This window comes from Mixophyes fleayi, chromosome 3, assembly GCF_038048845.1.
Source record: "Mixophyes fleayi isolate aMixFle1 chromosome 3, aMixFle1.hap1, whole genome shotgun sequence".
NCBI classification, from domain to species: Eukaryota; Metazoa; Chordata; class Amphibia; order Anura; family Limnodynastidae; genus Mixophyes; species Mixophyes fleayi.
Genome location: NC_134404.1, coordinates 183,666,522 through 183,934,536, shown reverse-complemented (window position 1 = coordinate 183,934,536; position 268,015 = coordinate 183,666,522). Strand labels below are relative to the sequence as shown.

The window sequence follows — 268,015 nt, the reverse complement described above, 5'->3', positions numbered from 1 at the left end:
ATCGGTGCATGTGTGTCACTCACCGTACTGTGAGTGCCTCTTCCCGGACATTTAGGAACCGTGGCCGTCCTCCATCCTGAGGGTCTGCGCATGCGCAGCCCTTTCCTATACTTCAGTGTATGTCCCTTTAACTCAATTGGCAGATCAGGCAACACTCCCTATATTAAGCACCTGTGGTCAACACCACGTTGCCTGATCTTGGAGTCTCATTCCCTATGAGTCTCTGAAGGTGTTCCTGTATTCCTCGTGTTTTCAGCGCTGCTGATTCCTGTGGTTTCCAAACCACTTCTACCTCTGTGGTTTCCAAACCACTTCTACTACTGTGGTTCCCATACCACTTCTACCATCATCTGTATCATCGTGACTGTTTGCTGATTCCTATCCGCTGCCTCCGTGCACTACAGTCTTCCAAACCACTTCAACGCTATTACATATCATTGTGACTGTTTGCTGATTCCTATCCGCTGCCTCCGTGCACTACAGTCCTCTAATCCACATCACGCTATTATATTTCACTGTGACTGTTTGCTGGTTCCTACCCGCTGCCTCTGTGCACTCCAACCTTTACTTTACATCCACTCACCTGTTCCTCATCAAGTCCGTGAGCTGATTCCTATCCGCTGCCTCCGTGCACTACAGCCTCCAGCCTACAACTCGCCTGTGTTCATTATCGTGACTGTTAGCTGATGTCTATCCGCTGCTTCCGTGCACTACAGCCTCCAGCCTACAACTCGCCTGTGTTCATCATCGTGACTGTTAGCTGATGTCTATCCGCTGTTCCGTGCACTACAGCCTCCAGCCTACAACTCGCCTGTGTTCATCATCGTGACAAGTTAGCTGATTCCTATCCGCTGCCCTTGTGCACTGCAGTCTCTTCTCAGCTCTCCTGTGTTTCCTCGAGACTGCTGCTCTCTTTGCCATTCGCTACTCTCCGTGATCAACAGCTCCTGGTCTACTCTGCTCTCCCGTGTTCCATCGCTACTGACACCTATTGGTTGCTACTGGTTACCCCCGTGTACCGCAGAGTCCTGCTGCTGCTGACCGCGCTATCACCCATCTACCGCTGACCCGCTCTCCACGCCTTCACGAGTCCCGCTGCTCTACACTCCTGTCAGCATTGGATTTATATCTCATCAACTACTCCTCTGCTGGATCATCTTCACTCTCCTGGGTCCTCCTTGAGTCCAGTTCCACGTGTTACTGATTCCTGTGGATTCGTGTCCCTGTTGGTCTCTTATCTGTGCGCTGCACCTACTAGACCGCTGCCTCATCTATCCTGGGACTTTTCATCCAGCCGGCCTCCTGCCGCTCAGGTATCGCTGCACTCCTATCTGACTGCCTGCTTCTGAACCACGGTATGCATACTTCTCATTGACTGTGCTGGTGTATTGCATATCTTGCTGGACTGTGTTGGTTCTCCTCTGGAGTCTGCTATCCGCTGAGTCTATTGCCATCATTGACTGTGTTAACTTGTGCTGGACTACTTCAAGAGACTTTCTATATTTGCAGACCTGTTCAGTCATTTATATATATATTGTGCATGTTACTGTGGATCGTGTATAAGGTGCCTGTGTATATCCTGTGTTGCAGTTTCTCCCCGTGCACCTCCTCACATATATATTCAGTGGTACAACGTGCTAGTAGCAGACCACTGATCCCTGCTTCCAGTATCACCTGTTCCAGTATCCTCTCACATAGCAGTGGTACAACTTGCTATCGCAGACCACTGACTCTCCGGATACCTCCACTTGGATTCCATTCCTTCACTCAGACAGTGGTACCACTTGCTATCCGCAGACCGCTGACTCCCATCACCTCCTCGTTTCTGTTGGACATTCCTCCTCACTATAGCAGTGGTACAACTTGCTATCGCAGACCACTGACTACCCCCACGTGTCCTTGTCCTACAGTTCCTCGTGTACTATTACCTCCATATTACCAGTGCTGCTAGTCATAGACTCTCCTGAGCATCTCATCATCTGCTGTTTCCTGTTCCGTGATCACCCAGCTACCAGAGTACCCTATTACCATCTACATTGCTCTGGTAAGCCTACCACCTGGTGATCCCTGGGTAAAGACTCCTAGTGCCCGTGACAGTAAGATCAGGCCATGACAGACCCAGATACGGAACCTACAGCCAAAGAGATGCTGCAGCATCTGGTCAGCCGTGTGGAGCAACAGGATGCCCGCCAACAGCTGTTACTTCAGTGTTATCAATCGTTAACCTCCCAAGGAACATCTGGACAGACTGTGACAGCTACTACTGAGGCTCCTGTGCTTTCCTCCGTTTCCCCAGTGCCATCCCAGGTGTCTACTGCTTCTACGCTTCACCTGCCTACTCCGTCAAAGTACGATGGGGACCCCAAAACTTGTAGGGGTTTCCTTAACCAATGTTCAGTCCATTTTGAGCTCCAACCTCAAAATTTTTCTACCCATCGTTCCAGAGTGGCCTATCTTATCTCTTTGTTTTCTGGACAAGCCCTGGCTTGGGCCTCCCCTCTGTGGGAAAGAAACGACCCAATATTGCAAGATAGTGCCAAATTCATTTCTACATTCCGAAGTGTGTTCGATGAACCAGGTCGTGTGACCTCCGCTGCTTCCAGCATCCTCCGTCTGCGACAAGGATCTCATACAGTAGGACAGTACGTCATTCAATTTAGGATCTTAGCCTCTGAACTTCAGTGGAACACTGAAGCCCTAGTTGCCGCCTTCTGGCAGGGGCTCTCCGATAAAATTAAAGATGCACTGACTACCTAGGAGCTTCCTTCGTCACTTGAAGACCTGATCTCTCTTTGCCATCGTGTTGATATGAGATTTCGTGAAAGAGAGGCTGAGAAAACAACTTCTGCTAAAGCACCTCTTCGTTCTAACCCTCAATTTCGTCCAGTTTCACCCTCTGTGATTCCCATGGAGATAGGACGTTCCAAATTATCTTCAGAGGAGAGGAAACGAAGAGTAAAGAATAGACTCTGTATCTATTGTGCTGATTCTACTCATATGCTCAGCTCTTGCCCTAAGAGATCGGGAAATGCCAGGCCCTAACTAGTTCTGGAGAGGTGAAGTTAGGGTCCCTGGAGTCCTCTCCATCTTCCATGAAATCTAAAGTCTGCGCCTTTGATGTTACTATTTCCTGTGCTACCAAAACCTTTGAGTCACAGGCATTGATTGATTCCGGAGCAGCAGGAAATTTTATTTCCAAATCATTAGTAAATCAATGGTCCCTACCAGTGATTACCTTAAAAACACCCATTACTGTGACGGCTATAGATGGATCACGTCTCATCAACGGTCTCATCACTCAGAGTACGTCTCCAGTAACCCTTCTGATTGGTGCCCTGCATCATGAAGAAATATCGTTTTTAATCCTCCCTGTTACGACTAGTCCAATTGTCTTAGGCCTTCCATGGCTTCAGTGTCACTCTCCCCAGATTGACTGGCGCACCCCTCAAGTCACGTCTTGGGGGTCTGAATGTCACCATCGTTGCCTTTCCCAAGTCATTCCTCTCAAAGTACAGCAATCTTCCATCTCATCTACCTCACCGGGACTCCCTCCTCAATATGCTTCATTTACTGATGTTTTTGATAAAGCTCAGTCTGAACATCTTCCTCCTCATCGTTCTTGGGATTGTCCGATCGATCTTCTACCTGGCAAGACTCCCCCCAGGGGCCGGGTCTATCCACTCTCGTTACCTGAAACTCAAGCTACATCTGAGTATATACAGGAGAACCTCCAGCGTGGGTTTATTCGACCTTCCACCTCTCCCGCTGGAGCTGGGTTCTTCTTCGTTAAAAAGAAGGATGGATCTTTACGCCCTTGCATAGATTTTCGTGGACTCAATGCCATTACTATCAAGAATCGGTATCCCATTCCGCTGATCACTGAGCTATTCGATCGCATCAAGGGAGCCCGTATCTTTACTAAGTTGGATCTTCGTGGTGCCTACAATTTAATCAGAATCCGTTCCGGTGACGAATGGAAGACAGCGTTTAACACCAGAGATGGGCATTACGAATATCTGGTAATGCCTTTCGGGCTGTGTAATGCCCCCGCTGTTTTTCAAGGTTTCATCAATGAGATCTTCCGGGACTTATTATATGTATGTGTCGTCGTCTACCTGGACGACATATTGATCTTTTCACAGGACCTGCCTTCTCACCACCAACATGTGGCAGAAGTCCTTTCCAGGCTACGGAAAAATTCATTGTTTTGTAAATTAGAAAAATGTTCATTCGAATTACCCCAGATTCCATTCTTGGGGTATATAGTTTCCGGAGTTGGCCTGAAGATGGATCCAGACAAGGTGAATGCTGTACTACATTGGCCCCAGCCAACTACTCTTCGTGCTATCCAGCGTTTTTTAGGTTTTGCCAATTACTATAGACGCTTCATTCAAGACTTTTCTTCCATTGCATCTCCTATTGTGGCCCTGACTAGGAAGGGGGCTAATCCTAAGCAATGGTCACTTGAGGCTCTTCAAGCCTTTCAAACACTAAAAGAGTCCTTCTCTTCGGCTCCAATCCTTCGACAGCCTGATGTGACACTCCCCTTCTTCCTGGAAGTAGATGCCTCTAATGTGGGCTTAGGAGCTATTCTCTCTCAACGCTCGGAACAGCAAAAATTCCATCCTTGTGCCTTCTATTCTCGGGGCCTCCTGCCCGCAGAGAAGAATTATACTATCGGGGACAAGGAGTTACTAGCTATCAAAGCTGCATTAGAGGAATGGAGATACTTATTGGAGGGAGCTCGCCATCCGGTGACGATCTTCACGGATCATAAGAACTTGTCATATCTCCAGTCTGCCCAATGCTTGAACCCTCGTCAAGCAAGATGGTCTCTTTTCTTTTCCCGTTTTGAATTAATAATAACCTTCAAACCAGCTGCCAAGAACAAAAAAGCTGACGCTTTATCTAGAGCTTTTGTTACGTCCTCTGATATAGAAGAGGTTTCCAACCATACCATTCTAGACCCCAAATGTATCTCACTGGCTGCTTCATCCACCAAAACGCTACCATTTGGGAAGACCCTCGTGCCTTCTACTCTAAGGAGGAAAATCCTTTCGTGGTTCCATGCCTCTCGTTTTTCTGGACACGCCGGTGAACACAAGACCTTTGAGATCCTCTCTCGAAGTTACTGGTGGCCTTCAATGAGGAGAGACGTCAAAGAGTTCATTGCTTCCTGTGAGCTATGTTCCCAGTTCAAATCCTCCCGCAGAACTCCAGCAGGGTTGCTGCGACCACTACCCGTTCCGTCCAAACCGTGGACCCATATTAGTATGGATTTCGTTACTGACTTACCACCTAGTAAGAATCATAACACTATTTGGGTCGTGGTGGACAGATTTTCGAAGATGGCTCATTTCATTCCTCTATCTGGTTTGCCTTCCTCGTCTACTCTGGCTGAACATTTCATTAAAGAGATCTTCCGTATCCATGGATGTCCTTCTGAGATCGTGTCGGATAGAGGAGTACAATTCGTTTCCAGATTCTGGCGAGCCCTTTGTAAAACCTTGGGCATACGATTAGCACTCTCATCTTCTTACCATCCGCAATCTAACGGACAAACTGAACGTGTCAATCAAGATCTTGAGACTTTTATAAGGATGTTCTCTTCAGCCAATCAAGACAACTGGGTAGAGTTGCTTCCTTGGGCTGAATTCGCCCATAACAACATGTACCATGAGTCATCATCCAAAACTCCATTTTTTGTGGTCTACGGTCACCATCCGTCTTTTCCGGAATTTCCTGCCCTCCCGCCCACCCAAGTTCCTGCGGTGGAGACTGCTTGTCAGACCTTTAAAAATATCTGGTCTCAGGTCAAAACCTGTTTAAAGAAGACATCTATCAAATATAAATCTTTCGCAGATAAGAAGAGGCGGGCTATTCCACCACTAAAAATTGGAGATCGTGTCTGGTTATCTACTAAAAACATTCGTTTGAAGGTTCCATCTATGAAATTCGCCCCTCGTTTTATTGGTCCATATAGGATCATTCAAGTAATCAATCCAGTATGTGTGAAACTTCTTCTTCCTAAGAATCTTCGGATTTCTAATGCCTTCCATGTGTCCTTACTCAAACCTCTTATTATCAACCGTTTCTCAAATCCTCCCTCAGCTCCGCAGCCAGTTCAAGTTCATCAGGAGGAGGATTTTGAGATTACTGAGGTACTAGACGCAAAAATTTCGCGAGGAGTCCTCCGTTTCCTCGTTCATTGGAAGGGCTTTGGTCCTGAGGAGCGCTCTTGGATCAAAGCTGAAGATCTTAATGCTCCTGCTCTTTTGAAGAAGTTCTACTCCAAAAATCCGGACAAGCCCGGTTCCAGGCGTTCTGTGCCCACCTTTAAAAGGGGGGGTACTGTCACTCACCGTACTGTGAGTGCCTCTTCCCGGACATTTAGGAACCGTGGCCGTCCTCCATCCTGAGGGTCTGCGCATGCGCAGCCCTTTCCTATACTTCAGTGTATGTCCCTTTAACTCAATTGGCAGATCAGGCAACACTCCCTATATTAAGCACCTGTGGTCAACACCACGTTGCCTGATCTTGGAGTCTCATTCCCTATGAGTCTCTGAAGGTGTTCCTGTATTCCTCGTGTTTTCAGCGCTGCTGATTCCTGTGGTTTCCAAACCACTTCTACCTCTGTGGTTTCCAAACCACTTCTACTACTGTGGTTCCCATACCACTTCTACCATCATCTGTATCATCGTGACTGTTTGCTGATTCCTATCCGCTGCCTCCGTGCACTACAGTCTTCCAAACCACTTCAACGCTATTACATATCATTGTGACTGTTTGCTGATTCCTATCCGCTGCCTCCGTGCACTACAGTCCTCTAATCCACATCACGCTATTATATTTCACTGTGACTGTTTGCTGGTTCCTACCCGCTGCCTCTGTGCACTCCAACCTTTACTTTACATCCACTCACCTGTTCCTCATCAAGTCCGTGAGCTGATTCCTATCCGCTGCCTCCGTGCACTACAGCCTCCAGCCTACAACTCACCTGTGTTCATTATCGTGACTGTTAGCTGATGTCTATCCGCTGCTTCCGTGCACTACAGCCTCCAGCCTACAACTCGCCTGTGTTCATCATCGTGACTGTTAGCTGATGTCTATCCGCTGTTCCGTGCACTACAGCCTCCAGCCTACAACTCGCCTGTGTTCATCATCGTGACAAGTTAGCTGATTCCTATCCGCTGCCCTTGTGCACTGCAGTCTCTTCTCAGCTCTCCTGTGTTTCCTCGAGACTGCTGCTCTCTTTGCCATTCGCTACTCTCCGTGATCAACAGCTCCTGGTCTACTCTGCTCTCCCGTGTTCCATCGCTACTGACACCTATTGGTTGCTACTGGTTACCTCCGTGTACCGCAGAGTCCTGCTGCTGCTGACCGCGCTATCACCCATCTACCGCTGACCCGCTCTCCACGCCTTCACGAGTCCCGCTGCTCTACACTCCTGTCAGCATTGGATTTATATCTCATCAACTACTCCTCTGCTGGATCATCTTCACTCTCCTGGGTCCTCCTTGAGTCCAGTTCCACGTGTTACTGATTCCTGTGGATTCGTGTCCCTGTTGGTCTCTTATCTGTGCGCTGCACCTACTAGACCGCTGCCTCATCTATCCTGGGACTTTTCATCCAGCCGGCCTCCTGCCGCTCAGGTATCGCTGCACTCCTATCTGACTGCCTGCTTCTGAAGCACGGTATGCATACTTCTCATTGACTGTGCTGGTGTATTGCATATCTTGCTGGACTGTGTTGGTTCTCCTCTGGAGTCTGCTATCCGCTGAGTCTATTGCCATCATTGACTGTGTTAACTTGTGCTGGACTACTTCAAGAGACTTTCTATATTTGCAGACCTGTTCAGTCATTTATATATATATTGTGCATGTTACTGTGGATCGTGTATAAGGTGCCTGTGTATATCCTGTGTTGCAGTTTCTCCCCGTGCTCCTCCTCACATATATATTCAGTGGTACAACGTGCTAGTAGCAGACCACTGATCCCTGCTTCCAGTATCACCTGTTCCAGTATCCTCTCACATAGCAGTGGTACAACTTGCTATCGCAGACCACTGACTCTCCGGATACCTCCACTTGGATTCCATTCCTTCACTCAGACAGCGGTACCACTTGCTATCCGCAGACCGCTGACTCCCATCACCTCCTCGTTTCTGTTGGACATTCCTCCTCACTATAGCAGTGGTACAACTTGCTATCGCAGACCACTGACTACCCCCACGTGTCCTTGTCCTACAGTTCCTCGTGTACTATTACCTCCATATTACCAGTGCTGCTAGTCATAGACTCTCCTGAGCATCTCATCATCTGCTGTTTCCTGTTCCGTGATCACCCAGCTACCAGAGTACCCTATTACCATCTACATTGCTCTGGTAAGCCTACCACCTGGTGATCCCTGGGTAAAGACTCCTAGTGCCCGTGACAATGTGAACAGCACCCTTGCCAGCCTGTCAGGAGGAGGTAAGAGTTATTGTTTTTATTTTACAAATTTCAAGTGTGTGAAGGGCTAGGAAGTGAGAATTGGAGGAAGGAAGGATGATAAGCTTTGCCTAGGGCGAGCAACCTTGCACCAGCCTTGGATATCTATTAGTTATAGCATGCTTGTCAGGGATAAGCCCCTCTAGCTATTCCCTGATTTGTTATCTTATCATATATTCCAAGTCATACAATATATCACCTCTATTTTGTCAGGAAACCACTCCTGAACCCCTTTATCTGTCACAAACCGCCCTCTGCGCACTTGTGACTTGGAAGCTTACTGTAAGGGAACACACAGGATTCCAGCCTAAACCTCAAACTCACCTCTCTTTCAGACTACAGATTTTGCTGGTCCCTTCCCAACACAGATGTACGCTTCACACCTCTCAACAACTGCCACCAGCTACATATACGGTATTAAAGTAATTTTATCGTTTTCCAATAAGCATTGTCTAAGCAATTTCTTGTGTTTCCAAAGCACAAACAATTTATTTAGCAGAAGCAAAAGTTTTAGCAGTTCAATACATAATTATAATTCAGTACAGCCGATACCAAATACACACATACCGCCGCGCCCGCGGCGCTCCGCTGGTTCCAGCTACAGTACTTCAGTCCAGAAGACTGTGGTCAGAGATGACTGCAGCTGGTCCCAGCAAAGCTGTATATATACACTCAGTGTTACAAAGAAAACAATACAGATGATGTGGCTTGCTTCTATAGGTCCAGGCTTCAGGAGAGTCCAGTGTAATGCAGGTCATAGGCCAGTTCAAACAACCTTCTCCAAGGGTGGGGGTCAACATTCCAAGGGTGGGGGTCTGCACTCCAGATGATTACTCTAAATCTCCCGCACAGAAACCAGTTTTAACTAGTCTATTTACATAACACAGACAGTATCATTTTAAACATTTATTCCCTAACATCGCTAACTAGAGTGTGCAATGTGCGATCCTTTCGGCAAATGAACCGGACAACTGCGGATAAATAGGGGATTAAAATTATACTAAACATGACATATTTCCTTAATATATATATATAACTATAAACCGTATACCATCTGCTCATAAACGACTGTGGAATGGAACCATTCTGAGATATATAAATAAATGAATGTGAGAGTGAAAGTGTATGCGTGCGTATTTTATCGTGCGATCGCGCCATGCCACGTGTTACGTGGCGTATTGATCGCAATCGCACGGTAAAACAATATTAACAAATATACATTCGTTCATCCAAATATACGACTTCGACAAAGGCCCATAGCAAACCTATGACTTAATCACCCAATTGCGCACACTCTGTGCTCTGGTAGCTAAACAGTTAACCCTTCACACACTGGTTTCTAAAGAGTTAATCCAGACAAGCAATCTGTCTCTTCTAAACAGGCAATGAATTCATTTAGAGCAATAGGGAAAGAACTATTTATTTGTTAGATTTAATATACAAAAGGTACAATGTTTACAGATAGTAAAAAAAAACCATTAGATAAAGATTTGACATACAAATAAAAAATTGCAAACATTTATAAAAACAAATTGGATGAAAGAACAGAGCATCTCTTACGTATAATAATCTGTATGTCTGGGGTAAGCAGAAAAGATGGACAGTCCTTCAATTAGAATCATCCCCAATAAACTGACAATTTGCCCCTTCCCAACCCAGATTATTTAACCTAAATGAAATGGGATGGCTTTCACAAGGGCAGTGTCATGTGCAAGCTAATTTTTAGGCATAAATCTGCAAATATATGTTTGTGAATTAATTCCTAGAAATAGTGTGACATGGCTCTCTTAGAAGCTGTTAGATCAATGGGGTTGTTTATGTTAAACTACCCAGAGGTGGCTGGTAGATAAGGGTAGCACCTTGTACCATTTATGGCAGGACGCAAATGTGAAAGCCTTTGAGGATATCTCTTGCAAGCCAATGAAATCTAACACATGTTTGGGAGGCCCCAGACATGCCGACTGCAGAGACTGGGTTGTATGTTAATGACAGATTCAAGCTGAATAGGGTCACAGGAAAATATCATATAATTTTCTCCAATCTTATACTTACCAGAGGCATGTGTGGTATGGAGAGGAAGGAGAACTTATGACATGTTGTGTGGAGGTAAAATCATTCTGTGTTTTATCCTTTTTATTTTATGAGAAACAATTGCTTTATATTTGTATGACTTTTATTATCTGTTTATCGTAAAGCATTGTGGATGTATTTTCCATATTAAATTACCCCTAATAAAGTCAAGTCTCTGTGTTCTTACGAATTCACGCGACAGTTTGGTCCAGACGCTACATAATTGAAACAGGGCGAACATTGTGGTTTATGTTAACTCTGATTAAAGTAAATTGTGTTAGATTAATTGCTAGGAAGAACCGAAGGCTTCCTAAATAAGAGTGTCAGCTCTTGTCAGAAAAAAACCTTGGTGGTGGTACAATTAGTATCGCAAAGCTAGTGTGTGGCATAGATAGGGAAGGATTTAATCATTTTAGACAGACCAGGTGGTTGTTTTTTTGGTTACACATGCATCACGCAGACTCAGGTGAGTGCTGTTCGTGACAAATTGGTGGCAAGCTTGTGGGATATATTTTAAATTTTTTAAGAACGTAAGTGAATTAGGGGTGAGTGCTGTTCGTGACAGGCAGTGTTAATGCTAATGGAGGGGCAGTGATGTCTCCTGGGTGTCACTATAGTTTGCTCACAAATATTCCAAAAGTTTTGACCTTTGGTGATACCTCACAGATATATCCCAGACATAACTCCCCCTTCAATAAACCGGTCATAATCTCCTGCACATTTAAATACCAAACATGATGGAATTATTACAATGTGACAAACCTTTCCGACAGACATGTGATTATAGCTGTTCCCTGATACCGCTAGTATCTGTCATTCACAACCCTGGTGTGATTTCTGCTCCCCAGTATGGATTGCACACAGATTCCCCAAAATATGAACTATGAGAACATTTACTTGTGAAGTTCATATTTCTAAATATCTGTATGGACATTCTTCAAATGCTCTCATTGTCTACAAGGATCTCACCTAGGCATATGGCTCTCTAATTTAAACCTAGTGGTTCTTTTGTGTTTACAATACCTATTGAAAGGAAGTCAATTAGGAAGTGGAATACCTGATCAAAAACAATTGATGTCTAGGATCTGCATATCTTAAGATACTCTCCTCACAAAGGGTTTGCTCAACCTAATTACCTTCTACCGGGTTAATTGAACAAATGTTTTAAAAAGGAAACAAAAATTTAACTGAGAGGAAATCATGTTTAATTCTATGTATCAATGCAATATTTTATTTGGGCCCTGACATTTAATATTCTATTTCATCATATCTTATTTTATGCCCTCATCCTGACAATGCTAGCTAGAGATGGCAATTAAATTGTTAAAATCTGTTTATATGTTGTATCAGAATGTAGTGTTTGTCCAGTGAGTTCCAGAGGGTTAGATATCATCAACCTGGGTGTATGCAGGGTTGTCTTAAACTGGTGGAGTCAGTTTCTATGCTGCAAATAAGATAGTAATGAACTAACTCCATATGGTGACCACAGAATTTACAAGGCACCTGTCCCAGTGCACTTATGCATTGTCTGCAAGATTCACTTAGAAGCACAATTCCTTTCATTAAGTCTGATGTTCTGTGCATGGCTGTGAAATAAATTGTAACTTATCAGTCATCTCGCAATGGAAGTCATTCAGGTATTGCAGTAAACTTAGACAAGGCACAACGTTCAAATATGGGGACTATTTGCATTCTCAATCACTACATATTTTATGCATAAAATGTAACTGCAATATATTGCTGTGTCAAGAAAATGAAATACAGTTTAGCATATTTTAAAATGATTTATTTATATATAATTTATATATATATATATATATATATATATATATATATATATATATATATATATATTTATATATATATATATATATATATATATATATATATATATTTATATAGGCAGCTATACAATATTTATTAATATATTTCTAATATTTATTAATATATATGGGCAGCTATTTAATATTTAGCTCTCTATCTTTTCTGTGTAATAACTGTATTCCCTTTTCTCTCTGCCCAGTTACTTACCAATTGCTACATTCAAGGTCTAAGCTCTCTCAAGTACAATGAAATCATACTTCTATATATAAGTAATAAGTAATATCCAGAATTATTGAAACTCTCTCTGTGGTACATGTGAATATTGACTAAGCCTATTGGCTACTATTTGTGAGTTCTTTGATCTCTGTATCAGTGAACTGGGTAGGTGACCTATTCCGTTGTATGTGTTTCTGGTATTCTATTCCATTTATTAATTGAGAACATAATATTTCAAGCACCAAATGCAGCAACATTTAGGGATATCCCACATGCACAGAATCTATTTTTTCTTAAATTTTTTGGATCAGCGACAGCTAGCGAATCCAATGTACAACAGATGCTTATTATCAAAGATAATATGTAACAGTTCAAAAGTGTAATTGCAAATAAGGTTGGTGTGATTAAATTGTCAAGTGAAGAACATGTTTCAATCCTTTCTCTATTTAACACAATTAGATGTGTTATCAAATTTAAAAAATGGAAGGGTGCAGTTTCTGATATTTATGTTTGTTTACTATTACTTTGCCATTTAGGTCAACTGCTCTATTGTATTGTTATCCAGCTACTAGTGCATAAACCTCTCTTGACAGCAAAAGGTAGAATTTCCCAGAACCATACTTAATGAGTCAATAAACATTGTTCTCTTGTATATTAAAGTTCAGCTCTACAGTAGCAGGGAACACATAGCTTTTGTTCTCATGTATTTTGGAAAAAATCTTGCAGACACCATGCCCACGGGGTAAGCCAAGGGAACTTACTCAGGAAATGAGCAGCTTTTGCTGACCTAGATACCCACGTTCTGTTAGGAAAGAAGAGAAGAAGCCTGAGGGTGATTATATACCAACGTCTGACCGCTACTTCCCTGGTTACATTATCTCTTTGACTTTAACTCCTTTAAGTTACAATTCAGTTTCCTACAGGCTTTACACTTTGTGGACATTTTTATTAGACACTATTAACAAATACATATTTCTTAAATTAAAACTACACTACCGCCAGTAAAAAGAGGCAGTAAAGGCCCCAGGCCAGAGCCATGCAGTATTTTTTTCATGCAATCCCTGCTCACTTCTTATTTCAGAATCGTCCTGTTATCAACCATATTACCATGCTGTCACTCTATAAATCCACCAGTTGAGGTGGGTCTATGTCTGGAACGTCTCACATGTTCACAGGGAAGGGACCAAACTCTGCTCACCTAGTACCTCCCCCTTTCCTACATCAAACTAAATCCATGCACCAGTCATCAGTAAGCACTGTACTTCATAAGCCTGATTACTACTCTCCCGGAATGTCCGGGAGACACCCACATTTTTTGGACTCCCAGGAGAACCAGGCAACCTCACAGATCCTGCCCTCTTCGTTGGTCAAGTGGGGTAGGGGGGGCTAAATGCGTCATTCTGGCCCCGCCCTGTAGTGATAGGTTGATATTAGTAAAGTGTGACACCAGGATACAGCAGTCAACAATACCACCCCACTCATTTTGGATGGGTGTAGTATGTGTTAACGATGCTGTAAATACCGACAGTGTTTACAGCGACCTAAATAATCTGAATGTAAAGACAGCGACATGTTAAAAACACTGACTTAAGTTTACACAGACTCAGCCCAGTTCCGATGTGAGGAGACCCTGACAATTTAAAATGACGTTGCTTTGTACCGCAACTTCAATATTTAAAGTGGCAACGGACCAGGTGTACGATCATGTAATTTAAGTACCCTAACCCTTATCCTAACCCTAACCCTGGTAAAGTTCATACTTACATTCCATGATCATACGCCGGGTCCATTGCATTGCCGCTTTAAGTATTCACCGTTTTGGATAATACCAGAAAGAGATTACTGGTACCACTAATTGATCCAGTAATAAACATTCAAAACTTGTGATAAGGATATGTAAGTCCTGGAAAGATGAAATCCATAAAAATATTTTTATATATCTACAGACATTCAGACAAATGCTGACAGTGACAACTTAGGAATTACAAGTTGCAAATGCATTGAGGATCACTATCCATATGTTGCTTATATTGGAAACTGGATGTTTCCCTTTATTAGGGGCTACAGATTGTTAGGACTAAAACGAAACATTTAGGGCCTGGTTCATTAAGGAGCGTAAATCCTGCATGCCAGAACATGTGTTTACAATTAAGAGCAACTGTACAAATGCATATTAAGTACAGTAGACTTTAATAACATCCTGATATGTGTATTTCATGTAAAAAGAAAAAAATATATTTTTATTCATGATTATAGTATAAACATGTGTTAATGTGTTTAATTTTTTTATCTGTGCGTTCTGATGGTACTTTATACTGTATATACATTTGCATTGTGTGTATCCTGTAGTGTGTTGTGTCTGACTGCATATGGCAAGTGCCGTATAGTAAGTGTACTTAAACCCATATTAAACTGGAAAAGTTTCTTCAGTTTGTATTTGAATACGCAATTTAAAAAAAAAAAAAAAAAAAGAAAATTGTGTTCATTTTGCATTCCTTAATGTATCAGGCCTTTAATCGTCTTAGGATACATCATCAGTTCACACAAGGCTTTATTGCTTGTAATTGAAACTAGGTTTTAAATAATATATTACCCTATAGGACTACTTTTTGGAAATTTTAATTGCTACAATATGTACAGATATTAATTATTTCAGGGATTTACTAATCCTCAATTTCCAGAGAATAAGAATTGAATTAATATTTGTTCATATGTGCATAGTAGACAATCAAGCTAGGGAAATATATATTGCAGTGTCAAATTGTGAACTATATATTGTAAAACAAGCTTACCTGCTCCACGCTCCTGTTCCCGATCACAGCCGTCCGCTCTGTTTACATCCGGCAGACAGCACTGTGGGCGGGAGTTTTAGTCTCCTTTCCTATATAAGAAACGATCTGACATTTTGCCTGTGTCAGAGCAACACGTTACCTACCGCCAGAGGCGGGACTAGTGAGCTGTCGACCCGGTGCAGGGAAGCTGGGAGGAGGGAACCAAGGCCCACAGCTCGCTAGTTCCCTGTGTTATCTCCATGTGCCCTGGTGCACCGCACCTGCTGCACCAATGGTAGTTCTGCCACTGCCTACCCCTGCTTCTGGCTCCCCTAGTGCCTTGCTTCAGTGCTTTTACCTGGCTGCTGGTGTACTACTTCTGGCTTGCTTGACCCTGCTTCTGGACATTCCTGTGTACTGTGCATCTTTGTATACCTAACCCGGCTATTCTCTGACTATGACTTCTGGAAGTCCGTGTGTACCACGCTATCTTTTGTGTATAAGACATGGCTTTCAATACAGACTATGGCTATTGGATAACCCTGAGTACTGCGCTACTTCTGTGTATCAGATCCGGCTAACATGACCTGACAGACTGCGTTTTAAGTGCAAAGTACACCTAGTTGTCAGGTGCTCATACGTCCTTGCACAGCATCTTGGCTCATTGCCGTTGCCTTCCATCTGTTACCTAACACGTCAGCGGGCTAACTTAGGGGTCGAAACCTGCAGGCCCCTGACCCGCTTTACAGTGGTTCTTGGTAAAGACTGGGGGTCCGTTATACTCTGTGCCTTCGGAAGGCTAGCACCAACTCTGACTGATAGTAACCCTCTGTGACAGTAACATATATATTATTTATAATACATATTATCAGTGATTATCCTGGGTTTACCAGTGTTCACCCTTCCTGCATACCCTTCCTAATATGGCCCTAATAAACGCCATTCCTAAAAGTGTGTCTTGGTTCTAGAGCTTCTTTCCAATTGTCACCTCTAGCCCCATCATGAATTTCTAGGAAATGTATTAATATTCTGGTAAATGTAAACTACATATATATGTGTCAGGCAAAGACTTACTTATATACACACTTGGTTAGATTTTTAAAAGCTGTCTGGTGTAGAAATTGTAATAGAGACCTGTTTTTGCACTTAGCTGGAAATACTTTCAGACTTCACAAGTTACAAACCAAAAACAGTAAAAAAAAATAAAAATACTTCAAAGTAATTTGTTTCTAATAAGATACTTATCATTCAATAGAAAGGTTGCTTGATTAAATTATTAAGTTCACCAAACACTTAATTTGAGATATATTTGTGGAAGACTATCTACATGTTGTTGGTTCATTTCAATACAGTACATAATAAGAACAATTAACTAACGGGTAATGAATAGTTCACCTTTTTTTTATTACGGTCTACATAATTGCTGGCATTTTATTACTCATAAATATTTATGTTTCATTTATATGAATAAAACAGTGTAATTTGTCTTTCATTGTATAAAGTTAATGATAAGCAAATTAGAACACCGATGCACTTTGTGCTCACCATGTGTCAAGAAATGTTAGGAAGATTATGCAAAGGATTATGTCACATAAAAATTTGGCATAATTAATTAAAATGAAAATGCCATGTAATTTGTTATGTATAAAGTGAATTCCAATATGTGAAAGGAAAATATACTTTACTTATTTATCCTGTATTTTAAAATAAGATCAATGTTTGTATAAAACAATTCAATAGTGATATAAAACTAAAATTGAAGCAGATATTTAAAAAGAAATAAGGGCATATGTATCAACCTCAGAAATAATCAGCTTTTGACTTTGCCGTATCAAATACTTACCTGTTAATAGGTTATCTATAAAATCATAAAAAAACGATGTAATACAAATGACATCTTGTGAAAAAAAGTGGAAAAACAAGCAGTGTAACTGAACATTTCAGCATTAAGTCTAGCAAGATGAAGTACAAATTGAAACAAGAAACACTTCAAATTAAAGATTGCAAGATCAATTGAAAGAAATTATTTACACCTGGGGTTAAATGTATCAAGTTGTGATTTTGCATTTTCAGCAATTTTTAGGGTAACTATCAATGAAATTTGTAACTTTGCACTATTATCAATATTAATACAAAGAGTTTTGTAAGACTAAATATATAGTAAAAGAACACTTTGGGCCTGAGTCATTAAGGAGAGCAAAGCATAAAAAAGGAGTAACTTTGCACCTGGACAAAACCATGCTGCATTGAAGGGGAGGTAAATTTAAAATGTGATTGCAGATTTATTGTTGGGGTAGGACATCATGTCCTAGATTAACTTTAAATTTCAGTGAAAAAATAAAGCTATCAAGTATTTGTGTGCTACATGAAAAAACAGCCAGTATTCAACTTATGTGCAAAATAATAAACTAATTTGCACCCCTTGCATTGTAAAATGGTTTTTCCTGGAGAACAGTTACTCATTTTTTTGCCTTACTCTACTAAATGACTGAGGCCTGAAATGTCTTGATAAATATGCCCCTTAATTTCACTAATGGAAATTTTGTGTGAATGCAGTCATTGGCCCATATAACAAAAAAGTTACATCGGGTATTCATTTTAAAGATGTTAGTCCCCTTGAGTTAACCAATGTACTCTCTGCATTTTACTGATTTGTGTGTGTTGGGTTAGGGTGGGGCTTTTTGTGTCCCACTTTTGGTTTCTGTAATTTTGGGAGCTATGGCCAATGTGAAGGGACTATATAATGCCCTTTAAGAGATGAGGATTAGGGGATATAATCTATGTAGACCTGAGTGATGTGAATGTTCTGACGATTCCATATTGTTGAATGTCTTCTCGGTATCTATGGTGAGGGTGATGGGATTTTCCAATTGTTGCCTACATGAATGAGGTTTACTCTATTGTGAAATGTATATTATCTGCGGCCTGGAATAAAGCCAACCTGCTCTAGAGGGATTAGAAGCATAATGACTTGAACAAGTCTAGTTGCAAAGACCTTGGCAGAGATTTTCAGGTTACCATTTAGTATTGAAATCGTACAGTAGCTAGAGCATAAAGCTAGATTTTGCCTATCCAGTGACCAGGCATCGTCCATAAACAAGTTGAAAGTATTCTGAAAGTCCAAGGGTTAGTACATTAGAAAATATTTTATACTATTGAGCAGTAAAACCATACAGGTCCGATGCTGAAGAGGATTTCATGGCCATCATAGTGTGGGATATCTCTTCAGAGAAGATTTCAGAGTTCAAAATATCTATTTGTATGGGAGATAATTGATGAAGGTTGCAAGATTGTAAGTGTCCATTCTGACAGCATTTCAAGGATTGTTTTGTAAAGCAGAAAACGAAAAATCCCCAAACATTACTAAAGCCCAATATAATTATATATTTCAAACTAAGAACTCTAGAGAATTCAAGTTATAATAATATAAAAATATATTGAAGTGGAATCACATGGTGTGCACTAGAAATGTATAAAATAAAAAGCTAAATAAAATCCCACCAATAGCACAATTTCCAATTTAAAAAAAGTATTTGATCAGGCCACACATATCTATCTGGACAGTCACATAAAGGTAAACTGAATTTTAAATACTTAATACTTTCATTCTGTAACGGCCAAGCATTGACCCCTGTCCCTTGGTGGGGGAGGGACACACTGATCGGTCTCCTATACCTAGAGATTACCGCCCCAATGCTGAGTAGCATTGGGCCCCTTCTGATACCTCTGGCAATTAGGAACCAGGGCAATACTCACAAAATATAAAGCATGTACTGACAGCCCATGAGTTTTTAGAGATTGTATGCTGTTGCTTGTAGAACACACGTTGCATGCTTCCAAACTGCCGGATATTTAATATAGTGATTCAACTCTGAAACCCCAATGCGATGTGTGGCGACCAGCATACAAATCCACTGCTTAATTAATTTACTCTTCAAAATAAAATTAGTTGATATGTGCATGAGGTAATTTAGAGACGATCACTTGTGGTGTCAGTTGCAAATGGTAAGCTGTAATTAAGTGCTTGAGGAATCACAGGTAAGAAGAAAATATAGCTCTGAAATCAAGATAGTCAATAATTAATAACCACTGGAGTAATAATCAATAATAACCTGCCAGTCTCCTTCCCATGTTGTTACATAGAAAGAGAGGGAGATCCTATTGTAGTATTTATAATGAAATAGATTAACTTTTTAAACATATTATTTAGTGTACTCTCCTTCATATGAGAGTGGGTGCTTTGTCATACTGAGAAAAACAACTTTGATCAGCTGTCTCTGGGAATGGAGTAAACCCTATGCTTTCCCTAGTTTCCTTATACTTTCTAAAATGTCCTTGGGATTCATCTCCCTTTGCTGCAAGGGGCCATTTAAAGAGAGTGCTGAACTGCCCTGTCCGCATGCAATCTACTATGTGGAAATGTATCATCTTTAGTGCCTCCTGTGTGAGTGAATAGGGCAAATGTGTACTGCTCTGGAGTATCTACGTTAATCAAATAGTTAACCACTTGTTGTAATTATACTAAAAACAAACAAACATATAAAACCTAATTGACACTGGGAAAAACAGAAATACACTGAAACAGATTATATTACCAGGAATACACTGGAACAGATGATATTACCAGGCATACACTGGATCAGATGATATTACCAGGAATACATTGGAACGGAGGATATTACCAGGAATACACTGAAACAGATGATATTACCAGGAATACACTGAAACAGATGATATTACCAGGAATACACTGAAACAGATGATATTACCAGGAATACACTGGAACAGATGATATTACCAGGAGTACATTGAAACAGATGATATTACCAGGAATACACTGAAACAGAAGACATTACCGATAACACATTGGAAAAGGAGACAGTTTGAAATATAGCAAGGCAAGAGATTTGTTAATCTGACACCATATTGCAGACACAAGTTATGTTAATTAAGGGGCAGAGAGGCAGCCAATAGGAGAGGATGAAAGAGCTCCTAAAGAACTTACATACTTGTGCATGCCTGAAAAAAACATGATGGCGGCCACTATGACCAAGCTGTATCGCCGGAGGAGGGGAAGGAGCGACTCCATGGTACCACCTGGAAGGACGAGGGAAGTGCGTTGGACCTCAGTAAATACACTGGAAGGTCCGGTGCATGATAGTTAATGAGAGAGTATATTGGGCACATACTGTATATAAAACTCTGTTCTTATTTTGCAGTCATGAAGAAAGAATGATCTGCCATTCTGAACCGTTGGCTAAGTAACTGTTTGTGATTGTCATGATTTAAATTCAATATTTTATCAGCTTAAAGAACATAGAGCTGTTCATCCTTCATGTTTTTGTATTACACCACAAAAGACTTTTGATGTATTTATGTCTATCAGCAGTATTATATACTAAGGCAAGACTGAATAACAGGAAGAGTCTGTATACAGGAATAGTATACCCAGGTCACTCTGGTTGATGTCTTAGTTTATGTTATTTTGCACAAGCTATTTCTGTTACAAACTACTTTAAAAAAAGAATCATGTCACTCTTTATGGGGTAATAAATTCTAAATAAAATGGAAAAATTAGATATCAGTGTGAAATGACCACCACTGTACACAGCTTCTAAAACAAATATGTTGTTGTGGGGAGCAACACTGCAGTTAAAAGACTAGACTCTCTATTATCATCCGGAAACTGTTTCCCTATCATCATCACCATTTATTTATATAGCGCCACTGATTCTGCAGCGCTGTACAGAGAACTCATTCACATCAGTCCCTGCCCCATTGGAGCTTACAGTCTAAATTCCCTAACACACAAACAGACAAACAAAGAGAGAGAGAGAGACTAGGGTCAATTTTGACAGCAGCCAATTAACTTACTAGTATGTTTTTGGAGTGTGGGATGAAACCAGAGCACCTGGAGGAAACCCACGCAAACACAGGAAGAACATACAAACTCCACACAGGTAAGGCCATGGTCAGGAATTGAACTTATGACCCCAGTGCTGTGAGGCAGAAGTGCTAACCACTGAGCCACCGTGCTGCCCATAGCAGAACTTTCTAGATATGCTGTGCACTAAGAACGGACTGGGGCAGGGATGAGTTTGGATTCTCTGACTAGGTGCCATGTGATCGTTTTTTAGGAATTAGGTTTAGATTTCAATAAATTTCAAAGAGCTTTTCCTTTGCTCATAAAATAACTCCACTAACCTAATGACATTTCAAACCTCCCTTGACCACTCTTTTAATGTTTGCTGAAGTTCAGCCACTCATTTATGAGTTACACACTTTTCTGTAAAAACAGAGGGTTTGTACTGCTGTTGTTGTACTTTCATCACAGTGCATCTCTCTCTCTACTTTCCATCTATCCATCTCTCTCCCATCCATCTATCCATATCTATCTATCTATCTCTCTCCTATCCATCTCTCTCCTATCCATCTCTCTCCTATCCATCTCTCTCCTATCCATCTCTCTCCTATCCATCTATCCATCTCTCTCCTATCCATCTCTCTCCTATCCATCTATCCATCTCTCTCCTATCCATCTCTCTCCTATCCATCTATCCATCTCTCTCCTATCCATCTATCCATATCTCTACTATCTATCTATCTATCTATCTATCTATCTATCTATCTATCTATCTATCTCTCTCCTATCCATCTCTCTCCTATCCATCTCTCTCCTATCCATCTATCCATCTCTCTCCAATCCATCTCTCTCCTATCCTATTCTCTCCTATCCATCTATCAATCTCTCTCCTGTCCATCTATCCATCTCTCTCCCATCCATTTATACATCTCTCTTATCCATCTCTTTTCTATCCATCCATCCATCCCATATCTATCTAGATCAACAACTCTGACTGAAACAGATATGCAATATGACTGTATATTTGTAAACAACACAAGTCAGGTAAATGGAGGCCAATTTCAGAGGTCTTCAGAGAAGAGCAGCAGATAGACATACAAAAGTCAGGAGGGGCAGGAGACAAGCAGAATGGTTTAAAGCTGGCCAGATATCAGTATGGTAGTATACAACAAGGTCAGGAACAGTAGCCAGGGTCAGGGAGTAGAGAAAGCATCATAGTGTAATCTAAAACCATGGACAAAGCACAGGAACCAGGAATCAAGGCAGACTACTGAAGCTGGAACACAGATATAACTATTAATGACACGGAGCATCATTCTCAGGCACAGCTTAATATATATACCAGTGATTGTCATCAGGGCCGCTGAGAGGGAGGGGGGCGGGTACATTTTACCCGGGCTTGCCAGGGGGCCCGGGCCGGGCCCTCACGTGCTAATTTGTAATTTATTTATTTATTTTCTATTTGGTGATTATTATTTTTTTATTTATTTTTTCCCGCAAAGGGGGGGGGGATGGGGGAGCTGGAAAGAAAAAAAAAAAAAAAAGATTCATACTCACGTGATCGGCGCCGCGTCCCTCCTTCCTCTCTTCTCCATTCACACTGACTGCCAGGCGTGACGTCATCAAGTCACGCCCATCAGTCAGTGAGGAGCGCCAGACAAGACCAGAAGAAAGAAGAGAAGACAGAAGAGAAGAGAAGAAAAGAAAGAAGGTAAGTAAAGAAGCGGAGAGGCAAGGGGAGGGAAACAGAAAGGGACAGTGCTATAAAGAAGAGGGAGTAAAAAAAAACAGGGCAGAGATGTAGAGAGTAAAAAAAAAAGGGAGAGAAACACTAATTAAAAAAAAGGGGAGAGAAACACTAATTTAAAAAAAAGGGGGAGAGAAACACTTAAAAAAAAGGGAGAGAAACACTAACTAAAAAAAAAAGGGGAGAGAAACACTAATTAAAATAAAAAGGGGAGAGAAACACTAATTAAAAAAAAGGGGAGAGAAGCACTAATTAAAAAAAAGGGGAGAGAAGCACTAATTAAAAAAAAAGGGGAGAGAAGCACTAATTAAAAAAAAGGGGAGAGAAGCACTAATAAAAAAAGGGGAGAGAAGCACTAATTTTTTTAAAAAAGGGGAGAGAAGCACTAATTAATGGGCACTATTTTGTTTGTAGGGTGATGGTGGGGCAATTTAAAAAAAAAAAGGGGGAGAGAAACACTAAAAAAAAAGGGAGAGAAACACTAATTAAAAAAAAAGGGGAGAGAAACACTAATTAAAAAAAAAGGGGAGAGAAACATTAATTAAAAACAAAGGGGAGAGAAACACTAATTAAAAAAATAGGGGAGAGAAACACTAACTAAAAAAAAAGGGGAGAGAAACACTAATTAAAAAAAAAAGGGGAGAGAAACACTAATTAAAATAAAAAGGGGAGAGAAACACTAATTAAAAAAAAGGGGAGAGAAGCACTAATAAAAAAAGGGGAGAGAAGCACTAATTAATGGGCACTATTTTGTTTGTAGGGTGATGGTGGGGCAATGTAATAGTGGGGACTATTAATTTAAGATGGGGTGGTTTGGGGGCTATTAAATATGGGGGTGAGTTTAGGGAGAATGAGGTCTGTTTATTAAATGTGACTATGAGTTATTTAATGGCAGTAATAATGATTGTGGGAAATAGGTATTGCTGTTTGCAGGAAGGGAATAGGTTTATTTATTAAATGTGAATACTATTATTTTAATGTTGGGGCTGGAGGAAGGCTTAATTATTAATCGTGGGTGCTATTGGTTTAACGCCGGGGCTGGCTGTAATTTTCTAAATGTAGCCAATTTTTGTTTCCAAATAGGTCCTTCAACATTCCAGGATCCGGACAAGCCGCAACTAAAGAAAACAGCAGTCACAGGTGGTGAAAGTGAGAAGAACAGGTAGGAGAGAGCAGCTGAGTGTGTGAAATGTTGTGATTCTAGTAGGGACAATGGCAATTTTGGTGAGTGTTGTGCCCAATGTAAGGTGCAGGCAAAGACTGAACTCTTTGTGTACACACTGCATTCTTTGTATACTACACTGTGGTGATAGATGTCTTAAAAGTCAGGAGTGCTGGGACATATGTGACGCTCTAGTGAATTCAGGACTTAGTGATTTTGATGTGCTAGCCACGCCCCAACGGCGCATTGCCATGCCCCAAATGTATGACCAAAACCCCGAAAATTTTTGCACCGCCGTTAGGTTAGCCATGCCCCAACGGTGCATTGCCACGCCCCGGAATGTATGACCACAACCCCGATTTTTTTTTTGGGGCTTACTCGAATATGAGGGGGGGCCCCATGAATTTGTTGTACCCGGGCCCTGAATTCCTCTTGGCAGCCCTGATTGTCATGATCAGCAGCAAACATACATGGAGAGAAACATACAGCTGTAGTAAGCATACCCCAGGGGGATGCATACAGAGCAGGCCTATGTGTTAAAAATATCTCATATACAAAACACAACTGAGCATGTCCAGGGACTCTCAAAGATTTACTACACATTGATTATGTATCTATTTACCTATTTGTATTCACAGTTCAATATGTTATCTGTCATTAAATATTTATCTGCTTAAAACAATGTTCTCTTATCTTATATCCATTTATTATTATTATTATTTTTTTTTTATTGTTATTATTATTTTTATTATTATGTTATTGTTTACTTACATAGCCACATCATATTATACAACATTTTTAAGGAGGATATTCAATTACAACAGAGTCTGTGTCAGTAAAGCTTACAGTCTAAATTCTCTATCACACAAACACACACCCACACACAAGGGTCAATTGTGTCAGCATACGAGAAACCTAATGTTTTTGGAAACCGGAGTACCAAGAAGAAATCCATGCAAACAAAATGCCACACGATGCACTGGTCGGAAACCAACCCATGACTCCAGCGCTGTGAAGCAGCAATACTAACTACTGTGTCTCCCCATTTCTCACTTCTATTTAAGTAATCTATCTATAGGGGTGTCATGAACGCCCAGCCTCTCCCAGATTCAGCAATCTGAACAGGTGGCCGTGACTGGCGTCACCTTAGTCACTTAGCAATAATACACCTTTTCTGCCACCACAAAGGATTTATTATGGTGTCCTTACGTTCACCAAAACCACTTATTAATGTTTAACACTTAAATCACATACACATTTAGCATAAGCCTCCCTGGGCTTCGTAAATTCACAAAGAATCACAGAGAATATGCTAGGTAAAATTTATTTAATCCGAAAAAAGTTTCCAAGGCTTAATTACAAAAATTAATAATAAGACATACAATATATTGCACAAGTAAGTTTCATACCATAAAATAGGAAATAAAATCAGAATTACTACTACTTACTAGTTAAGACCTGGTGTGTGAGGGAACAAAACCGAGAAATATCACACATTTCAATCTTGATAGACTCCCTCATGAAAATGCACACATTATTGTCAGAATATTTTAAACCTTTTTGCCACATAGCTATCACCCCCCACCTTTGGAATTTAGCTGTCAATAAGGACAGACTCCCAAATGTCACAGGTCTTTTCAAAAGGAGCTAGGGGTGTCCTGAGATCGGAATGTTCACAGGATCTGATTTCCCACCTTTGCTCGTTCTGCTTGGCTAGATGGTTTACCACTCTGTGGCTTCAAACTCCTCCAAGATCCTATCTCTCCCTGGTCTGGCTATTTCAACAGATTAATTACACTTGCATAAGTTCAAACTCATGTCATCTAGCAAAGCACCCGTTGACATTACATTACAGGATTACATACAATATACATTGTCATACATGAATTCAACAGAAAATAACAATCGTTAGATATACTACATAATCATCACAAGGGGTGAATTAATTTTACAAATCTGAGTTTCAGACAAATATTCAGCAATACACCCTTGGCAAACTAATTTGTGAATCATTCATGACTCCCTTAAAACCAATTAAATAAATTGCACACACTTCAGTATCAAGACAATCACATTGTATGGAAGATACAGAAGACACAGAAGCCAATCAGCAAGTATCAACAAGACGTCACACAGCCTTATGAAAGTAGCTTACAGCCCTCAGAAATCATTCTGGACTGTATTTGTAGCCCAGACCATTGTACACTGTTGTGGGCACAGTACTTGTTACAGTAAACAGTACTGACAATTGAGGGCTCTGTTCACTGTCCTGCCTGCAGACAGCTTTGTCCTGTGGTGGGAAAGATGGAATATATGTCCCGTTCACTGCTGCTCTGTATAGTAACTCTGTTTTGAAACGGCTGAGGGTGGCCTGGCGCTAGAAAGTGCTAGGTATTCCCCTCATGCACAATGTCCCGATTACTCCAACTGCAAAAGTTGGGAGGTGGGCATTTTACATCCTCGAAAGAAAAACTGACCTCTGCAAAACACAATTATTTTCTGTAGATGTTACTTAGCTATATAGGTGTAGAAATACACAGATAATTCATTGTGATCTCAACCAGTGTATTTTTCCAAATACACTAACCGCTTCAAAACACAGTTGCTTTCTGAAGTCATTTTTCTCTCATGTAAACAACCTGTGCTACTTTTCTGAACTTCCACAGCTACAGTAACTGCAAAAACATAAATTTTCCTGTCAAGATATTGACTTCATAGTCATGGCTACAAATGAGTAATGAGAAAAACATAAGTGATTTATCAATTTCACATTAATCAAAATGAAAGAGAATTACTGCTCGTGCTACTGACAGAATAGGAGTGCATAGTAAAGTGAAAGAGTTCTGCTCAGTCAGTAAGTGAAGCAGTTCCAGTAACTGCACACGTTTTGTTTATACATGACATTATACTACGAAAAAGAGCAACATACAGCATTATGCAAATTTAAATTGTTGTTTAAGATGTGTGCATTGAGATTTCATTGATTTTCATAGTTTAGGTCACAGAAAGGTGCAGGCTGCTTTGTATATTGCTCTACATTAACAGAAAATAGTAGAGATGCTCAGGCTCGGTTCCTCGAAAACCGAACACACCCGAACTTAGGGGATCCGAGTACCAAGCTTTTTCGGACTCCAAAACGAGACAAAACGTCATTGTGATGTCGTCGGATCTTGGATCTCGCGAGTTTTGGAATCTATAAATACCGCCCTCCACGGCGATCTAGCACCATTTGAGAGAGGGATACAGAAGGGGTAGGATAGAATGTAGAGCAGTTGGGCAGGCAAACTTACAGAATTGAAAGAGGAGGGTGGTAGCAGTGTTAAAGAAAGCTCAATTGCTAATTGTTATTGCTGAAATACAAATATACAACTCCTTGCAGGCTTTTTTTCTGAATTTGCACCAAAAAGTGTAGGGTGTTATATACACCCAAAGACAAGAGCTCCATTGCTAGTTGTCAGTGCTGAAGTATAAATACTAGTCCTTGCTTGTTTTTCTTCTGAATTTGCACCAAAAAGTGTAGGGTGTTATACACCCAAAGACAAGAGCTGCGTTGCTCCATTGCTAATTGTCATTGCTGAAATACAAATACTAGTCCTTCAAGGCATTTCATCTGAATTTGCACCAAAAAGTGTACATGGTTATCAAAATGGATTCACAGCAGTACACAGAAGAGCAGGAGCACCAAGCAGCTGCTGCCACCAGTCATGATGATAATCCCTGTACGTCATCTGGTAAAGCCTATGTTAAAGTACATAGTGTTTTGTTTGGTTTACCAAAACCAAAACACGAAGCTAATTCAGATCCAAAATGAAAACACACGAGGGTGGTTTTGCCAAAACCAAAAGCAAAACACGAATGCAATGCATGTCGGGCAGGCGTGATGATGTCACGCCCAACATGCACTGCGAGCGCGACGGAGGAGGAGACCATGGAGGGAGCCGGATCGCCAGCTGACCGCAAGGTAAGTATTTTCTTCTTTTTTTTTGCTGCCTCCGACGGGCCTTCCTGGGCTGAAGGGCTCCCGGGCACCTGCCCATTGTGCCCAATGGGAAAAACGGCCCTGCTACTTGAGTCAAGTCTGCCGAATCCAGGCACCAAATTTGCAGGCAAATCTTAATTTGTCTCACTCAGTTTTAAAATGTAAATGCTTTGCAGGGTGTGCCCTTCCTCAAAACACAGAGCACCCATAAAATTGTGCAACCCCCAACCTTTCATCCCATTGGAATAATCTTACTCAACAAATTGCTTTTGCACCAATCAGCAAACCTTGCCTGAGCCTTCACAAATACCTCTTTAAGTGTTCAGATCATCAGATCTCAAAACATTTTTTGGAGGATAACAGCTTGCACTTTTCAATTACAATGCTAATGACAGCACCGAAAATACAATCAGACAACACATTTTGATAATTACGTATACTGTTGAAGCTTCTTCTGCTAACATCCCAGTGGATCATAATCAAGTCCATGTACTATAGGGTTATTCAGGTATATCTACACCAATGTCAGTCCATAACTTGTAAAATTGGGTGTCTTTTTATTAAATTTTTTATAAAAAATCAAAATTGTTTAATTTTCATTGCTAATTATTGTTATTTTTCTCTGGAATTATTGGTGACAATTTTCTTATTTTTTATTCTGTTTATTACCCCTGACATGCGGTTGTAGTGATCACACTTCACATTTATTCTCAAACCTATTTCCACTTCTTGTGGTATGAATGAATGTGTAAGCATTTTTTGGCAAAGTGTAGGCACTGACTCCTTCATATGCAGCAACAATATTTGAGCATTTTATGCTTTTGGCAAAAAGAGCATTGACATCACAATGAACTGCCTGTGTGTTTCTACACTTAGATAGGGAATGGTACTAATAACAAGTACAGAAAAAATTAGTATTTTTCAGTTGCCCATGTGTAATGAGGGTATAAAATGTGTAAGAAAAAAGTGAAAAGGTAAATCAGGCAGGCAATAGTGCAGTACTGTTTTCACAATTATGTAGCAAATGCAGTGTCCATGCAGACATCTGGGCTAATCCTAGTTACAGTCACAAAGAACATAAGCAGTCATTTTACCCTAGTACAATCCAGGAAAAATGAGTCTTCAAAAGATTCCATTTATAAGACTATGTATATGTGGCATTTGTTGCTGATGACTGGTCGGTCCCTTTAGTTTTCATGTACTGTGATTTGTACAATTCTCCAGTGAGTGTACTTAGTCCAAGGATTCTTGGCCAATAAGGGCCGAATCACAAATTAATACGCAGTGTATTTACTAAACTGCAGGTTGTAAAAGTAGCAACCAATGAGATTCTAAGTATCATTTATTTAGTACATTCTACAAAATGACAGCTAGAATCTGAGCAGTTGCTATAGGCAACATCTCAACTTTTCCAAACCCGCAATTTAGTAAATATACCCCTAAATCTCTGAAATACTATGCAATTTGCCCATCTCTAAACATTAACCATTATTACACAGACTCTTCCTGTGGCATTTGTTGTAACATTACATTATACAAAATAAAACAGAACCTGTATGTTTATGAAGTTTACAATGAGCAATGTTTCAACTTCTTTATTGCAAACATGACTCCTTACTGTATGCTCAATTAGCTATGGTTGACATTAAAAATTAGGCATTGTGTAACTAAGTGCCATCCAGGGGCGGGCTGGACCGGGGGGCAGGGGGGCTCAGTCTAGCGGCTGTTCGGGCCGGCAGCCTCCCCCCATCCCCACGCCGTGGATACAATTTTTTTTTTATATTACAGGCGGCCGCATCGCGTGTCATGTGATGCGGCCGCCTGTGCGCCCCCCGGGCTGATACCTCCCAGCCCGCGCCTGGTGCCATCCAGGTTTTTAATGCTGTGGGCAAAGATATTATACAAGCATGACACTTAGGCTTGATACTATTAAGTAATTGTATTATTTAATGGGAGCTGTTTCTCAAAACTAAGAACAATAGAAAAGTCTTTAAGGAGAGCCTTGATGGTTGAATTGTAGTGTATTGAAGGCAACCAAACACTAAAATCATGCAGGACATTTTTGAAAACAAGTGCAAAAGTGGTCCACGGCAGCCATTTTTCTTATACAGTTTATAAAATGTAAGCTGACATCTGTGTGGCTGCTATGTGCAACATTACATTTTCTCTTTGCAACAGTTTTAATAAATGCCCCCAAATGTATTATAGTTAATGGCAAATTAATAGTTCTGTTGTTTCTGGCCTGTATACATTTACAAACCAATATACAAACCAATAGCGGAACTAAAAGCACAATGTGCAGTGTTAAGTGCAGAGCAGGTGAAGAAACATGGACTATGCAAATGGAAGACGCTGCATTAATTGTGAATAAATCATACTCAGGCTCAGATTTAATTTAAAGATCCCCCCCCATCACTGCAGATCTACCTGGCCAATTACCTTAGCATCTCACCTATACTTTGTGACTACAAATGAGCACTGTACCAGTTGTTAAACATTGTATTATTTCTATTTCATTTATTTTTATTTTTCATTCTGCTGGCAGGAATACTACAGACACAAATGTGGTAAGATGATGAAACCAGCAGCAGCCGTCCACCCCTGATATTCTGCTCCTCTAGGCCCTTGCCTTTGCACGTATCTGGGCCCTAAGCTTATAGAAAGCAATATGCCACAGCTTGGCCTAAGGATAAGCGGGCTCGGATGTCTGGAATCCGAGCCCACCCGAACAGTGTAATTCCGAGTCAAATCCGAGCGATGTCCGGGTATTCCCGCCGATTCCGAAACTTAAAACGAGGCTCTGACTCATAATCCCGCTGTCGGATCTCGCGATACCCGGATCCTTTAAATTCCCCGCTTGCCGCCGCCATCTTCACTTGGGCATTGATCAGGGAAGAGGGAGGGTGTGTTAGGTGGTCCTCTGTCCTGTGATTTCTCGTGCTGTGCTGTGCTGTGCTGTTCTGTGTTCTGCTCAGTCCAGTCCAGTGGTGCTGTGTCCTGTGCTCTGTCCTGCTGAGTCCAGTGGTGCTGTGTCCTGTGCTCTGTCCTGCTGAGTCCAGTGGTGCTGTGTCCTGTGCTCTGTCCTGCTAAGTCCAGTGGTGCTTTTTGCAGTGCTGTGTCCTGCTGATTCCAGTGGTGCTGTGTCCTGTGCTCTGTTCTGCTAAGGGCATTGTTATTTCTAAATTATTCCAAAGTTATAAAAAATTTATTAAAAAGTTATAAAAAAATAAATGTAAAAAAAATAAAAAAATTATAAAAAAATTAGACGAAAAAAAAATATTTAGGTTGAAAAAAATAGGTAGTACTATTTAAATTCAAAGTCACACTACGTTCACTCTTACAGCTGTCACAAAAAATAGGTAGTACTATTTCAATTCAAAGTCACATTACGTTCACTCTTCCAGCTGTCACAAAAATTAGGTAGTACTATTTCAATTCAAATTCACACTACGTTCACTCTTGCAGCTGTCATTAACAATAGGTACTGCTGTATAACTACAGTCCAGTGGTACTCTCCTGTGCCGCAGATAATTTGTAAAGGCTTTGCCCAGTGTGTGTGGTTTAGGGGTACGCTCTCTTGTGCTGCATATAATGGAGTACCAAAATTTGGAGGATAAAGTAGGGAAAGATCAAGAACCACTTCCTCCTAATGCTGAAGCTGCTGCCACTAGTCATGACATAGACGATGAAATACCATCAACGTCGTCTGCCAAGGCCGATGTCCAATCTCCTAGTACAGGGCATGTAAAATCCAAAAACCCAAAGTTGACTAAAATTTCCAAAAAAAGAAAATTAAAAACATCTGAGGAGAAACGAAAACTTGCCAATATGCCATTTACGATACGGAGTGGCAAGGAACGGCTTAGGCCCTGGCCCGTGTTCAGGACTACTGGTTCAGCTTCACCCAAGGATCTAAGCCCTCCTCCTCCCCCCCTCTCAAAAAAATTGAAGAGAGTTATGCTGTCAGCAACAACAACAAAACAGCAAACAACTCTGTCTTCTAAACAGATGACATCACAAATCCCCAAGGCGAGTCCAAGGGTGTTGGTGGTTGATAAGCCTGACCTTCCCATCACTGTACGGGAAGAGGTGACTCCATCCACCATTTGCAGCACACCCTCTGCATATGCTGGAAGGATCACCCACAGTGTAGATCCAGATTTGGATAATCAAGGTGTCAATGTTGTACACCGGGAGGAGGCTATTGATGTAGCTGGCGCTGTGGAGGAACTTGATGATGAGGATGCTGATCTGGTTATTGTAAATGAGGCACCAGGGAGGGAAACAGCTGTTATCCATGGGATGAAAAAGCCCATCGTCATGCCTGGTCAGAAGACCAAAAAATGCACCTCTTCGGTCTGGAGTTATTTTTATCCAAATCCTGATAACAAATGTATGGCCATATGTAGCTTATGTAAAGCTCAAATAAGCAGGGGTAAGGATCTTGGCCACCTAGGGACATCCTCCCTTATACGTCACCTGAATAACCTTCATAGTTCAGTGGTTAGTTCAGGAACTGGGGCTAGGACCGTCATCAGTCCAGGGACACCTAAATCCTTTGGTCCTGTTGGATACACACCACCAACACCCTCCTCGTCAACTTCCTCCACGATCTCCATCAGATTTAGTCCTGCAGGCCATGTCACCAGCCAGACTGAGTCCTCTTCAATACGGGATTCATCCGAGGAATCCTTCAGCGGTACGCCTACTACTGCCACGGCTGCTGTTGCTGCTGGTAGTCGGTCATCTTCCCAGAGGGGAAGTCGTAAGACCGCTACGTCTTTCACCAAACAATTGACGGTCCAACACTCATTTGCCATGAGCACCAAGTACGACACTAGTCATCCTATGGCAAAGCGGATAACTGCATCAATAACAGCAATGTTGGTGTTAGATGTGCGTCCGGTGTCCGCCATCAGTGGAGTGGGTTTTAGACGGTTGATGGAGGTATTGTGTCCCCGGTACCAAATCCTGTCGAGATTCCACTTCACTAGACAGGCGATACCAAAGATGTACAGAGAAGTAAGAACAAGTGTCCTCAGTGCTCTGAAAAATGCGGTTGTACCCACTGTCCACTTAACCACGGACATGTGGACAAGTGGTTCAGGGCAAACTAAGGACTATATGACTGTGATAGCCCACTGGGTAGATGCATCGCCTTCCGCAGCAACAGCAGCAGCTGCATCAGTAGCAGCATCTCCACAACGGCTGCTCGTGCCAAGGCAGGCAACGTTGTGTATCACAGGTTTTAGTAAGAGGCAAAACGCTGACAACCTCTTAGAAAAACTGAGGGAAATTATCTCGGAGTGGCTTACCCCACTTAGACTCTCCAGGGGATTTGTGGTGTCAGACAACGCCAGTAACATTGTGCGGGCATTACATATGGGCAATTTCCAGCACTCCCCATGTTTTGCCCACACCGTTAATTTGGTGGTGCAGCATTACCTGAAGAGTGACAGGGGTGTGCAGGAGATGCTTGCGGTGGCCCGCAAAATTGCTGGACACTTTCGGCATTCTGCCAGTGCCTACCGCAGACTAGAGCAACATCAAAAAAGTCTGAACCTGCCCTGCCATCACCTCAAACAAGAGGTTGTGACGCGCTGGAACTCCACCCTCTATATGCTGCAGAGGATGGAGGAGCAACAAAAGGCCATTCAAGCCTATACAGCCACCTACGACATAGGAAAAGGAGTGGGGATGCGCCTGAATCAAGCGCATTGGAGACTGATTTCCGTGTTGTGCAAGGTTCTGCAGCTGTTTGAACTTGCCACACGAGAAGTCAGTTCCGACACTGCCAGCTTGAGTCAGGTGATTCCCCTGATCAGGCTGTTGCAGAAGCAGCTGGAGAAAGTGAGGGAGGAGCTGGTAAAGCATTGCAATTCCACCAAGCATGTAGCTCTTGTGGATGAAGCCCTTCGTACGCTTTGCCAGGATCCAAGGGTGGTCACTCTTGTAAAGTCAGAGGAATACATTCTGGCCACCGTGCTGGATCCTCGGTTTAAAGCGTATGTTGTGTCTCTGTTTCCGGCAGACACAAGTCTACAGAGGAGCAAAGACCTGCTGGTCAGGAAATTGTCCTCTGAAGAGGACCGTGACATGCCAACAGCATCACCTTCATATTCTTCCACACCTGTGGCTGCGAGGAAAAAACTCAGTTTTCCTAAAAGACCCGCTAGCGGGGATGCAGACAACATCTGGTCCGGACTGAAGGACCTGCCAACCATTGCAGACATGTCTAGTGTCGATGCATTGGATGCTGTCACAATAGAAAAAATGGTGGAGGATTATTTTTCTGACACCATCCAAATAGACATGTCAGACAGTCCATATTGTTACTGGCAGGAAAAAGAGGCAGTTTGGAAGCCCCTGTACAAACTGGCTCTATTTTACCTGAGTTGTCCCACCTCCAGTGTGTACTCAGAAAGAGTTTTTAGTGCAGCGGGGAACCTGGTCAGTGAGCGGCGAAGGAGGTTGCTTCCGCAGAACGTTGAAAAAATGATGTTCATTAAAATGAATTATCAATTCCTCAATCAAGTACAGCACTGCCCTCCAGATAGTACAGGGGGACCTGTGGTTGTGGAGTCCAGCGGGGACGAATTGATTATGTGTGAGGAGGAGGAAGTACACACTGAAGGGGGAGAGGAATCAGAGGATGAGGATGAGGACGACATCTTGCCTCAGTAGAGCCTGTTTAGTTTGTACAGGGAGAGATGAATAGCTTATTTGGTGTGGGGGTCCAAACAAACCAATCATTTCAGCCACAGTTGTTTGGTAGGCCCTGTCGCTGAAATGATTGGTTTGTTAAAGTGAGCATGTCCTATTTCAACAACATAAGGGTGGGTGGGAGGGCCCAAGTACAATTCCATCTTGCACCTTTTTTTTTTCTTTCCCAGCTCGTTTTGTGGGGGCCCAAACAAACCAATCATTTCAGACACAGTTTGGTAGGCCCTTTCGCTGAAATGATTGGTTTGTTAAAGTGCGCATGTCCTATTTCAACAACATCAGAGTGGGTGGGAGGGCCCAAGGACAATTCCATCTTGCAACTCTTTTTTTGGCATTATGTGACCGTTCAACAGTCGTTTGCCATGAGCACAAAGTAAAACAAAATTAAAACAAATTAAACAAATTAAACCAAAAGTATAATATAACCTATAAATACTACACTTGAAAGCTTGAGCCTTTAAATGAGAAAGTCACTCTTTATTGCACGAAGATTTGCAACAGGGACAGATTTTTTGTTTCCAAAGTCAACAAATAACACTTCAACCCTGTCTGTCTTTAACATTCTTGATGGGATGATGGGATCTCAATGATGAATGGTCTGTACCACGGTTGGAGGAGGTATTGTGGCCCCGGTACCAAATTGGGTACCGGGACCACTCCACTACGCAGTCCAGATAGAGGCGTATCAGATATTAAAAAACGTTGACTGTTGCTGCCAAATCCAAAATTAATCAAAATGACCTGTCATCGTCTAAAACAAGAGGTATTGACACGCTCGAACTACTCCCAGCTGTGCAGTGGAATTGAGACCATTTGAAGGCGGAGGTATTGTGGCCCCGGTACCAAATTGGGTACCGGGCCCACTCCAACATTTTGGACTAAAAACAATATTGTGAGGTGTGAGGTGTTCAGAATAGACTGGAAATTAGTGGAAATGATTGTTATTGAATGTTATTGAGGTTAATAATAGCGTAGGAGTGAAAAACAAACAAAAAAATAGATTTTAGCACTTTTTATGCTTTTTTAAAAATAAATCAGAACCCAAAACCCTAAATCAGAACCAAAAGCTTTCGTCAGGTGTTTTGGCAAAACAAATCAGAATCCAAAACCTCAAGCTAATCAGAACCCAAAACTAGGGATGTGCACCGGCCACTTTTGAGGTCTCGTGTTTTGTGTTTTGGATCTGGATTTTCATTATTTTTGGGGTTCGGATTTGTCTCGCAAAACACTTGACGAAAGGTCTCGGTTCGGATTTAAGGTTTTGGATTTGGATTTTTTTTGAAAAAAACATAAAAAGTTTAAAAATCAAGTTTTTGGGCTTATTTTCACTCCTACGCTATTATTAACCTCAATAACATTCAATAACAAGCATTTCCACTAATTTACAGTGTATTCTGAACACCTCAAAATATAGTTATTAGTCCAAAACGTTGCAACGAGGTATCTTTCTGGACTGCGTAGTGGAGTGGTCCCCACAATATAATAAGAAAACCATCAACTGGTATGAATCGCACTGAATAAAGTACCTGGACTGCGTAGAGGAGTGGTTCACCACAATATATATTAAAAACCCTGAACTTGTATGATTCGCACCAATAAATGTACCTGGACTGCGTAGAGGAGTGGGTCACCACAATAATATATATTAAAAACCCTGAACTTGTATGATTCGCAGCAATAAATGTATCTGGACTGCGTAGAGGAGTGGGTCACCACAATATATATAATAAGAAAACCATCAACTTGTATGATTCGCACCAATAAATGTATCTGGACTGCGTAGAGGAGTGGTTCACCACAATATATATTAAAAACCCTGAACTTGTATGATTCGCAGCAATAAATGTATCTGGACTGCGTAGAGGAGTGAGTCACCACAATAAATATAATAAGAAAACCATCAACTGGTATGATTTGCACCAATAAATGTACCTGGACTGCATAGAGGAGTGGGTCACCACAATATATATTAAAAACCCTGAACTTGTATGATTCGCAGCAATAAATGTATCTGGACTGCGTAGAGGAGTGGGTCACCACAATATATATAATAAGAAAACCATCAACTTGTATGATTCGCAGCAATAAATGTACCTGGACTGCGTAGAGGAGTGGGTCACCACAATAATATATATTAAAAACCCTGAACTTGTATGATTCGCAGCAATAAATGTATTTGGACTGCGTAGAGGAGTGGGTCACCACAATATATATAATAAGAAAACCATCAACTTGTATGATTCGCACCAATAAATGTACCTGGACTGCGTAGTGGAGTGGTCCCCACAATATAATTAAAAAAACCTTCAACTGGTCTCATTTCCACAAAACAGATGGCGGACACCGGATGGACTTCCAAAAAACCAACATACATGTTAACTGTTACGGTCTTCAACCACATTTGCACTCAGGGAACTTTGGCGTACTAATCTAAACATAGTTGGTCCCCACAATATAAAAAAAAAACAATTGATCTGAATTCCACCAAACAAGTATCTTGACTGCGTAGTGGAGTGGCCCTGGTACCCAATTTGATACCGGGGCCACAATATAATTTAAAAAAAATTCAACTGGGCTCAATTAAACAAAACAGATGGCGGACACCGGATGGACGTCTAAAACCAACATAGCTGTTAACTGTTAAGGGCGCACTTCCTCTTTTTTGTGACTGCACAAAGAATTAACCTAGTAATATAAATGGCAGTTATTTTTTTTTTTAATATAGAAAGAAAAAAGTTAGTAATAGAAATGGCAGTTCCTCTTTTTTGGTACTGCACAATTAGTGATTATTTGGATTTCTATAATTAGTAATAAACTATTATTACTAATAAATAATTAACAATGAATTGTCTGCATCAGATCCCCTCTCCACTAGGAGTAAAATAGAAAACTATTCAGCCATTATATACTCTAGAATATAAATAGAAATTGAGAAAGGCAATTTGGTATCTGTCTGCATCATAATCATCAACATCCTCCTCAGCGCCAGCTACATCAATATCCTCATCCCGGTGTACAACATTGACACCTTCATTAGCCAAATCTGTAATTGGACTGCGGGTGATCCTTCCAGCATATGCAGAGGGCGTGCTGCAAATGGTGGAAGGAGCCACCTCTTCCCATACAGTGATGGGAAGGTCAGGCTTCGCAACCACCAACACCCTTGGACTCGCCTTGAGGATTTGTGATAATTTCTCTTTAGAAGGCAGAGTTGTTTGCTGTTTTGTTGCTGACAGCATAACTCTCTTCAATTTTTTGGAGGGGGGGGGGGGAGGAGGAGGAGGGATAAGATCCGTGGGTGAAGCTGAACCACTAGTCATGAACACGGGCCAGGGCCTAAGCCGTTCCTTGCCACTCCGTGTCGTAAATGGCATATTGGCAACTTTACGTTTCTCCTCAGATGATTTTAAGTTTCTCTTTTTGCTACTTTTTCTTAACTTGGGCTTTTTGGATTTTACATGCCCGGTACTACGAGATTGGGCATCGGGCTTGGAAGACGACGTTGATGGCATTTCATCGTCTATGTCATGACTAGTGGCAGCAGCTTCAGCATTAGGAGGAAGTGGGTCTTGATCTTTCCCTACTTTATCCTCCAAATTTTTGGTCTCCATTATATGTACCACAAGATACTGCAGAATGTGTGTGAACTTGGTAATATTGCAGTACCAATGGACTTATACTGCTGGATTGGTTTTGCAAATTTGGTTATAATTACTTTTTTTTTAAAATTTTTATTTTAATATTTTTTATAACTTTTTTTTTATTTTTTAAAAACTTGGGAATAATGGGGAAATAACTATGCCCTTAGAAGCACAGAGCACAGGACACAGCACCACTGGACTGAACAGGACACAGCACAGGACCCAGCAGCACTACGGAACTCAGCAGGACAGAGCACAGGACACAGCACCACTGGACTGATAATGCAGAATGTGTGAACTTTGTAATATTGCAGTACCACTGGACTTTTACTGCTGAATGTGTGAACTTGGTAATATTGCAGTACCAATGGGCTTATACTGCAGGATTGGTTGTGCAAATTTTGTGGTAATTAAAAAAAAATTAAATTCGTTTTTGGTATTTTTTTAAATAACTTTTTTTTATTTTTTTAAACACAGGGGAATATTGGGGAAATAACTATGCCCTTAGAAGCACAGAGCACAGGACACAGCACCACTGGACTGAGCACAGCACAGCACAGCACAGCACTGAACTGAACAGCACGAGATATAGCAGGACAGAGGACCACCTAACACACCCTCCCTCTACCCTGATCAATGCCCGAGTGAAGATGGCGGCGACTAGCGGGGAATTTATAGGATCCGAGTATCGCGAGATCCGACAACGGGATTATGAGTCAGAGCCTCAGTTTCAGATTTGAATTTGGCGCCAATACCCGGATCTGTCTCGGATCCGACTCGGATCCGCAACGTTCGGGTGGGCTCGGATTTCATAAATCCGAGTGCGCTCATCTCTACCCAAAGCACAAAACACAAAACACTAAAAATGCCCGGTGCACACCGTTAGCTTGGCCCCATATGTATATTTAGAGGTACCAGCTGCATGACAATACAAATGCACTGGACGGACACAATTGTTGTCAGAGCTTATCCTTACCAATGTTAGTCTGTATATATCAAGCACAACAAAAATATCAGGTATTGGTTCACATTTTGATCAAAACATTTAAGCTTGCTAACCAACATCAAAGGATTTGATTTAAAACAATAATAAAAAATATATATTTCTGAATGTAAATTAAGACTACCTCTATATGGAACTACAGATAGGGTACTTGTTAGACCTTTCTACTAGTGGTCTGTAGACAAGATGGGAACTTGGATTTGATGGGAGCAGACACACATTTATTTAGTTACATTATCTAGTTCCATACACTTATAAGTAATGATTTTATGATGTATTTTTCATACTTTATTTGTTTCATATATATATTAATACTGTTTTTGTTTTTTTTATAATATTTAGCCAATGTTCTAAAGTACAACTGTTAGTATATTGTAAAAATGTATAATTTTAAAACAATTAACAGAAGAATATGCAGGATGTTACTTATTAAAGAAACACATTTTACCAGGCTTTATGAGGAAGTATATCCGGCATGCATCGGCTGCCATGGCAAATTACTTCAGCTGTCACTTTTATTACTTTTAATTAATCTTGAGTAAGGAAAAACATAATTTTAGCTTGTTCCACAATAAAACATCTGTGAACAGTTTCAATTTATAATATAGCATGCTAAAAGTGTAACAAATCATGCATGGAATTTGCATATTCTCATTAGCTGTACATATTTTCATGTATGATTGCACTAACTATTGTTCCAGCATAGATGTTTTAAGAAATTCATTTTTAATAAACAAGCTATGGTTGAGTATCATGACTAATGATTGGGAGTCTTTTAGTAATATATCAGGTATAGTAATTCAGCTGTAATAATATTTTCTTGACAATGCCTTTTATAGAAATGATTCTAGTACAGAAAAGTATATAGCAGTTGTAGGCATAACCCAGGGAGCCACATTACATTTCCATAGAAATGTTGCCTTATAAATACCACATTACACCTATACCCTTATGATTGGTTGCCTTGTCCCCACAATCTGAAATCACAAAACTCAATAAATTGGTATAGAATAAATACTAGACAATATCCCTCATAATTTAAATAGAACATTACAAGATGCCAACAAGGGGCCTGATTTTGAGTTAGGAGCAAATCAAAGAAAAGGAGCAAATTTGCACCATGGCAAAACCATGTTGCATTAGAGGGGGAGGTAAATTTAAAATGTAGAGACAGATTTATAGTTGAGATATGGCATTTCATAGATCAACTTTAATTCAGTGTAAATGCAAAGCTATCAAGTATTTGTGTGCTACATAAAAAAACAGCCAGTATTTTCCTTGCGTGCAAAAAAATAATCCAATTTTTAACCCTTGCATTGTGACATGGTTTATCCAGGTGCAAATTTTGCTCCTTTTCTTTGCTTTGTGTTAGGTCCGTCTGATCACGTGACCTGAGAGGCGGGGAATTCAAACTTCCCCACTATTTAGTCTTCACTCTGACACTCTCCTGTGTCAGAGCAACAAGTGTTATTAGTGTCTGGCTGCTCCTGATCCCTGTGCTTTCTCTGTGCACTTCTCCCTGTGAATACTGGCTGACTTGTCTATTTAACTCTGCATCTGCTGAATCCTTGGCAACACGCACTGGTTGACCTTCTGTGTACCGAACCGGCTACAGTTTCTGACTCCTCTCGTGTTTGTCTCCTTGTGCCTCTCTACTAGACAGCAAGGTACGTCTGGCTTCCTACTTCTTACAGTTAAGCTGTTTAATATCCAGCTAGACGAGGCCTTTAACTGTGTTCCCAGAACCGTTCACCCTACTACTATCTCTCTACCACGCCGGTGGGCTAACCTAGGGGCCGCGACCTGCGGGCCTCCAGCAGCTAAAACCATCCTGCCTTGCGGCGGTTCTTGGAGGAGACCGGGGGGTCCGTTAGACTCCGCGCCCTGGAAAGGCCAGTGCCAATACCAGTTATTAGTTGTCTCCAATGAGACGTAACACTTTGCTCCTAACTCAAAATAAATCCTAAGATCTGTAACCATGAACGGACATAGGTCTGGAAATTGTTTGCTTACATAACTTCCAAAACCCTATAGTTGTTTGTAAAATTGTACAATGATTTGAAAATTTATTTCTGATAAAATCCATTTTAATCGTAAAATAGCATTTAAACACCAACAAAATCTATGCACTCCCTTTCTGAAGTAAACATATACGATGAACAAGTATTATGATACAAATAACTCAAACCAAGTCATGATTCAAAAGATACAAAATTAAAAAACTGTCCTTAAGTTTAAAATTAATAGCTACAAATTACTATCTGGATTACTGATACAAAGGAACCTATTTATAAATGGAAGATAGCCCATTTTTCCAGCATAAAATCTATTAAGGGGTTACCACCAGAGAAGAGTGTACTCGGTGGTGAAATTAAGAATGATCACAGCGGTACATGAAAAATAAAACATTTTTTCAATACTGAATGCTAGTGTCATTATTATTCTGGTTGCGGCCATGTAGGACTGGTTTAGGATTGAGCTTGCAGTTCTGCTCATGGAAATCTCTGTGGGTTTGTAAGCTTAAAAAAGCAGGAAGACATTGGACTTGGATGTTGTCTGACTGGTAAAGAAGTGAACAAAGACAGTGCTCCACAGGAAATGTTGACTATAACCCCATTAGGGTAAAGTATATATGTATGTACTTTTTATATAAAATAAAGGTACATTTGTATCTTTCCAGTTGTTTTACTTATGTAACTAAGTGATTCCGAACACAAGAAGCTATCAGGTATTCAACTAGCAAACAAACTAGCACACAAAGCTGCCTCAGGCAGACCATGTAGGCTGTGTGGGCAAAACAGCTACACACAAGCCTGGTACCCTCACACTGGTGTCCAGTCTTTTTATCAGTGGTAACTGTGCATCATTTCACCTGCTGTTCTGCAGGACATTTCCTCTTCTGTACTCAAACCTGCATGGGCAGGGACACACATTTGCTCCACAGAGGTCTCTGAACTACAGCTGATTGGTGAGCCCTCCACCCCACCAGGCAAACAATGGTTAGAAAAATATCTTCCATGCCATCTAGTCGGCCAGGTACAGTCTTAATTACCATTCACTAAACCGGGTACTATCCACATTCATAGAGCCATCTGTAGAGCTAAATGACAAGTGCTATATTTTCAGTAGCAGTCCAGTGAGACAGCTTGCTTGGAGTATGATATCACATGATGTTTGCGGGGAAGACATCCCATAATGTTATTAAAGAGCAAGACCACTTCTTGTTTCTTGACCAGCACCAACAGTTATGCACTTACACAGCTGTGACAAGGAAATGTTAAGGTTCATGCACAAATTACACTCAGGGCAATAAGCCTGGCATGTAGGGACTGTGCCTGGTGATGTCTATGGATCTCAAGCTGATGAATGATTGATTTATCATCAAGGAACTAATAAGAATCCAGCAAAAAGATGGCATGGTCATAACAAGGTCATATATGATACCTAGGTCAATGCAGGCTACTGACATTTCATTAAAATAAAAGTCAACGTTGCTTATAGTGGCAACATTTTCCAAAGATGAAGGGTTTCCACTATATTGCAGCATACTGGTACTGCAACTTGGTGTGGAGGTCCCATAGACAGGAGAGGTACTGTAGCATCTATCCATGAATTCATGTTGCCTGTCGGGTGGTAGCGGCAAATGAGTGGATGGGGCAGGCCTATAGAACTCTTGGACATGGCTCGGGGGAAACTCTCCTAACCCTGTGTACTGGGTGAGATCCCCTCTGTTCCCTTCCTCCATAATGAAATGTTTGGCTTAGGCCCTGTTTTCTGCATCTAAGCTTTTCAATTTTTTGCTACAGCCTCAAAAATCAGGACACACTCATCATTGTCTTCTTCCATCAGTCTGTTGTATTCAGCATCAGACAAGTCATGACCTCTGTGTTGTCCGCCTCCTGTGGTTTTTTCTTTTCCATCTTGCCAGGTTGTTGACTGTTTTGATGAGTGGGTTGCTGGTTGGGTAACTGAGTCGGTTCTGTACTCAGCTGGTTAAGAGCAGGCGTCTCCAAGTATCTTCTACCACACCGGGAAAACCCCTCCTCAATGAGGGCAGAAGGCCGTGTAATAAAAAAAATAAAGTAAAATAGTTTATATGCTAATAATAGATGCAGGTATTCATTTTACATTAAAACAATCTTTTCATTTTAAGTTCCCATCAAAGGCTGAGGAATGGCAAGTAATCATAGAATAATTTGAAGAAATGTGGAATTTCTCAAACTGTGGTGGGGCCATAAATGGGAAACCAGATTATCACCAGCGGTATGTCACAAGATGGAAGGAATAAAAAATATTGATGGAGGAGTTGAAGGGGAAGTAGAACAAATTATGCCATTGGATGATAGGAAAAAGCAAAACCATTCAATCAGAGGCAGATGGAGATGAAGGGCAGAATTCTGGACCAACATGACTATGATTGGTTAAAGAAAGATTACAAAAAAATTAATTACAGAAAGGAAAAAAGATTGCAACAATTGATTAAAGTGTTAAGAGACAAACTCAGAAAAAGAAGAAACAAGCTCCAGATTTAGAAGCGATAGTCTGATCTTAAAAAGAAGGAGCAGGGGAAAACAAAGAAAATACGAACAAACATTAAAAAAGTGAGTATCCAAACTTGGAAAAACTTGTTAGCGATGTAATAAACAATACAAATAATGATTTTGTACTAAACAGTCTCATCTCTTTATAGAAAGAAGAATGTGTGATCAACTATCTACATCAACAGAGAAATAAAACAGTACAGAAGCCATAGCCAATGTGAAAATAAAAGAGGAAGTCAAATTAGGTAAATAACAATCATAAACAAGTAAAACCTTATGTTGTATACTATATGTGAATATATAACATCTATATTTCACTACAGTTGGTATGGACCATCACAACAGTATAACAGAACAAAATGAATAGGGACATCAGCACAAAGTGATTTCAAGCAGTGTCCAAGGTGAGCAAATGCTAGTAGTCCAATAAGTGCTAAAAATAAATGTTGCATCTAATCAATCATAATAATGTAACTATATTTTGGTTCTGTTCTACACATAGATATCAGTGACTGGTTGGGCAGGGTCACCTCAATTTTATTTCCTTTAAAATAGGCTGCTGAGGCGAGTCTGGCCCGCTGGGCTAAAATTTGCCGGCCCTCCCCTGCATATCATCTGAATTTCAGAGAAGGACTAGAAGGAGAAAAGAAGGGGTCAGACATTGAAAGTGCACAGGCTTCCAGTGATAGAACCAGTGTAGCTGAAAAGATGACAAAGCTGCAAGATTATCTCAATGCATTGAGGAGAAACATTAATGATGTGAAAAAAAATTGTTCAACTAGAAAAAAATATTTTGATTTATATCACTTGTTTTAGCAAATACTGTTGGAAGGTTCTAACCAGCTCAAATGTTAAAGTGTCAATATAGTTAAATCAATCTTATTTTAGTTGTGTAGATTTATAGACTCTTCTCTGTTTGAAGAGTGTAATTGTTAAGCACATCACAATATCAATCATGGCTATTAAACATACATTTATGGTTATATGTATATATAATGTGTATATATAATGTAAAAGTACTTTCCATGCAGCAGCCAAGTAATAGCACACCAGTCCAGTACCTCGGTACAAGTAGCCATAGCTATTTTTATTTAGCTGTGTAAAATAAACAAAACATAACATAAATCTTACCCTGTCCAGCTCTAACTAATACAATATATATATATATATATATATATATATATATATATATATATATATATATATATATATTGTGGCAAGAGCCCGCTACTGCAGAAGCACACGCGAACAACTTCTTCCTTTTTATGGTGCTTTATTGTCAGGATGGTAAATGTTTTGACACCGTATACTTGCACAGCAATCATGGAGATCCTAAACGCTAGCTATATATAGACCAGCTCTCCCTCAGAACCAGCCAGCTATCCCAGCGTTGGTCTTCCTGAACAAATGAAACAAACAAGCTTTTATACATGATGCTCCTCCCCCAGCCTTAGCTTGATGGACAGGTGACCCACCCACCTTCTCTTTATAAGAAAACACCCATCACTGGCTCTGTTTGAACAACCAGACACGCCCTGTCTGTTTGCTGAGAGGAAGGATTTCAGATCATGTAAGTTTAACCAAATTTAAGCTATTTGTCACTCACCGGACCGTGAGTGCCTCTTCTCCTGTTATTAGGAACCGTGGCCGTCCGCCATCCTGATGGTCTGCGCATGCGCAGCCTCTATGAACCCTTCAGACCTGTTGCTTTCAGTTAATTGGCTGATCAGGCAACACTCCCTATTTAAAGCACCTGTGGTCATTACCTCGTTGCCTGATCTTGGAGTCTCATTCCCTGTGAGTCTCTGAAGGTGTTTCTGTGTTTCTCCTCGTGTCTTCAGTTCCAGCTGATTCCTCTCTATTGCATTGCCGGTTTCCAGACCGCTTCAACTTGCCGGTTTCCAGACCGCTTCAACTCTCCTGTGTTTCATCGTGTCTTCAGTCCCAGCTGATTCCTGACTATTGCATTGCCGGTTTCCAGACCGCTTCAACTCTCCTGTGTTTCATCGTGTCTTCAGTTCCAGCTGATTCCTGACTATTACATTGCCGGTTTCCAGACTGCTTCAACTCTCCTGTGTTTCATCGTGTCTTCAGTCCCAGCTGATTCCTGACTATTGCATTGCCGGTTTCCAGACCGCTTCAACTCTCCTGTGTTTCATCGTGTCTTCAGTTCCTGCTGATTTCTGCATGAATCATCATTGCTCCACTCGTGTCAAGTTCTCTGCCTGTGTGCTACACAGACACGGATTACCGCTACCACTCTCCTGTGGCCTCTACTCGTGTTGGCGTTCAGCCGCTCAGCTATCCCTGTGTTTCTCTCGTGACAGCCTGCTCAACTGAATCGCGGTATGCTTACCTTCTATTGACTTTACTAGTTTATTGCATATCCACTTGGACTGTGTCCTGCTCATCTACGGAGTCCTCTATCTTAAGAAGATATAAATGCTATTGACTTTGTCTCATTTGACCTGGATCTCAGTAGTGACTTTGTATCTCTCAAGCAGCGCTTGTCATTTGCTATTGTATTGTATATACCATTTGGGATCAAGTTCCTTGTGCTCTCCGTGTTACCTTCTATGTTCCACTCATCTACACTAGTGCCTATCCTCACCTATAGCAGTGGTACAACTTGCTGAACGCAGACCACTGACTCCCAGTTTCCTATTGGCACCAGTTCCAAGTTTCCTCTCTATAAGCAGTGGTACAACTTGCTGTACGCAGACCACTGACTTCCCCGTTACCTACTTGCACCTGTAACCAGTCCCATCACTACAAGCAGTGGTACAACTTGCTGTACGCAGACCACTGACTTCACTACCTCCTATCTACTCCTGGACAACTCCTCTCACTATAGCAGTGGTACAACTTGCTGTACGCAGACCACTGACTTTCCTCACGTCTTCACGTCCATCAAGATCCTCGTGTTCATATTGTCTAATCCATAACCAGTTGCTGCTAGTCATAGACTTTCCTTTAGCATCCTCTCACCATCTGCTGATTCTCCTGTTCCGCTAGTCACCCTGCTATCAGAGGACCGCAGTGTGTATACACTACTCTGGTAAGACTACATCTGGTGATATCCTGGGCAAAGACTTCTAGTGCCTGTGACAGTAAGATCAGGCCATGATAGACCCAGGATCGGAACCATCAGCTAAAGAGATGCTGCAATATCTGGTTACCCGAATTGAACAACAGGATGTTTGCCAACAACAGTTGCTGCAATGTTATCAGACTTTAGCCTCCCAAGGAACTTCTGTGCAAAATACCGCAGCCACTGTTAATATTCCAGTGGCATCACCTGTTTCCCCAGTGCCATCCCAGGTGTCTACTACTTCCACGCTACACCTGCCTACTCCTTCAAAATATGATGGAGACCCCAAAACATGTAGGGATTTTCTGAATCAATGCTCTGTCCATTTTGAGCTTCAACCTCACAATTTCTCTACTCATCGTTCCAGAGTGGCCTCTCATCTCCTTGTTTTCCGGACAGGCTCTTGCATGGGCTTCCCCTCTGTGGGAAAGAAATGATCCATTGTTACAAGATAGTGCCAAGTTTATTTCCACGTTTCGAAGTGTATTTGATGAACCTGGCCGAGTTATCTCTGCCGCTTCCAGCATCCTCCGTCTACGCCAAGGATCTCGCACTGTAGCTCAGTACGTCATTCAATTTCGGATACTAGCCTCTGAACTTCAGTGGAACACTGAAGCCTTGATTGCCGCCTTCTGGCAGGGGCTTTCTGATAAAATTAAAGATGCACTGACTACTCAAGAATTACCTACTTCTCTAGAAGATTTGATTTCTCTTTGCCACCGTGTAGACATGAGATTTCGTGAAAGAGAGTCTGAAAAAAAAATTTCATTTAAAGCACCTCTTCGCTCAAGTTCTCAAGTTCGCCCAGATTCATCTCCGGTGATACCCATGGAGATAGGTCGCTCCAAATTAACTTCAGAGGAGAGGGACCGAAGAGTAAAAAATAGACTTTGTATCTATTGTGCTGATTCTACTCATATGCTCAATTCATGCCCTAAAAAAATCGGGAAATGCCAGGCCCTAACCAGTATGCTTCTTTTGCCGATGTACTTGATAAAAGTCAGTCTGAACGTCTTCCTCCTCATCGTTCGTGGGACTGTCCGATTGATCTTCAACCTGGCAAGACTCCTCCCAGGGGTCGTGTGTATCCACTTTCATTACCTGAAACTCAAGCTACATCTGAGTACATCAAAGAGAATCTCCAGTGAGGATTTATTCGACCTTCTACCTCTCCCGCTGGAGCAGGGTTTTTCTTCGTAAAAAAGAAGGATGGGTCATTACGTCCTTGCATATATTTCCGTGGACTTAACGCCATAACTATCAAAAATCGGTATCCCATTCCATTAATTACTGAGTTATTTGATCGTATCAAGGGAGCCCGGATCTTTACCAAGTTGGATCTTCGTGGTGCCTACAATTTAATTCGCATCAGGTCCGGTGACGAATGGAAGACAGCTTTCAACACCAGAGACGGGCATTATGAATATTTAGTAATGCCCTTTGGGTTATGTAACGCCCCCGCTGTTTTCCAGGGTTTCATTAATGAGATCTTCCGGGACTTGTTATATGTTTGTGTCGTCGTCTATCTGGACGACACATTGATCTTTTCGCAGGACCTGCCTTCTCATCATCAACATGTGGCAGAGGTCCTTTCCAGACTCCGGAAAAATTCATTATTCTGCAAGTTAGAAAAATGTTCATTCGAGTTGCCCCAGATTCCATTTCTGGGATATATTGTCTACGGAGTTGGTCTTCAGATGGATCCAGAAAAGGTAAATGCTGTATTACATTGGCCTCAGCCAACTACTCTTCGTGCAATTCAGCGTTTTTTAGGTTTTGCCAATTACTATAGACGCTTCATTCAAGATTTTTCCTCGATTGCATCTCCTATTGTGGCCCTAACTCGTAAAGGGGCCAATACTAAACAATGGTCATCTGAGGCCCTTCAAGCCTTCCAGTTTCTCAAAGAGTCCTTCTCCTCCGCTCCTGTTCTTCGACAGCCTGATGTGACGCTTCCCTTCTTCCTAGAGGTAGATGCCTCTAATGTTGGTTTAGGAGCCATTCTCTCCCAAAGATCGGAGCAACAAAAATTCCATCCTTGTGCCTTTTACTCTCGGGGTCTTCTGCCTGCGGAGAAGAATTATACCATCGGGGACAAGGAGTTGCTGACTATAAAAGTAGCATTAGAGGAATGGAGATATTTGTTGGAAGGAGCTCGTCATCCTGTGTCAATTTTTACTGATCATAAAAATTTGTCATATTTACAGTCTGCTCAATGTTTGAATCCTCGTCAAGCAAGATGGTCTCTTTTCTTTTCTCGTTTTGAACTAATCATAACCTTCAAACCAGCTGCGAAAAATAAAAAAGCAGACGCCCTATCTCGAGCTTTTGTGACGTCCTCAGACGTTGAAGATGGTCCCAACCACTCTATATTAGACCCCAAATGTGTTTCTCTGGCTGCTTCTTCCACTAAGGTGCTACCATTTGGGAGAACCCTCGTGCCTCCTGCTCTTAGGAAAAAAATCCTTTCGTGGTTTCACTCTTCTCGTTTTTCTGGACATTCTGGTGAACGCAAGACTTTTGAAATTCTTTCTCGAAGTTACTGGTGGCCTTCTATGAGGAGAGATGTCAAAGATTTTGTGGCTGCTTGTGAATTGTGTTCTCAGTTTAAGACCCCCCGCAGAACTCCAGCGGGTTTGCTTCAACCACTACCCATTCCTTCCAAGCCGTGGACCCATATAAGTATGGACTTTGTTACTGATATTCCTCCTAGTAAAAAGTACAATACTATTTGGGTAGTGGTGGACAGATTTTCGAAGATGGCACATTTCGTTCCTTTGACCTTTTTACCTTCTTCATCTACTCTGGCTGATTATTTCATCAAAGAAATCTTCCGTATTCATGGATGTCCTTCCGAGATTGTTTCAGATAGAGGAGTACAATTCGTTTCCAGATTCTGGCGGGCCCTCTGTAAGACCTTGGGTATCCGATTATCACTCTCATCCTCCTACCATCCTCAATCAAACGGAAAAACCGAAAGGGTCAATCAAGATCTTGAGACTTTTATAAGGGTGTTCTCTTCAGCCAACCAGGACAACTGGGTAGATTTGCTTCCATGGGCTGAATTCGCTCATAACAACATATATCATGAATCATCTTCTAAAACTCCATTCTTTGTGGTTTACGGTCACCATCCGTCTTTTCCGGAATTTCCTGCCCTCCCTCCCACCCAAGTTCCTGCTGTAGAGACTGTTTGTCAGACCTTCAAAAATATTTGGTCTCAGGTCAGAACCTGTTTAAAGAAGACATCTGCCAGATATAAGTCTTTTGCAGATAAAAAGAGACGGGCTATTCCACCACTTAAAATCGGAGACCGTGTATGATTATCAACCAAAAATATTCGTTTGAAGGTCCCATCTATGAAGTTCGCTCCTCGTTTTATTGGTCCATATAGGATCATTCAAGTGATAAATCCAGTTTGTTTCAAACTTCTACTACCTAAGAACCTTCGTATTTCCAATGCCTTCCATGTGTCTTTGCTCAAACCTCTTATCATCAACCGTTTCTCAGTCCCTCCTTCAGCACCTCGGCCAGTTCAAGTTCATCAAGAGGAGGACTTTGAGATTACTCACATATTGGATGCAAAAATTTCGTGACGAGTTCTTCGTTTCCTCGTTCATTGGAAGGGCTTTGGTCCTGAAGAGCGGTCATGGATTAAAGCAGAAGATCTCAACGCTCCAGCTCTTCTTAAGAAGTTTTATTCCAAGTTTCCGGACAAACCTGGTTCCAGGTGTTTTGTGCCCACCTTTAAAAGGGGGGGTACTGTCACTCACCGGACTGTGAGTGCCATTTCTCCTGTGTTCAGGAACCGTGGCCGCCCGCCATCCTGAAGGTCTGCGCATGTGCAGCCCTTATTAAACCTTCAGTACCTGTTGCTTTTAATTGATTGGATGATCAGGCAACCCTCCCTATTTAAACCACCTGTGATCATTACCTAGTTGCCTGATCTTGGAGTCTCATTCCCCATGAGACTCTGAAGGTGTTCCTGTGTTTCCTCGTGTATTCAGCTCCAGCTGATTCCTATTTACTTCTATTGTGGTTTCCAGACCACTTCAACTCTCCTGTGTTCATCGTGCCTGCACTCAGCTGATTCCTATCTGCTTCTGCTGCCGGACTCCAGTCCGCCTCAACTCTCCTGTGTTCAGCGTGTCTGCTCTCCGCTGCCTCCGTTACTACTGCAGGGTTCCAGACCGTCTCAACTCTCCTGTGTTCATCGTGTCAGCTCTCCACTGATTCCTATCTGCTACTGCTGCCGGATTCCAGACCGTCTCTACTCTCCTGTGTTCAGCGTGTCTCCCCTCCGTTGCCTCCGCTACTACTACCGGATACCAGACCGCCTCTACTCTCCCGTGTTCAGCGTGTCTTCCCTCCGTTGCCTCCGCTACTACTGCCGGATACCAGACAGCCTCAACTCTCCCGTGTTCATCATGTTTCCAGTTTTACTTACTACTGCTTCCTGAGTATTGCTCCATTGATACTGGTTACCTGCCGTGCGCTGCACCAACCTGATTACCGCTTCCATCCTCCAGTGGTCTCTCCTCCTGCCGGCGTTCAGCCATTCAGGTATCCCTGCACGTCTCACTGACAGCCTGCTCTCCTGAACCGCGGTATGCATACTTTCCATTGACTTTGCTTTTGTATTGCATATCCGTCTGGACTGTGTTGTGTTCATCTCCGGAGTCTACTATCCACTGAAGCTATTATTACTATTGACTTTGTTTCCTATTACCTGGATCGCTATAGTGACTTTGTATTCTTCAAGCAGCGCTTGTCAGTTATTATTGTATTGTGGATATCATCGTGGGATCAAGTTCTGTGTGCCCCGTGTATCCTCTGCAGTACATTCATCTCCTCGTGCCCCTCCTCACATATATATAGCAGTGGTACAACTTGCTGACGCAGACAACTGACTCCTGTTTCCCTGTGACACCAGTTTCAAGTATCCTCTCACATAAGCAGTGGTACAACTTGCTATACGCAGACCACTGTCTTCCCCGTTACCTACTTGCACCTGGAATACATTCCTTCACTATAGACAGTGGTACAACTTGCTATACGCAGACCACTGACTCTCACTACCTCCTCGCTACTCCTGGACATTCCTCCTCACTATAGCAGTGGTACAACTTGCTGTGCGCAGACCACTGACTCTCCTCACGTTTACTTGTCCATCTGGTTTCTCGTGTACATACATCTACTCATTACCAGTTGCTGCTAGTCATAGACTTTCCTTGAGCATTCTCTCACCATCTGCTGATTCTCCTGTTCCGTTGTCACCCTGCTACCAGAGAACCATAGTACCAGCTATATTACTCTGGTAAGAACATCATCTGGTGATATCCTGGGCAAAGACTCCTAGTGCCCGTGACACTCTGAAGGTGTTCCTGTGTTTCTCCTCGTGTCTTCAGTTCCAGCTGATTCCTCTCTATTGCATTGCCGGTTTCCAGACCGCTTCAACTTGCCGGTTTCCAGACCACTTCAACTCTCCTGTGTTTCATCGTGCCTTCAGTCACAGCTGATTCCTGACTATTGCATTGCCGGTTTCCAGACTGCTTCAACTCTCCTGTGTTTGATTGTGTCTTCAGTTCCAGCTGATTCCTGACTATTGCATTGCCGGTTTCCAGACCGCTTCAGCTCTCCTGTGTTTCCTCGTGTCTTCAGTTCCTGCTGATTTCTGCATGAATCATCATTGCTCCACTCGTGTCAAGTTCTCTGCCTGTGTGCTACACAGACACGGATTACCGCTACCACTCTCCTGTGGCCTCTACTCGTGTCGGCGTTCAACCGCTCAGCTATCCCTGTGTTTCTCTCGTGACATCCTGCTCAACTGAATCGCGGTATGCTTACCTTCTATTGACTTTACTAGTTTATTGCATATCCGCTTAGACTGTGTCCTGCTCATCTACGGAGTCCTCTATCTTAAGAAGATATAAATGCTATTGACTTTGTCTCATTTGACCTGGATCTCAGTAGTGACTTTGTATCTCTCAAGCAGCGCTTGTCATTTGCTATTGTATTGTATATACCATTTGGGATCAAGTTCCTTGTGCTCTCCGTGTTACCTTCTATGTTCCACTCATCTACACTTGTGCCTATCCTCACCTATAGCAGTGGTACAACTTGCTGAACGCAGACCACTGACTCACAGTTTCCTATTGGCACCAGTTCCAAGTTTCCTCTCTATAAGCAGTGGTACAACTTGCTGTATGCAGACCACTGACTTCCCTGTTACCTACTTGCACCTGTAACCAGTCCCATCACTACAAGCAGTGGTACAACTTTCTGTACGCAGACCACTGACTTCACTACCTCCTATCTACTCCTGGACAACTCCTCTCACTATAGCAGTGGTACAACTTGCTGTACGCAGACCACTGACTTTCCTCACGTCTTCACGTCCATCAAGATCCTCGTGTTCATATTGTCTAATCCATAACCAGTTGCTGCTAGTCATAGACTTTCCTTTAGCATCCTCTCAACATCCAGCAAGTGCCAGGACCGTCTCCTAAAGTTGATTCAGCAGTGGGATCTTGCTCAGGAATGGACGCAGGCAGTTGTGAGTACATCTGCACGCACAGTGTGGCAAAGACTGAAGAAGGGCAGCAAAGAAGCCACTTCTCTCCAGGAAAAACATGAGAGACAGACTGATATTCTGCAAAAGGTACAGGCACTGGACTGTTAAGGTCTGGGGTAAAGTCATTTTCTCTGATGAATCCTCTTTCAGATTGGGTTATCTGGAAAAATGATTATCCGGAGAAGGAAAGGTGAGCGCTACCATCAGTCCTGTCTCATGCCAACAGTAAAGCATCCTGAGACCATTCATGTGTGAGGTTGCTTCTCAGCCAAAGAAGTGGACTCACTCACAATTTTTCCTGAGAATACAGCCATGAATAAAGAATGCTACCAAAACATCCTCCAAGAGCAACTTCTTCCAACCATCCAAGAACAGTTTGGTGATGAACATGGCCATGAAACTCCCCAGACCTTAATCCCATTGAGAACTTGTAGTCAATCCTCAAGAGGCGGGTGGACAAACAAAAACTCACAAATTCTGACAAACTCCAAGCATTGATTAGGCAAGAATGGGCATCCATCAGTCAATATGTGGGACAGAAGTTGATTGACAGCATGCCAGGGCGAATTGCAGAGGTTTGGAAAAAGAAGGGTCAACTCTGCAAATATTGACTCTTTGCATAAACTAAATGTAATTATCAATAAAAGCCTTTGACACTTATGAAATGCTTGTAATTTTCCTTCAGTATAACATAGCAACATCTGACAAAAAGGTCTAAAACACTTGTAACACCCCCTTTCCTAGGATTGAGACCTGTATGGGTATGGGTGTGTGTGTGTGGGTGTGTTTCGGTTCCTGGTTCACTAGTTTATCTTTATTCTCGGTGCGCAGTGCCTCCACCTTGGTCTTCAGACAGTAAGCTCTTTGCGAGGTAATGCGCTTGTTCAGTGACACCAGAGGGAGACCAAGGAACCCTCTGCCCCCTTACTCTCTAGCCCAGGCTTGAATACAGAAAACACACACCACTATGTAGCTAGCTTTAGAAACCACTGGCACGTTTATTCTTAGGGTGTTTCTTTTTTAGTTTGCCTAACAAATGCACATTTAAAACAGTATAAAGGCTCACAGGTAAACTAAACAACAGATTAACCTTTAGCTTTATACAAACAGTTATATAATAACAAACAGTTCTTAATATCCTAAAGACTAACTTCAGAGGTACCTCTGCATCTTAACATTATTCTAGCGAACAGTTCACACTAAACAGGGATATGTAAAAACACAGCAGTTGAAACCAATATAGCTTTCACATATAAATATGACTGTCCAATATATAAAAATATGCAACACACATGATAAAGTGCATTTGGTATCTATATTTACAGGCTCAGTTTGTTACTTTTCAGTAATACAATATGAGGTCTCAGTAGAAATAAAATGGTAACTGCAGTACTCCTATGGTAGAGATCCCTACAGCATGCAATAATAAAATAGTAATAAACATAGATTTCTCTGATGCTTGTCACATGTAGCCGAACTCCAGCCTCCCTTGAGTGGTTTTCATAACAATACCGATCTCTTATAACTAATTTTCTGTATGACTCAGTCCATAAGCTTGGATAACTATCCTAAGCTTACCCTTTAAAATGGTACTCAGACCCGGAACAATGGTATATATTATTAATTTTCGGGACATCCCAACTGGTCCCTGACTAACTAAACTAATATGTACATTTTGCTCAGTCTTTCTAATAAAACAGGAAGTATAATAAAACTAAAGGGTACTTATCAATATATTGCTTTAGGTCCAGTTTCAGGCAATCTCTTTAGGATCAGGATACAGGTATTTAAAGTGGTGTGAAAGATGTCTTAGCTCTTGCTTGTCAGCTTTAATAACATAGTTTGTCTTGCTTCTGGCAATCTGATTTCTTTTTCCCTCTCTGTTGGTTAAATTTCAGCTTGCTGCTGTATATGTCACTCTGTTCAGTCTCCTCTTGTCTCTCTCTCCTCTGTTCCAACTTCTCACTTCTGCCAGCTGTCCATTCTATTGCTTGTCACTTTATTCCTCTTCTTTTCACTTCCAGCCTCCTTTTTCTCTGGCCCCCTTTTTCCAGGCCAACCTCTACACTTCAACTGCCAGTTTAAAGTCATTCCTCTCACCTGTCACTTTTTCCTCGCTCCCTTGGTCATTGTGTCAGAGCTTGACATTAGTGCACATGTGCGGTGCATCATGTCTGCCGGCACCAGACACTGAAGCAGCAAACTTTGTGAAAACCAATACTCAGGGGCGTACCCAGGGGGAGTTTCCTAGTCCCCAGAAACCCCTGTCCTACCTGGGGTGTTGTATGCTTACAGTGGCTGGCCCATCTCCCGGGACCAGCCACTACTGCTTGCAGCTTGGGATCGTCTCCTAGTCAGTCTGCTGTGTGAGCACAGCTCTCTGCCGGCAGTTTGGCCCCGCCCCTTCCTCCCACACGGCCAGCATGGGTGTTATGCAGGAGGAAGCAGCAGAAGAAGTAGGTAAGAATGTGTGTGAGTCTGTGTTTGTCAGTGTATATGTCAGCTTACATGTCTGTGTGTTTGATCCTGTGTGTTTGTGTGTGTCTGTGCTTATCTGTGTATATGACAGTGTACATGTCTGTGTTTGATCCTGTGTGTTTATGTATGTATGTGACAGCTTACATATCTGTGTGTTTATGTATGTGTGTGTTTATGTATTTGTGTGTGTATGTGACAGCTTACATATCTGTGTGTTTATGTATGTGTGTTTATGTATGTTTGTGTATGTGACAGCTTACATATCTGTGTGTTTGATCCTGTGTGTTTATGTATGTGTGTGTTTATGTATGTATGTATGTATGTATGTATGTATGTATGTGTGTGTATGTGACAGCTTACATGTTTGTGTGTTTGATCCTGTGTGTTTGTGTGTGTCTGTGCTTATCTGTGTATGGGACAGTTTACATGTCTGTGTTTGATCCTGTGTGTTTATGTATGTGTGTGTGTGTATGTATGTGACAGCTTACATATCTGTGTGTTTGATCCTGTGTGTTTATGTATGTGTGTGTTTATGTATTTGTGTGTGTATGTGACAGCTTACATATCTGTGTGTTTATGTATGTGTGTTTATGTATGTTTGTGTATGTGACAGCTTACATATCTGTGTGTTTGATCCTGTGTGTTTATGTATGTGTGTGTTTATGTATGTATGTATGTATGTATGTATGTGTGTGTATGTGACAGCTTACATGTTTGTGTGTTTGATCCTGTGTGTTTGTGTGTGTCTGTGCTTATCTGTGTATGGGACAGTTTACATGTCTGTGTTTGATCTAGGGATGTGCACCGGCGACTTTTGAGGTCTCGTGTTTTGTGTTTTGGATCCGGATTTTCGTTATTTTTGAGGTTCGGATTTGTCTCGCAAAACACTTGACGAAAGGTCTCGGTTCGGATTTAAGGTATTGGATTCGGATTTTTTTTGAAAAAAACATAAAAAGTTTAAAAATCAAGTTTTTGGGCTTATTTTCACTCCTAGGCTATTATTAACCTCAATAACATTCAATAACAAGCATTTCCACTAATTTACAGTGTATTCTGAACACCTCACAATATAGTTATTAGTCCAAAACGTTGCAAAAAGGTATCTTTCTGGACTGCGTAGAGGAGTGGGTCACCACAATATCTTAAAAACCCTGAACTTTTATGATTCGCACCAATAATTGTACCTGGACTGCGTAGAGGAGTGGGTCACCACAATATATTAAAAACCCTGAACTTTTATGAATCGCACCAATAAATGTACCTGGACTGCGTAGAGGAGTGGGTCACCACAATATATTAAAAACCCTGAACTTTTATGAATCGCACCAATAAATGTACCTGGACTGCGTAGAGGAGTGGGTCACCACAATATATATAATAAGAAAACCATCAACTTGTTTGATTCGCACCAATAAATGTACCTGGACTGCGTAGAGGAGTGGGTCACCACAATATATTAAAAACCCTGAACTTTTATGAATCGCACCAATAATTGTACCTGGACTGCGTAGAGGAGTGGGTCACCACAATATCTTAAAAACCCTGAACTTTTATGAATCGCACCAATAAATGTACCTGGACTGCGTAGAGGAGTGGGTCACCACAATATATATAATAAGAAAACCATCAACTTGTTTGATTCGCACCAATAAATGTACCTGGACTGCGTAGAGGAGTGGGTCACCACAATATATTAAAAACCCTGAACTTTTATGAATCGCACCAATAAATGTACCTGGACTGCGTAGAGGAGTGGGTCACCACAATATATTAAAAACCCTGAACTTTTATGAATCGCACCAATAAATGTACCTGGACTGCGTAGAGGAGTGGGTCACCACAATATCTTAAAAACCCTGAACTTTTATGAATCGCACCAATAAATGTACCTGGACTGCGTAGAGGAGTGGGCACTGGGCACCACAATAAAATATATAAAAAACCTTCAACAGGTCTGCATTACACTACACATACGGCTGCTCCTCCATCCTCTCCATCATATACATGTTGGAGTTTTAGCGTGTGACAACCTCTTGTTTTTGATAATGTCAGTGCATTTTGAATATTTTTCAATTTGCCCCACACCACTGAATGTACTTTATCTATGATACGCATCTATCTATCTTGACTGCGTAGTGTGGTGGCCCTGGTACACAATTTGGTACCGAGGCCACAATATAATTAAAAAACCCTCCACGTGTCAGAATTCCACCAAACAAGTATCTGGACTGCGTAGTGGGGTGGCCCCGGTACCCAACTTGATACCGGGGCCACAATAAAATAAATACACCCTCCACGTGTCAGAATTCCACCAAACAAGTATCTGGACTGCGTAGTGGGGTGGCCCCGGTACCCAACTTGATACCGGGGCCACAATACCTCCTCCAAACATGCTACAGACAATTCGTCATTGAGATCCCATTAAGTATGTTAAAGACAGACAGGGTCCAAGTGTTATTAGTTGACTTTGTAAAGAAAAAAACTGTCCCTGTTGCACATAGTCGTGCAATGAAGACTTACTTTTTCATTTAAAGGCACGATCTTTCAAGTGTAGTGTTTGTAAGTCTAAGTCATATTATACTTTTGGTAAAATTGGTTTTTTTTGTTCCTCTTTATGTTAATTAATTAGTAATAGAATTAAAGTAGGAAATAGAATTAAATAGAATTAAAGTAGGAAATAGAGTGGTATAGAGTTGTAGTGTGGTATAGATAGAGTGGTCCACACAATATAATAATAAAACCCTCAACTGGTCTGAATTCCACCAAACAAGTATCTTGACTGCGTAGTGTGGTGGCCCCGGTACACAATTTGGTACCGAGGCCACAATATAATTTAAAAACCCTCCACGTGTCGGAATTCCACCAAACAAGTATCTGGACTGCATAGTGGGGTGGCCCCGGTACCCAATTTGATACCGGGGCCACAATACCTCCTCAAAACATGCTACAGACAATTCGTCATTGACAGACCCCAGACAGACAGGGTCGTAGTGTTATTGTTTGACTTTGTAAACCCAAAAAAATGTCCCTGTTGCACTTGCACATAGTCGTGCAATGAAGACTGACTTTTTCATTTAATGGCACGATCTTTCAAGTGTAGTGTTTGTAAGTCTAAGTCATATTATACTTTTGGTAAAATTGGTTTTTTTTGTTCCTCTTTATGGTAATTAATTAGTAATAGAATTAAAGTAGGAAATAGAATTAAATAGAATTAAAGTAGGAAATAGAGTGGTATAGAGTTGTAGTGTGGTATAGATAGAGTGGTCCACACAATATAATAATAAAACCCTCAACTGGTCTGAATTCCACCAAACAAGTATCTTGACTGCGTAGTGTGGTGGCCCCGGTACACAATTTGGTACCGAGGCCACAATATAATTTAAAAACCCTCCACGTGTCGGAATTCCACCAAACAAGTATCTGGACTGCTTAGTGGGGTGGCCCCGGTACCCAATTTGATACCGGGGCCACATTACCTCCTCCAATTTCCAAGTGTAGTGTTTATAACATCTTAACACTACACTAATTCTAGCACGTCAAAACCTCTTGTTTTAAATAATGACAGGGCATTTAACTTTTGATTTAATTTATTGAATTTGTTGGCATTTTCTTTTACTTTTTGAACATGGCAAACGACTGTTGAATGGTCACATAATGCCAAAAAAAAAGTTGCAAGATGGAATTGTCCTTGGGCCCTCCCACCCACCCTTATGTTGTTGAAATAGGACATGCACACTTTAACAAACCAATCATTTCAGCGACAGGGCCTACCAAACAACTGTGGCTGAAATGATTGGTTTGTTTGGGCCCCCACACCAATAAAACAATTCATCTCTCCCTGTACAAACTAAACAGGCTCTACTGAGGAAAGATGTCGTCCTTATCCTCAACCTCTGATTCCTCTCCCCCTACAGTGTGTACTTCCTCCTCCTCACACATTATCAATTCGTCCCCGCTGGACTCCACAACCACAGTCCCTCTGTACTGTCTGGAGGGCAGTGCTGTACTTCATTGAGGAATTGATTATTCATTTTTATAAACATCATTTTTTCAACGTTGTGAGGAAGCAACCTCCTTCGCCGCTCACTGACCAGGTTCCCCGCTGCACTAAAAACTCTTTCCGAGTACACACTGGAGGGGGGACAACTCAGTTAAAAAATAGAGCCAGTTTGTACAGGGGCTTCCAAACTGCCTTTTGGAGTTCTACCACGTCACTACCTCTAGTTAATTTAGATTGCAAGGCTTGTAAATATAAATACTTTGAAGATAAAAAAAAGCAGGCTGCACAGACTGTGGAGCTAGAAAGTGAAATTAAATGGACCACGTTACTTTGGTGGCTATCTATGCCCCCCCCCCCGCCCTACACTTGTAGTTGAATATAAATAAAGCAGCCTGCATAGACTGTAGAACTAGCAATTCAAATATACAAAGAAATGGACAAAGGCAGTTTGGTATCTGTCTGCATCAGATCCCCTCTCCACTAGGAGTAAAACAGAAAACTTTTCAGCCGTTATATAATCTAGAATATAAATAGAAATTGAGAAATGCAATTTGGTATCTGTCTGCATCATAATCATCAACATCCTCCTCAGCGCCAGCTACATCAATATCCTCCTCCCAGTGCACAACATTCACACCTTCATTAGCCAAATCTGTAACTGGACATATGCAGAGGGCGTGCTGCAAATGCTGGATGGAGTCACCTCTTCCCGTACAGTGATGGGAAGGTCAGGGTTCACAACCAACAACACCCTTGGACTCGCCTTGGGGATTTGTGATGTCATCTGTTTAGAAGGCAGAGTTCTTTGCTGTTTTGTTGTTGTTGCTGACAGCATAACTCTCTTAAATTTTTTGTAGGGGGGGGGAGGAGGGCTTTGATCCTTGGGTGAAGTTGGACCACTAGTCATGAACACGGGACAGGGCCTAAGCCGTTCCTTGCCACTACTTGTCGTAATTGGCATATTGCCAACTTTACGTTTCTCCTCAGATGATTTTAAGTTTCTTTTTTTGCTGTTTTTTGAGAACTTGGGCTTTTTGGATTTTACATGCCCTGTACTAGGAGATTGGGCATCGTGCTTGCCAGACGACGTTGATGGCATTTCATCGTCTATGTCATGACTAGTGGCAGCAGCTTCAGCATTAGGAGGAAGTGGGTCTTGATCTTTCCCTACTTTATCCTCCAAATTTTTGCTCTCCATTATATGTAGCACAAGATACTGCAGAATGTGTGAACTTGGTAATATTGCAGTACCAATGGACTTATAATGCTGGATTGGTTTTGCAAATTTGGTTATAATTATTATATATATTTTTTTTTTTAATTTTTTATTATTTTTTACTTTTTTTTTATTTTTTAAAAACTTGGGAATAATGGGGAAATAACTATGCCCTTAGAAGCACAGAGCACAGGACACAGCACCACTGGACTGAACAGGACACGGCACAGGACCCAGCAGCACTACGGAACTCAGCAGGACAGAGCACAGGACACAGCACCACTGGACTGATACTGCAGAATGTGTAAACTTTGTAATATTGCAGTACCACTGGACTTTTACTGCTGAATGTGTGAACTTGGTAATATTGCAGTACCAATGGGCTTATACTGCAGGATTGGTTGTGAAAATTTTGTGGTAATTAAAAAATATTAAAGTAGTTTTTGGTATTTTTTAAAAAAACTTTTTTTTATTTTTTTAAACACAGGGGAATATTGGGGAAATAACTATGCCCTTAGAAGCACAGAGCACAGGACACAGCACCACTGGACTGAACAGGACACAGCACAGGACCCAGCAGCACCACTGACCTCAGAAGGACAGAGCACAGCACACAGCACCACTGGACTGATACTGCAGAACACAGCACAGCACAGCACAGCACAGCACAGCACAGCACTAAACAGCACAGCACAGCACAGCACAGCACAGCACAGAACTAAACAGCACAGAGGACCACCTAACACACCCTCCCTCTACCCTGATCAATGCCCGAGTGAAGATGGCGGCGACTAGCGGGGAATTTATAGGATCCGAGTATCGCGAGATCCGACAACGGGATTATGAGTCAGAGCCTCAGTTTCACTTTTGAATTTGGCGCCAATACCCGGATCTGTCTCGGATCCGACTCGGATCCGCAACGTTCGGGTGGGCTCGGATTTCAGAAATCCGAGCGCGCTCATCCCTAGTTTGATCCTGTGTGTTTATGTATGTGTGTGTATGTATGTGACAGCTTACATATCTGTGTGTTTGATCCTGTGTGTTTATGTATGTGTGTGTTTCTGTATGTGTGTGTGTATGTGACAGCTTACATATCTGTGTGTTTATGTACGTGTGTTTATGTATGTGTGTGTATGTGACAGCTTACATATCTGTGTGTTTGACACAGTGTGTGTTTGTAGCCACGCCCCTACACATACTGGACACACCCACTTGTATAGTGGCGTGGAAACCCTCCTGCTCAAATCCTGCTTTTGCCCCTGATACTTGTGTCATTCAAAAAACTTTTGGCCATGACTGTAGTTTGAGTCTAAAAACCCAAAACGCTTTCACCAGTGACCCCCACAGGGGTATATGCAGGGCCGTCTTTTCCAGGGCCATCTTTTCCAGGGGCCCCACGGGTAAGGGGGCCCCATAGGCAGGGCTCTTTCTTATTTAGAATAAATAATACTGCAAAAAACTTACCTTTTGTGGTCACGTGGTTAGGTCAGGTGGCGATCCGGCTCCTTCCCTGTTCCCCTGCTCAATGCTGCGCTTGCACTGAATGTCGGGCGTGATGGAGCACAGCACGGAGGAGCCACGACGTGAAAAGCAACGGAGAAGCAAGCGAAATTCAAAGGAGCAGAAAATAAGAAAAAAGAAGAGAAGAAGGGAGTGCAATCGGAGAACAAGGCGATTGAAAAGTAAGTGAAGGGGGGATTTGATTTTTTTAGTTGCTGTACTTCAAGGGTCGCAGAGCAAGTGCATTTAAAAAAAGTAATTATATACATATATACTTCTCAGCTCAGCCGTACCCAACTTTAAACTAAATACAACCAAGAAAGAAATACTAGACTTCCCCCCTCTCCAAAAAACAACAACTACTAGAGCTTAACTTTCCATTCAATTGGTATGCCAAGCAAATTAAGTATCTCAGCATCAGGCTCACCTAAAAAAGTTCAAAATCTCTTACAAGCCAAATATCCCCTATGCCTCAATTGCATCAAAAATGTCCTTGACTCAGGGACTGGCTTCATTATTTCCTGGACCAGGCGTATCACCTCGGTAAAGATGAACCTTCTTCCGAGATTATTATACCTTTGCCATACCTTACCCGTTAGAGTTTCCCCTCCTTTCTCTCCGCTCTACATAAGCTAGTGATATAAATCATTTGGTTTGGTGAAGAGGAAGAGGCACAGGAAGCGAGTCGCGGTGGCTGTGTGGACCGCCGCGGCTCGTAAAACCTCATCCCGCTGCCAACATCTCGGACTGCAAGCTTTTGTGCTTGCACTTATCAAAATGAACATATATAGATTGTAAGCTTGCGAGCAGGACCTTCTCAGCTCTTTGTCTGTTTTACCCAGTACTGTTTATTACTGTGTTTTTTCCCAATTATAAAGCACTCCAGAAATTGCTGGCACTATAGAAATAAATGTTGATGATGATGATGATATCAAGTATTCTTAGAAGTTCCTGTGCATCTTTCCACAAAGTTTGGGCCTCTTAGATCTCCATTCATAGTCAGCCTCTTCTCAACCTCTAATCAATTGTCCTTTGTCTTGTTGAGATCCTGACCAACATCTCTACAACCTAGTGATTCTCCTTTTAGCATTCACCAGGATAATACCAACCATCCCTCCACCCTGACCCCAAGCCTACCCTTGTCCCATCTCCAGTGGGTTTTTTTTGGTTACCAACTGAATTGATTGTTGATTTATGACTTGCTATTTTTATCATGTCACTGTGGTGTTTATTTTTATTGCTTATGATGCATTCAGTAAATAGTATATTAAAAAACATAGAAAAATGCAGAGACATAGCATAATGCCATTCCTTTTTCCTGCACTTCTTTCTGGATAGATTTGCTTGTTTAGTTTTGTGTCTGCACAGCCTTTTTTAACTCAAAATTTTATTGAACAATCATGGGTGACAAACAGCATTGAAGAAATAACAGGAAAAGAGAATCCAATCATTGTCACAATACGAAAAAATAAGCTCTATGTAATCCAACATGGAAACAGGAATACAAACTGAACAAGTCAAATACAATATATTAAGAAGTCAAAGGGTGGATGGGGAAATGGGGATGGATGTTTGACTATCAGCTGTAGAAAGCAGTGGGAAAATAAGCCTCAGAGGTGAGAGAGGAGAAGGAAGCTATCACGCTCCAGACCCACCAGCAGATTCCAGTAAACTTACCTGCCCCACACAGGTAATCCCCTCGGCGGGTGACGCTGCGTCCTCCAGATGGCGGGCGCCATCTTGTCTTCTGGTCTGCGCATGCGCAGATCCATTCCTCTATTTAACACTTCTCTGGTCTCTTCCCATTGGTTCCTCACAATTACTTGGGCATTTAAGGCACCGGACATGGCAGTCACGTGCCTGTTCTTTGTGCTCACTTCTGTGTAGAGTTTGGACTTGGCTCCCTGTGCTCCAGCTACCTTTCTGCTACTATATTGTAGTGGACTCCACACTGTTCCAGTGACTCTACTATCAGCTGTTAGAGTCACCTCCTCATTTACAGCCCACAGTTCAGTGCTACCTTTCTGCTACTATATTGTATTGGACTCCACGCTGTTTCAGTGACTCTACAAATCAGCTGTTAGTGTCATCTCCTTGTGCACAGGCCACAGTTCCTTGTTACCATTAGTAACCAGTTATCTGTTCTCAACTCTACTAGTGCTAACCCAGAGGGCCGTGACCTGCTGGGCAGGGGCTGCAAGGTCCATGCCTCCTAGCAGGGGTTTCTGGTGAAGACAACCTGTCCTGTTAGACTCTGCACATTTGGGTAGAGTAGTGCAAAACTACTCAGATCCAGGGGATTCAAAGTTCGCCCCTGTACTCCGTGACAGTAGCATAGCTCAGTGACTAGGAGAGTAGTAAGTAGGGTGGCAGTATAAGGAGTAGTTGGTCTGGGGTGGGGATTACATAGACCTTATGGACAAAAGTATTTAGCCACACCTATTAATTATTGAATTGAGGTGTTTAAATCAGACCCGTGTCCAGATGTGTATAAAATCACCCAGCCATGCAGTCTCCATTTCCAAACATTTGTGATACAAAATGGATCATTCTGATGAGCTCAGTGACTTCAAGCATGATACTGTGATAGGATGACACTTTTGCATTAAGATGGTTCGTGACATTTCATCCCTGCTGGATATTCCACGGTCAACTGTAACTGATATTATTAGAAAGTGGAAGCGTTTAGGAACAACAGCAACTCAGCCATGAAGCGGAAGACCAGGTAAAATCACAGAGCGGGGTCAACGACTGCTAATATGCATGGTGCTTAAATTTGGCAACGCTCTGTTAATTCCATAGCTGAAGTTTTCCGATCTTCCTCTGGCATTAATGTAAGCACAAAAACTGTGCGGCAAGAGCTAAATTGAATGGGTTTCCATGGCCGAGAAGCTGCATGCAAGCCTCACATCACCAAGACCAATGCCAAGCGTCAGATGGTGTGGTGTAAAGCACACTGACACTGGTGTGTGGAGCAGTGGTAACGTGTTCTGTGGAGTGATGAATCACACTTCTCTGTTTGGCAGATTAAATTTGACATTCAATCAAGTTGCATACAAAATTTCCAAACAGGATTGTATCAGAAATTTGGTATGGTTCTAGAGACTTGTGAATGTAATTATTGACATCAGATCCATTTTCCTATTATTGATGCATACATTGCATATAGTTTTTTTAGTTATTATTGATTTACAAGCTGTGATTTCAATAAGATAGTTTTTTTTACCTATGTTTTTATTAATGTTCTAATGAATTGTGTTGTTATTATTAGTGGTTGCTCACTGTGTCAATATTTATTATTATTATTATTATTATATTGAGCCATTTTCATAGCTGGATTTTTCTGTTTTTGAAACCACATTGTGGTTAGTTGAACTGAGTTATACTCTGTCCTGCTGACTAAGCATGACTTTAACCTTCTCCTAATTGTCAACAATTGGAGGGTCACCATTGGAGCCCTGAGATCTCCTCTGCCAGTACTTAGCATATGTGAACCAGGAAGATCAGCAAGATTGGATGCAAAAAGGTAATTGCTCTTTGGCTGCAATGGCAAATGTGAAATTTAATGTGGGGAAAGGGAATTGTATTGGTCAATGTACATTTCAGAGGCTTTATATGATGTTAGTCAACTATAACTGGGTAATTTTTTAAAGATTTAGCATAAATGGTGCCAAATGAGAAACTGCATAGAGAAAAACACAAGGAACATATATTGGCTAATGGGAAGCTCAGATGACCTGTTTAATTACAGTCAGCCGTAATTGGTAACTTGAGAAGAATGGATATGGGCGAAAAAGCTGGATCTGTTAGCTGGCAGAAACAGGAAATTAAAATAATTCTATAAAATTATTTTTGGATGTGACAGAGGAGAGAAAGTAGGATGTTATTCCAGACAGTGCAGCAGTGAAAGCCAAACTACATCCCTTTTGAGATAGAATTTGCACTCCCAAACAACCACCAATTTAACCAGAAAGTTTTTTTTCACTATTTGAAAAAAATACAATAATTTAATTACTTCTTTTACGTTTAACAAATTGTAAGGTGCTTGGTGGGCACAGCAATTTTATTCCCAAGCAACCTCCAACTAAACAGTACATTAAGAGTCCTTTATGGAAGGCAAACCTGGGCCCACAGTGCAAAAATTTTACTTGTCTTTAATAATTTTGTGTGAAATGTTTTGAATCGACGCATGAAAATGGCAGTGTCTGTAGTACACCAACATTTTGCACCTTCTGATGACAGGAGATGGGGGGACTTGAGGGCATTTCAACCTATTTGAAAGCCAGGGGGCAATTGTGCACCACATGCCAAAACGAGATTTAATTTACATTTACATTTTGCCCTGCCCCTAATCGGAGTGCTGGGGCTCATGTACCTTAGTATGTACAGCCCAGTATTTCTGTCCTAAGTAGTGGTATTAGTGTTTCTAATATCTGTAATACCTACTGAGATTCCCTATAATAAAATAACAGCAACCTTAACATTCACTTCTTTAATAAAATAATGTAACATTATTACATGAATGGGTAATCAAGCCCATGGCTCCCACTGCACAGACCTCAGTTTTGCCATATTATTGTATGATTCCTGAATCGCTGCAGCCTGTTTACACTCAATGCGTCAGAGTCAACGATGAGTTGCAACTCTCAATTCTGCACGATATGTTTTTTGTTCAACCTAAATGTCCATAACATGATTGACTTCTCAATATAGTTTGCTGAACATTTCAGCAAGACAAAAAACTTTGGCTGGGCAGACTGAATAATTTTGCAAACTGAACTGTTGGAGATTTATTCATCTCTTACTCTATGCTTTATAAAAGTATTCACATGCAAGCACAAGAACAAATTCTGCCTTCAGAGTTTTAGAGTAGTGGTCATAGGAACAGCCCCATGTGACACCAGAGAAATAACTCTATCAGAGATGTCCATGTGCTATATGGTCACAGTGCATTAAACGGAACATATCCATCCAAAACAAGATTTACATGTACTTTGCTCTACATATTTCTTCCTCGTCTCAAAAAGATTAGGCATCCCTATTGATGGGGAAAAGGGCCTATAAAATAATGCTGTCACTTCAATAATTCACAGCTGTCTGACTTGGTGATGCGCTGTGCTGAGTATGCACTAGACAAAGTGCTGTACATTTAGACCAACGATTTCCAACTATATCTGACCACAAAATCTTTTGCTACGGGTTTGCAATATCACTTTACATTTCCCATGAGCATTGATTATCTTATCATGTGAATCTCTCATTAGAAATACACTGTGCAGCTATATTACAAGCAGTGAAAGACTTTTTTAGATAGTAGCAGCTCATCTCTGAAAGGATCATTGTTTATTTGTGTTGGCTTTGAAAAGCAGTCTTTATTGAAAGATGATTTTTCATGTTCTTTCACTGTTGGCCTTAAGCATAGTTACACATACATTTGTTTATTTTATTACTCAGGGTAGCTGGGACAGATATTTTTCCATTCCTTTCATTTGTAACAGCAGAAATATAATAGAGGTTGAAGATAACATTGAAGGTCGATACATCAAAATTCTATACACTATATAATACGTGCATATAGAAAGGATCCCTGAAGCCAGCCAGCAGGGACTGAGAAAGTAGTAGCTGGAGGCAAATCTAGTGGAGAAGATGGTCTATTGTGAGAGAATAGGTAAGGCACTGGTAAGGCATCTGAAGGAACTGATTTGTGCATTTAATTCTGCACTTCAAAAGCTATGAGGTCCCTAGGATTTAACTCTGTCGTGTTGCAGATATGACAAACCAGCTTATCAGATGATTTATCTAGTGATCTAACTGGTTGACAATAATTGTTTTAATCTGTGTTCAAGAAAGTAAATGTGAAAATACCCCCAGTTTTTAATTTTGTTAAATTCATCTCTTGAAATGTGGGCTCATGTAGAATTGGACATATGTTCAACTGCAAAATTCCATGTGGAATGTGGTTTCCCATAAGTTGCAGAAATCTGTGGGGATGATGATCATTATTGCGGATCTTTGCATCTGTAAACAAAAATAAAAATAAATAAAAAAACAGCATGGCCCAACAAAAGTGAACCGAACATAGTCTGTGCTAGTTATAACTAATGTAGGGGGAAAAACAGGCTGCCACACTCAGCACCAGGCAATGCCAAGCTGGGCTGGGCTTGACTTACTATAACGAAAAAAACCCGACCCCTCCCACCCCCCCTCCAACCCCTGTAAAAAAAAGTCTAAATTTTTATTTTTGATAGATAGAAAATCACCCATTGCCGTGATCTCCCATTAAAGTATCGTCACGCCAGCTGAGCGATACTCAGCTGGCTCTGCCATACTGTCTTAGAGCGTTAAGGGTTAACTTACCACGTAGCTGGGCCAATGTCAGGGAATCTGTGTGGGAGTGACCTGGCTAGCCGGGTCACACATAAGCAGTGGAAATGAAAGTCCAGAAGTGACTCTTTAATGCAGCCCTATCACTGCCAAAAACACCACTTTTGGGGGCTGCTTTATTTATTTTCTAATTTTTTTTATATACATTCAAAACCACAGTCATCATCATCAGCTGGCGTATGGATGCGGCAGTGCTCAGCTGCCCTGATGACATTTTTTGGGGTAAATTGTGACGATTTGCTATTGCTAAGATAAGCAGGGATAGAAAATCTTCATTAAAGTGGGGTCTTGATAAACAGACCTTATAATATTAATATCTAAAAGTAAGCGTAATTGGCGTTGTACATCCCACATTCTTTATTCAGATGTCAGCCGACTGTAATTCTGTATGGTAAATTATAAAGTGTCTGTACCAATGATTCTATATATATATATATATATATATATATATATATATATATATATATATATCTCTAATATATAAATGCTTAGTGGCGTCTGTCTGTGTGTGTGTGGAAAAAAAAACCAAGTTGCAGCGCCACCTGCTGGGCGGAGTTATATACTGACCTACTAAATTCTTAGTGTGTGTGGGAAAAAAATTCAAAAAGGGCTGAAATTTGGTAGGGCTCAAACTCATTTTTGTGAGGTAATTTTACCTCATGAACACACATGTGTAGAGGCGTGCGTTAGTGTGTGTGTGTGTGTGTGTGTGTGGAAAAAAATATTTTCTCAGAAAGGGCTCATCCAATTGACCTGAAATTTGGTATACTGACATTATTTGACAAAAAAATTAGAATAGTCAAGTCAGTTAACTTCCATCATCCCCCCTTCCCCCCGTGGGAGGGGTAGTAAAGGCTAAATTTACGAGTTGAGGGGTCAAACTCATTTTCGTGAGGTAATTTTACCTCATGAACACACATTAAAAAGGGCGCTTGCGTTGGGAAGTAACGCTATTCCCCTGAGGAGGCCTGGGCTAGGCCCAAATGCATGACAAGAACCTTTTTAAGACCTGAAGTAGCTTGATTTGACTAGAATGCATGAGTATCATGCACGGGTTAACTTGTATATATATATATATATATATATATATATATATATATATATATATATATATATATATATATCTAATATATAAATGCTTAGTGGCGTCTGTCTGTCTGTGTGTGAAAAAAAAACCCAAGTTGCAGCGCCACCTGCTGGGCGGAGTTATACACTGACCTACTAAATTCTTAGTGTGTGTGGGGAAAAAAATTCAAAAAGGGCTGAAATTTGGTAGGGCTCAAACTTATTTTCGTGAGGTAATTTTACCTCATGAACACACATGTGTAGAGGCGTGCGTTAGTGTGTGTGTGTGTGTGTGTGTGTGTGGAAAAAACTATTTTCTCAGAAAGGGCTCATCCAATTGACCTGAAATTTGGTATACTGACATTATTTGACAAAAAAATTAGAATAGTCAAGTCAGTTAACTTCCATCATCCCCCCTTCCCCCCGTAGGAGGGGTGGTAAAGGCTAAATTTACGAGTTGAGGGGTCAAACTCATTTTCGTGAGGTAATTTTACCTCATGAACACACATTAAAAAGGCCGCTTGCGTCGGGAAGTAACGCTCTTCCCCTGGGGAGGCCTGGGCTAGGCCCAAATGCATCACAAGAACCTTTTTAAGACCAGAAGTAGCTTGATTTGACTAGAATGCATGAGTATCATGCACGGGTTAACTTGTGTATATATATATATATATATATATATATATATATAGGCAAGGGTTAATGTGGAGTAGTCTGGCACTTGTCTGATCAAGTGAACAGCACACGGTAGCAGGTATGAACAACCAGACTGTAAATAGCAGAACTGTGAACCAGACTGACAAAGGGTTAATGCAGAGTATTCTGGAACATGTCTCATGGACTGGACAGCTCAGGGTAACAGGTAGTGAGCAATCAGAATGTATTCCCCAATTAAAATAAAAAATAGGCATCTAAACACTTTTGCTTTTCATATATTTTGAATGCACCTTTGTAATAATTTGTACATGTTGTGTTGTAACACATTGCACTCTATTAAATTTATCCTCTGTGCAGTTTTCATGTCTGTTTTCACTTTACTTGTATTTATTGTCACTAATAAGTGGTTTACAAAAAATTTCAATTGAAATACCTTTTATGCAGGCATCTGTCATTTTTCTTAGATACCCTCCTACAAGTCATTATCTCCATATCAAAATATCTCTGTTTGGCAAACAAAATTGGCTACCAAACACAGAAATACTGAGACACAGGCTCACAGACTCTTGTTATGTCATGTGATTGCAGAGAGGGATGAAGGAGTATGTTACAGTGGAAATAGAGCTCAAAGGGACGTTCCAAAGCCTCTCATGTGCCCAGTGTCGGACTGGGGCATGAAGGGCCCACCAGGAGACTGCAATGCTAGGGGCCCACCAGAGGGGGTGTGGCCTGCCATCATAGAGGCGAGACCAGACACTAGAGGGGGAGTGGCCAGCCCTCAAAGGACAGCTGGCACCATAGTGTAGTATATAATGAATGCATTGTGTATATAAAGAGTACACAGTCTTGACCTGCCCTTTAGATTGGGCAGAACAGTCACCAAAAATCGGGATTGTCCCACTAGAATCAGAACATTTGACAGACTGTCCTACCTGTTCTTGTCACCACCTGTGGCTGCTGGTTTCTTTAGTTGCGGCTTGTCTGGATCCTGGAATGTTGGGGCCCTATTTGGAAAAAAAATGGGTACATTTAGAAAATTCCAACCATCCCCGGCATTAAATCAATAGGACCCACGATTAATACTTAGGCCTTCCTCCAGCCCAAACATTAAAATAATAGTATTCACATTTAATAAATAAACCTATCTCCCTCCTCCAAACAAGCCCAGCAATAAATTAATAGCATTTACCTATAATAAATATACCTATTTCCCGCAACCGTCACTGCCATTAAATAATTTATATTCACATTTAATAAATACACCTCATGCTCCTCAAACTCAGCCCCACATTCAATTAATAGTCCCCAAACCACCCCATCTAAAATGAATAGTCCCCACTACAAAATTAAATGGCCCCAATATCATCCCACAAACAAATAACCCATTAGTTAGCCACCACCCACCTCACATACATTACATTGCCACAAGTCCGCTGTGCCATCACACACACATTACTGTGCCCCTTCATCACCATGCTGTGCCTCCTTATGATCACACTGTGCCTCCTTATGAACAGACTGTGCCCTCCATGCTGGTTTTGCTCCCCCCTTCTCCTGGCCCCCCTTTATCACACTCTGCCATGCTGCTTTGGCCCCCTTCACCCTCTGCCATGCTGCTTTGGCCCCCCATCTCCCTCTTTCATGCCATGCTGCCTTGGCCCCCTTCTGCCTCTGTCATGTCTCCTGCCTTGGCCCCCCTTCTCCCTGTCATGTCTGCTGCCTTGGCCCCCCTTCTCCCTGTCATGTCTGCTGCCTTGGCCCCCCTTCTCCCTGTCATGTCTGCTGCCTTGGCCCCCCTTCTCCCTCCTACATGCCTGCTGCCTTGGGCGTGCACTTACCTATGCAAAGCTCTGGCGTGCTTCATTCTTGGTCCTCTGGGCGGCTGTATAACAGGACCTCCTCAGCGCTGTCTCTTCATTCCCCTGCTGAAACTAATAAACACACTACCGCGCGGTAGTGTGTTTAACACAAGTGTCGCCGTCGGAAGTCAGCCGCATGGAAGCTCCGCCCTAACAACGGAGGGGGCGGAGCAATATGCGGCAGGGCCTACTGGTGGTTAGTCCGGCTCACCGACAGGCCAGTCCAAGGCTGCATGTGCCAAGTGACTGTGGTTGTTATGGTAGTTCAGAATCACAAATCATTAATAGCAACCTGAAGAAACAAATCAAGGGGAATGGTAAATACCAATATTCACCTTATAGTCTGCCACAGGGATTTATGTATAAAAAAACTGATCTGGTATTGCTGCTTTAATGACCAATCTAACAATGGCCAATCACCTCTTGTTGGAGATGTTGAGAAATGCTTCTCTAGCATATGTAAACATAATATTAATAATAATAATTATGGTGTACTTAGCCTGCATCTGAGCAGGGCCAGCATGTAAGCCCGGTAAGCACAGCAAGTGTGGCAGGAGGCACTTTACGGGCAGTGGGGATTGGAATAGACACACAGAGGGACCTCGCTGTGGGCGAATTGCACATGTCCAGTGAAGCCCCATAGGCTGTCACTGCCGAGGTTGGCTGTGACGAACTGCGCCATTCTTTCATCGGGCACGAGCTGGGATTGTGCTGTGCCCACTATATGCTTGGGCTCATCCAGCCCCTGGAATTCAGCCCTGGCCACCTCTCTCTGTTCTGGCCTGCTCCTCATTTATTAGCCAATCAGATCATCAGAATTGTCACATCAGCAGGAGATAAATGTATTGCTGGTTTTCTGGAAGACAGTCACCTGTAATTGTGTGAGTGGACAGGACTGCATGTGACAGAGTTTTATTTAGATATTAAGTATGCTCAGTGAAGTACATTGGTTATGTATATACAGTCATGGCCAACAGTTTTGAGAATGACACAAATATTGGTTTGCTGCTTCAGTGTTTTTAGACCTTTTTGTCAGATGTTGCTATGGTTATACTATAGTAAAATTACAAGCATTTCATAAGTGTCAAAGGCTTTTATTGACAATTACATTAAGTTCATGCAAATAATCAATATTTGCAGTGTTGACCCTTCTTTTAGAAGACCTCTGCAATTCGCCCTCGCATGCTGTCAATCAACTTCTGGGCCACATACTGACTGATGGCCGCCCATTCTTGCCTAATCAATGCTTGGAGTTTGTCAGAATTTGTGGTTTTTTTTGTTTGTCCACCCGCCTCTTGAGGATTGACCACAAGTTCTTAATGGAATGAAGATATTGGCAGTTTCCTAGCCATAGACACAAAATGTCGATGTTTTGATCCCCGTGCCACTTAGTTATCACTTGTGCCTTGTGGAAAGGTGCTCCATTATGCTGGAAAAGTCATTGTTCATCACCAAAATGTTCTTGGATGGTTGGGAAAAGTTGCCCTTGGAGGATGTTTTGGTACCATTCTTTATTCATGGCTGTGATCTTAGGCAAAATTGTGAGTCAGCCCACTCCCTTGGCTGAGAAGCAACCCCACACATGAATGGTTTCAGGATGCTTTACTGTTGGCATGACACAGGACTGATGGTAGCGCTCACCTTCCCTTCTCCGCACAAGCTTTTTTCCAGATGCCCCAAACAATCTGAAAGGGGATTCATTAGAGAAAATTACTTTACCCCAGTCATCAGCAGTCCAATCCTTGTACCTTTTGCAGAATATCAGTCTGTCCCTCGTGTTTTTCCTGGAGAGAAGTGGCTTCTTTGCTGGCCTTCTTGACATCCGGCCATCCTCCAAAAGTCTTTGCCTCACTGTGCGTGCAGATGCACTCACACCTGCCTGCTGCCATTCCTGAGCAAGCTCTGCACTGGTGTTGCGCCGATCCCACAGCTGAATCAACTTTAGGAGACGGCCCTGGTGCTTGCTGGACTTTCTTGGGCGCCCTGAAGCCTTCTTCACAACTATAACATAACCAACAAGGAAGAGCGCAAAGCATCAAGCTTATTAAAATTACAATTTATTAACAAGTATAAATCAGATAAGACATATAACCATATCTAATTCAATATTGCTAATAGTAAGCAAGTCAACCATCAATCAATAAAAATGGCCAGAAAAAATTAATATGGTACCATATATAGACAAAATTGCTGTTATCATTGTCCGTTCCTAAACAGGAGGAATTAGATATAAATGGAAGTGTTATAATCCTCTTAGGCCAATGTAATGGTGGATAATGAAAGAACCTGTATCAGTGTCCCAATATTGGATGCACTTAACAGTGCGATCAGCACTTATAGATATTATCAGGTACTTAGCTTGTCTTCATATATCCATGGATTCCAAACTGCCACAGTCTCCAGTTGGATTTGGAGTGACAGCTTAAAGTGCGCTGTTTAACGGCAATCAGTCCAAATGAACCCCGGGGTTAAAAACTGGCCAACAGGTGGTTAGACTCTGTGAGTCTCAATCCTAACGCGTTTCTCGGCGTGCCGCCGCTTCATCAGAGGTAGATATAATAAGAAAGACCAGCGGCACTGGTTTAAATATACCAAACTGGTCACATGGGGCTGGTCACGTGATCATCAGCTGACCATCCGAAGTTACCCGGCAATTTGACATTCATCACGGAAGTATCCGATTTCCTATGTTCTCAAATACATGGTCACATGATCGTCAGCTGGCCATCCAGGACTGTCCAATAGTGTAACATTTATAGCGGAGATATCCTGCAGTATAACACTCAATTGGGAAGCATTACATCACTTGTAATCACTTGTAAGCACACAATCATCAGATAACTGACCCGGACTTGTCCAATAATTAGATCTTCGGTAAAGGGATATCTAGCATTATATCCCTCGCTTGAGAGATATTAATTCTCTCGTAATCCAGATCCCCTGACCAAAAAAAAACAATAAAATAAATTAAAATAAAATAAAAATAATGCGCTTATCCACACAAATCAAACCATGGAATAAAAGATCTTCTTATAAATCGCAACATGTAACTACAAATTATTACATTTTATTAAGTAATGCATATAACCAATGCATATATATAACCTAACATGATCCACAGAACCAATTACAGTACATAAGCAAAGCCTATATAGATCCATATCCAATATCTAATCATATACAATATTGAAAATACATAGGAACAAAAAGATCAATAATCTAAATTGTAAACCATAAACAGCCTATAGGGACTCAGAGATCGTTTATGATTAATATTAATAACCATTACAGTATAAAAATTAAAATTAAAAATTAAAAATTAAAAATTAAAGACCAAACATGAGTTTCAAAAATTCGCTTGGAACTTTATATGTTATTGAGTTCGATACTATCGTTGAGACCGAACGGTAACAAAGTTTTTAATCTAAAAATCCAAAAAGCCTCACGTTTACATAAAATATTGAAACGATCTCCCCCCCTCAGAGTTGGATTAATCTGTTCTATTGCTCGAACCTTTAGGCCCTCTAATTTCCCTTTTTGACATACATTAATGTGAGAGGATAGGCTATGTGACTTAATGCCTTTCAGAATGTTGCGGCGATGTTCTAAAAACCGCACACTGAGTGTACGAATCGTACGACCCACATACTGCATCCCACACTTGCAGTTAATGAGGTATACCACATAAGAAGAACAGCAGTTCATGGTTTTCTCAATCTCAAAGCTTAATCCTGTTGAATAAGAGATAAAATCTGTACATTTATGATCAACAAATAAACACGTGATACATCTGCTTTTGCCGCATTTATAGAAACCAGTGGGTTTAGTTGTTAACCAACAACCTGTTAGAGGATTCATTGAAGTGGATTTAACACCCGAATTATTCCTGAAGAAACTTGGTGATAATTTATTTTTAAGATTCTTCGATTTCCTGAAAATTGTATTATTACCCTTATTAACGTATTGACCTATACAGTCATCCAATTCTAATAAAACAGAATTTTTGGTAATAATGCGTCTAATTTCATTCGCATGACTATTATACTGAGTGATAAATTCCACTGATTTATCAGAGTCAATCTTTTTATGTCGTGTATTTAGAAGACAATCCCTATCTGTACCTAAAGCTTCAATATAGGCTTTTTGTACAAGCTCTTCAGGATAATCCTGTTCTATAAATGCTTCACGCAATTTATCAGAATGCTTATTGAAATCTTTTAAATCTGAACAATTTCTTCGCATGCGGAAGAACTGACTTTTGGGTATGCTATTTTTCCAAGAACTCAAATGACTACTTTTGTAGTGCACATATCTATGTGAATCAACTTGTTTTGAAAAACTTTCCGTGACAATAGAGGATTCTTCTATACGTAAAGTGACATCCAGATAATTAATTTCTGCTGGATGAAACTTAAACCAAAATCATTAGTGTTGAGATGTGATAAAAATGCAGAAATAGATTGGGAGTCCACATCCCAAATAAAAAAGCCTTCTTCACAACTATTGAACCTCTCTCCTTGAAGTTCTTGATGATCCGATAAATGGTTGATTTAGGTGCAATCTTACTAGCAGCAATATCCTTGACTGTGAAGCCCTTTTTGTGCAAAGCAATGATGAGTGCACGTGTTTCCTTGCAGATAACCATGGTTAGCAGAGGATAAACAATGATTTCAAACACCACTCTCCTTTTAAAGCTTCCAGTATGTTATTCTAACTCAATCAGCATGACAGAGTGATCTCCAGTCTTGTCCTTGCCAATAATCTTACCTGTGTTAACGAGAGAATCACTGACCTGATGTCAGCTGGTCCTTTTGTGGCAGGGCTGAAATGCAGTGGAAATTTTGTTTATTGTCATGGCAAAGAGGGACTTTGAAATTAATTGCAATTCATCTGATCACTCTTCATGACATTCTGGAGTATATGCAAATTGCCATCATACAAACTGAGGCAGCAGACTTTGTGAAAAATAATATTTGTGTCATTCTCAAAACTTTTGGCCATGACTGTACATTTTCAAAATCCTATTGAGACAGTCGCAGAGCTCCTTTTTCATTTCCTATAATAAGGCAACCTGAGGTAGCTGTTTCAAGCAGCACATTTTGGGAAGCAAGGCAATGAGGTTTATTCAGTGATTCTAAACTTATTTTGGTATATCTAAAAATGCTCCAAAAGGACAATATTTTTTCTTTTAAACAGAACTATGCACAATTTATATACCAATGCTTATGGTAGTTTCTATGGGGCATAATTTAACAAGCACAGCAGAAAATGAAAAATAGTTTTCAATCCTTATCGCATTGATAAGGATTGAACTATTTCTCATATTTATTAAAAAAATCTCCACAGGAGCAGCCGTTTTGAAAGTGTAACACTTACCTTTACATTGGCTCTTCACTTGGGATCTTGATTGCCATCTGGCTTCCTGCTTTGAACCCTGTGTGCATGCACCAATCCAAAAATTGGGCATGTGCACAGAAAACCCTACTGTGCAGTGTGAAGAGTGAACAGTTGACATGTGACAGGGAGCAATCACATGATCCCTCCGCACATGCGCTGTCCAGCTCTGCTCTTCGGAGCAAAGCTGGACAGAAATGAAAATTGAAGAGAAGACCATTAACGAAGATGTGCGCCAGCTTCAGCTGTCGTATATTAACATAACAAGTTTCCGAAAATTAATAATTTTCGGAACTTGTTAGATTGCGTTAGGGAGCAGTCCCCATACTATTTTATGGGCACTGCTCAAAAAACGATATAGAATACAAAGCAGCAGATATCCATGACATCATAAATTTGAAGAATCCTTAAAATTGTGGCTGAATCACGGTAAGTGTCCTTTGGGGAGATTACACCACTTGATAAATAAGCCCCTATAAGAATTAAAAAGGGTGCCCTTTCACTTACTACCTCATGCAACTGAATGGCTGGACATACCCATACTAAGCTCTGACAACTAATTATATTTACCAAATTAGCAAATAAAATATATTAAATAAGCTGCACTCACATTACTTGTAAATATACTTTTATGATTTTTAAGGAAAGCACATGCTATAAATCATTAATAATAATAATAATAATAATAATAATAATATTTTATGTTACTAATACTTTATTTTAATTTTATCTATATTTCATTTATATGAATAATAAGTTACTAAAATTAATACCTTTACTTTTTATGACCAATATTTTCATTCACTTTTTATCTAGCTAATTGATTATCTAAATTTGCCTTTCTTTGTTAGAATCTGGTAATTCTTGTTTGTATCCCATGTTCTACTTTTAAATACTCCCCTCCTCCGTCCCCTCCCTCCCGCTGTCCCTGTCTGTCTCTCCTCCTCCCCCAGTAGTCAGAGAGCTGCAGGCGCTGCTGGGAAGGGGAGTGTGCGCGGCTCAGGGCTGCAGCTTCCCCTCTTTATGCCTATTTTAGTAACATCTCCCCGGCCGTTCAGCAGCTCCTCACTGACAAACTTTTCCTAGACGGCCGCTCTGCAAAACCAGGTAAGAGGACAGGAGAGGGGGACAGCGGGGTCTGATCGCTGCTCTTACGTGACACCTCACACTAAACTTCCCATCAAAGTGACCCCCGCAGGTGTCACATAACAGTCACGCTGCTGCCAGATATCACACTGCCCAGCGCTGCTGATAACCGGAGCACAGTTACTCACTATGATCCTGACTAGAGATAAAGACATCTTGGCAGGGAACAAATAAGATGCGCTTGTGATTCTAAAAGCGGGGGAGCAATAGTGAAGATTAGATCTTTGTTGTGTATAGGGAGTGACAGGTATATCTTCCAGGGATCCCTAGGGTATATTCTAGGATTGCTACTTCAGGTAATCCCCTAGTCCCAGGTGACAGATGTCATAAGAGCAGCACGCACTGATATGAGTCTCTACAGCAGTGACTGTCTATAATTAATGCCGGTATTGTATATCATGGAGTTACAATATGTTGGGGTTCCTGCCTATATATCTCAGGCACATATTCAGTTTATAGTACTGTACTGTACATTTTTCAAGCTTATCGTACGGAGTGTGATATGTTATAGCACTCAAGTCATACTGCTTTTAGGAAGAGAAATAACTGCTTTTCTGTGTCTTGTAGTACACTCGTGGTTGTAATTGATCACAGTTTAAAAGAGAGCTGATTGTGATGTATTGCAGTTGTGCTCATGTATAGATGATTGGATTTCATACTGGTGATGTTATGTAAATTATCATAAGCCATGCCTAGTATCCTTGCCCTTTAATCCGTACCCTGTGAACAAAATACCACATTAGGTTGTGTTATAATATTATTATTATTATTATTATTATTATTATTATTATTATTATTATTATTATTTGTAAGTACTTTTTCACAAAATATGATATGCTGTATGAATGCTGTTTCTGCATATAAAATATTATGTGATACAGTATCTTTTCATCAAACTAGTTACTACTTTGTCTGTGCCTTGTAAATTGATATACTATGTGCAAAAATCGCAGTATACAGTAGTTGCTCATTCATTTGCAAGCCGGAATCACACATTAACACCTTACATGGCTGGATCATGGTAGGAAATCTTTTAGAAGAAAGAAAGTGAAATGATTAATTCACATAACACCTTCTGATTCAATCCAGCTGCACATGCAGCAGGAAACCACAACATTTTCGGACTTGTCCACTACCTTAGGAATTTACTGTTCCTAAGAAGCCCAGTGTGTAATGTCACAAAGAAATATAATATATAATACAATTACTCTATTAATGTCTATATATTTTTAATCACCATGTAAAGCGAATAGAAGCTGTTATTGTATTTTCTACAGATGTTTGATGAAACTTTTTATACATTGCACACACACATGAGCTGTACTGCATTTACTTTTCCTTTAGTGTAATAACAGCTCTTTTTACTCAGATAATTTCTAAAGGCTAAATACACTTTAGAGCAGTGATGGGCAATAAGCGGACATAAAGGGGCAGATTCAATTCCCTAGAACAACGCGGGGCGCACAGTATTACAGTTAGTATGGTAATTTCAACGCAGATTTTTGCTTGCGGCTCACAGAGCTGTGAGCAAAAATCAGTATTGAAATTGTCGTTCTAATGATAATAATGCGCTTCTATTAGAGTAGTAATGGTAATAGTGCGCGGCCCATAGTGTTCTCAAGAACAACGTGGGGAATTGAATCTGCCCTATAAATACAATTCTATGTATTTTAAAAAGCTTTGACAGCTTATACTCACTATTAAAGTATATTTAAATACTCCTCTCTGTGCTGTTTACAATGGTTTCTATAGAATATTATATGAACTTTAGAGAAAGGGTCCCTCCACCTGCCATGTAATTTTCAAACATGGTTTCGGTTAGAAATACCCAGTACAGAAAGCTGTTAGTGCTGCGTGTTTGAACCCCAATTGATGTCAGAAATGATGCTGTAGTTTGAATGATTTTCAAGAGAAACCACAGTAAATAAAGAGAAGATGTGAGCTGTACACTCTATAGATGGGTAGGATGATTCTAACCAATGACCTGTGCCAGGTAGGTCATGCTTATATATAATTGGCCATTGGGATGGATATATATTTCCACCTTCTTAGTAGCAATGGTTGCAACAGCAGAGACAGGCTTTTCCTGCATCATGGGATTTTGTCTGCTCTCGGCATATACAGCACAGAAATACCCACATTTACTCATACACACATTCTTCAAAATAATTATCAAGTTAGCAAAGACTGTGATTGTAGCTGTAAGTCCTTTTGTGTTTTCAATTTTCTTATGGAAAAATATATATTTTATTTTCAGAAAGAATACAGGTGACATGACTTTCCAGTGTTCAGTACTGCACACCTGGAACCATGCATCGTAAATTGGGCATACATTATAGAGCAATACATGACATACAATATAGGACCCTACACTATATGCACTATTCAGTTCTTGCTAAGCATAACAACATTCTACCTTTTCCTCAGCACAGTCTAGGATGGGGTAGTTTTTAAGCAAGAAGAACAAGAGCACTGATACTATGTATTCCCCATTTATCACTATCACATATATGAATAGATTACTCCTTACAGTATTTTTTTAATTAGTATTTTTATGTTGAGTTACACTTCAGCTCTTTAATTTCATTTTAAGTCAAAAAGTTATCTATGAAACAATAACCTTTAAGTTTTTACAGTTTCCCACAGTACTATACAGGCAAAAGATAAATCACTTGTGCATGATTAAAGAAATACCGAAAGCCTGTTGAGTTGAGAAACCCAACTAAATTAGTCCAAAGTAGTACGTGGCCAAATTCATGTTGGTTTATTGTGACGTACCTCTCCTTTTTCTATTTTTCTTTATATATATATATATATATATATATATATATATATATATATATATATATATAACTGGATGTCTTATTACTATGATCCCATACTTGTGTGCATAAATGTAAGCATGTAAAGTTAACTGGACAGTGTTGCGATTTCCAGATGAGTCCGCTCACATGCTCCCAGCAATGGGATGGACTGGACTGGACCCACCTTGGAGGAACATGGAAAGGGGCACCTACCATTAAGAGAGAGGAGAGGAGGGTTTGGAGGGGTGCTTTGGGCTCCAGGCAGAGATCAGTGTTATGTATAGCTGCCAAATGATAAAGTTCATAGCATAATGCACATGCACCATACAGGCAGGGGGCAGTACAGGCACGGATACCTGCATGTAATACCTCTGTATACACCTGCCGAGTCCAAACTGTCCCCTACTAGCCATCTCTAGACAAGACTGCAGCTACTCCATCAGCCACATACACTCCAAAACAGCTCTCCCACCATGGCTGCCCCATGCCCTCCAACTTTACCACAAGGTTAGCAGCTGGTATGTCTAGTATAATATTGGTGGTACTTTTTTCCTCAGCCAACAGCATCATAGTGACTGACGCTGTCAGTGAGTGAATATGGTTTTGTTTTTTGCTTATGGCTGCAGAAATGTGCTAACTGCTGAGCTTCATAACATTGCTAGTGAGGTCAGGAATATTTGCAGCCTGCAGAGCCATTATTTAACATTAGTCTGCAGGACTCAACCCGGTTGCCATAAAAAGAAAAGTAGGTCGATGTCCACAAATAGACATGTCCTCTGTAAATACTGCTCTGTCAGAAAAACACTGGACACTCAGAATATGGCGGAATAACATAGTGCCAATGTCAGCCAGCAGTAAAAAAAAAAACTTTGATTGCCCTGGCCAATCATCATATTGCGAAAGAAGTGCTGTCATAGCCAATCACAGTGAAAGATGGACTAGATGAAACCAAAAGGCTGAGTGTCAATTCCCTGGCTCAGGGTCGCATGGCATGGTGAGACAGGAGTGGGGCCCACCAGGGATTTCCTTGGTACCCCTGTGGGCCAGTCCGACCCTATGCATGTATAAGGGTATCTTCCCTGTATTGGGGGTGGTTGCAATGCCTTTGGTTTCTATACATTTTCCATGGTGGTGGATAAGAGCATTGGCTAATACTGCTACTTGTGTGGCCCTGGAGATATAGACATTTTCTCTTATTCATATGAAATTCACTGTAATTTTCAAAGGCATGGAAAAACTTTCCAGTGCAGTCTTGGTGGTAAGTATCAATAATTTAATGCCCACATTACTATCTTATAAAATATGGTGCCACTCTTAAGGGGATACATGCTAACACATAATTACAAATTATATGTTAATATGATTCATAACTTCATCTTATAAGTAAGGTGAAAGGGCAGCTTTAAATATCGCTTACTAGATTTTGAGTAATTTCTGAGTAACAAATTCATCATTGGGTAAAGAAAATACAATAAACATTTATTTTGCAGTAGCTTATTCTGGGGAAAAAGGCGTTCTAAAGGATTTGTTTACCAGTGTGATGTTGACAATGGGTTTTGGAAGACATTACTGTATGCCTGTGCCCTCTGTTTGGACTTGGTACAGTAAATACGGCAGAGAGCTGAATGAGTCATTATGATGTCTCAAATCATTGTACTGTTCACTTTCAATCCTCTTTCATTTACTACAAACTCGCAAGTTTGCCAAAATATTCTCATGAAACTTAAACATTAATATTAAAAAACAAATTTGTAATTTTAAGACTTTATATTTTGCTAAATTTCATAACCATTACTATTTGAAATAAGTCCTGATTGCTGGCATTCGTGTAAAAGTAGCATGTTAATTGTGAAATTTGTATTCTATAATTGTGATGGGCAGCCTTACATACTTCAAAGGCCGCATGTACTGCCCTCAAAATTTGAAAAGGGCCACACATTACCCTTAATTAAAAAAATGAAAAAACAGCCCGAAAAACAACCAGTGCGCTTCCATCACTCACCCCAAAATATGCTCCAAATACCACTCGGACCTCCCACTTGATCCAAAACAGCCCCACTTGCACATCATGCATACCAACATGCTCCTCAGACCTCCCCCAATTTTACTTGCTGGAACCCACAGAGGAAGAAGGAAGAACACACTGCACTCCCTCCTCCTCTTCCTCTGGTATGCTGTGTGATCTCCCTGCACTGTGTAGGGATGTCACGCATTTATCAGGCTCCTAATTTCGGAGCTTGATAATTAGGGCAAAATCACAGCCCCCATAGACCCTAGACTGGATTTGTGATGGAAGAGGCTGGGAACGCAGCAGATATCAGAGATATTTGCTGCGGTCCTCTATTAATAAATAGCCTCGTTACTATTTCTATGTTTTAACTCCATGATAAACTGCAATGTTGAAGGGATTATAGGTTGATAAATAGGCCCCTAAGTCAGATGAGAACAGGCAGCTGAGGCCTGCACAGAGCCGGATTTAGACCTCATAGGGCCCTAGGCAGGATACTGTTTTTGGGCCCCCTCCCTGAAACAATCCAACAATCCATAGCACTATATTTTTGCAGCCTACCATATACCGCTATAGTTACGTAGAAGTGAAAGCATGTGCCGCCGCGTGCCTACCATATACCCCTATAGTTAAGTAGATATGAAAGCATGTGCCGCCAAAGGAGGTGAGGGCGTGGCTTGCATCTTTGGGGGCGTACCTAACATGTGAAAAGAGCAAGGCCACCCTGCTGCAGAAAAAGGCACCCCTAAATAATTACCAAGCAGTCCCGTTTTTTTAAGTAGTTGGGTCAAAACAACTTAATAAATATTGAAGTCAGGGCAGAAATACTTACTTAAGTTGTTTGCAAAAATAATACGCATAAATCCAAGTATGTGCTCTTGTCACTTTTGTCCCTCTATCATCACACTGTGCCCCTTCATTGTCACTTTTGCCCCTTCACAATATCACATGTGCCCTTTCACCATCATCACCTCTGTGCCCTTTCACCATCATCACCTCTGTGCACATCACCACCATCACCTCTGTGCCCATCACCACCTCTGTGCCAATCACCATCACCACTTCTGTGCCAATCACCATCTCTGTGCCCTTCACCATCACCATCTCTGTGCCCCTTCACCATCACCACCTCTGTCCCTCCGTTGTTTTACTTACCTTTCTATTGCCTTTCTTCTCCGCGAGTCACGCGCGGCACCCGACCCCCCCCTCCCCCAACTCGCGGCACCCCCCCCCCCCGCACGAGTCACGCGCGGGGGGGGGGTGCCGCGAATCGGGGGAGGGGCCAATTTTTTTATTTTTTTTAAAATTGCTCCTGTCCCCCCGAGAGCCGCTAGGCCCTAGGCAGGTGCCTGGGTTGCTTAGGGGGGGGGGTGCCGCGAGTCGGGGGAGGGGCCAATTTTTTTATTTTTTTTTAAATTGCTCCTGTCCCCCCGAGAGCCGCTAGGCCCTAGGCAGGTGCCTAGGTTGCTTAGCGGTAAATCCGGCCCTGGGCCTGCATGTGAAATCTTGGTGGCTTCTGGCGCCTGGTGGGGCCGCCTGTTGTCCACCACTAATATAATTGTTATTTAATATAGCTAACTAAGCCATACATTTATATTCTTGGGCTAAGAAAAGGAAGATTTATTATTTTAATAATATGAGCATAGGACATCTCCCACATGTCAGTTGTATACTACATGGAGAGAACCAATATTGGCAGATGTATATTGCGCAGACACGCAATGCATGCCGTTGGCAGTTACAACAGTAACTTTCTTGATGGCATGGTCTGACATCCTGCTGGCACCTATCAGCTGTCTTTAGTTTCCATAGCCATTCGGGCCCATGAGTGCAAAGTTCCATATTTCGGGGAATGTCAGACAAATTGATAATAAAATAATAAAATGTTAACACAATGAACTTTTCTTTAATACATACTTGAAATACTTTGGATTCCATAATCATTACAATAACATTTTTGACAGGAATATGTTTTATTAATTTTATTGTATAGTATGGAAAGCCATAACTAACAACATAACCTTATAGAAAATGAATAGTGTATACAAGTGTAATTTTCTTCATATTATGCAAGAATACAACAAATGTAATTAAAATATATATATATATTGGGACAAAAGTTAAATATTAACACTTTCATAGTATGGCTCTGTGTTACTACTTGCAGACTCCATGGTACAAATAATTTAGGTGTCTATTAAAGTAATTCTATAGTTTTCAAATAAGCATTGCATAGGCGATTGTATTGTGTTTCTAACGCACAAAGTGATTTATTTTAGCAGATGCAAAGTTTAACAGTTCAATACATGATTATATTATGATACAGTACAGTATAGCCAATACCAAAAGATAAATACATACCGCTGCTATCGCTGCACTACCACGGGCCCCAGTGAACAGTATATCTGTTTAGAATAATGTGGTCAGAGTAGACTGAAAACTGGGGGAGCAGCTATAATCATATATACATTCAGTGTTACAGAGAACAATAGAAAACATGTGGCTTGCTTCTATAGGTTCAGACTTCGGGTGGGTCCAGGGTAAACAGGTCATAGGCTAGTTCAGACTAAGGAATCCAAAGGTGGGGGTCATCTCTCCAGGGGATGTACTCCAGTTACAATTAGTCCATTAGCATTTTACCATCTGATATCAATCTGGCTATTTATTCCCTAACATCAATAACTAGAGTATGCAATATGCGATCTCTTCAGCGATGGAACCGGACAGCTGCTGATGAATAGGGGATTAGTATGATATCAGACATGACACATTTCCTATAACCTGAACCTTAAATAACACTAAAGTGTACATATACTCATAATATATAAACTAATAATAAACCAAATACTATCTGCTCATAAATCACTTTGGAATGGAATCTATAAATATATATGTGAAACTAAATGTTATAGTGCGTGTGCGTGCGTGCGCATTTAACCGTGCGATCGCACCATGCCACACGTTACGTGACGTACGGATCTGTGTTACGTGGCGTACGGATCGCAATCGCACGGCAAAACAATATTAACCAATATACTTTCGTTCATACAATTATACGACTTCGACATGTCCATTAGAGAGAAACCGTAATGGTTACTATTGCTGCTTTCTGCTGAGCACTGGGATACTTTAAAATGTAGTGGCATGTAAGCATTCAGCAGCGGCAAGCTGAGCATTTAACATTGATAGTGTTCAGAAATGAGCAGCAGCATTCTGTAGTAAGTGGTGGGGTTAAGAAATATGTGGCAGTTGCTAATAGTGGCTACAAGCTGTGATATCACCCGTGACATTGGGCAGTTGGCCCATTCATGATGCTCAATAATTACCTAATCCTCATTTAAACAGTTATTGGGAATACTAGTAGATAGCCGTAAGACGACTGCTATCTGCCCTTGTGTGTGATCATCTTCCAAACCAGCTTACATGCCCCCAGTCACTTGATCTGAATGCTGCATGGCTTGATCTCATACAATTGGCCACCAATGTCTGTGGCCATATCGAACAGTGATTGTGATGCTCTGTTCTCGACCCTGTCATAATCCTCTCACTACTATGAGGTATGAAGCTGCTGAAGCTGGACAGCATGGTTAAAAAATAGAATGAAGATTTTAAATAACTCCCAGTGCTGGAACTTATATATGCATTTAACAGAACCAGCACTGTACTCGCCATATGGTGGGGATTTTTATTATACCAGATAAAATCAACAATGTGGGTTCCTCATGCTTTTATAATAATCTGTTCCTTTAGTAAAGGGGAAATTGGCAGATGTGTTTGTAAATGCACACGTTCCCCTGCTAATCGTTCAAAAATTGGTTATTGGAAAAAATATATATAGAATTGTGTGATCTTTTGGCTGTTGTATGACTTCCAGCATCAGCTGTGCTAATTCCACTAGTTACCTCAATGATACCACCAGTGTTGTTCATTTAACATCAAACAACACAGTTTTGTTTTTTTCAATTTTCATTTGGAGGGAATGCTGGACTATTTTACATCAAGAAAGAGGCATATTTTTTATTTTTAAAACAATACTGTGTTGTATTTGTATTGTGTGTTTTGTTCAAGATTTACTTGATGCAATTTATTCTTTAATTTTTTTGGGCATAATGGTTCATTATACATATACCTTGGCAGTGGCTAGTTCTGCCTCTGACCATAGGGATCACTCTCTGTGATAATAAAACAAAAAATATAGCAACTTTCTCATTTTTAAAATAGCCATCACCATAAGTCAATGCAGTGGTGTAACCGCAGTGTAATTGCTAAGTGATACAACAAAATACTGGCTCTTTTTAGGCTGATACCGCATTTTGGTAACGGGGAAAATCTTTTTGATCTGCGATACAGTAGAGATTTATTTTATTACAACTTGGCAAGAGGACTACTTAGTCGATACATTTATAGACCGGTAATAGATATTACCCAGTACTACACTTATACAATTATCTGAATCATAACTTTATCATTTGCGGCTTGTGACACGTGTACTCGCTGATTATAAATAAGGTTAATCTCCCTATAAACCCAATCCTGGCTGCTGAGATACTTTCATATCTAGGTGTATTTTGCTTTCATAAGTTCCATTATTTTCTACTGCACCTCTTCAGAAATGGGGAGCCAGCAATATAAAAACTTTGCAAAGAAAAACATCAAGAACTATTAATATTAGCCATACCTTTTATTATTTTCACCGTTCGTCCCCCCCACACTGCACCCTGTGCCTGTAACAGTCTCTACTACAACTTAACACTGCAAATACAAAAAAGAACAATAAATACGTCAAAATATACCTAAAACAGGCATTATCTTAAATAAACTAACTACACTTGATCGTATCACTTGATCTGAAGAAGATGGCTGTAATAAATTTGTTTGAAGCATACAATCTATAACTAAATTATACATACATTATTTCAGAAATTGAATATTTCCGGTTTGTCAATCCTTTGGTTCGGGTTCCAGATTGAAGCAGCATATGTTCAACTTTGCGGACATCCCTTTTTCTCTCAGTGTTTACATATAAGATCTGATAAAAATATTTATTAGATTGTGTCTAATGAATGTGAAACGGTTGTATGGGGGCTTGGGGGCAGATTTAGTTCCCCGCGTTGTGCTTTGGAACAACGCAGCCAGCGCACTATTACTATTACTACGATAATTTCTCCGCTGTTATTTGCTCGCAGCTCCCTGAGCCGCAGGCCGTGTTGTTCTATAGAATTGAATCTGCCCCTACGTGTGTAGAGAATCTTAGATTAATAGACTGCATGATCATCTATTTACACAAGAATACACTTCTGTAGTCTAAAATGCAGAACAAGAGACATTGTATAAAGTAAATGAAAGTAGGTATCCCCTCTTCTTCAAGTCAACTTTTTTTTTTTTTCGTTTTGCACAAGCAAAGAAAACCAATAAAGTAAAAAAAACTTAAGGGGGGGGGCAGAAATAAGAGAAAAAAAGGGGGGACGGGCTGTTGGGATGTAATACAATGCAAAGAAAAACAAGAAATATCACACCAGCAGATAAAAGATGAAAGATAAAAAGAAAAAAAATTTAAAGAAACCATATTGATCCACAAACAATGGGAGAGGAGAGGACAGCGCAAAGACAGAGAGAGGGAAAGAGGAAAGGGTGAGAAGTCCCAACTTGGCAGACAAGACATAGGGGATCAGAGAGTAAAAGAGGAGCTGCAGATCTGCTAAGGGGGGTGGGACCCTGTAGTACTTAGTCCAGGAACTCCAGACACAGGCAACTTTATTAGGAGTGCGATGAAGGATGCTCAAAATAAATGGTTTGATTAAAAAAGTATCTTTATTTTGTATAAAGGTACAAAAAACATACAATACATACAAGATCTAAGATACAAGACGTCTTACTTTATGCATCAAGTACTGCACTAAATATGCATCACTTAAACGACATGACCGTTTCAAACAAGCTGTGGTTGTGAGGGGGTAGGGAGGGGATCACAGGCCACATCTTTATTGAAGGACAGACATATATATGGGGAGGGTGAATAAATTAAGGCATGACATTTCAACAAAACGTCAAACCGTGCTAGAGGAATGGGTTGGAGGGGGTAAGGGTGGGGGAGTCACAGGCCCAAAGCATTTTTGAAAACAGACAAATAGGGGACAAGGAGAAGAGAGACAAAATCAATCTTCCTCCTTCTCAGGACTGTCAATGATGTTTTAGTCTCTTAACAGACTGTGGATCAGCATGAGTCAGTCCTGGATGGTCATCTTCTCCCTTTTCAAAATGAGGCAATTCCTGGCAGGCCTTATAGCGTCCTAACAGTTCATAAAGCACCAGGCACCTGGATTGCCCCAAGAGTGTGGGTCCCAGAGAATAATTGATAAAATACTGGATGGTATGAAAGGCAAGTCCTGGGCACACTGTTCTTAAGTTCATGTTCCATGGCATCCAACAGTGCCTGTGCAGTGGGGGAGTCGCAAAAAATATGTTGAGATGTTTCCCTTCTGGTTATGCAGAAGGGGCAGTGAGCATATCTGTACAGGTTCCGGGAGTGTATGAATCTCCTGAGAGGCAAACCTCCCTGACTAGCATCCATGCAATGTCTTTTATATCTATTGGTCAGCCTCTTAGAGGCCACATTCTCCCACCCACATTTAGCAGTTGCTGCAGGGAGCCCTGGAACAGAATCTATAAAGTTTTTGCTCGGATGACCTTGTGGACAGTTTTTGGCTTCCACAAGTTTGTTTTAAGTCCCTCCAGATGGTACTACCTCACAATTTATCCAACATTCAGTTAAAACCAAGGTATAGTCCAGTTGTAAGGAAAGGAGCTGTCCCACTTGTCCCAGCCAAGGACCCTCCAAAGAGGCAGCAGGAAAAAGCGGGACATGTACTTTCCAGCAGAGCAAGTGTTCATTTCAATAAGAGTCCTACGGATACATTTACACACAAAGAAGACTTGCAGCATGATGGAGATATCTGGTGTTCCTTTCCTGCCTTTGCGGGAACCTTGTACATAACCGCCCGCTTCACTCTGCCCATTTTAGAGCCCCAAATGAAGGGGAAGACTGTCCTCGTGATGGTCTTGTAGAATACAGCAAAAGGGGGCCAAGCTTGGGCTGTGTATTGCAGAACTGGAAGAATCTCGTTGCACAGTACCAGTGCTTTCCTCTTTGATGGTGAGGTCTCTGAAGCTCAACAAACAAATCTTTTGTCTCAGTCACAAGCCTTTCTTGCCAGCACTCCAGAGCCGCCTCCTCTTCACCAAACCAAACTCGTAGAATCTTGATAAATTCTGACTTGATTGTGAAGGGGAATGCAATGGGAGTGACAGATGCCACTGCCTGAAGAGCATCGCCTCTGACTTCCCACAGCTGACCATTGACCCTGAAGCTTGGACGAATTTCTTGCAGGTCTGGATGAGTGCTGTCACCGAATGCTGGTCAGCGCAGAAGACAATGATGTCATCCATGTAGAGCGATCACTTGGCCTCTAGTTGGTCTGGACCTGATGCCTTTTATTTCTAGATTCTGTCTGATGTACATCGTGAAGAGCTCTGTACAACAAACAAAAAGGAAAGGTGAAAGAGGGCAGCCTGGCCTGACCCCAGACATCATAGAAAAAGGTCTTCCAGCCCTTCACCAACACTGAGCTGTAAATGTCAAGGTACATCCGGTATGAACAAAACATTTCTCCCAAACCAAATCCATGCAAAGCCCTACGCATAAACTCATGAGACACGATCAAAGGCCTTCTCTTGATCTAGACTGGCCACATGAGCATGGCGATCTTTGATGTAATGGACCATGTCCCTTAGCAGGCTGTTTGCAATCCTGCGACCAGGAATTCCACAAGTCTGATCTAGATGAACTATCTGCCCTATGACACCCTTTAGCCTTTAGCCTACAGGATTGTAATCATTCCCTCCCTCACAGTAGGAGGCATTGTGCCCTCCACCACCATCTCCTTGTACAGCTCTAGCAGGTCCGGGCCAATGAGGTCCCACAGCGCTACATAGAACTCTGCTGGGAGACCATTACTGCCTGGGGTCCTACCCGGCGTAAAAGATCTAGTGGCAGGGAGCAGTTTCTCCAGCGCTAAAAGGGCGTCCATGGCTTTTTTACCTGCAGTTTCGCTAGTCTTGATACCTGACATTAATGAATCAGCCGCTTCAATGTCACGGTAGGCTTAGGGGAGTAGAGGTTGCTGTAGTAGGTCTGTGATGACTCCCTCTTTTCCCTTTCTGGGAATGCCAGTTTTTCTTGCAGTTCACTGAGGGGCGTGTGGCCAGTGTGAAGTGTTCTGATATTATAGTTTAAATTAAGTATGTTTACTGCTTGGTCTCTTTTGGTTCATAATTTCAGACTGTAGGCACAATGTGTTTTTCTACAAGTTTAGGAGTGTGTGTTTTAATATTTATTTATTTTATCTCCAGTGGAATGGTGGGATTGAGTCCTGTAATGGGAAGCAAACAGTTACGAGGAGGGTTGAACTTTGTTTTATGTTTAATGTTACTATATTACATTTTTCATAAATGTGCAGCAAAAATAGAATACACACACAATTGTACAAAAAAAGCACAATGTATCTGGAACTGTGAATGTCCCACTGGTGGCCTGGTTTAAGAACTTATACAGTTCTTCCTGCCCTAGCAACTGGTGGGTACGAGCAAATGAGACCATATCTCCCCTCCCTCTGAATACACAGGTGTCTAAGACTGTTCAGAACATGGATTTGGATGTTCGTGTAGTGCATGGTGCAGTGCAAATAAGGCTTGAGTGCAAGGCCATCTCCGTTCCAGTGCAAACAAAATCAACTTTATTACAACTCTTCTTCATCCAACATAATAATCATAAGGGCTGCAATGATATGTAAGTTCCCAAATACCAAACTCCTCCTGCACAGTGCTTAGAAGTTATCAAAAGATTTTGAATTCCAGTAAGTTACATACCCGCAGCTGCTGCTACTGTTTGGAGCATTAGTTCCACAGACACACAGGTTTATAACACAGGTTTCTGAGCTTTGCTCAGCTCTCCCAATTTGCAAGTATGCAGGCAATCACCTCACAGTTCCTCCAAGACCTTCATCCCAATATCCAGGGACTCCATTTGTGAGCTGAAACCATCCCCTCATCCAGGTATTCCTATGTCTCTGTCTCCAGTATGGGGTCACTGCCCAAGGGGGCTACTTCATGGGAGTACATGCTAGAATGGGCTCTCCATCCTTTCTCACTGCCTTTCCCCCTGTAGTCCCATTAGTTGTCTGCTGTGGTAGATGTTACTTTTGGGATAACCCTGAAGATGGGAATCCTCCTTGCTGGTTTCACACTGTGGGCCTTTAGCTGTTGGGGCTGCCCCCCCCCCTCAAGCCACTGGCCCTCATGGCATCCACCATGCACCCGCTCCCAATCATTCTGGGGAGTAACCCTCTGGTTTTGGATGACCCTTGAAGGTCTAAATACCCCATAATGTGGTCAAACATGTGACCCTGTGGTATCCACCACGCACCCCCCCTTACTACCCTCTTACCTTCCGGGTCCCAGCTTCCATAATGGCTCCTCCACTCCCTTTCACGGGTAACCAGAGTCTTTAAAGACTTTGTTTCCTCATGTGAGCTAGCCATGACCCCAACAATAATGCGGCTCTCCATGTAATCGCATGGGACTGCCTCTCCGGTAACTTGACTGCGTGTGTCACAGATACCCTCCTCCAGATATGAGCCACTCGGCTGTCTACGCTAAGACATCCTCTGGTGACCTTATCTGGTTTCCCCGGGGGAGGGGGGGCACTAAATGCTACAGGCGTTACAGAACAGCACAATCAAGTGCCAATCCCATAGTGCAGTGTTTCTTAACTCCATTCCTCACGCACCTTCCAACAGCTCATGTTTTAAGGATTTCTGCTTGTGGGATTATTGACCCAGCCAAATAGATTAACTGACCTGTGCATAATTAAAGATATTCTGAAAACATTAGCTGTTGGGGAGGTGTGAGCACTGGCGTTAAGAAACACTGCCATAGTGCATCAGTTTCACATCTTTATTGTTGTGTCTTACAGTATGCCTACTGCTCTTCGGGGGTTGCCGGATTGTACCATTAGTCAAGCCAAATCATAATCAATCTGTATGTAAATGTTAAATAGACACACTTGCTGTGCATTATATAATCCTTCTCTAGAATTGTCCACAATAAATATACATAGGTGTAATGGCCATAAGTGATGTTGCAGCAACTTTTCTCTCTGTTGGTTTCCCAGCATCTTTCATATTTTTTCATAGTTTAGGGGGTGGTGAGGTTTACATAGGATTGCAGTGTTGCAGACACACAGTGTAACCCTGTGTGTGCATGAAAATGTTTAGTCATTGAGGTTGGGGCCTGAAATGTTTTTAACAGTTGTCATTAAACCATGATATCTCTTTCCTTTGTAACCCATAGAGTGGGCTGCTTATTGATTAGCTCTGCCCCTATTTGACAGTGCTGCCTGTCTCTAATTTGCATACATAAATATCAGTGACAGGTGTATTAATTGAGAATCAATCATGCAATCCAAGTAAAGTGTCATATATTTATTTTCATGTATTCCTATATATTACTATACCTAGTAATTCTACTTTCTGAGTCACGTTACTGAAGAAAAGTGAGGTTGAACTATAGAAAGGTTGAATTATCCTTCATTACTGTTGCTTGTAGAAAGTGCTACAATTTTATACACAGCCTTGTGCTGTAGTTTTACTTTTTATCGCACTGCTGGATGGAATCAAACCCTATCAGAGAAAAAGCCTGTCAGGAGGAACAATGTATTTTAAAACCGAGGCACATCATCTGTGACTGCAAATTCCAGCACACCTTCATGTGTATATTGAAGTGATTGTCTGGTGGGGGTGATGCAGTATTATTTGTAAGCCAGTTCTGTCTATGCAGCTATCTCTGTTCTCACTGTCAGAGGGCAATAGCATACAACAACAAAAGAGCACAGTGCAATGGATACCCATTACCCCTGGCCTGGAGATCATTACTTATTAATACTACTTTTCTGATCTCAAAATAGACTTCATTCCCAAGTATATGACAGTCTATCTCCAGCTTGAACTTTCTTGAATACTCTATGGGATGTGAATTCACAGCATATTTTACATAAAGAAGCCAGCCAGTGCTAATAGAGGTTGGAAGAAAGTATTTATCAGCTGAATATGTGGTAGAAATCTTTTAAAAATAAACCTATTGGGCCTGAGTCATTAAGGAAAGTAAGGCAAGAAAAAGGAGTAAATGTTCTCCAGGACAAACCATGTTACAATGGAAGGGGTGCAAATTAATTTATTATTTTGCACATAAGATAAATACTGGCTGTTTTTTCATCTAGCACACAAATACTTGATAGCTTTATTTTTACACTGAAAATTAAAGTTGAACTAGGACATGCCCTACCCCAACTATAAATATGTGCATACATTTTAAATTTACCTCCCCCTCCAATGCAACATGGTTTTGCCCAGATTCAAAGTTACTCCTTTTTTATGCTTTGCTCTCCTTAATGACTCAGGCCCATAGTGTTTTGTTGGTGGGTTTTTTTGTTTGTTTTTTTTTATTTATTTTTTTTTTACTTTTTTTTTACTTTTTTTTTTATGGAGAACATAAGCACTATGCTAATTTAAAGTAGGGATGTGCACCGGCGACTTTTGAGGTCTCGTGTTTTGGATCCGGATTTTCTCAATGTTTTGGGTTCGGATTTGTTTCGCAAAACTCCTGCCGAAAGGTTTTGGTTCGGATTTGAGGTTTTAGATTCGTTTTTTTTTTAAAAAAGCATAAAAAGTTAAAAAAAAAAACAATTTTTTGGGCTTATTTTCACTCCTACGCTATTATTGACCTCAATAACATTCAATAACAAGCATTTCCACTAATTTACCGTGTATTCTGAACACCTCACAATATAGTTATTAGTCCAAAACGTTGCAACGAGGTATCTTTCTGGACTGCGTAGTGGAGTGGTCCCCACAATATAATAAGAAAACCATCAACTGGTCTTAATCACACCAAAACATGTACCTGGACTGCGTAGAGGAGTGGGTCACCACAATATATATAATAAGAGAACCATCAACTAATATGAATCGCACCGAATAATGTACCTGGACTGCGTAGAGGAGTGGGTCACCACAATATAAATTAAAAACCCTGAACTTGTATGATTCGCACCAATAATGTACCTGGACTGCGTAGAGGAGTGGGTCACCACAATATATATAATAAGAAAACCATCAACTGGTATGAATCGCACCGAATAATGTACCTGGACTGCGTAGAGGAGTGGGTCACCACAATATAAATTAAAAACCCTGAACTTGTATGATTCACACCAATAATGTACCTGGACTGCGTAGAGGAGTGGGTCACCACAATATAAATTAAAAACCCTGAACTTGTATGATTCGCACCAATAATGTACCTGGACTGCGTAGTGTAGTGTTCCCCACAATATTATTTAAAAATTTTGCAGCAACAGTCAACGTGTTTAATATCTGATACACCTCTATCTGGACTGCATAGTGGAGTGGCCCCGGTACCTAATTTGGTACCGGGGCCACAATACCTCCTCCAACCATGGTACAGACCATTCGTCATTGAGGTCCCATCAAGTATGTTAAAGACAGACAGGGTCGAAGTGTTATTGGTTGACTTTGTAAACCAAAAAACTGTCCCTGTTGCACATAGTCGTGCAATGAAGACTGACTTTTTCATTTAAAGGCACCATCTTTCAAGTGTAGTGTTTGTAAGTCATATTATACTTTTGGTAAAATTTGTTTATTTTGTTCCTCTTTATGGTAACTACTAATAGAATTAAAGTATTAAATAGAAGCGGCAGTTCCTCTTTATGGCATTTAGTAATAGAATTAAAGTATTAAATAGAGTGGTATAGAGTGGTAGTGTGGTATAGAGTGGTCCCCACAATATAATAATAAAACCCTCAACTGGTCTGAATTCCACCAAACAAGTATCTGGACTGCGTAGTGGGGTGGCCCCGGTACCCAATTTGATACCGGGGCCACAATAAAATAAATACACCCTCAACTGGTCTGAATTCCACAAAACAAGTATCGGGACTGCGTAGTGGGGTGGCCCCGGTACCCAATTTGATACCGGGGCCACAATACCTCCTCCAAGTTCCAAGTGTAGTGTTTATATTATAACATCTTAACACTACACTAATTCTAGCACGTCAAAACCTCTTGTTTTAAATAATGACAGGGCATTTAACTTTTGATTTAATTTATTGAATTTGTAGGCATTTTCTTTTACTTTTTGAACATGGCAAATGACTGTTGAATGGTCACATAATGCCAAAAAAAAAGTTGCAAGATGGAATTGTCCTTGGGCCCTCCCACCCACCCTTATGTTGTTGAAATAGGACATGCACACTTTAACAAACCAATCATTTCAGCGACAGGGCCTACCAAACAACTGTGGCTGAAATGATTGGTTTGTTTGGGCCCCCACACCAATAAAACAATTCATCTCTCCCTGTACAAACTAAACAGGCTCTACTGAGGCAAGATGTCGTCCTCATCCTCAACCTCTGATTCCTCCCCCCTACAGTGTGTACTTCCTCCTCCTCACACATTATCAATTCGTCCCCACTGGACTCCACAACCACAGGTCCCTCTGTACTGTCTGGAGGGCAGTGCTGTACTTCATTGAGGAATTGATTATTCATTTTTATAAACATCATTTTTTTAATGTTGTGAGGAAGCAACCTCCTTCGCCGCTCACTGACCAGGTTCCCCGCTGCACTAAAAACTCTTTCCGAGTACACACTGGAGGGGGGACAACTCAGTTAAAACATAGAGCCAGTTTGTACAGGGGCTTCCAAACTGCCTTTTGGAGTTCTACCACGTCACTACCTCTAGTTAATTTAGATTGCAAGGCTTGTAAACATAAATACTTTGAAGATAAAAAAAGCAGGCTGCACAGACTGTGGAGCTAGAAAGTTAAATTAAATGGACCACCTTACTTTGGTGGCTATCTATTCCCCCCCCCCCCCCCCCGCCCTACACTTGTAGTTGAATATAAATAAAGCAGCCTGCATAGACTGTAGAACTAGAAATTTAAATATACAAAGAAATGGACAAAGGCAGTTTGGTATCTGTCTGCATCAGATACCCTCTCCACTAGGAGTAAAACAGTAACTTTTTAGCCGTTATATAATCTAGAATATAAATAGAAATTGAGAAAGGCAATTTGGTATCTGTCTGCATCATAATCATCAACATCCTCCTCAGCGCCAGCTACATCAATATCCTCCTCCCGGTGTACAACATTCACACCTTCATTAGCCAAATCTGTAACTGGACTGTGGGTGATCCTTCCAGCATATGCAGAGGGCGTGCTGCAAATGCTGGATGGAGTCACCTCTTCCCGTACAGTGATGGGAAGGTCAGGGTTCACAACCAACACCACCCTTGGACTCGCCTTGGGGATTTGTGATGTCATCTGTTTAGAAGGCAGAGTTCTTTGCTGTTTTGTTGTTGTTGCTGACAGCATAACTCTCTTAAATTTTTTGTAGGGGGGGAGGAGGAGGGCTTAGATCCTTGGGTGAAGCTGGACCACTAGTCATGAACACGGGCCAGGGCCTAAGCCGTTCCTTGCCACTACGTGTCGTAAATGGCATATTGCCAACTTTACGTTTCTCCTCAGATGATTTTAAGTTTCTCTTTTTGCTATTTTTTGAGAACTTGGGCTTTTTGGATTTTACATGCCCTGTACTAGGAGATTGGGCATCAGGCTTGCCAGACGACATTGATGGCATTTCATCGTCTATGTCATGACTAGTGGCAGCAGCTTCAGCATTAGGAGGAAGTGGGTCTTGATCTTTCCCTACTTTATCCTCCAAATTTTGGTTTTCCATTATATGTAGCACAAGAGAGCGTACCCCTAAGCCACACACACTCGGCAAAGCCTTTAAAAATTATATGCGGCACAGGAGAGTAGCACTGGACTTATACTGCTGAATCAGTGAACTTTGTAATAGCAGTACCACTGGACTTATACACTGCTGAATCAGTGAACTTTGTAATAGCAGTACCACTGGACTTATACACTGCTGAATCAGTGAACTTTGTAATCGCAGTACCACTGGACTTTTACTGCTGAATGTGTGAACTTGGTAATATTGCAGTACCAATGGGCTTATATACTGCTGGATTGGTTTTGCAAATTTGGTTATAATTATTATTTTTTTTAATTTAAATTTTTTTTATAACTTTTTTTTGATTGTTTAAAAAATTGGGAATATTGGGAAAATAACTATGCCCTTAGAAGCACAGAGCACAGGACACAGCACCACTGGACTGAGCACAGCACAGCACAGAACTTAACTGAACAGCACAGAACTTAACTGAACAGCACGAGATATAGAAGGACAGAGGACCACCTAACACACCCTCCCTCTACCCTGATCAATGCTCGAGTGAAGATGGCGGCGACTAGCGGGGAATTTATAGGATCCGAGTATCGCGAGATCTGACAACGGGATTATGAGTCAGAGCCTCAGTTTCAGATTTGAATTTGGCGCCAATACCCGGATCTGTCTCGGATCCGACTCGGATCGGCAACGTTCGGGTGGGCTCGGATTTCATAAATCCGAGTGCGCTCATCTCTAATTTAAAGTGCCTAAAAACAAGGTACTAATTTAAATAAATACAGCAGAGTTGGGCTGGCTACACATTACCGAAAATTTCTCGTGATTTGATATCGTTAATGATTTTTCCAGCTACTAAAAGTCCCGATCAGCATGCCCATTCATGTGTACGCACTATACACGTTTTACAAGATTGCTCTTCATCTGTCATAACCATCAGATGAAAAGATTGTCACTCTGTAAACTCTATGGAGATCTGTCTACACTGCTGGTCGTGAGCACACACACTGCAGAATTTGCCCGACATCGTTTATAGAGATTTTTAGTCCGTTTTATAAATTCAAATCAAACGTTAAGATGTGCTTTGGTAAGCTAAAACATGATCGTTGGAGTGTACACCCTAATGCGATATTGGACCCAACAGTCGTTTATTGTGAGGAAAAACCTGTAGTTTGTACCCAGCCTTTAAACTAAACTGTATTTACATAAACTAAGAAAATAAGTAAATCGTGTCCATGTTGTAAACAGTGTTGAATTTAAGTGGGTTCCCAGAATTTAATGGGTTCTGGAACCGGAGAATCAAAATACTGAGTCCCTTCTTCTTGACTTAGAATATTATAATACACCTCAGTATCCAAAAGGAGACATGTTTGTAAATTGATAGAAATATTTCCTAAACAACAAACTTCTATCATCGAATAAAAAAGGTGTCATTTACAAAAGATAGTAAACCGAGGTTTTAGATCCAAAGTTCTCCAGTTTAGTCCTTTTATGGATGAAGTTTGGTCCTTGACTGCGCACGGAACATTTACAAATAAGCTCATGAAGGTTATTGCTAGATCAGTCCACACAGACAGAAATAAATATGGCACAGTTAGAAATTTAATAAAAAGATGCAAACGTAATTTCCTTACATTCACCTCATGTCGTGTGTTTCATTACTGTCATTTCTAACCGTGCAATCTTCAAAACGACTTGATAATAAAAAAGAGGGGAGGATTAAAAATAAAACTGCAATGTAGAAAACCCCTTCACTGCAAGGTGCCCGTGCCAAAGTCAGTAGGCCCTACCATTTGTAAACTGTTGCATTACATCCATTTCCAGGGAGTAACTTTTTTTTTTTCTCTCAATATTTTACTCACCCAAGCAAATTTTTTGTGACAGGCAGGACTTTCTTTTGAAATGATAGTTGTATAAATATCTTTCATACATAAGATGGGGAAGCATTTGATAAAATGCAGTTTAGCTTTCCTTAGCTACTGCCACAATATTAATTCAACCCATGATATAGATCCTTTTTGCTCTGCAATTTTTGTACATCTTTACGCATGCATACTTTGTTTGGATATTATGGGCTTTATTATGATATATATAATTGTTTGTGTGCTGTTACACTAGAGGATCTCTGCTAGACCCAGATCATCTTGTGCAAGAAGCACATCACTGGTGCTTCCTGCATATAACCGGGGTGCCTTTGTGACACATGGAAGTATCTGTACAAGAATGCTTTCCCCATGTGTCCTGGTAGAGATTGTGGCTTGATTCATGTTAGGACGCCCGTTCGTTTCCGTAGCATATCTTGTGTGGCTCCGCACGGTGAATGTCCAGGAAAGCACATTATGTCAATGAGATCATTCATAACTGCACGCAAGTGGCATGACTCCCTGGGTCTTGAGAAGTGGAATGGGGGAGGGGAGAGACGGACGAAGAAGAAAATTTGTTTCATTGCAGATGCGGCCACTTTAAGTCCTGTGTTTGTTGTAAGTATGCTTGTTTTCAGCCGTATCTTATATACCTCCAGTGATTGTAGGAATGACTGACATGGCATAGTCTTTGAATGAAAAATGACATGTATATGTGTCAGTAGCTATCACAGAACAACTGTTTGCAACTAAGTCCCCCGTCTTGCTTACCCATGACACCCTGTCAGATCACCTCAGCACCCCAGGGAACCACTGGTTTAGAAAGAGCATATTTCCACCCATTCAAATAGTAACCTACCTGGAGGTATGCTTAGATTTAAATACGGGTGGAACTACGCACAAATTGCATACTCTTTTTAAATGCGTAACTTACATTCAAGTTATGCTCGGACATGACTCGGGGCCTGAGTGTCACTTGATAACGTTTTACATGTGAGCCTAGCGTGCCAGCTGATGTAGAATTTACTGCAGTGGATCTCCTAAGTGCAGGATAATCCTATGGTGATGTCACTGTATTGATCAGTCGGTGTATTTAGTATATAGAGGACGCTGCTTTTCTCCAAAGATGTTCATGTTGCATGCACTTGGCTGAATACCATTTTATATCCCTAAATAAGATATTATATGCTTACTAAGTGTCACAAGGCTCCTGGTGTTATTATTTGTAAATCCTCCATATTGCATCAGGCAGTTTAAGCATCCAGCAGAAAATTAACTGCCAGAAGCAACCCGACATATAAACACAAAAAAGTCAAGTGACATCCTCAGACCTTCAGCTAAGACATGCTCGGAGCTCACAAGCAAATATACCGAGGAACACTGCAAGTCTGCGTTATTTTATATAGTATGTCTAAATGTCCTTATTTTTCAGTATTAACCAATTGCACAATAAGATTACATATTTTCATCTTACTATCTCTTCTTGAGTTAATATGATTTATTGAAGATTAGTATTTAAAATCTAAAGAGTATGTTATCAAATTGAGTAAAGATGACCTGATGGACATTGTAGTGCCACAAGGGCCATGCAATATTTCTTGTGCAGCAGCAATGTGTTCCTGGAATTTACTCAAAAATGTCAACAGCTATGTATTAAGCTAGCGTTGTTATTATCATTTATTATAGATTTGTAAGGCCTACAATGCTTCACAGAACCATTCTGTAGGGAAAACAAAACAGGACATACGTAAAACATGGATCTGCAAGATAGACAAAAAAAATGCAGAATGAAAACAAATGGTAGGGAGGGCCCTGCTCATAAGAGCTTACATTCTAACTGGAAGAGAGCACAGCTGAAACAAGATCAGTGAAGTGTGGGACAGTCATTCCAATGGTGAGGGTGCATTAGTATGAGTAGTATAAGTGGGAGTAGGTTAAGCTTCAGTAAAGTGATAGGTATTCAAAGCGTGTCAAAAGATTTGAAGGTTGATAGGAAATGTCATGGGTAGCAGCACCGGAGAAGTCTTGTAGGTGAGAGTGAGAGGTCCCCTGGCTTACCGTCCTAGGACAGAACTACACTTAATTTTAGCCAAAAGGGCGAGAAGAAATGCAGAAGATTTAGCTCAGATTTCTTTATATGGGCAGTATGATTTGTATACATTACCAGAGTCTGTTGCTTGTTATCTATAGTGCGGGGCTGCTTTATCAAAGGACAAAAAGTTGTACTGCTGATGAAAATGGGTGATGGGTTTTTCTGGTCTTTTTTTTTCTCTCCCTATATATGAAGAGGGTTATTGCCAATGATGCTTTTGTATGTGGGAGCCAATTTATCAAGTATCACATTTATATTTTGTTATAGCAGTGGAAATGGAAACTCAAATCTGTTCAGGACTCGCACAATTGTGAAAATTAATGAAAAAATATCATATTGTGAGATCAAAGAACAGGAGCAGCGTGCATTTTATTGTAGCATGCAAATATTCAGACTTTTTGTTCCAGTGCAAATCCTGGTGGCCAAGTTAGCAGAACACTAATTGGCAGCGCTGTACATTTTTAGATTCTGGTGCCCACCAGATCATCATCATCACCATTTATTTTTATAGCGCCACTAATTCCGCAGCGCTGTACAGAGAACTCACTCACATCAGTCCCTGCCCCATTGGAGCTTACAGTCTAAATTTATTAACACACACACAGACAGTGTCAATTTGATAGCAGCCAATTAACCTACTAGTATGTTTTTGGAGTGTGGGGGGAAACCAGAGCACCCAGAAGAAAACCATCCAAACACGGGGAGAACATACAAACTCCACACAGATAAGGCCATGGTCTGTAATCGAACTCATGACCCCAGTGCTGTGAGGCGGAAGTGCTAACCATTTAGCCACCGTGTTGCCCACCAGATTTTTGATCCGGTTACTGGAAAATGTTCCTTGAGAATCATTGTCCTAAACCACATTTTTTATTATTACAGTTGTGATTTGGCTAGAATTGCTGTAAGCCTATTCATGTCTTGTGGTTGATGTTACACAACTTTTCTTTTCTTAACGATCTCAGTTTGACTTTAATCATCCTCATCATTGTTTATTTGTAAGGCGCCACAAAACTCAACCGCACAGGACAGTCAGAGTTACAAATTATACAAAATAGAAATTGCAGACGTGAGACACAGCATAGAGATGGACCCTGCTTGTGAGAGCGTACAGTCTGGAGGGAGAGGGCAATGATGAGAAAATAGGAACTAGTGGGATTCAGAGTGGACATGGGACTGAAGCCGGCAGAACATGCAGAGGGAGTAATATCAGGTAGGGGTAGGATAGGTTATAGTGAATGTTTGTTTTTTGTTTTTTTGTTTTTTTTAGAAAGCACATGAAGTCTTGGAATCAGGAGTAAGGTTACCAGAGAGGAGGAGAGGTGTAGGCCAGAGGCAGATCAAAGTGGGTGAGAGGTCGTGTATCTTGTGAGGAGGTAAAAGATATAGGAAGAGGAGGTTTTGGTGAGGGTTTTGAAAGTGAGAATGAGAAGCTTGAATTAAATTCTGGAGTTAATGCGGAAGCAGTATAGGGATTTGCAGAGCGGTGCAGCTGATGTGGAGCATCGAGAGAGGAAGACCAGTCTCTTCGTGGTGTTAGGACAGATTGTAGAGGGGAAAGCCAGTAGGAGGTTCAAGTAGTCAAGGCGGGAGATAATGAGAGAAGTGTTTTGGTAATGTGCTGAGTGAAAAAACTTCGTATTCTGGCAGTGTTTTGAAGGAAGATGATTTACTCTGTTTTGGACATTGGAACATCCAGGTGGAGATAGCAGAGTGGCAGGTGGAGACACATAACAGAAGGAAAGAAGTTGGGGGAAGAGTGGGAGATTTGTGTGTTGTCTGCAGATGTGGGTGTGAATGCCAAAGGAGAGTATTACGTCACTGAGAGAAGAGGTATAAAGAGGGAAAAGCTGTGGATCAAGAACAGAACTTTAAGGAACCCCAGCAGATAAAGGGACAAGAGGGGTGGATGTATCAGAAGTGGTGATGCTGAATGAGTTTTAGAAAAGTAGTATATTGAAAGTGGTAGAGGTGTCAAGGAGGATGAGTTTGAAGAAGTGACCTTTTTAATTATCTGTAAGTTGATAATTGGTCACTGTAGTAAAGACCGTCTCAGTGGAGTGATGTAAGGTTGAGAAGAGGGTGAGCGAAGAGAAAGTTGGTCAGGCGGATGTAGTTTGGAAGCAAATGGGAGGAGAGAAATGGGACAGTAGCTGGACAGAGACGTAGTGTCAAGGGATAATTTCTTGAGGGTAGGAGAACATGTTTGAAGATGAAAGGAAAAGTGCCAGTGGAGAGGAACCAGTTAAAGAGGTGAGCAAGGTACAGGAAAGTAATGGGTGGGGAGTGTGTGAAGAAGTTGGGAGGGAACAGGATCACGGTAACATGTTGAAGAGGAAAAGTGTGAAGGGTAATAGATTTGGTAAGAGGCGGTTTTTAATGATGATTCAAAGGCAGAATCATTCGATTTTGCCTTGGAAGTAAGTCATGGGCAGTGAGGAAAGAAGGGGAGAATGGTGGGGGTGGTCAGAGAAGCGAGTTGACAGTGGCAAAGAAGCAACAAAGGTTTGTTGACTGGGGGGATATTATGGATGTTTGATTGTCGAGAGAAGCCAGTATAATAATAAAACAGAATACATTTGTAATGGACGCATTGAAGCTAGATTTTTGCCATTGTCACTCGGATGTACAGGAGCACTTTTGCAGGTAGAACATCTGTTTTGAATGCCAGGGTTTGGCTCATCAGTAACTATATGTGGAAACTGGTGCAACGTTGTGTAGGGTTGCATTGAGTGTAGTCTTGTAGAATGAGACTACAGCAGTGTCGGACTGGGGCATGAAGGGCCCACCGGGGAATGCCAGTCTAGGGGCCACCAAAGGGGGTGTGGTCAGCCATCATAGAGGCGGGACCAGACACTAGAGGGGGAGTGGTCAGTCCACGAAGGACAGATAGCACCTTAGTGCAGTATAAAAACAAAAGACTCCTTGTGATTTCAGAGTAACCAGTCACCACGACAGAAACGCTCATCCTCGCAGAATCACAGTTAGATTTGCCCGTATGTTTTAGAACACCTACACAGGGACATTTCACACTCAATCACGGACTTTCAGTAACATCCATGTAGTATAATTACCTATATTGAAACATGGGTGAAGCAGACGTTTATAGGTAGCAGTATTATGATTTTGCCACAACAATGTCACAGTTTATTTCTTGCATTTCATTAGTTATGCCACCCCTATAAAAGTCACATAGCTAGTTTGAGACAATTGGTGTATAACAATCTACTCTGCAATGAAAATCAAAGACACCTCAAGTTCTATTAGCAAAAAATGACATACCCATTCAACATCCACTACGGATCCTGCCAATAACGGTGTAATAACTGAATTCCAGGCATTTCTGAACACCAATGTTTAAAACTCTTAACAGGACAGAAACTATATTAACAATCGGGATGCTACAGGGTGAACAGACTTCTCTCATATAATCCAAGTACAGACAATATGATTCTGGGGCTCCCATAATGCATTCAGCCAAGTGATCTGGCGATGTAAACATCTAACACAACGTAGAATGAATCAACTCTCTTCTAAATATTCTTCAAACACAACTCCTACAGGCAATATATTATCATTTTTCACATTACTTCTAAGGATCGTAAGTTAGCCCTAGGCTGTAAGAGAAGCCCTTCCTGGAAACACACACACACACACACACACACACACACACACACACACACCGAGGACCTTTTCAACTAGCGAAGCTAATGTTATACTATACTTCTATCTTAGTCAAGATGTTTGGAAAGTTCAGCCTGCCAACAAATATGCAACAATATAAACAACTGGTTAAAATATACTTACCCAAAAGTTGATTGCTGCAGCCTCTCTGCTCTTCTCCCTTCAGCGGCGGCAGGAACATCAACTGACAGGGTGAGGGGGCGGGTCACATGATCGCAGCTGCGATCGCAATTGAGCAGCGGGGACAACGTGAGGGGCCTCCAGGTAAGCTCCGCCCACTGGTGAAAGGGGGTGTGGCCATACGGTAGCCGGGCCTACCGATGGTTTAACCGGTAGCCCGCTGGGCCAGTCGGAGGCTGGACTACAGTATTAGGGCAGGATAGATTAGAAATAGGCTGAGTGCTTTAAATGAAGCTGAGAAGAGGATTGGGGCAAGACCATTTAGGATCACTGTGTGCACACAGATTTGGGTGCAGAAGGTAAGGTAGAAGAAAAGGCGGTTTTGGTCAGAGAGTGGGAAGTCAGAGTTTGAGAAGCTGGAGATGTCACATGGAGAACATGAGGTCTAGAAAGTGTTCATCGCAGTGGATGGGACATTATGTGCACGTGGAGAGACCACAGGAGTAGGTAAGCATGAGGAGTTTACAGTTGGTGCTAGTAGGGTTGTCAATAGGGATGTTGAAATCCCCTGGAATAAGCTTGGGTTGGTCAGTGGAAAGGAAGTAAGAAAGCCAGGTGGCGAAATTGTCAAGGAATATAGAAACTGGGCCTGGGGGTGATAGATGAAAACAATGCGTAATAAGCTGTTCTGGAATTCAGCAAAGAAATTTACATATCCCAGTGGTTACATTTAACAAATAGTAGATGTGCAGAGTTTATAGAAAAAAGAGGTTTATATAGTACCTTTGGACCTTTTCAGTATGAAAATGTATTATACAGTTAATTAGAATATCTTTTATTCATGCTAGTAGTTTCTTCTGTAACTGGCAGACAGTCATTTCTCTTTCTACTGCAATTTTCTTTTTAACATCATTTGGGAAATTGTCATATAGCTAAGGTAAATTAACTTATGTAAGAGTTCAGAAGAATAACATATTTTTAGATCCTTCTGTTGAATATACTACTACTACTACTTGTTCACAGTGCAACATTAAAGAGAACTTCACTGAAGTTGATTATCCTAATAAAAAGCTGTACCCCTACTTTTAATTGGTAAGTTTTTTTGTTTTGTTTTGTGTTTTTGTTTTTTTTGTTTTAATTTGCCCTTTTTAAATAACTGTTTCAGGAGCCTGATGTATGGCAAAGTTTTCAGCTGTTTTATTTTTCAATGGTGATGCATGGAGACCTGTATTTGTAACGGTTTGTGTCACAGGGCTCTCTAGTCCGTGCCCTGGGAAACAAACTCATGTCCACTGATGTGGTAGCTTTTTACAGGTATGAGTAGTGAATACAAGGACAAGTGAGTCGACTCAAAGTGCATGATGTCCTATATGTAGACAGCTTCGACCAACAGATAGGTGGAAGTCTCAAACGTCATTGCATTACTCAACTGCGACAGAAGCACTGGTGCGGTCAGACATCTGCTGTTCTCTATCTATAGGCAGTGAGTAATAAAAATCAATTACCAAGGACTATTGAATATCAGGAGCTGGGAAAATGGCTAAGACCATGGCTGGGTTTTTATAATTGGAGCCAGTAGACACATCTTATAGTGACCTAAGGAGGAGGGAGAGGGCGATTCTCAGGTCTCCAGCTCTTAGTGGCTTTTAACTTGGTTTACAGGCTTTACTCACCTAAAAAGGAAAAAATATAGTGCATACATACAAAGAGAGTGCAACAATATTACTGGCAGAACAGCTCAGCAGAATTATGAATTAATGCATATGCATGAATTGATGATTTTCAGAATGTTTAACATACAATTTGTTGGATAACCAGCATGGTACCCTTCCTGCTCATAGTGCATTAGAGCAAACATACATTGTAAAAATGGGAATGTTTGTTTTTATACTTTAAGCCAAGTTGTAAATACACACAAAATAACTGGTTCTTTTCTTTTTAGCCAATAATAGCTTTCCACACTGGGATATCATGGATCTTTACCAATATTATCACCACTGAGGATGAGGATGCTACAAAGGACTGCTTTATGGCCGAGCTCATTCCATTCCTAATGACAAGAGTTTCATTGTGTAATAAGGATGAACGCAAACCCCATGCTGAGCCATCATGACCACCTGGATTTTGTTGGAGTGGATGTGAAATCGGAATATACCCATAAACTAAAGAAGATATGGGATAACTGCATAAGTGGTTGATATGATTAAGGAACACTGCAGTACTCACGTGGAAGTCACCTCGAGGACTGTAGTTATGGGCGATAATGTGAGTTTTTGGGAGAGCCTTGTGACAGGACATCCTGTGTGCATTAACTGGAAGCAAGAAGCCGAGGGATCCATTTACCACCTGGCCAGTGTTCTGTTTGTATTGGGCTGTATGGGAGGAAGTGGGTATTTTGGGCTTCTCTATGTATACATTTTCTTTGCTTTGAGTTTCCTCTGTACTTGTATATGGGCCTGGCTGGATGTCTGTGCTGCTGATGTATTCTCCTGGAACTTCATCCTTCTTGTGATATGTATTGTGCAGATCATCCACCTTGCCTATCAGCTAAGGAGTGTCACCTTTGACAAAGAATTCCAAGAGGTGTACAATGCAGTCTTTCAACCACTGGGGATCTCACTAACTGTGTTTCGAAAGATCATTTCACACAGTAATGCAGAGGTGGTCACATTGGAAAGGGAGCATTGTTATGCAATTCAAGGGAAAACACCCATTGATAAACTTTCTTTACTTGTATCTGGAAGGTTGGTATTGTTTATATAATATTACATATATTATGTGTATATAAATAGCGACAAGCACTCCACAAGTAGATAGTGATGAATTAGTGGTCCAATGTATATCTATTATATGTACAGTACTGCAGAATCTCTGGTGCCTTAGAAATAAAATAAAAGGCAATAGTATAACGAAAAGACAGGTGTTGTCGGTGCTTGTCCTTACTACTGCAAATCTGTGTGTATCTAGCAAAATGGAAGCATGAGGTATTCGCTCATATTTTGATCAAAACATTTAAGCCTGCATCCCAGCGTCAAGGGTTCCATAGTTGGCCGGCTTGATTAGCCAAATGCAGGCTCATTTATTCTGTTTTTGTTTCACAATACTGCCTATTGTCTTGGCTGGTGTGGTTTACAAGACCTTGCTAGATTTAAGCCTCTATAAATAGGAGTTCAGTACATTTGATTTTAACTGCATTTTAATGGTGTTTGAAGCATATATGTCAGTATAGATTAGGCACTGCATACACTTGACCCTGGATACAGGCTTATATTTTTTGATCAAAATATGAATGAATGCTTAATGCTTTCATTTTGCTAGATACACACAGATATGTGGTAAAGACAAGTGCTGACAACAACTGTCTTCTGGTTTTGTATACATATAGGGCATTTATATTGCCATGCAGTTGGTACCATGTACAATATCTGATTTGCAGACTACAGGCTTATTTCTTCTCTGAAATAAATCATATATATATAGTCATAATTATTTTTTTAATCCGTACTGTTTAACAAAACATTCACCATATCTAGGCACAGTTACTTATTTGTATTACCGTTGAATACAACAAAATACTGTTCTTTGGATGAATATGTAGGTAAGCTCTATCGTCTAATAATAACAATGGCTATTTACATTGCTCAAATGTGCAAATCTGTACTACAATCACAGCAACCAACCAGTAAACGACTTTAATATGTCTACTGCAATTTAATATAAATAATACTGATTTCTATTTATAAGTGATATTTGTAAATAATCCTCATTGGTCTCGGTGAAAGCACAGGGAAGCCAGAAAGGGAGCATGTATAAGACAATAAATTAAATATGGTTGAAATAAGGTTATTCTAACACCACAAACATACCAATATTATACCTGTACACTGAAACACACAGTTATACCTGTATATCACATTAGCCATTTCCACTCCATAAAAAGGCATGAACGTTGCATCTGGAGAATTGGGAAGAATGTAAATGACATCCAGACCACTACAAATCTGTGCATTAAGGGAATTGAGGGCAGCGTTAGCAGGACAGCCCAGTTTTTGCGTGGTTCAAGCTGAGGCCAAGGGTGCTAAAGCCCCAGACTGAGATAGAGAATGTACTCTGTATGAGAAGGTGTTTTATCTAATAAGGGCACAAGGAAATGTGTAACAGTGCTTGGTATTTCAAAACCTGCTATAATTTATGGGCAATCCCCTACAGCACCAACAATTCATAAAAACAGTAAAATAGCTCAGAACACAATAAAAATACAGTTCTACTATCAAACAATATATATACAGTATATATATATATATATTATATATATATATACACACACATTATATACATATATATATATATATATATATATATATATATAATGTGTGTGTATGTATAAAAATTATATTATGCATACATACACCGAGAGAAAGACAGGTGGCCTATGTCTTAATTAATTAAGAACATATACATTTTAAATGCTAGTTTAAAGAACAAGAAATACTGGGGCAGCAGTTAGTCAGTAAATAGAATGTTCTAATAACATATGGTGTAATATGATTGCATTTACATTCTTTTTAGTCAGACCTAGTGATGTGGGAACCGTAGGTGACTGCTATAATATAAGAGATAAAGAGGGTGGCAGCAGTACACACTTGTCAAAAATCTGATGGAGGAGCAGTTGGAAAACAGCTATCACATCAAATGTTTTATGTACTCTCAAAATATAAACTCTACAAATGCTTCACTTGCTTTAAAAGACAAATAAATTTCACAAATGGAACTTTTATATATGATTCATAAAAGTAAATTGCTATGTTCGGTGTACCCTGACTTTCCACTAAAGCTCTGTTTAAAAATTGTGGGATTGAACAATTCCTTCCCATTTCATTTGATGCAGCCCCGTTTACATCCTTCATATTTAGGCATTGTTCAGAGAAAATCTGATAGACACAAACAGGTAAATAAGCTTGTTAAGGCCCCATGTATAAATCCACCAACAAGCAGCCTGTACATAGCATTTCAGCCATTCACATAAGATCTGGCTGTGCACTGTCATCAAAATGGAAAATTAGAAGTGACGCTATGGAAAATGTAAGTGAATGGAATTTAATAGTATAACAATGAAGGCAGTAGAAGAAGTAGCAGTATAGCACACCACCATATACCAACCCACTTTGACCACTGTGTGTACTTATGTAAGGTAGAGAAGCACGGTCATCCTTAGCAATGCCTATTTTCTCTAAAGCAGTGGTTCCAAAAATGTCTGTGTGCGATACACTTATCACACAATTATTTTTGTGACATGCACATTTGGAAATACTGCAAAAACTGTTTATACAAACATGAATAAATGTAAAACTCAGGAAGTAAATATTCCCAATTACAGTGTGGTTCACATATCATTCCATATCAATGTCTTCATCTTCTTTTTAACTTCTTTCCATTTTCACACCCTACATTTATTTTGATTAGGGATGTGCATCGGCGACTTTTGAGGTCTCGTGTTTTGTGTTTTGGATCCAGATTTTCTCGATGTTTTGGGTTCGGATTTGTTTCGCAAAACACTTGCCGAAAGGTTTTAGTTCGGATTTAAGGTTTTGGATTCGGATTTTTTTTGGAAAAAAAACTAAAAAGTGTAAAAATCAAGTTTTTGGGCTTATTTTCACTCCTAAGCTATTATTAACCTCAATAACATTCAATAACAATCATTTCCACTAATTTAAAGGCTATTCTGAACACCTAACACCTCACAATAATTATTTTTTTTAGTACAAAACGTTGCAACGAGGTATCTTTCTGGACTGCGTAGAGGAGTGTTCCCCACAATATAATTAAAAACCCATCAACTGGTCTGAATTACACCCAAAAATAGTATCTGGACTGCGTAGAGGACTGGCCACTGGCCACCACAATATAATATATAGAAAACCTTCAACAGGTCTGACTTACACCCAAAAATAGTATCTGGACTGCGTAGAGTAGTGGGCACTGGGCACCACAATAAAAAAATATATAGAAAACCTTCAACAGGTCTGAATTACACCCAAAAATAGTATCTGGACTGCGTAGAGTAGTGGGCACTGGGCACCACAATAAAAAATATATAGAAAACCTTCAACAGGTCTGAATTACACCCAAAAATAGTATCTGGACTGCGTAGAGGACTGGCCACTGGCCACCACAATATAATATATAGAAAACCTTCAACAGGTCTGCATTACACCCAAAAATAGTATCTGGACTGCGTAGAGGACTGGCCACTGGCCACCACAATATAATATATAGAAAACCTTCAACAGGTCTGCATTACACCCAAAAATAGTATCTGGACTGCGTAGAGGACTGGCCACTGGCCACCACAATATAATATATAGAAAACCTTCAACAGGTCTGAATTACACCCAAAAATAGTATCTGGACTGCGTAGAGGACTGGCCACTGGCCACTGGCCACCACTATATAATATATAGAAAACCTTCAACAGGTCTGAATTACACCCAAAAATAGTATCTGGACTGCGTAGAGTAGTGGGCACTGGGCACCACAATAAAATATATAGAAAACCTTCAACAGGTCTGAATTACACCCAAAAATAGTATCTGGACTGCGTAGAGTAGTGGGCACTGGGCACCACAATAAAATATATAGAAAACCTTCAACAGGTCTGCATTACTCAAAAAAATAGTATCTGGACTGCGTAGAGTAGTGGGCACTGGGCACCACAATAAAATATATAGAAAACCTTCAACAGGTCTGAATTTCACCCAAAAGTAGTATCTGGACTGCGTAGAGTAGTGGGCACTGGGCACCACAATAAAATATATAGAAAACCTTCAACAGGTCTGCATTACACCAAAAAATAGTATCTGGACTGCGTAGAGTAGTGGGCACCACAATAAAATATATAGAAAACCTTCAACAGGTCTGCATTACACCCAAAAATAGTATCTGGACTGCGTAGAGTAGTGGGCACTGGGCACCACAATAAAAAATATATAGAAAACCTTCAACAGGTCTGCATTATACCCAAAAATAGTATCTGGACTGCGTAGAGGACTGGCCACTGGCCACCACAATATAATATATAGAAAACCTTCAACAGGTCTGAATTACACCCAAAAATAGTATCTGGACTGCGTAGAGTAGTGGGCACTGGGCACCACAATAAAATATATAGAAAACCTTCAACAGGTCTGAATTACACCCGAAAGTAGTATCTGGACTGCGTAGAGTAGTGGGCACTGGGCACCACAATAAAATATATAGAAAACCTTCAACAGGTCTGCATTACACCAAAAAATAGTATCTGGACTGCGTAGAGTAGTGGGCACTGGGCACCACAATAAAATATATAGAAAACCTTCAACAGGTCTGAATTACACCCAAAAGTAGTATCTGGACTGCATAGAGTAGTGGGCACTGGGCACCACAATAAAATATATAGAAAACCTTCAACAGGTCTGCATTACACCCAAAAATAGTATCTGGACTGCGTAGAGGACTGGCCACTGGCCACCACAATATAATATATAGAAAACCTTCAACAGGTCTGAATTACACCCAAAAATAGTATCTGGACTGCGTAGAGGACTGGCCACTGGCCACCACTATATAATATATAGAAAACCTTCAACAGGTCTGAATTACACCCAAAAATAGTATCTGGACTGCGTAGAGTAGTGGGCACTGGGCACCACAATAAAATATATAGAAAACCTTCAACAGGTCTGAATTACACCCAAAAGTAGTATCTGGACTGCGTAGAGTAGTGGGCACTGGGCACCACAATAAAATATATAGAAAACCTTCAACAGGTCTGAATTTCACCCAAAAGTAGTATCTGGACTGCGTAGAGTAGTGGGCACTGGGCACCACAATAAAATATATAGAAAACCTTCAACAGGTCTGCATTACACCAAAAAATAGTATCTGGACTGCGTAGAGTAGTGGGCACCACAATAAAATATATAGAAAACCTTCAACAGGTCTGCATTACACCCAAAAATAGTATCTGGACTGCGTAGAGTAGTGGGCACCACAATAAAATATATAGAAAACCTTCAACAGGTCTGAATTACACCCAAAAATAGTATCTGGACTGCGTAGAGTAGTGGGCACCACAATAAAATATATAGAAAACCTTCAACAGGTCTGAATTACACCCAAAAATAGTATCTGGACTGCGTAGAGTAGTGGGCACTGGGCACCACAATAAAATATATAGAAAACCTTCAACAGGTCTGAATTACACCCGAAAGTAGTATCTGGACTGCGTAGAGTAGTGGGCACTGGGCACCACAATAAAATATATAGAAAACCTTCAACAGGTCTGCATTACACCAAAAAATAGTATCTGGACTGCGTAGAGTAGTGGGCACTGGGCACCACAATAAAATATATAGAAAACCTTCAACAGGTCTGAATTACACCCAAAAGTAGTATCTGGACTGCATAGAGTAGTGGGCACTGGGCACCACAATAAAATATATAGAAAACCTTCAACAGGTCTGCATTACACCCAAAAATAGTATCTCGACTGCGTAGAGTAGTGGGCACTGGGCACCACAATAAAAAATATATAGAAAACCTTCAACAGGTCTGAATTACACCCAAAAATAGTATCTGGACTGCGTAGAGTACTGGCCACTGGCCACCACAATAAAATATATAAAAAAACCTTCAACAGGTCTACATTACACTGCACATACGGCTGCTCCTCCATACTCTCAATCATATACATGTTGGAGTTTCAGCGTGTGAAAACCTCTTGTTTTTGATAATGTCAGTGCATTTTGAATATTTTTCAATTTGCCCCACAACACTGAATGTACTTTATCTATGATACGCATCTATCTTTCTTGACTGCTTAGTGTGGTGGCCCCGATACACAATTTGGTACCGAGGCCACAATATAATTAAAAAACCCTCCACGGGTCAGAATTCTACCAAAAAAGGGTATGGACTGCGTAGTGTGGTGTGGCCGGAACACAATTTTTTACAGCGCCAACAATATAATTAAAAACTTGGGCATCAACTGTCACCGTTGTTTAATATCTGATACACCTAAATATGGACTGCACAGTGGAATGGCCCCGGTAGTAAATTTGGTGCCGGGGCCACAATACCTCCTCCAACTTCCAAGTGTAGTGTTTATAAAGACAGACAGCGTCTAAGTGTTATTAGTTGACTTTCTTAACCCTAAAATTGTCCCTGTTGCAAATATTCGTGCAATGGAGAGTTACTTTTTCATTGAAAGACTCAAGCTTTCAAGTGTAGTGTTTATAAAATATAAACAACAATACAGTAGTTTTAGAGCACGTCAATACCTCTTGTTTTAAATTATGACAGGGCATTTTACTTTAGGTTTAATTTCTTGAATTTGTTTAAATTTGGTTTTACTTTTTGAACATGGCAAACGACTGTTGATTGGTCATATAATGCAAAAAAAAAAAGTTCCAAGATGGAATTGTCCTTGGGCCCTCACACCCACCCTTATGTTGTTGAAATAGGACATGCACACTTTAACAAACCAATCATTTCAGCGACAGGGCCTACCAAACAACTTTGGCTGAAATGATTGGTTTGTTTGGGCCCCCACACCAAAAAAGCTATTCATCTCTCTCTGTACAGACTAAACAGGCTCTACTGAGGCAAGATGTCGTCCTCATCCTCAACCTCTGATTCCTCTCCCCCTACAGTGTGTACTTCCTCCTCATCACACATTATCAATTCGTCCCCGCTGGACTCCACAACCACAGGTCCCTCTGTACTATCTGGAGGGCAGTGCTGTACTTCATTGAGGAATTGATTATTCATTTTTATAAACATCATTTTTTCAACGTTATGAGGAAGCAACCTCCTTCGCCGCTCACTGACCAGGTTCCCCGCTGCACTAAAAACTCTTTCCGAGTGCACACTGAAGGGGGGACAACTCAGGTAAAATAGAGCCAGTTTGTACAGGGGCTTCCAAACTGCCTTTTTTTCCTGCCAGTAACAATATGGACTGTCTGACATGTCTACTTGGATGGTGTCAGCAAAGTAATCATCCACAATTTTTTCTATTGTGACAGCATCCAATGCAGCGAGAGTACACATGTCTGCAATGGTTGGTAGGTCCTTCAGTCCGGACCAGATGTTATCAGCATCCCCGCCAGCGCCTCTTTTAGGAAAACTGAGCTTTTTCCTCGCAGCCATAGATGTGGAAGAAAATGAGGGTGGAGCTGTTGGCATGTCACGGTCCTCTTCAGAGGACAATCTCCTGACCAGCAGGTCTTTGCACCGCTGTAGACTTGTGTCCGCCGGAAACAGAGACACAACATACGCTTTAAACCGAGGATCGAGCACGGTGGCCAGAATGTATTCCTCTGACTTTAAAAGAGTGACCACCCTTGGATCCTGGCAAAGCGTATGAAGGGCTACATCCACAATAGCTACATGCTTGGTGTAATCGCAATGGCTTAGCAGCTCCTCCCTCACTTTCTCCAGCTGCTTCTGCAACAGCCTGATCAGGGGAATGACCTGACTCAAGCTGGCAGTGTCGGAACTGACTTCTCGTGTGGCAAGTTCAAATGGCTGCAGAACCTTGCACAACACGGAAATCAGTCTCCACTGCGCTTGACTGAGGCGCATCCCCACTCCTTTGCCTATGTTGTAGGTCTGAATGGCCTTTTGCTGCTCCTCCATCCTCTGCAGCATATAGAGGGTGGAGTTCCAGAGCATCACAACCTCTTGTTTGAGGTGATGGCAGGGCAGGTTCATGCTTTTTTGATGTGCCTCTAGTCTGCGGTAGGCACTGGCTGAATGCCGAAAGTGTCCAGCAATTTTGCGCGCCACCGCAAGCATCTCCTGCACACCCCTGTCACTCTTGAGGTAATGCTGCACCACCAAATTATGGTGTGGGCAAAACATGGGACGTACTGGAAATTGCCCATATTTAATGCCTGCACAATGTTACTGGCATTGTCTGACACCACAAATCCCCATGAGAGTCTAAGTGGGGTAAGCCACTGGGAGATAATTTCCCTCAGTTTCTCTAATATGTTGTCAGCGTTGTGCCTCTTATTAAAGCCTGTAATACACAATGTTGCCTGCCTTTGCACGAGCAGCCATTTTGTAGATGCTGCTACTGATGCAGCTGTTGCTGTTGCTGCGGAAGGGGATGCATCTACCCAGTGGGCTGTCACAGTCATATAGTCCTTCGTTTGCCCAGAACCACTTGTCCACATGTCCGTGGTTAAGTGGACAGTGGGTACAACCGCATTTTTTAGAGCACTGAGGACACTTGATCGTACTTCTCTGTACATTTTTGGTATCGCCTGCCTAGTGAAGTGGAATCTCGATGGGATTTGGTACCGGGGACACAATACCTCCATCAACCCTCTAAATCCCACTCCACTGATGGCGGACACCGGGCGCACGTCTAACATCAACATTGCAGTTACAGCCGCAGTTATACGCTTTGTAATAGGGTGACTACTATCGTATTTTGTGGTCATGGCAAACGACTGTTGGACATTCAATTGTTTTGTGAAAGACTTAGCGGTCTTACGACTTCCCCTCTGGGAAGATGACCAACTAACAGCAGCAACAGCAGCAGTGGCAGTAGTAGGCGTACCGCTGCAGGATTCCTCGGATGAATCCCGTATTGAGGAGGACTCAGTCTGGCTGCTGACTTGGGCTGCAGGACTGAATCTGATGGAGATTGTGGAGGAAGTTGACGAGGAGGGTGTTGCTGGTGTGTATCCAACGGGACCACGGGATTTAGGTGTCCCTGTACCGATGAGGGTCCTAGCCCCAGTTCCTGAACTAACCACTGAACTATGAAGGTTATTCAGGTGACGTATAAGGGAGGATGTTCCTAGGTGGGCAAGACCCTTACCCCTGCTTATTTGAGCTTTACATAAGCTACATATGGCCATACATTGGTTGTCTGGATTTGGATAAAAATAACTCCAGACCGAATAGGTGCATTTTTTGGTCTTCTGACCAGGCATGACGATGGGCTTTTTCATCCCATGGACATCAGCTGTTTCCCCCCCTGGTGCCTCATTTACAATAACCACATCACCATCCTCATCATCAAGTTCCTCCACAGCGCCAGCTACATCATCAATAGGCTCCTCCCAAGCCACCTCTTCCCGTACAGTGATGGGAAGGTAAGGCTTGACAACCACCAACACCCTTGGACTCGCCTTGGGGATTTGTGATAATTTCTCTTTAGAAGGCAGAGTTGTTTGCTGTTTTGTTGCTGACAGCATAACTCTCTTCAATTTTTTGTAGGGGGGGGAGGAGGAGGAGGGCTAAGATCCGTGGGTGAAGCTGAACCACTAGTCATGAACACGGGCCAGGGCCTAAGCCGTTCCTTGCCACTCCGTGTCGTAAATGGCATATTGGCAACTTTACGTTTCTCCTCAGATGATTTTAAGTTTCTCTTTTTGCTACTTTTTCTTAACTTGGGCTTTTTGGATTTTACATGCCCGGTACTACGAGATTGGGCATCGGGCTTGGAAGACGACGTTGATGGCATTTCATCGTCTATGTCATGACTAGTGGCAGCAGCTTCAGCATTAGGAGGAAGTGGGTCTTGATCTTTCCCTACTTTATCCTCCAAATTTTTGGTCTCCATTATATGTAGCACAAGATACTGCAGAATGTGTGAACTTGGTAATATTGCAGTACCACTGGACTTTTACTGCTGAATGTGTGAACTTGGTAATATTGCAGTACCAATGGGCTTATACTGCTGGATTGGTTTTGCAAATTTGGTTATAATTATTTTTTTTTTTACTTTTTTATTTTGATTTTTTTTATAACTTTTTTTTTATTTTTTAAAAACTTGGGAATAATGGGAAAATAACTATGCCCTTAGAAGCACAGAGCACAGGACACAGCACCACTGGACTGAACAGGACACAGCACAGGACCCAGCAGCACTACTGAACTCAGCAGGACAGAGCACAGGACACAGCACCACTGGACTGATACTGCAGAATGTGTGAACTTTGTAATATTGCAGAACCACTGAACTTTTACTGCTGAATGTGTGAACTTGGTAATATTGCAGTACCAATGGGCTTATACTGCAGGATTGGTTGTGCAAATTTTGTTGTAATTAAAAAAAAATTAAATTTGTTTTTTGTATTTTTTTAAACACTTGGGAATATTGGGGAAATAACTATGCCCTTAGAAGCACAGAGCACAGGACACAGCACCACTGGACTGAACAGGACACAGCACAGGACCCAGCAGCACCACTGACCTCAGAAGGACAGAGCACAGGACACAGCACCACTGGACTGAGCACAGCACAGCACAGCACAGAACTAAACAGCACGAGAAATAGCAGGACAGAGGACCACTTAACACACCCTCCCTCTACCCTGATCAATGCCCGAGTGAAGATGGCGGTGACTAGCGGGGAATTTATAGGATCCGAGTATCGCGAGATCCGACAACGGGATTATGAGTCAGAGCCTCAGTTTCAGATTTGAATTTGGCGCCAATAACCGGATCTGTCTCGGATCCGACTCGGATCGGCAACGTTCGGGTGGGCTCGGATTTCATAAATCCGAGTGCGCTCATCTCTAATTTTGATACACAAACTGCTTGGTGATCAGTGTTTGTTTCGCCTTTTAAAATAAACCATGATGGTCAAAGAACAGACAGTGTCCTGGGGGTAAATCATAGTCATAGTCTCAGGAGTAAATCATAGTCTCAGGAGTAAATTTATCAAGCTGCGGATTTGAAAAAGTGAAGTTGTTGCCTATAGCAACCAATCAGATTCTTGCTGTCATTTTGTAGAATGTACTAAATAAATGGTAGCTAGAATCTGGTTGCTATAGGCAACATCTCCACTTTTACAAATCCGCAGCTTGATAAATTTACCCCTTGAACTGATTTATTAGGGCATGGACACCTCATGTATACTCTTCACCTCAATAATGCACAGACATTACTGACTTGATGGAACTTTCAAAGATGTACTATGTAAATAATTTACATAGTAAATATAATTTACATAATAACTGTGCTGCTAAATTTTGTGGTGCCATGTACTGTAAGCAAATGCCAATAATGTAATCAAGTAACATTTTGGTGATTTCCTTTGTCAGGCGCTTTAGCGTTGGTACCATTTATATTTCACCGTACGATAGTGTTAGCTTTAATTGGCTTGGCATATGTTATACTAATCAAATCTTATGTCTGATTGTTTTCTATTGTTGAAAGCACATTTGTCGTAGTTGCACAATGTTACAGATACAATATGATTCTTGACAGACAGTTGACTAGATTTAGGATCTAAAGCTTGTAACCCTTAGTCACGGCATCAGAAAGTTTTTAGAAACATAGATTGAGACAGAAAATAGACTGGGACGCCACCATTCAGCATGTTTATAATAAATAAAACTGAAGTCTTGGCATTCACATCTTAATTATATAGTTTGTACCGTAATGATCTGACTTTTGTTTTGCATCAGGTTCATGTATGTCCCTACTGTACACAATTAATACCCCATTCATACTGCACCAAAAACCCGGGTTTTTGCAGAGGCACGCTGAAAAACCCGGGTCTTGGTGCAGTATGAATAGTCCAACCACAAAATCCCGGGTCTAAAATCCCGGGACTTAGACCCGGGATTTTGCGAGGGGTAATTCCCGTGTTGGACCCCGCTCGCCTGCAGTATGAATGGTGCAACCCGTGTAATTCCCGGGTCTCACCATTCATACTGTAAAAAAAAAATTTGGTAAGTAAAAAAAAAAGATTTTAATTACTAAAAAATACAAAACAAATGTTTACTTAACTTATTTTCAGCCAGCGGTGTCTCCGGTGCGTTTTCCCGGCTGTCAGGGGGACCTCTGGGTACTAAAATGACGTCATTTCTAATGGACTAGAAATTACGTCATTTAGTACCCAGAGGTCCCCCTGACAGCCGGCAACGCACCGGAGACACCGCTGGCTGAAAAAAAGTTACAAAACAAATGTTTACTTATTTTTTAGTAATTAAAAATTTTTTTTTTCACCTTTTTTTTTTCTAAAACCCGGGTCGGGCAGGTGCAGTATGAACCCGCCCGACCCGTGAATTTTGTTATCTATACTGCCCTGTGCCCCGGCAATATCCCGGGTTAACAACCCGGGATATTGCCGGGGCGGCAGTATGAAAGTGGTATAATTGTATAGTGTTTTTTTGGCAGGAGATATAGAGGGTTCTTTTTTGCTAGCATATTGGAATTAATATTTTATTCTCTGTACAATGTACATGTAATACCTGTTTGTATGGGTGTGTTATGGTAGCGTGCCCTTCATAACTTCTACCTGGTAGTACCCTTGAGTCAATCACTTGTCCATAGCTCAGTCTCTCCCACACCAGAATGCTGTGTGTTTACAGTAAGCAAACAAAGGTCCTCGCACATGTAGGTTTGATAACGCGTGAACAGATGTAATGCAGATGCAGCAGGTGATGTCGTACACAGACACTATTGATGAAGACACCAGATCATCATCTTTGAATAAATAAACAATATAGGATTTAGTTTATTCCATTCTCTCCAGTACAGTCTATTTGCATCACAGAATACATTGCAGCATTAATCACTTGATCACAACATTCATTTTGCAGAATAATCAACATCTGACATCCCACACACTTTCAAGTTTATCAGAGATAAGTTCACATGGCCCAAGAGCTAACACTCACTTGTGGTGGGATTGTCACGCTCCACTTAGGATTGCTCCTGCTGCACTGCAGCATTTAGGTAACAGATTATTGTTTTCCTTAAACATCACTTGTAGAGCTATACCTGATTGATCCTGCTGAATAAGGCAGCTTGGATTACTTGCTAGCCAACGCATAATCCCCTCAAAAGCGTGCTCCCATCATGTGACTCTGACAAATGTCACTTACTGTACTGCGTTACCCAGACTATCAGGCTACTCGGGTTCAGCACTGTAAATCTAACAGGTTCACAATAGTGCGTACTTACGCTCCCTGGTCCAAAGCGTGTATGTAGCTTTTTAAAAAGAATTGCGGAACTTGAACATAGTTCCAACTGTATTGAAATCAAAGTTTATCTATCAAGATACGTTTCAATTTGAATCTGTGTGTATGTACACTCTGTCTATGTATGGCAAGTACTACTTAACCAAACACCACACACAGCAGTATACGCACATGCATATGTACAATAAGTCACATCATTTACATTTGCCTACGCTATATATATATATATATATATATATATATATATATATATATATATTTAAAATTTATTTATTTTTTACATTTTGCTTTGTTTTTGTAGCAAGGCAAGACTTTGAAGAGTTACAAAGATTTGTCATAGGTCTCCACTACTGCCAGCACTTAGAATATCCAGTTTACATTGGGATCATAACTGTTAAGCCATCTCCAATTAGATGTAGGGTGAATTGATCTATTAATGTGTTAGTAAATTCCGCATTCCCCTTTTCCTTAGCCTATTTATCACTAAGAGGTTGTTGTAGTGATTTCACAGTGTGGTGTCAGATGATTTTCCTTTCAATCCTTTAAGTGCCATAGACGTAAAAATTTGCTTCTACACTTTAACCCCTCCAGCTCTTATTATGCTGATAATAACTAGCAGTATTAGCTAGTCAGGAGTAACCTGGCTCACATACGGAAAGCAGTCAGGTTTTCCTCTAGAAATCCAATGCCTTCCTGAGCACAAACACAGCTTGAGCTCTAAGAGATGTCCTGTGCTGAGGAGGCCATGAAGGGCTGACTAAAATACTAGTGATGGTGGTGGTGTAATCACCAGTGTTTCCTGTCAGGAAGGAGATTCCTATAGGACCCAGAGAAGCTCTTCCACTGCCCCCTTGTATTAGGCCCTTGTATTAGGGCACATGTTAACTCGAATGTAGAGTTTAGGTGTCCATGACATCCAATGATATTAAATAAATAAAACGATTTCCCTTTTTGTGGATAAAAAACAAACAAAAAAACACCACAGAAAAAGTATATACTTCCTTGTTATGACCCACACATGTAGATCTAATAAATATCTATATTCTGTCTTCTTACAGGTTGCAGAATTAAATTTGGGATATTGAGTGAAAGTTGCTAATGATGCAGTCATGGAAAAGTCTATATATATTCTGTTGTCTAGGTTTCTCTATATAATGCCTATAACCGAAAAATATATTTACTCAACTATGAGTAAATTTACTCAAAATAAAGTCATATCTGTTCTGATGAAACAATATAAGATTAAAATGGGTGGAGGAAAAAAAAGGTTATTCCTGGTGAAACCAATGCAGAGCTAAAGAATAAAAATCTAGAGCAGTGGCAACGTTCTTGGCGCTCACACTGTTCTGTGCTGACACACTGAAGTCAATAGGGAATGCTCGTCCCTGTCACAGGAGGGACTATGCTTGCAGTGTCTTTAGAGCTTACTCACGCACATATGACTGGAGACATTTTCCATTCACTTCAGTGTGTCAGCACAGAGTGATGCGAGACATTTCTAGCTGGAAAAGCCTTCAGCACATCTGCTGGAGATCACCCTTAGTGCTGCAGGGAATCTGATGTGCTTATATTATATTATATTTTTCTTTTTTTTTAACATTATTAATTTTTATTAAAGGTTTTGAGGTATGGAGAGAGAGGGTACAGAATAAAGAGAAGGAAGTGGAGTGGTGGTACAAAGTGGGGAACAGTCAAAACAATGAAAACAAAGCATTTTGTTAAATATAGAGCCATTTGATTATATAAGAGGACCCAGGGTTAACATGGTTATAGGGACCTCAATTAGGTGATACAAGTAGGGCAGCTGGGTCAGGTGTAGAGGAATCTGTTGCCACTGGGGGGCGTAAGAGTCTAGACACTTCTCCATCAGTAGTGAACTTGTGCCAAGGCATCCATTTAATGATAGTGGATGATATGGCCATAGAATATGGGTCATCTTGTGTTTCCATGCTAAAACTAAAATTAATTTTTGCGACAATTTTGGGGATGGTAGGGGAGGATGGATGTTTCCAAAGTTGTGCTATTGCCACTCTAGCCCCTACTAGACTATGGCCCCAGACATATTGATAGTGGTTGGACAGTTGGTCTGGGTACAGGTGGAAAAGAGCAACAAGCGGGGGTGGAGTTAGGTTAAATTATATTTTTCAACCATAATGGAGTAGAAAAATGAATATAAATGTAAGGATATAATCTAATGATCAGTTGAGGAATATATTATTACAAAAAAAACTTGAGCAGATAATTTTTTCTGAGATTTTATTTTTTAAGATCTCCATTATCATTAAAAGGTATGCCTGGAGAAAGCCCAAATCCCTGTTTACATGTAATCTCATAACACCCTTATGAATTTAATAAATAAATAATGCGGAAGTTACTGCTAAGCTGGAATTGTGCTTTCCATAATTGGGTAAATTGTTTACCCTTTTGAGAACTGGATGTATTATTATTATTTTATGATCAATTATTATTTTACTGGCCTCAAGATCGGCTGGCCGTTGTTTTGTTTTTTTCATATTTACCAAGCCAGATATAAAAACTTATAGGTCATTAAGGAGAGCAAAGCAAAGCAAAAAAAAGGAGTAGGTTTTCTCCTGGACAAAACATGTTACAATACAAGGGGTGCAAATTAGTTTATTATTTTGCACATAGGGAAAATACTGGCTGTTTTGTCATGTAGCACACAAATACTTGATAGCTTTATTTTTACACTGAAATGTAAATCTAGGTCATGTCTGACCCCAACTATAAATCTGCCATAACATTTTAAATTTACTTCCCCCTCTAATGCAACATGGTTTTGCCCAGGTGCAAAGTTACTCCTTTTTTATGCTTTGCTCTCTTTAATGACTCAGGCCCATAGATTGTAGAATATCTTATGTTTAAAACCAAAGTAGCTCCAAAATGTAATTTTTTTTAGGATTACGTAATATATGGACATTTGCATTTCTTTAAGGAACTTTTGTCAATATTGTCCTAGGGCAGTGTTTCCCAACCCAGTCCTCATGGACCTCTAACAGTGCGTGTTTTCCATATCTCTTTGCTGGAGCACAGGTGTATTCATTACTGACGGACACATTTTGAAAGATCCACAGGTTGTACTAACTATATCACTTGTGACCTGGAAAACCTGCACTGTTAGGGGTCCTGAGGACTGTGTTTGGGAAACGCTGTCTTAGGGCTTTTATTTACTTGTCCCAGTAAACATGAATAAATTCCACATTTGTTATAGACAGCGAGACTTTATTGGCGGCTGGTTGGTGAGTGTCAGAAAAATATGGAAACACAAGGCCGTTGGAGGGTTTAAGTGACTAGTGAATGGTTATAGTGACCTTATTTGGTAACTGTAATGTACCACAGAGTTCTGTGACATTTACAAGTCATTCATTCATATCTCGTGTGCAGCTCCATATTCCACCATACCTTAGATATGAAGCTAAACATATAGAAATTATTTGACAGCTGAGATAGATTTGCCACCAAACCTTCAAACCTTATCACTCTTCACACACTTGTTCCCTGTCACAACAAGAGCTTGTTCTGCTTTGTGTTTTTTTTTTTTCTTTTTACAGAGGGCATGGTTTAGAATGGGATAAGAAAGAGAATCTCCTGCAAACATTTAATGTACGCTAGAAATAGAAAACTAATCTGCAGATACAGAGGCCACAGATATGAAAGAAACTACATTAATTTAAGACCTTAATAGAAAAAGACTAGGACTTATGTATTTTCTTTACTAAATGTGTACATTTTCTTTTACAATGCAATTCATATATTTGATATAGATGTAATGTTATAAATATTTTATAGATTAAAAAAAACTGCAAGGCAAAAGTGGTCACTTGCAGCACACTGAAAAAATGTAAACTATCTTTTTTTCTAAAATAAAAAAAAAAACACCCGCAAAGGCCAATATTGGCCATCTTCCAACTGCATTTAGGGGCAAGTGCCGTAACAATCCAAACAATTGTGATGTGATCATTATCAGACATAGGGTTAAATGTATCAAGCTGAGAGTTTTCCGGCGGGTTTGAAAAACCAGTTGGGTTCCAGCTATCATTTATTTAGTACATTCTACAAAATGACAGCTAGAATCTGATTGGTTGCTATAGGCAACATCTCCACTTTTCAAACCCGCCGGCAGACTCTCAGCTTGATACATTTACCCCATAGTGTCCATTTTGGGAGCCATTATGGGCCACTAATATTTGTGTGTGGTCACATTTTAGTTTTCAGAGCCCCAACATGTACACTTTGGGCTTCAAGTCCCTAATAGAACTACATATTATGAGAGCATCAGGCTGTAGTGTTCTCAGAGTCAAAACAGTAGATTAGTTCATCACGGTCACTGTGCTGTTACAAGAACTAAAAGATATACATCATTTCCCTACAGAAAGATTTAGCATGGCAACTAAAATATATTGTTTAGTTTGATTATTTTATAAGCTACAATTTAGCAGGTAAAATTCTAGCCTCGCTATAACGTCTGAAGAAGAGATACTAAATGTATTTTGGGATATAAAACATGGCGTTCAATAAACTTGTGTCACTTTTTTCATTTGGAAATTGTATTGCTGAAAGTTTTTATAGTCAACAGACCATGTATAAAACAGATAGATGTACAAGGAACAGGAATGGAAGAATACCAGAAACAATAGAACTTGTACTATAAAACAGTCACTTTTTTACGCTAGAGTAAATTATAAGCAGAAGTGCCCAATTTACAGATATTTGTCCATACGCTGCGAAGGTTGATATATAGTTTGTTATATATTTTTGTTATAGGTGAACTGATGTTATCTGAAGTGTGAACAAAAATGTCTGCGCTTTCTCAATGGCATATACAAAAAAGTTTAATAATTTGTCTCAAATGTGTTGGAGTTTAAGGGGTATATTTACTAGACTGCGGGTTTGAAAAAGTGGAGATTTTGCCTATAGCAACCAATCAGATTCTAGCTGTCATTTTGTAGAATGTATTAAATAAATACCTAGAATCTGATTGGCTGCTATTGGCAACATCACTTTTTTGAATCCGTTGTTTAGTAAATATACTCCTAGAATTTAAATTCATGTGTTATTCAGTAACAGGTGGAATTGTATACCATTAACTGACAATATGTTGCACAAACCTAAGATCCAAAAGCAAAGTGTATATTTAATCTTAGCTTTTAGGTAATGGGAGAAGGGGACTGGTCAAAGTGGTTGTCTAAAAATGAAGAACCTCTTACGACTGAAATAGGAAGTTGTACCAAAATGAAATTAAAGCCTGTGACCTTTTCAGTGTCAATGTGCATGTGTTATGTGGCATATCTGCGTGATAATGATGTATATCTTATATGGCAGGATACGTGTGACTGTGGATGGAGAGTTTCTTCATTACATTTTTCCACTTCAGTTTTTGGATTCACCGGAGTGGGACTCACTTCGGCCCTCCGAAGAGGGTATTTTTCAGGTAATAAGCATATACATTTTTTCACAGCATGACTGACTTAAGCTGTTTTTTCCAATTTATTTTATTATAGTAGAGACGACCTAGAATTTACAGGTGAGGAATATTGGATTCACTTGCATAAACAAACTGGAGATGGAAATAACATTCACTTTAATTCATCAAAGTTCTCCACAGTTATGAGGCTAAACAGGAATGATTTTCTTAATCGGCCAACAAAACATGGACAGTCAGCAAATGTGAAGATAACTCATTTAACAACTGCTTGCAGCTAGAATATGGGATGATAAATCTGAAACATTATGGTAGTAGAGAGCCTCTAGTGCTAAATTAAGGCAGAAGCAGGACCTAAAATATAACTAGAAAAACAAAACATAGGTATAGTTATATAGTAGTCATATCACTTCTTCAACAGTTAGTAATATTGTGAGTTAAGCTTAAAAAAATGCATTGTCTTCTATTATTTAAGTATAATTTTAAGTTTAAAATTACAATTTGGTGATCAAAAGACAACCTTCCGCTAGGAACCAGGGGTATATATACTAAACTGTGGGTTTGACAAAGTGGAGATGTTGCTTATAGCAACCAATCAGATTCTAGTTATCATTTATTAAGTACACTCTACAAAATGACAGCTAGAATCTGATTGGTTGTTATAGGCAACATCTCCACTTTTTCAAACCTGCAGTTTAGTAAATATACCCCCAGGTCTCTATTTGTTGCATTGATTATATTTTCTTGACCAGATATCCTTTATACATGTGTTTGGTAACCAACAATATTAAGCTGCAGAACAGTAGGCATATATTTTTTACAGTGTATAAGAAGAAACAAATCTTGCATAAAAAACAAACTGTCCATATCTATATTTCAAATGATTGTTCTGTTTTGTAATGTTGCTTATGATGCTGTTTTACAGGTAACACTTACTGCAGAAACAAAGTGCCGATACATTACTTGGAGGAGGAAAAAACTGTATTTATTATTTGCCAAGCACCGCTTCATCTCAAGACTCTTTTCAGTGTTGATCAGGGGAGACATTGCAGATAAACTCTATGCATTAAATGAAAAGGTGTTTGTGGACAGTGGGTTTCGATTTGACATTAGGCTTCCCAACTATTATCACATGGCCTTACCAGAGCAATCACATTTGACTGCACCCTCCATTTGTGTTCAGGACTTCTCTATGAGGAGAAAAGCAGCCAAACGACATTAACTAACTTTTCTCCAATCTTCTTCTTGTCTTCCCAGAGAGCCCTGGGAATAATAGCTTGATAACAATCAAGACTCATCAGCCATGCAATGCAAAGTGCCACTAGCTGCATTAATAGCAGGCAGTACTCATTCGTATTCACTGTTTTATAAGTCTCGCTGTCTACTGATTTCCTTACAATTCATTATAATGGTTACTGTTTTTAATAAAGAAAAAGATGTAGACAATGCAAAAACCACTGGTGTTAAACTGAAGCTAGAGGTAAAACAGGCATTTCATAAGATAACCCACATTTAACCCACATGTTCAGTGTAAATATGTAGCACTTTTCCTAGGTAAAGGGATGTGATGCATCTTTGTGGTTTGAAATAGCCTAGATTAAAGTATCCTCGGCTGCGTCAACTGCGGCCAATTAAAGTTAATTCCTATAACAATATTGATGTTCCATTCATGCATCCTAAAACAGTGGTTCACTACTTTGGAACCTTTGAACTTTCATTTCTGAACTTATGATCTATAGTAGTGGCAGTCCACAATTAATGCAAAATATTCCCAACATCCACAATAAATGTATTGGGGGGATGGAAGACAAGATGTGTTCTCCTGGATATTTATGATGAATTTCATAGAACTTTCAATCCATATAAATATGTATTAATAGTAAACATTGTTTTCTCATTCATTCGTAATGTCATGTTTCTATGGTTCAGTCCCTCAGAATTGCATATATTGTAGATACAAAGAATAACTGCATTGCCTTTGTTTTTCTATTTTGAGATCATATAGAGTTTCAAATTGCATATATATTTTTTTTAATAAAGTAAAGGATAAAAATTAAACAGCACTTTATCACTTATGCACAGTGAAGGTAGCTATTTTGTTGGTTGAAGCAGTGCTCATGAGAATGCTGCCAATCAATTATCACGTTATATCATTGTGGCACTTGATGAATATTCATGAGGTAGGACAACCTAGTGTATTAATAGGTTTAATTTTTTTGAATATTGATTCAGCTAGTGAAATGGCTATTTCCACTGTGCGTAGATGTAGGGTGTTGTTACAATCATAGATGCAGTGTTTAACTGCAGCAAGGATAAACACCTTGAGGCTAGCACAACAGTGCGCTTGAACTTTGTACCACTATGTAGAGTGCTTTCATAAATGTAGCTAGTAAAATAATTAACGATTATATTAATTGTTACCAGGTAAGCCAAAAAGACTGCTCTACTAAGGCATGCTTGAAAAGATTCTAGTAATAGGACTTGCGTGAAAGCTAATCAGTTTGCAGAGCTCACCATTCTGTACAGTTACCATAAATTGTCTTCTCTTACCCATATCCCTTCCCAGAACTATTCTGCTAGTTTTATTGACATATGATAACCCTCTCACAGTACAATAACTGAGGCCTGGACTAGCAGCAAGGGATATGTGTGACTACATTGGGGACACAACCCTAAGTTTTCTTTTAGCCTGCACTGAGGTATTACATAAAACCGTCTAGCATATACTTCCCCGTGCTTGGTACAGTTATGCACAAAAAAAAATGATCATGATGTTATGGTACTTTTGAATATGAGATTTTCATGTTGCTTTGACAGGTAATCTGTCAGGTACTATGTTGGTGCAGTTTCTGACCTGTGCTAGTTTCATATGTCCTAAAGGCCTCTGGGTTAGCATGCAGGGGTCACCAGGCCAGTCTATTTAGCCTTGTCTCTGTGAATCTGCATTCTGAATCCTGTACCTTCCTGGCTGCTTTCCTGTGCTTTGACCAGTGGCTCTCGGATGACTACCCTCTGACTCCTGACCTCTAGCTCTCGGACATCCCCCTCTCTGGCTCCTGACCCCTCGCTATTTCTAGCCTTTGCTATTCTTGAGTCCCCAGGCTCCTAATCTGTACTTAAAAGCACAGTACACAATTGTCCCTATAAACTGTTCCTGCCATTGGAATCCACCAAACTAGTAACCACTATACAAACATCATAAACCATGACATCTTTAAGGAAACAGGGACATGGAAAAAACATTAAAAGTTGCTAAAAAAAAATAATTCTCATGGGCTGGAAGACCGGTTACAGAGCTAAATTTCCTCACTTTATTTATTTCACAGCAGGGAATATCTGAAGATGTGTGGCTCATCAGCGTAATACAAATATAATCAGTGATAAGAATGTGTGGTTTCTAAACATTATTAATTATTAATACTCAATTCCTGAGAATGCCGAGTGCTTGGACTATGAAATGATGCTGGAATTTGCTAGGAGCACTGCAACACAGTGCAAGTCTCTCTCTTTCTTTTTAAGCAAGTCATTTTGGCGACATTTAGTTACATAATTTAAGGCAGTTGTAGAAATAATGAATACTTTTAGGTAAAACTTATTTGTGGTGGTGTGAAAAGGGGGTGGAGCTTATCCGAGTGATCACAGCATACACTGTAAGTATCACTTACAGCTGCTTACAATATGTGGTGTTGTTTGGGGAAGAGTTTTAAAAATGGTCAGCAGAGTTTTTATAAATGTTGGTCGTGTTTGTCCATTGCTGTTCAGCATCTCTTATTTTTCTCAGTTTTTCTATATGCACACTTTTATAAATGTGCTTCTTTGTCTTACCTATTTGAGTACTTCCAGAAGAATGTTCTTTTGGAGCACTTTCACACTTCAGATACGCTCCATTAACTTTATTGTAGCTCTAAAATAAAAATCATCATCTTGCACGCTCCAGGTTGCAACATGAAGAGAAAAACATTTATAGGGGAGATTTCAATTCCCCCCCCCAAATTTTCACGGCGTTAAAACTATTACCGTTATTACGGTAGTTTTAACCCGGCTTTCTGCTTGCAGCTCAGGGAGCTGCAAACAAAAAACCAGTGTTGAAGCTACCGTAATAATGGTAATAAAGCGCATTATTACCGTAATGGTAATAAAGCTCATTATTACCGTAATCGTAATAATGCGCAGGCCGCATTACTTTTACCCGTAAAGCGGGCAATTGAATTCCCCCCCATAGAGTTTTTAATAAGAGAAAAAAAACACATCTGTCTGTAGAAGGGTAGTCTTGTGGCTGCTGTGACAGTAGTAATATAGCATAAGGCAGGAATGCTCAAACTTGGTCATCAAGAGCTACCAACAGTTCATGTTTTCAGGATTTCTTTAATCATGCACTGGTGGGTTAATCTACTCTTCAGTAATTATCCCACCTGTTTCTACAGACAGAAATCCTGAAAAGCATCACTTGTTGGTAGCTCTTGAGCTTAAGCCTTCAGGCTCCTTCCTGGTGTAGTGGCAAAGATGATGAGAGTAGGGAGACTGCATGACCAATGTAACCAGTGAAGCACTTGGGGCTAGATTTACTAAACTGCGGGTTTGAAAAAGTGGAGATGTTGCCTATAGCAACCAATCAGATTCTAGCTGCATTCTACAGCTAGAATCTAATTGGTTGCTATAGGCAACATCTCCACTTTTTCAAACCCGCAGTTTAGTAAATATACCCCTTGGAGTGTTAAATTAAGGTAAAGGCAAGAAGAGCACAGTGGAGGGAGGGTGAGTTTGAGCTGCAGTGGAAAAGGTAGTTGACAGTGGAGGAGCATATCAAAGGAATACTGGTGAGAATAGGAGCCAACTTTTTATTGATTGGGTTTGGGTTTGGGTTTGCCCTCCCCACCCCCTCCTCTCCATATGACTGAAAAATGGCATGTATACACATGGGTAGTGCCACAGAGCTGACTCCTATACTGGTAAGTGACTGGGTAATGTGAGTATCTATTTTGTTTGCTGCTGCATATTTGTAAGGTTTCTTCTGAATGATCTGGTTTATTCCAAAAGCCCAAAAAACTTACTGATAGGTTAATTGGCTTCTAATAAAAATGGACTCTGTGTGAATCATCATCATCACCATTAATGTGTGTGTTGTAGGAAATTTAGATTGTCAGCTCAGTTGACTGATGTGAAGGATTACATATTCTCTGTACAGTGTTGCACAATATGATTGGGGATATATAAATAATAAAATAACAATAATAAAATATAGAATTATTGGTGTGTGCAGACGAGGTGAGTGTTGTGATTCATGTAAGCGTGTTAGAAGGTATAGTCCAGTGGTGGGCAAACGCAGTCCTCAAGGGCTACCAACAGTTCATGTTTTTAGGATTTCTGCCTGTAGAAACAGCTGAGATAATTACTCACCCAGCCAAATAGATTAACTCAGCTGTGCATGATTAAAGAAATCCTAAAAACATGAACTGGTGGTAGCCCTTGAGGACTGAGATTGCCCACCACTGGTATAGTCTGTGTGTACAGAAATGGTCCATTCCTAGACTTGCAATGGTTGTTTTAGCATTATCATATGACATTGGCAGTTGGTTCATTATTATTCCTTAATCATCTAGTAAATCAGACCCTGAAGCAAACTTAGTACTGCTGCCTTACAGCCTTGGGGCTATGGGTTAGATAGATTCTGACCAGGGCATATCTATTTAGAGTTTAAATGTTCCCCCAGCATTTGCATGTGTTTTCTCCTACAGCCAAAAAACATCCTAGTAGATTAACTAGCACAAGTGTATGTGAAGTAGGAAAATTAGACTGTAAGTTCCAATTTGGCAGGGACAGAAGGAAATTATTCAATATTTTTCGGGCAGCGCTGTGTATTATGTAAATAATAATGAATAAAACAAGTAGTAAAATGACCAAGGAATCAGAATGTTTTATATGTTAACATGTACAGTCAGTATATTGAAGGCGGCGTCCAAATATAACCTATATAACCACACTACCTGCCAGTGTTGAGTGCCTGTACTGCCTAATTTATAAGAGTCTAGTGCTGACTTCGCCCTCTTAGTATTTTTCTGGAAAAAACTTGCACTTTGCAAATATTCTACAAAGTGGTCACTAAGTTGCAATGTGCTGGTGAAATAGGAAGGGCTTTCTTTTGGCAGCGTTTATAAATAAAGCATAAATTTAGGGACCTAATAACTAAATTAGATGAAAATAATAATAAAAACAAAAAAACAAATTATTTTACCCCTACAAATATTCTATATGGACAAAAGTATTTATACGCTTGACCATTACACCAACATGGAGTGTAATGACATTGTATTCAAATACATATACTTTAATATGGAGTTGGTCCCCCTTTTGCAGCGATAACAGCTTCCACTCTTCTTGGAAGGCTTTCCACAAGATGTTGGAGTGTTTATGTGGGAATTTGTGCTTATTCATTCTATAGATCATTTATGAGGTCAGGCACTTGCTCGCAATCTCCTTTCCAGTTCATCCCAAAGGTGTTTGATGGGGTTGAGGTCAGGGCTCTGTGGAGCCAGTTGAGTTCCTGCACACCAAACTCATCAAACCATGTCTTTGTAGTCCTTGCTTTGTACACTGGGGCACAGTCATGTTGGAATAGAAAAGGACCATCCCCAAACTGTTGCCACAAAGTTGAAAGCGTAGCATTGTCCAAAATGACTTCATATGCTGAAGCATTAAGATTGCCCTTCACTGGAGATAAGGGGCCTAGCCCAAACCCTGAAAAACAGCCCCATAACATTATCCCTCCTCCACTAAACGTCATAGATGGCATAATACAGACAGGCAGGTAACGTTCTCCCGGCATCCGCCAAACCCAGACCCATCTGACTGCCAAACAGAGAGGCATGATTCCACTGCTCCACAGTCCAGTGTTTGTGTGCTTTACACCACTCCATCCAATGCTTGGCATTGGTCTTGGTGATGTGAGGCTTGCATGCAACAGCTCGGCCATGGAGTCCATTCCATTAAGGTCCCGCCGTGCAGTTTTTGTGCTTACATTAATGCGGAAGTCCGGAACTCTTCAGCTATGGAATCAGCAGAGCGTTGGTAACTTTTATGCACCATAGCAGTCGTTGATCCTGCTCTGATTTTACCTGGTCTTCTGCTTCATGGCTGAGTTACTGCTGTTCCTAAATGCTTCCACTTTCTAATAATATCACTTACAGTTGACCGTGAAATATCCAGCAGGGATGAATTTTCATGAACCGTCTTATTGCAAAGGGGGCATCCTATCACAGTACCACACTTGAAGTCACTGAGCTCTTCAGAATGACCCATTTAGTATCACAAATGTTTGCAAATGGAGACTCCATGGCTAGGTGATTTTATACACCTCTTGCAACGGGTCTTATTGAGACACCCCAATTCAATAATTAACAGGTGTGGTCAAATATTTTTGTCCATATAGTGTATGTTCTTATCTGTTCCACTACTTTCTGTATTTTGATACCTAATATGTGTATTTTACTGTGGCAAAGTTAATTTAAATGTGTCCCACAGTACGTCCCAATATAACTAGTTGGACAGTAGATACTTATTTTCATTTTTCTATCAACATACTAGTTTCAATTACAGCTAAAACAAACAAGATAAATTGTTTCTATTTCTTTTACACTGGGAGATATTCTCCTTAGACCCAATGCGTCTCTTGTTTGCAGATATAACTACTGTGCAGTGCAGAAACTATTGCCGTGTCACAAATTGCTCGGCTACAGGTGAGCGGCTGCTGTTTCTATGCAAATAGGGTTAAGGGGTGCATGCTGTAAAATAGATGCGAGCGTCCATTAACGGGTAGCAGCTACCATCCGAGTGGCATAAATCCAGCGATTATCTATTGTAAATGTAACTCAAATCCATTTTTTCATGTTTTACCATTAATACCACTTTCATACTGCCGCCCCTGCAATATCCCGGCTTTTTGAAGCCGGGTTTTTGCAGGGTCTCTGAGCGTCCCAGCTCAGAAACACCATTCATACTGCACCTCGGACCCGGGAATTTCCCGGGTTGACCCCATTCATACTCCACAAGTCTGTGCCCTGACAATTTGTGGGAGTCATCACCAGAGCAGTTTTCATTGGCTGAAAAAAGGTGATGTCATTGAAAGGTGACTGGTTTGTTGACGCATAAAGATGATGCAAAAGTGGGTGGTGATTGTTTACCACATTACTTTTCATCATGGCCGACGACTCACTTTTGTGTTGCCCAGAGTTCATGTTTACTAGTGTGTTTTTGCTGTTTTATGCAGCAAATGAGAGTTTGCTGCAGCTGCTGACACTGTGCACTCTTGCACAGTCCCAGTTCAGGAGGAGGAAGGCGAAGTTTATGGCACAACAGAAGAAAACTCGGTGTCTGTATATGCGCAGGAGGAGAGCGTTTCTCAGGGCCAGCATTGCCTCAGTTTTGAGATTCAGTGCGGCCAGTAACCGAACCATGCGTGCCCGAGAGCGTATCCACGGAGAATCTTTCTGGTCTACTGTGGAAGCGTTTGAGGAACAGCAGTGGATGCAACACTTCAGAATGTCATGTGGGACATTTAACTATGATCTGGACCTTATTACCCCAGCACTTTCCAGGAAGGCCACTAACTTTGGGAAACCTATTCCACCATGTAGGCGCCTTTCTATTGTGTTGTGGTGGTATGCTACCCCTGGAGAATACCGGACAATCTCCTGCTTGTTTGGAGTGGGGATATCCATGGTGTGCACTCTAGTGCATGAAGTCACCACGGCATTGCTGGAAGCCCTGTATCATCGCTTCATCTCTTTACCGCAAGGTCAGCGCCTGGATGATACAATTGCAGGATTCTTGAAGCGTGGGTTTCCACAGTGTGCTGGAGCCATAGACGGGACACACATCCCCATCATTGCCCCCACAGACAACCATGCGGATTACTACAACCGCAAAGGCTGGCATTCCATCATTCTGCAGGCTGTGGTTGACCACAACTATTGGTAAGCATTTTTTATGGGCTTTTTTATGTGACTGTGCCATGTGTAATGCGTATTGTAAAACATTGCTATATGTATTTTTTTATGTCAGTTTCACAGATGTTTTCATCGGGTGGCCTGGACATTCCCATGATGCCAAAGTTCTAGCAAATTCAGACCTTTACCAAATTGCTGAGGAAAGACAAGATGGCTGGCTGTTCCCTAGAGAGGTAAATATAAGTGAAATGTTGTATGATGTTTTTGTAATTGAAGCTTATATACTATTGTTTGCTATCAATATTGTATGTATTTACTGCCCCTTTTTATATATGGATGTAACACTTGCAAAATGCATTTTCACCATATAGTACCAAGTGTACTGCGTTATGTGACCAATATTTTTAACATGGTGACGTGAAACTGCATGTTTTTATTTACAGAAATCTACGTTTGTTGATGGTGTGGAGATACCGGTACACATCATTGGGGATGCTGCTTACCCTTTGAGGCGCTGGCTGATGAAGGGGTTCACTCAGCAACATCACCTGTCTCAGGAACAGATCCGGTTTACACATACCCTCAGCTCGGCTCGGATGGTGGTGGAAAATGCTTTTGGGCGCTTGAAAGGACGTTGGCGCTATCTATTGAAGCGCATTGACATTGACACCAAGCTTGTGCCCCACGTGGTTGCTGCTTGCTGTATTTTACATAACATTTGCGAAATACAAAAAGATCAATTTCTACCTGAGTGGAATGTGCAGGAATCTGAAATGCCAGTGCTGTCAGTGGACTCCAGTACTTTTGAAGGAGAGCGCACTAATACCTCTGCTGAACTTATTAGGACCACCCTCACTGCCAATTTGACCTCACTTGTTTGAATGTACCACACAAATGTAAAATTAAAAAAAACATGTTTATTTCACATATTGTATTTTCTTTTGTACATATTTCCTCATATGTCTCTTCACAAAAAAATATAAAATGACACAATATAAAAGTGCTTACTTGCATGTAGAAAAAAAATAAATATATATACATAAGTAGTAAACAGAAGACACAAATGTGCCCAAACAGTAAGTGCAAATTTGCTTTTCAGTTATATGTGAAGCTAACGGTGTGATTCCAGATCACACGTAACATACATGATAACAATTAACTGTGAAACATTTGACCATAAAACATGATTATTACAATTGCCTATATTGTGGCATTTCTGGTTGTGGAGTGGTTTGGTTACCCGGTGGGTATTCTATGTTGGGGTTACCCATAGGTTGAGCATGTTGTGTATTCTGTACCGGGTTTGGAGGGTTATTGTTGCCTAACATGGGTTGCCCCCGCTGGTACATAGGATAATGTCCGTCATAATAATAAGGACTTGAAGGAGGTGCCTGCACCTGTGAGAGGAGTCTGTCCATGAATCCCATAATACACTCACGATTTTCGCGTAACACGCGTTCCTGCATGTTCATGATTTGCATGAGGAAAGAGTCCTGCAGTTCCCGCTCATTGTCCATGAAACGCTGCAGTTGTGTATTCTCGTGTTCCCTCATGGTGCTGTCCATCTCCCGCAGTTGATCCATCATGACAGTTGTCATTGTTTTAGTTGCTTGCTCCATTTTGTTGGGCCTTTTGTGTTTTTTAGGAACGTTGTAAACTGTACGTAGAAAAAAACACAGTAAAACATACATTAAAATATATAATGTGGCAGAACAAAAAAGCAGTGTTGTAAGCTGATATGTGCTTGAGGCCTCCTCCCTCTTGCCCAGTAGTTTTGCACTGCAACATATGCGTGTTAATGTTTTAATACTTTGGAGTGTATTATATTTGTCTTTTGGGCTTTTTGTTGATATAGTTCTCTTTTTTAAGTTATGTAGATATATTGGTATTTGGTTTGCATTTATGTTGATATACTTCTCTTTTTTTGGCAGTTATGTTCGAACATTTTTTTTTTTTTTTAAAGTTATGTAGATATATTTATTGGTATTTGGCTTGCATTTCGGTTGATATAGTTCTCTGTTTTTGGCACTTTTGTTTATACAGTTCATTTTTTTTTTCCAATTATGTAGATATATATGTATGTATATATAGTTGGTTATTATGTGAGATTATTAAAGATACTTACTGTTGGAGCGTAAACTGGGACCTGGCGTAGACTTTGACACCGGCACTGGTTCTGGCTGCGTTTCTTGCGAAGTATCTGTAACGACTTGCGCAGCAGGGAATGGCTGTGAATCGTTAACGTCCTCCCAAGAAATGTTGGTGTCATCTGTTGTGACAGAGCACTCCAGTTCTGGGGTGTCTTCAATAGAATCTTCTATTATTATCGTTGCGGTCTCGCTTGTCTGTGTGCTCTCTGGTGGTGTTGGTATGGCCGCATCCACATTGCTAGAAGATGACAGTGCAATTGGATTTGTCAGAGGAGAATGTCCAAAGACCATATTGCACTAGTCATAAAAGGGCCAGTCCATTCTTTCAGCGCCACTTTTGCGCCTGTTGTGGTCATGGACTTTAGTGTACTGCTTCTTCAGGGACTTCAATTTGTTCAGGACTTGTTGCTGTGTCCTCTTTATGCCACGTTGTGTGAGTATTTTGGACGATGTTGTAGTACACTGTGGCATCCTTCACAGTCCCAGTCACTTGCCTTCTAATTTCTTCCTCCCCTCTGACATTCAGCAGCTCACGCACCTCTTCCTCCATCCAGTGTGTCATAATTGCTGTAAATAAACACTGTTTTTGTAAACTAATAAAAGCAATTTTCTCCCTAAAAAAACGTTTCTGCTTCAGCTTGATGTTGAGTACACCATCTCTCCTAAAAAGCTTCTACAATGTTCCACTGGCTTCCAACAATGACATCATCCTCCAGAGACAGGCAGACAGCCAATCAGCATGTTTTCTGTGCAACCCGGGTTAAAAAACCCGGGTTGCACCATTCATAGTGCAGGCGACCCGGGTCCGACTCGGGAATTACCCCTCGATAAATCCTGGGTTGAAGACCCGGGTTTTTAGACCCGGGATTTTGGACTTGTACCATTCATACTGCACCAAGACCCGGGTAGTTTGAGCTCGCCCCGGCAAAAAACCCGGGATTTTGGTGCAGTATGAATGGGGTATAAATCACCATCTTTCCCTGCTGAAATAATACTCATATGTCAAGCCCAGTGATAACTAAATAATTTATTTACTAAAAAAAAGTTATTATATATTTCCTCCCAGATGTGTTCATAGAATTTAAGTAAATGAGTAAAAAGGATTAACATATTGAATTATTTTTTGTAATCATTTTTTTTTTTTAATTTCCTTAGGGACTTTGCTTCCTCACAAAAACAGTATCGCCAAGACAGAAAAGATTCTGTGAGGCATCTGACATCAGCATCTGCTTCAGTAATTGCTGACATAATGTTATAAATGGCAGGTGCACCAATGCTCTGCTAGAAATAGTGACATTTACCTGACAATAATAAAAACATACATTTTATTCAATATAGCTGCAAGGCAGACATTAATTGTATTTCTGTTCAACAATGGTATTATATAATTACATAAAACCAAACCAAGCTAGCTGAGAAAAACAAAATGTTTGTATACTAGCACACACATTTTGTTTTTGGTCTGCTTATTTATTGTTGGCTTTCAAAGACAGATTTTTAAAGACATATTATACTTAAATATTGCTTATGCTAAAAAGTGTGTGTTTATTTTAGAGTGCTGCTTGCTGGATAAAAAAAAGGGTCTCTCATGCAAGTTATTTACTACTGTATGTTCCATGATAATTTTGTCTCAAGGGGCGTTTTTTTGTGGGCTGAGCCAACTGTTAAGAGATTGCAGCCAGCAATTGACTAGTTATCATTGAGACTACGGAGGCCACTTCAGGTCACATAGTCATAAGACATGATTTATAGTGAATGGCTGCATACTCATATTGGTCATAAATTATGAATATTGGTCATGGCGTGCATCAATCATTATCACTGGTTCTTGAGTGAATTGAAAGATTGCATTCTCATGAATATTATTTTAGTGTTAGGCTGCTGGTCTGATCACCAACCCACAGAACTAGATGGCGGAGGTCTTCACCTATAGCAACCGCTTTTCCCTTAGAGCTTAATGTGCTCACCGGTATTTGGATGCCCCCAGGACTTAACTCCAGGTGTAGTGTGGGTTGGTAATGCAGGTCCACAGCGGCAGGCCAGAAAGCTGAATAGAAGGCAGCGGATAGTCAGACGGTAGCCGAGGTCAAGGATCAAAGGCAAGCAGAGTGGTCAGTAAACACGCCATGGGTCAGGTCACAGGCAAGGTAGCAGAGTCCAAGGTACAGTCCAAAGGGTCAGGGTCACGAGCAAACAGGCAGAGTCCAAAGTCCAGGCAGGGGGTCATACACAGAAAATCCAACAGAGTATCCACAGGGCAGGGTACAATAAACAGGAGCAGGTCAGCAAGACTGGGTCAGAAGCGCTATAACCGTCAGGGAGGCAAAGCCCTCCCTGCCTTAAATACACAGGCCAACCAATCAGGGCTAAGCCCTGTAACTATACACATGCCAGGACTAATTAAATACAGGGCACATTAAACAGCCTACAGGCTGAGGAGAATTCAGCGCCTGCGCCCGGCTGTCCTATTTGCCAGGGCGCGCTGTGCAGGGAATTGGCGTCCGGCCGTTGCCTTGGCAATGGTCGGACCAACTGGCGGAAGTGAAGTCCCGGTCGTCAAGGAGACGGCCAGGACGCCCAGCGGGGTAAGAGACGAGTCGCGGCTTCTAACATTTAGTTCACAAAATGGTTTCCTCCATTGTCTGTAGATAACAATATTACTTTTCTTTTACCATACTTCCTAACCTAACCAATTTAGATGGTAATGAGATTGTCATTCAGGGCTTTTGCAGAAATTTTGTGAGGCAAGTCTCGCTCACTGCACAGCAATATAGGGTGGTGGTGACGGGTTTGGAGACAGCATAGTCAGAAGCAATAGTCACACTCCCACTGGACATGGCACACCTACAACATGATACAACCACACTCCCAACATAACATCAAGCCTCCATTTTAGGAGGGCTCGTAGCTCTGTCCCCATTACCCAATATTGGATGTTGGGAGGCATGTATGTACTGTCATTAAGGTCTAGCAGAAAAGCACCTGCAGCAAAACCATTAACATCCATATCGGTCATCACAATTTGTTCGTTTGAAATCTGAGGGGTAAATTTATCAAGCTGCGGGTTTGAAAATGTGGAGATGTAGCAACCAATCAGATTCTAGCTGTCATTTATTTAGTGCATTCTACAAAATGACAGCTAGAATCTGATTGGTTGCTATAGGCAACATCTCCACTTTTTCAAACCCGCAGCTTGATAAATTTACTCCTGAGACTGATTCACTATGAAAATAAATGGGGGATGATTTTTTATTTAGGTTAGAGGACAATTGCCTTTACTGGGCCCTTCCTTCATAAAATATGCTCCCTATGTATAGGAAATAGGGGACTCACCCCCAATTATCAGAAGCTGAGAGTCAGATTGCACTGAATAGAGCTCATTTGAAGCACTATAGATGGACTAGCGGCAAGAGCTTGGGGCTACCCTTTATTTGCTCTATGTGGGGGCATATTAGATTAAGCTGGGGATCCACTAAATATGAAGTTATCCTTTAACTTACACAAGTTAATGAAACTTGAAGAGGAATTTGATATTATAATCAAATTTATATATGAAAGTTCCTATACGTGACTGAAATTAAATTGCTTACTTTTGAATGTAACCTTGTTAACATTTTATCTTAAGCTATGCAACTAGCCATATTAGGCTTTTAGGTTTTCTCAATTGAATCTTTCTCATGTCCTAGAAAATAGTCCTCAGCTCTTGATCAAAGTTATCTCAGATTTCTATTTATTACTTTGTGTCTGTAATTATACCAGCAGGTTTTTTTTAGCTATATTAGTATTTGAGGTTTTGAAATAATGTTTGATTCCGAATGTCTGCAATGACCAAGACTTAAGCATGGAATGACTAGTGCTTTCACTATCTAAGTAACATAACACTTGCTCTACAATGACAAGGCTGGAGAGTGCAGCTGACATTTTCCATGCACAGGAAACCTTTTCCATCCAGTAAGAAGATGGAAAAGATCTACTGACAATAAAGGTTGATAAATCTGTACTTTATCTACAGCTCGCTTATTTATTTCATTTGGTGACCTCTGATGAAGAAGGTCGCCCACCAAGCATTCATCATCATCTCATGATCTATTTATATAGCGCAACCAATTCCGCAGCGATGTACAGAGAACTTACTTACATCAGTCCTGTTGGAGCTTACAGTCTAAATTTACACACACACACACACACACACACACCTACCAGTATGTTTTTGGAGTGTAGTAGGAAACCGGATTACATACAAACTCCACACAGATCAGGTCATGGTCGGGTATCGAACTCATGACCCCAGCGTCGTGAGGCAGAAGTGCTAACCACTAAGCCACATATGCAAAAGGGTGTTAATGAAACCTATCTCCCATCCATTTTGACAGCTGCACGGGGGTAAGCTGCAAGCTCTAATGAAGTGTACATTTTACACTTTATGAAGCCAAAGATGAAGCCGGGGATGGGATAAGTAGAACATGCTCTACTTTCTCCTGCCTGTTCCTTCATCCTATTTACATATAAAATTTAAACCTGTGTGCACAGGCCTTTACATATGCAAAATCTCAATAAGGAACAATATTAAGAATTGCATCAGAGAAGTAGGAGACAAACATTTCCTAGGAAAAATCTTTAAAGGTACTTTCCACTTTAAATATGAATTTTAGTAAATCTCCTTTTCTAATAGTAGTGCTTTGGTGGCAGTTGTTTCCTAATATTCTAACCATTGGCCATATTAAGCAGGACACATGCATATTGCTGGGACCTCTGTTGATCACCTTTGGCATTTACTTGAAAGTCTTGGATCTTCCTGCTACAGAAGAGGACAAGCAGGGTCGACAGTGAGCGACAGAGATCCTGGGTGAACGCAAGTGCTGGGACCCTGCTAAATACAGCAAATGGCTCTGTCCAATTGTCCTGATTTGGACAGCTTTGTCCCACTTGTGCAAGAATATTGGGAGGTTAATCCATTCACCTGCCACAGGTGTGCATGGCAATGACAGGGTATTTTGTAGACAGGGGAGGAGGTTAAGGGGCGGTCTAGCGCTATCAGAGTGCTGAGCACCCTTTGGGGTATGGCCACACCCCACTGTAATCCAGACACATCCCCATAATGATGCAGACAAGTCCCCTTTTGTCGACTGTCCCGCTTTAATGTCCTCCGGTATTGGGAGGTATGCAATAATGATTCGAACCATATAATACACTGCCATCATATACAGCTGCCATATATTGCAAGTTATGTCCCCCCTTTAGTAAGCATTAATAAATGCTTACACATGTATAAGAATGACTTACTTGCCATCAATTGTTGCTTACATTAAGCTTCAGTGTATACAATGGCTTTTTATCCCTCGTGGTTTACGAATAATTTCTGGACCCATTTAAACTGCAGGATATAGAGTACGGGTGGCGATATGACCCAGTTGTGTCATTCTCTCAGCAACGTCAGGAAGCTAAACACCCAGCACAAAAAAAAACATTTTTCCTGGGCATTTGAAACTCCCTCTGACATCATGAAAATTACACAGACAGGGGTGGTTAACTTATATGTTCAATTGTTTTTCCTATAAAAAAAACATTTTTAAACAATGAGGGATGAGAAGCCCTTGCATTCTACTAAAGAGTGTATTTGACCAATGAGAAAGAAGTTATTCTTTGGTTAAACTTTTTTTTTCTTTTTTCAAACAATAAAAGAGAATAAAACTATTCTCAGATAGGAAACAATAGAACACAGGGTATAAAATATACACAATACTTCAAACATAGGGACATAATATGCAATAAAGAGACAGTGTTTATCCGGTAGCTACAAAATATTCTATGTCCTGAAAATATTTCAAACGTTAAACAAAAATCAAAGTAAAATAAACAGACAAAAAAGTAAACAAGTAAAACAAAACAATACAGAATTAAGTCCGAAATACATAAGATGTTAGTTAATTTGGGTAAGATGCATTAAGGTACAAAAAAATGAACATTCATGCACCCTTTATCATTGGTGGAAGTCGAGGTTAGGGGATTAAAGCGGTACATATGAACATGTAGGGCCAACTAGACATGGCAAGAGAAGAGCATAGAGAACTACAAAGTAATGCAGAACCAGACACTTACTCAACTGTTTCATGCAATATATGTTGGAAATGAGAATCAATAAATGTACTTTGTAAATAAATAGAAGTGCATAGTAATGAGAATTAAGAAATTAGCTGTCTGTACAAAGGTGTTGATTCAAACACCTGTAGAATACTATTCTGCTTGTCATTGGTCAACGTTTCTATATATGGTCCCCACTTGGAATAGAATTTAAGGACTCCTTTTTCGATATTTGGAAACACTGCCTTTCTATCAAACAAAAGGATTTCTAACAATTATGGTTTTACATAATTTAGAAAAGGAGGAGAGGAAAATGTCCTTTTCCACAGAATTGCTTTTTTAGCAGCCATTAATATAACTCAAGTCATTCTTTTATATGAACCTTTTGAAAAATATATACTCTCTGAAAGCCTTGGGCATACATCAACTGGGTTTTACATTTTGAGCTATGTTTTTTTTATTATATCTGAAAGTTAAAATATTGTAGTTCCTTTTGTTACAGTGCACCTCTTAGGGGTCTATGTATTAACATTATGCGGTGCCAGTAAATATGCGTCGCTCAAATCGCAGCGATGCATATTTAAGCACCACTGAAATGCACAATGTCAGGGCTACTCTGGGAGCCCCGGCAAAGTGACTCATTTGGTGCGAACTGTTATTCCTATTTAGCCTAGCGCTTCCGGTGAAAAGAGAAAGTGCTATGTGAACAGCACTTCCACAGTGAGGGATCTAGTGTAACCTTCAGCTGGATCCCATAGAAAATGACAGCTAATGCCATCCTGGGATGGAGTTACCTTTCTGCGAAACACAAATCTTTTCTAAGCTTTATCTATTGCAGAACTTCACAGTCCCCATATTATTATATGGGGACTGTGTTACGAAACGTTAAGTGGGTTATAAATAAATATATTTACTGCACCAGTATGGATTATTCATCCGAAGATTTCTCAGATCACTTCTCAAGTTCTAATTCTCTATATTTACTTGTTCAGGGTGTCTACTCTGCTTAAGTACTTAGAGCCCATGTCATTAAGGAGAGCAAAGCAAAAAAAGGAGTAAGTTTGAAACTGGACAAACCAAGGCGCCTATTTATGTACACCGCATTTTATGACAGATACTTTCAATCCTCATCGCATAGTTGAGGATTGAAAAGTATCCCATATTTATTACAAAATCACAGGAACAGCCGTTCTGAAAAATGGCTGCTCCTGTGAAGTCTTACACTTACCTTTCACGGGTTCTTCATTTGAACTGGACAGACCTGTGTTCAGTATGAACACGGCCTACCCTGAAATTTTCCGGGGTGTCCTGCACTGTCACCCGGCAATGTGGTATTAGTGTTTCCATTACAAAGATTTTGAGAAGTTGGGAACAATGGATTTCCACAGCTGCACACCCATAGGCAACAAAGCCTAGGAGGATCTATAAGGGTCAGCTACATCAGGGCTTCGTGATGGTAAGGGGCTTTGCACAATGCTCATGATGCGTAGCCCAACACACCCGATTCTTTGCTATGGGTCATAGCATCTTTGCTCTGTGAAGCAGTTTTCATAATTGTCCCCTTTTTTCAGGTGTATGTTACAAAAGGAATAAGAACCTGTTTTGCTGTTTTAATATCTATCTGCATATTTGTACTTAACAGAAAGGCCATGTGGATTCTATAGCTGAATGTGTTCTCCAGTATTTGAAGGTCACCTCAGCTGTAAATGTAATAGGCTCTGTAGTAATTTACAAATATTATACAATTTGCAGCATCAGTATAAAATGTGTGCCACTGACTGGTCTTGAATGATGGCATTTAGTAGGTCAAACAGGAAAAAGAAAAAAAATAGCAAAAAGCTATTCCTGCTAATGTAAGTGTACTGGATCTAAGAAGATTCTATATATAAAACAGGGAATACTTGACGTGTTATTATCAAGGGATGTGTTACTGTTAATGTCACAGGCTTGCCTGTACTGCTAATTATTTTGATAACATATAAACACACTTGTTCGTATTTTTCTAAGGAGAAGGCACATATTTTAGTTTAATTGGGAGTAATTGTTATAAAAATATTAACTATTTAACACCATTAGAAGAATTATCAGCAGCATGGAAACAAGGTGAAATAAAGAAGTCACTAGAGGAATCTCTAAAAGACATGAATTCTCCAGTTCCTTGGAGATCATTCCTTGCACCTATACTTATAATGGGACAAATTCTAGTGAAACTTTTACAGGAAAATAAATTTCTGGGCACACACAACCAATGTAATAAAAAAAAGTCAAACACACACACAAGTTACTCTTGCAAAAAAACTTGTCCCCTCACTTTCCTGATCAATGTAAATGAGACAACTGAGAGGTACTTTACAAGAGAAATTTAAATTAATAAAGGGGGTGTTAGGCCACTGTTGTCACGTTTATACTGTTTGCACCAACACCAAGCGCATCTTCCAACGTATCCACCAGTAAAACTAGGTGCCAATTCATTTTACATGGAGTTTCCAAAGCCCAGCAAGTTGGTGTGCAACTTGAAATCTGCTAGGTGGACAAGTAGGCGTACTTGCACAAATAAAAATTAATGTACTGGCCTGAATTTTTGGGTTTGTGAATGAGCCTTTAGAGCATATAGTGCAATTATACATGCTCATAGTGCAACAAAAAGTCATGCAAATTATGTACTCAAATGTTATAACTATCAAAACAGATAAAAAGAATAAAACAAAAAGTAACCGGTAAGGAGACAAATGTGCTTATATTAGCATCCAATAACTGATACCCAATATGAATCTCATTATAGAAAACGATGTTCTGTGAAAACTTGTAATAAACGGTGATTGTTATTTCCAGTTCACTCATCTGGTGTTATCCCAGCACTATAATGTGTTTACTAGATCCCCTCCCTCCCGCTGTCCCTGTCTGTCTCTCCTCCTCCCCCAGTAGTCAGAGAGCTGCAGGCGCTGCTGGGAAGGGGAGTGTGCGCGGCTCAGGGCTGCAGCTTCCCCTCTTTATGCCTATTTTAGTAACATCTCCCCGGCCGCTCAGCAGCTCCTCACTGACAAACTTTTCCTAGACGGCCGCTCTGCAAAACCAGGTAAGAGGACAGGAGAGGGGGACAGCGGGGTCTGATCGCTGCTCTTACGTGACACCTCACACTAAACTTCCCATCAAAGTGACCCCCGCAGGTGTCACATAACAGTCACGCTGCTGCCAGATATCACACTGCCCAGCGCTGCGGGGGAGCTTTGTACCATTTCTAGTTGACTTCATTCGATCGCCGTGTAAATCTCATGAGGGTTCCTTTTCATTGTTTATCACAGCAGGTGTTCGCTGAAGGGATTGTCTCCTGTATATAATGACAACACTACATCTACCTATTATAGCCGCTCAGTTTCTGTTTTGCAGCTGTCCAGCTCCTACAAACTGATGAGCTCCACTTGTAGGTCACACTAACAAGTGCACGAGTGGGAGGGTATAAGACAGATCCCACTCCTGAGACTGTCAGTAACAGGAGAGGATGTTGGGTTTGCTGAATATTTAAAGAGATCTGTTAAAGGTTCTGTAAACTTTCCTTTTACTACCTGAGCTAAAGTGATACATAGATATGGAGAAACCTTTAACCTCTATATCATCTTCAATTAGTACCTGTATACTCTCCTTAATTCATGCCCATTGAAAAAAATACAGCTGATAAATAACCAAATACTATAGCAGTGTTTTTCGCTGGTGGCAGCATAAAGGCCATATTTAAAATCGATCAATGCTTCAACCCAGTTGGCTTAAACTACCGAACTAGTGATTAAAGAATTGTAACTTGAGAAAAGAATAATTTAAATGTCCCGTTTGCTGACAATAGTCTCTAGCCTTTAGAACCTGCGCTCTATAGATTCTCATATTCTCCCTCTCTCTCATCACTAAATGAAACAATTAAACTAGGGTATATACATAATACATTGGCAGTGACATATAGTAACATTGAAATGTATATACATACGTATATACATTGGCAGTGAAATATAGTAACATTGAAATGTATATACATTGGCAGTGAAATATAGTAACATTGAAATGTTACTATATTTCACTGCTAATGTATATACCCTAGTCCTAGATATCCTTGTCTCTGTACAATTACTGTAATACTTTCATGTGTGAAAAGATGTGTCCCACTATTTTGGTGTGCCTTAAAACGGTGTTACAAAAGTGTTTATACTTTGTAATCCTTTTTTTAATATATAAGAAAGCCTTTCTAATAGAAAGTCAATGTATGTTCTGTAGGGTGTCTTGACTGCATGTGGTAGTGTTTAAGTTATTTACATAATGTATTTGTTTTTCTGTGTGTTATGATGCAGGTATAGATTTTTTTGTGCAATCAAATTTTATTTAAGAAGGAACTATCAGTTTTTACAGAAAATTATTAGTAACAAAAAAGCTGCAGCAGATGATAGTTGTCAGACAACAGCACAATATGATAGACTCACATCGTGATTTCAAACAACCTTACAGACATAGCTAGCCTAAGTCTTTAAAATCAGATATCTTAGTACATCCTGTAAGGTGAAAGCGAACAAATAAAATCAGGAAAACCTAACAATTAAGGGGTAGGGATACATTCAGGGGGACAAGATGGGGAGAGAGAGAGAGGAGATACAGTTGAGGGCCAGAAATATTTAAGATGTTTTTTTGGTCTGCCAAGTTGTGGACAAGGATCTTTGGAAGGGTTGTGTATCACTATAATCCTGCCCGATTGTGTTTTGTATGTGATTTATAGCAGTGAGGGTATAGATATAGATTTATAATGAATAGTATCTTTTTAATGTTAATGCTCATCTGTAAATTGTGCTTAAATTTTGTAATATTGGTTATGGGCTTAGTAAATATGTTTTATTTATTGGTTAATTTAACTGAGTAGGTAGAGGCTCTTCTATAGTATGTCTATTTATAATTCACAACCCTGCTCCTGCTTTTTATTGGTATGACTTGCCAAAGTGATACAGAGAAAAGATGGTCTTTATATTTACTTTTGTTATGAAACTTTTCCTGAAGACATTCTCAGTGCTGGCAGCAAACATTGCTTTGGTACAAAGAACAACATGTATGCAAAGGAAAAGCAAAAGCCTTTACTAAAATATAAATTGCTGCTAGTTACGTTTTTTATTTATGTATTGTTTCATATCATCAATGTTAACGTATATTTCAAATGATCAGGTTACTTTGTATTAGACTTGCTGAGCCAGTTCTTCAATTGACTTTTACAGAACAGCTTTTACACTTTATTAACCGTTTACATATAGAGTGTCCTCTTCCTGATCTAGAATTCACAGTACAAAGTAATAGTGGATTTATAAATATGCTTAAGTCATTCTTATTCATATTGTTCTTATAGCTTGATTTAAAGTGTATACAAAATGGCCGGCCAGTGTGTGCAAATAATGGGTCATTGTGGAAACTCTGATATTCATTTGTTTCATTTAGAATATTTTTTGTTTTTTTGTGGAATTACTCCATAAGGAATTATGGAAAGTGGAGTATACTGCTACTAGTATTTGTGCTCTTCAGTAAGGTTGGGTGCACACTATAGACATTTTCTCCTGATGTATTACCTATAACAATTTTAGCAACGACTGATAAACAAAAGTCCCGATCAGAATGCCGATTCATGTGCACACACTATGCATGGTTTACAAGAATTACCCTCTGATCTGTACTCTTCATCTGTCAAAACCATCTGCTGAAAAGATCATGACTCTGAAAACTCTCTGGAGATCCTGATGGTGAGTACATACATACTGCAGAATTGGAACAACATCGTTCCTGCGATGAACAAGATTTTTATTTCGGTTTAAAAATCTTATTCAATGAGGCGATAGGCTTAGGAAGGATAATCATTCATCGTTGCAAGTACACACTAATGTGATATCCGGCCAACCGATCGTTTATCGTCTGATTGACCTGCTATTCTGCTGAAAACACTGTAGTGTGTACCCACCCAGCCTTTGTCTTAATAAGAGACATCATATAACGTCCCCTGGGCAATGTAACATCTTACAGGAAGTCTTCCCACCATTTTGTAAGTTCCTTAGGGCTTAAATATTGGGTAACAAAAGTTTCAATGTCCATGATAATTGCAGATGACATCTTCTATACTTTAACAGTATTTATTTTGAAATCAATATTAACTTTTGCATGCAGAAATTGTGATGTATTCACCATCCATTCTTACTATGAAAATGATGTATAGGTGTTTTATACTGAATTAAATCCATTTTGCAATCTTGTCCTTACCTGACTGTAAAAATGAAGCTGAAGTTTAAAACATACTTACCCACTTTTGAAGGCAGCTGTCCGGGAGGGGGTCCGTCGACCCGTGGTGCACCGATAGGCTCCGCCCCTGTCAATCTTATATAATTTCAGCCAATCACAGCAGGGGATGGGGTAACGATGCTGCATTTAGCCCCCACCATCTTTAACAACGGAGACAGCTGAATCCGAGATTTTTGCCTGCTCTCTCGGGAGTCCGGGAGAACTCACAAAAATTCGGGAGTCTCCTGGACATTCCAGGAGAGTAGGCAACTATGGTTTAAAGTAGAGATGGGCGGGTCCGGTTCTCCGAGAACCGAACCCACCCGAACTTTGGGTATCCGAGTACCGAGCTGAGCAGCTCGGTACTCTCCCGCCCATTCCGAATCCAAATCGAGGCCGAACGTCATTGTGACGTCGTCGGGGCTCGGTTCTCGCGATACTTCAACTTTATAAATACACGCCTCCACAGCAATCCATCGCCATTTGACAGAGGGAGAGAGCAGGGTGTAGTCATAGGCTAATTAGAGCAGGGACAGAGAATACAATATTGTTCTTGCAATTGCTCTAACCAAAATCGCTAGTGCAGAGAGGAGGATAGAGGTTTATTATTTTTTCTTCATATTTGGCACTCCCCAGCGCTTTTGGGGTGTCCCCCATAATTGTGCATAAATATTTCTGGCTGTCAAAAGTCATATCTGTCAGCAGTATCTACTAAATAATTTTTAGCACTCCTTAGTGCTTTTGGGGTGTCCTCCCTAATTGTGCATTAATATTTCTGGCTGTCAAAAGTCATATCTGTCAGCTGTATCTACTAAATAATTTTTAGCACTCCTCAGTGCTTTTGGGGTGTCCTCCCTAATTCTGCATTAATATTTCTGGCTGTCAAAAGTCATATCTGTCAGCAGTATCTACCAAATAATTTTTAGCACTCCTCAGTGCTTTTGGGGTGTCCTCCCTAATTGTGCATTAATATTTCTGGCTGTCAAAAGTCATATCTGTCAGCAGTATCTACTAAATAATTTTTAGCACTCCTCAGTGCTTTTGGTGTGTCCTCCCTAATTGTGCATTAATATTTCTGGCTGTCAAAAGTCATATCTGTCAGCAGTATCTACTAAATAATTTTTAGCACTCCTCAGTGCTTTTGGGGTGTCCTCCCTAATTGTGCATTAATATTTCTGGCTGTCAAAAGTCATATCTGTCAGCAGTATCTACTAAATAATTTTTAGCACTCCTCAGTGCTTTTGGGGTGTCCTCCCTAATTGTGCATTAATATTTCTGGCTGTCAAAAGTCATAACTGTCAGCAGTATCTACTAAATAATTTTTAGCACTCCCCAATGGTTTGCGCTCAGAATGGATTCAAAGCAGTCCACATATGATCTGAATGAGCAACCAGGTTCTGTCACCAGTCCTGATGTTAGTGTTCCCAGTACGTCATCTGGCCAAGGCAATGTCAAACAACAGAGTGTTTTCAAATTAGTGCAAAAAACAAAAACCAAAAAAAAAATTTACTGTATTGAAGCGAAAAAGAAGTGTAACTGAGCAAAAGTTAGGTAACGATAAAAAAAAAATTGCAAGCATGCCATTCTACACACGCAGTGGCAAAGAGAGAATGAGGCCTTCACCTTTGGCTATTAGTGGCAGATCCCAAAAAGTTACCCAGCCTACAATTGGTGCACAACTACTGTTACGCGTCAAAGCCGAGCTGCAAGATAACAGTGAGGCATTACAGGAGAATATTTGCTCTGATTCACAAATGACAACAATCCCTGTGGAGAGTCCATCCAACAGTGGGATGTCTAATCGTGAGCATTCTGATGTGTGCCTTAATAGCCCGAGTGTAGCCGGTGATACCCAAATTGAGGATGCCACTTTGGAATTAGAAGAGGATGAGGGGGAGATTTGTGTAGGCGACGAGGGCGCTAATGAGGATGTGGATGAGGTTGTTTGTGTCAGTCCTGCACCAGTGGCAGCAGTTCTGGCACGTGACAAGAAAAAGGCCATTGTCATGCCTGGGCATAAAACAAAAAAATCCACCTCTTAAGTGTGGAATTATTTCTACCCAAATCCAGACAACAATTGTATAGCCATTTGTAGTGTATGTCAAGCCACAGTCAGTCGAGGGAGGGACCTTAACCATCTTGGAACCTTGTCTATGTTACGCCATTTAACGAGAGTTCATGGCAAAGTGTTGGGAAAAGCTGAAAGTTCTTCCCAAAAGAATACAAGCACTCCCTCATCAGCTAAGACCCTCCGCTCACCGACATACCGACGGCTACAAAATACACCCACCACACCATCCTCATCAATATCCTCAGTAGCGCTCGGAGTTAGCCCGGCATCCCACTTAAGGCTGGATGACTCCGGCACTATTATTGATTCCTCTGAAGAAAGCGTTAGTCCTGCTGCTGCTGTTGCTGCTGCTGGGGGTGAATCGTCATCCCAGAGGCAGGTTAATAAAATGAGCAGTCCTACATTTCAGCAATTAACTGTGAAACAATCATTTACGAGGGGAAGCAAATATGACAGCAGTCACCCAGTCGCCAAGCGAATCACAGACGCCATGCCTGCAATGTTAGTGTTAGATCTGCGTCCAATCTCCACAATAAACGCAGCTGGTTTTTCACAGTTAATTGAGGTTTTGTGTCCGCGTTACAGAATTCCATCGCGACACCATTTCTCCAGTAAAGCTATTCCACAACTATACCAAAAAGTGTGTAAAAATGTAGAGATTGCGCTGAAAAATGCCATTCTGCCCACTGTTCACTTAACCACAGATATGTGGACAAGTGGAAGTGGCCAAACCAAAGACTATATGACTGTGACAGCCCACTGGGTTGGTCATTCACCTTCACCAGCAGGAACAGCAGCAGCATGTACACCACTACGTAACATTTGTCACAGGCAGGCCACTCTTTGTATCACCGGCTTCACTAACAGGCATACGGCTGACAATTTGTTACGCAAACTGAGAGATGTGATTGATGCATGGCTTATACCACTCGGACTCTCCCCAGGGTATGTCATTTCAGATAACGCCAACAATATAGTGCGAGCATTACAGCTGGGTGATTTCCAACATATTCCCTGTTTTGCTCACACCATCAACTTGGTGGTGCAGAGCTTCCTACGAAATAACCGTGAGGTGCAGGAGATGCTTTCGGTGGCCCGTAAAATTTCAGGCCATTTCAGGCATTCAGCCACAGCATGTAGGAGATTACAGCAGCTCCAAGAGCAGTTTAACTTGCCCTGCCACCAACTTAAGCAAGAGGTGGTAACTCGGTGGAATTCCACCCTGTACATGCTTCAGAGGATGGAGGAACAGCGCAAAGCCATCCAAGCATATTGCACAAGTCATGACATTGGGAAAGGAGGGGGGATGTATTTCACTCTTGCACAGTGGGGAATCCTTTCAGTGCTGTGCAAGGTGCTAAAACCATTTGAAGTTGTGACATGTGAGGTCAGTGCAGACTCTGCTAGTTTGAGCCAAGTCATTCCTTTAATTAGACTATTGGAAAAGCAGCTTGAGAAAATGAAGGAGGAGCTGAAAGCAAGCAATTCAGCAAAGTATGTTGGCCTTGTCGATCAAGTACTTAATTCGCTTCACAATGATCCTCGAGTTATTAAGATCTTGAACTCGGATCAGTACGTTTTGGCCACTGTGCTTGATCCAAGGTTTAAAACCTACATTGAGTCTTTACTTGTAAATGAGCGAGATGTGAACTTTTGCAAGGAGCTATTGCTCAGCAAGTTGGCCGCTGAACTGGGCCTCGGCTTGACGACGTGTCCTCCTTCACTTTCTCAAGCTGTTGCTCGTAAAAAAATTAAATTTTCAAAAAAGAAGCAGGGAAGACACAGGGGGCAGACCAGAACAATTTAACATCTGGGCTGGTTTGAAGGATTTTTCAAAAAAATGTGTCACTTTGCCCATAACTCCATCCAATATGAGTATAAACATGCAAAGGATGGTGAAGGATTACTTTCAAGAGGTAGTTGATATGGAAATGTCAGACAGTCCCTTTCCTTACTGGGAAGAAAAGCAGGCCATTTGGAAACCCATGTACAAACTTGCTTTGCAATACCTAAGCTGCCCACCCTCCAGTGTGTACTCTGAACGAGTGTTCAGCACAGCAGGGAACTTAGTCAGTGATCGCCGTAGAAGGTTACTTCCCAAAAATGTGGAGAAAATGATGTTTATAAAAATGAACTACATCTTCCACGAGGAAGGCCTTCACCATCCAAGACATCCAAGCACTGACTGTTCTCTAATGGCGGATTCAAGCGGCGATGAATTGATAGTCTGTGATGATGACGTACACACTGATGAGGGTGAGGATTAAGCTGAAGATGATGCTGATAACATCTTTTTAAAACTTTCTATGTAAGTGTAGGGTGCAATCTACCCCCAAAGAGGAAAGGGACTTGTGGCATTTCCATATCACATACCATCTTGAAAGGCTGCTGTTAGGGCAATTTATCCTTAAGGGTAGGGTGTCATAGACAGAGTGACCCTAAACTGGCTTTGTCCATTTTTCATAATATTGTACAGTCTATAATGGCTGAATTTTTGGGTATTTTATACAAGTGGAGGGGGGCCTAGAGAGACAGAAACCAAACTGGCTTTCTCCATGTCAATTAATATTGTACAATCTATAATGGCTGAATTTTTTGGTATTTTATACAAGTGGAGGGGGGCCTTGAGAGACAGAAACCAAACTGGCTTTTTCCATTTCTTTACATATTTAACTATAAGTGTAGGGTGTAATATACATTCAAAGACGATGGCTGCATTGCCAATATGCATAGATGGAGAGGAAGACAATCTGTTTTGTGTGTAGAATAGGCCTACCAACGAAGAATTAAACTGTTTTTTGGATGATTTATTACCTCAACAATTAGATTACTTGTCTATAAAACAGTTGGAGCACTAAATTTGGGTTAATTTAGGCCCAAAAGCATGGATTTTCCAAAAAAATAGCAAAACAAAACCAAACAAAACCAAAACCAAAACACGCAATGGCGGTTTTGCAAAACCAAAACCAAAACCAAAACACGACGGTAATCCAGATCCAAAACCGAATCCAAAACCAAAACACGGGGGTCAGTGACCATCTCTAGTTTAAAGTGACAAGTTATCAATGTTGTTATCAGCGCTGTCTGTTCATTAATTAAAGTCCTCGACTAAAGATGATGGACAGATTTTCACAGAAATGATAGGACAACTTCTGATTCATATTCTGATAAGCAGAACTGTTCTGACATATAAGGAAAGACCTTAACTGCAGCGTATCATATGATTATTTCCAGGTTTAGTTCCTTTTAAAGAAAGACCTCTCCTAGGGTATGGTATAAGCTGTAGTTGAGAAACTGTGTTGACAGCTTCTGGATGCAGACCAGAGGCACATTTCTATACATCATTGTATTACATGGAAAGGTATGCAACACATAACTGCTTGGACATATTTCATAGCCGGCCAAGTGAGCATTGTGTGAATGTGAGTGCATTCATTTTGGCAGGTTGTAATGCATTAATGTGCTTTACAGCAGGGGAAATATTTATCTAATTCATGCTCGCAGAAAACATTGGCAGGTTTCAATTTAATGAACAATATAATCATTACTAGTCTTTTTTTTTTTTTTTTTTTTTAAACTTTTTTTCTTCACATCGGAGGTATTTTTTAGTTGAAAGTTGCTGACGTCATCCTGACACATATGAATGTCTGTCCATCAGCTATGTATACATAATTTATAATGGTGAAATGACTTAATGGGCATGTGGTTTCACGTCAACTGCGGGTGAAATACATTTACACGTAGTCTCCAAGGGTACAATGATTTGTGTCTATGGTGACCTTGAACTCTGTAAGCTTCCAGGGTTAAAGCTGTCAATTCAATTCCAAGTTCCTATAAGAGGTACTCAAGGGATAGCTGGGATTATTTGAAATAATAGCACTAGTTTATTGTATAAAGTGATAATTCAATGATTTCTGCTATTATTTAGATTATTTTTTAAAAATGTTTTCCTCCGTTGAAATGCATGAGTCCTTAATGGATCTGTGAAGTTGACGTAATGGTCCCCCTTACACCCAGATCACTACACGCATAGTTTGGTCAGCAGATTATATATTTAGAAGTAGAGTAATATTTATGTACAATATTTCCTTGCTCTCACTTGACAATAGTCAACAACTGGTAATGTAACTTCTGGTATGCAACAGCAGTGACATGGTTGATGTATGTTTCCTAGCCTGTGCATGTTTTCATACTTCTTTGGGGTATCTTAATTTCAGAGGTTCCTGTGCTAAGTAATTCTCTGAGATCTCCCAGTGCTAGTGGTATCATCAGTATGTGCTTACTGTCAATTATTTATTTGTATTACCTTGCACGTGTGAAGCCACCCGTCATTTAAAGCCCCACCTATTTTATTTATTTAATTGAGTGGGCCCATAAATTGAGAGGCACCATGAAGATTTGGAACAGGTAAAGTTCTACAGCTACTGGTTACTCATGGCTTTTCCGTAAAAATATGATTAGTCCTATATCGATAAGTAACATAAGAGCGGCCATATTAAATTGGACATAATACGTTTCTTTTCTTATGCCATATGACTGCCATGTGTATATATACACTGATCAGAAACAACATTAAAACCACTGACAAGTTAAGTGAATAACATTGATTATCTTGTTACAATGGCATCTGTGAAGTTGTGGGATATATTAGGCAGTAAGTGATCAGTCAGTGCTTGAAGTTGATATGTTGGAAGCGGGAAAAATGGGTAAGCATAGGGACTTGAGAGACATTGACAAGGGCCAAATTGTGAAGGCTAAATGACTGGGTCAGAGCATCTCCAAAACAGCAGGTCTTGTGGGGTGTTCATGGTATACAGTGGTTAGTACCTACCAAAAGTGGTCCAAGGAAGGACAACTGATGAACCAGTGATGGGGCCATGGGCGTGCAAGGCTTATTGATGCACGTGGGAAGCGAAGACTAGCCTGTCTAGTTCAATCCCACCGAAGAGCTACTGTAGCACAAATTGCTGGAAAAGGTAATGCTGGCTATGATAGAAAAGTGTCAGGACACACAGTGATGGAAAAAGTTGGCCTGGTCTGATGAATTTTTTTTTTCTTTTACACCATATGGACAGTCGGGTGAGTGTGTGTGTGTGTGTAAAATATATATATGCATGTATGTGTGTGTGTGTGTGTGTATATATATATCCATATCCATATCCATACACACATCCACAGATCGGCCACAACATTAAAACCACCTTCCTAATATTGTGTAGGTCCCCCACATGGTGGCAAAATGGCTGGCCTGTGTGCTTGTGCATCGTGTACCTGGGGAAGAGTGTACAATGGGTACATGAGTGTTAGAAGTAGATCTTGGACAATGGAAAAGGGCTTGGTCTGATGAATTATATTTTCTTTTACATCATGTGGATGGCCGTGTGTGTGTGCATCGTTTACGTGGGGAAGAGATTGCACCAGGATGCGCTATGGGAAGAAGGCAAGCAGGCGGAAGCAGTGTGATGCTCTGAGCAGTGTTCTGCTGGGAGACCTTGGGTCCTGGCATTCATATGGATGTTACTTTGCACAAACCACCTACCTAAACATTGTTGTAGACCAAGTACACGCCTTCATGGCAATGTAATTCCCTGAAGGCAGTTGCCTCTTTCAGCAGGATAATGCTCCCTGCCACACTGCAAAAATTGTTCAGGAATGGTTTGAGGAACATGATAAAGAGTTCAAGATGTTGACTTGGCCTCCAAATTCACCACATCGCAATCTGATTGAGCATCTGTGGGATTAGCTGTAAAAACAAGTCTGTGTGATGGAGGTTGCACTAAGTAACTTACAGGACTTAAAAGATCTGCTGCTAATGTCATGGTGGCAGATACCACAGGACACCTTCAGAGGTCTTGTGGAGTCCTCAAATGTCTCGATGAGTCAGAGCTGTTCAGGCAGCACGGGAGGGACATACAAAATATTAGGCAGGTGTTTTTTGTTTTTGTTTTTAACTTGATTTTTTTTTTTATTGTGTTTTATAAAGATGACAAAGACAAGCATAGTAATGAATACTGGATACAGTCTGTGATGTAAACACTGTGCACTTAACATTGCCTATATATAACAAAAACAATATACAAAGACATAATATGAATACTGAAGTTAAATAACGGGGGTAAAAAGGGTAAGGGGATATCCAGAGGCAGATAGTATATAAAGTGGGTACATTTAGGTCCAACAAAGCTGAAAAGTTCAAACAATCGGGGCTAGTGATTAAGGTGTCTGTAGAGGACAATGTTCAGTATAATCACACCACGGGAACTACTTGATCAGAGGGAAGGATACAGCTGTTGAATATTTAATGTTGGTGGTTTCCATCGCGTAACTATGTTGGGATAAATTTAGAGAGAGATGGGGGTATTAAGGCTTTCTAGTTTTGGGCTATTGCCGCCCTAGTGACGATGAGTATATGTCCAGTGACCTATTGGTTATGTCTTTGGAGATGAGTAGGCTATAGCTGTAGAAGCACCACAGTAGGGGACAGAAAATAATGGATTAGGTGACCCGTGACATTCAGTGGAAGACTAGGCAGGTGGTTTTAATGTTGTGGCTGATCGTGTATGTTCTAAGCTATGTTACCTGTATAGGAATTTGTAAATAAACATAACAGGCTCCTATGTTACCACTGCAATCTCTTTTCAACAATAAAATCAAATCAGAAAGCATCCACTGTTGAATTGTGTAATTTTGTATGAATAGATTTATTTTTTACTACGATTAACTAACTACTAATTATTTATTAGCAGACTGTAGATATAATTTTATTTCAACTTTATAATAAATATTTAGGACAAGGATCACAAAAGAACAGGTTTAAAATTAATGTAATTGTACACAGTAAATGATTTATTTACCTTTTTTTAAAAAATGATTGTCGTACAATATTGAGGGCACTATTTATGAAAGGGTGAAACCAGGAGTATTCATCAATGATAGGGATCTTTATTCTCTACACCTTCTACATTTAAGGGGATTACCACTTACAATAACCCGCTGTAAAGTTTGAATCCTACTGTTCTGATAATGAAGTTGACACACTTTTTTTTTGGTCTTTGTTAGGATGTACATTAAGCTACAGAGCAGGCACAATGCACTTAAATGCAAACTAAATGTCTCTGAGCAAATGTACTATAAGGCTTGGCCACCAGTTAGACTTTCTGCCACAAACATTTCAAATAGATGTAGAGATTTGGAATTTTTTAAAACCGTAAATATACATAGGTTTGTGTCTGGGGGCGAAACTAGCAAGCTGTGAGCGGAGGGAACCGGGGGCCCCTGACCTTCTACATCTGCCATGCAGTGGGCCCCGTTATCTCCATGCCCTGCACCTGCCGCACCAGTGGTAGTTCTGCCACTGGTTTGTGTCACGCAGCCACTTTATAACACTCTGATCTTCTGACCAGGAAGTCATAGCTTTCTAAAGAGAGTGGTACCATTACTCAGAGTAAATTAGAAGTAATTGGTGGATGCTACTCTGTCATAGTGCATCCATTGTAAAACACTGAGTCACTGTGGGCTGACAGGGAAAAATCACTTCCATGTACCCTTCAGTGAACAGATCCTCTCGCTAGATTGCAGCTGTTTCCTGATCTGAAAAACTTGGCATTCTAAAGTGTGACCTGACCCTTTGAAATGAAGAACTGTTGGCATCTATGGCAACTGGTGATTTTGTGCACCTAGGAACTCTTATCCAATGTTTTACGAGAGTCACTAACACATGAAATACTAGTTTATGTTCGGCAACCTTCAAAAAATACTTTTTGTATTCGTATCAATTTTTATTTTTATAGACCTCCAATATTGTGTTTTAGATTTATTGTTTTATTACTTAGAGAGCACAAGGTATGCTGTGGAAACAGTTGCTAGTATTGCAGAATGAAAGCAGACTGTTATAATAGATAGAAGCTTGTTTTTCTGTGCAAGCTTTGGGCATTCCAAATACAACAGAATACAATATCTCAGAGAAAAACGGAGTTTCATGACTTACATTTTCTACAACAATAAGAAAAAAGTTTTTCTGTGTGTGTATGTGTATGTATATGTGTATCTATAATATAAAAGCCTAGCGGCGTGTGTTAGTCTGTGTGTGAAAAAAACAAAAACAAGCTGCAGTGCCACCTGCTGGGCGGAGTTATACACTGACCTACTAAATTCTTAGCATTATCTAATATATAAAAGTAAAAGCCTAGCGGCGTGTGTTAGTGTGTGTGTGGAAAAAACTATTTTCTCAGAAAGGGCTTATCCAATTGACCTGAAATTTGGTATACTGACATTATTTGACCAAAAAATTAGAATGGTGAAGTCAGTTAACTTCCATCATCCCCCCTTCCCCCTGTTGGAGGGGTAGTCAAGGCTAAATTTATGAGTTGAGGGGTCAAACTCATTTTCGTTAGGTAATTTTACCTCATGAACACACATTAAAAAGGGCGCTTGTGTCGGGAAGTAACGCTCTTCCCCTGAGAAGGCCTGGGCTAGGCCCAAATGCATCACAAGAACCTTTTTAAGACCTTAAGTAGCTTGATTTGACTAGAATGCATGAGTATCATGCACGGGTTAACTTGTATATGTATGTATATATATATATATATATATATATATATATATATATATATATATATATATATATATATTTATGTGTGTGTGTGTGTGTATATATATGTGTGTGTGTATATATATATATATATATATATATATATATATATATATATATATATATATATATATTGTAACAAAGGGAGGCATTTATCTGACAAGATGCAGAAAAAGCATACAAGCAGAATAAAACATTGGCGCAGTTATGCACTTAGATTGAGATTAGACCAGGTAAATACTTATGTGTAGTTTAAAGTTTGGTTAACTTACATGATTTGAAGGCTCCTTCCTCTCAGCCGGCAGACAGGGTATGTCTGTTAGTGCAAACAGAGCCAGTGATGGGAGTGTCTTTTTAAAGAGAAGGTGGGTGTGTCACCTGCCCATCAAGCTAAGGCTGGGGGAGGAGTATCATGCATAAAAGCTTGTTTGTGTCATTTGTGCATGGAGACCAATGCTGGGGAAGCTGGCTGGTCTTGAGAGAGATTGTCTATGTCTAGCTAGCATTTAGGGTCTCCACATCACATATATATATACTGTGCAAAAGTTTTAGGCAGGTGAAGAAAAATGCTGTAAAGTGAGAATGCTTTCAATAATAGAAGTGTGTACTATCATCATCATTTATTTATATGTAGCGCCAACATATTCCGTAGCGCTTTACAATTGGGGACAAACACAGTAAACTAATAAACAAACTGGGTAAAACAGAGAGGTGAGAGAGGCCCTGCTCGCAAGCTTACAATCTATGGGTTTATTTTTTAGCAATTAACAGAAAGCAAAGTAAATGAACAGAAAATAAATCTAAATCAAATCAGTATTTGGTGTGACCTCCCTTTGCCTTCAAAACAACATCAATGCATCAATTCTCCTAGGTACACTTGCACACAGTTTTTGAAGGAACTCTGCAGGGAGTTTGTTCCAAACATCTTGGAGAACTAACCCACGGATCTTCTGTGGATGTAGGCCTGCTCAAATCCTTCTGTCTTTGTGTAATCCCAGACATACTCGATGTTGAGACCAGGGCTCTGTGGGGATCATATCATCACTTCCAGGACTCCTTGTTCTTCTTTATGATGTAGATAGTTCTTAATGACATTGGCTGCATGTTTGGGGTCGTTGTCCTGCTGAAGAATAAATTTGGAGCCATTGAGATGCCTCCCTGATGGTATTGCATGATGGATAAATACCTGCCTGTATTTCTTTGCCTTGAGGACACAATTAATCCTGGCAAAATTCCCATCTCCATTTGCTGATATGCAACCCCAAACTTGCAAGGAACCTGCACCATACTTAACTGTTGCCTGCAGACACTCATTTTTGTACTGCTCAACAGCTCTTCGGTGTACAAACTGTCTTCAGTTACAGCCAAACATTACACACACTTTCCTATACAGTGATCAAAATGGGCTGGTATACGTTGGTTGCCATACCACCACTTCTCCTTTTGTCTTCATTGTAAAATTATCAACTTCCATTCAATAACCTTTTCCATACCACCACTTCCAAATTTTCATTTCGACCACTGAGGGAGACACAGATATATATTTTTTACAGTTTTTCATTTAAATGTGCCCCATCTTCATAAATAATTATTGGACCCATTAGCAATAAAATATTACTGCCCTCTTAATATAATTGTATTTTCATGTTGCCCCTATATATATAATACAATAATATTGCCCTTGATGAAAAATAAAATGTACTCATAAAAAATGTTGCTTTTGCTGTTTGTGATAGGGGTTATGTTTTAGCAAAGTTGCAGTGAGAAAGTAGGGATAATATTAATCTGTGCGTTTTACTCTTCATTAAAGTATGTAGCTAAATAGAATATTCAGGCATGCTAACAAAGAATATGATCATATACATACACAGTGTCGGACTGGGGCATGAAGGGCCCACCGGGGAGCTGCAACACTAGGGGCCCACCAGAGGGGGTGTGGTTAGCCATCATATAGGCGGGACCTGACACTAGAGGGGGAGTGGTCAGTCCACGAAGGACAGCTAGCACCTTAGTGTAGTATATAAAGCATACAGTGTGTGTATAAAGAATACACAGTCTTGACCTGCCCCTTAGATTGGGCAGAACAGTCACCAAAAATCAGGATTGTCCCACTAGAACAGGCTTGACTAACCTGTGGTACTCCAGGTGTTGTGAAACTACAAGCCCCAACATGCTTTGCCAATATATAGCAGCTTATTGCTGTAAGGGTATGCTGGGACTTGTAGTTTCACAACACCTGGAGTACCACAGGTTAGCCAAGCCTGCACTAGACTCAGAACATTTGACAGACTGTCCTACCTGTTGTTGTCACTTTTACCACCTGTGGCTGCTGGTTTCTTTAGTTGTGGCTTGTCTGGATCCTGGAATGTTGAGGGCCCTATTTGGAAAAAATAATGGGTACATTTAGAAACGCCAACCATCCCTGCCATTAAATCGACAGCACCCACATTTAATAATTAGGCCTCTCTCCAGCCTCAACATTAAAGTAATAGTGCTCACATTTGATAAATAGATCTATTTCCCTCCAACCAACCCCAACATTAAATTAATAGTATTCCCATTTAATAAATAAACCCATTACCCTCCCTCTAAACAGCCCCAGCAATAAATTAATAGCATTTACGTTTAATACATCCATTTCCCACGACCATTCCTAGCATTAAATAATTAATATTCACATTTAATAGATAACTCTCCTCCCCACACTCAGCCTCACATTAAATTATAGACCCAAACCACCTCAGCATTAAAGGTCCCATCACCCCCTCCCTATAGTGTTCTCTGTGAAGCCCCCCTCACTATAGTTTAGTATAGTCAGCCCTCCTATGGTTTAGTATAGATAGGCAGCCCCCCTATGTCACATAGTAGTGCCCCCAAAACAATGTTATGCCACACAGTAGTGCCCCAAAGTTATGCCACATAGTGCCCCCAATGTTATGCGACCCAGTAGTGCCCCAAATAATATGCCATGCAAGTGACCACACACACATATATATCTATAATATAAATGTCTAGTGGCGTGTGTTAGTCTGTCTGTGTGTGTGTGTGTGTGTGGAAAAAATAAAACCAAGCTCCAGCGCCACCTGCTGGGCGGAGTTATACACTGACCTACTACTTTTTAACACCTTAAGTAGCGTGATTTGACTAGAATGCATGAGTATCATGCACGGGTTAACTTGTATGTATGTATGTATTTATACATATATATATATATATATATATATATATATATATATATATATATATATATATATATATATATATATATATATAGTACAAACAAATGGTTAAAGAATATACTTACCGATATGTTGATTGCTGCAGGACAGGCTCTCACTGTCTTCTGGTAATCAAGATGGCAGGAACTGAACCATTCATAGCACTATTACTGGATCTCTAGATTGTTAGTGGTACGGGAAATACAGTGTCAGGGATAGTAAGGAACCTACAAATATGATATCTATAATGGCTTAACATGCTGGAAGTCCGGCCAAGCCTTTATAACCCCTGTCACCTGAAATAAAGGTCCAAAATGTTTCACTTACTATACTGTATACAAGTATAACTATGATCAATATTTTACTAAACTTCCAATTGAAATATCAGGCACGGCTATGTAGATTAATCAGGCATTCCTTGCAACGTTTCAGATGAGGACTGTATTTTTATTGTATCCTTGTCACACACCCTCTTTAAACAAAACGCTATTTTTATGTCAGTAACAAGACAAATTGACTTAATAACTGTTATCCAGCACTTCTCATAGGCCCTGGCTGTAATCAGTCATACTTACCCTCCAGTATGTTATTCACGTTACTTGTTTTATACCTTCCTATTACGAGTTATACATGATATTATGCTTCTGGCATGTCCAGTAATTTGCCAGTTACTCCTCTACTTCCCCACTATACAGTGCTGCAGATTTTGTAGCACCTTATAAAAAACAGTAATCGTGCTTACACCGTTTGATGAGGTTCCTGGTTTCTGGCTTCACTGAGAACTCAGAACACAGATCAGCTGACAGGGGGAGGGGGCGGGTCACATGATCGCAGCTGCGATCGCAATTGAGCAGCGGGGACGTCGGGGCCTCCAGGAAAGCTCCGCCCATGGGTAAAAGGGGGTGTGGCCGTACGGTAGCCGGGCCTACCGGTGGTTTAACCGGTAGCCCGCTGGGCCAGTCCGACCCTGTACATACACAATGATAAGACTCTGCCTATATCTTGTATGTGGCTGCAGTACCTCAATACCACCAGAGGTGCTGCTGTTTTGCCCTTGAACATTCCACTTTGCCTGCAAGAGTTAATCTTCTTACCTGATTAGTGCTTGCGGCTGTTCCACTGCTTTGTATACCTGCCTCAGTCAGTGGTCTGTGCAGTTCGTTTGTTCCTGACTGCTGCTGTTTGCATCTTATCCTTGTGAATAACCTGTGCCAGTTTGCTACTTCGGTTCGACTTTTGCCTGTGATCTGACCATCCTGGATTGAACCTTTTCCTGTGACCCCCGACGCATATTGCTGTCTGGTATTGGACTCTGTCTTCTGTCTTCTCCATTGGACTTGCCTGTGCTCACTGTGTTCCACCATGCTGATTTGCTGCTTGATCTGGCCACTGCTTGTTCTGTGTTGCTATAGACTGTACCACTAATCTCTCCCTGCATCCGTGGCTCAAACCTGATTGACCCGCTACTTTGTACAGTGGTTAACCCTTCATATCCTGGAACTGTTGTTGCTATGAACTAACTTGGCTTTCTTGTATATTTTCATTAATAAACATACTTTGTTTTATTTAAACACTTCTGTATTCTCTGGAGTTCATACTAGGAATGTTAACAGATAAGAAATAATGAAGGATATTAAACATTCCCAATGTGTTGTAGATCCCACTGGATTTTCCCAGTTTTGAAATTCAAATAAAATGGCAATTGCATATGAACCAGTGCTTGAAGTGGGGCGGCTTCTTCCCCCCCCCACTTTCTTACAGACAGCCAGAACGTTGGGTAAGTAAAGCGGTGGGGGACCAGGACTCCACACTTGTCTACTGGCCTGTAAATACTGACTTGGTGCCGACGGCGGTGCTCTCCTCCCTGCTCCCTAATCACTGATTGTCGGGAGTGACATCATCACGTTCTGATATTGTCAGTGCTGTGCGTCGCAGAGAGGAGCATGAAGACTGAAGAAAGGAAAGGAAGAGAAGAAAACACAAGAAAGCCAGGTCATAGAAAGGTAATTTAAAGAATGGAGGGGGCACCAGAGTGATGAATGGGGCAAACACGTGAGTTCACTAGTAAGCGGAAATAATAGCTGGAACAGAGATAGATAGATAGAAAAGATCAAGGAGTAAGGGAGGTGCAAGAGAAGCAGGATCTGAGGTACAGAGTAGGGCGGGAGATTGAGGGATATCTGCAATGAAGAAGGGGCACATAGGAACAGAGAAAGGAAACTGATAACATGGAAGATATAAGGGGGACATTTTTGAAAAGTTTATTAGAATATTATGGAGATATGAGGGAAAATGTAAGTACACAAAGGAGACATAAGGGAGAAGCAGAGACACAGAGGAAAGGTAACTGGACACAGGAGAGGCGAGGGACACAGGGCTTTGCATCTTTTAATACGTTTTAAATTCTACTATATAGGGTTAAAATGCATCTAAATTTAATTTCACTCTATAAAAACCGCTAAACCTTTCGAGGGGCTAGATGGTCCTCCCCTGGCAGTTCATTTCAGTTCCATACCAGCTATTCTAAATTTCCACTTCGAACCACTGATATGAACAACACTTGATGCAATGAATTGCTTTCCATACAGATGTCTCTTAGGAATGGCATCTGTTCCATGTACAGAAATCTCCAACTCTGCAAGTTGATGAAAGCATGGTTTCCTCCATATTCAAAATACTTGAATTTTGTAAACCACTTTCACAGGGTTGTAGGAGAAGAGGATGTACCGTGGGAGTATATTGTACCATTTATTTTTTTATAGATGTTTCTAGTCAAGTTTAGAAGCCAGATTTGTCAGAAGCTCCCCTTACAAGGAAAACACTCTTCCAAAGGCAGTGTAGCCTCTTCCATGGCAAGGACAACGTAAATGCAGTAAGGGGGTTGCCAGGTGTAGGTGACAATGATGACCTTTAAAAGTAAAGATTCGTAATCTTAAGAACTGTAGGTATTACTTTTAACTAATAAACTTAATAAGGGAGAGTGGTTAGTCCCAAAGTCTCGTGTTCTGCTGTAAAATCTCTTAACCTAACTAAAGTAAGCACCTAATAAAGACAAATCCTTTAAATGGCCTTTTCACAACTTCAGCTTTTTGCTAATTGACCACAAAGCTAAGTGTATAGGCCTTTATAAGTTATAAGATGTGGCTTATTAGAATTAAATAAGTGCCAAAACCACATAAATTGTCACCAAAAGTCTAGAGTCTCGTTGTCAAATTTGACATGAATCTTTGAGCCCAGAATAAAGTTGTACTTCTAAAGGAAACAGAGCAGAAGAAAACAAACAAACACCCCCAAAAATCAGTTCAATATTAATAGCGAAAGAATATTCAACTGGACTGTTTAGACTTCTGTTGCCCACTTATGGCCCACAGGGACGTCAGGCGAGTCGACTTGTAGGTTGGCTACCTCCTGTCAAAACGTCTTGTAATTTCTACTATCCTACTTGGTTATGGTATTGAAGTGTTGCAGAATATCACTAATATTTTTATATAGAGTAATGGCACCTGACTCCAACATCATTTGAGAATGCTATTCCGAGGAGTCCAAATGCGTTGGAGAGGTCTGTGTTGCTGGGTCACTTGATATCTTTAGAAACTGCCTTGGATCTGTGTGCGGGAACTAAACTAGTCCCTTGTCTTTAACAAGTCCTTTTTTTGAGTTCCTTTTCTAGACTATGCCATCAAACAAGGACTGATTGTCTGTCTGTTAAAGAAGCTGAAATTGGCTCACTCTGAGACGCTGCTAGAAAGCCTAAGGGGCTATCATTGGCCTCATCCCCCCATGAGTAGCCTATGTGGCTGTTTCTAGGTATAGAGGGCATTTTTCTTTTGGCTATATGTGTGTCATTTGTCTGATTTCCAGTGTGTATTTTAAAGAGCTACACTATCAGATTCTGACCCTGTGTTGTCTGATCATAATACTGCATTGCAGTATACTCTTACTCTGGAGAACACACTAAACTGCTTACCTTGGTTCTCCAGAAGCTATAGACCAGCCTATGTGTACTATTCCCTCCAAACAATTTATACTTGACCTGTTGAAATGGTGTTGGGGATTGTCAGTTCAGCTAAACGGACTAATACTAAACCCTACGAGTCAATGGCCAAATGGCCCGGAATCCACTAAACCAAGATATTATCCTTTACTGAATGGCTGGTGCTTAATCTGGCGTCAGATATACTACTACACCCTTTCTAGACTCACAATTATGTGTTCACACAAAACAGTTCAAGGGGTCCCCCACACAAAGGACCAAGGGACACATTTACTTCAAAGGGGGCAGTGACCAGCGACCAACCAATGAAAGTTCCTTGTATTAGCCGCTAACAGTCAACCTTGTCTGGACTGTAAAGAGGAGAGAAAAATATTAGTAACAAGCATAAAAAGATCATCACATCACATCACATTGCAGAGAGAGGGATATTGTGCAGCAAAGGAAGCAGGATAACCAAGTGAGAAAACTTAGAGACTCCAAGGGCCTCCCCTTCGGATTATATTGACTGATGCCAGGAAGCTTACTAAAATGTTAACCCTTAGTAGATAAGTGAATTGTAGACACACACAAACATATTGGGCCTGATTTATTAAAAAAAGTAATGCAAAAAATGAGTGTGTTTTCTCTTGGACAAAACCGTGTTACAATAAAAGGGGTGCAAATTAGTTTATTATTTTGCACATAAGTTAAATACTGGATGTTTTTTCATGTAGCACACAAATATTTGATAGCTTTATTTTTACACTGAAATGTAAAGTTTTCTAGGACATGTCCCCTACCCCAACTATAAGTCTGGCTCTACATTTTAAATTTACTTCCCCTTCCAATGCAACATGGTTTTGCCAAGGTGCAAAATTAGTGAATCAGGCCCATTGTATTTAAGTGTGTTCTGCTTTAGGGCCTCTCGTCAGTTGTTGTGTAACCAAGAGCTGTGTTTTAATAGATATATCTGACGACTTCAATGTGTGAATTCAGTTGCTGTCAAAAAATCCACAATACATCCCCTTAAGCATTTCTCTGCCTTGTCAGTCAGCGGTTTCCTAAGAGGAGTTTTAGGACTTACACACCAACCAAAAAGAACAATAGTTCTTTAATCAATAAAAAGAAACTTGGCTCCACCTAATAGTTTTTAACAGCTGATAGGAAATCAGATCCCCTCAACTTAAGCTGGGTACACACTACAGAAATTTTGACCAACTTTTTATGCCGAGCGATTTTACATGCGATCGATGTTCCGATCGCTCGTCCATGGACTGCATACACACTAGCCTTGTTTAGGACGATAAAGGGAAGAGCGGACGTCCCTTTAGCGACTTTTTACAGCCATGTTGTCGTGAGCAATGACTGTAATTTCATACTCACTGTTGTGGATCGGTCCGAAGTTTATACACACTACACAACGGAAATGAGATTGGAATGATTAAACGGTACGACCAACCAAATGAGGCGACAATCGTCCATTTGGGCAGACTTTCGACCATCGTGTCACTGCACACACTGACCCGACTTTTGAACGAGAGGTCGTATGTCGGCTGATTTAGCCGATTATTGGATGAAAACTGTGTAGTGTGTACCCAGCTTAACTATTATAAGTATTAAACTGGAACAGATTTTTACCACTACTACACACTTCCTTATTACCTGTTTAGTATACTTGTTGGGTAAAGTTATTCTTATATTTAATCTGGTATTTCTCTATACACTTTACATTCTTACATATATGAATCTCCCCATCACAGTAGAATCAATATTTATAATTGACAGATTTTCTCACAATGTATTCAGTAATATACCCTAGGAGTAATAAGTATTCAAGTCTCCTCTCAAACCATTAGGTAGATCAATGTCCATCAAATGATAATCTATAATGTGCTGGAAAATAATAATCATTCTATTAAAAACATAACACTTAAATATATTTGTATCCTCATGGAATCCAAACTCACTTTACCGGACATTCTACGTCCATGTACCTACTCGTCTATATATATATATATATATATATATATATATATATATATATATATATATATATATATATATATATTTGTGTGTATGTATGTCTATGGCAGAGGTCGGCAGACAGGGACAGCTCGGGTACAGTCTGACTGGTGGTCAGATAGTGCCTCTCTCCCCGTACTATATCTGCAGATCCTGTGCGCTCTGGGGCTCTGGTGTCTCCTCATTGACTGTCGGGCGTGATGTCATCATCACTTCCCCACACTGTCAGTCAGGAGCCGTGCAGAGAGGAGCCACTGCCAGAAGAGAAGACAGAAGAAAAGAAGGTAATTGGAAGGTAGGAAAAGAATGGAGAGCAGTGTGATGAAGGAGGGGAGAAATGTCATAGATAGATAGATAGATATTTTATAATTACATTATATTATTTTTGGTATTTTTTTTTTTTTTAGTTAATAATAAAAGTATCATATCTAAACTTAGTTGGGGGGCGGGCACACCAAGAATTTTCACACAGGGTGTTGCTAGTCCCGGGGCTGGCCCTAGTGCTATATGAAGTGAAATACTGCTTTAATTTATGTTTGAACATTCCTTCTGTGTTCTAAAAATCTCATATTAATCGTTTTTGTGCTCCTACTCACATATTGGATACCACAAACATATTATATTGAGTAAGTTGACTGGCAATTTATAAAGCTTTTGAGTGAATATTTATGTTTTTTGTTGTTTCTTCAAAATCCATGCTTACTAGAAATCTTGTATGATATATATAGATTTTTTTTTTAATATATATATATAATTTATTTATTTTTCAGTTAGATTGCTTTGTTGGTGATTTTTGCATCAGAAGCTGTCCTATGTTGATTGTGGCGATATAATTTCCAAACCATTAACTAATTACAAACATTTCTCGTGTTACAGCTAAATAGTAGCTTTGCTATCTTGTGCCATCAAGGATTTTACATAAGAATTCTTATGAGGTCTGAAGTGTTGCTAAGAATAGATTCTGAAGGGGTGCCATATTCTCACATTATGTGAAGAAAAGAGCCCTTATCTGTGCTCTTTTTATCTCATTGGCAGCAAGAAAAAATCCTGGGAGAGTGTCCAGGACATGCACTTATCAATCAATACTTACAGGAAGGTCTCCTCTAGCAGGGTGTCAAGTTTAAAAATAACATTACAATGCAAATCGCAGCCAAAAGCTAGAGATGACAACATATATTTTTTCTTTCTACATAGTTACACCCTTTCTAATAGTCAAGCCTGGTGCAGACAGTAAATAATTATTAGTATATATCAAATTCAAACAGTTTAATGAAAGCATGGGAAGGAAGTGTAGGCTTTGCGTGAAAAAGAAAAATGTGTAAATACTTAATGTCTCTCACTATGCAGTGAATATATATGATGATCATACGAGTGGGGTAGGTTTTTCTGCTTGTGGTAATACAGACATTGACTATAGGACATAAATTTCCGAAGAATATCATGCCGCTGTGACAGTAATATAGACTTGCCATCAAACACACAGATAACATTTCCGACACTTCACTTCTAAATTGCCACCACAGAAAATGCCGACAGACGGAATTGACGTCACTTAAAATGGCCACACTGAGATTTATGGTTTCAAAAATTCAATGACAGTACTTGTCAACTTGTGCGAGTTGTAGTATATTGGATAATGCTTATCAGTACTGTTAAATCTAAGCATACTGAAACCAACAGGGGAGATCCATGACCATATCAAACCACAAGGCTGCAGATCGAGTGCTTTTATACAGGTCATGGAACTCCAAAATGCCTTCTATTATCCAATAAAATGGCGTATAATTTCTTTATAATATGTTGGATGTTTTAAAATAGCAAGGTAAGTACCGTTTTAAGCATGTACCTTAGCTGTTCTTTTACAAATTATTATTTCCTTTTGAAAATCTCTCTGGAGGTTGCAAAGAAAATGTAGCTATTACATGCTTACACAGCTCTCTGCATGTCATGTGAAGGCAGAGAGAGCAGAAGGAAGAGGATCTTGCATAACACAGAGAATATAGAGATCAGAGGGGTGTTCCAAAGCATCTCTGTTCACTGCATCATATACCATGTGACTGTGGCTGCCATGGTAGTCTATGGCACTGAGCAGAAATATAAATCATTCATAGCAGGCTGAAGAAACAAGTTAAGGGAATTGGTAAATAACATTCTTCTTGTAGTCTGTCACAGTGATTTATGTTAAACATAGCTAATTTTTTGATGGCATTGTTTTAATTTCCATAGAATTAAAATATATTTTGAGAAACATTTTATATAAAAAATAAATAAACAAAAAAAGACATAAATTAGAGGGAAGAAAACAGCCTGTCATACAGCCGTGTCTTTCCTCCTGTAAAGCGTGTTCATGGGGGGTGGGACCAGGTTCAGGAACTGAAGCAGAGAAAGTAAGTATACAGGAAAATATAGTTATGTCACTCTCTGGTATAGTTTGAAATGCTCACCATAGTGAAAGATATTACTTTTGACCAGTGATGTGACAGAATAGCAAAGATAAGTCGACAACTCAGAGCTTTTTATACAAGAACTACCAGCACCAGTATTATATATCAAAGTACATAGTGTAAATCTCGTGTGTGTGTGTATATATGTATGTGTATATATTTATATTATATTCATTCAACATTTCATACTGTATCTTAAAATATATTTCTAGCCAAACAAAACTTAAAAATAAAAAATAGTATTAGATGGAGTTTCCACACTCTGATCTGATGGGTTTACCAGGCTCATATTGCACTCCATTTGGACTGCTTTAAACAAGGCAATAGGATGTCCCTTTTCTGTGGACTTCCAGCTAACAGAGTATATCAGGGGGTAAATGTGTCAAGCTGAAAGTTTTCCGGCGGGTTTGAAAAGTGGAGATGTTGCCTTTAGCAACCAATCGGATTCTAGCTATCATTTTGTAGGATGTACTAAATAAATGATAGAATCAGATTGGATTTTCAAACTCGCCGGAAAACTCTCAGCTTGATACATTTACCCCCAGGTATCTAAAAGTTTGGGTTTGAGTCAGTAAACAATGACACAAATACTTTGGCAATTCTTATAGCAAGAAAAGGAAATATGTTAGAGAAAAAATGTATCTGTGTTCGCAACTACAGTATATCAGTACAGTACAGTACTCTTCAGTCTGGCTTTCATTCTCAACACTCCACAGAGACTGCGTTGACCAAGGTTGTCAATGATCTAATCACTGCTAAAACTAAACGCCATTACTCTCTCCTAATTCTCCTGGATCTCTCGGCTGCATTTGACACCGTTGACCACTCTCCTCATACAAACGCTGCAATCCCTAGGGCTTCAAGACACTGTTCTATCCTGGTTCTCATCCTACCTTTCTAATCGCTCTTTCACTGTTAATTTCTCTGGGGCCACCTCTGCTCCACTTCCTTTATCAGCTGGAGTACCGCAAGGCTCAGTGCTAGGTTCTTTGCTGTTCTCTATCTAAACCGCTTCTCTTGGAAATCTAATAAATTCCTTTGGATTTCAGTATTCTCTCTATGCGGATGATGCCCAAATTTATCTATCCTCTCCCGATCTCTCGACATCTGTGTTGTCCCGTTTAACTGACTGTCTTTCTGCCATTTCACCTTGGATGTCCTCTCACCATCTCAAACTTAATCTTTCTAAAGAGTTAATAATATTTCCACCCACCAACAAGAGCATACCTGACATTTCTATATCTGTTGATAACATGACCATAAATCCCACCCCACAAGCTCGCTGCCTAGGTGTTATCCTTGACTCACACCTATCCTTTGTTCCCCACATTGACTCTATATCTAAATCATGTTACATACATCTAAAAAACATTTCCAGAATTCGCACATATCTCACACAAGACACTGCAAAAACCTTAAGTCATGCACTTATCATCTCCAGCATTGACTAGTGCAATTCCCTCCTTACTGGCCTTCCCAAAAACAGACTCAAACCCAGTGCCGTAACTAGCCATTTTAGTGTCCTGGGTGAGACAGGGAACCGGCGCCCCCATCTAAGTGGGAGTGTCAATCATTGAGTGGGCGTGGTCAACCTACTGTGGGGGCGTGGCTAGTGCTTTACAAGTTCTAGACCACACTGAAACCCCCTCCCTCCCCATTCTTCACTGTCTGGCTTTATAAGGACCTTTATGTAATAAGCCTCCATAGAATCAAAGTACTTTAAATGCAGCTATCACATGCTAGCCAGGGCCATCTTTTCCATTGGGCACGATGGGCAGGTGCCCGGGGGCCCCACGGGCAAGGGGGCCCCATAGGCAGGGCTCTTAATTAGAATAAATAATCCTGCAAAAAAAAACTCTGCATAAAAAACCTTCAAGGGACACTGAGCAAGTACATCTATCTATCTATCTATCTATCTATCTATCTATCTATCTATCTCTATATATCTGTATCTCTATACTTATATATAATGAAGGGGCCCCGGTGCACTGCTCTGCCCGGTCCATAATGTTGTTAAGATGGCCCTGATGCTAGCTGTATAAAAAATTAATTGGTTATTGAAATAAAACTCACTGAAACAAATTAAAACATAAATGTAACGGTACCATCTGTATCACACTGCCCCCTCATCCCACTGTGCCCTCCATCACAGTTTCTCCTTTATCACATCGTGCCATGGAGCCGTCTTTATCACATTGTGCCCCCTTATCACCACCACACGAAATGAATTATATATATATATATATATATATATATATATATATATATATATATATATATATATATATATATATATGTATATACACACACACACTATAAAGAGACTCCTAGTGTCCGCCATACTTTATAGAGAGCATGCCTGTGACCTCCATACAGTACAGAGAGCATGCCTGTGACTGCAATACAGATAAATACCTCACCTGAAATTAATAGACCCCACCATTAAATAAAAAAGCCCCATCAATAAATTAAATTGACCCACCAGCACCCCACAAATAAAATAGTACCCATTAAATAATTAGCCCCCACCTAAACGTCACCATTAAATTAATAGCCTACCTCCCACCCATGTACTAAGACACCCAACCTCTCTACCCTCATATCACACATTATATTAATACATCCCCCCTTCCCTCACACATTATGGCAGCATACCCCCCCTTCCCTCATAAAGCATAGCAGCATGCAGCACACATCCCCCCTCCATAATAGCAAGATGCAGCACACATCCCCCCTCCATAATAGGAGCACACCCCCCCACTTCCATAATAGCAGCATACATCCCCCCTCCATAATAGCAGCATACATCCCCTCCCCTCCCTCCATAATAGCAGCTTACATCCACCCTCCCTCCCTCCATAATAGCAACACACATCCCCCTTCCCCTACTTTGAAGTTTACTTTTTTTGTCTTTATTCCTGACCAGCCGTCGCTGCCTGGCTCCTCTCTGCTGCTCTGCTCCTCTGCTGCCAAGCAACGTCATGACATCAGACGCTGAAGCAGAGGGCAGAGTTCAGAAGGGGGTGGAGCCGGCACTTTGTATGCGCCGGGCGGCCGGCAGTCTGTTTCTGAGGTCTGTTATTTTTTTTTTTTTTTTTTTTTCAGTCACCTTTTAGAAGCAGGTGCGGGCGGCCACTGCGCCCCCTTGGGACTGCTCCCTGGACGGCGGCACCGGCCTAGTTACGGCTCTGCTCAAACCCTTACAATCTATTTTATCATGCTGCGGCAAGATTGATTTTCCTTGCACATCGTTATTCCTCTGTTGAATCACTCTACACTGGTTGCCTGTTTTCTACTGAATCCAATATAAAATACTCTTACTAACCTACAAGTCCATCAACGAAGCTGCACCAACATACATCTCCTCTCTTGTCACAAAATATCTCCCAACTCGGCAACTCCTTTCTGCACAAGACCTGCGTCTCTCATCCACACTCATTACATCCTCCTATTCCCGATTACAGGACTTTTTCCGGGCTGCACCCACTCTATGGAATTCTCTCCCTCGCACAATAAGACTCTCCTCTAGTCTACAAGCTTTCAAGCGTTCTCTGAAAACCCACCTCTTCAGACAAGCTTATAATATTCCTCAACCACCCTCTTAACCTCACTACATTACCCTATTACCACCTGTTATACAACTACCCCTTGACCAACATTGTTGTGTTACAGGATAATTTAGGTTATGAGTCACTTTTACCTTTGCAGTCTGGCTGGGCCGACTGCAAATGTAGATTTAACCTCATGTGTCAAACTCCCATTGTCCAATAGATTGTAAGTTTGCGAGCAGGGCCTTCTCACCTCTTTGTCTGTTTTACCCAGTTTGTTTATTAGTTTACTATGTTTGTTCCCAATTGTAAAGCGCTACAGAATATGTTGGCGCTATATAAATAAATGATGATGATGATCAGGTCAATGGATGTGAACATAACAAAATTTGGGAAACTGTCACCAAACTCTCTCCCAGAAAAAAATAAGATCTATTAACAATCCATTCAAATATGTTTTAATGGGAAAGATGCAAAAGTTTTCTTTTAGGAGGTGTAAGACAAATATTAAACATATATAGGGACTGAGTCATTAAGGAGAGCAAAGCAAAAAAAAAAAAGAAGGAGTAAGTTAGTTTGTTCCTGGACAAACCATGTTACAATGCAAGGGATGCAAAACAGTTTATTATTTTGCACATAAGCAAAATACTGATTGTTTTTTCATGTAGCACACAAATGCTTGATAGCTTTATTATTACACTGAAATTTAACGTTGATCTAGTACATGCTCTGCCCTAATTATAAATCTGTCCCCACATTTTAAAATTACCTCCCGCTCCAATGATACATGGTTTTGCCTAGATGCAAAATTAATTCTTTCTTTTTCCTTTTTTGCTTTGTTCTCCTTCATGACTTGGGCCCGTATAATAGCTAGCAAATAGTAAAAGATTATCAGATTTGCCCGACAGTAGTTTCACCTGATTATAATTCAAAGAAGAAACTTGAGGCATATTCCACAACTAAAAACTAGGTTTCATAAGATATTCAACTGCAGTTAGAACTTTGTTGTAATTTATTCACCAGAACCCTCTTGATGTGTTGACTTGAACACTTAGGTAATGTACAATGAGCAAAACCGCAGAGGCGCAGTACAGAATTCTCATGTCCCCAACATTCTAAGTCCTCAGTTTGCACTGATGCACCTAATTTTCCACTGAGTTGATATTTTTTTGAGTGCACTTTTCATGAGTTTAATAACTTGTACGCAGCACAAACAAAAACATAGGTGTGAACAAGCTCTAAATGAAATCCTGAAATTCCTTGCTGTAAGTGAATCCTCTCCGATGCACTTCTTTTCGTGTATAATGCTATAAAATGTGAAGTCCTTTTTATGAATAAAAGCTGTGCTGAGTTATTTCTGTACTTGGTATTTAATATACAGTCATTTGAATTTGCTTTTATTCACTATACTTTATTGGTTTATGCTCTATTTGTTTGGTTGCTCTGATGATGTTATCCTGTTTGTTTTTTGATTGGTATATGCAGCCTCCAGCTAAAATGCTTCAGCTGTCACAAGTACCACTTAACTTTGGTGGGCCTGTTTTCACAGGAAAATTATCTATAGCTGCTTATTAATAAATTAAATTGAAGGAAATCCTATCACCTAGACATGTTTATCTGTTTTATTGCATGCACAGCTGTGAAAAAAAATATTTTATTTTCAGTTCCCTTTCTAGCTAGTTATTTATTACCTGCCACTTTCTCTAGCAGTGCAGAAGTCCCTTCAAATGGCTCTCACCCAAGTACTATGTCTGTATACTGGTGGTTAATTGGATTCTCACAAAATTAACCTTATAGCGATAGTGCGGCAGAGAATTTAGCCCCTCTGGGGTTAAGAACTGATGTGAATTATTGAACATCCTCTGGAAAGCACTATGCAATATGTTTGTGCTATATAAATAAAGGTCAATGATGATGATCTTTATTTTCTAAAACAGAGAAATATACAGTGCTTCTACCATCATGCGTATTTACTATAGTCGTGAAGACATGGACAAAACATTTAATGTTTGCTTTCCTTTGTTTCACTATTGAGTGTATTGAAAATGTACTCTGTCTATTGAGTTTGAAACCTATACAGGTTTGCATATTGAATGTATAAAAAAAATACTGGTGCCAAGGGTGTGGTAGAATTTTGCAAAGGTGGTAATGCTGAATGCAGTTACAGAGGCTGTAATTCCAAGAAGCTGTCAATTCTGACTGCATGAAAACAGACCTGGCGGATATGTAATGTATTTTAGGAAGGCCTCGACTGCAGACATCCGCCAGGTCTTGATATTGCCCCCTTAGTAGCATAAATGTAAGAGTCGCGATTTATCTTATTATTGCTATTTTATGGGATTTTGTGTGACATTATTTTCAATATTCTATGTGGTTGGGAATGTGTTGGTTCCAGCTCCCTCGTATCAACTTGGGCTTGCTCCTGCGATCAGTAGTGTTTGCTTTCTGCGTATTTTGGATTCTGGATTTGTTTAACAAGGCTCCATGGTGCCCCTCCATTACCAGAGTTTGTTGTTGGAGGAGGAGTGGCCAGAGTGCAGAAGAGGTGCAGGCAGCGTGTGAATTTAACTGGAGGGACTTTGGAAAAGAGGCCACAGTTTTGTGCTGAGGTGATCTGGGATCCTGTCTCCCCCCCTCATCACACATGAGTCTCAAATACATGTCAAACATACACTATTCAGAACACCACACACATGGCAGGTGTGTGGCACATTCAATAATGGACATTTGACATGTAGATGATACTCATTTAGTCCTCCCATGCACATCCTTGGTCACATAATGTGCCCCACCGCCTCTTGACTAACATTATGTCCCCAGCTCTCCCTTCAACCTACCATCACCTGCTTACACATGCGCTGACCCCCATGCTCCCTGTGAAGATACTGCTTTTTCTGGCCCAATTCTACCCACTTCACTCTGGCTGGCCACCCACGGGTACCTTTCTAGGCCAGGAAAGTCTACCCAGTACCTTCTAAGGTTCTTATTAGTCACTCGGGCAAATGCAGTTAGAAAGTAAAGCAATACATTTATTGTAATAAAAAACAATCACTAGATTATTATGTACACACAGTAAATAAATACCAGGCAGGTTTACCACATCTGTCCCTTACCACACTAGCTTAAGAAGCTACAGTCACCTGAATGTCCTGACTTAAAGACCCATGGAGTTCTTCTCTAAGCTGAAGCTGTAGTCCAGTGGTAGAGAATGAAAACTCAAAACCAGCTACACTGCACCTTCCTTGAATCAAATCTCAGAATGAATTTCACCCCCCCTTCCTGGAGTGGCCCCTTATATCTAGGGTCAAATTTCCACAGTCTTTTCCCCTCCCTGGGCAAATCCCTGGGTCTCTCCTTCTTAACAATTGGTGAGTGCTGAACTAAGGGGGTTGGAAAGGGGAGTGGAGATGACCTGTGTTATGCTTACACAGAAAATCCCCTGCCAGATTCTGAACCAAATGTCTGGAGTAGTCTTGTAAAAACCATGGATACTAATTAGCCTTCCCCCTCACTAGTATCTTGCAACCTGATCTCTACCCATAACCCCCCTGAATTTACTTTAAGGACAATGAATAACACCGTCACTGTTACATCAACAATATACAATGAACAATATACATATTTACAATGAGCTACAATGTCTCCTTATCCACATGTAATTAGACACTGCAGTTGTACTCTGTTGAGCTGGGGTATAAAAGCAAGGGCTATAAAAAGTACATGCTATAATCCACATTTTGTGAGAAACGAGGGACAGGTTGGTTCAGGTGATATTAATTAGCTGCTTGGCTGGAGACTGGATTGTAGGGGAACTGTTTGGAAAAGGTCCGGCTAGAAATCCTGCCACAGGCTGACCAAATGAGAGCTGAGCCAGTCAGGGCAGGGGACTGCTCCCCAGCCATCCTGGGACCCAAGCCACTGCTCCCCCATGCCAGTCATAAATGGAGGGGGGAAAAACAAAAGTAACAAAGAAACCTGTGTGAGTGACTGTCTAGGGTGCCTCGCACCACATCAAGCACCCAGAACACTTACTCTAGCTTTTCCGCCCCCATTAAGCCTCTGACTGCATGGTCCCGTATCTGAAGAACATCATTGTAAAAATGAAATTGAGGGGGGTGGGGGGTAAAGCTAGAGTTTATTTACACTTTAATAAAGCTAAAAAACAAGTGCTGGTGATGATTGATCAGTTAGTTTGAAATTTTCTTTACAGTTGTTCTTCCCAAGGGTAACATCATTTTGCATTTCCAAAGCATACTGTCTTTTGCACCCCTAACCTAACACAGTTCTGCTTGGTGAGATTATGTTGATGCTTGTTGTTATTACTGCTGTTTCATAGCCTGCCAGTGTCACTAGTGAGGATGCCGATGAATCAGCTAACTTCAACATTGTCGGACTTAGTTGAGCAATGTAATTGTGATGATAGTTGATAACATCTTGATTGATAGGGATAAGGAGGATGGAATGATATATGCAGAGAAAATGTTCTGTGGTAACTTGTGCAAGATATGTTCTCGAAACAAGAACTTATTTATGCAGTGTTCGGAAAGAAAGCAAAATAAAGATTGTTTCACAAAGTAAGGCACATACTTCTAGATACGTTAAACAGCAGAGAGTAACATATAAGCCACATGCCATGGGTGCCATGGACAGACTGGCTTTAGAAGCATTCAAGTTGCCTGGCTTAGTTTTTCGCCAGAGTAATTGATAGATATATTATACCTTGTTTGATGATATATAATTATAGTTTATGTTTTGTACATTTATCAGTAGAGCTGTCTCCACCTAGAAGTAAGTAGAGAGATGCTAGGCATTTGTTTTCGGAATGCTTACTATTATTTATTTTATATCATTTAATTAATTTATTATTGTTTTTAATCTTCCTTATGGGAGATGTGATATTCAAATGAGAGGAAGGTGTCTGAATCGGAACCCAGGTATAGTACTGTTTGATAGTACTGTATTTTGTTACCTTATTTATAATGTATTTGCATTTACACGGCAACAAAAGTCTACAGAAATCTGAACAGGAAGACAAATACAATTCAGATTGTAGGTATACCTTTTAAAGGAGACCTTCATAATTAAGAATTCAGAAAAAATAAAAATGTTCTTGCTATGGGGAGTCTAAAATCTAAGAGGGATCACTTTATACAATTCAGACTTCAATATTTATAAATGGATGGACTTATCTGACTTCTGTATATTGTTAGTAGCTAAATATGCACTTACATTTCTGTCAATATGCGCAGGATTTGCAAAGATGCCTACTGAAAGTATAATCACCATCATGCTTCCAATGAATTCTACAAACATTATGGGGAACATTACACAGGAGGAGGATGTGTGTGAAAACTGGAGAGAAATTCACCACTTGGTGTTCCATATGGCAAATGCATGCTTTGCATTAGGACTGGTTATTCCAACTACTCTAAGCCTTCATATGATTTTCCTTCGTGGTATGCTATGTCTAGGTAAGTCCTATAGTCATATATGTTTGTGTATCTTTATTTTTCTTCTGTGTTATATTTTAAATGTGTTTTAATTGTAGATTTCTTTTTTTAAAATATTTATATTTTTCACAGGATATTTATTGCAATTGTAAGTTATAAAAAAACACAATACAATTGTAAACCTTTTTACAACATTCACTTTATGAAACCCCCAAAAGACAGTACACACACCCCACATAATCAATCTTTTAAACCACAGTACTCACTCCCCTCACATCAACAAATCTCCAAACCACAGTACACACTCCCCCCCCCCACATCAACAAATCTGCAAAACACAGTACTTACTCCCCCCCCACATCAACAAATCTGCCAAACACAGTATGTACTCTTCTAACATTATCAAATCTACAAATTACGGTACACTCTTCCTACCCCAACATCATCAAATCCCTAAAACGTAGTATACTCTTCCTACCCCCATCACATCAAATCCCTAAACCACAGTACCATCATTGTTTGCCCAATTATAATAATTAGATCCCTATAACAAAGTACATCCTTCATCCCCACACATCATCGGATTCCTAAATCAAAGTACACACTCTTCCCCCAACATCAAACCTCCAAAACACAGTACACATTTACTCTCTCCACATCCTTAAATCCACAGTACACACTTTCTCCCCAGACATGACCAAATCCTCAAAACAAAGAAAGTACACTTGTCTCCTATGTTGCCTACCAAATCCCTCAGGGACTTGAACCTCCCCCCCACCCCCCCAAACAATTCCACAGTTTGTTACAGCTTTAAGTGAGAGACTGACTGCCAGATACGCTCTCCTACCATTTCCACGCAGAGGCTGGAGACCACTGTTTGTGCATCTGTATAGTCTGAGGGCCGAGTATTTGTTTGTTTTGATAGTGCCAATTGGGCAGCATGGTGGCTTAGTGGTTAGCACTTCTGCCTCACAGCGCTGGGGTCATGAGTTCAATTCCCGGTCCATGCCTTATCTGTGTGAAGTTTGTAGGTTTTCCCCGTGTCTCCATGGGTTTCCTCCGGGTGCTCTGGTTTCCTCCCACACTCCAAAAACATACTGGTAGGTTAATTGGCTGCAACACGAATTTGACCCTAGTGTATGTGTGTGTGTGTGTATTAGGGAATTTAGACTGTAAGCTCCAATGGGGCAGGGACTGATGTGAATGAGTTCTCTGTACAGCGCTGCGGAATCAGTGGCGCTATATAAATAAATGGTGATGATGAATGAATCATTAAGCTTGTCTGAATTTTATATACATCTGTTAACTATAGAGAAGGATGAGCCACGCAACTGAATTGTAGTCATATAAAGCACAATTGGGTTCCTTAATATGCACACACCTCAGGCCCTAACAGAGCTGATTGCAATTTCCTTAAAGCAACACACAGTGGAACTGCTATTGTTTTCTTTGTCATAAAGCTATTTTTGACATCCAAATATTGTAACCAGTGCTTTACAATATATATGCAACATTGACCTATTTCATGGGATAGATATGGGGTGACCGTGTGACAATCAGAAGGGGTTTAAGATAGGGATGTGCACCGGCGACTCGTGTTTTGTGTTTTGGGTTCGGATTTGTGTCGCAAAACACCTGCCGAAAGGTTTTGGTTCGGATGTAAGGTTTTGGCTTCTAATTTTTTTTGAAAAAAGCATAAAAAGTTCAAAAATCAAGTTTTTGGGCTTATTTTCACTCCTACGCTATTATTAACCTCAATAACATTCAATAACAATCATTTCCACTAATTTACAGTGTATTCTGAACACCTCACAATATTGTTATTAGTCCAAAACGTTGCAACGAGGTATCTTTCTGGACTGCGTCGTGGAGTGGTCCCCACAATATAATAAGAAAACCATCAACTGGTATGAATCGCACCAAAAAATGTACCTGGACTGCGTAGAGGAGTGGTCACCACAATATAATAAGAAAACCATCAACTGGTCTGAATCGCACCAAAAATTGTACCTGGACTGCGTAGAGGAGTGGTCACCACAATATGATTTAAAAACCCTGAACTGGTCTGAATCGCACCAAAAAATGTACCTGGACTGCGTAGAGGAGTGGTCACCACAATATAATTTAAAAACCCTCCACGGGTCTGAATTCCAAAAAAAAAGTTTCTTGACTGCGTAGTGGGGTGGCCCCGGTACTAAATTTGGTACCGGGGCCACAATACCTCCTCCAACTTCCAAGTGTAGTGTTTATAACATATAAACACTACAGTAATTCTAGCACGTCAATACCTCTTGTTTTAAATAATGACAGGGCATTTTACTTTTGGTTTAATTTTTTGAATTTGTTGACATTTTGTTTTACTTTTTGATACATGGCAAACGACTGTTGAATGGTTACATAATGCCAAAAAAAGAGTTGCAAGATGGAATTGTCCTTGGGCCCTCCCACCCACCCTTATGTTGTTGAAATAGGACATGCACACTATAACAAACCAATCATTTCAGCGACAGGGCCTACCAAACAACTGTGGCTGAAATGATTGCTTTGTTTGGGCCCCCACACCAAAAAAAGCTATTCATCTCTCCCTGTACAAAATAAACAGGCTCTACTGAGGCAAGATGTCGTCCTCATCCTCAACCTCTGATTCCTCTCCCCCTACAGTGTGTACTTCCTCCTCCTCACACATTATCAATTCGTCCCCGCTGGACTCCACAACCACAGGTCCCTCTGTACTATCTGGAGGGCAGTGCTATACTTCATTGAAGAATTGATTATTCATTTTTATAAACATCATTTTTTCAACGTTGTGAGGAAGCAACCTCCTTCGCCGCTCACTGACCAGGTTCCCCGCTGCACTAAAAACTCTTTCCGAGTACACACTGGAGGGGGGACAACTCAGGTAAAACAGAGCCAGTTTGTACAGGGGATTCCAAACTGTCTTTTTTTTCCTGCCAGTAACAATATGGACTGTCTGACATGTCTATTTGGATGGTGTCAGCAAAATAATCCTCCACCATTTTTTCAATTGTGACAGCATCCAATGCAGCGACAGTAGACATGTCTGCAATGGTTGGCAGGTCCTTCAGTCCGGACCAGATGTTATCAGCATCCCCGCCAGTGCCTCTTTTGGGAAAACTGAGCTTTTTCCTCGCAGCCATAGATGTGGAAGAAAATGAGGGTGGAGCTGTTGGCATGTCACGGTCCTCTTCAGAGGACAATCTCCTGACCAGCAGGTCTTTGCACCGCTGTAGACTTGTGTCCGCCGGTAACAGAGACACAACATACGCTTTAAACCGAGGATCGAGCACGGGGGCCAGAATGTATTCCTCTGACTTTAAAAGAGTGACCACCCTCGGATCCTGGCAAAGCGTACAAAGGGCTACATCCACAAGAGCTACATGCTTGGTGTATTCGCAATGGTTTACCAGCTCCTCCCTCACTTTCTCCAGCTGCTTCTGCAACAGCCTGATCAGGGGTATGACCTGACTCAAGCTGGCAGTGTCAGAACTGACTTCTCGTGTGGCAAGTTCAAACGGCTGGAGAACCTTGCACAACACGGAAATCAGTCTCCACTGCGCTTGACTCAGGCGCATCCCCACTCCTTTGCCTATGTCGTAGGTGGCTGTGTAGGCCTGAATGGCCTTTTGCTGCTCCTCCATCCTCTGCAGCATATAGAGGGTGGCGTTCCAGCGCGTCACAACCTCTTGTTTGAGGTGATGGCAGGGCAGGTTCATGCTTTTTTGATGTGCCTCTAGTCTGCGGTAGGCACTGGCTGAATGCCGAAAGTGTCTGGCAATTTTGCGCGCCACCGCAAGCATCTCCTGCACACCCCTGTCACTCTTGAGGTAATGCTGCACCACCAAATTAATGGTGTGGGCAAAACATGGGACGTGCTGGAAATTGCCCATATTTAATGCCCGCACAATGTTACTGGCATTGTCTGACACCACAAATCCCCATGAGAGTCTAAGTGGGGTAAGCCACTGGGAGATAATTTCCCTCAGTTTCTCTAATATGTTGTCAGCGTTGTGCCTCTTATTAAAGCCTGTACTACACAACATTGCCTGCCTTTGCACGAGCAGCCATTTTGTAGATGCTGCTACTGATGCAGCTGTGGCTGTTCCTGCGGAAGGGGATGCATCTACCCAGTGGGCTGTCAGTCATATAGTCCTTCGTTTGCCCAGAACCACTTGTCCACATGTCCGTGGTTAAGTGGACAGTGGGTACAACCGCATTTTTTAGAGCACTGAGGACACTTGATCGTACTTCTCTGTACATTTTTGGTATCGCCTGCCTAGTTAAGTGGAATCTCGACGGGATTTGGTACCGGGGACACAATACCTCCATCAACCCTCTAAGTCCACTGATGGCGGACACCGGGCGCACGTGTAACACCAACATTGCAGTTACAGCCGCAGTTATACGCTTTGCAATAGGGTGACTACTATCGTATTTTGTGGTCATGGCAAACGACTGTTGGACGGTCAATTGTTTTGTGAAAGACTTAGCGGTCTTACGACTTCCCCTCTGGGAAGATGACCGACTAACAGCAGCAGCATTGGCAGTAGTAGGCGTACCGCTGCAGGATTCCTCGGATGAATCCCGCATTGAAGAGGACTCCGTCTGGCTGCTGACTTGGGCTGCAGGACTGAATCTGATGGAGATCGTGGAGGAAGTTGACGAGGAGGGTGTTGCTGGTGTGTATCCAACTGGACCACGGGATTTAGGTGTCCCTGTACAGATGACGGTCCTAGCCCCAGTTCCTGAACTAACCACTGAACTATGAAGGTTATTCAGGTGACGTATAAGGGAGGATGTCCCTAGGTGGGCAAGATCGTTACCCCTGCTTATTTGAGCTTTACATAAGCTACATATGGCCATACATTGGTTGTCAGGCTTTGGATAAAAATAACTCCAGACCGAAGAGGTGCATTTTTTGGTCTTCTGAGCAGGCATGACGATGGGCTTTTTCATCCCATGGACATCAGCTGTTTCCCCCCCTGGTGCCTCATTTTCAATAACCACATCACCATCCTCATCATCAAGTTCCTCCACAGTGCCAGCTACATGATCAATAGCCTCCTCCCGAGCCACCTCTTCCAGTACAGTGATGGGAAGGTCAGGCTTGACAACCACCAACACCCTTGGACTCGCCTTGGGGATTTGTGATAATTTCTCTTTAGAAGGCATAGTTGTTTGCTGTTTTGTTGCTGACAGCATAACTCTCTTCAATTTTTTGTAGGGGGGGGAGGAGGAGGAGGGCTAAGATCCTTGGGTGAAGCTGGACCACTAGTCATGAACACGGGCCAGGGCCTAAGCCGTTCCTTGCCACTACGTGGCATATTGCCAACTTTACGTTTCTCCTCAGATGATTTTAAGTTTCTCTTTTTGCTATTTTTTGAGAACTTGGGCTTTTTGGATTTTACATGCCCTGTACTAGGAGATTGGGCATCGGGCTTGGAAGACGACGTTGATGGCATTTCATCGTCTATGTCATGACTAGTGGCAGCAGCTTCAGCATTAGGAGGAAGTGGGTCTTGATCTTTCCCTGCTTTATCCTCCAAATTTTTGGTCTCCATTATATGTAGCACAAGATACTCCAGAATGTGTGAACTTGGCAATATTGCAGTACCAATGGACTTATACTGCTGGATTGGTTTTGCAAATTTTGTTCTAATTATTTATTTTTTTTTTATTATTTTTTTGTATTTTTTTTTATAACTTTTTTTTAATTTTTTAAACACTTTGGAATAATGGGGAAATAACTATGCCCTTAGAAGCACAGAGCACAGGACACAGCACCACTGGACTGATACTGCAGAACAGAACACAGCACAGCACAGCACAGAACTAAACCGCATAGCACGAGATCTACCAGGACAGAGGACCACCTAACACACCCTCCCTTTACCCTGATCAATGCCCGAGTGAAGATGGTGGCGACTAGCGGGGAATTTATATGATCCAAGTATCGCGAGATCCGACAGCGGGATTATGACTCCGAGCCTCGGTTTCAGGTTTTCATATGGCGCCAATACCCGGATCTGTCTCGGATCCGACTCGGATCGGCAACGTTCGGGTGGGCTCGGATTCACGAAATCCGAGTGCGCTCATCTCTAGTTTAAGACAGGAGTGTTGTATTATACACTACAGTATGCGTTTAATGCATGGTGCTTTATCATCCACAATGTGATTATGTCTCTGACATGCATAGTTATAGTTGGGAGCTGAATGCAACATACATCCCCCTCCCAACACCACCACACTGTCATCCCACATCTTTATTGTGGTTGATGGGGCAGAACATTATTGCATAGCTTGGCATGATGGTTTGCAATGGTAAAAAGTGGCTACTATGAAACATTTTACTTTGTCATGAAATAGTTGTCGATAAAATGTATTAAAGTGTAGCAGAAAGTAAGTTACAATAATTAAACAAATCTATATTTCTGTAGACTGAAATGCATCACTGAGTAACTTGGGTATATCTCTTTTACATATTTGTGAATACTGAACATATACTTTACTCATAGAGAAGCAGCACAACAATATGCCCCTATGAGGCTTTTGTATGGGAAGATATGATTAAGTATCTCCTAGGCCTGGGGAAGTTACAAAGGAAACTTCCGTAATGGTTGACACTAACACTGATTTGCTCACTGGCTCAGAAGAATGTTGAAGCATTAGCTGATGACCTCTCTAAAGGCAGTGTTGACCTCTGACACAACAGAAAGAGGAACCTGCTGGTCACAATGGTAACATATTTCACCGGGGAGAGCAGAAACATCATCCTCTGGTAAATAGTAAGTGGTGGATGATATGTCAGGAGTCTAAGTATACTACCTTGACTAATGGAACACACAACCGAAGGCAGACATTTGATAGAAGTGCTGGTGTACATAGATGATATAATTGAGAACCATGGAAGAACATCAGCAGATATTGTTGAAAGTCCTGGATTTGCTTCAGAACAAAGATCTGAAGATATTGTTAGATAATGAAGAATTATTTTGGTGCCAGGGACAATATATATAATAATGGGCTTAAGAGCAGAATGTGCACTAATCATACACCTATTTCATTGTCTACCTGGCACTACATTAGATAAAAGCTGATTTGCTTTATCTGGCAAGATCATTTTATATGATAACTCTGCTTACTATTCACTTATCAAAAAAGAGATTTTAAACATCAGACACTTTAAATAAACACTTTTGACAAAGTATACAAAGCAGTAACATGGTGCAAATTAATGTTTTTAAATGCAGATTTTTTTTTTCTTTTAATTAAATAGATCAGTCACATTGATGTCTGTTCAGTGACTTTGCATTCCCAACTTTATGATTGTGGGAAGAAAATATAAATAGGTCAGGGAATTATATTGGCTGGATTAAATGTCATGGCTTGACATACGATTTGTGGCTTGGGTAAGCATCTTGAAAAATATAAGCCATAGATCAGACAGTCTTTAGAAGTGACATGTTTCTTTGTTGATATTTAGGAAATGTGTCGGTTTTGAGTGATCGGCAAAGCTGCTTATTTAAATTAAAGATGTTTAGTGATTGTGGCTGTGTATTTTCGATGTCTAGTATCATTCTATGTTTATCAAACAGAATTTATATCAAGTGAGTCAGAGAAGTTTGCAATTGAACTCTTCAATAAGTGATATAATATTTTAGCCCAAGGTGCCTTCAAGAGTCAACTGCTCCAATTTCCCACTATATGTTGCTTTTTATGGCACAGACAGGGCTTTGGTTGGTGGCTTGTCAAATGATTGCTATATAACTCTTCCATAACTTATATGTATTAAATTGACAACATCATCACACAAAAGTGGTTGGTGGCAATCAAAGCAAAATAGACCTAAAACTAAGGATTGGTTCTTTCACAAAACTTGTAACGGTCGTTTTCTGGAGCAAAGGAGAAATATTGGACATAGTGATTCTGCTGCCTCAGACCCAAAGGGGAATGGTGCCCACCTCATCACTTATACAATCTGAAATAAACCTTTATTTTATGGTGTGCTATAAATGCAAACATCACTTGGATTATCATTAGACCTACAGTACAACCCGGAAAATATATAATTTCAGTACCGCTGTCAAACCCTTTCTAGCCTTTGCATTATTCCCCACTGATTGATACACTACATGGTCACATAGTGGGGCACCAACCCACTGGAATTGAGAAGACCTATAGAGTAATAAGTAAGCCGTTTTAAGGCAAATAGGAAGAAATGGAGTTTAGACCTCCTACCCAAAATGATTGAGTTTTGTTTTGTTTTTGCAGGTGGCAATATACATCCGCCCATGGCTTGATTGGGACCGTAGTCCACACTGGTGTTCCTATGGCCTGTACAACTGGTCTCCCATGATATACCAGTATAATAGCAACATTAAGATTTAAGTTTTCTACAAATTCCCATTACATTTTGCTGCACTCAGCTGCCTCATTGGGTCTCATCTAAAATACATTGATATTCAAATTTTCTATATGTAAAATGCCAAAGAGGAAGCATGTGCCTAATGTATTGGCTTATTGTTGAGAACTGCGTGTATACTTTTTAACATATCCAAGTCTAATCTAGTTATAAAATGACTGCTGAAGGAGCCAGAGACTTAAGGGCCTAATCCTGTTCAAATTCTATACAAAAAATAAGTTGTATATTAAATTTTAGTGGATTCACTTTTAATTTTAATTTTGGAGATTCATATGGTCTTTCTGCCTCTTATAGGATGTGCTTTTTTCATCATTTGGGCAACTCTTTTCCGATGTGGTTTGGACATAATGATATGGAATACAACCTTTCTGGTTCTCAATTTCATGCATTTTATATACCTGGTATACAAGAAAAGACCTGTAAGTACTACCTATGAAAATATTTATATTTGTTATATTTATAATGTCAATGGTTTTTAAATGAACAAATAGTACATTATCTTAAGGGGGCAGAGACAGCTATATATGTCTGTATATCGGTGTACAGAGAGTTATAAAAACCAGCTGGTAAGCAAGAGTCTCTCTGTTTTTAAACACTGCCAAACAACATAGAAGCCATATTTGTAAGGAAATTAAGATAATATTTTGTTTGTAATTGAACTGCTGAACCATTATAAAAAATAAAAAATAAAGCAAACCATTCAACATAAAATCTTGGTTTAAGAAATAACAAATGTTTCTGCCACATTTGGGGGACGTTCTTAATTGCAGAGCCATAGCTAGACCATTTTAGTGCCCTGGATGAAAGAGAACGCTGGCATACTCACCCCATCCCCCCTCCCACCCCCTACCCTCTATTTTGGTGGGAGTATTTTCTGCCTCCCTGAGATGGTGCATAACTGGAGGAGGTGTAGCAATCCTACTGTGGTAGTGTGCCTAGTCAAAGGCTTAGACCAGTCTTCTACCTGCTGTTGTAGCTTTCACTACCTAGTACTGCTGCAGGTATCTTGAGCTCAGTTGCTGCTTGGCCAGGTCCTGGAATGTTGGGGCTTTGTTTGGAAAATATATAGTTGCTATTCACCTCCTGGAAATAATGAGTAAACTCTCAAGGCGATCTTATCCCCAGCTAGCCCAACATTAAAATAATTAGTGTTAAATTAATTAAACTAGTGTGTTTTTGGTTAAAAAATATGCTGCCTTCTCCTAACCAGCCCCCCAAATTTAATGAATAGCAATTACAATTAATAATTTGCCTATTTCCCCCAACCAGCACAGACTTTAAATGAATAGCACCAATATTTATGATTAGGCCACCTCCCCATCAACCGGCCGAACATTAAATTATCAGCGAGTGTTTTTATTTTTATTTTTTTCCCCGCAGCATTTAAAAAATAAAACAATCTCCTGCTGGTTTTTGACGGCAATAGGGACCGTTTTGAGTTAGCGCAGCGGGAAAACTCGTGCAATTCAATTGAAAAGGAGGGAACACTGCCCCCTCGCATTAATCATTGTGTTTGTGAGTTTTTAGGGGAGTGAATGGGAGTTTTAATGCGGTCATGTATAACACAAAGAAAAGGTTTTGCATACATTTCCCTACATTAGATTGCATTACACATTGATAATACCTACATTACATTACTTTATTTAGCATATTTTTTAATTAAACTATTTTTTTTACCATAGAATCATCTATACCATGTCAAAACACATTGCTATATTCATATTTGTACCAAAAACACACATAAATATAATTAGTTATTTTTTTTAATGTTTATTTTATTTCATTATTTTTTCACAAGAAAATCAACTTACACAAGTTAGGCATTAGTGATAAACATAAGTTTTAACTTTTTTTTCCACATTATTACATGATTTGAAATACTTTTCAGAGGTTTTTTTATTTTTAACACACCCCAAAGAGGTGCAAGATAAAACAGCATATAATGTATATAGTATAGTGCCACAACTGACGGCGCCTAATATCGTAACACACAAAATGTTCACGGTTACAACAGATAGATATAATAGTCTATAATAGTCTTAAATAGTGACAGCTCTTGAAAGCCGTTTATTCCAAAATATATAACTCTTTTTTATGATAATACATTCCATCCGGATCCACACGAAAAAAGACCCCCCTTAGGGAGATGTACTCACCAGAAATAGGTAGTACATCAGCGTGTATAACTCTCCTACGGTCACTCCGTTTGTGCCGTGAACTCCTCCACGAGCTGTGATTAGGATGTCGTCCTCTATTGTGAATCCAATCGTCGGACAAGGACAGAAGATAGGGGGAGTGGTCACATCTTCCGTTCTTTCGCCGATCAACGATCCTCTGTATTTGAACCACTGTTTTCCTTAAATAACCTCAGCAGATGGAATCCATGTATTTCTCCCGCAATCACTTGCCTCAACTCTGGTACACCGAGTCTTCCACAATACAGATCCACCGACTATGATGTAAAACGGGGGATACAAGGAAATGCTAATAGTGCATTATCTCTTACATAAAACGGTTTATTCAATAAAAAATGGACATACATAAAATGTGTGATACAATAAACACTCCTCTCATCCGATGTACCCTTACCAGCATAAGATGGTATATATGCAATATCTATATATCCTCAGAATCGCCTGCAACTCACGGGAATAGCTATATAGGGTAAGGGACATGCACAGTGAACCTCCAGCCAACGCGTTTCGATTCGGTCTGAATCTTTCTCAAGGCTTGACAATTGAATACCCCCCCTATATGAGATAGATAGATAGATAGAGATATATATATAGATAGATAGATAGATAGAGATATATATATATATATATATATATATATATATATATATAGATATCTATCTATCTATCTATCTATCTATCTATCTATCTATATAGATATATATACTTTGCACATGGCCCAATTTAGACGGAAAAGTAGAGCTGCCAGCATCTTAACAGTAGTGCATGCAGCTTGCCCTTAATGAGCAGTACAGTGTGAAGTGGGACATACCCTCAGCTATCCTTGCAGGCAGGTCAGTCACACAAAAGTGGGACTACCCCACCAGAATCGGAACATTTTTCCACTACCTATAGTTACCCATGTCTTGAGCTCTGTTGCTGCTTGTCTTGATCCTGAAACTGCCCCCCCCTCCAAATATACGCCTGGTAATGTATAGTATGTACCTAAGCAATATATGACAAGGGTGGGCTACCATAATAAACCGTTAAAGAGCCGGCCAGCAAAAAAAAATTTTGGGGAAGCCTGCATAATGAACTCCTCGATCCATCTTGCAAGAGTATGTTTAGATGGAACATCTGTCCTGTAGGCAGAACATAAAGTTGTAGTGTATAAACTGGCTTCTCCCCTTCCTCCATTTTTCTTTCTGTGTCTAGCTAGACAGGTCAGCTAGGGAGAAGTTTGTTGTATTCTGAAGTTCGGGACTTACCTGGTTTTCTTCCAGCAATGAACCACTTTTGGGGTAAGCTGAAGGTAGGTTGGTGACCTGGGAACTGCTGCAGTGCTACCTCTGGGAGCAGTGTTGGTAGGTAATGTGGATTCTGAAAAAGCACACCCAAGCTTGTTGGGAAGTGGTGTTTGCACATGCACACACACCGCGTAAATTGCAGAGCACCAGGAAGCGGCAGCATGAATTCAGACTTTTCTCTTTAGTGCCGTGATCATTTCAAGGAGTACAGCAGCCTCATGTCAGTCAGCAAGGTGGAGTTATAATTTTGCCTAAGAACACAGCCATGAATAAAGAAGGGTACCAAAACATCCTTCAAGAGCAACTTCTCCCAATCATTCAAGAACAGCTTGGTGACAAACAGTGTATTTTCCAGCATGATGGAGCACCTTGCCATAAGGCAAAAATGATAGCTAAGTGGCTTGGGTATCAAAAAATCAAAATTTTGGGTCCACGGCCAGGAAACGCCCCAGACCTTAATCCCATTGAGAACGTGTGGTCAATCCTCAAGAGGTGGGTGGACAAACAAAAACAAATTCTGACAAACTCCAAGCATTGATTAAACAAGAATGGGCGGCCATCAGTCAGTATGTGGCCCAGAAGTTGATTGACAGCATGCCAGGGCGAATTGCAGAGGTCTTCTAAAAGAAGGGTCAACAGTGCAAATACTGACTCTGCATGAACTTAATGTAATTGTCAATAAAAGCCTTTGACACCTATGAAATGCTTGTAATTTTACTTCAGTATACCATAGCAACATCTGACAAAAAGGTCTAAAACACTGAAGCAGCAAACTTTGTGAAAAACCAATACTTGTGTCATTCTCAAAACATTTTACCATGACTGTACATGCAGCCAAATATACAACCCTCCTTTGCAGTGGGCTCTGAATATCGGTAATATCTTGGACTGCACCACTGCCCTCTGGTTGTGTCAATTTTAGTGTCCACACCCCCGGTCCTGATATTATGATGGACTTGACATTGCTCCAAGGGGATATTAATGTTTTTTTTAAATCATCTTATGAGACTCTAACTGCACAAGCCAACTATGTGACCTCTCACAGACAGATGTATTATTTTGTAATCAATTTAAATATTTTAATTGTACTCAGATTGACTTCTGAAGACAACTGATTGCAACAGGATTTATCGAGATATATCTGAACCAAAGGCATGCATATTTATGTAATCAGTTATGGTCTCTTTTTTTATTTCTAATTAATTAAGAAAAAGTTTTAGGTTGTTATGTTCTTTAATTTGACATTATAATAATTGAATAAACCCATTTTTATGATGTAAGAAAGCTAAATCTTAAAAATGCCAAAGGGTGATTATTTATTTTATAGTTACTGATTTGTACCCACACTTTTATTTTAAAAAATTTATGATCCTCCCTAAAAACCTGCTCCAGCTTATGCAGCTTTTTATATGTCCGGAATTGTACTGCATAAAACAATACATACTGGCAAAATTATTCAATGTATATTGCCAAAGTCACAGATGACATTTTGTGGGATGTGATTACCTACCGCTCATGTATGAGTCTACATGTATATTTTAACTTTGTAGGAGTCCTCTGCCTCAAATTTGCAGCCCAAAGAAAATAGAAATCAATAACCAAAATATTATGCCACTTAAATTTTAGTTGCCAAATTAACTAAAGCACTGACATAGTTAAGGATGTCAGGACACCTTTATTCGTCAAGTGATAAGGCTGTGTCTGTCACAGAAGCCTACAGGTAACTTGATGATATGATGCATAGTAAGTACAGTGGATATAAAAAGTAGGTGGGTACGATTTGCTAACAATGAACATGTCAACAATCAGACTGTCAACATGTTCATTATGTCAATATGGTTCAAATGTTGACATTGAGAATGTCAACAAGTTGTACTGTTGACAGTCGCACTGTCGGCATTCAAAGGGCAATGCTGGCAGACCCAACGGCAATATAGTTGTCTGACCCGCCGGCACAAAACAGTAAATAAAGAAGCAACAAAAACAAAGGGTAATTCACCCCCCCCCCCCCCCCCCAGCCTCCCTCAATCTAGCATCTGGAACCTAAAAAAAACCCTGTGTCCATAAAATGATATCACTCGATCTAGCAGCTTGCACCTTTTTTATTTTATTTTTTTTGGAATGGACATGGCTTTTAATTCCAAAAAGATAAAATAATAAAAAAACACCTTAATAAAAAGGACCTTAAATTAAACCCATAGATTGAGGTAGAACGTATATGGACATGAATTTTTTTAGGTTCAAGATGCTAGATCTAGATCGCTGGACATAGTATTATGGACATGGAGAATCCTGGATTACAGATGAAGATTGGTTAGTATACAGAGAAGAGCCTGCTGGGGTCTAATACCACTGATGAGAGTAAGGCAGGAGGCTGGTGGCTCGATGGCTGCAGAATCAAGAGGGAGGAAAGGATTCTTGGGCGCTGAAGGGAAAGTGCCAATTGAGAGGGAGATCATTGAGTATGTTAGACTGTGGGAGGCCTCAAGGGCAAGTCTGAATATGGTGAGGACCTCCTGGGTCTCCCATTTGTAATCAGTATATTATATAAAATCATTTTAAAATGAGGTGTGGGTTATTTTAATTTTATCTTGGTGTACTACAGGTCCCAGTGGGCCCTGGGTGCCAATAAACATTTGACACCTACTTTTTTCTAAAAGTAAAATTACTAATTAATCTCTGATCAATTGGAAAATAATTATTTGTAGCTTTGTTAACTGCAATTCGAGCGACGTAATTTATATATTGAATGCAATTGTCAGTTGAGCTATATTGGGTGGTCCACCAGAGCATTGGAAGTGTGGTTTACAGAACATAGATGCAACATTCTGAAGAAACTAATGACACACAGTGTCCCTAGACATCTTGAGTTGATGGTGACCCAAGCTGTTTGCAAGTAACTGGGTTAGAACACATTAAAATTACTGCTAGAGGGGGAAATAGATTTACACGCTTGTGTAGATAGGAACTTTAGTGGATACATCAATTTAATTCATTATACCCAGATGGTTTAAATGAGGCTCTTGAGATAAATGATATAATTTAGGTTTGTGTTCACTTCAATGACAGTTTAAATATACAATTTATAAAATGCAGAAAACAGAAATAGACATTAGTATTGTGGTAATTTGAATTGGAAATTTTTGATGTAATTAATGGTATTAAAGATATTCATGTTTTTAGTAATAAGGTATCTTATGCTGTAATTTTTTGCTATATACATGTGATTAAACTTTTACCTTGGTGCTGCAGTGATCTCAGTGTAGGCACTGCATTAGATGTGATTTGTAATGTTCCCACTTTGTAGTGTTATATGACTTAGGACTAAGACAAACATACTTTCCTTGTGGCTTTTGGTTTGTTTTGATACCATAGTAACGCCTGTTTAAGCAATTTTAGGTATGTGTGCCCCTTATCAGCAATATAATATCCTTATATTAGCAATTTTATCACTTTAGAGATGTAAGTGCCTATTAATTAACTTCCACTCTATAGTAATTCCAATTGAAATAATTTTCGATCACGTTAATTCTCGAGTGATGCTTTTTTTTCACAAGCAACCAGTTATCTCTGCATAATGACTGATGTGAATAATAAAATGTATAAAGCTTAGAAAAGGAAGTTTATAAAACTGATTATTTGGTTACTTTCTCTTTACTCTCAAGAATATGAGATCCATCATTTGACTCTGGTAACAAAATGCATAAGGGCTAAATCCAGATCGGACTATGTGCACCACCTAACATAATTCCTACAAAGACACCTATTTTCCATAAAATAGTGATCCCAAAAGACACCTGGGAATTTGTTAAAGACGAAACATTGGACCAAATATGGTCCAGCCCTTTGGCTCAGAACTGGAAAAACCAAGTGGGGCCCCAGGTACACCCATCTACTGTTCGGAGAAGTATGGCCAGAAGTGGTCTTCATGGAAGAATGGCTGGGGTGCATAAAAATGTCAGCAGGTGCTCTGGACTGATAAGTCAAAATTCTAAATATTTGGCTGGAACAGAAGGCCGTTTGTTCGCCGAAGGGCTTGAGAGCGGTACAATAATGACTGTCTGCAAGCAACAGTGAAGCATGGTGGAGGTTCCTTGCAAATTTGGGGCTGCATTTCAACAACTGGAGTTGGGGATTTGGTCAGGATCAATGGTGTCATCAGTGCTAAGAAATACAGGCAGGTACTTATTCATCATGCAATACCATAATGGAGGCATCTGCTTGGCTCCAACTTTATTCTGCAGCAGGACAACAAACCCAAACATACAGATAATGTCATTAAGAACTATCCTCATCATAAAGAAGAACAAGGAGTCCTGGAAGTGATGATATGGCTCCCACAGAGCCCTGGTCTCAACATCATTGAGTCTGTCTGGGATTACATGAAGAGACAGAAGGATTTGAGCAAGCCTACATCCACAGAAGATCTGTGGTTAGATCTCCAAGATGTTTGCAGCAACCTCCTTGCCGAGTTCCTTCAAAATCTGTGTGCAAGTGTATCTAGAAGAATTAATGCATTGATGCTGTGTGCGAAGGCAAGGATTTAGATTTCTCTTCTGTTCATTCACTTTGCATTTTGCCTTATCAGACTGTTCAATTTTAATAAATTGTCACAATATGTAAAAGTATAGAGACTATTGCAATGTATTAGCATTTGGGGAAGAAGGAAGACAGGCATTTCCGCTTGGAACGGGAACAATGCGCTGAAGTGCAAAAGTCAAGGGTCCAATATTTTTTATAGCTAGGTGGAATGCTCCTTATAGTTTCCATAGTATGTGTGCCATATCCTGGTATAGAACGGACTCAAGCACAGGAGGATCAAAACTCTGCCAGGTGGCAGCTGGCAGTTTGCGGCATTTCATATATCCTTGAACATTCTTCATTTAATATAAGCTTGTTTTAAATATATGTGGCATTGGTGTCATGTGCCACAGCTGTCAAATTGTATCTCAAGTCTTCTACCAATTAATTAAAAGTACAATATTTTGAATAAAACTCTTCAAATGCATAAATTGGTAAATGCATAAATTGGTAAATGCATAAGCAGCGCTGTTTCCAACTGCTATGGTCACTGGTCAATAACCAATGCTCCAGATCCCCTTCCAGAAGTCTAGTATTTTATGGATTTGGTAAACGAAGCATGAGGACACGGGAAGATGTTGTCTTATTCTGTTTGTACTATATGGATTTTTTCTCTTTCTATTACAGATAAAAGTAGATAAGGAACTGAAAGGTATCTACCACAAAATGTTTGAACCACTACATGTGCCTCCAGAATTATTTAACAGACTCACCGGCCAGTTTTGTAATATCCAGACTTTACAAAAGGGCCTGACATATGCTGTTGAAGACAAGACATCTGTTGATGATCGCTTAAGTATACTGCTCAAAGGAAAGTAAGTGGTTTATGCAAATCATGTATATTCTATAGTGTATAGATGTGTACAATTGATATTCTAGTACTGATTATCCCAGTGTAATAATACTACGCCTATGAATTACTATTTCTATGAGATAAACTAATTCTTGGTATGAATACGGAAATCTTGTAAGAAATGACTGCTTTTAGTACATGAAGACTGGTATTGGGAAACCCTACTCTAGTTCTCTTAACTTGTTAGCAGGACATTGTGTTTAACAAAAGTGGACAAACATGTATATTATACACAGTGTCATTATGCTATGGGAACATTTACATTAGTCATTTTAAAATGTTTTGCTTATTTTATCTAAATCTTCTTTTGAAACTTGTTCTTTTGCCACTGAAAATGTGTCAGTGATTATTGTAATAAATTTAAATCGGCTTTACGGAGATGCTTTTTCAACAGCCAATATAAATAACCACCTGCAAACATTGTATTTTTACTACTTCGAGTTAATTAATACACAAGAAATGGAAACTTCAGACACTGCAGTAAATTATGTTATCTTGTTCTTACAAACTCTCAGGATGAAGGTTTCCTATAGAGGTCATTTTCTTCATAACATTTATCCCAATGCTTATATTGATTCTCCTGAATTCAGATCAACTGAGATGGCCAGAGGTGAAACATTTCAGGTAAATTTCTACATCAAATGTGTTATGATGTCTTTAAACCATTAGACAGTGAGATTCATAGCTGCTTGTTATCTATTTTAATATAATTCTGTAAAATGGGAAAATCACTTTATAGTCTTCTCCATAGGTCATATAGACTACCCAGTAAATGTGGGGTATCTAGTGGCTTAATAATATGCACCTCAGGCACCCAAATATCATCTTTTCTGAGGTATAGAAATGACCTTGTCTGGAGCTTTTAACCACTTAAGGTTTTATTACATGCATAAAGTAAAAAGAGCATTTTCCTTGCTTGTTTTTTCTTTTGTTAGGTTACAATCACAGCAGATGACAACTGTGTGTTTCTCTGCTGGTCTCGAGAAAGGCTAACCTATTTTCTGGAGTCTCAACCATTCCTATATGAAATATTTAAATATTTGATTGGCAAAGACATTACAAATAAGTTGTACTCACTGAATGACCCTACATTAAGTGACAAGGTAAGAACTTAGTGGTTTTGCACATCTCTACTAGTACCATCATTCTCTTCAGTACAATCTGAGACATTTTAAGCAAATCTCATTTAGCAGCAGAACAGACCACTTCACAGAGGCTGGCAAAGTATGCCTGGACTTTTATATAAAACACTGGTGAAGCAACAGGTTAAATGCCCCTTATAAAGCTGAGTTGATCCATAATATTCCAGAACAGATACTTTTTTTTTTTTTTAACAATCAAAAAGTGTCACATGGTTTTCTTCATTTACTAATGTACTATAAAATGTTGTATAAAACATGTTGACCGTAAACTGTCAGAATTCTGTTCCATCCTCTCCCTATCATTGTTTTATATAAAATGCTGAGTTTTCATTCAATAAACTCATACATGCCAACTTTTTAAATCCTGTACTCCGGAAGATCGGAGTACAGATCATGTGACAGAGAGTAGGAGGGGCGTGATTACGTCATTGCGTTACTATAGCCCCGCCCCTACCATAAAATCTAAAAATTCACGGTATTGAATAGCGGGGGGTAGGGCTTAAAGCCCCGCTCCCGCTATTCAATGCCGTGCATTTCGGCATTTTACAGAGTCCGGGAGGTTTGCCTACTCTTCCGGGAGTCCGGACTCCCCAAAATTTGGGAGACTTCCGGAAATTCCGGGAGAGTAGGCAAGTATGAATAAACTAGAAACCCCATACAGCTTATTTACTGTGAGCAATACAGCTGGATCCTACTTATCATTATCTATAATCTGTAGTCCAATATAATATTGAAACATAGTAAAATACCCTGTTATAATAATATATAATGTTATAGAAATTAATTGCTAGTGTAGGTACCCATGTGAGTGAGGTCCCCTTGTTGCGGTAAATGGGCATTCACAAGTTGATCAAAATGTGCATTAAGAACCTTATGCTTATATCAGAATTTATATAATATTATTGCAGAGTCTACCACGAATATGTCTTCTTGTGATTAGTATATCTTTAGTGTCTAATGTGCTCCTGCACACTTTAATCTTGCATTATATAAAGTTAGACACAGTAAAAAGACATCTTTTCCTACATTTGAAAGATGTGTGCGCGTGGGGACTAGGTGATTTAATAATGTCATTCAGTCATCAAGTGTGCTATAGTAATACTTATGATGACATTAATGGAGTCAGCATGTCCCTTAATCACTCAAAATGCATCATCATGACAGGCCAGTGAGCTTAGTCTGCTCTCCCATAATCTGGGAGTCTCCTGGACATTCCAAGAGAGTAGGCAAATATGAATTAATGGTATTGAAAGCAAGTTCATTTTTATATTAACTAGAGATGCTCACTGACCCCCGTGTTTTGGTTTTGGATCTGGATTACCTTCATGTTTTGGTTTTGCCAAAACCGCCCTTGCGTGTTTTGGTTTTGGTTTTGTTTGGTTTTGTTTTGCTATTTTTTACAAAATTACATTTTTTTTCGGCTAAAATCACATAATTTAGGCATTATTTTGTACCTACATTATTATTATTATTATTATTATTATTATTATTATTATTATTACCCTCACTAACACGAATTTACAGTCATTTCCATTCAATTTTGACCATCTCACAGGTCAATATGCTTTTCATACACTTTCAGCCAAATAGTGCAGCGATCTGTCTGTATGGTAAGCGACAGAGCAATGACTCAAACACACGGCAGTTCCTACCACATCTAGGAAACATTGCAACGGGTGCTTCACGTGTTTCTTGGATAAGTGCGGTAATTCTAGAGCAACGATCGATCTCTCCACCTGTTTTTTGGATAAGTGAGGTAATTCTACAGCTAATATATGGCAACAAATTCTGACCACCCCCCGGGATGTGTGCTTTTATCAGACACACACCAATCCAGGGTGCCGGACAACGCACTAAAAAGAGCTATTGAAATCCATAGCAAAAAGGCAGTTTGGTGCCTAACTGTATATTACACCCTACACTTATAGTGAAATAGAAAAAAAAGCAGCCTGCAAAGACTGTATGATAAATAGAAATGCCCCAAGCCCCTTTTCTCTTTGGGGGTAGATTACACCCTACACTTATAGTGAAAGTTTCAAAAAGATGTTGTCATCATCATCTTCAGCATTATCCTCACCCTTATCAGTGTGTACATCATCATCACAGACTATTAATTCATCTCTGCTTGAATCCGCCATTAGAGAAGTTTCAGTACTTGGATATATTTGCCGGTAAAGGCCTTCCTCGTGGAAGATTTTTTAGGAAGTAACCTCCTACGTCGTTCATTGACCAGGTTCCCGGCTGTGCTGAATACTTGTTTTGAGTACACACTGGAGGGTGGGCAGCTTAGGTATTGCAAAGCAAGTTTGTACATGGGTTTCCAAATGGATTGTTTTTCCTCCCAGTATGGAAAGGGACTGTCTGACATTTCCATATCAATTAACTCTTGAAAATAATCCTCCACCATCCTTTGCATGTTAATAATAGGATTGGATGGAGTTATGGCCGAGGTCACACTTTTTTTGGTAAAATCATTCAAACTAGCCCAGATGTCAAACTGTTGTTGTCTGCCACCTGCGTCATCCCTGCTAGTCTTTGGAAAGTGCAATTTTTTCCGAGCAGCAGCTGCCTGAGAAACTGAAGGAAGAGACGTCGTCAAGCCAAGGTCCAGTTCAGCGGACAACTTGCTGACCAATAGCTCCTTGCAGCTGTTTTGATTTTGGTCCTTTGGAAGCATAGAATCAAAGTAGGTCTTAAACCTTGGATCAAGCACAGTTGCCAAAGCATAGTGGTCCGACTTCAAGATTTTAATAACTCTTGGATCATTGCGAAGCAAATTAAGTACTTCATCTACAAGGCCAACATACTTTGCTGAATTGCTTTCTTTCATCTCCTCCTTCAGTTTGTCAAGCTGCTTTTCCAAAAGACGAATTAAGGGAATGACTTGGCTTAAGCACGCAGAGTCTGAACTCACTTCACATGTCAACTTGAAATGGTTTCAGCACCTTGCACAGAACAGAAAGGATTCTCCACTGTGCAAGACTGAAATACATTCCCCCTCCTTTCCCCATGCCATGGCTTGTGCAATATACTTGTATGGCTTCGCGCTGTTCCTCCATCCTCTGAACATGTAAAGGGTGGAATTCCACCTTGTTAACACCTCTTGCTTAAGTTTATGGCAGGGCAAATTAAATTGTTCTTGGAGCTGCTGCAATCTCCTACATGCTGTGGCAGAATGCCAGAAATGTCCCAAAATTTTACAGACAACCGAGAGCATCGACTGCACCTCACGGTTATTTTTCAAGAAGCTCTGCACCACCAAGTTTATTGTGTGAGCATAACAGGGAATGTGATGGAATTCGCCCAGTTGTAATGCTCGCACAATATTGTTGGCGTTATCAGAAATAACATATCCTGCGGAGAGTCCAAGTGGTATAAGCCATGCATCAATGACATCCCTTAGTTTTCGTAACAAATTATCAGCTGTATGCCTGTTAGTGAAGCCGGTGATACAAAGAGTTGCCTGCCTGTGAGAAATATTACGTAGTGGTGTACATGCTGCTGCTTTTCCTGCTTGTGAAGACGAATGACCAACTGAGTGGGCTGTCACAGTCATATGATCTCTGGTTTTGCCACTTACACTTTTCCACATATCTGTGATTGAGTGTACAGTTGTTAGAATGGCATTTTTGAGCCCAATTAGTACATTTCCTCCTTCCGCGACGCGCTGTAAGCTCATTACAGAGGAGATCTCGTGACACTCGCGGTAAGGAGAAGTAACTTCTAGGAGTTTCTGTTTCTGTGTTTCTGCTCTCTTGTCATCAGATCTAATGCTGACCACACACAGTGATCCTGCGTCTTGGCTGAGTGTTAAAGGATAGGGTATTTTTGAGAAGTAAGCTACCCATAGGGGTTCAGCAGTGATTCTCTAAACTACAGCACTCTGAGCCAGTAGAGGATGCTGACATACAAGCCTGATACTCAGCTGCCAATGACAAACACCCCTTAATTGATCTATGCAGACACAGGTCAGAGCCAGTGATGTTACAACAGCTCAACTTACTGAAATGTACGTTTCTAACTTGTATCAGAGACCTTTATGACGCTGTATCTTCAGCTAATTGGAATGGAGTGGGAGAAGGAGGACTGCAGTGACAGAGCTCAGCATTGATTGGGCCGGGGGCGCCCCCGCCCCCGTCCTGATCAGTACCTCTGCTGAGCTCTGTCAAGAGCCCCCTGGATGCCCGAGGACCCTGGGCTGTAGCCCAGTTAGACCTCGGGTTAATCCGGCCCTGGTCGCAATGGAATTTTGTAACAGGGACACAAAACATCAATTAGCTGTGAAAAACCAGCTGTGTTTATAGTGGATATTGGATGCAGATCTAACACTAGCATAGCCGCCATGGCGTCTGTGATCCGCTTTGCAACTGGGTGACTGCTGTCATATTTGCTTCCTCTAGCAAAAGATTGTTTCACAGTTAATTGTTGTAAAGTAGTAGTGCTCTTCCTCTTGGCTTTCATATGGGAGGAAGATTCACCCCCAGCAGCAGCAGCAGTGGGATTAATGCTCAAACATTCTTCAGAGGAATCAATTATAGTGCAGGAGTCATCGAGCCTTACCAAGTGGGATGCAGGGCTAACTCTGATCGATACTGAGGATATTGATGAGGACGGTGTTGTGGGTGTAGATTGCAGCCGTCGGGATGTAGGTGAGAGAAAGGCTGATGATGGAGTGCTTGTTATTTTTTTGCCATAACTTTAAGCTTTTCCCAGCACCTTGCCATTAACTCTCGTCAAATGGCGTAACATGGATGAGGTTCCAAGATGGTTAAGGTCCCTCCCTCGGCTGACTGTTGCTTTACATACACTACAAATGGCTATACAACTGTTGTCAGGATATGGGTAGAAATAATTCCACACAAAAGAAGTGTCTTTTTTGGTCTTATGCCCAGGCATGACAATGGTCTCCTTCTTGTCATGTGCCAGAACTGCTGTCACTGGTGGAGGACTTACACAAACAACCTCATCCTCATCAACATCCTCATTAGCACCCTCATCGGCTACACAAATATCCCCCTCATGCTCCTCCAATTCCAAAGTGGCATCCTCAATTGGTGTATCACCGGCTACACTCGGGCTGTTCAGGCACACATCAGCAGAAATCCTAAAAGGGCCCTTCTTTATGGGTACACTATTTGAATGGTCACGATTACACATACCACTCGTGGATGGACTCTCCTCAGGGATTGGTGTCATTTCTAATTCTGAGCATACATTTTCCTCTAATGTCTTACTGTTTTCTTGCAGCTCGGCTTTCACACGTAACAGTTGTTGTGCACCACTTTTGGACTCCAAATTACTTGGTTTTGTTTGGTCACGAGTGACCTTACAAGAAGAAGACTCAGTAACAATTTTAGATCTCGCACTAATAGAGAAAGGCGAAGGCCTCATTCTTTCTTTGCCACTGCATGTGTAGAATGGCATGTTGGCTTTTTTTTTTTTTACAGGCAGTTAACTTTTCCTCTATTACATCTTTTTCTCTTCACGGTAAAAGGTGTTTTTTTTTGTGGTTTTTTTTTTCCCCTGACTTCAAAAGACTATGTACTTTTACATAGGCTTTACCAGATGACACGTAGGGAAGACTACCATCAGGACTGGTTGCAGCAGCTGCTTGCTGCTCCTGCTCATATGTGGACTGCTGTGAATCCATTTTAATGAGACCCTAAACACTTGTAGTCAAATTCAGATAGATTTAGTAATGGTATATTACAATTTCAGCACCAGAAAATAGCTTTTTTAGAAGAGGGGAATATGTGACACCCCAAACACTTGTAGTGTAAATTAGGAAAAATGCCTCCTCTATACTCCTCTCTTCCTGCTCTATTCCTGCAACCTAACCCTTCTCTCTCCCTCTCTCAAATGGCGCTGGATCGCTGTGGAGGCGGCTATTTATTCATTTTAAAAATCATGAGATCCAAGATCCGACGACGTCAAGATGATGTTTTGCCTCATTTTGAAACCCGAATAGGCGGGAGAGTACCGAGCCGATTTCGGAAGTTTGGGCAGGTTCGGTTTTGAGGAAACCAAGCCCGCCCATCTCTAATATTAACTGAATTGTATAAATTTAATTCCACTACTTGTATTGACATTTCTAATGCTGTGAAGTCGGAATGCAATATTTACTGCTGGGATCATTAAACACTTGGTTTAAAACAAAAGTAGTGTTAAAAACAATGAGAATGATGTAGCCTAAAACACTGCTGTAAGTGCAAATGCACACAATTATTCTAATGCAAATGTGGTATTTGCTGCCAGAATCCGTTACTTTACATATCCAAATAAATTACCTTTGCAAATGGCTTCCTTTGCTGTAATATTGCATATATATTTTCTAAGCACTATTCCCTGGCTGCATATATACTCCACAAATTGATATATTTGCTATTCTGCAAGCAGCTAGTTGTGGTCGCTTCATACAAAGTTCCTATTGGCTGGTAAATATGACATTGATGCCCCCTAGTGGCGGTTGAGCCAGCTGTTTCACTCTCCACATAGAAACCCTAGCTTGGTAAAACTGTTCAAGGTTAGGATTACACACAATAGTATAGCACCATAATGCTTTTCATTTGTAGGTTGCATTGTGCTTTATTTTGAATTCTATTTTGTTTCTTCTGATTTTAATTCTATAATCAAAAGCACTATGCAGCAGAATGTTTCTATCCATAATACGAGTTGACAGATCTAGATTTCCCGAGGTGCCTAAAAAGTTATGTGAAACAGAACATTTTCAAAATAACAAGAGATTAGAGGAAAGACAGAAGCATAAACTTTTATGAACATATCAGTTTGGGTTTCTGAAATATTTAAACCGGAGAACGTTGTAACAATAAGCTGTTATCTTTCTTGATCCGTTGCAGACTCTAATGTGGCATTGGCCACGTTATCAGGTAGAATAGCACTGTTAATTTTTTTTAATTTTCTTTTTTAACATCAATAAATTTTATTAAAGATTTTAAAGTAAAGCGTAGAAGGGTACAGAAAAAAAAGGGTGGGGAAGGGAGGGGATACATATTGGGAGGCAGACATAACATTGTATATCAAACCATGCGACATATGTAAAAAGACATATCGACAATATCTCAACAAGGTGAGAAAATAAACACTCTATTGAGGTTTAGCTTGGGATTGGGAGTAGATCTAGCAGGGCCGGAGATAGAAAGTTATGACTTTTTAGTGGGTGGATTATTCTGGAACCTTCGCCATCAGTTGTAAATTCGTGGCAAGACATCCACTTAACAATTGGGGAGGATGGTGACATAGAGTAAGGAGCATCTAATGTCTCCATTTGAAAACTAAAATGTATCTTCATAATGACTTTGTGAAGGGTAGGGGGAAATGGCTGTTTCCAAAGTTGCGCAATTGCCACTCTAGTGGCTACTAAGATATGACCCCAAATATATCTGTAATGTTTGGGTAATTGAGGGCAGCTAGTAGTGTCAGAGTTAAGGATATAGGGCCTGATTCATTAAGGAAAGTTAATTTAAAAAATAAGTAAGTAGTCTCCTGGACAAAACCATGTTGTAATGTAAGGGATGCAAATTAGTTTTCTATTTTGCACATAAGTTAAATACTGCCTGGAATAGTTACAATCCGAGCCTCCAACAACTCCTCAGTAAACCCATCACAGCCCGTGCCCTCATTGAATAAAGTGACTAATGTGGGAACAAGATCTTTCTGAAAATTGATGTAAAAGTCGGTAATATACCCATCTGGGCCAGGGGCTTTTCCTTTCGGAAGGTTTTTAATGACATCACTCACCTCTCTAGAGATCCATGGGCTGTTTAAAGTCTGGAGTGTGTCTGTATCCAAGGAGGGGATGTGTATATGTTGGAGGAAGTCATGAATGTCAGTCGGGGAGGGTTGCAGGATACTAGGATTGTCTTAAAGGCCAGCATAATTTTTTTGCAAACAATTTAGCAATATCGCGAATATTTTAATCCACCGGGGCCAGAGAGATGTCTGGTGCGGTTTCTAGCCTGTTGTCCTATGAGTTACCGCACCAACATACGCCCTGCTTTATTCCCCGTTGTATAAAACTTATGGCGGAGACGTGAGAGAGCCGCCTGGGTACAGGACATGAGGAGCTGCTGAAGTTGGTGTCTAAGCTGGATCAGTTCACTTTTTACGTGTAGTAGAGGGTTTGGCTTTGTTGCTGTTTTCTAAAGCCACAATTTTAGACTCTTAAGTCCCTCTGCATGGAGGCATTGGCTCTTTTGAGTCTAGCACCTGTTTGGATCACAGCACCTCTAAGGACAGCTTTTAGAGCACACCAGTGTGTGAGAACTGATGTATCCGCTATAGAGTTAGTGGCCAGGTAATTATCTAGTGATTCCTGGATGGCAGATTTGCCTTCACTGGAAGTGAGGAGATAGGACGGCAATCTCCAGGGTCTGGGGGGTCAAGACTGGGCAGAGGGGAGCCAAGACCATAGGAGTGGAGCATGGTCAGACCAAGTAATTGGAAGTATCAAAGTGGTTTTAGAGTGTTGGAGGGCCCATTTGTCAGTGAGTATGAGATCAAATCTAGAATAGGTATTCTGTACATGTGAGTGGTAAGTAAAGTCTTTCTCAACAGGGGTCAGTGCATGCCATGCGTCATACTCTGCCAACAGCTTACGGAATGAGAGGGAGGGACCACCAGAGTCTGAGGGTATAGTGGTGCCAGGAGGGCATGTCTTATCTAGTCTGTGATCTATGACTAAATTAAAGTCTTCTAGTAATATCAGACTGCCAAGCCAAATTTTCTGTATCTCTTTAAACAGAGCTTTCTAAAAGGGTATTTGCCTAGAATTAGGATGAATTAAGATGACTGGCTTGTTTTCCAAATGACCAGTTAAGATCAAATATTTTCCCTGTTTATCCTCCAGTTTCTGGTGCAACATGAATGTGACCTTGGGGCTGAATAAAATGGCAACACCATTACGTTTGGGCCGTTAGCTGAGTAACAAATAGGGTAATGTTGATCTTTATGGATAGGGGGAGCTCTTAAACAAAAATGAGTTTCATGCAAAGCTACTACATCGCCTCTATATTTACGAAATGCACTGAGCACCTTTTATTTGGGCAATTGAGACCCCTTACATTAGAGAAAGGAGTTTAATCATAAAGAACCGGGTCCATACATATGAGAAACCTCAAAAAAAAATTTGATAGATATTGTTGTGAGATTAAGAAATAGACAGGTGCATGGTGTCTTATCTGAACATAATGGCTGCTATTGGAATGGGAGGGGGAAAAGACAAAGAGCAAGAGATAACAAAAAGGTAAAAAAAGGGAAACAAAACTACTGAAATAACCCAGAAATCGGGTTAGCGCATTTGCCGCATTGGGAGGAGGGTGGCAAAATGAGTAGCATGTGGGGGCGTGGAGCCTATATTAAAGGCAACCCCCACCCATGTGTAAAAGGGAGATAGAACTCTAAGGGCAACCTAGACACAGAGATACAAGGAGGGGATAGCCTAATATTCGTATCTATGGTGGCTGCACATTGAAGGAGACCCTAAGTACAGAAGGAAAAGTGCTAGCACCTGTGGGGTATAGAGGGCGCACAAAGGGCAAGTAAATGCAGTGATGCGTAGCAACATGGTAAATATATGAAAATTAGAAATCAATACAGAACAACGGAGAACACTAATACAGTGCTATTTAGCACTGTTCTTTTAAAGCACCATCAAGCAATAGAGTTTTGTTTTGTTTTTTTAAATGTACACAACTACCCTTGTTTCATTCAATAAACATATATTGATTTTCAAAATAAGTTATATTTTAGTCCAATCTTTTTTTTTTGTTTAACAAAGGGACTTTATACTGAAAAGCAAGATATACTTTGATATTATTCATTGAATTATATCCTCTGAATAATTTTAGAGAATAATTCAATTAGTCATTTTTCATGTGTCTGAAAAATGCCTTATTGAATTATTATTGTATAGTACTGTGGTACAGCAAGTGTTCCTCCATTTGTAATGACAGATAACACAGGTCTGCCCCCCAAAAAATTTTGGACAGCTGTTTTGGTTTAGTTGACTGATTTTTACGTTTTTTGGTGCGCTGAATCTAAAAATGACAGACGTTTTGTCCTGGGACGTCAGGTTTTCAAACAAACGGGTGGTCATCGTTTAACAAAATCTCTTAACGCAAATATTTTATTTACATGAAAAATATTAACTCATTTGCACCGGTGACGACAAAATTAACACCACACTCAAGTAGATTGCTTGTAAAATTGTCTCCTTCAAGTACACCGAATGAGCAACAGGTATGGACGCATAACGGCCACCATTGTGAGGTAAAACTGCTTCTAAGCTTCTTTTGAAAGAGTCAATGAAAAGCCTCAGAAGAATTATACTAAATGTGGAACTGAGCCATCAACCCCTCTAAATCAGAGCAAAACACCAAATTGCCCTCATGAAAAAGTAAGACAGAAAGTCTTTTTCCCGATGTCTGTACCATGCAAAACCTTACCCTCCATCAACAAATTTTTGCTTTTAAGTCTAGAACCAAGTAATTCAGCAGATTGCTTAGGTAGATCTAGGTCTCTCACCAAATCATTGAGTTCCTCTTGCGAGAAAAGTTTTGGTTTGTCAACTTCAACATCTGAAGAACTTGATCCATCTTCAGGCTGAAATACAGTTCCATTCTCGTCAGGCCAATTGACTTCATCCAGGTTTGTGGGAGGGTCGGGCACAGGGACGTCTGGACCATGGGGAATGGGACGAATAGCAGAAGGAAGATTGGGATACGTGATGGTGCACTTCCACTTTGAATTGTACCCCTTCACATCACAGGAACAGAAATAACAATCATCACTATGATTCTTTTGCTCGCGCCACATCATAGGAATTCCAAATCGAAAAGCTTTTATCTTGCCTTTTGACCAATTACGAAGATCTTCGACGCACCGCTTACATACTTTATGAGGAGCCCGAACTTTATCTTAGTCACCAAGTTTTAATTTAAAATAAACTAAATAAACTTTATTAACAAAATCCGTAATATTCAACTGCTGCTTTTTCACCATTAACTCTCCACATATGAAACAGAAACTGTCAGTTGAATTTACACACTTTCTTGGAGGCATTGCACTAATTTTGAACCACACAGACAATAGCAGGATGACGACTGAAATTAAATACAAGATTGTGGAGGAATCAGAGAACAAGTTAATGCATGAAAGAACATGTCCGGGCAGGCCCTAGCAAGCACACTCAACAATGCAGAGATCACCATCAGGACCAATAAACATGTATTTTCATGTTTTTGGGAGCACTGGCAGTGAAAATAAATTTGTTTTTCCATGTTCAGTTTTTTTTACCCAAGTATGATGAATTTGAAATTTAGCGATTTCCAGCTACCTGTTTGACCAAGGCACATTTCGATTGTGAAAAAACCTGACGTCCCAGGGAAAAACGATGGTAATTTTCGAATTCAGTGCACCAAAAAACATAAGAATCAGATAACATTATGAAAACAGCTTTTTGGTTGCAGACCTGTGTAATTGGTAATTCCTACATGAAAATAGATAATATAGCTCTAGTATGAGCAAGATCATCCCTGCCTCAGTGCCCCAGTGATAGAGCATGTTTACATAATACAGATATTATTTATAGGAGTTTATACACATAGTTACATTCCTTGTGTATTCTAGATAAAAACTAATGAACCAATTGGTAATTGTAATGTACATTTGTGGATGTAGCGATGACAGGTTGTGGACAAAATAATGGGGGGATTCATGGTACTTAATTGTTTCTTATTTGAGACATTAAAATAACCTGTTTCATTGTTTTTGTATGTTTTGTTTATAGCTTATATAAATATTATGTAAAGGAAACTGCACAATCCACATAATACATACTAATTGGTAGGACCATAACTAGGGCTGTGTGAGAGGGGCAATTGCCCAGGATGCAGAGCTGAAGAGGGATGTAGGGACATGAATATTTTAGGCTAATTGGGCTACAGTTGGCATCAATTTTCCTTCTTTCTCCAGGTGCTAAAATTTCTATTTACGGTTCTGCTGCTTGGAAATTCTTAGGGGCATATTCAATTGACGGTGCGATCGCCGAAAATCCCGCGCTGGAAAAATATTACCGTTAATACGGTAATATCTTGCTGTATTTCAGCTCGCAGCTCCCTAAAATCCAGCGAGTAAATTACCGTATTAACGGTTTTCCCGTGCAGATTACCGTAATAACGGTAATATTTTTCGAGCGCGGGATTTTCGGCGATCCCGCCGTCAATTGAATACCCCCCTTAGTTTGATATGACTGGGTCTGCTATAAAAGGACACTGGAATTTGAGTGTTGGGTGCAGGTCACTATACATCTGAGGAGCTACTTACTGGTGTCTTACACAATTCTATACTGCTGGACAATGCATGAGCTTTTACTCAGAGCCTGGTCAGACCCTTTTTATTGTCCAGTCTGATTTAGGACACTGCTTAACTGATGTCAAATATTTTCTGTGTCCTTTTAGATAGCAAAGAAGATGGACCGGCAGCCTAGTCTTTGCTCACAGCTGTCTGTTATGCAGATGAGAAACAGTATGGCCAGCACAAGTGACAGCGAGGATGGTTTGCATAGCTTTCTACGAGGAACGTCAACTGCCTCTTCTCTGCGTAAGTTCCACAGCAATGTCATCCAGGAATCTACAAGTCAGCATTTACCTTATTCAGTGTAGGGAACATATGGTTATTGATGAAGATATTCTATTTCATAATATATTATATTCACTTCCAGCAATGCTTTTGCCTTGTTGTTAGTGAACAAATGTAGGTTCCCCCCCCACTTCATGAGGTTGTGTGTTAACCTGGGAAGCAACTCTGTTTGCATATCAAATGCTGTGAGCAACTTCCGGTGGAAGGTTGAATCCACCCCAAAGAAAGGTTTGATATCATGTTACAAGAAGCAAGGAAGGTCCCTATTGCTGCCTGCTATCAGCCTGGTAAGGCAAAGCTCATTGCTGATGGAAACTGTAAGTTGAATGCAATGGAGGTCTGTGCGTGTGAGGAGGCCTGGTAGGCTAGTATGAAAATGGATTATAGTGTATTTTGAATAGAAGGTGAATAAAAAATGTGTAAATGCAAGGCTTGTGTAGACTTATAAAAGTTAGATTGAGATTTGGTCAGTATATGTGGAGTTAAAATTGTAGCATTTATCTTTGGTTTGCAGATGTTAGAATATGCCTGAGATTAGAGTCTTTAATACAGTATTAATACAGTAGTACATTTGAATGGAAGACAGTTATAACATGTAACTGCTTGATTGGTAGGTTTTGTAAGACAATGTGATGTTGTAGTTTTGACAGAGGTTGAAGATTAATATGTGACTATGTGGATTGAGGTTTCATGGATAGGAATTGTATACATTTGAGTTGGCACTGTGGTTGAGCAGTGTGGCTGAAGTAGTGGTAAGATGGCTGACAATGTGTTCGTTCCTGCAGTGCTGTGCAGTTGTGGGACTGTGCTGTACATTTGATTTGTGAGACACAGTGAAAAAGAATTGTGGTGTTTTTAGTGAAATACATAGTTTGTATCCTTTGTCTTTGGTTTGAACTGTGAGTCCTGGAGTTCCTGTGATGTATGGAATGGATTGTGGAATGACTGAAAGTAGTTTGTAATGTGAATTTTGAAATAATGTGGTTTATTGCTGGAGAAATTGAGTTAGTTAATATAACAGCAATGTAATGTTTGCAAGATGACTGCCATTGTAAGTTAATGTGATCATGATGATTAGACAAAATGGCTCCTGTGTAAATAATATATTTGCTATGATGCTATAAGTTTCCATGTGAGATAAATGGAGTTTATAGTGTGAGATGTTGTGAAATGGATGGAGGAGTGAAATGTGTTTCAAATGCCTAAAGTGGAGTCTAACCTGAGGGTCTATCTCTCTCTCTTTTCCCCCACAGACCCCCCCCCCACACACACACACAGAATACAGAGCACATCACACTCTTCACAATAGGACCAGATTTATGCTACGCCCCCCCACCATACAGTCACAATCCTTTAACAATAGGTGAAACTGATATATAGACACACCTTTACACTACACAATAGCTGAGAAACACACACAATGACTTGTATATTTATAAAACAGGCAATAAATATAATGTATTGTATGAACATCTATGCTGTACCACCCATGTAATAGAGCAAACAAAACCTGGTGAAATCATATAAATATACTCTGTTATACTGTTTTGTAATATATATGAGTTTTACAATTATAATAATTAAGAATACAAAACATTGTAAATGAAGCTACATCTTGTGTGCAGTTTTTCTTGAAGATATAAGCATAAATTTATTATATATAAATTGGTCCTGTGGATTTAGGAAGAATAAGAATTATATTTCTTAGGTTAAATCAGAACTATCTTTGCGAGGAGCTGGTTGACTGTAATAAATCATAAATAATGTTAATAAATGGCCATCAACTCATTTGACCATTCCAGACTATTAGAACCCATTTACAACCAAAATAGATACCCTTTTACAGTTCTGTATCAAATAACATCACATTTTCAAGGCTTATAATGTAGATTGATAGACATTATTAAGTTATGCTTTGATAGAGAATGGATAAGAAAATGAAGGCTGCTTTATGAACCAGGATTTATACACCCTCAATGTAATTTACTAACTGCAGAACATGCAGGTTCACAATACATTTCTTTGTTTTAGCAATTGTGCTTAATTATCCACCTCAAACATAACTGAGAGCAGGTCCACAGCACACTCTCATTTAAGGATTCTAAAACTTTCCCAAAATAATACGCTGTGCCATCTTTTGCAGGTTTGTAATAGAATAAGAACATAATTTTAAAGCCCTTCCTCATACAATTTTAGGACCACTCTTTGTTCATTTTAACTTTTCCATTTCTCTAGTAAAATACTACTTCAATTTGTCTTGATGTTCTAAATTAACAATTTCACTTCCATTGACATAGAATCTACATCATGAAATGTCCCACACTTAAGTGGTCAATGATGTAGATATTGAGTGTTATCTTCCTAGAGCTCTTATTTGATGAATCATCCTCACATGTTCATCATCATCATCATCATTTCGACAAATACACTTGTGACACAAACCTAAAGCATTCTACAGGCCTGAGTGCTTGTTTTCCACCAGTGAGGGGATATGATGGTTCTGTAATGTTGTAGCATGGTTTTCTTAGCAGTCATTCCCTACAAAGGACAGTGCTAATCGCTACTTGGTAGTACTGAGTGATCGTCAGCCCATGTTGCAGCATTTGTTTCCTTCCTTGAGAGGTGTCTTCCAGAAAAGCAATGCCCCTATCCAAAGCGCACACGTGGTCACCCATTGTTCTGAGTATGACATTGATTTTATCTATATGTCATTGCCTTCTCAGTCATCACTAAATCTGAGCTCAATTGAGCAATTATGGGATATTCTGTAAAAATAAAATACATTTAAAATTTGCTTGGGTCGAGTGAGAAATAACAGTAATATTGGTTATTTCTGTAAAGGCTGCGCTGTGTAAAATCGGTTTGGGCTCCCGAGTTGCAAACTCGCCATGGCAGCGAAAGGGACATCAGATCGATTTTGTTTTTCATGCACCCCTTTTGTGTGTTTAAATGTTTTTATTGCATCAGTCGAAGAGGACCTAGAAATGCTCTTTTCTGTATACATTGCATGTGGAAGGTCATGTTACGTATAAAATGACCATTGAATTACTTGGTTTTGCTAGTGTTTTTAATGCTAGTAAAAGCACATAAACTATTTTGGAAGTGAAACCTATTTGTTCCAATTACCCCATGCCCCATACCACGATCAGTTGCACTTCTGGAAAGAGGGGAACCTTTGGCAGCAGCTTCAGTGGCCGAGATAACTTAACTTGCTAATGTGTTATGACATTTTTAAGAAATGCTCATAAATAAAACACATAAGTCTTTAAAATTACTATGAACTTCGTTTCTGGCAAAATTGTACACCAATTTATAAAGAGCAGAATCTGTACAAAGGCTCAAAGTTAGAGGCAGAAAACTTTGTTTTGTGAAATACTTAAATGTTGCACATTATCTGGTTCGGTGGTTCACGATTACCACCATTCCGACAGCGAGGAATCCTACACTTAAACTCTGAAGCTCTAAAAAAAATGATTGAAATATAATCGGACTTTCCTCCATACTGACGGTGTAGATATCTGATTGCAGCAGGATGCTGACCGCAAGTGATTCCGACTACTGAGGTGTCCGTCACTAGACTTTGACGTCATTGCGAGCTCTATCACTTTTAATTTAAAGCAGCAATGTCGGGTTAAGCGTTTGAACACTTAACAGCCTGGATTACATTATACATGCTGTGGGTCCAGCCATTGCCACTTTAAAACTGCAGTTTGAATTAAATCCATTAGAAATTACGTCATTTTTTACCGTCCATGTTTTGCAAGGTCGTTTTTTACACTGGTAGGGATTTGAAGGTGCCGCAAATACCACTTGTCACTAACGTGGTAAGTCGCAATTTTTACATTACCGGTGTTGTACTCATCGCTATTTTTTCGTCAGTGTCTACTGTGTCGGGGTTATTAGAGCCGGAAAAATGACTACCACCAGGAAAATGAGGGTTACGTATGACGATCAGACGCAGTGTAAAAATTAGCATTTCCTTTCACCCACAGTTTTGTCTCCTTTTGCACCCAGAGAACAAGTGCAGTGCATGTTTTTATGTGCAAAAAAAATAAAAATCTATCAAAATGTAGGCTTTAGATGTAATCCACTGTCATAGAACTAATGCTATTATTTTTTTTATTTTTAATTCATTCAGTGTGGAGGTTATGGCAGATTGACAGAATATGGTTGCACTGATAATGAATTTAGCTATAAAGCATTTAAGATGCAAATTTAAAGACAAATCGTGTGCAATTGTTGTGAATTTGGCCAATTATTTATATAACACCGAAATTGCTTGATTTCAGTAGATAATTGATCTGATTACATTTGTAATTCTGCTTCTTTAAATCCAGAGATGACTGACAAATTATCTGTACACCTAAAGGTACAAGCATTGAGCCCCTTTTAAGTGCTCTATACCCCCCTCAACTGTCCCTGCCTTCAGCTACTTTACCGATCAGGGTTACAAATTACTTGTATCAGGGTTGTGGTTTTATACTGTGCCAGGTTCACCGCATTCACGTATGAAGTTTTGTGTCTGTCCATTGTAAATGGCTCCTTCCAAGCCTCAAAAAAAGGTTGTGTGTTCTGCTTTCTGGTGGCTTTCAAGCAGCATGTTGCATGTGCTTATGTCATGATAAAAGCATGTCATTTTAGAGTTTTTAAAGCGGCTATTGAATGTAATTGTGATTAATTATTAATTAACCTTACACAGCTGCACAAATAATACACACATACTTTAGTTCCACTGTCATTTATCATAACTCAATCAATGCTGTTGTCTTTACTTACAGGTTGTCAAATATTTAATTATTATTCAGACAAATTTCCTAGACTAATGAGTGTTAAGTGTTTGCTGAATAAGGAAAACTAACCATTTGCTTTTATATTAAGGAAATAACCACCAAGAGTTCTATAATTCACATGGAATGGGTCGTTTGCCGCATGATGTTTTCTGTTGATAACCTCATATTAAAAAATAAACAAGAACCACTCACAAGGTACTAATGGGTAATTATTAGAAAAGTGTTTGTGGGGGCGTTTAAGCTATGTAATTACTGAAATAGTGCAATGGTATAGTGTAGACCTGTACAAATGAACCAGTAACTGAGATGCATGAGGCACTGATGAGAGAGGTGATGGAGAAGTGAGTTAAGGAACTGTAATGTAAATGTTAATCAAATCTTATAATAGTTTTGAATGTTTCATATTTTAGAAGGTTTCGGTCTCCCGTTGCACAGATTGATGTGTTAGATTCTTTCTGCTTTCCATTGTTTAATTATAATTGTGTTCTAACACGATAACTATAGGTTTTTTCCTAGTTCTATCATTCGCTAACAAGAAAGACCTGTGCACTCATTGGTTGCGAGGAACTAATCTACATTAGCACTGTTGGCATAGTTATGTTTTTTTGGCTCAACGGAGCATTCTTATAGGTCACAAGTCTGCCACTCCATAGGAATGCATACAGCAGTCAAAGTTACAAATATATATTTTATGACAACTCCAGAATACATGATGAGCTAAATACAAAAGGGGGAGATTCAGTTCAGCGCAAGATGTCGCAATGTGTCTTTGGCCAGTCCACGGAGACATATCGCCTCGATGTTCTGGCTCAAGTTTCTGCTCATTTCCCTTCACATCCCATAGAGTTGCACAGATAATAGGAGATTCCTTACCATAATAGGCGGCAATATGATATTCGGTGGCACCTCGCGCTGAATTGAATCTACCCTATTGTGTGTATCTTGGAAACTTGAGGTAATATGGTGTGCATTGTTGTCTTGTTCCTTGCACCCAAATTGCTGTGAGTGTGGGTAATGGTATCACAGACTTGAATCCATATAGTCTATATTGCAGTTTTATTTCTGGCACTTCCTGAACTTTACCTTCTATCATTAATACAAAACACTCCGAAGGAGAATAAATTATATTGAAAATTTGACAGAGGGGATGATGATGTTTAAAATTTCTGCTACCAATTTCTAAAATGCCTCCTTTTATAAGCCTACCATTGCTAGAACAAAGTATTTGTGTTGTAAAAAAAAATATTGAAAAAGAAATTAATTTAGTTAATATTTGGATTGGCTTTCCTTTAGACAGCATGACTACCAATTGGTTACACACTACAATATGGGCCTAAGTTGGACAAAATCAGTACATTAGGTTTAATACATGAGTTTATGACTCCATTTATAATAGAGATTTTCACTGACCCCCGTGTTCTGCTTTTGGATCTGGATCAACTTCGTATTGTGGTTTTGGCAAAAACGCCATCGCATGTTTTGGTTTTGGATCTGTATTTTTTTTTTCCCTTTTAAAAGTTTTTATTAAATTTTGCAAAAGTTTTTAAGGGGTACAGAAATAAAAAGGGGGGGAGTGGGGAGGAAGGAAGAACAATAAACAAATGGGTAAAAGGGGAGGGTGGGGGGGTACATAGTGGGTAAGGAACACAACAATATATCAGCAACTTTTAACCAAAGAAGATACATCAAAAACCCTTTCAATGCGTTTTGGATCTGTATTTTTCAGAAAAATAGGTAAAATATGCTAAAATCAGACAATTTTGCTTTTTTTTATTTCCTACATTATTAACCTCAATAACACTAATTTCCAGTAAGTTGCAGTCAATTTTTACCACCTCACAGGTCACAATATTAATTTCATCCACTTTTGGACAAAGACTGCAGCGACCTGGCTGAATGCTAAGCAACAGAGCAACGACACAAACACATGGCAGTTCATAGCATATCTAGGAAACATTGTCACACAGCAGTGACAGAAAAGAAAAGTGGTGCAAGATGGAATTCTCCTTGGGCCCTCCCACACACCCTTATGTAAGATATTGCAAAGGACATGTACATTTTAACAAAGCAAGCACTTCAGTGACAAGGAGTGACACTTTTGTGGCTGATTTGCTTGGTTTGTTTGGGCCCCCATAAAACAAGTTGCCAATAGCTTAGCTGACTTTAGCCCAACAGTGCTGTCAATGAACTCTACATTATTAAATCATGTCTGCTCGTGCTGCATCTTTAATCTCCTTCTCTTCTCTGGATACTTTCCTCTCATTTCTGAACAATTGCCAAACTTATGTAGACACAGGAATGGATATTACAACTGGAGTGGCATTATCTTCTTCAGACAGACTGTGACACGGAACATGTGGGCAGTATGGAATCCATCATGTTGGAATATGCTGCATTGAATAGAGATTTAAACCAATATATAGATGCAGTTGAGGAGACAGTACTTAAATTAAAATGTGACCCACCGGATGAGATCCCGGATCTACGAGAGCTTGTACACGAGAGTTCCACTGCGATTCAGAGGAATAATACAGAGGAGGCCCTGACCCAGGATGATAAATATGTCCAGTTTAAAGAACAGCTCAGAGATCTGAGATAACAAATGCGTGTGTCATCGGCCCCTGCAGCCGAAGCTATGGAAGATGAAGAGGAGATCGAATGGCTCATTCAATCAGTTATGGTTCCTTTGATCGCTCCACCTGTTACTTGGGTAACTGTGGTAATTCTACAGCTAATACATGGCGACGGACCTCCTGGGATGCATACATTTCTCATACCAAGACCAATCCGGGTGCCCTGACGGGTTGGAGATGGTGAGCCCAGTGATAAACAAAGTATGTGGTCACACGTACGAGAGAGAAGAAATTTGAAAGGATGATTGAAAACAGTCTTCATCCTAACACAATATTAATTCAACCCCACAGAAAAACCACCATTACAGAAGTCTCCGTAACATAAATGTCAAAGACAAAAATGTCAAAAACAAAAATGTAAAAAAGAAAGGCTTTTACCTTTTTTAAAAAAAACAAAAACACATCTTTAATAAAGGTGAAACTATACAGTAGAAAAACATAAAATTGCCAACATGTCATTTTACCCAAATATTAATAAACATTCCAGCACATGCTAGCTTCCTTCTCTCAGCTAGATCCCAGCACCTGCAATCTACATTGTCGTCCTCATCCTTACCCTCATCAGTGTGTACATCTTCATCACGCAATACTAATTAATCCCGGCTCTAGTCCACCATTACAGAAGTCTATGTACTTGGAACTAAATGCTAGTAAAGGCCTTCCTTGTGGAATTTGTTGTTCATTCTACGACAGAGCTGTCATGATTTTTGGGCAATTCCTTTTTGTCTTGAACCAGACCAAATTTTAAAATGTTCTGTTAAATCATCTGCATCATCACTGGGTCTCTTAGAAAAGCTTCGTTTTCCTAGCAGCAGTAGCCGGAGAAACTGAAGGAGGGGTGTCTGTCGTGTCAGGTATCACTTCAGCTGTCAACTAGCTCACCAGGAGCTCATTGTATCTCTTTTGATCTGGGACAGTGGGAAATAAAGAGAAGACATAGCTCTTAAACTTAGAATCAAACATAGTTGCCAAAAGGTAGTGATATGATTTCCAGAAGTTGATCCTCGCTGAAGCAATTAAAGTACTTCATCTATACATCTGACATACTTAGCGTAATTTCTTTGTTTCATCTCCTCCTTCAATTTTTCAAGGTGCTTTTCAAAATTCTAATTAAGAAAATCCCTTTGCTCAAGCTATCGGTGTCTGAACTCAGTTCACAGGTGATTACTTTGATTCATTTCAGCACCTTGCACAACACGGAAAGTATTCTACACTGCGCTGGACTAAAATATATGGCTTTTGGAGTAAACGTGGATGGCTTTTTGCTGTTCCTCCATCCTCAAGCATATAACGTGTGGAATTCCACCTTGTTACCACCTCTTGCTTCAGTTGGTGGCAGGGCAAAATAAATTCTTCTTGCAGCCACTGCAATTTCCTACATTCTGTTGCAGAATGCCAAAAATGCCCCAAACTTTTTGGGGCCACAGACCTGCATGTCCCTGTCAATTTTCAAAAAGCTCTGTACCACCAAGTAGATTGTGTGAACAAAACAGGGAATGTGATTTCACCCAACTGTAATGCTCTCACAATATTGGTGGCGTTATCATAAATTACATATCCTCAGGAGAGTCCAAATGGGATAAGCAATGTTGCAATGACATACCTTCATTTTTCAAACAGGTTGTCATCGATATGCCTCTTAGTGAAGCCACTAAGTAGCCTGCCTTGGATTAATCTGATGTTGGGTACATGCTGCTGAAGGCAATTCACTTACCCAGTGGGCTGTCCACAGTCATATAATCTTTAGTTTGCCCACTTCCGGATGTCCACATATCTGTGGTTGTGTACAGTGGGTAGAATGGCATTTTGTAGCCCAATAATTACATTTTATGGAACGTTTTGGTAGAGGTAAGGAATTGCTTTTCTAGTAAAATGGTGTCATAATGGAATTTGGTAACGGGGACACATGACCTTAATTAACGGTTTTAAACCAGCTGCATTAATTGTGGCTATTGGACGCAGATCTAATACTAACATAGTCAACATGGCATCTGTGATTCGCTTTGCAACTGGGTGACAGATTTCATACTTGCTTCCTCTTGCAAAGGATTGTTCAACAGCCAATTGTTGGAAATTAATAGTAGTCTTCTTCTTGGTCTACTGCTGGGTTGAAGATCCACCCCAAGCAGCAGCAGCAGCGGGACTAACGCTCAAGAATTCTTCAGAGTAATCCTGGATAGGGGAGAAGTCATCTAGCCTTAGCAACTTGGATGCAGGACTAACTTCGATCAATAGTGAGGATATTGATGAGGAAGGTGTTGTCTGTGTGGCTTTATAAACAATAGAAATGGCTAGACAACTGTTGTCAGGATTGGGTAAAAATAACTGCACACATAAGAGGTGGATTTTTTGGTCTTATTGCATGACAATGGCTTTCTTCTTATTACTGGCAAGAACTGCTTCCACTGGTTCAGGACTTACACATACAACATCATCCTCATCAACATAACATACTCATTAGCGCCGTCGTCAGCTATACAAACATCCCCCTCATCCTGTTGCAAATACAAAGAGGTATCCTACATTTGTGTATCACCAGCTACACTAAGAGGCATACCGCTGACAACCTGTTTGAACAACCAAGGGATGTCATTGCAACATGACTTATCCCGCTTGAACTCTCCTGAGGATATGTCATTTGTGATAACGCCACCAATATTGTTAGAGCATTACAATGGGTAGAATTCCATCACATTCCCTGTTTGCTCACACAATCAATTTGGTGGTACCAAGCTTTTTAAAAAATGATGGGGACATGCAGGAGTTGCTGTCTGTGTCCAGAAATAATTTTGGTCATTTTTGGCATTCTGCAAAAGCATGTAGAAGATTGCAGCTGCTGCAAGAAGAATCGAATTTGAGGGGGAATGTACTTTATTCCAGCACAGTGTAGAATACTTTCCGTGTTGTACAAGGTGCTGAAACCACACTAAGTAGTCACCTGTGAAGTGAGTTCAGACACTGTTAGCTTAAGTCAAGTGATTCCCCTAATTAGACTAGAAAAGCAGCTAAAGAAATTGAAGGAGGAGATGAAACTAAGCAATTCCGCTAACTATGTAGGACTTGTAGATCAAGTACTTTATTCTCTTCGCCAGGATCCAAAAGTTATCAAATTCTTGAAATCGGATCACTACATTTTGGCAACTGTGCATAATCCTAGATTAAGAGCTCTGCTTTCTCTTTCTTTCCAGCTGACCCAGATCTCAAGAGATGCAATGAGCTCTGGTCAGCAAGCTGATTGCTCAAGTGGTACATGATACGACAACTCATCCTCCCGTAGTTTGCTTGGCAACTGCTAATAGGAAAAAGCTTAGCTTTCCAAAGACAACCAGTGGTGGTGCAGATGAATCAGCACAGCATTTTGACATTTGGTCTGGTCTAAAGAATTGCCCAAAAATCGTGACCGCTCTGTCATAAAATGAACTACAAATTCCCCAGGGAAGGCCATTACTGGCAATTACATCAAAGTACAGAGACTTCTGTAATGGTGGATTCCAGTGGGGATGAATTAGTATTGTGTGAGGATGATGTACATGCTGGTGAGGATGAGGATGATGACAGTGTAGATTGCAGGTGCTGGGATCTAGCTGAGAGAAAGGAGCTAGCTGATGCTGGTATGCTTGTTAATATTTGGGTAGAATGGCATGTTGGCAATTTTATATTTTTCTACAGTAAACTTTTACCTTTATTAGAGAGGTGTTTTTATCTTTAAAAAAATTTGTTTCCCTAACTTAAAACCACTGTGCACTTAAACATAGGCTTTAGCACATGACGTAGAGGGATTAGTATAATAATGACTGAAGACTGGAGAGTGACAAGAACACTGCTACCCCTATTTCTGTGTGACCAATGGCACTGAGACTGGAGAATGACAAGAACAATGTGACTGGAGAGTGACAAGGACACTGCCACCCCTCCTGTTTCTGTAAGAGCTATGGCGTAGAATGTCACTGGAGACTTTTAAAAACACTGTGAGCCCTAATATTTGAATTTCTGTTTCAGCACTAAACACTGCCACCTCTCCTATTTCTGGGTGAGCTATGGCACAGTATAATCTGACTGAAGATTTTGAAGAACACTGACAGTCGTTTTATTTCTATTTCAACAATGATAATGATCAACGGAGCAATGTCACCTAGACTGTAGACTGGCAACAACACTGGGAACTCTCGTGTTTCTGTGTGAGCTATAACTCAGTAGAATGTCACTGGAGACTTTTAAGAAAACTGCCACCCCCTACTCTTTCTGTTTTAGATATGACACTGCCCAACTGCACTAGAGACTGCCAAGAACCATGCTACCCCTTCTGTGTCTCTCTGTGAAATGGAGATGGATCGCCGTGGAGGGCGGTACTTATAGAGTCCAAAACTCGCAAGATCCGTCAACGCTACAATGACGTTATGCCTCGTTTTCACAAAGTACCGGCGGAGTTCCGGTGGGTTCAGTTCTCGGAATGGGTTACGACAAGAATCCCGTTCAATAGCCCAGTATGTAATCAAATTTCGTATTCTCCCCTCAGAGTTACAATGGAATAACGATGCACTAGTTGCCGCCTTTTGGCAGGGTCTATCCAATTGTGTAAAGGACATACTGGCATCACAGAAATTACCATCTATCCTGGACTCCATTATTTCTCTGTGTAATCGGATAGACTTAGGCTTTCGGGACAGGTCTGCTGAGAAGGAGTTTCCCTGTCAATCTACTTTTAAGTTGGCTCCTCACTTTTAGCCGTCTTCCACTCCTGATGAACCCATGCAACTAGGTCGAGCTCAGTTGTCTCCTGAGGAACGTGAAAGGAGACTGAGGAATAACCTCTGCATTTATTGTGCAGAATATAAAATAAATGTAGTCCGGCACTGTTCGCTATAGTCTTACTGGACTGTGTCTAAATGTGGTCGCTAAAACGCAGCTGATAAGAACCTGTGGATTCTGAATAAATAGATTATGAAAAATAATATCAGCGTTGGATCAGCGGCCCATGAAGACAACCTGTTAGTAATTGAATCCATGTGATGATAAACAATCTCATTTATTAAAATGTAAAGCAAATATACAACAAACTAATAAAAATATCACATCCAATTGATGAATATCTGTATCAGTGCACTGATATTGATTCCTCTACTTAAAACCAATGAACATCTAAGATAATTCTCGTGGCAAATATGATAGAATTTGTCAGTATATTCAATACTAAATAAATGGAACTCTTGTTTCATGAAAGCAAATAATGGTGATATTATACCAAAGCAGAGTTAGTTGCCAATCTGTAGGATGTTCAAAGTATCGCATAATTGATATAAAAATTATGACCACGGATCGCTCCTCATGACATAATATTGTGATAGTGAGTTAATGAAATAATAACCATCCAATTCTCGGACTGTATAATAATGTTAAGCGGTGTAAATACAAAAGATACCGTGAGATCCTTCCGTAGAAGGCAGATTGAGGGGCACATTTATCATTCATCGGCAGAAATGAGAAATAGTTATCAATCCTTATCGCATGGATAAGGATTGATCTATTTCTCAAATTTATTAAAAATGGAACACAGAAACAGCAGTTCCGAAAAACCGCGTTTCTATCTCCCATATGGGATTTAAATTAGTCCAAGTTCATATCTCCAAAACACAATCTTGTGATGAATGATAGAAGTAGAAGTTCTAAAATACGTGCTTACTGATCCTTAAAAGTCTGACGCGTTTTATCATTAAAAATGATTTCATCAGAGGCAGTGTGTGGAGTGTCAATATTCCCGGGGAGGTGTTGTATTTGCATGGAGTTGGAACGGACCGCGCTGCCTGCGGCGAGTGGGATATATCACTCAAGCACGAGTGCATGCTGCCGATGATTACAGCTGACAGGTGGCCTAGATACCATACAAGCACTCCGGAGACACTGAATCTACCTTCTACGGAAGGATCTCACGGTATCTTTTGTATTTACACCGCTTAACATTATTATACAGTCCGAGAATTGGATGGTTATTATTTCATTAACTCCCTATCACAATATTATGTCATGAGGAGCAAGCAGTGGTCATAATTTTTATATCGTGATACTTTGAACATCCTACAGATTGGCAACTAACTCTGCTTTGGTATAATATCACCATTATTTGCTTTAATGAAACGAGTTCCATTTATTTAGTATTGAATATACTGACAAATTCTATCATATTTGCCACGAGAATTATCTTAGATGTTCATTGGTTTTAAGTAGAGGGATCAATACCAGTGCACTGATACAGATATTGTCACTCACCGGACCGTGAGTGCCTCTTCCCGGACATTTAGGAACCGTGGCCGTCCACCATCCTGAGGGTCTGCGCATGCGCAGCCCTTTTCTATACTTCAGTGTATACCCCTTTAACTTAATTGGCAGATCAGGCAACCTCCCTATATTAAGCACCTGTGGTCACTACCACGTTGCCTGATCTTGGAGTCTCATTCCCCATGAGTCTCTGAAGGTGTTCCTGTGTTTCCTTGTTTATTCAGCCCAGCTGATTCCTGTGGTTTCCAAACCACTTCTACCTCTGTGGTTTCCAAACCACTTCTACTACTGTGGTTCCCATACCACTTCTACCATCTACTGTATCATCGTGACTGTGAGCTGATTCCTATCCGCTGCCTCCGAGCACTACAGTCTTCTAACCACTTCAACTCTACCATGTATCATTGGGACTGTTAGCTGATGCTATCCGCTGCCTCCGTGCACTACAGTCCTTCATCCACATCCACTCACCTGTTCATGATTGTGACTGCCAGCTGATTCCTATCCGCTGCCTCCGTGCACTACAGGCTTCAACCTGCAACTCGTCTGTGTTTCAACATCGTGACTGTTTGGCTGATTCCTATCCGCTGCCTCCGTGCACTACAGTCTTCAACCTGCAACTCGTCTGTGTTTCATCATCGTGACTGCTAGCTGATCCCTATCCGCTGCCTCTGTGCGCTTCAGTCTTCAGTCCTTGTCAACTCTACCGTGTTTCCTTGAGTCTGCTGCCACTATTGCTACCCGCTACTCTCCGTGATCAACTGTTCCAGTTCAACTCTGCTCCGGTGTCCCATCGTTACTGCACCTGCTGGTTGCTATTGGTTACCTCCGTGTTCCCGCAGAGACCCGCTGCTGTTATTTCTCAGCGCTACTCATCCATCTACTGCTGATCCGCTCTCCACGCCTTCCTGTGTTCCCTGCTGGTCTACCTACCTGTGCGCTGCACCTGCTAGACCCCCGCTTCACCCATCCAGGGACTTGTATCCTGCTGGCCTCCTGCCCTTCAGGTATCTCTGCACTCCTGTCTGACTGCCTTCTCCTGAACCACGGTATGCATACTTCCCATTGACTGTGCTGTGTATTGCATACCTTGCTGGACTGTGTTGGTTCTCCTCTGGAGTGTACTATCCGCTGAGTCTATTGCCATCATTGACTGTGTTGGTTCTCCTCTGGAGTGTACTATCTGCTGACTCTACTGCCATCATTGACTGTGTTATCTCATGCCGGATTACTTCAAGAGACTTTCTATATTGGCAGTGTTGTTCAGTCATTTATACATTTATATTGTGCATATTACTGTGGATCGTGTATAAGGTGCCTGTGTATATCCTGTGTTGCAGTCTTCCCCCGTGCACCTTCTCACATATATATTCAGTGGTACAACTTGCTGATGTCAGACCACTGATCCCTGTTTCCGGTATCACCTGTTCCATTATCCTCTCACATAGCAGTGGTACAACTTGCTACCGCAGACCACTGACTACCTGGATACCTCCACTTGGATTCCATTCCTTCACTCTGACAGCGGTACAACTTGCTATCCGCAGACCGCTGACTCTCATCACCTCCTCGTTTCTGTTGGACATTCCTCCTCACTATAGCAGTGGTACAACTTGCTACCGCAGACCACTGACTACCTTCACGTGTCCTTTGTCCATACAGTTCCTCGTGTATTACTACCTCCATATTGCCAGTGCTGCTAGTCATAGACTTTCCTGAGCATCTCATCATCTGCTATTTCCTGTTCCGTGATCACCCTGCTACCAGAGTACCATATTACCACCTATACTGCTCTGGTAAGCCTATCATCTGGTGATCCCTGGGTAAAGACTCCTAGTGCCCGTGACAGTAAGATCAGGCCATGACAGACCCAGATTCGGAACCAACAGCTATAGAGATGCTGCGGTATCTGGTTACCCGTATGGAACAACAAGATGTTCGTCAACAACAGTTGCTGCAATGTTATCAGACTTTAGTCGCCCAAGTAACTTCTGTGCCAAAGGTAGCAGCCACTGTTGATCCTTCTGTGTCGTCATCTTCTTCCCCTGTGCCATCCCAGGTGTCTACTGCTTCCACGCTACACCTGCCTACTCCGTCAAAATATGATGGAGACCCCAAAACCTGTAGGGGTTTTCTTACTCAATGCTCAGTTCATTTTGAGCTCCAACCTCAAAATTTTTCTACCCATCGTTCCAGAGTGGCCTATCTTATTTCATTGTTTTCTGGACAAGCTCTCGCATGGGCTTCCCCTCTGTGGGAAAGAAACGATCCATTGTTACAGGATAGTGCCGAGTTTATTTCCACGTTCCGAAGTGTATTCGATGAACCAGGTCGTGTTATTTCCGCTGCATCTAGCATTCTCCGTCTTCGCCAAGGATCTCGCACTGTGGCTCAGTACGTCATTCGATTTAGGATCTTAGCCTCTGAACTTCAGTGGAACACTGAAGCACTAGTTGCCGCCTTCTGGCAGGGGCTTTCCGATAAAATTAAAAACGCACTGACTTCACAAGAACTACCCTCCTCTTTAGAAGATTTGATCTCTCTTTGCCATCGGGTAGACCTGAGGTTTCGTGAAAGAGAACCTGAGAAAACAACTTCGGTTAAAACACCTCTTCTCTCAAATCCTCAATTTCACCCAGCTTCATCTCCGGGGATACCCATGGAGATAGGTCGCTCCAAATTAACTTTAGAGGAGAGGGACCGAAGAATAAAGAATAGACTTTGTATCTATTGTGCCGATTCTACGCATATGCTCAATTCTTGTCCCAGGAAATGCCGGGCTCTAACCAATACTGGGGAGATAAGGTTAGGGTTCCTGGAGTCCTCGCCATCTTCTACGAAATTAAAAGCCTGCACTTTTGATGTTACGATTTCCTCTGCTACTAAAACCTTTGAGTCACAGGCATTGATTGATTCCGGAGCAGCAGGAAATTTTATTTCCAAATCATTAGTAAATCAATGGTCCCTACCAGTGATTACTTTGAGAACACCGATTACTGTGACTGCTATGGATGGATCACGTCTCATCAATGGTCTCATCACCCAGAGTACGTCTCCAGTAAGGCTTCAGATTGGTGGGTTACACCATGAAGAGATTTCGTTTTTAATTCTTCCCGTTACGACAAGTCCGATTGTCCTAGGCCTTCCATGGCTTCAGTGTCATTCTCCCCAGATTGACTGGCGCACTTCTCAAGTTATATCTTGGGGAGCTGAATGTCATCATCGTTGCCTCTCTCAAGTGGTTTCATTCAAAAGACAGCATTCGTCTATTCCACCAGGGCCTCCTCCACAGGATCCTTCATCTACGGATCTGTGTGATAAGGTTCAGTCTGAACGCCGTCCTCCTCATCGGGCGTTCGTGACGTCATTGGACGTTGAAGATGGATCTCAGGAGTCATCTTCAAAAAGTCTAGTGCTGGTGGTTCACGGTCACCATCCGTCTTTTCCGGAATTTCCTGCCCTCCCGCCCACCCAAGTTCCTGCGGTGGAAACTGTTTGTCAGACCTTTAAAAATATCTGGTCTCAGGTCAGAACCTGTTTAAAGAAGACATCTGTCAAATATAAATCTTTCGCTGATAAGAAGAGGCGGGCTATTCCACCACTAAAAATTGGAGATCGTGTCTGGTTATCCACAAAAAATATTCGTTTGAAGGTTCCATCCATGAAATTCGCCCCTCGTTTTATTGGTCCATATAGGATCATTCAAGTTATCAATCCAGTATGTGTGAAACTCCTTCTTCCTAAGAGTCTTCGGATTTCTAATGCCTTCCATGTATCTTTGCTCAAACCTCTTATTATCAACCGTTTTTCAACTCCTCCCTCAGCTCCGCAGCCAGTTCAAGTCCATCAGGAGGAGGATTTTGAGATTACCGAGGTACTAGATGCAAAAATTTCGCGAGGAGTCCTCCACTTCCTCGTTCATTGGAAGGGCTTTGGTCCTGAGGAGCGCTCTTGGATCAAAGCTGAAGATCTTAATGCTCCTGCCCTTTTGAAGAAGTTTTACTCCAAAAATCCGGACAAGCCCGGTTCCAGGCGTTCTGTGCCCACCTTTAAAAGGGGGGGTACTGTCACTCACCGGACCGTGAGTGCCTCTTCCCGGACATTTAGGAACCGTGGCCGTCCACCATCCTGAGGGTCTGCGCATGCGCAGCCCTTTTCTATACTTCAGTGTATACCCCTTTAACTTAATTGGCAGATCAGGCAACCTCCCTATATTAAGCACCTGTGGTCACTACCACGTTGCCTGATCTTGGAGTCTCATTCCCCATGAGTCTCTGAAGGTGTTCCTGTGTTTCCTTGTTTATTCAGCCCAGCTGATTCCTGTGGTTTCCAAACCACTTCTACCTCTGTGGTTTCCAAACCACTTCTACTACTGTGGTTCCCATACCACTTCTACCATCTACTGTATCATCGTGACTGTGAGCTGATTCCTATCCGCTGCCTCCGAGCACTACAGTCTTCTAACCACTTCAACTCTACCATGTATCATTGGGACTGTTAGCTGATGCTATCCGCTGCCTCCGTGCACTACAGTCCTTCATCCACATCCACTCACCTGTTCATGATTGTGACTGCCAGCTGATTCCTATCCGCTGCCTCCGTGCACTACAGGCTTCAACCTGCAACTCGTCTGTGTTTCAACATCGTGACTGTTTGGCTGATTCCTATCCGCTGCCTCCGTGCACTACAGTCTTCAACCTGCAACTCGTCTGTGTTTCATCATCGTGACTGCTAGCTGATCCCTATCCGCTGCCTCTGTGCGCTTCAGTCTTCAGTCCTTGTCAACTCTACCGTGTTTCCTTGAGTCTGCTGCCACTATTGCTACCCGCTACTCTCCGTGATCAACTGTTCCAGTTCAACTCTGCTCCGGTGTCCCATCGTTACTGCACCTGCTGGTTGCTATTGGTTACCTCCGTGTTCCCGCAGAGACCCGCTGCTGTTATTTCTCAGCGCTACTCATCCATCTACTGCTGATCCGCTCTCCACGCCTTCCTGTGTTCCCTGCTGGTCTACCTACCTGTGCGCTGCACCTGCTAGACCCCCGCTTCACCCATCCAGGGACTTGTATCCTGCTGGCCTCCTGCCCTTCAGGTATCTCTGCACTCCTGTCTGACTGCCTTCTCCTGAACCACGGTATGCATACTTCCCATTGACTGTGCTGTGTATTGCATACCTTGCTGGACTGTGTTGGTTCTCCTCTGGAGTGTACTATCCGCTGAGTCTATTGCCATCATTGACTGTGTTGGTTCTCCTCTGGAGTGTACTATCTGCTGACTCTACTGCCATCATTGACTGTGTTATCTCATGCCGGATTACTTCAAGAGACTTTCTATATTGGCAGTGTTGTTCAGTCATTTATACATTTATATTGTGCATATTACTGTGGATCGTGTATAAGGTGCCTGTGTATATCCTGTGTTGCAGTCTTCCCCCGTGCACCTTCTCACATATATATTCAGTGGTACAACTTGCTGATGTCAGACCACTGATCCCTGTTTCCGGTATCACCTGTTCCATTATCCTCTCACATACCAGTGGTACAACTTGCTACCGCAGACCACTGACTACCTGGATACCTCCACTTGGATTCCATTCCTTCACTCTGACAGCGGTACAACTTGCTATCCGCAGACCGCTGACTCTCATCACCTCCTCGTTTCTGTTGGACATTCCTCCTCACTATAGCAGTGGTACAACTTGCTACCGCAGACCACTGACTACCTTCACGTGTCCTTTGTCCATACAGTTCCTCGTGTATTACTACCTCCATATTGCCAGTGCTGCTAGTCATAGACTTTCCTGAGCATCTCATCATCTGCTATTTCCTGTTCCGTGATCACCCTGCTACCAGAGTACCATATTACCACCTATACTGCTCTGGTAAGCCTATCATCTGGTGATCCCTGGGTAAAGACTCCTAGTGCCCGTGACAGATATTCATCAATTGGATGTGATATTTTTATTAGTTTGTTGTATATTTGCTTTACATTTTAATAAATGAGATTGTTTATCATCACATGGATTCAATTACTAACAGGTTGTCTTCATGGGCCGCTGATCCAACGCTGATATTATTTTTCATAATTTATTGTGCAGAATCTGGGGACTCCCTTAACCCTTAGACAAAAGAAAAAGATACTCAGTGAAAAATGTATATCTGCCAGAGAAGGGGAGAAAAAGAGGAGATCCCTACTCCTCTAATAGAAAATAGATAGTAAACTTAAGAAAATCTCCCCAGCGCCAGTGGTGTATTCTGCTTATATATGGCAGATCAAAAACCAAATATAATACAGATATTTAATCAAAATAAATAAAACAGTGAATCAGTGCACTGATCAAAATAGTAGATAAACTTCATAAGCCCCAAAACAAAGGATTCTTAGAAACATGGGACTATAAGGTCATATAATAAAAACAACAAACATCATTCCTAATGTCCATAGACAAGGATCACCAGAGATATAAAAATGTCTGTAGATATCCAAAACATTAATAATATTTCTGTAAGTCAAAAGACAGTCCATCAAAGGTAGACAATGTAGTCAAGAAAGAGAAAAATGGATATAGTTCACTTCCTCATAAAAGTTCCAAATATAAGCAGATAATCGTCGTACACATCTATCTTAACCAGTGATTCCAATCACCCTTCCTCATGGATGGATAGTGCAGTAATAGTATGTGGAGAGTCCATGCCAGGAAGGATAAAATAAATAGGTACCTTATGCGAAAATCGCCCGGAAATCTGGTCCAGTACGCAGTACCTATCCTCCGCTGGTCTTCCTTAACTCTTCCCTGAAGAAATTGGGAACCGCCACGCCCTAACCTGTTCCAGGGAGGTCAGGCTGGGGACATCTAAATAATCCTCTAAGCCAGATGTGTTTTCCATTCCGATTTCTCTATAGTATGCCACCACCATGTGTCAGTCCCATGCCCTTTAAGATACCGGCGCTGCCGGGAATTTCATTTACTATTCTTTGATCTCACAGTGGTCCCTGCCTATGTTACCCTTAAAAAATCCGGTTGTCATATCTGCCATTGATGGTTCCCGTCTTCCTAGTGTAATTTGTCTCCAGACCAAGCCCTGACGCTCTGAATTGGAGCACTCCACTTAGTGCAAATCTCTTTTTTGGTTCTTCCTCAAACTACTACACCTCTTATTCTGGGCATTCCCTGGCTTCGGCTACACTCTCCACAGGTGGATTGGAATACTTCTGAAATCCTAGCCTGGGGCACTACCTATCATTCCCGCTGCCTGACCTTTGATAAACCCCGTCATCTTGAATTCGAGTCTGCGCATTTGCAGGGCAGATCTCCCATTTATTACCTCCCTGTCTGCTAATTGGCTCCTTTTTCCTCCCCGGTGTATTTAAGGCACCTGACATAGTAGTCAGGTGCCTGTTGTTTGTGTTAATTTCTCTATGGTGCAAGACATGGCTACAGATGAATCCTGAAAAAGTCTGTGCCATCTTGGATTGGCCACGTCCGTCCAGCCTAAAGTCTATTCAGCGCTTCCTAGTTTTCTTGAGTAGTTTTGGATGAACTATCTGTAATAGTTCACCCAAAACTACTCAAGTATTACTGCTGCTATTACAGCACTCACCCTGAAGGAATTAGACACCGAAAACTAAAACCAGAAATTTACCCAACCTTTCTTCCTTGAAGTGGATGTCTCCACCGTTGAAGCTGTGCTCTCCCAGAAATGTCTGTCTAGCAAACTTCTACCCTGCATCTTCTTCTCTCGCAAATTCTTGCCTGCAGAATGGAATACACCATTGACCATAAAGAATTATTGGTCATGAAATTGGCTCTCTCCAAGTGGCGCTACCTTTTGAAGGTGCTCAGCATGTGTTACCATCTTTACAGATCACCTGAATCTCCTGTATCTTCAGACGGTTCAGTGTCTTAAACACCAGCAGGCCCGTTAGTCACTTTTATTTTTCCGTTTTAATCTGCATGTAACCTACAAGCCGGGCCATATGAACAAGAAAGCGGATGCTCTTTCTTGGGCTTTTAACCCTGTCCGGATCCAAGAGGGACACACCGAGGGTGGGTCTGAATCTTGAAGTGCCTTTTTTCCTCCTCAGTGTCTTCTACTTCTACTCCACCTACAGTCAAAACTTTTGTTCCTATCTGCCATTGAAAGAGACGACTCCGTTGGTTTCATGCCTCTCTATTCACCGGCCATGCAGGTTTTCTCAAGACCTTAGAAGTCATCTCTTAGACCTATTACTGGACCTCTCTCCGAACTGATGTAGAAGATTTTGTAACCGTCTGTGACTTCTGCGCCCAACACGAAAGCATCCATCTGACCCCTACTGGTCCTTTATTCCCTCTTACTGTACTGTCAAGACCCTGGTCCCACATCAGTATGGACTTCGTCACTGACTTTCCATCTAGCAGGCGATTTCACACTATCGTTTTTCAAAAATGTTCCTCCTGTGGACTTTCCCTCTTCTCCAGTCCTAGCACAACACTTTATTAAAGAAGTTTTCCATCTCCATGGTTGCCCTCAGGAAATCGTCCATCACCGAACTGTTCTTGGATGGTTGGAAGAAGTTGCTCTTGGAGGATATTTTGGTACCATTCTTTATTCATGGCTGTGTTCTTAGCCAAGGGAGTGGGCTCACTCACAATTTTGCCTGAGATGCAATCCCCCACACATGAATGGTCTCATTGATGCTTTACTGTTGCCATGACACAGAACTGATGGTAACGCTCACCTTTCCTTCACTGGAGAAGCGTTTTCCAGATGCCCCAAACAATCCGAAAGGGGATTCATCAGATTCAATGACTTTACCCCAGTCCTCAGCAATGCAATCCCTGTACCTTTTGCGGAATATCAGTATGTTCCTGATGTTTTTCCTGGAGAGATCTGGCTCTTTGCTGGCCTTCTTGACACTAGGCCATCCTCCAAAAGTCTTTGTCTCACTGTGTATGCAGATGCACTTACACCTGCCTGCTGCCATTCCTGAGCAAGCTCTGCACTAGCGGTGCCCCGATCCCGCAGCTGAATTATCTTTAGGAGACAGTTCTGGCACTTGCTGGACATTCTTTGGCGCCCTGGAGCCTTCTTCACAACTATTGAACGTCTCTCCTTGAAGTTCTTGATGATCTGATAAATGGTTTATTTAGGTGCAATCTTATTAGTAGCAATATCCTTGCCTGTGAAGCTCTTGTGCAAAGCAATGATGACTTCACGTGTTCGCAGATAACCATGGTTAGCAGAGGAAGAACAATGATTTCAAGCACCACACTCCTTTTAAAGCTTCCAGTCTGTTATTCTAACTCATGACAGAGTGATCTCCAGTCTTGTCCTTGCCAATAATCTTACCTGTGTTAACGAGAGAATCACTGACATGATGTCAGCTAGTCCTTTTGTGGCAGGGCTGAAATGCAGTGGAAATGTTGTTTTTGGGATAAAGTTCATTGTTCTGGCAAAGAGGGACTTTGAAATTAATTGCAATTCATCTGATCACTCTTCATACCATTCTGGAGTATATGTAAATTGCCATCATAAAAACTGAGGCAGCAGACTTTGTGAAAAAATATTTGTGTCTGTCGTGAACATAGGGAACTTAGTTATTTATAAGGGATGAATCATAACTGCAGTGTAAATGTTATATCAAATGAACCATTGATGAGTTCAGCTATAAAAGTGTAAAATGTGAAGACCGAAAGTCTGATGTAGATGTATTTGATGGCTTTGCACATTCCAGTGTGAGAAGATTGAACCTGTCACAGGTGACACTCCTAAGAGCTCTTGCTGTGAGATATATCCTGACACAAGTTAGTTTTTGGACTCCCATTCTTGCAGCCCAAGGCAGTATTTTGAAGGCCTCTACAGATATATAGAAATATGAGCTTCCAAGCGAAATGCCTTCATAGTTAATATTTTGAGAAATCTGGGTGCCACACCATACAGAGGAGCAGAAATCACACCACGGTTGTGGATGACAGGTACGGGTGGTATCCAGGAACAGCTAAAATCACATATCTTTGGAAAAGGTATGTCACATTGTCATAATTTCATCATGTTTGGTATCGAAAGATGGACAGGGTCATAGGGGATTTATTAATGATAAAATTGGATCAATGTGATTCTCTACAGAAAAGTTAGATCACGTAGTAGAATTGGTTAGTAAATCAGGCAACATGCAAATTGTGATTGAAAAAAGTGTCACAGCCACAACCCCCTGGGGGTAGAAAGAGGTGTGGAAGAGTCTTTAGAAGGCTGAGACCAGGTATAGCAAGGGGTCAGACTTTTTGGGAAATCAATTCACATTGATAAGCTGTCCATCTTTCTTGTCAATTTCCCATGGCACCGAGTATGCCATTCATGTAAGTGACACTCTGAATCTAATCCTTTTTATTTTAAACTGTTTTGCTTGTGTATGTTATCTCAATCTATTAATTGTTTATTATTTTTTGATTATCTGTATGCCCTGTACTTTTGTATATTAAATCTATAATTTAATATGTTGCGTCCTTGATACTCTAACGAATCCATTAGCCTGTTAAGAAGAAATAGCTCGACCAAGTTAACCCTGCCAGTCTGTGATTTGTTGATACAATTGATTAAGCTGTGTCTGCATGCATTTACATTTGTGTAATAGTCTTGAGGTGTGAAGAGTTAACCCTTTGCTTGCTGGTGTGGGTCTTGCTAGTCTGTGGATAGCTAGAAGCCGTGTGGGACAGTATATTAGGGTCCTATTGCCCGTATTCAACAGGTGGTGGCAAACCTGAAGTGTGTGGGGGTGTAAGCACTTTTTGGGGGCGATTCAGTAGGTCTATAACATATGTGATAGGTAGAGAGAGACTACAGGCTGGAATCATGTGTGTGACCTCATACAGCAATCATCCCAAAGTCATGGCAGCTGGGAGCGTGTTCGTGACAGTGTCATTCTCAAAACTTTTGGCCATGACTGTACCACCTTGGGCTGAATTTGCCCACAACAATTTATTTAATGAATCCACTTCCACTACGCCTTTCTTTGTGGTCTGTGGCTTACATCCTCTGCTTCCCAAGTTTTTTGGGTAGTCAGTGCCTGTTCTTTGTGTTAATTTCTCTGTGGTGCAAGATATGGCTCCTGTGCTATTCTCAACTCGCTGTTCCAGTGACTCTTCCCCTGTGCTGTTCAGTGTCACCTTCTCGTACTCAGTCTGTTGTCCAGTGATACCCTCTCTGCAGTACATCCTTGCTATTGGCTCTACCTGCTATTCCAGTGACTCATCCCTGTGCTGTACGCTGTGTCTTTCCGCTGTCAACTTCACTCAAGTCTCTTAGCGGGCCTCGACTAGTACTCACCGAGAGGACCGCGAACTGCGGGTAGTGGCAGCAAAGCCCATATCTCTTTGCGGGGGTCCCTGGTGACGACAACCTGCCTCGTTAGATTCCGTGCCTTTAGGTAAGAGCAGTGTCAATCTAGACAGGCCCGGGGGATCCAAAGTTCTCATCTGTACTCCGTGACACTCATATTCTGTAACCTCTGCTTTGAAACTCTGCTCATGGATGAGTTGAGGGGAGTCCAGCAAAGAAACAGAGCCACCAATCTGAGATGCAGGCAGACCAATATCTTGTAGAGATGACTCTTCAGGAAGTGAACTGAAGGTTCAAGGGGAGGTAGAAAATAAGCTTGGGATAGTAAGTTCTATAATTTGCAGGTGAGCGCTGCAGTTGAAAAGCATAAACTTTGTTTGACATGTAGATAACCTGGATTACTCTGCTTAATAGCGTGCTTGTTACTAACAGTGTAACACGGGTGAAGAGAGGGTGTGCATCTAAAGAATCGGTTCCTGTCCGTCAATGCACAAATAGTTATAGTAGATTACTGTTGATTGTAACAGATGCACCAAGTCCAGAAGATGACACATATACACATTGTTAGTATATTTGTATATTCTTGGCTTAGTAATGTACAACTTTTCATATATATTTATTTAAAATAGTGGCTTTACTTCCTTTTTAAAGCTACATGGATGATAATATCCTGTTTTCCTGAGAGTTCGTATTTGGTGTCATGTCACAATGCTGTTAGTGCAAGAATGAATTCAATTGTTTAGGTTATAGTACCACTAGTGGCTGTTTAGTGGACTCTTAACACACATTGCAAAAATACATTAAATCTTAATACGTCTGGAGAAAAGAGAAGATAGTCATCATAAACCGCTTTTTACTTGGCCCAAGCTTTTTGAATGGCTTGGGGAATCTTTCACTTAAAAACAATAAAGAAATAAACATTTTAAAAAAATAAATCTCCAAAATCCACAAGTAATTACATTTTTTTGCATGCGTTTTTTTCTTTCTATTGAAGCAATCAATTTGCACATGTGCTGGAAGCCCCATTGAAAATAAAGGAAATATTCTGTAATCAATTTAAAACAGGGCAGCACGGTCCCTCCTTCAAAACCATGACTGAAACTAGGGATAGGTTCCTACTCAGACAGGGGGACAACCAGAGTGTGTTCTTATACAAACCAGAACCATGTTACAGAGGCTGGACCATTCACACGATAACAGTGAAACTTGCAGCTTGGGGTCCTCCTGTCATAGTGTGACCTAACACATGCCTCAAGCAATTTTGAACACTATCTGCTTGTGAATGGCTGGCACTACGTAATTCATTCTAAGAAAATATATGTGGATAACCCTTTGCTGTTTGTATTGCTAATAGAAGCCAGTTGATTTGGACTGTCTGCATAAGATATTACCAGTATTGACTTTAATTTAATGTTTTGGGTACCAGGACCAAGTAGAATGAAGGGTGTATTGTCAGCGGTGATGGTGTGTACTCTCCTGTACTGTTGGTGTCATATTGCAGCCAATTAAACAGCATTTTTTTTAGAACACAGGTGCTGAAAATAACAACTCCCTCATTTTCCTAGATGAGGTTAGTGGCTAGAAATAAACAATATTTCCTTCATGATGAGCTCCAAAGTCAATGGAAGTAAAAGGAGGCATTTTTTAATTTCATCTAATGCAATGAAATGGCCCAACACATCTGTCAGCCGCTTTCCATAGCATGAGTGACATATTGTGACTGTTTTCAACCTCATTTTAATAACGGATATTTGATCTACATTCATTGAACGTATGTAGAGATAATTATTTCTTATTTTGCATATATTAAGAGTTAGTTATTTTTATGTTTTATATGCAGTTTTTTAAAATTAGCTGTTTACATACTGGATTTTCTTAGTTATTTACTAGTCACCTTACTTGCCTATTATTTATTTAACACCATAATTCGAAAGGTTTTATTCAGTTTTGCAGCATTCTTTTTTTTTAGTATATAAATGAAACAAAAACTATAGGAACAAAACCTTAATTATCATACATCCAAATATCTTGAATGGTAGATTGTTCTAATAATCTTTAAATTAATGCTTTATATGGTACAGCACACAAGGCTGTGGGCTTGCGTCATTAAGGAGAGCAAAGAAAAAAAAGGATTGTTTGCTCCTGGACAAACCATGTTACAATGCAAGGAGTACAAATTAGTTTATTATTTTGCACATAAGGAAAATACTGGCTGTTATTCAAGTAGCACAAATACTTGATAGCTTTATTTTTACACTGAAATTTAGATGATCTAGGAAATGCTCTACCCCAATTATAACAATTATAAATCTGTCCCCACATTTTATATTTACCTCTCCTCCAAAGCAACATGGTTTTGCCAAGGTGCAAAGTTACTCCTTTTTTATGCTTTCCTTTCCTTAGTGACTCGGGCCCTATGATTGAATTTACAGGTTTACATGAGATAGTCATACATTAAGAAGATATGCCTGTGTTTGTACAAAGAAGCGCAGGATACATTTCTGGTATCTGTATGCCAAGTAGAAAGCACGCTAGACTATTTGAAAATGCCATCTTCCTTTTTATCGGTTTGTGTCCTCTGCCTTGCTTTTCAGTATTTTAGATATTGTACATGAGACACTATAATGTTTGGAGGTTTGAGCACCAGTATTTAGCAATTTCATTGGCAGCAATAGGTCAAACATATTTGTAATGCACCAAATTTACTAGTAAACAAGACAAAACTGCAGAGCTGTCTCAGCTTGAAAATAATACCATTGTCGGCTGTAATTTCTGAGAGAGTAGGAAGTAGGGATGTGCACCGGCGACTTTTGAGGTCTCGTGTTTTGTGTTTTGGATCCAGATTTTCTCGATGTTTTGGGTTCGGATTTGTTTCGCAAAACACCTGCCAAAAGGTTTTGGTTCGGATTTAAGGTTTTGGATTCGGATTTTTAAAAAAAAAAAAAAAAAAAGTTCAAAAATCAAGTTTTTGGGCTTATTTTCACTGCTACGCTATCATTGACCTCAATAACAAGCATTTCCACTAATTTACCGTGTATTCTGAACACCTCACAATATAGTTATTAGTCCAAAACGTTGCAACGAGGTATCTTTCTGGACTGCGTAGTGGAGTGGTCCCCACAATATAATAAGAAAACCATCAACTGGTCTTAATCGCACCAAAACATGTACCTGGACTGCGTAGAGGAGTGGGTCACCACACTATAAATTAAAAACCCTGAACTTGTATGATTCGCACCAATAATGTACCTGGACTGCGTAGAGGAGTGGGTCACCACAATATAAATTAAAAACCCTGAACTTGTATGATTCGCACCAATAATGTACCTGGACTGCGTAGAGGAGTGGGTCACCACAATATAAATTAAAAACCCTGAACTTGTATGATTCGCACCAATAATGTACCTGGACTGTGTAGAGGAGTGGGTCACCACAATATTATTAAAAAACCCTACACGGGTCTGAATTCCACCCAAAAAAGTTTATGGACTGCCTAGTGTAGTGTTCCCCAAAATATTATTTAAAAATTTTGCAGCAACAGTCAACGTTGTTTAATATCTGATACACCTCTATCTGGACTGCATAGTGGAGTGGCCCAGGTACCCAATTTGGTACCGGGGCCACAATACCTCCTCCAACCATGGTACAGACCATTCGTCATTGAGATCCCATCAAGTATGTTAAAGACAGACAGGGTCGAAGTGTTATTGGTTGACTTTGTAAACCAAAAAACTGTCCCTGTTGCACATAGTCGTGCAATGAAGACTGACTTTTTCATTTAAAGGCACCATCTTTCAAGTGTAGTGTTTGTAAGTCATATTATACTTTTGGTAAAATTAGTTTATTTTGTTCCTCTTTATGGTAACTACTAATAGAATTAAAGTATTAAATAGAAACGGCAGTTCCTCTTTATGGGAATTAGTAATAGAATTAAAGTATTAAATAGAATTAAAGTATTAAATAGAGTGGTATAGAGTGGTAGTGTGGTATAGAGTGGTCCCCACAATATAATAATAAAACCCTCACCTGGTCTGAATTCCACCAAACAAGTATCTGGACTGCGTCGTGGGGTGGCCCCGGTACCCAATTTGATACCGGGACCACAATAAAATAAATACACCCTCAACTGGTCTGAATTCCACCAAACAAGTATCTCGACTGCGTAGTGGGGTGGCCCCGGTACCCAATTTGATACCGGGACCACAATAAAATAAATACACCCTCAACTGGTCTGAATTCCACCAAACAAGTATCTGGACTGCGTAGTGGGGTGGCCCCGGTACCCAATTTGATACCGGGGCCACAATACCTCCTCCAAGTTCCAAGTGTAGTGTTTATATTATAACATCTTAACACTACACGAATTCTAGCACGTCAAAACCTCTTGTTTTAAATAATGACAGGGCATTTAACTTTTGATTTAATTTATTGAATTTGTAGGCATTTTCTTTTACTTTTTGAACATGGCAAACGACTGTTGAATGGTCACATAATGCCAAAAAAATAGTTGCAAGATGGAATTGTCCTTGGGCCCTCCCACCCACCCTTATGTTGTTGAAATAGGACATGCACACTTTAACAAACCAATCATTTCAGCGACAGGGCCTACCAAACAACTGTGGCTGAAATGATTGGTTTGTTTGGGCCCCCACACCAATAAAACAATTCATCTCTCCCTGTACAAACTAAACAGGCTCTACTGAGGAAAGATGTCGTCCTCATCCTCAACCTCTGATTCCTCTCCCCCTACAGTGTGTACTTCCTCCTCCTCACACATCATCAATTCGTCCCCGCTGGACTCCACAACCACAGGTCCCTCTGTACTGTCTGCAGTGCTGTACTTCATTGAGGAATTGATTATTCATTTTTATAAACATCATTTTTTCAATGTTGTGAGGAAGCAACCTCCTTCGCCGCTCACTGACCAGGTTCCCCGCTGCACTAAAAACTCTTTCGGAGTACACACTGGAGGGGGGACAACTCAGTTAAAAAATAGAGCCAGTTTGTACAGGGGCTTCCAAACTGCCTTTTGGAGTTCTACCACGTCACTACCTCTAGTTAATTTAGATTGCAAGGCTTGTAAATATAAATACTTTGAAGATAAAAAAAAGCAGGCTGCACAGACTGTGGAGCTAGAAAGTGAAATTAAATGGACCACGTTACTTTGTGGGCTATCTATGCCCCCCCCCCCTTCCCCGCCCTACACTTGTAGTTGAATATAAATAAAGCAGCCTGCATAGACTGTAGAACTAGAAATTCAAATATACAAAGAAATGGACAAAGGCAGTTTGGTATCTGTCTGCATCAGATCCCCTCTCCACTAGGAGTAAAACAGAAAACTTTTCAGCCGTTATATAATCTAGAATATAAATAGAAATTGAGAAAGGCAATTTGGTATCTGTCTGCATCATAATCATCAATATCCTCCTCCCGGTGTACAACATTCACACCTTCATTAGCCAAATCTGTAACTGGACTGTGGGTGATCCTTCCAGCATATGCAGAGGGCGTGCTGCAAATGCTGGATGGAGTCACCTCTTCCCGTACAGTGATGGGAAGGTCAGGGTTCACAACCAACAACACCCTTGGACTCGCCTTGGGGATTTGTGATGTCATCTGTTTAGAAGGCAGAGTTCTTTGCTGTTTTGTTGTTGCTGCTGACAGCATAACTCTCTTAAATTTTTTGTAGGGGGGGGGAGGAGGAGGGCTTAGATCCTTGGCTGAAGCTGGACCACTAGTCATGAACACGGGCCAGGGCCTAAGCCGTTCCTTGCCACTACGTGTCGTAAATGGCATATTGCCAACTTTACGTTTCTCCTCAGATGATTTTAAGTTTCTCTTTTTGCTATTTTTTGAGAACTTGGGCTTTTTGGATTTTACATGCCCTGTACTAGGAGATTGGGCATCTGGCTTGCCAGACGACGTTGATGGCATTTCATCGTCTATGTCATGACTAGTGGCAGCAGCTTCAGCATTAGGAGGAAGTGGGTCTTGATCTTTCCCTACTTTATCCTCCAAATTTTGGTTTTCCATTATATGTAGCACAAGAGAGCGTACCCCTAAGCCACACACACTCGGCAAAGCCTTTAAAAATTATATGCGGCACAGGAGAGTAGCACTGGACTTATACTGATGAATCAGTGAACTTTGTAATAGCAGTACCACTGGACTTATACTGCTGAATCAGTGAACTTTGTAATAGCAGTACCACTGGACTTATACTGCTGAATCAGTGAACTTTGTTATAGCAGTACCACTGGACTTATACACTGCTGAATCAGTGAACTTTGTAATAGCAGTACCACTGGACTTATACACTGCTGAATCAGTGAACTTTGTAATAGCAGTACCACTGGACTTATACACTGCTGAATCAGTGAACTTTGTAATAGCAGTACCACTGGACTTATACACTGCTGAATGTGTGAACTTGGTAATATTGCAGTACCAATGGGCTTATATACTGCTGGATTGGTTTTGCAAATTTGGTTATAATTATTATTTTTTTTTATTTTTTATTTAAACATTTTTTTATAACTTTTTTTTTATTTTTTAAAAACTTGGGAATAATGGGGAAATAACTATGCCCTTAGAAGCACAGAGCACAGGACACAGCACCACTGGACTCAGCACAGCACAGCACAGAACTTAACTGAACAGCACGAGAAATAGCAGGACAGAGGACCACCTAACACACCCTCCCTCTACCCTGATCAATGCCCGAGTGAAGATGGCGGCGATTAGCGGGGAATTTATAGGATCCGAGTATTGCGGGATCCGACAACGGGATTATGAGTCAGAGCCTCAGTTTCAGATTTGAATTTGGCGCCAATACCCGGATCTGTCTCGAATCCGACTCGGATCGGCAACGTTCGGGTGTGCTCGGATTTCATAAATCCGAGTGCGCTCATCTCTAGTAGGAAGTGCATCAAACATGCAGGAAACTGGAATTTTATTGTGTAGTTGGTGAATATTGAAAAGAACTGTCCCTGGAAATTAGGGGGAATTGGTGCGTTAGGGCTTCCTTGTCTTAGAGTTTGAGTTTGTGGTTACTTAGTCTTAATGTTTTCACTGTATTGTACAGGAAATACAGCCATGTATATTCCATCCTAAGAATGTGGTTTTGTCAGAATTGGAATTCCAAAAGTAGGTTTAGAGCTGTAATACCAGGGGGTAAATGTATTATGGAGCGATTTTTGCAAATCACTGATATTTGGTGACTTTGACAGCTAAATTTAAAACAACAAATGTTGCCTTTAAACACATTGCTGTTTTAAATTTAGCTGTCAGTCGCCAAATATCGGTGATTTGCAAAAATCGCTCCATAATACATTTACCCCCAGGACTCTCTCACCAGATCCAGCCCTTCATCCTTTACAAACTTTATATGTATTTGATGTGAAACTATAGGCATCTTAACTGAACCAGCACATAACATACTCTGCAGCCAAGCATGTTGTCAAACCTAGGGAAATTGCACAGTGTACAGCCAGCTCTGCCCTGTTTTTTAACAAGGTATGTAGAGCAAACTGAGAGAATTCTACTGCAACAGTAGAGGTGCTCGATACAGCCTCATTTCAATTCTCAAACCGGTTCAAAGTATTGGCTCTAAAATTCAAAGGCTGCCAGAATTTTTCTATTGATTAAAAAAACTGAGCTTAAGTACACAATTTTTTATTTTATTTTTAAAAAGGGTGAACTACATTTATTCTGTGCATGCAAGGAAAACACTGGATAGTTTTGCATGTGGCACACAAATACTGGACAGCTTTATTTTTCAAACTGAAATTTAGATTTCAGCTAGGATACCCCCGCACCACCATCCTCATCCATCCTCATTTTAAAACCCCTCTCCTGTGCATTGTAATGTGGTTTTCAGAAGTGCAAATTTGCTCATTTTTTGCTTTGATCCTATCTCTAAATGAGGACCAAAGTGTTTAAATTGAATTTGAACGCCAGCAGTGGGCTGCAAATTTCGAACCACAAATTTGAATCTATTGACGGATGTACTGCAAACATGTTTACACCAATCAAATCTGAATATTGATCAAATTTTTAGCTGGTTTCAAGTTTTTAAGCAGTCTCAATAATATATACATTTCTTAGCATTGCTTTGGTAAAGTGGTGTTCTCCGTGCAATTGCAAAAATATTTCTCATCTTCCTGGAGGATGATTAGGACAGTGACTGGTCTGTGTGGAAGTTGATGTTCCCATGAACAATTAATGCATTAGTGCTGCAAATCCCATTTTAAAGAAAGATAGTAGAAGTTGCATTATCTGTGAGCTAGTGTCAGTAAGCGAATCAGCGCTTGTGCTATTTGTACTGATATACTATTGTGTGCGGTCACCTTCACAGGTCACTCTCCTTGCCTGCGAGCTTCTACCAAGATGAAACCAATTGAAGAAGCTGTTGAAGATGATGTCTTTGAACCAACATATCCACTTGCACCTATAATCCAGAGGTTGCCATAAGCACACAATTGACCAAACTACTGAGGAGGAAAATGTTGCCTAGAGGAGCAAATAACCTCAAAAAAAACTCCAGAGTGACCAGTTTTTAAATAGAATTTCTCTCTTACATGATATATATTATTTTCAGATTGTAGCTTGTACAAAATATGTGATATGATAACCTGTTTGTGAACATTAGAACATCTCTAAATTTGACAATTGAATTTTTAGATGAAATAACAAGTACATATGTTTATCATTGTAAGCTGAAATGTCACTATCATCAGACTACAGGGGTTAAATGTATCAATCTGCACTTCTAGCAAATCGCTGATACTCAACAACTTTGACAAATGTAAAGTCGCCGGGTATCGGTGATTTGCTACAAGTAGCAGATTAATACATTTATCCGCTGGATGGGATTTTAGAAAAAATTGATTTCAAATGCTACTGGCACAGCATCATTTCAGAAAATGTTATTCTATGTTTCTAAAAACAGGAACTGTCTTTGTAACCTGTGGTTGGAGAAAACCTTGATTGGAAAAGCACAATTTACATTGCAATTAGTTCTGATGTCCTTACTTTATATAATGCAGCATGCATGACAGTTAATTGCAGGGAATCCATGCAACAGGATAATTATATATGCAGAAATGATACGTGTTTGTTTCATTGTTTACACTGCACAATTTCAGAGGGAGGGAACAAATATTGTGATGATGAAAAAGTAGTTGGCTGAAATCAAATCTTTTTTTTTTTTTTTTTATTTTACATCTGTCTTCTAATCCACGATAGTTAGTGGAAGTATCTTTTACAGCAGCAATAACAGCCAAGAGTCTTTTAGTAGAAGTGTGTATCCAGTTTGTTTTAAAATAATAATGGTGTAATTTGTAGTGCGCACTAGACAAACTGGCAACTGGCTAATCAGCAATTGGTGTATACATTTTAAATTGGGTTTGTTTTTCTTCAATACACTTTGTGAAATTAAAATTATTACTAAAGAACTACTTTTTTTTAAATCTTTTGCATTAAACCCCTCTGCCAACTAGCAGAATAAAAGGGGTTGCCAATATCCCTGTAGTTTATGGGAACAAGCACCTGCTGTTATGGCCTCCCAGCCTGAAGTGGAATGTAAACTGCAGGTTGTCTATGAAGCTGATTGGATGAGCTGCATCGACAACCCGCATTCTTCCAGTTCCCATTCCAAATTCAGGTTGTAAACACTGAAGCATCATGGGTCAGTCAGTGCTGACAAGGGTGAGTTTCTCCTGAACCACAGAGATTGAAGGCTTCGTCCTATTCACACACCAACATTTTACTGAACTTGAGTTATGCATAAATTGCGTATTGTAGTTTCAATTTGTTGATGCATTACAAATACATCATATAGCACACTGTTTTTTCCAGAGAGCCGTCCAGCAAGACATTTATCCACATTTTCTTCACATTAAGAACAAACACAGTTTGATTGTATGCTGCATCATAAGTCTTTAAATGACATGTTTGCAAGAAGCCTAAGCACACACTATTATATAGCTATTAATAAAATATTTATAGTAACATGACTTCAGATGAGGTCAAATATATCTCACATGTAATAATGAATGCAGTGTTACCATGTGTGTGTTTATTTCTATAAAGTAAAGACGTTGGTTATGAGTGAGTTGTCTTGTCTTATTTATTAACTAGTAATCTTCTTATCATCGTTGATTTGTAAGGTGCTCTGTATCGCTGGGCAGGGGGGAAAATAGGACATACATTAAACGGAGATAAACATTTTAAAAAAACCATAATATTAATCCTAAATTTCTGGTGGTGATATGAAGATAGAATCATTAAAAAAAAGTAATTAAGATACATATTGCTTTTGGATAAAATCAGTCCAAAGGGACTGAATGAAATAAATAACTTTATGGTATTTCTATAATATAAATATATATAGTAATATTCACCAAGGGGAATGTAGACACGACCCTCTATGGTTGGGCTCTCTGGAGCTCTTCACCCTGGGTAGTGTGGGGATGATGTGATAATCTGTAATAGAAGACAATATAGACATAATATGTCACATTTAAAACGCACAATACGTAAATCACCATTTAATAATAACCTAATCCAAATACTACAAAAACAAGAATTAACAATAATTATTCAATGGAATTCACAATACTGAAAACATAGGTGTTTTTAATAAAAAACATAAAAAAATAAAAATTAGAAAAAATAATAGAATATATAAACATAAAAAAGAAAACGTGAATTAAGCGGACTGATGAAGAGGCAAATTTCTCATTGCATATCATTTTTTGAGTCATCTAATTCTTAGCACTTAAGTTTATCACAAAGTTCACATATTATTACTCACTTTTTTTAAACTACCTCAACTTCAGATTTTAGAAAATATAACTTCACAAAATTACCTAAAATGATCAAAGATTATGAGCAATATTAATACACAAAAATTAACGAATACCATGATGAATGACGAATTCACTTATAACATCTAACTTGGAATTTTCAATCCAAATCTATATCACAATAGAATAAAGCATAATTCCCAAATTAATATATCACAACAATTATATAAATGTAAAATAATTGTCATAATTCACTGTATGAAGGATAACATGATCTAAGATACATAATTTAAGGTAAAAGTATCTATTAGGATCAACCAATAGATAATGGTTAAATTTCTGAACATTGATTGGTCAGAACTGATTTAAAAGTATGTCTCCAACCGTAGATGTATTTAGCCTTGAAAAAACTACTCAGCGACAAGTGCTTTGTCATTTACCTATTCCTCACTTAATACACTATATTTAGTCCCACTAAAGATATCAAAATCTAAGGGATTCTTAAATGTAAAGTGGATAGCTCTAATCAGCCCCGAAATAGCGGACCTATCAGAGGTAATTAGCCATTCAACTTCATGTCTCAGTGCCTATTTATTATAGCTTTTTTTTAAAAAAAAATTCCCCTGAAAACGACAGATGCACATTTAAGTAATATGCAAATTTATTATTAGTGCATCACAGCAGATATCATAGATATCTGCTGCTTTGCATTTTTTTACGAAATACATAGCAGTCCCTATAGATGTCTATAGGGACTGCTATTTAAGAAGTAATAAAAAGCCATTTACACATATGGTAATGTATGTCAGCTCCCATATGTGTGATTTTTCAGCCCTGCTCTATGGGGAGAGCATTGCGGTAGATGGATCTTCGTATCCCTCACCACATCTACCTGCTCTCCCCTCTGGTCACTATCGCAAAGGTGGTCACTTTGCAATAGTGACCGTACGAATGATAGGAGAGGGAACTTCACAGGAACAGCAGTTTTTCGTGACTGCTGTTCCTGTTGAAGTTTTTTAATAAATATGCACATGATCTTTCAAAACTTATGTTTGCAACAAAGATTGAAAGGGATTGTGTTAAAAATGCGCGCTTTAATAAATATGCCCCTCGGCGTGAATGTATGAATGGATAGAGGATTCACATGGGTAAGATACTAATACATACAGAGCAACATTAGTATGTGAATTTCAAGCTAACCTATCGTCACTTCAGTTAATACTAAACATAGCTGAAAAAGGATAGCAATTGCATGTAACACCTTGCTCAGTTTTCAAGAGCAAACTTTCTTGATGGCAAGAAATGTATCTACACTATATAAGTATTTTGAAAGTCTGAGAGTAATATTGACTTAGTGTTCCAAAATAGCTGACAGCATTAAAAATCATACAGCTAAAAGAAATGTTCAATCAGTTTAAATGGAGACCTGATTGCTGTCATCTATAGTGGGCTACATATAAATACTGACTTAAAGGATTTAAGGTATGCTCAGCATTTTAAATAACACACTGATTCCCCATCTTCACCTTTTTCTTCAACTTTTTTAACCTTCGTTATTATTTTGCTGGTTTTAAACATATTATTTTAACTTTAAACAATAAAAGTTGTTTAAAAAAAAAAAAAAAGTAACAGGATTTACAATCTCAAAAGTTATAGATTTACAGAGACTGTAAGTGCGCTACACAAAACAAATTATTTTCTTTCAAATGTGTATATATATCCAATCCATCCTCAAAAACCCTCTTTGCTCCAGAAGAAGGCACAAACACTTACTATAAAGGATAGTCCAACTTGCCATCAGAGCAGAGAAATTCCTTTGTGACCCCATACTGGCAATTGAATAATTGCTTGGATCAGCATACTATATTGTGTTACTTCCAGTAGCCCTGTATATTCTGTTTTGTTAGAAAAAAAAGTCCAATCCTTTCTTAAGCTTCTGTTCTCACAGATTAAAACATGTTCTGTTAGGCGGTATCTGAGGACCAGAGCTGATAAACCCTGGTCAATAATAACTACAACAACAAAAGAAACAGGTTTCTTGGAGCTGTTCTGTGGTGAGGGTGTAGTGAGCAACTTTCTCTAATTTCCATAGACACTTCTCAGGTTTTAAAGACATTTCTCTGACATTTCAACAAACTGAACAGTACAATTGAGGCACCACCTGTCTAATATTTATGAGGCCTGAATTATATTCATGAGGCACTGGCTCCTAGGGATTTGTTACTTTCTCATGAATATTAGATCAGTCCAAAATAGGGATATCTCTATTCTTAGTAGGTTTACAGGGAATATTTAACTGTTAGGACTATGGACTGCATTTACCTCTTAATTCTGTATACGGAGTTACTTCACTTGTGGCTGATACAAGAAGTAACTATATTTCAGTCAGGTGTGGCTGTAAATCTCTATTGAGATCTCTAGTAATGGCTGATCTGGCGAGTTTCCACAGTCTATTCAAAATAAGAGCTAGTGTCATGTGGCATAGCAGTTAAACATGCTTGATATACTGTTGTATACAACAGTGCTGGCAAGTGTCCATACTGGCTACTAAACCTGTGTATATGTGTTCCATGACTATTTATAGCAAGTGGAAAAGGCAGATCTCTAAGTCATTTGACATTGCTGTAGCCATAAAAGTAGTGTAAATGAGCAACTCTCATTCGGGAAATAAAGAGAAATTTCATAGAAACTGTGTCCTCCGAGCCTTCTCCACTGGGAGACATCCTTGATATTGTCAAATCGTAAAAGTAGTAATACATCCTCTTATAATACTGAATTGAAAACCTCTGCTAACTGTATCCCCAGGATATATTTCTAGTGCCATACTAAAGGGAAATCAGAGGTACATAGATTCATGTTGTACAGGAACATCAGGGACACTCAGTACAATTTTTCTCTCCACCAAGAAATAAAGTGGGCACACATGTACTTTCTGGCATAGATTTTAAATCCTATAACATTCATAAGATGCCAGAGGCAGAAATCACTCCAAGACACCAGCACTATAGAGAGACTTATTATAACACAATTTAACTTTTCAATAAATTCTTATCAGTGAGCAGCATATACTAAAAAATGTTATTACAGCATCAGTCAGCACTGTGACCTGCACGCTTCTTCATGTTAGGCAGCAGTCTTTTTTAACAGAAAGTGACATAGATGTAGATGTGGGTGTAGAAAGACTGGAGTGACAACTCTCAGGAGTGAAACAGAACGTGTTTATTCAGCATGACATGCAGAACAGAGAACAGGAACTTCTCCTCATGCCTAGCCAATGACCTCACTTCCTGCCAGGCTCTGGCAGGGTCATACATTTACAACACAATAGGATCTGGACCCCCATCAGAAATCTTAAGGCCCTTACAATCTAATAATCAGGACCCCTATCTGGTGGCTAGTATAGAAAGCAAACATCAAATCTGGTGCCTAATATACAAAGCGGCCATCTAATCTTGGATAGCAGATGTCCAGTCTAGTGGCTAGTGTATAGCTCACAGAGTAAAGGTTTGTTCATATTGTCAAAAAGGAACAGGACAGTTCCATGTCTGACACTTTAAGCAAATCAGCACACCAATAGCTGTTTACAAGTTGTTCATGGATGTTTCTAAAGGCTCTTCCACCTACTGGCATGCAAGCAGCAGAGTGGGGGCCTGGCGCTATGAACATTGGCAGCCTCTCCCAATCTTGATCTCTTATACCCTCACATGCAGATTTTCCCTGGTAGTGCCTCTGATTAGGATCAGAAATCAATCTTGCTTTGTAACTGCCGATTGGAAAGCTTTGGAGCCATTTTAATATAACTTTACTGAAAGTTTAGATTTATGTTAAATTACAATCAAAATGTTTATCACATTAAAGATTGCATGTGTATTTGCATGTACAGGTCCAGTGTGGGACCATTTCCCTTATTGTAGCTCGTAATTCCAGCTGGAAGAAAAGCAGGAACTGACAGCAACTAACATGGGGGAGATACCCCATTGTGGTGGTGTTCTTTAATGAGATTTTACTTTACTTGGTCTGACAACCATCAGCGTAAGATTCAGGGAGTTGAATTAGCTTAAATCAGCATTATATCACTACTTTCTGTTGCCCCAATCTAATCTCCCCTAGAGTGTGTGGGGTTCACATATGTCCCTTTATTTCCCATGAAAAAACTATCCTCTGAGTTGACCGGGTCTGTGGTCTACCAAACCACTGCTAGGCCCAATCAATTTTCCTGTGCCCCACTGCTACTAGGAGCCAGGTTGCAATACAGCGCAGGACTGCACCAAAGACCTGTAAAACCACACCCACAGAATGACAGTACTCACCGGAGATGGTATGATGGTGTCTTCACACATTAGATAATCTGCATAGTACACTGCCAAGCGATTTAGCAGCCAGAAGATCTCTTCTGGCTATTATACAAGTGGTGAGTTATCACTGTCACCCAATCAGTCTTCATTACACTTAACCACCCCTACTAGACTCACTTGGACTCATTTAACAGTATAGAGTCACCAACAACTCTCCGGTCGTGGATTAAAGAGCACTGAACTCACATTCACTTGTGAAAGTGAGAGGAAAGAGGGAAACACTAAGAAAAATCCATAAAGGAAAAAAAAATAAAAAAGGGAGGAGAACAATTCACAATGTGGTCTCCAATAGAGGTCCCTCTAATTTCAACAAACCACAACTACCTGCCTGCCACCTGTTGGCCACTAAAGAGTTTGCAAAATTATTATTAACATACAAACCAGAGATTAAAGTTCATTTAAAGAACCCCCTCCTATCTTCTTGGGCTAAGAATGGTGCCTCTTCAGAGACAGGATAAAACAAGTTCACAACCAGAAATGCCATCTTCTCTGAATCCCCCAATGGAACAGGAAGAACCAATGAACCCAGGTCCAGCAACAAAAATCAGATTATCATTCTTACAAAAACTCATTAAGGACTCTAAGCAATCACTTGAAGCAAACCTACAGAAACTGTAACATCTATCAAATCTTATGGCCCGTCCTTAGTAGCTTGTATGACCAAGTAGAGTAAAGCCAAAAAACGTTTTCAGATGTTTCAACATGAGACCTAGATCATCTCAGCAGAAAAATGGAGTATCTAAAAACATGAAGATCTCAAAATTCCAGTATAACATAACATCAGAATAAGAAACCTACCAGAGTCTGTAACCCAAAACGGCTTACCTACAAGGCTTGTTGCAGCCATGGTCCCAGATAAGAACTGATACATAGTCCCAATTTAACCTGCACACAGGGCTGTCTGATAAAGGACATATAATGGAAGCAGCCCAAAGTAAACCAAATGTATTGCATGAACATTTTACCTTCCAGTTTTATCAGGACTTTTCTCCAGTAACTGCCAAAAGAAGGGAACTTCACAAACACACAAGAGCTCTTCATGACAGGGGTATCTGCTATAAGTGGAATTACCCCTTCATGCTAATAGTTACACTGGAATGAAAGATCATCCTAATAAAAGACCAAAGGCATGGAAAAGACCTACTTACTCTCCTCAGGGCTTGATTAACCATGAGGGTAATCAGGCTGCAGCCTGGGGCGCTGGGTCCCTAGGGGGCGCAGCGCTGACACAATTAACAAGGATTTTTTTTAAAATTATTTTTAAAAACCTACCTAAAACCTACCTAAAATGTCCAGCGCTGCCTCCTCCGTGATCGGGCTGTCCTTGGTCTCAAGGGTCCAGTCCCGGCTGTCAGTGTATTCAATTACACTGATGCAGGCAGCTAACTGAAAATCCGATGCTGTTAGCTGCCCTGTCAGTGCAGCTGCCGGTGCTAAGCTTAGTGTGGTCATGTGAGATGATCACATGACCACACTTGCTGCACTGAAAAGGCAGCTAACAGGATAGGATGTGCTGTTAGCTACCTGTCAAGAAGACAGAAATTCCGGAGAAAAGAGGAGCAGAAGACTTCAAGGTAAGTTCTATTTGTTAAATATAAGGGAGGAGGAGGAGGGAGATGACTGGGGGGGGTGATTAACTGGAAACTGCTTGATGGTTGGGAGGGAGGGGTTAATAAAGTGACTGAGTGGGGGGGGGGTTAATGAAGTGACTGGGGGAGTGAGCAAATGAGTGGTTGGGTGGGTGATGAAATGGATGAGGGATGTAGTGACTGGCGGGGAGAGCTGATGAAATAGCTTGTGGGGGGCATGATCTGTATTGTGTGGCAGTGACTACAATGCTAAATACTAGACAGTCAGGACTGGTAGATGTTAGTATTTGATTGTAAATAATTTTCATATATTTTATTGTCTATGTCTGTACTAGGGGGTTGTTTTATATGGTCATAATGGAATGTTATATATATATATATATATATATATATATATATATATATATATATATATGTTAGGAACCCCTCCAGCCGGCACAACACAACCCGGAGTCTACTCTGCCAATCAGGTGTTCACTGGAGCCCCTGATGGTGGGGACAGTCTGGGCTGCAGACTGACAGAGGGTCGTGAGGTGTGTACCGGCTGGGGAGAACCCAGGCAAGCGGAGTGAGGTCCACGCAGAGGTCAAGGGCCGGCAGCAGGTAGCAAGTCCAGTTTAACAGGCCGGGGTCAAGGGTCACAGGAAAACACGAGAAACAGTAGACAGGCCAAAGGTCAGGGTCAAGGGATACACAAGCGACGTCCAAATCCAAAGCCAAGGGATACACAAGCGAAGTCCAAATCCAAAGCCAAGGGTCATACACGAGAGGTCAGCAGAATACAATAGACAGGAACAGGAACAGGAACAAGCAGGTCAGCAGACTGTGGGACAGAAGCTATAACCGGCAATGAGGCAGCAGACCTCATTGCCCTAAATACTGAAGCAGACTAATGAGAGCCCAGCTCTCTAATTACATCAACTGGCCAAATTAGCCCGCAGGCTTGCCCCGCTGTTGCGCACGCGCCCGGCTGCCCGGCAACGCTGGGACGCGGCGCTGGAGAGAGGAATGTCTATCCGTTGCCATGGCAACGGCAGGCAAGCCCCTGGAAGTGACGTCCCGATCCCCACAGCGACGGCCGGGGCGGAGGCAAGAGAGTCGCGGCGGCTGGGCACCGCCGCGGCTCGTAACAGTACCCCCCCCCTTGAGGAGGGGTCAAAGCACCCCGACATCCCGGTTTTCTAGGGAATCTTTTGAAGAACTCCTTCAGTTTTTTTGGGGCATGGAGTTGTCTGCGCGGAACCCAAGACCGCTTTTCTAATCCGCGGTTCCTCCATTGCACCAGGAAGTGCACCTGCCCTTGTACTTTTTTAGAATCCAGGATCCTTTGGACCGCGTATCTTAGTGGTTTGCTTGAATTTCCCCCAAGCACACTTGAAGACTGGGTTTGGCTAGGATATAGTACCGGCTTCAACAATGAACAATGAAATGTGTTGGAGATCCTTAACGAAACCGGAATTTTTAACCTGAATGCTACGGAATTAACCTTCTTGATAATGGAGAATGGCCCAATGAACTTAGGGCCCAACTTTTTGCAAGGCTGTCTGAGCCTGATATTTTTTGTAGAGAGCCATACCTTCTGACCCACCTTGAGAGAGCAGATGGTACGGTGGCGGTCAGATTTTTTTTTTGCAGCAAATGAAGCTCGTCTCAAAGATGAGTGTACCTTCGTCCAGATAAGTCTGAGGTCCCTGGCAGTGGAGCGGATCTCCTGGATACCAGCAGATTTGAGTGAGTATAAGGAGTTGGATCTGGGGTGGAAGCCATAATTGCAAAAAAACGGAGAGACTTTGGTGGATGAATGGCAGGAGTTATTACAAGCAAATTCCGCCCAGGGTAACAAGGAGGACCAGTTATCATGGAATTCTGATGTGTAGCATCTTAAAAATTGCTCTAAGGCCTGGTTAACCCTTTTGGTTTGCCCGTTTGACTGAGGGTGGTATGCGGATGACAAGCTGATTTTAATTCCGAGTAGGGTACAGAAGGATTTCCAGAATTGTGCAATGAATTGTGATCCACGATCAGAAACGATATCAGAAGGAAGTCCATGGAGACGGAAAATATGTTGTATGAAGAGAATGGCTAGATCTCGAGCAGTAGGAAGCCGGGTTAGTGGAATTTAATGTGCCATCTTGCTGAAGCGGTCTACCACGACCCAAATGGTATTGTGTCCTGCAGAAGCTGGTAAATCAACGATAAAGTCCATGGACAAATGTGTCCAAGGCTTTGCAGGAGCGGCCAACGGAACCAACTGACCTACCGGGCGAGTCCTGGGAACTTTGTTCCTGGCACAGCTTCACAAGACAAGACGTGACTCTTGACGTCGGCAGACAGTGATGGCCACCATACAGTATGGGAAAGGATTTCCAATGTTTTGAAGACTCCAGGGTGTCCAGCAGACTGACTAATGTGTGCTTCAGTAAGGACTGCCTTTCTTAGATGAACAGGAACAAACAAGCATCCTACCGGAGTATTATCAGGAGCCAACCTCTGGAACCTTTGTAAGGTACAGCTCAAATCTTGAGTTAATCCGGCATAGATTATAGACACAGGAACAATAGTTTCTGGGCTAGTGACCGGAGCATGATGTGCCAGGAAACTTCTGGACAGGGCGTCCGCTTGAATATTTTTAGAACCAGGACGATAGGTGATAATAAAGTTAAACCGAGTGAAGAACAGCGACCAACGAGCCTGTCGGGGGTTCAGACGTTTGGCTGACTGTATATACTGCAGATTCTTATGATCCGTTATGACGGAGATCTGGTGTGCAGCGCCTTCCAACCAGTGTCGCCATTCCTCAAAGGCCCATTTAATTGCCAGCAATTCTCGGTTTCCCACGTCATAGTTGGCTTCCGTTGAGGAGAACTGACGGGAAAAAAAGGCACATGGATGTAAGCAGTGGGTCTGGGGATCCTTTTGTAACAAGATGGCCCCAGCACCAACGTCAGAGGCATCTACCTCAAGAATAAACCGTACCTTAGGATGCGGGTGTCTGAGGACCTGAGCGGACACAAAAGCTTTCTTCAGGGTTTCGAATGCAGTTATTGCCTGTTGTGACCAAACAGCTGGATCACCTCCTTTGCGGGTCAAGGTGACGATAGGAGATACGATATCAGCGAAACCGCCAATAAATCTCCTGTAATAATTGGCGAATCCCAGGAATCTCTGGACCGCCTTGAGGTTATTTGGTTGTACCCAATCCAGGATTGCCTGGACCTTGGTTGGGTCCATGGAGAAACCTTCTGAGGAGATTATATAGCCCAAGAAGGATACCCTCTGGACCTCGAACTCGCATTTCTTGAGTTTAGCGTAGAGGTGATGTTCCCGCAATTTCTGTAGGACTTGTCTGACATGACCTTGGTGCACAGACAATGATTTTGAATATATGAGGATGTCATCTAAGTAGACAACAACAAAGTGTCCCAGGAACTCACGTAACACATCATTAATCAAATCCTGGAATAGAGCAGGAGCATTACTAAGGCCAAACGGCATGACCAGATATTCGTAGTGGCCCGAGAGCGTGTTGAATGCCGTCTTCCACTCATCACCTGCTCTAATACATATGAGATTATAGGCACCACGAAGATCAATTTTTGTAAAGATAGTTGCCCCTCTTAGTTGATCAAAAACTACGGAGATGAGGGGAAGGGGATAGGTGTTCTTAACCGTAATAAGGTTCAGCCCTCGATAATCGATACAGGGTCTGAGTCCGTCGTCCTTCTTGGACACAAAGAAGCACCCTGCTCCTACTGGGGACTTGGATGGCCTGATGAAGACTTTCTCCAAGTTTTCGTCAATATACTCTTGCATGGATTTGGTCTACGGACCGGAGAGAGAGTACAAGCGTCCCTTGGGTAATTTAGAGCCCGGAATGAGCTCAATGGCACAGTCGAAATCCCGGTGCAGTGGTAGAGTGTCAGCAGCGTTTTTGGAGAAAACATCCCGGTAGTCATGATACTGTGAAGGGAGCTGCTCCGCAATAGAGTGAATCACACGCAGAGGTAGTGTCAAGCAAGACTGTGTACAATGAGGGCTCCACTGGACAATTTCTCCTTTTACCCAATCCATGACGGGGTTATGGCGGGATAGCCAGGGGTGGCCCAGAATTAAAGGAACCGACGGACATTCGATAAGACGGAAGACTATGGATTCCGAATGGAGAGCACCAATGTTCAACTGTAGTGGTGGGGTCTCCCAAGTAATTTTGTCACCTGGCAACGGACTACCGTCTAAGCCACATACCGTAATGGCAGATTGGAGTTTAATCCGCGGAATCCCAGCAGATCGGGCAAACTTGAGGTCGAGGAAGTTGCCAGCAGCTCCACTGTCAATGAAGGTCGATAGTTTCATAGAACGAGCACTGAAGGTGAGCTGTGCAGGAATCAAAACAGCAATTTTCGGGGAAACAATCTGCAGACCTAGGTGAACTCTCCCCTCGTTCCCTAGGCATTCTCTTTTCCCGACTTATTTGGGCAGGAACGGGAGAAGTGGCCTTTTGTGCCACAATAGAGACATAGGCCTTGTGATTGTCTCCTGACACTTTCCTCAGGGGAAAGACGATATGCCCCGAATTGCATCGGTTCCTCACCATCCGTGGAAACAGGGACGAAGGCAGATGGAGGCGATGATGTCTCCTTTTCGGTTTTCCGCTCTTTAAACCTTCTGTCAATTTTAATGGAGAGGTGCATCAGATCCTCCAGAGATGTAGGAGATGGGTATTGCACGAAAGAGTCTTTGATCTGTTCCGATAGGCCGAGACGGAACTGACTACGCAAGGCGGGATCATTCCATCCACTATCAGGTGACCATCTACGGAATTCAGCACAGTATTCTTCTGCCGACCGCCGGCCTTGTTTCAAGGCCCGTAGATGAGCTTACGCGGAGGCCACTCGATCCGGGTCATCATATAGTAGACCCAATGCCTCAAAGAAAGCGTCTACGGACTGCATGGCAGGACTGGTCTGTGGCAAAGAAAAGGCCCAAGACTGGGGGTCACCTTGTAGGGGGGTAATGATAATCCCGACTCTTTGATGCTCTGACCCGGAGGAGCGGGGTCTCAACCGGAAATAGAGCTTGCAGCTCTCCCTGAAATTCCGAAACATGGATCTATTTCCAGAGAAGCGATCCGGCAAATTCATCTTAGGTTCACAGGTGGAACTTTGAGGGGGTTGTGAAGTTTTTGCGGCTTCTTCTTGAACAGACAGACGCTCAGCCAATCCCTGGATCATCTGATACAAGGACTCAACATGGGCTGCTAGAGCTTGTGCTGGAGACGGTGTGGATCCACTTGCATCCATTCCAACCTCGTCTCCGTGAGTGGGCCGGTTATAATGTTAGGAACCCCTCCAGCCGGCACAACACAACCCGGAGTCTACTCTGCCAATCAAGTGTTCACTGGAGCCCCTGATGGTTGGGACAGACTGGCCTGCAGACTGACAGAGGGTCGTGAGGTGTGTAACGGCTGGGGAGAACCCAGGCAAGTGGAGTGAGGTCCACGCAGAGGTCAAGGGCCGGCAGCAGGTAGCAAGTCCAGTTTAACAGGCCAGGGTCAAGGGTCACAGGCAAACACGAGAAACAGTAGACAGGCCAAAGGTCAGGGTCACGGGATACACAAGCGAATTCCAAATCCAAAGCCAAGGGTCATACACGAGAGGTCAGCAGAATACAATAGACAGGAACAGGAACAGGAACAAGCAGGTCAGCAGACTGTGGGACAGAAGCTATAACCGGCAATGAGGCAGCAGACCTCATTGCCCTAAATACTGAAGCAGACTAATGAGAGCCCAGCTCTCTAATTACATCAACTGGCCAAATTAGCCCGCCTGTTGCGCACGCGCCGGGCTGCCCTGCAACGCCGGGACGCGGCGCTGGAGAGAGGAGCGTCTATCCGTTGCCACGGCAATAGCAGGCAAGCCCCCGGAAGCCCCCTGGAAGTGACGTCTGATGATGGTGAATTTGCATAGCTTGTAAAAAGGATATCTGGTACATTAGAGGAACTCTAGAATATAGTAGAAAATCTTCAGGGGTGTTTTTTTTGTGAACTTTCCTGCCTCCGTCCCGGCCATAGCGACGGCCGGGGCGGAGGCAGGAAAGTTCACAAAAAAAACGATAACTCTCTCCCATGAGAATATCTCTGTTTGAGTGGACTGCCCATGATTGATTTGGCTTCCTCTGATAAGCTTAATAAAGACATCACAGAAGATGAAATAGAATAAGCTATAAAATAATAGCTAAAGCCTTGGGCCTCAATGGATTTCCTATGTCTTATTACCAAAAATGTACCCATAGTTTAATCCCCCATATCAATAAAGTCTTTATTAGCATTCTAAATTGTGAATCCTTCCATCCTGACCCTACCAGAACTAAGGTAACAGTTATTTCTTAAGCACCTTAGTTCTGCCCTCATTAGCCGCTGTCCCACCTTGATGTTTTCGACTAAGATCTGGGAAACCAGCCGGCCCCACCTAGACATACAGCTGTACTTCCAATCTACCTCTGTGGGGGAATCCTGATTTCCCTCCAGGGTTCTTCACAGCTTTCTCTAGTGCTTGTATTGCTTCTGGTAATTAATTTGCTGATGACCTTTTACTTCAAGGCATCTTTCTCACTTGGGATGATCTGCAATCTAAATTTCTAGACCTTCACCCAAAATGATTTGAGTTTTTCCAACTTAGACACTTTGTGCTGTCTCTCTTGAAAAGTGACCCCCCCTTTCCTCCCCCTTCCTCCCATTTGAAACTCTATGCCTCTCCTCACTCCTTCACAAAGGTATGACATTTACAGTTTAACACTTGATGCTCTATTGACTGCTGGCCGCAGACTCGATATGGACCTGGGAAATTATTAGAGAACAAGTGGCCCCCAGTTCCATCTCCACACTGATCAAAGAGAACACTTATAAGGTGTACTATAGGTGGTACTTCACCCCGACAAGTTGCCCAAAAAGTCCTGCTGGCGTGGCTGTGGTCAGCAGGGTACATTTCTCCACATCTAGTGCTCCTGCCCAAAAACATTCTCCTTTTGGGACAAAGTAAGGCCCTCCCTTCCTCCTTCCCTGTCCCATCCGGAAAGACCTATGGTCCTTCCTCCTCTGATACCTGTTAGTGGACACTAATAAGCACTCCACGAAGTTAGCTTCCTATTTCTTTGTTGCTGTGTGCTGCTTTATAGCCAAGATGTGGAAATAAACTGAACCCCCTCGTATGTCTGCCTTAAGGTCCTATATTTGGTTTATTGTCCAGATAGAAAAGATCACCCATCACTTGCACAATAAGGATGACAAGTTCTACCTATAATCCCCACACTCACCCTTGCTTCCTGTGCCTTTGCTGTGCTTCCCTCTGTCGTCACCCTATAGCAGATCCCTAGATGCCTGACTTTCCGGGTTGTCATACATCCAAGACCACTTCCAATATCCATCTCTGATCTCCAATATGCCCCACCCGTGATGACCATTCCCCTCCATCTTCTGCCTTTTATCTGCACCTCACCACATACTATTTTATTCTTAACATGCTGTTCCAATGCCTGAACAATTATTGAAATGCTATTGCTTATTTTTTTCTTTTATGTCTCTACCCTGCAGTTTCTTGAATAGTATTCTAATTATGTCTGTTTTCTAGTATTCCATTGATTGTATTTACATTTCAATATCTTACTATAAGAGAGCATTCTTACAAAATATATACCAGACACAGTCCAGAAAGACAATATGTCCAAATAAGTGGTCCTGCCCAGAAATTAGTCTCTACTGAATTTCAGTACAATTACTAATTTTTAACATCACGGGCTGTTATGCACCCCTCTAGAGCAAATTTATAAATCTACAGACAAACTCACAATACATTTATGCTGTGCACAAAATACCAAACTGCAAGCCACTAGAAGAAAGCAGATACCTCACCCCCCCCCCCCCCCCCCCCCAACCCCACAGACAGGAAGTACTTAATCATACTCAATTTATGTCCAAGACGGAGTATATATGTCCAATCTGCAAAATACTACCGTTAAAAAATTCCATAACATATGGGATCCCAAGTATATATACCAAGCCACACCATAACCTGGTGCTTCACAATGCAAACAATGACGACAGCAGGCTGATTCCCCAACTTGCCCCTTCCCCCCAAAAAAACCTTCTTCAAGTTGTCCCTGCCCCTTTTGGCATTCCATCCTTTAGCCTTACCTATAGCTACCGTTCCACAAACTCCCCCAATGCTTCAACAATCAATCTATTTCATCCCCTTTTACCTTGATCAGAACTGCTAACCATAATAAAAAAAACACACACAAGAAGCTGCTCTGTTTATTGCAATATTTATTGAAATGTCGCAAAAGGTTAACTTTTTTATCTCTCATTTAAGATACAACTCAATTTTTCAACCTCATGAATAATTGTTTAACATTGCTGAAATCACTTGTTTCTGATCTACACCTTATTCTGTATTGAAAAATTAAATAAAGATATAAAAAAACGAGATTGTTGTTTAAAAATGTACATTCACTAAATGGTTATGAGATGACCTGTAAATATTTGAAATCATTTTTCTGCTGCCTTATTGCAGCTTTCACAACCTGCTGCTGGTTTCTTCCCTAGATTCTGGAATATTGAAGCCTGTTTTGAAAATGTATAGGTTCATAATTATGGAAAGCCGAGTAATTTGTGAATACAGTGCACAGATCACGCGGTATAAAATGCATACAGTATATCCAGCCTTCTCATTACCATTAATTTCAAGAATGAAAAAATAGTCCAAAAATTATCTCAATACATTCACATCACTCATGACAAAATGCCACCACAGCCAACTTAGACCTCCAATATGCTCCAAAATAGCACCACGTCTTTAGACCCTACTTGCCACAAAATGCATCCACAAGCCCTGAAATCCCACATGTGCTCCAAAACTCCCCCACATGCCTATCAGACCTTCCCACATGTGCAGCAGGCCTCCCCACAAGTGCCCACCAAACCTTCCCCACATGTGCACCAAACCTTCCCCACATGTGCACCAAACCTTCCCCACATGCCCATCAGACCTCCCCACATGACTTCAGATCTCCCCACGTGACTTCAGACGTTCCCACGTGCCCATCAGACCTTCCCACATACCAATCAGACCTTGCTACATGTGCAACAGACCTCCCCACATATGCACCAGACTTTCCCACATGTGTACCAAACCTCCCCACATGTGTACCAAACCTCCCCACATGACATCAGACCTCCCCACATGTGTACCAAACCTCCCCACATGACACCAGACCTCCCCACAAGACACCAGACCTCCCCACATGACGTCAGACCTCCCCACATGTGCACCAGACATCCCTACATGACTTTAGACCTCCCCACCTGTGCACCAGACATTCTCTCAGGTTCACCAGACCATCCCACATGACTTCAGACCTCCCCACAGGTGCACCAGACATTCCCATATGACTTCAGATCTCTCCACATGGGCACCAGAACTCCCCACATGACGATGGAAGGAATAATAATATTTATGCTGGTATTTAGGTCACACCATTGATAAATATTTTCTTCATTGAATTTATAATACTTTTGAAAAAACTTTGTGGAACTTATTTTTTGTGATTACTACATGAATAGTATAATTCTATACACCACATGGACTTTATTATGAGCTGTATACCTGCTTGAATTGATCTCCTCTAATCCTACTTCTTAAATGTATGGAGTTTGCATAGTTCAACATATGATAAATGTGCCTCATTCCAACCCCTGATTTATTGAAGCAGAAATCAGACTACTGATGTGCCTCTTCATAACAGCTATTTAGTCTAACAATTGTCTGCCTTTTGGATTGATGCAGTATGCAGAGGAGAAAGAATTGGCTTGAGAAAACCTAAAGTCCCAGGGAAGTATGGACACATTTCCCTATACAGAATAGTGACTGACATTTACCATTGACCACATGAATTCAGGAGACTGGTGATTGCACTTGCCTTCACCCTCTCATTTACTTTGATTTGTCATCACAGTAGCCCTGCCTTATGGTGATCGGTCCTTTCCCTCGTCATCAATGCATAGACCCACCTCCTTTCAATGATGAACTCTGTCTCCGTCCCCCTGCTGCAATGTGATTGGCTGCTTCTAGAGCTTATCTAACATAATTGGCAAGAAGCAAATGTGGGTACAAAGAAGAAGCAAAAAGCTGAAAATATGGGCGTAAATACTCTTTTTTTTTTTTCTTTTGCATAAATTAAGCCTAATTTGTGACCAACTCTAGATCAACTCTCAGCCTGTTTCTGTCACTCCTTAAAAAGATATTGAATATTATTCGAAGCTAGTCACAGCACCTACAAATCTTCGGCAGATTTGGTATTATTTATTGTGCTTTGCCCAGTAATATGGATACTTTCAGAGAACCATAAGCAGGGAGCCAAAAATTTGTGACACATGAGCCAATCTGGTCACATACATGCATGTTAAAATTGGCCAGATCAGGACATTTGGCACTTGAGCCAATTGGGCAGATCATATAAAGGGATGGAATAAAACTCAGCAGATAACAGCACACATTTTGGCAATGGATATCTGTATAATGCATTTTTGAGCATGCCTGTAATTATCTGATGAATGAAATTCAGAGCATTTTTGAAAAAAAAAGGTCTTTTGTTTTGAGACCACAGACCCTGATGTTGGGACAATTTTCCAATTTTGGTGCATATATTCTTTTTGGTGGTAGTCGTTATAACGATAATAATGACACCACCTATGTAGACAAAAAAAAACGTATTACAATAAACCAGACTTACAAAATATATAGACTTACTAAAACACACAAAGACAAAATCTCTGGCACGGCTCACAATAATTCAGCCTGCTGAAAATCACGGACACTGGGATTCACGTCATTTAGAAGAGTGAGACTGAAATTTCTTATTTTAAAGTGGCAATCGGTGGACCCGCCGCATGCATTATCTCATAGAAGGGTTAGGTATTGGGTTAGGGTCAGGCATAGAGTTAGGGTTAGGGTTAGGGATTGGGTTAGAAGTTGGACATAATACAAGCCGGATTTATAAATAACGGGAATCCCAATTTCCGTCATTTTCAGCAGCCGGAATTGATATCATCTGTGCCGCACATACAGACTGTAGGTGTTTTGGTAAGTCTATATATTTCTATGTTAGCTTTTTCGTAATAGGCATTTTTTGTCTAAATAGCAGATGTCGGTATTATCAACGTTGTTAGTTCATACCCAACCCATTCTTTCATATATAGCTTTCTGAGCATTACTATAACATCCTTAAATCCTGCACATGAGCAAAACCGTCTGGAACAGTTTTCTTTTATCATCGTGTACTTTCTTTTGTGACAGTCTTTATTTTTTGTTTGTGCTTTCCTACACAAACAGCTATCTCAGAATCCAGATGTGCTGCACTAAACAAGGTTCATTAATAATCTTCACAATACTTGTGTTTTAGATTAAATTTATTTCAAATAGTTTGAGATGAGACAGTATCAAAGAAAAATGTTTCATTTTAAAAATGTCTTGTACATATCAGGATACATATATTAGGTACATTTGATGCATCAATATGGTGTATACAATACAGTGTTTTAAAATAAAAAAAAAACTATTAACCTGAGCAAATTCAGTAATGAGTAGAGAGTGCTCTCTAGTGGAGGCACATAAAAAGTACTTGAAAAACCATATCAATAACTCATTGACTTTCAATAAAAGAGCATATTATATATAAAAAAATTAACCAAATACAAATGGGTAAATTAAAACTTAATGTTCCCAGTGAAACAGAATACTACTTAAATCACATAAACCAGAGATTGGGAGACAATCTAAACAGATGTACATACAGATGCAGGTCTAGTACCCTCACTTGTACTCAGTCTAAGTTAGACTACCCCTTCCCTCACCTATTCTGCGTCTCCAGTTTTATGGAGGCACAAGTGTCAGATGCTTGTGTAAGCATGCATTCTCTCCATTAAAATATTATGTAGGCTGTATTAAGGATTTAAAACAAACTGACAAATAATTAAAACATTTATTAATAATAAAAC

At 40.6% G+C, this 268,015-nt stretch overlaps 1 protein-coding gene across 3 annotated transcripts; it reads left to right on the top strand.

The window, feature by feature from the left end:
• The first annotated feature begins 79,186 nt into the window (after positions 1-79,186).
• Positions 79,187-249,324, top strand: LOC142144240 (popeye domain-containing protein 1-like). 3 transcript variants are annotated; one of them, XM_075202848.1, is made up of 13 exons: positions 79,187-79,351; positions 108,787-109,588; positions 128,174-128,282; positions 129,199-129,351; positions 152,468-152,479; positions 164,321-164,330; positions 182,847-183,068; positions 191,782-191,906; positions 200,177-200,364; positions 200,918-201,026; positions 201,338-201,505; positions 214,021-214,162; positions 247,571-249,324. In XM_075202848.1, exons 2-13 carry the CDS (start codon positions 109,044-109,046, stop codon positions 247,684-247,686), a joined length of 1,899 nt encoding a protein of 632 aa, XP_075058949.1. In that variant the 5' UTR covers positions 79,187-79,351; positions 108,787-109,043; the 3' UTR covers positions 247,687-249,324. The 3 variants fall into 3 exon arrangements, with proteins under 3 accessions (XP_075058949.1, XP_075058948.1, XP_075058947.1); XM_075202847.1 differs by lacking the exons at positions 79,187-79,351; positions 108,787-109,588; positions 128,174-128,282; ... (1 more) ...; positions 152,468-152,479; positions 164,321-164,330 and adding exons at positions 148,350-148,522; positions 219,080-219,186 and having other exon boundaries at positions 247,571-247,699; XM_075202846.1 differs by lacking the exons at positions 79,187-79,351; positions 108,787-109,588; positions 128,174-128,282; ... (1 more) ...; positions 152,468-152,479; positions 164,321-164,330 and adding an exon at positions 148,353-148,522.
• Positions 249,325-268,015: the final 18,691 nt, after the last annotated feature.

What these genes read in the sequence shown, in the direction of transcription:
- LOC142144240 (XM_075202848.1), top strand. Translation starts at nt 109,044, where the DNA reads ATGATTAAGGAACACTGCAGTACTCACGTGGAAGTCACCTCGAGGACT. An exon ending in TCGTGGTATGCTATGTCTAG is followed by an intron (nt 183,069 to 191,781) that starts GTAAGTCCTATA and finishes TGCCTCTTATAG; the next exon opens with GATGTGCTTTTTTCATCATT. An exon ending in AGTATACTGCTCAAAGGAAA is followed by an intron (nt 200,365 to 200,917) that starts GTAAGTGGTTTA and finishes ACAAACTCTCAG; the next exon opens with GATGAAGGTTTCCTATAGAG.